The 252,500-nt window shown below is 38.8% G+C and overlaps 2 protein-coding genes across 5 annotated transcripts; both read left to right on the top strand.

Moving 5' to 3' along the window:
- Positions 1 to 18,135: 18,135 nt before the first annotated feature.
- pacrg (PARK2 co-regulated) lies at positions 18,136 to 131,406 on the top strand (the record flags this gene model as incomplete). Its single annotated transcript, XM_081348084.1, has 5 exons — positions 18,136 to 18,228; positions 45,532 to 45,666; positions 83,760 to 83,931; positions 86,483 to 86,632; positions 130,991 to 131,406. The coding sequence occupies 5 exons, from the start codon at positions 18,136 to 18,138 to the stop codon at positions 131,149 to 131,151; spliced, it is 711 nt and encodes a 236-aa protein (XP_081204210.1). The 3' UTR covers positions 131,152 to 131,406.
- Positions 131,407 to 138,076: 6,670 nt separating this feature from the next.
- Positions 138,077 to 215,637, top strand: qkia (QKI, KH domain containing, RNA binding a). 4 transcript variants are annotated; one of them, XM_081347761.1, is made up of 8 exons: positions 138,077 to 138,479; positions 164,187 to 164,329; positions 185,823 to 185,939; positions 193,950 to 194,093; positions 208,613 to 208,700; positions 210,307 to 210,582; positions 213,532 to 213,606; positions 214,599 to 215,637. In XM_081347761.1, exons 1-8 carry the CDS (start codon positions 138,335 to 138,337, stop codon positions 214,613 to 214,615), a joined length of 1,005 nt encoding a protein of 334 aa, XP_081203887.1. In that variant the 5' UTR covers positions 138,077 to 138,334; the 3' UTR covers positions 214,616 to 215,637. The 4 variants fall into 4 exon arrangements, with proteins under 4 accessions (XP_081203887.1, XP_081203885.1, XP_081203886.1 ...); XM_081347759.1 differs by having other exon boundaries at positions 210,307 to 210,705; XM_081347760.1 differs by having other exon boundaries at positions 210,283 to 210,582.
- The last annotated feature ends 36,863 nt before the right edge of the window (positions 215,638 to 252,500 follow it).

Raw genomic sequence — 252,500 nt, 5'->3', positions numbered from 1 at the left:
TAAATAAATGAGTTTGTTAAAAATGTACTTGAAAAGCATCGTTTTATGTTATTATATCATTCATGACATCACTTTGATGAATTTTGTAAACGCTGAGGGTTTGTCGCAGATTTGTCACCAAGAGACATTGTTTTGTCAGAATAGTTTCGAAACAGGCGGTCCAAAACGGAAGACACATAAACAGGATGTGTCTGGCTGAGTGAGCAGGCTAATTAACTTGAAAAACTATAAAAATGTAAATTTGCAATTTGGTACCACAGGCAGTTAATTAACTGCAGTGGGACAGTTAGGAGCAAATTTAATTTGCTAAAGGAAAGTGGAGAGGGGGAAAATATGATTTCCCTGGACCAAACAATTGGACATCTTGGAATACTTACCGCAAAAATAAATAAATGTAAAATTAATAAAATATTAATAAATAAGTACAAATAAAAGACTGAGAAAAGAGGGTGTTAGGGGGTAAAGTGGATGAGAGAGAGGGCTGTAACATCTTGTTGTCACACTGAGTGGGATCTGTGGTGTTCATGTGTGGAGTGGGACCAAACAGACCATTTTTTACACTCACACACTCACATAACCAGTCACCATGCACTTCCTCAGAGAACAGATATATTACAGTATCTGTCTAAGGGTACGTTTACACGACAACTATATGCTTAAAACTGAGAAGTTTTTCCTTTGAGTTCTCTGTGTACAGACAACACCATTGTCAAAACGATCCCCATTCACACAGATCCGCGAAAACGTCTAAAAACGTTGTATTCTGCTGCCAGGCCATTAGATGGCGGTGAAACACTATAGACAGAACACGTAATAAGCATGTGCATGACTTCATCGTCTTCAGAGATTTGCGTTTTTGTTGTTTACACGTAGACCATTTTCAAAAACTTGCACTTTGAAACCTGCTTTCAAAAGTTTGCGTTTTCAGGCACCCAAAACGCCGTTGTAGTGTAAATGAAAGGCTAAAACACATAAAAAAAAGTTTCACGTTTTTAGTTGAAAACGGTGTTGTGTAAACAGCCCCTAAATCATCTAGGGCTGCATTTCTCAAAAGCATCGTGAGCCAAGTTGATTGTAGAGACCATTGGTGCCAATGGCTTGCAATGTTTTCTGCATTCCTGCAGCCTCTGCTACAGAGGAGGTCACATGACCCCCGCTTTACACTGATGAGCATTATGACCAGTCACAGGTGAAGCAAATATCATTGATCATCTCCTAACAAGGCCACATATTAAGGTCTGGGTAGATTAGATGGTAAGCAAACAATCAGTTCTTGTAAACAATGTGTTGGATGCAGGAGAAATGGGTAGAAATAAAAATCTGAGCTACTTTGACAAGGGCCAAATTGTTATGGCAAGGTGACTGGTTCAGAGTATTTCTGAAACAGCAAGGCTTGTGGGTCACTCCCGGTCTGCAATGGTGGGAATTTACCAACGGTGGCCCAAAGCAGGACAAACCACAAACCGCCGACAGGGTGTTGGGTGCCCAAGGCTCATTGATACACAAAGGCAATGAAGGTTATCCCATCTGGTACTGCAGTGTAGCTGCAGACCAAGTAGTGGGCCTATGGTGAGCCCCATTCACCGTTAAAAGCGCCTACAATGGGCACGCGAGCGTTGGAATTGGACCTTGGGGCAGTTGAAGAATATATTGCCTGATCCGATGAATCCCATTTTCTTTTACATCACGTGGATGGCCTTGTATATGTGCCATTTACCCAGGGAAGTGATGGCAGCAGGATGCACTGGGACGACGACAAGCCCGTGGAGGGAGTGTGATGCTCTGGGAAATGTTCTGCTGGGAAACCCTGGGGCCGGCCATTCATGTGGATGTAAGTTTGACACGTGCCACCTACCTTAACATTGATGCTGACCTTCAAGGCCTTCAAGAAAATGGTGTTCCCTGCTGGAAGTGGCCTCTTTCAGCAGGATAATGCACCCTGCCACATTGCAAGCATTTTTCAGGAATGCATTGAGGAATAAGATGAAGAGTTTAAGGTGTTGACCTGGCCTCCAATTTCCCCAGATCTCAAGAGGGATGAGCCTCTGTGTGATGTGCTGGACCAAAAAGTTCGATCCACGGCGGCTCCACCTCGCAATCTACATGACTTGAAGGATCTGCTGCTAATGTCTTGGTGCCAGATACCACAGGACACCTTTGGGGGTTTTGTAGAGTCCATGCCTCAGCGGATCGGCACTGTTCTGGCAGCACGTGGAGGACCAACAGCATATCAGGCAGGTGTTCATAATGTTTTGGCACATCAGTCAACATTAATTCCTTTGCATAGTGGCACCAATGAACGATCTAAAAGACAGAAAGTACAAAGAGATAGAGAACAAACTCCCAAAACTCCTTCGAACAAACATCATAAAGGTGCGGTTATGATAATACGTTTTAATTACAACACAAGCTCAGCTGTTGTTTTTGTATTTTGCCTTGTGGGTACACATTTAGTGTGAGTGTCGGGGGGGGGGGCAAAACTAGCTTTATGGGTATTTATTGAGCTTTATTTTAGTACAACGCAGTGCTGAAGATTTGAGATGCCATTTTAGCAGATGGAAACAAGCAGCACCGGAATGCAGAAGCTTTTATTGGGCCATGAAAAAAATAATCACCCCCAAATGTCTGATTTTAGAGCAACCCAAAACCACTCATTACTTTGCATATTAATGCACTTACTGATGTGAGTAATCTCAAAGGGATGAAGTGTGTTTTGCTTATTGTGTCTGCACAAAGATAGCAAAGCCTCAAATTATACATGTTGTAGGGGAATGGCTTAAACGTTAAATAATGAGTTAATAAAAATGCAAAAAGGTTTCTGTGAGGTTACATTTAGGTCAGGCGATAGAAAAAGGCATTAGTTCAGTTTTAAAACAAAAGATGTCAATGGAAAGTATGCACCATGATACAGTAGAAAAACAAACATATGTTTATTACTTTTTTATAAAACTATTAAGCCTATGCAGCATTTCATATAACTGAAACATATTCAGCACACTTAGCTTCGAGCTAGCTGGAACTAAGAAGACAGGCTGCCAGGACAAATTTACAAGCAGCTATTTATCCTTTTCTATCCTTCTCTCCCTCTCTCGCTCACTCTGTCCTCCCATGGCAGTAGCTGCAGTTTGTTATCTTTGCAGCCCTGTAAAAGTTTTATCTCGTAGAAGGAGAGGGATGACCCTGTCAGGCGGTGGTCTGACTTACGGTCCGCTGTAAACAAAGCAGAGAAAGGAGATTAATCGCTGGGAGTGGCATTGAGTTGGAGGAACCTGGAACAGAAAAAAACAGGAGCAGCAGGTTGGATGCTGTCTTATCAGGCCCGTGGCCCTGAGCCCCGTGAGGTGTAGATCAGAGACCAATCCACAATAGCAACTGGAAACCTAAAGGGCTAGACATAAGGGTAGTTGAAAGACTGAAAAAACAAAAACAAAAAAAATGCAAGTTGGACTTCCAGCCATTTGTGTGTGCAATGTAAATTTAACTGGAAAAGACTGTAAAAATGCTACAGTAAGTTTCATTACTAAATAAAACTGGGTAACACTTTATTTTACAGGGTCCTTGTTACATAATGTTACATGTACTTACCATAGTAATAACAGTAAATTATGCATAATTACATGCAACTAACTCTCAACCAAATCCTAATCCTACCCTAACCCTAGAGTAAGTACATGTAGTACTTAAATATATATGACACCTTAAAATAAAGTGTAACCAAAAACTGTATAATAGATCGAACCATGTGATTTTACAGTAAAACTGTTAAATGTACAATTTAACAACAAATAATTATATTATCTATATCATTTAGACTTTTACTTGGGCGCAAAGATATCACGCAACACCTGAAATCCGCTATCTCTGCGCTCAAGTAGCAGTGCTTCGCCTGTGCTTCACCCCATTATAGTCCCATGTCAATATCTGCCTAGGAAATCGCCTAGTCATAATCTGCATTGCTATTTGTACTCGTTGTGAATACGCAGGCCACAAGAAGTAATTCATTTTTTTGTTTGTTATTTTGGATCACTTTTACTCACGACATGCTTTCCGGCAACAAAGGATTCCATTCATTATGCCAAGCTAAGCTAGCGGAGGCGCTGCCAGACTAAGACAATGCATGCACTGAGACAAAAATGCATTTGCCCACCTATCTAAATGTAGGGGAGATGGTGAACAACCCCTATTTCAAAAAACAGTGGCGTGTTCCTTTAAACAAAAGCAAATAAATGAAACGAGCATAACAAAAACGGTGTTGATACCCACAACGTTAATCAAAATACATCCATTAAATCGAACAATTAAAATGTTTGCTGCAGTAAAAGGCTAGCCAACAGCAGAAAGATGTTTTTAATGGTGTCTTATGATAGATCCACCAAATGAAATCAGAGGAAAACATGACAATAAAAGGGTATGTGATTGGAATAGCAATCCCATCCAGCAGTTCTAACAAGTCTCAAATGGGTGTGACCCATTATCATTTACCGACAGAAGTGAATAAGCCTGAAGTCTGACTGCAAATTATTTAACAGATGTTCTGAATAAAACAGGTGTGGTTACAGCCTCTCACCACAGCTAATGAAATCTCATTGTTCACAAGAGAGGAAAGGACTGCTTTTACAGTTTAAAAAACGAGTTGTTAATATTGAGTAACTTACATTTTATAAACAGTATTTGCATTTCTTGTATTTTTGCTTTCCCCAGGAAAATCTCAGAGCAACAAGCACAGTTTAGTTCCTGAATGAATCAGTCTTTCAACCAATCAGTTTGAGTGAATGATTCACTGAATCGTTCACAAAGACAGTCCTGCGTGTTAGTATTCCAGAATTGTAACCTTGAACAATCAATCGTTTGAGTGAATTATTGAAGGACCCGCTCATAGTCAAGACAGTCATCAAATTCGAGTACCTGTACAAACTGTTGTTTAATTATAAATGTAAAACCTTACCTTATATAACAAACAAATCAAATGCACGAAATGTATGTAACTATTTTACTACTGAAAAAAGTAAAATGGCCAGTACGGGTTATTTATCGTTAGTTTTTTTATCGTCTTTTATGATTGTCTTTTCAACAAAACAAACATTTATCATTTTAGTCAATAGAAAGTGTGCTGAACTTTCAAAATTGTATGCGTCTAGACACAAGAGGTTCTATCTCAGCAAATAAGCTATTATAATGGAGTCAGTCCCAGCCTCCCAAAAGTCTTTTGTGGAAATAATTAATATTTTAAAGGCTTCATGATGCAGAGAGAAGTAAATAAATAAAGAACAGAGGAAGTGGAGCATTCTGGGATTGGGTAGGAATTGAAAGAGAAAGAGAGAACACAGGAAACACTGCGTTGAGTTCATGCCAAGGCAAAGAAAAAGCAGCCGAATGAAAAGTGAGTGTTTATTAATTTGAGCCCTTTTATCTGTGTAATCGCTCGTGAAGGATTTTTACTGAGTGAAGCGATGAAGACGCAAACATGGTTTGTACAAAGCTTCAACAAATGGACAAATTTAACAAATCTCTTTAAGAAGAGAGCTCCAAAGGGAGCAATTAACCTTCCAATTTTAAAGAACAGCTGCAGGGTTTAGCTGTTCAATTTTGAAATACAACCACCTGAGGGGAACTGTTTAAAGTTTTAATAATCATTTTCATTATGAAGTGTGCACACTCTTCATGGCTTTGCTTCAGTGGATAAGTGCCTTGGGTGGCCCAATGCAGACAAACTTTATCAAAAGTGTTTTGAATTAATCTTCCACTTTCAGTATCTTCACAAACTTCATATTTGTTCATTTTATGTCCAATTAAATATTGACAATTAGTGGCATATGCATATATGATTGTCACCAATCAGAAGAGGAGAATAAAGGTTGCTGCCAATGCAATGAAGAAGATGACCAAAAAGGGTATTTACAAGGCAGATATGCAGATAGGTACATCCATACACCATGTAGAGAGTGGCAAACACCAGAAAGTGTGGATGGCGTGCTAAAATGTGGTGCTGCTGATGAGGGTGATTGATGGCAGGTGTGGGTGATGATTGAGTGTGTGCAGGTGGGAGCCAGGAGGGATGCTGGGAAATGTAGTGCTGTGGTGACTGGTGACTGGAGATTGTGATGATATAATGACAAATGTGACTACAATGCAATATTAAAAATGCATATTAAATGAAATCTGATGTAAACTGCAAAATGTTCTTACAAACATTGCACAAATTAAAAAGCTTTTTGCTAAAAGCTTTGACAGACAAACTCCCTGGTGAAGAGCCACACATATTATATTATTATTATTATTATTATTGGGTGCCTCAAAGTAGTGTTTTCTCACAAACATATATTTTCTTCTTCTTCCTTTTAAGAATATTTGAGACAGAGAGAGAAAATGGTGGGTTAAAACCACGGTCTACCTGCATCATGCTAACTCAAAGGCTTCTTCCTAAACCACAGTGTTGACCATGAAATCCACATTTAAAATTCTCTGCTCAAACTGTGAAAATCATCAGTGCATTTAATAATTAGGATGATTTTAAATGGTGGACTGGTAGATTGTTCTGTCATGAGTGAATCTTAAGCAGGTCTGAGGGTTGAGTAAATGTTGAGAAAACATTGTGTAGGCCTACCTTATGAATAGAAAGTAGAAATGATCTTTGACAGAGATAATGATTCCACAGGCAGTGCAGAAACACTCTCGATATGAGTTCTCCTGCTTGGACTTTGACTGAATAAGAGCTCTGTGATGCTCTCAGACAATTTATCCCCCTGAGGCAAACCTAGCTGACTCTTCATAACAGCTGATCTCGGCAAGATTTATTAAAATGCTGTTTACTGGGAAATTGCTGAATGAAAATATTAAACTGCTCTGATGTGGGTTCAGTAGAACTTAAATCAAACAGAGTGTACATCACGACGGTCCTGGCAGGTGTATTTTGTGTACACAGCGTAAAGATGAAAGAGAGAATCATTCTCGTTGTCGTTGTGAACAGTGTTGTTACTACTTCAAGAAGTTTCTCAGATTAGTTTTGGCTCCCACGGGTGAAGTTATGGTCAGCAAACCCAGAATTGTTAGACCAGCACTGCAAACTAACAACATCCCCAGATAATTTGAAACTGCCTAAGGAGCACTAAGACCATGTCCATGTCCATGTCCATAAGAAAGTTAGAAATATCATCAAGGCTTGCTGGAGTGAGTTTTCGCCTAAAACCTTTTTGGCTGCAGTTTCTGAGACTGTGGTGAAATTTTGAAACATGACAGAAAAAGAAACAACCCATATTTCTCCATCTAAACACTGAACATGTTTTGTTCAGAGAAGTCATTCTGACCTTGACTCGTGCATGCTGACATTCTCCTTATTTAAAGAGAATAAATATTATTTAGCTCATTCTGCAGCCTCTAAAACCTGCTGGAGGACAAACATTAAAGCTGTGCATCTCAAGCGAGAACAATAAGAGCCATGTTTTTAAATCCCTGTCAGCAGTTTCATTTTATAAGGAAAACACAATAAAAGCACTAGTCCGTTGGGCGTCACAAAGGTTTAGTCTTTGGGCTCTATAATAGAGGGTGCAGAGAGGAAAATGTGAAGTTATAAGCACATTGTTTTTTAATATGTAAACACTGGGAGGTTATGAGTCACAGGCAGATGTCTGAGAGTTTGTGCTGGGCTGCTAAAAAGAAAGATGAGCTTAAAAGACTCCATGAACTGGCAAAATTGGATCTGATTGGTCAAAAATCTTCTACAGGATGAGTCATCAGTATTTTTGGCTTGTTTAAAAGTGCTAAAATCTGCTAAACTGATTTTTGTTATTGTTAAAAAAAAATCTTAAAAATAGACAGGGTAAAAACCTACAGCGCAAATGTAATCTGATTCCTGAACCATTAGATATGTTTAGATATACTGTATATATTTGTAGCCTATGACTTTAAAGAATGTTGTATATTGCTGGAAACTTGTTGTATAATTTAGATGATTAAAAGCTCATTCAAATGATGCCACAGTTGGTGCTCACTAAATTTGCCTGCAAATGGATACACGGCTCACAATTATGAAATAAATAGTCATACCGTGTGTTTACCTATTATATGTTCAGTCTGCCTGTTGTCATGTTGCAGCCAAGTCTATAATGGCGTTGTTGAATGCATCACTTGAGGAGAGCAGTGTCTGCTTTCTCCAGCGAAAAGCATATTTCCATTACAATTACATTTATCACAGGCTTTTATCCAAAGTGACATACATTGCATTTCAAGGTACACATTTACATTCTTATCAGTTCTTATTTTCTCTTGGAATTGAACCCATGACCTTGGCATTGCAAGCATCAACGCTCTACTGTTTGAGCTACAGGAAAGCCTGTGCACAACCAAAATCAACATGCCATCTGAACAATTTGAGACTTTAGTGGACCCCTGCTCAGAGACAGATTGCAGCTATCCTGTCTGTTTCATTCAATTTGTATTTTTCAGGTTGTTTTTCTCTATTTCCCTGACCACTTTACTTAAAAACGGTCTAATCCATTGTAGTCTCGTATAGCCAGATCTTAGACAAAACGTACCGTCTGAGACTGAGGCAGGCACTGAATATGGTTGTGTGTGGGTGTTTTTAGCACAAGTCTAATACAGTCTGTTTATCCTCACTGGTGAGGGTAATGCCAGTTATCATTCAAGCATTCAGTAAGAAGGCAGACAAATCTGCAAGGCGCTCACTCTCTCTCTACCTCACTCTCTTCCTCTGTCTTCTTATGCAGTTTGCTGGAGAAAATCCTGTCGGGATCCATTATTTGGTTTTATGCACCCTGATCCAGCCTGTCAGTGAATTCTTGGCATTTGTTGTTTAGTCACTATTACAGATGAATATTCATACAGGGAAACCAAATAGAGCAAGAATTAATTTGTTAAACGAGTACATTTACAGCAAGCAATCACAGCCAATTTTCTGACAAATAGATTGTTTATTTTTATTTTCTTTGTTTATTTTTTCTCGCAATTGAAAATTCACTATTTTTTTATTAAATAGTAGATTTAATAATGGTTCACAATTTTTTATTAAATAAATTTAAAGCAGAATCGTTGTGCATCTCTGAGTGTTTCCTTCTTGAATGAATCACCTTTTAAATGAATCAGCAGAGTGAACGATTCAATGAAGCACACATTCAATGAAGTCACATGCTTTGTACTGAATGAATCAGCTTTTGAACAACATGATTCAATGAAGTGTTAGTGAGGCCAGCAGGGGGTGCTCACCCTGTGGTCTGTGTGGGTCCTAACGCCCCAGTGTAGTGACGGGGACACTATACTGTCAAAAGAGCACCGTCCTTCGGATGAGACGTAAAACCGAGGTCCTGACTCTCTGTGGTCATTAAAAATCCCATGGCATTTCTCGTAAAGAGTAGGGGTGTAACCCCGGTGTCCTGGCCACATTCCACACATTGGCCCTTACCAATCATGGCCTCCTAATAATCCCCTTACATTGAATTGGCTCCATCACTCTCCTCTCCACCTATAGCTGGTGTGTGGTGAGCGCACTGGCGCCGTTGTTCTGTGGCTGCCGTCGCATCATCCAAGTGGATGCTACACACTGGTGGTGGTTGAGGAGAGACCCCTGATATGATTGTAAAGCGCTTTGGGTGTACAGTAGTACATATGAAAGCGCTATATAAATGCCTCATTCTATTCTATTCTATTCTATTCTATGATTCAATGAGTCACTCTTTATACATGCTATGCCTCATTTCAAAGGCTGCGCCATCCAGAAATCGCATTTGTCGGCTGCATATGTCATTGAGGCGGCCTCATTTAAGAAAAGTAACCATTACATTTCAAAGTATTAAAGAAATAAGGAATAAATAAGGAATTAAAGCATCAGGTGGAATAACTGTCAATTTTATAATGGCCACATTTCTTAAATGTGACATCCTTTATGACATATGCGGCTGACAAATGGGTGCAGCCTTTGAAATTAGACACAGCTAGGCTGTGTTTAACTCCACTTTTAGACATACACTCGGGAACTTCCCTAAGCACTTCCTCTCTGGGGAATCCCGCACGCCATTTTGAAATGCATTCAACTTCGTCAAGGGAACGAGTGAAGTTTATTTGGACTGACCCTCTACCCCTCGATTTTGACCGAGGGAGCAAGTCTACTCAATAACTGAGTCCCAATTTAGAGGATGCATCCTTTGAAGTACGCAGACCTTAACGGCTTAGAAAGTCATGAAGGTCAGAACGAGCTGTTAAATGGGACGATTTAGCCCACAGAGGGTTATTCTTGATGCTAAAAACAAGTTAGTACATTATGAGATGTAACTTGCAGCAAAATTCACTGAAAAATCATTTAAAACATGATTTGTTTATATTTACATTATATTTTATATTTACAATATTTTTATATTATATATTTTTTAATATTTACGACTCTTGATTGGTCTGCCTCTGACGTGATACCCGCGATAGCCACGTACACTGATCTAAAGTAACATTAAATTAAAACGAATCTGTTTAATCTACTTGGGAAACAATTTCAGAGTCAGTCAGAATAAAATCAAATGTAACAATTTATTATGTCAGGTAAACGTATCATGCCAATTTCATAATCAGTTCAAAGATAATAAATACAAAACATCAAATGCTCTGGAATAAAGAGAAAAGAACCTGACATTAGAAAATACATGATGCGGAGTGTCTTGCACACGCTCCGCATCACAGGCTAATTTGAGCTTCAAATCGCCCTGAGCCTCTCGTTGCATTTCTTTATATAGACAAAAACTTCTTTCACATGGAAACATTTGCTAACAATGGGAATTTGCATTCAGAGTTTACACCTTTTGGGCAGGATGCCATTTGCCTGGAAGACACACACTCATCTGTGTGCAAGTTACCTCTAAACTCTTAAGAACTTTTTTAACTTTTGGTTTACTTCTTTGGGAATGAGACATTTGTACCAGTCGCACTGAGACATATCAAATGACACCAAACATGTACAATACTATATGATAATTGTTCATATTAAACCATATAGATTTTTGGGCGAATTCAGGTAGGGATTGGTGAAGGGAATGATGTGTAAATTGGGAGGTGATCAACTCAAGTGTGATCATGTCTCGAATGGGGATGGTAATATAGCAAGAGAGTTCAAATGTTAATTTCCTTTGTGTTCTCAGAGAGTAGCCCTCTCTTCCAGTTCTTCCAGTTTCTCCAGTCTTACAGTTAATTGCCCTTCATTTGTTTTTCTTCTCATGCGAGTCTTTGTGAGATCTCGTCTCATTGTGAAAATGTTACTACAATCGACATTGTGTGGTCTCGCAGTCCGGATGATTCTTCTAGTGTGTGCATTTGGAGGATTATATTGCTAAAATCGGTTTAAACTGTCTGTATCCCACAGTTTTAAAATCGGTTAAGATTTGAAAATCATCTAGTGTGTCCCAGTAAAAAACAGATTCACAGCCTGTCTTAGAAGTCCTTGAAATTTAGAAGTATCTGTATTTTAAGTTTTTCATCTAATGTTTATAGTTTCCCATACAGACCTGCCCCTATCTGTTTTCCATTATTCAAACAATAAATTTTTTTTCCTAAAAATCCCCCTAATTCTCAGCTATGCTTCTTATTACAGGTTGTCTTGCCGCAAAAGGGAGGAAAAAAACACAAATGACAGATTTCTTCTTTGTGAGTATATAGTAGCAAACTGTCCATCCTGCAAAGAGGGACAGAAAGACACATTCTCCCGGGAGAAAGACTGTGTCAGGGGAGGTATCTCAGAGTGAGCTGGCTGAAAGCCCAGGAACAACAGCTAAAACACACACAGCAGCATGACACACACATAAACACCCAGACATGCACAGAGTATTTTGTTCCACACACAAAGCTATGAGTATGACTTCCATTATGAACTTGACCCTGTGACCTCTTGGCAAAAGATAAGACAGATCAAGTGTGAGACCTCTATGTCGCTATGGTAAACAGTGTGGGGAAAAAATAAAAAAGAGAAAAAATATTTTCTCCTGTGGTTTCCTGGGTAACACCGTTTCCCCTCTAAGCACTTTATACTGGGAAAGCTGATACAGTGCATGAATCCTGAAACACTCTTCCTCTTTATTTCTCCTGCCTTGGATTGAAATGAAAATCCCAGTGTGATCTGACGCAAGCTCTTGGCTCTATGAGGTTTTGTCATAAAAACGACTGAAACATACTTTGTCTTTCAATGGAGATTCTCTTGAGGCTTGTGTGAGGGGCTGCACTATTTTATTTCATGACTCTGTTGCACTCACTGCAAATATTCAGCCTAGTAATGCCCTACTGTATGTGTATCTGTATTTATGTGTACCGTGTCCAAGTCATGCCTTGTTTTTTTAATGATCTCATTTCCTCTGTGTGTTTGCTGAGATATAGAGTTCGAGGAGACACTAGAGGTCATATATGTTTGATACATACATATTTTTTTATTTTATTTTTTTTGGTCTGGTGCTTTCACGTGGAGAACAAAGTTTAAATGCTTGCTTTATCCAGATGAGATAGGAGAGTGAAGGTCAAGTGTCAGAATAGTGGGATATTCTGTACAGTCTGGATGTGACCTACAAGAGTATTGCTTTATTCCCTTTATATTAAAGCTTTTTCTTTCTCTCTTCATGTGTTTGTCTCCCACACCCACACTGACATGCTGAAATATCAGCTCAGAATATAGCACAGCCCATTTTTTCCTTTCTCACTCTCTCTTCATATTCATCTGCTGTCCCTCTCCATCTCTTTGGCTTGGAGTCATTCTGCTGCCTAGTTCCCTATGTGAATTAGAAGATTGTGAACACTAATTCAGGCACAAGCAAGGACTTTAAACAGTTTGACTGAGACATGATTATGAGGTTGTGCATTACAAAGCAGCTGGTATTTATTAACAAAATCACTACAACATTTCATAGCTAGTATTCTACTTCTGATATATTTTTGTTTATCATGCAGTGCTGTAGCTAACTCCATTATGAAGTATGTACTCTTCTTGCTTATTAATTAAGCAAAACATTCAATTCTGTTTAAAAGTTTGGGGTCAGCACAAGTTTTCAATGTTTTTAAGGTCTCTTAAGCTCACAAAGGCTGCATTTATTTGATCAAAACTACAGTAAAAACAGTAATATTGTGAAATATTATTGCAATTTAGAATAACCGTTTTCTATTTTTAATATATTTTAAAATGCAATTTAAAATATTCCCTGTGATGGCAAAGCAGCCATTATTCCAGTCTTCAGACCCGCATAGTCCTTTATCATTCTAATATGTTGATTTGGTGCTCAAGAAACATTTCTTATTATCACAGCTGAAAATGGTTCTGATGCTTAATGTTTCTGTGGAAACCGAAATTAACTTTTTCAGGGTACTTTGATGGATAGAAATTCAAAAGAAGAGTATTTATTTAAATATATATTTTTTGTAACAATTTATAGTCTTTGCTTTCACTTTTGATCAATTTAATACATTCGTCGATAGAAGTATTAATTATTAAAAAAGTATTACAAATTTAGTCACTCACTCGCTTGACCGATGCTAAGGCTAGCAGGAGAGCGGTCTTTAGCGAAAGGGGCCATAATTCGACCAGCTGAGTGGCTTTGAAGGGAGGGCCCTTGAGGGCCCTGCGGACCATAGACAGGTCCCATGTAGGAACCGTGATAGGGCTGGGCGGATTTAGCCTCCTAGACCCCTTCAGAAAACGAACAACCAGGCTGTTCTTGCCTACGGACTGGCCGGCCACAGGAGTTAGGAAAGCTGCTATGGCTGCCACAAAGACTTTGAGCGTGGAAGGGGTGCAACCCTTATCCAGCAGCTCCTGAAAGAATGACAGTACCAGTGAAATGTCACAGGACGTCAGGTCTTCACTCTTAACTGTGCACCAACTGTAGAAAACAGACCATTTAAGGACGTAGAGGCATCTTGTGGATGGGGCTCTAGCCTTAGAAATAGTGTTCAGGACAGAGGTTTATCGGCTCCTGTCGAGGGGCCAGGGTAAAGGGCCCACAACTCTGGTTGGGGGTGCCAGATTGTTCCTTTCACTTGGGAAAGGAGGTCATTTTGTTAACCATTCTCACCTGTGCGCTGGGCAAATAGAGTCTGCTGCTGTGTGTGATTGCAAGGAGGTGCTAATAATATTTTACTTAAATGCTGTCTGCTCAGACTGCTGAGATGGAGAGAGAGGGAGGAGTAAAAGAGAGAGAGAGAGAGAGAGAGAGAGAGAGAGAGAGAGAGAGAGAGAGAGAGAGAGAGAGAGAGAGAGAGAGAGAGAGAGAGAGAGAGAGAGAGAGAGAGAGAGAGAGAGAGAGAGAGAGAGAGAGAGAGAGAGAGAGAGAGAGAGAGAGAGAGAGAGAGAGAGAGAGAGAGAGAGAGAATACTACACCTGTCTTCAGCCATACACAATTCTAATGGTAAAACTTACTGTACATGTAAGTGTCTGAAAGTTTTGCATCACATTTTTGTCTTAATTTAAAGTTGTTTCGAAAATATGAGTGGGTTTTCACAACAGCAAAGTTCCCACAGTGTTCTAGAGTAAACGCAGGTACTACTGAAGTGTATAAAGTCCAGTCTGTTGCTATTAAACTTTCAGGTGTCACGCAAGGGAACATAATATGTGTGGAGGTCCATTTGATCTGAAGATTAACCTGGAGAACACATGTGCCAGTCACCATGGAGATTAATGAAATAATATAGTGGACCCCACAGAATATCTCAAACTGTCAGAGAATGAAATTCACCAGGTAATATCACTCTTTAAAGTCAATACGAATCAAAATTGACAAATATTCTTCCTGGTCTTATTGTGAATGATTTGTTAGTGAATGTAATTCTTAAGACAAAAATGTTTGTCTTCATAATTTTCATAAAAATGTTCATCACAAAAACTCCGTCTTCACCTGAATCAACTTTATTTGCTGAAATCATTTATGCCATGCAGGCATTTGGATATTGTAAATCAATAGTCAGATAGCTGCGTCATCATTTTGGCAAATTCTGGTTCTGGTGATTAGGTGGCAAATTTCACCACCTAATTAATTCCAGATGGATAACATAAAGTCACATCCAACTTTATTTTTAATTGAATAACCTGTTTCTTTCATTCATTACATTATGAAAGAAAAATGAGTTTCATATAGCATTTCATGTAGAAAAAGGCAATAAAATAATGAAATTGCATAGACTAAAATAGTAGATTTCATGTGCTGTTAAAAGCAGTTTTTCCGTGGGATTCACTGGTTAAAGAAAGTAGCCCCATCTGATTAAAAATCCTGACTAAATTTGTGTTTTATTCTACGGCATTTAGATTAAGCTCAGTTAATAATTCTCAGGCAAATCGTCGGATCAGAGACTGGATTTGGAAAGAATGAGCAAATAATCACCAGAAAAGATTAAAACAGGCCAACCATGGATGACAACAACAGAAAACAAAACAAATTACAAGGCCTTAATATGTCCCTGCAGGGTATTGATTGCTGTATGGATCTGATCTTTGGAATATTATCTAAAGAGTGTGTTGTTTTTCACTGCCTTTAAGAGAAGACTGACTTAAAACGGCTTTTATAATTCAGAAGGATACTATGCCAATTTAGGGGCTGTTTACACAACACCTTAGTAAATCACCTGGCATGATTCATATCTCCTCCCTTAAATTTTGCATTTGAAAGGGAAACTCCTATAAATGCACATGCAATAAAGTCAGCGGCAAAACAGACGCTTTTTTCTGAGTGTCTTTAGTAAATCTTGACAGTAGTTTTCTAATGCCAAAAGAGAGTTTGTGCTGGCGCAAGCTGCTAGTAATCTTAGTGAGGATAAGAGACTTCTCCAAAACCTTAAAAAAATCTTACAGATTACAAACTTTCCAAAGGTGGTGTGTGTAATATATGCACACATATATTTACTTTTAACTCTGTGGCATTTGATCTTGCACTATAGTGCAGATATTCACCAGAATATGATGCGTAAGGTGGCTGCATCTGCTTTTGAGCTTCTGAATTATTTGCATACTCTCACAAAACAGCAAATGCAAGTGGCGGAAGGGAAAAGACAAGTACACAATGAAACCGAACTTGAGAGAATATTGCTACGTGCTCTGTGAATCTGAAGTAAACTCTTGTGCTGATGAATTTTACAAAGATGTGCTTTCAGATGCTTTGTTTACTATTCCGTTTTCTCTTCGTTACTGTCGCACATTTTCACTTCCTGACAGTCAAGATGCTTATGTGTCGTAGGCTGTGGCTGTTCTGCAGAGAAACTCGAACCTGCAGCCCTAATGGGCCGTTTGGGGGATGCTGATTGGCACATCCGACTAGTCCTGTCGGTTGTTTTCTCTGTGTCCAGCCCAGCTCCTGCTTCTGTTAGTCTGGGGCGTGCATTTTCCTCTGTTAATGGTCCTGCAGCACCAAACTTTCTGGTGATCGCTGTCTAATTGCTGCCTGTGTCAGTGGGATGCTGCATCAGCCCAGAGAGAAGCGGCCAAATGAGACACACATCAAACACGAGCGGAGGCCGTGATGATGAAGATGAAGGTCGGCTGTTTACTCATTACATATCATGTGTGTGCGGCGGAAGCAGTGGGACTGAGTCCTTGGCACATCAAAATGGGGCTCACTCACATACACATCATTAGTGCCATGAGAATGGCATAAATGAGGCCCACGCACTCAGCATCTAATGGTTTGTGTCTGGGGGCAATTCTTTGAGCAATGTCATATGGAAAAACAACATGATAACAGTAAAAATATGTGAAACTATCCACTATGTGTCGTTTAGATTGGACAGGCAAACCAAGATGGCAGATATAAAAACCATGACTTGATTTGGTTACAAGGGACTTTTAACGTTTTTGTGTTGTAAAAGATTTTTTATGCATTAAAATGATCACAAATGCATGGCTCTAATAGTAGCATAACATTGCAAAATTGTCCCCTCAAAAAACACACACACACACACACACACACACACACACACACACACACACACACACACACACACACACACGGCATTTCCTTCCTCGGCAGAGTCATAAAAACCAAATAGGAGTTTTCAGAGAAACTGCTTGCACACCACACTGAAGATTAATTACTGTAGCCTACTGTTGCGAAGAGTCCAGAGGCAAAGACACACCAGAGATTAAAAGTGCCAAACTCTTATAGTGGAATGATTTAGTACAGTGGAATTCTCTCTAGATTTAACAGACAATGTGCTAGTAAACCTGAGGATACAGGATCAGTGCTTAAGCTCATGATGCAGGATGGACACGGTGCCATCATCAAAGCAGGGCAACTGGGAATCTTTCCTTCAGGCACTGTGATGAGGGAGACGGAGGCCCCAAGGTGAACTGCAACAGTGGTTCTCAACCTCAGGGGAGTGAGATCAATCAATATAAAATTATTTAAAAATGTATATCTGTCAAGAGTTTTTAAATGTTTTTGAATTCTGCATTTATTTATTAAAAAAGAAGTTTCCAAACTTATAAGGCTTTATTAGGCTATAGTGTACAAAATGCGTTTAAAAAAATATATAATTTAAAAAAAGAACATAACATACAATAATTTTTACTGTAAATTAAATTTCCTACTTTAAGAGCTATAAATTACATTTCAAAACATATGGGTGACTGCATTTTATATTTAAATTAAATGACAAAACTTATTGTCAAAAAGGTTGAGAACCTCTGCAGAAATAGCCTACTCATTAGACCTTTAAAAATGTTACTTGCTACTGGTCTCACATGTTTACTTTTAATAATACAAAGGAGAGCCAAACCAAAAACCTAAAATAATTATTGGAAAAACAAAAATCTAATTAGACTGAATAAAAGATAGTTGTGCTGAGAAAATCCATGCCTTATGCACGCACATATATCACTGGAACATAATCACACTTTCCGGTATTGATTATCATTTTGCTACACTATAATTTCCCATTTCCCTTTTATTTTTAAATGACGTTTGATAAACGACAACGGAGTGCGTGTTGTTTCCATAGCAAGATGAACATCCGGGTTTTTTTTAACCATCCATAGCAACCGCAGCGCGTCTCCAAGTGAGTCCTTGGCAACCCAAACAGACGAGCACTAATGCGACACCAATGAGTTAGCTGGCGTTCTCCGTGCGGTGTTATCCTATGAATTTGTATTGGTATTTTTAAACTGAAACTGATTAATTAGCGATGTGTACGAAAATGAGAGCTTTTGAACCTTTGGCTAAAAAAGAACTGAAAACGGAGGGATTTACGGTGAAGTCCACCATGAAGAATTCAGTGGTAAGTTCATGGTTGATTTGTTATTCTTGTTTTGAACAATTTTATTTAGTGACTTGTTTTTTAAATGTATTTTTTCAGGGTGGGATGTTTGCGCATGTAACGTTAGGCCTAACCATTGTAAATGATTCGTTGTGATAATGGCCTAGCACTAATGTTCTGTATTCTTCTGCTTCTACAAATGTGACTACAAATTTGTGTTAATGGTTTTAATGGTGCCTGTTTAAATGGGTTTGCGACTGGGTTAATGTCCTACTCTCTGACTTAAAACCCGCATTTCGGATGAAGCTGCAGTCACAGGTCATTTTATGAAATGATTCAGATGTTTGTGTGATATATAATTTTAGCATCAATCATATTATTAAATGAAGAATTATCTTGTATAACGTTACTTCATTAATTCCGAGCAGTTTGTGATCAGATTTTCCACACTGATTCTCTTTAGAGTCAGGTGGGAATTGTGGGATGCTATTGCCAGCAGTATTTAATTGTTAGACAGATAATAGGCAAAAAAATATTTAAATTCATAATGAAAATCCCTCAGACTGGGTATCAAGACATTTAGCTTTAAAGGTTAATTCACCCAAAAATGATCATTAATCACTCACCTCATGTCATTGCAAATCCGTAAGACTTTAGTTCATTTTCAGAACATGATTTGATTAAATCTGAGAGCTTTCTGGCCCTCCAGACAGCTACGCAACTGAAACTTTGACGCTTCAAAAAGTACTTAAAAAGATCGTAAAAGTAATATGAATTGAACAGTTTAGTGCAAAATTTCCGAAGAGACTCGATCGCTTTATATGCTGAACAGTTTGAATTTAGGCTTTTATTCATGTAAACATTCATCAACTCACACATCACTTGTGGTAAACCAACAGAAGCTTAAGCATGTTCGCTTGACGTGCAAGAACTAACGTTAGTGAGGTTCATTCTTGTGTGTTACGCAGCGCTTTTGAACTTCCACAAGTGTTTTGTTATCGCGCAAGCACGGTTGAGCGTTTGTTTATGTTCTCTGATCAATGTTTATATGTGAATAAAAGCCTAAATTCAATCGATTCATCGTATAAAGCGATCGAGTCTCTTCAGAAATTTTGGACTATTTTTACTGTAAATTAAATTTCCTACTTTAAGAGCTATAAATTACATTTCAAAACATATGGGTGACTGCATTTTATATTTAAATTAAATGACAAAACTTATTGTCAAAAAGGTTGAGAACCTCTGCAGAAATAGCCTACTCATTAGACCTTTAAAAATGTTACTTGCTACTGGTCTCACATGTTTACTTTTAATAATACAAAGGAGAGCCAAACCAAAAACCTAAAATAATTATTGGAAAAACAAAAATCTAATTAGACTGAATAAAAGATAGTTGTGCTGAGAAAATCCATGCCTTATGCACGCACATATATCACTGGAACATAATCACACTTTCCGGTATTGATAAACCGCTCAATTCATGTGGATTAGTTTTACGATCTGAACTTTTTGAAGTTTCAGTTGCATAGCTGTCAGTGGAGGGACAGAAAGCTCTCAGATTTCATTAAAACAATCTAAGTCTTTAGTATAGGTGATGACATTCCTATGCAACATTTTTATTTTTGTATTCTATAGTCTATACTCTGAGTGGTAAAAACAAAAAGGACATTTGCTAACTTGACCAGGTTGGTCATGATTTGTAGCATTGTCCTGGATGTGCTACATTCTTCTGTATTTCTTTTTTTCTTTTCTTTTCTTTTCTTTTCTTTTCTTTTCTTTTCTTTTCTTTTCTTTTCTTTTCTTTTCTTTTCTTTTCTTTTCTTTTCTTTTCTTTTCTTTTCACTCATATAGCCTTCTATCATCCACAAACAAACAGTCACTTCAAAATGGAGTTTGCTTGCTTAACACATATTTCATCACAATGTGGATCCCATTTTTCACTAGACAGCTGAACTGACAGTTACCCATCATTCTCATGCCCCACGACATCACCCCCATCAGTGCAGGCTGGGGTATAATTGCCTAAAATGGGCTCATCTCTTGATAGCGTCTACTTGTTGGCCAGAGATGAAGATGTATTACATGCCCGTAACAAGTATAAAAGCCCATCAGTTTAAACTGGCAGCTCTTATCGCCCTGTTGAAAGATAGTATTTTCTTATTTTAGACTGAATCTGTGCATTAGTTGAGAGAAGCATTTTCAAAAATAAGGACATAAAGATGGATTATTACAGTGGCCCAGTAGTGCACAACCAGGGCTGGACTTAGTGGGCTGGGGGCCCCTGGGCTTGAGTTTATGTTTGGGCCCTATACTTACGCTACAAACATCATTATGGAGTAGCACAAATAACACACAAATTAAAATATGAGGTTCCTATGACAATTAATATGCAACATGCCTAAAGTCAAAGTTTAGTGGTAGGCTAATATTAAATAGCTTAGTCATTATAATACAATATAATGCAGGATGTGCTCTCTCGGTTGAGAGAAGATCAAAACTCTAATAATAAAGCCAAGAGAAAACAATATTTTTTAAATTCATTGTCATAGCTATCGGTCCTCTTATGTCAGATTCTTAAATTTAATCATCAGGATGCAAATACACGGTGTATGGCTATTATGACCAAATAAAAGGAAGTCTTTGGAAGGAAGGGGGGCTTTGGGTGCTCGAGCCCCTGCCCTTTTTCAAAAATTAATCAAAAGTGCCCTTCTCATACTAATATCAATGATAATATTGTGGTCAATCAAACAAAATGCATTTGATTTTAATTAACATGATAATGTGTACAAAACTAAAGTAGCCTAATAATTTCTGGATATCTGGTGTAACGACTGAGACAAGTCAGACACAAGTATTTGTTATAGGTTAACAAATTAGAGCTCACTCTGGGATCTGTGGCCCCATCCCCCCAAACAGGGCAAGATCAGATAAGTTGGTTTTATGACTCTTTGCAATGTGAACAGAGCCCCTGCTCACAAGAAATACAGACATCAGAACAGACTTTCCTGCATTCATTTATCCAGGGTTCGAATTACAAAGTGGCTTTCGGGGAGCCCTATTTTCCGATCCTCCCTGACTGACTTTAACGCTTTTGGTGCATGTTCGGGCATTTAAAACAATAGGTTTACAGTAAACAGTACAGAACGCACTTGGTTACTTACGTAACCTTGGTTACCTTAGACTAGAGATAAGGGAACGAGTACTGCGTTGCCTTGCCGTGCTATTTCTCTCACGTCAGGTGTTTTCGCTTCAGTCGATTAGATCTGTCATATGGCGAGTTTTCTCTGTATTTATACTCTTCTATTTGGTGCGCAGAGTCTGGCAGGGTGCCAAGCGCTCCTATTGGATCGCGCACTTCTGCTTTCTCGCCATTGGTTTGTGCAGTTGAATACAGAAAATCAAAATCTATATGCGACACAAAAAATGGACAGTGTTTTAGAGCTCCCCTTAAATGTCTCAAAGTAGGCTTTCAGGGGAGCCCAGGTCCTTTTCAGGGGAGCCGAGCTCCCCTTAGCTCCCCCGTAATTCGAACCCTGCATTTATCGATGAACTGATTAACATGAAATTAACATGCATTCCAACATTTTGTGAATGATTTACTGTCTTGTGTTGTGTCTTTTAATATACTATTATCTGTTGATACTATTATCTCTTTGATACTATGTATTTTATTATAGAACCAACGGTCAACGTAACCTCACGTATACCATGTTTGGTCTCTATAAATTGGTACTTTGAAGATCGAAATGACTGTGTACATGATATGCCGATAGCTGTGCAACATATTAGTATTACAAGAATCTTTCTTAGTTTCGTCATCAGAAACCAATCCAGCTGCCATTGCAAATGAGCAAAGATTCAAACCTTCGTTTCACAACCTCATAGCTCCTGATCAGTCTACCTCGGATGGTTTAGACATTATGGCTGATGATATAAATTAGAGGTCGACCGATAGTGGATTTTACCGATAACGATAGCTAGGTTGGGCCATACTTGCCGATAACCGATTAATCAACCGATAGTTTTTAAAATTGATTTTGGATAAAAACAAATTGCACCTTGATCATTCATGTTAGTTTGATGGTTAACAAATGGTAAACAAACTTGGTTAACAAATAAAAACCTTAATTTAAAAATGTATTAGTACATGTTAATTAACAAACAAACAATGAACAATCCTTATACAGCAGTTATTAACCATAGTTAATGTTACATATGGAATTTTATTGTAAGTGTTATCATTTCATATAAACCCATTGTCATGCTTAAAGATGGCCAACTTTAAATATCTACAACGCCAGAGCATTGAAATGACATAAATATTACATGTATAGTCTCACACTTTTGCTTCTATTTTATAAACACTTGATGATTATCTAATCAAAATAATAAAATATGTATTAAAGTGATGATGAGAAAATAACCGAAATCGAATGCTTTTCTGATTTGTTTAGTTTCTGTCGGCTGTATGAACATATTAGTTTGCTATCTTACGTCTCTAGCTTTAAATATGCAACTTCTCTGCATATTTAATGCATAAAAGTGACTAGCTGGATATAAACTAATGCAAATAGATGTTAACAATTGTGACATTAAACATTCGGGTCGGACTTAGTTTATTTTTGCCAGTGTTTTAACCGCTTGAGGTAGGCTACTACTAATGTTAGCGTCCTCTCAGCCTCGAAGGCAAACAAACAAACTGTCGTGCTGTTCTTTCTCTACTAATGCAGCATTTAGTCAACAAATTAATCGCTTTATAATGATATGAAAAAATACCTTTTAGCTGTCGGTGCTTTAAACGCGCATCTGATATCAGCGCTCTCCACGCAGCTTGTGCTCTCAGTGCAGCACGCAGCATCACGTGTCGAAATAAACAACACGAGGCATCAGTGATAGTTTGTATTACACCTCTAGAGGCCGCTCTTGTACTGCATGATGCCAGCAAAGCCTTCTCAGCTCTCTCTTACTGTGTAATGAATGACAGCGCGCGCTTCTCAGCCGCTCCAACCAGCCCGGTCTCACCCCAAAACGTCACATACTGACGCGGCTTGACCAAACGGCAATATACGACGAAAAGGGTACCCCTAAAACGTCCATATGAGACGAAGACATAAGCGCACCAGCAGCGCCTCTTAGCGGTACCCTAACGCATACCTAAACCTACCCATAACCCGAATAGTCACATACGGACGTTTTAGGGGTACCCTTTTCGTCGTATATTGCCGTTTGGTCAAGACGCGTCAGTATGTGACGTTTGGGGGTGAGACTGTGTTACTCCAACAACGGACGCAACCAGGAAAAACTATCGGTGTGTATTTTTGCCGATAACGATAGTTCCACCAATCAACTATCGGTGCCGATTAATCGGCAAAACCGATGAATCGGTCGACCTCTAATATAAATCCTTATGGAGAAATACTGTTGACCGGAAGTTCTGAATCCCTACTCCGCGTTCCGGAAGCAGGAAGTGTGACATAGGCCTATCAAGAGAATTCAACAGAAGTGCGCTCGCTCGCTCTCTCTCTCTCTCTCTCTCTCTCTCTCTCTCTCTCGTCAGTTAACGTTAATAATAAGCTACATGCCTCATTTTATTTTCTTTGCCATTGACATCCGACTGAACAAACTTTCCACTGATGTCTGTTTGAAGAGATGTGCTCGCAAAATGTACGTGGTATCGGTGCGTGGTATCGGCAAATTTTTACGTTGAGTACGAGTACGAGTATATGAGGACAGTATCGGCCCGATGCCAGTATTGGTATCGGGCCATCCCTATTTATTAGAGACAAATCCACAACTTTACCCGCCTCTCCTCTTCTCTTCTGGCCTCTACTGCTGGGTTGAGGGCCCCAGCAGGCCAAAGGGAGTCAGACTATCTTTTCTTCAATCCAACCAAGAAGAAAACTGTAACCTTACCATCACTCTTGCAACGATCAACTCTTGGCTTCTCGGTACGTTCAGGATGCCGTGCTGTCCAGCGTGGCCTCAGCAGGCCCCAGGGCAGCAGGCTTCGACTCACCACAGCCATGTGCTCACTCAGGAGAGAGAGGACTCTCTCAACCACAACAGCATCAAGGACAACCTCAGGAGTTCAATGTCTTCATTCAATACAGAAGAAGTCCATCGCATCTCCCACCATTTGCTCTGTGTGTCCTGCCGGCAGGCCACAATCTGCACTCCATCCATGAGAACAGCATCGAAATAACCATGCAAGTTCATTATATCTTCTCCATCCAGCAGAGAAGAAAACGATTGCAACTTGTACAGTGACATTTGACGCTCACAGACCTATCAACAAACTCAATTTTCAACCACTTCAAGAATTGCGTCCACTGCACAGACCATGCAAGTATCGATTTAATGAGGTGCTCTGAATATAATAAGCTGATGGTTCTTTTTATAGTTAAATAGATCTTTTCCATAGTTCCATTTCCTGTTTCCGGTTCCATATTACTCATCATTTTACCTATGCATGTACAGTATATGAATGTATGTATGTTTGTTTAGTTTAGTTATGTTTGTGATTTAGTTAATAAAACTTGTGCACAAAATGTATTTGGTTCTGATTCTCTGCTTGCAACAAAGTTTTACAATCTTGATCTTGTTACATACTCTAAGCGCTGTAAATGCTAAGAAATAATTATTTTTCGGTGGCCATGAAAGATACGCTTTTCTTAGAATAAATGAATAATCAAAAGCGTTCGTTGGAATTGATTAGGCTAATTGATTGTAATATTAATTTAGCTACCTCAAGTTAATCCAATTAACTGACCCAAATATTAGTAATTAATCATAATTGATAATTATGAGTTATTATTGATATTTCCCCTTGAGCTAACTTGTTACACTGGCATACAAGTTAACCGAACAAAAAAAACGAACGAAAACGGGTAAGGGAGGGGGCCCCCTACTGGGCGGGACCCATGGGTTGCAGCCCAGTCAAGCCCAATGGTAAGTCCGGCCATGTGCACAACACAAACGAAATTTAAAAAGCAAACATAAGTGCACAACACAACGAAATTAAGCCACGACACAACAAAATAAATCCACAACACAATGGAAATGAGCCACAACACACCGGAAATAAGCCAACACAACAGAATAATGCCACAACACAACAAAATAAAGCCGCAATACAACGGAAATGCTCCCGCCACCAGAGGGCTCTTGGAGCGCGGTAAAGTTAGTTTTCCATGCCACTGTTCTATAGAGTCAGCAGTCTAAAAAATAATATCAACTCCACGATTAGTTTTAACACTATGTAGCTAACCATTGTATATCGACATTTATTAGCCTAATTCAAAATCACCTATGTGCGTTATAGCTGCATATTTATACTATAGAATGCTTTGATGCGCTTCCACAGCGCATGATGCCTAAGGGAACGTCTGCCAATTCCTCCAAGTGGTTAAAACGTATAATTTGTATTATACCATGGTCTGGGTGAATACTCGATTCTGATTGGCTGCAGGGTGTCCATTAAAAAGTGATAGAGGACACCTAGTAAATAAACCTTCAGGCGTAACCAGGAAAACCAAGTTATTGTTTGTAAAAACTTTAGATTTCGATTATAAAACTAATTAAAATTTAAACTAATGTTTTAAAAATGTGTTCTTTGGCAAGTGACCATGGTATAAGCGGGTTAATGCCCTTTGAGATGTCTATTGTCAGGTATTAATGGACTTCGGCGGAGGCAATAAAAACATTACTGTAATTCCCTGAAAGTTTTTTTTTCATGTTTCAAAGCTTGTGGTAGGTTACTAGTGACCAGACTGACTTATTGCAGGTGAAATTGTGCCAATACCTTTCTGTAATTCTTCAATTTACCAAATGTTTTTTATTTTTAATTATCAAATTATATTATAATAAATTATACGTTTTAACTACTTGGTGGAATTTCCAGACATTCCCTTAGGGATCATGCACTGTGCCTGCTTCGGTAAAAGCATTCTCGAGTATAAATACGCAGCTAATTCATGTACACTCTCAGAAAAAAAGGTACGAAAGCTGTCACTGGGGCTGTACCTTTTCAAAAGGTACACTTTTGTTCCTTTTAGGTACTAATTTGTCCCTTATAGGTACTAATATGTACCATTAAGGTACCTATATGCACCATTTAGGTAAAAAATGTACCTTTTAAAAAGGTACAGCCCCAGTGACAGCTTTCGTACCTTTTTTTCTGAGAGTGTTAGGTGATTTTGAAGTAGCCTAATATTTTATGTCGATATACAATGGTTATATACTGTTAAAACCAATCCTGGTATTGATATCTTAAGACTGCCGACTCTATAGAACAGTGGCATGGAAAACTAACTTTACCGAGAGCCCTCTCATGGTCAGGAGCATTTCCGTTGAGTTGGGGCTTTATTTTGTTGTTTTGCGGCTTTATTTCGTTGTGTTGTGTCTTATTTCCATTGTGTTGTGGCTTATATCCGTTGTGTTGTGGCTTATTTCCTTTGTGTTGTACATTTTTCTTTGTGTTGTGGATTCATTCTGTTGTGTTGTGGCTTAATTTCGCTGTTTTGTGAACTTATGTTTGCTTTTTAAATTTCGTTGTGTTGTGCACTACTGGGCCACCGTAGATTATAGAAATAATCTGACAGATTATAAAAAATTACATTCGTGGAGGCCTCAGTTTTGTGTCCTATATCAGAGCTGCATTTGTTACAGCCACACACCATGAAATGAACTATTTCACAACATGGATTGTGTTCATTTATTATCTGTATTTATGTTCACAACTATTAACACATGCACAGACACACACATGTCATTTAGCCAACAGTCACTTTTCACTAATGAGCCTGTTTAGCATCTGTATGTGACTAATTAATTACCCTCCTTAACCCATGGCTAAACCCTCGCTCCTGTGCTTAAACTGACCTAAATTTCCCCCATGTGCTAATTAAGGTTGTGATCTAAAGTGTGGTCTCTCACAGGAGATGCTGTGTTGTTGAGGGCATGTCTATTAATTTATGACTGTTCTTCATTATAGCCATCAACTCACATCAGTATGACAACCAACTAGGCCTAAGTTTAGGCTAAGTCTTTCCTGGAGCCAAACAGCTGTTTTGTTTCCTTATTGTTCTGCTCAGAATATGGAGATATACAGTATTTCGGACCATACAGTTTTCCTAAAACTTCATCTCTAAGTGCACAGAGTTAGAGACTGCAACAGACTGCGTCAGGCAACAGACATAGACAGGCTGACCAGAAAACAAAACAAAACAGACAAGGTGCCTGTTGCTATCTGTCGGTGCAGTGTGAATTGGCCTTTAAATGTTACCAGTATTGGCCTTTAGATAGTGACCAGTGGCTTTTTTTAAGAAACTCAACTAAAGAAAAACCAACAACATAAAAGAATCATAAAAGTAGGTCACATGACTTGTGTTTTCTGTTCTGAGGAAATACACAATGATAGAATTTTTTTGGGCAAACTATTCCTTTTCCACTTCTAAAGACTTTTCTGATATATTTAAGATATTTTATGGTCCTTTTGCATCCTTTTTGAAGCATGAAAGCTCCCCATTAATTTTAATTGCATGGGGAAATCTCATCCAGTGCACTCTTCAAAATGTCATATTGTGTTCCATTGAACAAGATAGTGGAATGACATGAGGGTGAAAAAGATTGCACAGTTAACACAGACTGCATATTTGTATTCCAAATGCATAAATTATTTTCTATAGTTTTTTTATGTAAACATGCTAGATTGATGTCTTTGACAATTCTAAATACTAGTGCAAAATGCCCGTGCAAAATCAGATTTTGTGTGCAAAATCAGTTTTTGTGTGTGTTTTTAGTAATTGTTGGTTTGGTGTGTTTGAGTGCTCATTGTTACAAATGCACAGCAAAAGTTCAGTGACATTTTTATTTGTGCATGGTAGAAAGCACACAGTGAACACGAGAAAACGCTATGCTTGAGCAAACAGTTTGTGAATAGGCTACTACAAATGATGTAAGAGACCCGTGAAAGAGACTATGAACGCATTAAATAGGATTAGTTGGTGAATAGCATAGGCTACTATTACACAGTAGCGATAACGTTAAGTGCACCAGAATGAAATATTATATTCAGAAGTAAACAGCATAGCTGACTTACAGATTCAGTTAACATCCACAAATGAATAAGCGCGTCGATTCAGGGAGCAGTGCAAAGTGCTCGTGCAAAATCAGTTTTTGTGTGTGTTTTTAGTAATTGTTGGTTTGGTGTGTTTGAGTGCTTATTGTTACAATTACACAGCAAAAGTTCAGTGACATTTTTATTTGTGCATGGTAGAAAGCAAATACTGATACTGACATAATGACATACAATAAATGTGGAAAATTGAACTATACAATTCAGGGAGCAGGCTACACAGTGAACTCTTTCTTCGACCCTCTCTGTGAGGGTCAAAAGCCAGAGTGGCTAGAGCGGCAAAAGCCAGTGTGTGCTTCTTTTACCGATATATATTTAAAGATATCTTTTGCATTTCTAATCCAAACAACATCAAACTTGGCATTGCACTTACTCATGCCCATAGCGAGACACCTGTCAAGATTGAAATCCATCGGACTAACGGTTCGAGAGATATGCGAATAACACACACACACAGACAGAAAGACGTTCCCATAATTTATAGATAGATATAATATACAGAAGTAAACAGTGTAGGTGACTTACAGATTCAATTAACATCCACAAATGAATAAGCGCGACGATTCAGGGAGCAGGCTACACAGTGAACTCCGAAAAATGCTACGCTTGAGCAAACAGTTTGTGAATAGGTTACTACAAATGATGGCCGTGAATAAACTATAATATTCAGAAGTAAACAGTGTAGCTGACAGAGTGTTTATGTCATAATGTTTTTTTAAACCACAAACTTCTTGGGGCTTCTTTGACCGATACAACCACTGATCTATATAGAATGACATTATATAGATCAGTGGATACAACCCTCTAATGTCAGAATGTTTATTTTTAAACCACAACCTTCTAAGTGCTTCTTTTACTGGTATTTTTAACGATATCTTTTGCATTTCTAATCCAAACAACGTCAAACTTGGTACTGCACTTACTCATGCCCGTAGCGAGACACCTGTCGAGTTTGAAATCCATCGGACTAACGGTTCGAGAGATATGCGAATAACAGACAGACACACAGACAGACGTTTCTGTAATTTATAGATTTAAGAGTTAAAAGTAGTTCACCAACGTGTCTCTAGACCTTGAATTTTTTTTCATTTCACTTCCCTACGTTTCATGTTTTTTTTTAATGCAAAAACATGCATTTTGTGTAAATGGCCCCTAAATGATGACATAATTTTTTTGTGCCAAAGTTTTTCTTTGTACTAAGAATTCTTTTATAAAGATTCTTGATTTTAAATCTGTTCAAATTGGATAAATTGTCTGATTGGACTAGCTCTGATTAACGAATGTGGGACATGGCGTTAGAAGTTCCATTAGTGAAGGAGCATCTTGTGCATGACATATTCAAAAGATACAGCAATCAAGGTAAAAATAGTTCAACTTAAACGTATATCACATTTTTAAAATGAAAAAACACATTTTGTGTGAATGGCCCCCAAATGATGACACCATGATTCCCTTTATACTTTTGCAAAGATTCTAAATTATAAATCTGTTAAAATTGGATGGCTGAGTGGACCAGCTCTGTTTGTGGAATGTGGGACATGGCAGAAATAACTTGCTGTCTGTAAATTGTGCGGAGATTATTGTCATCTACACATCGACACGGTTCTGCTTTCAAAGCTGCTAATCTACATCATATTGAAACAGCAGCCCACATATCCTACTGGCTGCATTAAACATTTAGAGGTGTGTTGCTCATTATGTGTGTAAGAGGTAGAAGAGTCACTGGCTGATTCATCCAACAGTCACATCCTCTCTCTGATGGCAAGCTCATCACCGGGAGACGATTAATATCTCCCTTACCGCTCTGTGTGCTTAGAAATGCAAGGCGGGGGAATGTTCTGCTAAGTTCGTTATACAACAAAGCGTGTCACCCAGTCTGTGCTGCGTGTACTTCCATGTGCACACAGATTTTCAAAACACGTACGTCTCCTGTCAAACTCACCAGCAGTTAATCTTCAAGTGTTGTCTTTTCGATAACACAATGCCTTTCATTAGCACCAGAAAGAGAAAGAGAAGAAGAGAGGGAGAAAATATTTTTTCCATGTCATTCTGTATTCTCCTTCATTTTTATGTTTGTTCGCTGTGTAAATTAAAGGGATAGTTCACCCAAAAATGAAAATTACCCCATGATTTACTTACTCTCAAGCCATCCTAGGTGTAAAACTTTATCGACTAGTCAAGTCAAGTCACCTTCATTTATATAGCGCTTTTAACAATATGGATTGTTTTAAAGCAGCTTTACAATGATAATAGGAAATTACCGTTACAGATTGTTTAGGCTTTACCGCAGCTCTAGAATAAAGTTATTGTCCAGCTAAAGTTAGTTTTGACCGACTGATTCACTTCCATTGTGAAGATCATTAGTTATTAACTTAGGGGCCGCTAATACAACACCGTTCTAACAGGAAAAATCCTTAACGCGCTCCGGCCGCTCATCCGCACAAAACAGTGCCTGGTGTCTCGAGAACACACTCCCTGAAATAGGTTTGAAGGTGCAAACGATTATCCGTTATCTCTGTGCAAAACTCAAAAACGCAAACCCGTTAAAACGCAGACGTCGCGCACATGAGCATTAGCCTACGTGTTCAGTCCAAAGGTATGCGCGTTTGATTGCATATGTGCGTAGGCGTATTAGTCCTTCTTTACAAATCAACCCTCAATAAACTACTTGTCTGGCCTTAAAATTTATAATACAGAAATCTTTGTCGGTTCTGAGTAGCCACGCAAACCGGAATTATCACGACAACATTTTATCTGTACTGAGGTAAAGGGAAGGGAAGGAGGCCTTCACAGGGGATGGACTGGTTGTCCTTCATCAGATCTGGATAAAGCCTGGATCCGGCGGACTGTGGTAAACCTCGGATAAACAGAAAGACTAATATTAGCATAGACGCCATTCTTCTTATGATGTAACAAGTACATCAGGATTTATGGGGAGTGTTCCCGGTTCCGGCTGACCTAATCTATGCAGCCTAACATTGAGTTATAGAAGTCTATAATGTGTTATGTGTATGCTAGGCCAAAGAGATGTCTAGATTTTAACTGACAGAGTGTGTCTGCTTCCCGGACAAAGTTAGGAAGATTGTTCCAAAGTTTTGGTCCTAAATAGGAAAAGGATCTACCGCCAACAGTCGATTTTGATATTCTAGGTATCATCAACTGGCCGGAATTTTGAGATCGCAATAGACTTGAAGGACTATAATGCGTTAAGAGCTCGCTCAAGTACTGGGGAGCTAAACCATTTAGTGCTTTGTAAGTAATCAGCTATATTTTAAAATTCATACGATGTTTAATAGGGAGCCAATGCAGTGTTGACAGAACCGGGCTAATATGGTCATACTTCCTGGTTTTGGTAAGAACTCTGGCTGCTGCGTTTTGGACCAGCTGTAGTTTGTTTATTAAGCGTGCAGGGGAACCACCCATAATAGCATTACAATAATTTAGCCTTGATGTCATGAACGCATGAACTAATTGTTCTGCATTTTTCATTGAGAGCATATGACATAATTTAGATATATTTTTAAGATGAAAAAATGCGGTTTTACAGATACTAAACATGTGACTTTCAAATGAAAGATTGGTATCAAAGAGCACACCCAGGTTTCTAACTGACGACGAGGACTTGACAGAGCAGTCATCAAGTGTTAGACAGTATTCTAGGTTATTACAGTACAATTAACTAGCTTCCGGCAGATGGCCGTTATCTCTTTAATGACTGATGCCAGGGAGTGTTTACTTTGATGATTGTTTTGAATGGGAGGGTTTGGTAGAGGAGTGCTTTTTGGTATTTTGCTTTTTGGTAGGCATGAGGTTTACTGTACAGTCAAGAGTACGTTCTGTGGAAGAGGAGAGCATAAAGTGTAACCTACGTTTATTTCAAGAGCCTTGTTTGTTAGATCATGTAAAGTGGTTCTCAACTGGTGGGTTGTGACCGAAAATCCTGTCACAGATGTGTTCTGATAGGATGAGAGGGACATAACTGCAGCCGGGTGCTCTAAAAGGGTGCCTAACCTATTGTCCTGCCTCCTTTTTGAGTTCCTGCTCTACCCTTGGAGATCTCCAGGCTGAACCTGTATCCACTTGGATAGGGTCACAGACAGAAGGGAAAAACAGTGCTATGCAAATTATAAAATGCAGCTAACCATATAATCACATTATTTGGATGAAAAAATGGGATTATCAACATTTATTTTAAACGGGTAGAGAAAATGTTTCCCATATCTTTGCATGCTGTTATCAGGATAACCAAGTGTTATTAAACTTAATGCTAATAATTGTTTCAGCCCAGTATGTTGCATTTAATATTAATATTGATTAATCAATTAATTAATTTCAATAGGCATTAGATCATTAGACATGAGTCATGACATCATTAGGTGTCTTGGAATCCTGTCTGAAAATTCTTTCATATAAAAATGCTGTCTTTTAAGTCATTGACTGACTGGGCAGCAAGGCAGGTGCCTTCGCTCTTGGACACAGCCAGTGACTTCATTACTTTCTGCAGGTCATAAACAAAGCCCCTATAAAGGGCCCTCCATAACCCATCTACTTACATTCCTGGACATTTAGCATCGCTTCAACACACCACTGACCTGAGATCTGCCTCTAAAACTATTAATATCTACCTCTCTCTCTGGTCTTTTCATGTGGTGGCTGATGTATAGCCAGCCTGTGTGGTGAGCAGCATGATTTGCTGATAACAGCAAGGCCATTTGATGCCTTAAAAGCTGTGAATCTTGAAGCACACAGGCTTATTATGCTGCCAGATATTTGTGGCCATAGAAACTGAATCAATACAAGTCCTCACATCACCCTCTTCTCTCCCATTTATCGTGCCACAGACAATGAGTGGAAGAGAATTTTATATTTTCACATGGTCTTCACCTCCCTTTAGAGTGGGAAACGCATCATCCTTTCCATGCCTGGGGGCAGACAGCGTGAAGATGTTTCTGGGGGACGGAAGGGAAAGAAACACACTCAAAATCTCTATAGGGGAGGAGTAAAGGTCCATTCATTGACAAGTTTTTTGTTTGCCATTCATTCCAGAACTGAAGAGGCCAGGGCCGGATTCACGAAAATCTAATTAAGAAAGAAGTCAAGACATTTCTTAAGATTCATTCTAAGATGTTCGTAAGAATGTTACCAAGTGCAATTCTTGAAAAACTCTTAGGCTAAGTTCTCAAAAATTTTCTTAAGAACATCTTCTTAAGAAGAAACGTAGGCTTTGGTGTTATTTGATTGAAAGGCGGGTATTGCTGAAGACTCGCTGAATGAAAAACACCTCAAGGCCCATCTTTTTGGAGAAGGGCATAGCTGCCTCCCATAGATCTCTAAATGGGGGTGGGAACTCCAAAACTCTGCGTGGCTTTTTCCCATTGACAGACAAACACATGACATGCATGCATGATTTTCCCTCCCCCAAATATTTCATTGGTCTTGTCAATCACAGTGCTGATTTCTTACACAATGCTACAACAAATACTAACCCCTAACCCTACCCTACACCCCACCTTTAGCTGTCCGCTGGAGAGCTCGTGGGGGGGAGTCCTGCTTATATATCAGTGGTGGGGAGACTGACCCGGAGCTTTAAACTTGGGGGGATGAGAGGTCTCCTCGACTCTGTCAGAACACTACTGGCCTAGAGCTCTGAGGCCCCCTCATACGGAGCTATTGCCCCAAAGATGAAAGTTTGATTGGCTACACGACATTTAACAGACCAGATTCGTCTCTCTCAATGTCTCTGTAACCGACGAGCTTCAACAACCATGTAAACAATAACATGGAGATGGAACTGCAAGCTTTCTGACTTTGTTTGCTGTGGTGTGAAGCTGGGTGGGGCCGAGAGCTGTGGAAGTGGAGAGATGCTGCAAATGTTAATGAGCGCCAGCTGCGCCACAGTGTCTCTCTTCTAGTTTCTCCATCCATCCATCCATCCATCCATCCATCCATCCATCCATCCATCCATCATCCATCCATCCATCCATCCATCCATCCATCCATCCATCCATCCATCCATCCATCATCCATCCATCCATCCATCCATCCATCCATCCATCCATCCATCCATCCATCCATCCATCCATCCATCCATCCATCCATCCATCCATCCATCTATACTTATGTCTGCTTGTCATGCCTGATGGAGAAATGGATATGGGAGACAGAGTGTGAGTGTCAGTTGCAGGGCTGCATTTCAGCACTGGCTCTCTATTGATCAAACAAACTCTCAGCTCTGAAGGTCCTTGACTGAACACATAGCATCTGGAAATGTTATTGCCTGCATAATTTTTCACCTTTCTCCCCTTTCCCTGGGCACTTTTCTTGTGCATTTCACATTTCAAACAGCAACATGAAACTGTGGATTAGGACTTTAGAGGCTGCATATGCACGCTAACTTCTAAATGCTCTCTTTCTTTAAAATTAGATAACTGTGGATTCTTCTGCACTTTATAGTTTATCTGCAAAAGCGCCTTGTTATGAAAAAGCTGCTTTAAAGATGAATGGATAATGGGCAGAACTCAGAAGAATGTTTGCGTGTGTCACTCTCGGGCTCTCTTTGACCTTTTCCGTGGTGTTGAGAAAAAGTGGAACTTTGGAAGACAGTTGTCCTTTTAAATTAGGTTCTCTGTTAAAATGACGTCTAGGCATGCATATATATTTATAAAGGCATATATATTTATATATATGTAAATGTACAGGATTGAAATTCAGGATGCAGGCCTAATGGCTGATATTATAGTCAGCTTTATCACATATTTAATTTTACATTACTGTAAGTCATTCTGTGGAATATAAGGAGAAATTGGATGTAGCATTTTTTTTCTTTTTCAATAATCCGGATTATCTCAGGTATACATGACAATTACATCACTTCCGTTACAGTTTTGGAACTTTAAATTTAAATAATTATTCAGCAAAAACCTTGCTGTCCATTATTGGTCTTCTCTTGTTCTCATTCTTTTATGATATATGAAGCTTTTTTGGCCCTTGAAGGACAATACCAACACACTGCCATTGTGTGGGAAAGAGTGACTGAGACATTCCTTAAAATCTAGGCAGATGAAACAGGTTTTCAACAGGTTAGGTGTCACATTGAGTATGATGGTGAAGCCCAAGATGAGGCCGGCATGAGACAGCAGCATAGAAAGGGAATGGTGACAGTTAGAGCACGACTCAGATAAAGCTGTTAGGCCTAGATAGCATCTGTGACCCATGATTGGGGTTCGATTCTGTGTCTTTATGGACAGCAGGCTTAGGAAAGTATGATTGGATGTGTTTGTCAATATCGGTTAGCGCAAGGCAGACAAAAGACAATCAATACGTAACATATGCTAGCCGTTCTGGAGATAAGACGACTTACAACCATTTGGCAGGAAGGGAAAACATCAATATCAGCTTTTCAGAATAAAAATTAGAAAATAAATTCTCAGTTGAAAAAATAAAACTAACCAATTTGTTTTGGGTTTGACAGCTAATGGGATCCTGGGGGGAAAAATTGGAAGTAGAACGACGAGTAAAAGGCTAATAAAACAATAATGAGCAAAAGGAAATGCAGAGTTAAAATGAGATGAGCCTGTTGCTGAAGATGGATACGTGAGGATTTAGTAGACGGTGAAATCGTTTTGAGATGACAGAGAGTATCCTTGGTTCAGGGTCACAGCCAAAGGATGAACCAAGTGTCATGGACTGTTATTTAGCTCAAGGCCTTGTGACCACCCACATGCTGTTAGCACATGAGGAGACACGAGAAATCAATAGGCCTACACTCTGGAAAAGTCACATCATGCCAATATGCTGTACAATGTCCTTTCTCCGACATTCTTCTTTAATAACCCATAAGAAGTACACTGCCATTATGTTGACCTGACCTTTTGGAATGGGAGGGGTATTGGAAGTCCTGAATGAATTGGATGCAATTATTCCAAATAAGCCTGTTTCCCTCCTTTAGCTGGCGCTTGTGACAGACACGTACATCTAAATTGATTATGGTACACTTATTACAGGGACAGTCATTGTGGAGCAGCCTGAGGCTAAGTGTTATGCTCAAGGGTGCACTGACTCATGGATCACCTTGTGTGGGGTTCAGACTCTTTGCTTTCCAGCCAACTGTAACAACTGTAGGTTGTTGAGTACCCATAGGAAGTTTTTGAATTTGTATTTTGGACAGATAATTTCTTCTTATTATCAATGTTGAAAGAGTTTTGCTGCTTAATATTTTTGTGGAAACCATCCATGATTAATTTTTTTCAGGATTCTTTGATGACTAAAGTTAAAAAGAACAGCATTTACAGTAGTCAACATTTGAAGTGGATCAAAAAAGTTAACCAAAGTTGTCCTAAGACAAGAACGGGTATTGTTCAAAATTCATACTTTGATGAAAGGTTTTGATCCACTTCAAATGTTGACTACTTTATTTGAAATAGAAATCTTTTGTATCATTATAAATGTTTTACTGTCAATTTTGATTAAATTAATGCTTCGTTGCTGAATAAAAGTAAAGTGTTAATTTCGTTAAAAGTTTTTTTACTGACCCCAAACTTGTAGGCTATATATAGGTGCTGGTCATAAAATTAGAATATCAATAATCAATAATTCAACTTAACAGGTGAAACTAATATATTATATAGACTCATTACATGCAAAGTGAGATATTTCAAGCCTTTATTTGTTATAATTTTGATGATTATGGCTTACAGCTTATGAAACCCCTGAAATCAAAAATTAGAATATTACATGAAATCACACAGTAATTACACAGTAATACCATGGTCATTGAACCAGGTTTTGGTTCTTTTGGCAGTGTGGGCAGATGCAAATCCTGCTGGAAAATGAAGGAAGCATGAAGTGCTCTGAAAATGTCCTGGTAGACGGCTGTGTTGAGTGGACAACACAGTGGACCAACACCAGTCGATGACATGGCTCCCCAAACCAACACAGACTGTGGAAACTTCACACTGGACTTCAAGCATCTTGGATTGTGTGCCTCTTCATTCTTCCTCCAGACTCTGGGACCTTGGTTTCCAAATGAGATGCAAAATTTGCTCTCATCAGAAAAGAGGACTTTGGTCCACTGTGCTTTATTAAATCCAGAGTCTACGCAGCCGTCTACCAGGACATTTTCAGAGCACTTCATGCTTCCTTCATTTTCCAGCAGGATTTGCACCTGCCCACACTGCCAAAGAACCAAAACCTGGTTCAATGACCATGGTATCACTGTGTAATTACTGTGTGATTTCATGTAATATTCTAATTATCTGGGATTTTGATTTTGTGGGTTTCATAAGCTGTAAGCCATAATCATCAAAATTATAACAAATAAAGGCTTGAAATATCTCACTTTGCATGTAATGAGTCTATATAATATATTAGTTTCACCTGTTAAGTTGAATTCTTGAAATAAATCAACTTTTTGATGATATTCTAATTTTATGACCAGCAACTGTATTTGGCTTCTCTATTGCCGCATTTTGAAACTTTTCATTTCACATTTGAAAGTAACTTAAATCAGTGGAAACTACAAGGCAGCCAAAACTTCTATTGCTTTATATCTTCTTTGAATAAATGTTTTTATTTCTTACCTTTTACTTAATGTTTTTGTTTCTTTGAATCTTGAATCTACATGTGTATTATCTTTCAGACTTTGAACACAACTGCAGTGCAGACTTTCTCTTCTGAAGAACAGTCTTTGTGTGGATTTGTCCCACAAATGTCCCACTCCTTTCTTGTAATATTTGCCTACTTTGATTCGGAATTGTGATTTTTTTCTTCTTCTTCTTCTTCTTTTGCAAACTCAATTAGGCCTAGGCCTAAGTGTTTGGAGGGTTGCCTTCAAAACCTGTACTTTATATGTCTTCCTTTCTTTCCCCAGTTTTCTTTCTTCTGCAGAGACAAATTGTCCCAAAGGCAGTAGTAAGTCCTCAGTTTGAGGAGAGTGAGATCAGTTTAGTTTAGTCACATCCTTTTTATGGTTTTCTTTTATCTCCCTGCATTTATCTGGGCTGCGTTTCCCAAAAGCATTGTAAGCCTAAATAGATCGTAGAACCATTGCCACCAATGGTCCCTACGATCAACTTAGCTCATGATTGTCATGGTCATGTTCTGTTTTGTTTAGTTCCTGTCGTGTCTGCATGAGTTCTTGTTAGTTCCTATAGCTACACAATACCTATACTGTAATTCGGTTCAGCTGCTCCTGTTTAGTTCCCTCTGTTAACCTGTGTATATATACTTCCTGTTTTGTTCCCTGCCGTCAATGTTTAATATTACATAGGAATATCTGTTTCCCCTCAGTTTTCCCTTGAATTAAAGTATTTTTGTGTTGTATTTTCCTGCATCGCGTAGTCATATACTGCTACTCCTGACAACGGTTCTTTTGAGAAACGCAGCTCTCGTGATGTCACTGTTACTTTAGTGAAATATGATGCATGGAAATATATATATATATATATATATATATATATATATATATATATATATATATATATATATATATATAAAAAAAAAAAAATATATATATATATATATATATATATATATATATATATATATATATAATTTTTTTTTTTTTTTTTTTTTTTGAGGAGGCACTGCTTCAATTCTCTCCTGTGAAAAACACCCATGATGTGTTAATCACAAAGGCTGGCAGCTCTAAAACAATTGCAGATACAGTGGATTTGATGATTAGGCTTTTTCAGATGTTGGTCCTCGGCAATTAATTGTTCTGATTACTCAAGCAAAAACCACAGATCAGCGATTCAATGGAATTAGCAATAGTGCATTTAGATAGCTTAATGAAATAATGAACATACTTGTTAGCTCTTTTTTAATGATGTGAAACAATTGTCTAAATAATATTATTATCTTTTCTTGTAATTATAGATTACCAGATTGTGGTGACAAATTTATATTCAAGCCTGACTAGAAGACTAATTGCATGTCAATTTCTGATTTTCTACACCTAAATGTCAAAAAGTACATTGTCCTTTTCATTTATTATTTTATTTTTTAGTAAATTAAATCCCCCTCAGCTATTTTAGATATGCCCTGGTTCTCAGCAAGAGGTTCCAGGTGTGTGTGTGATAAATGTTCCAGATGTTTTATTTTATGTGCGCTGTATTGCAGACAAGGCAGTGGTTTTCTATATGAATGTCATAGGGACATCATCACAGTGGTTATTAGGCCTACACAAATCAACACAATAGGCTATAACATTTTGTCATCATGAAAATAGGTTCCTTAAAACAGACTCAAGGATGATACATGTTTTTGAAGCCTTTGTGTTCAAAGGTTTTGACATTTTCTGAAATAAAATGCGTCCCTACGATCAACTTAGCTCACGATTGTCATGGTCATGTTCTGTTTTGTTTAGTTACTGTCGTGTTTGCATGAGTTCTTGTTAGTTCCTATAGCTACACAATACCTATACTGTAACTCGGTTCAGCTGCTCCTGTTTAGTTCCCTCTGTTAACCTGTGTATATATACTTCCTGTTTTGTTCCGTGCCGTCGATGTTTAATAGTATATAGGAATATCTGTTTCCCCTCAGTTTTCCCTTGAATTAAAGTATTTTTGTATTGTATTTTCCTGCGTCGTGTAGTCATATACTGCTACGCCTGACAACGGAGCGTAGTCTTTCTTTACAAAGTGACATCGCCAACTACTTGTCTAGTATGCATAATACAGCATTATTTGTCGTTTTCGCGGATCTGTGTGAACGGGGATCGTTTTGATAACTTTGTCATCTGTACATCTTGTCATCCGTTTTGCATTTCCAAGCATCCAAAAAAGACTTTGTCGTGTAAATGAACGGCCAAAACTCATAAAAAGTTTTACGTTTTTAGTTGAAAAACAGCCCCTTATACTACAGACTCTCTAACCATGATACCTGTTAGATGTTTGTTATACCTTACAAGCATTAGCTCGCTCAAGTTGTTGTCTATTGTATCTTAGTCTGATCCCTTGTGTGTGTATATGCTCTGGAAATCTGTCAGGCAAGCCCATTGTTACTATCATCAAGCCATAATGCAATTCATTAATTCATATTATTTTTACCATTTTATTGATCATATTACCAGTTGAAAGACTTGAGTTTCCTGCTGATTAACTAATAATAATCCTACCTGTTTTATCTATCTCTCTGCCATCATTTTGTCTAAGCCTGTGCTGATGAAACTTGTGTATGCTTATAGACAATATTGTGGTGTCTGTCAAGCTTGAAAGCAGTGGGATGTTGTCTGGAAGTGTTTGTCAGTCAAAAGACATACTATCTTGTCATCTTTGCTGAAGATGACTAATGTTATGAGCTTATTGTGATTATGAATGCAGCTGTAGCTTGATAATCTCATGGTGTTAAGAACATTTTCTTCCAAAGGAACTAGAAGCATATCCGGAATCATGAACCATTACAAAGTAGTCTACAGATGCTGGCAGCATAGCATGGGTCTCAAAGTCTGCCTCTTGACAGCATATAATGCAGCAACAATCTGAACAGCTGCTAACCAAGAGTCAAAATCTCAGCTTTCACACATCTGGATGGATACACACTCTTAAATGTGTCCAGATGCCTTTGTAGATTGCAGAGAGTGTGCTGATGGAACATGTCCGATGTTCATGGCCATGGGTGTTATTCTTTGGAGTGCTGTTAAATTGGTTTGCACAGGGCTGAATAGATGCAGGCTGATTACTGGTCATGGCAGTAAATGCAAAGCCTGGCAAGACTGATCAATGTGCTTGACTCATTGAGCTGGCTCAGCAAAAATCAGCACTGGTGACCAGATGCATACGTGTGTGATGCAAAAAGCTACAAGACGTTCTTTATCCACATACCAGCACTGCTTTTAGAGTGTGAAACACTACAGTATGTCCTCTAATTCATTTACCTCTGGCTTCTCAGACAAGGCTTAAAGGGATAGGCTAGTTCACCCAAAAAAAGAATATTAGCCCATGATTTACTCACCCTCAAGTCATACTAGGTGTATGACATTCTTCTTTCAGACGAATACAATCGGAGTTATATTAAAAAATGTCCTGGCTCTTCTAAGCTCTATAATGGCAGTGATCCATCGAGTCAATCAAAGTGCATCCATCCATGATAAAAGTGCTCCACACGGCTCTGGGGGGTTAATAAAGGCCTTCTGAAGTGAAGTGATGTGTCCATGTAAGAAAAATATTCATATTTAAAACTTTATGGAGTGTGGAGCACTGTTATCATGGATGGATGCATTTTGATCAGCCGATCACTGCCATTATAAAGCTTGGAAGAGCCAGGACATTTTTTAATATAACTCCGATTGTATTTGTCTGAAAGAAGAATGTCATATACACTTAGGATGACTTTAGGGTGAGTAAATCGTGGGCTAATTTTCATTTGTGAACTATCCCTTTAAGCATTAAAGCATAGTCCCAGACTTAAAATATGTCAATGCCATTGTTTTGTCTCAAGTTAGTACGTTTTTTTTTTCTTTTTTTTCTCTAAGGCACGTTTATAAACGCTGCTTAAATTTCCTAATTGAACTAAGGCCTAATCCTGGCTTAATCTAATCCCTGTCTGTGAAAGGCTAGAATATTATAAAATATATAAATTATCAGATAATAGATAAATATTGCGCAATTTTTACTCCCTGATTTGAAATGTCTGGGGCAATATTATCACTTCACATTTTTGCCTTGAACACTTGCAAGTTTCTCATGCTGGTGGTAAGTGTATGGACAGAAAATACTCTCTCTGATACAAATTGGAATGACAGACAGATTTTTAAAATGCAAATTTGACCTCTTTTCCAACAGCACATTGCTCATCCAGGTTTAGATTCAAACTATTAAACAATAAAAAAACAACATCATTCTCAGCAAACTTTTGTGCCGTAACTGAGTGAATGTGATGCTTATAGGATTATAAGGTTATGGAAGAGAGTTTTACTGGGAAAGCTGAAAAATGCAGATGAGGGTTGTCAAAGGAGGATTTTTTTTTATTTTTTTTATTTTACTCTGACTCGGCTTTGTTGTATTTGTGTTTTTGTAGAGCTGTGGAAATGTTTGTGATCTTTATGCACTTTAGGATCAGGCTGAAAGCTGGTTGCCTTCTTGAACCGTTTTGAAGTCCAAATGCATTTATTTAGGTTTTGTGCTACAGTCTAAAGAAAATCAGCATTAAGTAACCATTTTCAACCTTTTAACTCTTGACTCTTTTTCATAATTGAAATCATGATGTTTGTTTCATCTCTTGTTGTCTTTTGTTCTCCGCAGCGAGCGTTGGCGTTATTACCTGCATGTTGTCATTTTTCCTCAGAATCAGGAGTGACTCAGTTGAGCTCTGTCTCCTCACAGAAGCAACACACTGACTAGAATGCAGCAGGCTACCAGCAGGGAGGAATGTTAAATCAAGCTCTAAACACGACTTTAGGCTCCAGTTCCCCTGATGGCAAAGAATTCCATTTCTCTTATTTGCATATTTCGTATTCTACCCAGAGAAGGAAATCTCAAATGTCAGATTTTGCTTACACAAACTTGATAATAGATGGGCTAAAAGTGATTAACAAATTGCTGTATTAATTGCAACAAACAACAAATGTAAATGTATTAGATTTTTATATACCTAGGCTATTCAAAAGTTTGGGGTGGGTATGAGAAGTCTCTTAAGCTCACCTTGACTGCATTTATTTGATAAAAAACAGTAATAACAATTAGGCCTATATTGTGTAATATTAATACAATGTAAAATGTAATTAATTCCTCAAAGTTGTATTTCTAGCATCATGCACCAGTCTTTAGTGTCACATGCTCCTTCAGGAATCATTCTAATATGCTGATTTGGTGCTCAAGGACAAGTTCTTATCATTATCAATATTGAAAACAGTTGTGCTGCTTAATATTTTTGTGGAAAACGTGATACATTTTTTTTAAGGATTCTTTGATAAATAGAAAGTTCAAATGAACTGCACTTATTTGAAATCAAAATCTTTTGTAACGTTATAGGCCTAAATGTCTTTACTATCACTTTTAATCAATTTAGCACGTCATTGCTGAATAAAAGTATTTTTAAAAAATCATACTGACCCCAAACTTTTGAATGGTTGTGTATGTTTAGCATGTCACAGAAGAAAGTCGAAAGCAGACGTCCTATCCGAACAAACCATTGATATTTCAGAGTTTTATCACCATCACAGAAGGCTGTTATACTCATTTAAAATCTCACACTTGCAGTGTAAACGTTATATAATATCTGTCTGTCTTGTATAAATTGGATCATTATTTAGGAAAGTTGTAAAATAAGATTAAATCCTCTTTGGTTTTATGGACATTAACACCATATCAAACAGCTGACACTAATATTTCCCCATTTGCTTCTATAATGAATTGCAGTACTCATTCCAGATTAGACATACAAGTTTGGTGCTGCGTGACTTTTCTGGGGACCTTCCGTTTAGATTGTGTGTGTGTGTATGACTGCATGTGTATTAGTGGGTGGACCGGTGAGTATGTGTGTGAAGTGTGGAGGTGAATGCTCCATGAATAAAGGGAGGTAATTTAGTTGCCTGCAGCAGTTGTGTGCAGTCTGACCTTATCAGAGCAGCCTCTGTTTTTTCTGCTAAACCTGGTGAGTCACCAGCCACACACACACACACACACACACACACACACACACACACACACACGTTATAAGAAATTGAATGATATTGTCAGGGGAATGTGTCCTATGAGAGAAGGAGGCGAGAGACAGCAGTGGAAATGTTAATGCGGGTTTCACCTGCCCAAGCGGAGAGCTGCAGCCGCTCACCAAGCATCCATCAGATGCTCTCAGAAGCAGTTTAGGAGCCCAGAGAGAGCTAGAGAGATGTGGCCTCAGCTTGGGCAGGTGATTGATCACCTTCGTGGAATTACACCTTCTCCAATGCGACGTCAGCCCGAGGATTAATGAGCTGCTCTCTCTCTCCCTGAGGTAGAGCGGTTTTCAGTGATTGAAACACAGCTTTCATAGAAAGAGATGGCTGAGGACTCACAACTCACTTCCCAGATGAGAGTGTGTGTGTGTGTGTTCTCAGGTCAACGGCAGATAGAATGGACTGTGCTGTCATCATCTTCCTTTACTTACAGGAAGTGCTCACTTGACCCTGTGTGGTGAACATTTACTTCCTGCCTGGTCATCACAGGCTGAATGCCATCTGTTAAAATTCTGCTGCCATCTAAATAAATTATTTCACAATAATTACAAAGAAACGGCAAGTACCACATTAAATTAAAAGTGAAATTTTGAAGTAGAAGGAAAAGTATTTTCTTGTAAAACGTACTCCAATAATCGTTGTTAGCCTATATTTACAACTTTCAAAAGTTGTGAGCTGTGCTTCATATATATCTAGAGTCTACACTATTGACAATTGACATTTTTTGCTTGTGAAAGTTTTTGCTTGACAAAATTTCCTTAAATGATTTGTTCACGAACTGGACTTCAAGTTCAACTCACTGATTCAATGAGCTCAACCAGCTAATGGTTAAATAGCTGGCATTTGTAATTCATGTTTACAGCAAGAATAGGCTATATCAATCACAAATTCAGGATATATTTCATTCAGACAGCTCGATTCCATCATGCAAAAGTTTGTTTGTGGCCACAGAGATATGCATGAATGTGCCAAAAGCATGATTCTCATATAAACACATTAGCATAGTTGCATTGTTAACCAAATGCTTTATACATTAATTTAAATTTGAACAGCCATTGCAATTAAGCAAAACAGCACCAGTGTGTGACTTGCTGCATGAATTTATTCAGATGAAGTCAGAGTTTAACGCCAAGGCCTGGAGCAAAGCCCCAGGCTGCCACATTCTCACTGCAGGGGCCTTCATGAGTTCAACTGTTTTCCTGAATAAACATCTCTTATTTCATTTTCTTTAGCTTGTCACATACTCAGTATCCCATATGTTGTGGTGAATGCATCAGTTTATTTATGCTGCTAATACATACTTTGTGTGATCTGGTAGATTGTATTTTATGAGGCAGACATTGTGAATAATTTATGGTTTGTTGTGTGTCGCTATAAAACAGATAAATGCTTCTTCCAACATCAGAAAGAAAGCAGATTTACATTGGGATGAAAGAGGATCAAACACATTTCATTTTCTGTGATGGTTTTAGGACTGCCATTCCCTCTGATGACACAGTATCTGACAGGCTTTCTCTCTCTGTGTGTTCTATAGGTGGTGGGCCCTCCGGCGGCAGGGGCTTTCAGAGAGAGGCCAGCTAAACCCACGGCCTTCCGTAAGTTCTACGAGCGTGGAGACTTTCCCGTCGCCCTGGAACATGATTCTAAAGGCAACCGCATTGCATGGAAGGTAGATAAAACATGACTTGTGCTTCTGTTGTCTTTCTAGTATGTATCTCTATTCAGATGTTCAGAGTCAGACACACCTTCTTAAATTCACATGCACATTAAACAACCTGTAGCTGATTTCTTCTTTTAGATGCCACTTTCTTGAATGATTCAATTACATTTGACTTGAATATCACTTTTCTCAATACATATTGTACTAAAGCAACAAACTGTCAAATATGACTAGTGCTCTTTTTACTACATGAACTGAATTTGCCTTGACTAATTTACCTTAAGACACAGTCATGAGAGGATCCTCTATATGAGAACATTGCATCATAATAAATAATTGTGCTGCTTTGCCCTTGATTTTGTAGAAGTAAAATATGAATAAGCAGTTTTGTGAAAATATAATGACAATGAAAAATTTATTTCTTTTCAATAATTCAATTAGTAATTCATAATTGTATTATTATGATTTTGTTTTCAAGTCATAACACTTTATGTATGAATTGCAGTTTTATGCACTGCTGACTATGCCCTATGCAGATAATTCAGTGAGATTCGACTGTGTTGCTGCTATGTCCTGAAATCACATATGTCTGAAGCTGAAATACAGTGCATTCTTTCCTCTGTCAACTTCTGAACTGGAGTCATTTCACAATCACGCACTTATGTATGCAAGCAAGCGCTTCTGTTTCTCCCCTCACTGTACTGTAAAGTTTTCTCAACGGTGAATGACACATGATGTAGGCCTAGTCCACAAACGTTGTCTCTGGTCGTCTCACTTCTGGTCTGTGGGATCATGTTTTCAATGCTAGCAGGCTAAAGTTAGCATTTCCCAGATCACCTATCGCACCTTTAATATACACTTAGGTCTAGGGTCAGTACGATTTTTAAAAAATCATTCATTCAGCAAGGATGCATTAAATTGATCAAAAGTGATAGTAAATGCATTGTAATTTTTCAAAAGATCGCTGTTTCAAATAAATGCTGTACTTTTGAACTTTCTATTATTCAAAGAATCCTGAAAAAAAAATGATCATGTTTTCCATAAAAATGGTAAGCATCACAACTATTTATTATAATATTTATAATTATAAGAAATGTTATTTGAGCACTAATCAGCATAATTAGAATGATTTCTGAAGGATCAAGTGTCACTGAAGACTGGATTAATGATGCTGGAAATACAGCTTTGTCATCACAGGAAGAAATTACATTTTAAAATATGCCAAAATAGAAAATTTTGAATTGTAATAATTAGTGCTGTCAAATCGAGTAATCACGATTAATAACCTAAATGTATTTGTTTACATAATATATGTGTGTGTATATATATTATTATACTTAAATGTATATTACTTGTCTGTGTGTGTGTGCATAGCTGTGTATATATACTGTAGATTTACACATACCCACACAAAACAAAAACTTTTATGTTAGATGTGATTAATCAATTGTACAGCACTAGTAATAATATTTCACAGTTTTATTTTTTACTTTTTTTCAACCATTAAAGGAACACTCCACCATTTTTTGAAATAGGGCTTATTCACCGTCTTTCCTACATTTAGATAGGTGGGCAAACGCATTTTTGACTCAGTGCATGCATTGTTTTAGTTTGGCAGCGCCGCCACTAGCTTAGCTTAGCATAATGAATGGAATCTTTTGTTGCCAGCTAGCATGTTGTGAGTAAAAGTGATTAAAAAAAAAACGATTTAGGCTACTTCTTGTGGCCTGCGTATTCACAACGAGTACAAATAGAAATGCAGATTAAGACTAGGCGATTTCCTAGGCAGATATTAACATGGGACTATATTGGGGTGAAGCACAGCGAAGCACTGCTAGAGATATCACGCAACATCAACATACTGGCGTGAATAGTAGCTAGCTGGCTATTTTTCCTACAGTAGACATAGTGAATGGCGATGAACATGGCGGATTTTGTGAGAGACGAAGAGGGTGACTTCTCAGACAGTCAAGATCCAGAACCATACCTCTATGAACCAGAGTTTCAGAAGAGGAGCTGCGTCCTTTGGAAATAGAACGACAGGAGAAGGAGGTTGCGATTGCTCAACAGCCTGAGGACGTGAGGATGAGAGCCAATAAGAACTGGTGGTGTGAGTGTGGGGGAATATGCCGACCTATGCCATCTGAAATAGAGTGTCTGTGCTGTGGCGAGTGGGACAAGGTACTGCCATCGATGACCAGGCTCAACGTGGGGGGATTTCAGGTGTTGCGTGATATCTCTGCGCCCAAGTAGCAGTGCTTCGCCTGTGCTTCACCCCAATATAGTACCAAGTCAATATCTGCCTAGGAAATCGCCTAGTCTTAATCTGCATTGCTATTTGTACTCGTTGTGAGTACGCAGACAACAAGAAGTAATTTGTTTTTTTGTTGTTGTTGTTTTTTGGATCACTTTTACTCACGACATGCTAGCTGGCAACAAAGGATTTCATTCATTATGCTAAGCTAAGCTAGCGGAGGCGCTACCAGACTAAGACAATGCATGCACTGAGACAAAAATGTGTTTGCCCACCTATCTAAATGTAGGAAAGACAGTGAATAAGCCCTATTTCAAAAAACGGTGGAGTGTTCCTTTAAATGCATGGCAAGCATTAGAGCATTCAAAAGCATAAAAAAATCAAACTGACCCCAAACTTTTGAACGATCCCCATCTTCATAGGAAAACAAACGTGAAAGAGCTCTGATCAATCAGAGGGATGTTCATTGTCCCCACTGTACTGCAGTCTTACAGCTTGTGGCTGGTTGACCTAATAGTGGACTGTTACTAGTCTGTGTGTGCCTGCAGGTTAGACATTGTGTTTATTTCATGAAGGCCGGCAGTAGTGTTATCACTGTTAACCTGCTGTGTTCGCTCTAATTCAGAGGGATCAGAACAGCCCCTTACAAGCACAACTTACAAAAAACAGACATTCACCTCTCTCTCCTTCATGAGTATTTCTCTTTTTCCAGGTTGCAAAACTCAAAGCCTCGGCATGAATTATTAAAAGCAAGTTTCAAAGTGAATTTTGCTACGTTTTGAAAAAATAATGTCTCTTTTTCTTTGTGTTGTTATGAAATTGCTGGGAGCCGACAGGAAGTGGTGTATGAAATTGTAGCTGTCACATCTAATGCATCTGTAATGCTTATTGATTTTCCTTCTCATGCTGCCGTTGATTTGATTCTGCTTTTCACACGCAGTATTTACACGCCTTCGCTCCATAAATATAAAACACGTATCCATGAGTAAAATCATGCCCCCATCGACCCCTGTGAAATAAGGGGTAACAGGTCACCTAGAGGTCATGCTGAGGCTGAGAGCATTCGTAAGTGTTTCATTAGGTTTAGGTTAGTGTAAGTGGTATCAGCACATGTGCGTATGAAAGGCTGGTTTATTACGTGAAGTGTTAGCACAGAGGAACCCTTGGGGCAATAGTTCAAGATGAGGTGACCAGATCAATCTGTCTAAAATAGAGGTAGAGAAAGCAATAATAGAGTCTTGTTTTCGTCTAGCTGGTTTAATCATGTGATGTCAGACCAACATGCTGCAGATCTGTCATTGGGTCAATGATACGACACTCCGGATCTATTCATTTATTAAAAAAATACACAAAAAAATGCAATTATTCGTCTTGAATACACCTGATTCTATATGAGCATGTGTTTAATTTCTGAATTAAAATTCAGTTTGATATTTTCATACATGTCAGGATTATACAGTTCTCTTAATATCATAGTTAAGAAAAAAAGCATAAAAAACCAACATGCAAATACATTTAAAATTAATGAATTAATGATAGCCTACATGGGAGTGTCAGACCCTCATGACAGTGTGTCATAGTCAAAAAATGTCTTAAAGTATCAGATAATTGGACTTTTGACAAAGCAAGGTATGTTTAAGATGTAATATGTCATGTGGTGTGACTTAAATATATATATATATATTTAAATAGAAGGAAGTAGAGGGATGTATATATATATATATATATATATATATATATATATATATATATAAAAGTTAAGATATGTGCTCTCAAATGTTTTCAGAGTTTGAAATTGTTACATTTCTTTATGGTTACACCAAATGACATTTAGAGTTATTAACTTTAAACTTTTCTTTAAAATTAAATAAAAGTTTTTCAAAACCAACAAGTGAAAAAGAGTGAATGAATTTGTAAGAATTGACCTTTGTGATTGCCAAAGATGATGTATGCCTTTTAACATCTGTATCTGTATCTCATGTCACCTCATCTCGTCTCATGTCCTCTGTTGAGTGTGTATCCCCCTCTCTGTGCAGCAGGGAGCAGCAGTGCATTCCTGCAGGCGTTTTAAAGTGTTTCCCCTTCTACTCTCCTATGTACCTCCCTGTCTTTATGCTTCATGGTAAACATGGTCCTTTAGAAGGCCCCTTCGAGTTGGTTATTACTGTGTGCGTTTGCATCTTTAAACATTGAGTTTGAAACTTTTGCTCATGTGTGAGCCTTCAGATGTGTGTATTCAGACAGGAGATGTATGTGTGTGTGTTGATGTATGAGGACAGACGCTGCTGTTTAAATGTCAAGGGCAGCGTTTAAATGCACAGGGATGTGAAGTAGAGAACTGATATTTTTAGAGTCCTCACAATTCTCTCGTGCTGTCTCCGCAGTTAAAGCTTTGACATGTGGTGTGTTAAGAACATGTGCGGTAGACTGATAACAGTAAGCAGGAGGTCTCTCTCTTTCTCTCTCTCTCTCACTCTTTTTCTCTCTCTGTGTGTTTGTGCATCTCTCGCATTTGGCCCTGTTGCTATCAGAACAGTCCATCAATTTTATGGTGCTCCAAAGTGTTTTTTTTAGGGATCTCCATTGAGAGAGAGAGAGAGAGAGAGAGAGAGAGAGAGAGAGAGAGAGAGAGAGAGAGAGAAGGAGGATGAGAGAAAGATCTGATGACCTGGTCACTGATAGGGATGATAATCTGGCCAGTCCTCCCCCAAAAAAGTGTTTCTATATGCTGTTCGCATCTAAATGCCAACTGCAAAGAAGAGATTATAGATTGAGTGCTTTAGTGATCAAATTAATATGTTTAAAGGTCCCGTTCTTCGTGATCCCATGTTTCAAACTTTAGTTAGTGTGTAATGTTGTTGTTAGAGTATAAATAATATCTGTAAAATTATAAAGCTCAAAGTTCAATGCCAAGCGAGATATTTTATTTAACAGAAGTCGCCTACATCGAACGGCCCGTTTGGACTACATCCCTCTACTTCCTTCTTTAATGATGTCAGTAGAACAGTTTTTTTGAATAACCTCCGCCCACGGGAATGCTCCCTCAACTCTACTACCGAAATTCGTTTATGTACTTGCGCACTTCTTATAACTTACTGTGTTTACTCAGCTCTTACGGTGATTTTCTGAAGTAAAACTGACGCTTCATCTTTTGTGTGATGTACAATAAAATTTATTAAACTCATCAGTATATGTTTGATCATCATTCGGACCTGGTCCGAAACAGCAGACTTGTAGGCTGTTAATAAATAATGGATACATACAAGCAGATAACAAATACGTTATAATAACCGTAATTAAACTACTAAACTATACCTGTTCCATCTCTATACAGCACTCTGACTCTGTAGGCATTATTGTCCGACTCGAAATGAACACCGTTACTAAAGAGTTTCTGATATTATCATCATTCCGTGAGATGAAATTGTCCTGAGAGACTGAGCGCGAGCTCATGAAGCTCCGCCCCCTGTGTCGTCCAGCAGCAGCTTATTTGCATTTAAAGGGCACACACTAAAAGAGCGCGTTTTTCTGAGCCCTCAAAAATGACAATTTAAACATGCTGTAAAAAATGATCTGTTGGGTATTTTGAGCTGAAACTTCACAGACACACTCTGGGGACATCAGAGACTTATTTTACATCTTGTGAAAAGGGGCATAATACGGGACCTTTAATGCTAAATACATGCTAAATACAATACAAATACAATGTCATATTTTGTTTTCTGTACTTAAAAAAAATAAATGCTTGAATCCATTCACTACAAAAACATTCACAAAAAAAAAAAAAAATAGCGGAGTATGAACTTCTATTCATTTGTTTCTATGGAGTCAATGACGCTTACCTCATTGCCATGGCAATGATTAGCAATGAAGTGAGATTACCTTTTGGGAATTTTTGGAAAATTACACCAGACTTCTCAAACTTCCCAAAACTTATCAAACAACAATTGAACATGTTATACCAGACTGCAATAAAAGGCAAGACAATTAACATACTGATTTAAAAACAGCTAGCAATCACTGGATTTAGGTGTTGGTTGGGGAATTGTTTCACACTAAGACGAATATTCAGTGTTAAAATTCGGTGCAATACATTTTAATTTGAATGAATGTTAATGCTGTTAATGCATCTGTTCAGACCGACATGAAATTTTACAAAGAGGTGTTCTAATCTCTGTGCCATTGAACTTGTGATAGATACTGGCCAACCAATAGGATTTGTGACTGAATTGACAGATTTTTTTGTGCCAAACGTGTGTTCTTCTAAACAGGCTTTTAAGGAATTTAATGATTCTGTTTCTGTTTCCACTTAACAAGTCTGGTTCCCTATGGTTTGTTTTTTGAATGACTTGTGGCTCAGTGTGTACAAGTCAAGAACTGATCTAGCCAGTGATTGAGTCATTATACCAACGCATTCTCATCCTTGAGCGTCATATACTGACGCTTTTGACATTTTGTTGACATCGAACGCACATGGCACCCTTTAGCGTCAATATGAGACGCACAGAGCTTTGTTCGGTTATGGGTAGGTTTAGGTCTGGTGTAGGGTTAGGGTTAGACCGCTAGGAGGCGCCTTCTGGCCCATTTCTATCTGCGTCTCATATTGACGCTAAAGGGTGCCATGTGCGTTCGATGTCGACGAAATGTCAAAAGCGTCAATATATGACGCCCTAGGATGAGAACGGGCTGATTATACTGATGCAGATCCTTAAATCATACATTTGAGTATTTGAGCCTTTGTAAGAGGTTCATTCAAATAAACTAGCTCAGAAGAATCTTTTGATTCATGATTCAAACCACAGACTCTTCTGACTAAGAACAGGTTCCCCATCCATCCATCCATCCATCTCTGTGTTCTATTCTATCATAGAAGCATTTCATTGCAAACATCAATATAAACTTGCTATCATGCTACTGGGGGAGTGGAGTGGAGTGGAGTGAGTGGCGGGGGGGGGCCGGGGACTGGGAATCAATTAATCTGATCAAGTGCTTTAGGAAATGGAGAGGGTTAGCGATCTCATCCATTCAATCCCCTGATTGAATTATGCCATGAGGAGGGGGAGGAGAAGAACTGTATGCGTAAGTGTATTAGTGTGTGTAACACTGCAGACACATCGCTGAGGTGGGTTTTTTTTATTCCCCTTCTATTTTATCTCCATCTGCACATTAGCATTTTAATGGGCGGTACCTTATGTGAGCACAGACCCTCTCCTGACAGCTATATGACCCGTCCAAGGAGAAGCATTACTCTCAGGAGTTAATCCCACGGTCCACTTTGGAATCCGAGAGCAGCCTCATTATAGACCTGGCAGGGTGTACACCTGTTTAAATACAGAGAGAAGAGAAGACCTGCTCCTTCCGGATGCCTTCAATCATTTTGCAAAAACACCCTGTCACTAGTAGTTGCCCGCATAGATTTTTGTACAGATCAGGCAGTCCAATAACAACCTCTTGCCCTTCAAAGGGAGATATTGAGTTGATATGGAAAAAGGTGAAAGCATATTTCCAGTGTCGTTTTCAAATGCTAATGCTATCTTTGGCATGGGCACTAAGTTTTGGATACTGTTTTGAGTCAATCAACTGAGCCATACATGCCATGCCATTAATCACTCTGCATGAAAATGACATAGTTGATGGCAGCACTATGACTGTCATGGGCTGTGACGTCAAAGGAAGCATGAAAGGGAATATAGTCCTCATTTACTCACCTTTATGTTATTCCAAACCTGTAAGACTTTCTTTCTTCTGCAGAATACAAAAGAAGATTTGTTTCAATGGTTTATGTTGGTGCTGTATATTTTTATAATTAATATTATAATATTTTAACTAGTTTTGAATGGCCGTCAGAGGAGAAAGATGCCTTTTGCCCACATAATGATGTAGTTACGGCATCTGCCTGCAGGGGCTAACTACCCATGCTAACCAGCCAAACCTTGACCCCCCCTTGCTTAAGACCGTAGCCTGTAACTAATCACATAACCCAACTGCAATCAGCAGAGAGGGAAAAAAATAAAAAGAGAGGAATGAAAATGAAAGACCACTCTCTTGAGAATGGAGAGTAAGTGCTTAATTAATTTTACTTATGGGCTGCTACTAGAAATGTGTTTTATCGATCAACTACTGTACATTTGCTTGTAGCCCTACCTAATGTAATGGCCTGGAATAACTCCAGAAAGGCATTGTGGCAATTTATAGAAGGACATTTGAAGATTTGGATGTCAGAAACTTCAAACTGATACAATGTTTGTATGGCAACAGTGTCCAGATCTACTGGGGTTTAAAGCAAAGGCAAAAGAATGTGAAATGCTGGGAAGTTTAAAATTGGATTTTCTAAATCACTAATGATGCTCTTTCCAGCACTCTCGTGTTTTCCAGCCCTGAATAAAGAGAGTCTGTCCATGCCATTCACTATAAGGAGAAATTTAGAAGTTGCAGTGAGCTGCAGTCTTTGATGTATCTGAACTTAAATATGGGTGCCTTTGAGAGCCCAGACTTTGGCCGAAGGAGCGAGACACACCGGGGATGGGTGGATGTCGGATCAGTCGTTCTGCCCCACATTGAGCCACAGAGCTGCAATTGATTGACATGCTCATAGCCAGCAGGCTGCAGATCTAAATGGAGCTTTTAATTAACTAAATGGAGCCAAAGCAGCTGGATGCCAAACACTCCTCAGCATAGAGAATGAGCAGGGCACACACTAATGTCAAATACTAATGCTAGCAGCACACCGGGGCTGGCTGAGGGGAAACGGACTGGGGGGAGTTAGACATTTGATGTTCTACCTCCGTCTGCCTCACTCCGCAGTCTAACTGTCACTGTCATGCTGGTCTCGTCACTATCTTAGACCCCTGTCACTCACTCCGTCCCCTTGCGCAGAGCTTTTCCCCTTTTTCTTCTTTTTTTTCTTTTCTAAAAGATATCAGCCTCTTTCTCCACCACACTCTCTCTCCCCACTTGCTCTCATTCCTGTCCACTCATCCGTTCTGTCAGAGGTTAATTGGTTTGGAAATGATTCTATTCATTCTGGACCGTAATGCTGTTATCCTGAGAAAGAAGAAATACGCCACACACGCACTTAAGCCTAATTTAAAAGAAAGGATGGGTGGGGGGTGGAGGAGAGAAAGAAATCCAATTTAATCTATTTTTTTTTTAAATATATTTTAGCCCTGGCCTGTGCTCACAAGTGTTTTATTTAACTTATGGCAGAATTTCATTACCTTGAAAGCTTTCCCCCCCCTCTTTTGAGAGGATAGACGGTCCTAATGTCTTTCTTGTAACCTCAAGGTCGGCGTGTTTGGATTGGCGTCCCTGTGATTAATGCACTGTAGGGTGCGCAGGCACATACCGGTATGCGCTTGCCGCAGATGAAAGTGCCCCTGTCACTGCCCTTGTTGTGAATCAAGAAAGACATTCATATTCAAATTCAGACACCCACAGGGCTGTTCATGTCTCCCAGGTGTAGCGACACCTCTTCCCTGGGCGCAACTCTATCTGGCTTCTTTCCCTGTCTGTCTCCCAAATGGCTGCTCTGTAACTTTCTGCGACTGATCTGACCTTCTCTCTCCCTGCAGCTGCTCAGATGATGACTGCCTGTCTCACTGACTGCCTCTCCGGCGGTTCCTGTCTTCCTACTGCTCTGCAGTCACCTTACAGCTGTTTTCTCTGTCTACAGTCTCTCTGATTGTCTTTTTCTCTCTGTAACTGCCTTGGCGGTCTCTGTCCTCACATGCACCCTCTACTCGCTGTTCCATCTCAAACTGAACTAAAAATACTGTACTGTTGGTCTGCCAGTCTGACAGTTTCTATCTTTTTTCCATCCATCCATCCGTCCGTCGATCCGCCTGTTTGTTTGTCGGCCTATCTACCTGCCGGTCTGCGTTCATTCAGCCATCCATTTCCTCTCTGTCTGCATCATCCATCTGTCTATCTGCCTGCCTGTATATCTGTACCTGCATGTCTCCATCTATCCATCCATTCATCCATTCAACTGCCTGCCTGTCTCTATTCCCCCATCTGTTGTTCTGTCCATCCATCCATCCGTCCGTCCGTCCATCCATCCATCCATCCATCCATCCATCCATCCATCCATCCATCCATCCATCCATCCATCCATCCATCCATCCATCTGCCTGTCTATCTGCTGAAGTATCCACCCATCCATCCAGTGTAAACCCTTATGGACTATATTGGATGCTACTGTATGTACCACATCATTTTGTGATTATAGATAAATTTTTGTTTTGTTTTTGTTCTGTGAATTTATTTATGAAGATAACTAAAGCTACGGTAACACCACATGCTGAATGAAAAAGTGAAATATCATTTTATCTCTCCAGGCTTAGTAGGTCCCTCTCCCGCATGACATTAATTTCTGATGGCAGTGTGAGGAGGTAGGTTGTAGCCTCACCACTATCTCTTTCTTTCTTTCTTTCTTTCTTTCTTTCTTTCTTTCTTTCTTTCTTTCTTTCTTTCTTTCTTTCTTTCTTTCTTTCTTTCTTTCTTTCTTTCTTTCTTTCTTTCTTTCTTTCTTTCTTTCTTTCTTTCTTTCTTTCTTTCTGTGACTCAAATGACATTTTAAGGTACATGAGATTAGGCACAGTCACCTATTTCTGGTGCTCTGGGGTGTTCTGAGAACCCCCAGATATTCGCAGAACAGTGACTGATCTTCAGTCAGTTTAGCTATTGTTTGTGTGATGTGATTGTATGGTTGGTTCAGACTGAGAAACCTGAAAAATGCTGAAACCTGAAAAATGGCATACGGAATACACAGAGGTGGAAGGCGTTGAGGCATGCCCGATTCTGATGTTTTGACAAGATGCCTTTATTGTGTGTGTTGAAACATTCTTCAAAATATCTTCTTTTGTGTTTTGCAGAAGACCGCAGGTGTGGCTAAGTAAATGATGACAGAATTGTAATTTTTGGGTTAACAATCCTTTTAAATAACAATTGTGAGTGTGTGTGACTTGTAACCTACAGTATTTAAAATTAGAAATAAGCATTGTAGTCCATTACTATGTGCTTGATCATGATTACAGCTCATTTGAATTTGTTCTAGATGATTAGAAGCACAGGGATCAACATGAACCTTCAACCTTTTGCTTTCCAGCTCAGATCTGTCCACTGCACCACCCTACCCATGATTACCTACATTAGCAGCTGTATAGATCTGTCTCATCCTGAGTGGATGCCACTGAATTTGTGTCTAGGTCACATTGTAAAGCTCATTAGCGAATTTGTCACACTTTCCTCCATTATGGGGTCTGACTGCCTTTGTGTCCTGATGGATGTGGCTTTGAGTCACTACATCAGAACTGATGATCCTGCCCCTGAGTCCTTATCTCCCCACCTAACACACACAAAGATGCAGGATAGAGGAGAAATAGAGATGAATATAGAGAGGGGATGGAGGAGAGAGAGGGGAGGAGTTGCTGACTGCGTTCGTCTTTCTTTTCCTTTCTTTTCTGATAATGCGAGAGTGATGGAGGAGACAGCGAGCTATGTTGTCAAAGTGTCACCTTGCTTTGTTCTCGCCGTGCATAAAAGGCAGAACGACTGGGTAGGCCAGAGAATGACGTGACATCCTGCCGGCTATATCAAACACCTCCTTTCACACCAACTGCTCTCAACAAACGGACAGCTACTGTCAGTCTGTGTCACAGAAAAAAAGGGCAAAACAAAAGGAAAGCAAGGTTGAGGGAAAAACAGAGGGAGAGACGCGAATGGTGGTTTGTAAGCCCGCAAGAGTGGGGCAGAGGAGGTAGTGCTTTATTAAAACGCTGAATTATTTATGAGGGGCCAAGGTGACAACCACATCTCTGACCCCAATATGGCTGAGAACTGACCCAGCACTGTGACTAAATCTTATTACAGCCCCAGAGCACCTCTGACTACGGCCAGCGTATGTGAGTTTGTATTGCGATGTGTGGCTGTACAGTAAGTGTTTGTTTTGTGTCTCATAATGTAGGGGTGTGTGTGTTTTGTTGTCACTAGCATGAGGCAGAGAAGTAGCCAGGTTCCTAAAAGTGCTGAGCTGTTGTATTTGTCTCCTCCCTTAAATTCCACATATCAGCATATTTTTCTCTTTGTCACAGAGGTCCTCTGAGACACAGACCCCCCCCCCCCACACACACACACACACTGTTTACTTTTGCGTGTGTGTGTAAGACCCCCTTAAACTGGCATGTGTGAGAGATACAGACCCCCCACAGACCTGTTCACAGGAGGTTTGAACAGTCTCTGTGTGGGTTTCCATTATCTCTGCACCAAGTACCAAGCTCTGTTCCAAAGCCTAGTGAAATGCCTTGTTGGCTACCTACAGTAGGCAGCATCATAACTGATATGGAAACTCATTAGTGACTGATATGAAATCCTCTACATGGGCAGGAAATCAGAAAAAAATGACTCGCAGTTGATTTAATAGATTTTGCCGTTAACTAGCATGTTGCTTTTAAATTCATTAATTTTTCATTACATTGAAATTTTGTGTTGATGCTAGCATTTCTCTGTCTTGGATTTCTTTCACTAGCTATGCTTCCATCCAAAGTTGAGAATTTAACATTTGCGCAAAATTGGAAAATCGCATAAAACATAAAGCAGCGTTTCCATCCAATGTGTTCAAATTGGCTCAGAATATCTGTAATAAAAACGGAAGTCGCTGTAATCGGGGAAGAAACTGTGACTTTTTTCCCCTATATCATAAATGACTTGCATCTCAGAGCGCACAGGCAGAACACAATAAACGCTGTCATGTTATCTTGCGTTCGGATGCCTGGTGCCTGGTTAGGGAGTGCAATCATGCGAGACACTTCTGGGAGGTCATCATACCAAGTCATTCTGATGATAGACTTTGGCTCAGGCATTTCAGAATGACCAAAACAGCAGTTGAGATGTTGTGCAATGAAAAAGGTCTGCTGGTTAGTCCAGTTATCCAATCACAACCACTGTTGAGACAAAATCACACAAGTTCTTTTTTGTGCATCGAGGGATTTATTCAGTAAATGTGTTTCCATCGTAGTTTATGCGCATGTCTTCTTATCGGATAAAAAAATGTATCCACCTTAATTGAGTGCATTTTTAGAACTTATGCATGTCTTGGCGCTTCACAAAATGCGCATAAAAATAGGTGGATGAAAACACTGAGCATAAAACATAAATTGAATAAATGATAATAAATAAAAAATGTAAAAATATACATTTACTCTCATTTCCTGCAATGCTGCAGTGAACACCTGTACCTTCCGTTCATGTTGCTTGTTAGGCAAATTACTTATTTCAGATATCTGATGTCTCTCTGCAAAGACACCGGGCTTTAGATTGTTTTGTTGAAAAATCACTTTTTGTGATTTTGTGAACATACAGCTATTGTGAACCATCTGTGAAGCGAAATGCTAGATTGATCCTTAAGAAATGACCTTTTTTTGATGACTGCACATCCTTGATGCTTTTTCTGACGACTTCAATTCATCAGCACTACAAATGTTTTCCACCGGCTCGCTGTCACGGTCGCGTTCAAGGGGGCCTTGTGGTATCCGACAACCCGCAAGGCTTTACACGTACCGTAGTTAAGCTTCATTATTAACCATTCTGCACTCCACGTTTTCAACTATTTATTTGAATCTACAAGCTCTTGCTGTGAACTCTCAGCATTTTTTAGCCAGACTTTTTTAGTTCAGCATTTTTTAGTTCCGTGTATATATGTAAAATTGTGTCTCTTTGTGAAGCAAGCACTTTGATGTTGCATCCGAGACTTTGAAGTGCTCGAACACATCCGTTGGTCATCCTCGATTTCTTCATCTTTGATCAGGTCCTTTAGAGCAGGGGTGACTAGTTAAAGAGCAGTTACTTGATGTCACACCATGATTCGGTTTACTTTTCTGATGCGCAAGGGCTTCAGAGCCCAGACAAAATCATTTTTCACTCTCTCTGGTCTCTGATGGGATGACAGGAAACCCTGGAGCTCGAATTTGTTGGAGGAAAATTAGAAGCAAAGTATTCATTCAGTCCTCAGAGCCGGCCCGCCCTCTCCCCCGCTTGGAGAAATGGCCTCCATTTTCCACAGTCTTAATGACCTTTCATAATGGCTCTTTGTCAGGGCTTTTATTTATGACAAAATTCAATGCAATCTGTCAGTCTGGGAGGTGATGGCGTTTATAAGAAATGGGCACACTAAGGGAGACTCCATTATGAGAAACATTGTAGTATTGCTTTCCATCTCGAAATAATAACAATAAAAACAACCTATGAGTAAATTTGAGCTTTAATGAAATTAAGCTGGAGCCAAATGGTGCATTTTAGAGAGAATCAAAGTAGGATGGAATTGAGTAGGGCTGTATAAAGATGTTTATTGGAAGTGTTGGGCACTCAGAGCTGCATTTGATTGGTCGGTAGAGGATTGAGTGTGTTTACCATCTTATAGTCTACTCCTCTGTCTCAATGAACGTCAGTGCCATAGTCCAGCATCTCCTGTGCCACCTCTGAGTCACAAGCAGCCCCTTTCATCTTCCTGTCTGAGCACTTTAATAACCGTAATGGCTTTCACAATAAATGACCCTTGGCCCAGACAAGAGTACGCATTGCAGGGTTTGAGTCTCACGTGAGGACGCTTGTTGTTACCCATCCTCCCCCCAAAGGCTGGGGTCTGCGGCAGCTCCAGTGCTCAAGCAACGCTAAATCACTTCCTAAGTGGACAGAAATGTTCTGGTCCTGAGCCATGGTGGTTCCGCCATTCTGCTTAGCATCTTTTTCCCATTCCCTTCCCTGACAGTTAGAGGTGAGATGAAGTGCTGTATTATTTTGAGTCTAAATGAAGATAGGTTGACCCTTCTCACGCCTGACTCTGACAGCCTGTCCACCTGACGGTCATGTCTTTCGTCGCCTCCTCATGTTTCCATGCAGATGTGATTTTATTAAAGGCACTGGGGCTGAGGACGTGGCTCAGCTCATTTACCATCAGAGGGCATGACGAGGACAAATGCAAATTGAAGTAATAAAGAAAAGGTGGAAAGCGTCCCACAAATAGACTGAACATATCAGCTTCAGTCAAATCAATTACAGCTCCTAATAAATTTTGTACTGATTTCTGACGGTGTGCGCTGCTATACGTTGAGATGTTTTTATTTGTTGCTAGCAGTTAGGGCTTATGCACTTGAACACGAGGCTGTTTTTCTCAACAGAACCTTGAAATTATGAGAACAATTATGTTTGATTAATGTGAGAGCTGGCACATCCACATGAAATTCTGTCATTATTTACTCACCTTTGTGTGTAGTGTAATATTTATGTAGTATATTTTTATTTCAGCACCATATCAGTTATTGGCTGATTTTTCATATTTTTAGATGTTTTAATCTAAGAATTTTTTTTGTTGTTGTAGTATGGAAAAGAACTGCATAAATATTCTTCCTGTGTGTTCCATAAATATCTCCATATGTGTTTGGAACAACAACAGTTTAACATTTTGGATGAGCTATTCCTTAAAAAGTCAATAAAAAATCCATTCCTTAAATTCAAAATGATTTTGTGTTTTTCCTGTATTTAATCGTTGTAATGTGATAATATAAGTAATCTGATAAGATCAGTGATTTGTGATTTTTTTTTTTCCTTCTTTTTCTTCTTGATCGCAAGGACACATACACCCCGTGTCTTTGTGTGTGTGTGTGTGTGTGTGTGTGTGTGTGTGTGTGTGTGTGTGTGTGTGTGTGTGTGTGCATGCTCAATGATTGCTGTTTATTCTCCTAATACAAGAGAGGTTAAAATAAACTAAATGCTATGCTGGGTACTGCCAGATATGCTTGAGGTCAAATTTTCGAGCTTTGTAAATGAATTCCTGCATTAGTTCTATGATATTGCAGTTCTTTTATCAGAGGTGAGAGAGATGTTGAATGAGTGATCGAGAGATAGAGGAAAATAGCACAAGTGAGCTTTTTAGTCCATTCAGGGAGGAAAAGTGCTCCATTCACAGCATTTAATGTGCTCACATTCCTTTACACTTCCTCCACAATCCCTTTCTCCTCAAGAGCCGCGCAGGTGTCTGGAGCAGACACACACAGGAGCCTTTTCTTCCTCCTCCTCATTTATATTCTGATTAAGAGCAAAATGACACATCAGTGGAGTTTTTTTCTTCAGCGCATGGTTCCTCTTCACTGCATTGCCCCTCTAGTCCGGGTCTGGCTGTGTAAAGAGCTCAGCTGCAGTTAGATGCGGTCTAGAGGAAATGCATTTGTTCAATGATCTGAGCTTTGTGTGTGTTATTGCCCCTGAAATTGATTGATTCTGGCACATTTTTGTATATGCATACACATTAAATTAAAATATATAGTTCACTACTGTTCAAAAGATTTTGAATGTTTTTTAAAGAAGTCTCTTATGCTCACCGAGGCTGCATATATTTTATCTAAATGCATGAAGGGACCATTCTAGATACAGTACCTGTCAAAAGTTTGGAAACATTAAAATGTTTGAATGTTTTTGAAAGATGTGCTCACAAAGGCTGCAATCAAAACTACAGTTAAAACAGTAATATTATGAAATATTATTACAAATGAAAAGAAGTGTTTTCTTTTTTAATGTATTTTTAAAATGTAATTTCTTCCTGTGATGTCAAAGCTTTATTTTCAGCATAATTACTCCTGTCTTCAGTGTCACATGATCCTTCAGTAATCATTCTAATTTGCTGCTCAAGAAACATTAATTATTATTATTAGGAAAGGAAATGTGTGTGGAAACTTTGATGAATCGAAAGTCCAATGAACATAATTTATTTGCATTTATTAAATTTATTTATTACATTGATTAAAGCATTTATTAAATTGACATCTTTTTGTACCATTATAAATGTCTTGCTGTCACATTTGACGAATTGAATGCATCCTTGAAGAATAAAAGTATAAAATACTCTCTTTTTTTAATCTTTCCACAAATGTTTGAATGGTATCATTGTTTCCACAAAATGTTAAGCAGCAAAAACTGTTTTCAGCATTGATAATAATAATAATGATAAATGTTTCTTGAGAACCAAATCAGCATATTAGAATGATTTCTGAAGGATCATGTGACACTGAAGACTTGAGAAATGCTGGAAATTCAGCTTTGTCATCATAGGAATACATAGGAATTACATTTTTATATTTATTAAAATAGAAAACAATGATTTTAAATTGTAATAATATTTTACAATATTTCTGTTTTTACTGTATTTTTGATTAAATAATTGTAGCATGGTGAGCATAAGAGACTTCTTTCAAAAACATGAAAAACTTCAAAAAAATGTATAGGTACTGGATGGAGGATGTAATAGGTAACTAGATAAGCTATGACAGTGAATAAGAATCGAGAATGTTTTTCTGGACCTTTTAGAAACTTTGGATTTTATTTTTGTTTAAAAACATATAGCCTAAGACAGTCTGAATCCGCATCTACAGTACTGTCTGCTTTAAGGAAGTTTGTTTCTGTGATTTATCAGCTATGCTGGCAGAGATTTCAGCATCCAACATTCTGTCCAAAGGTGAGAGGTTTCTGCTGAGTTTGGTTTTCTCTTCTCTCTCACTCAGTCTCTTTACATTCTCGGCTTCTCTCTCTTGGCTGGAGAGCTCAGCCAGATCCTGCGTCCCGTGTAGGTGTGTGGGTGTTTGGTCTCCAGAGGGGCCTGACAGCATCCCTGCCTGCTGTGTTATAACCCCGCACTGAGGCCGACCCCCTGACGACATGGATCGATACAGCACAGCAATGAAGTGGCCCATCGATTAAGCCCATGACAGGGCATTTAAAGGTTTAATCTGGCTAACGAGGATAACCTTTCCCTCAGAGGCAGCAGCCTGCATGAGAGGAATGTACTTAAGGAAATCAGGAAGCCCAGAGCTGGATTAGATGACCTTTAGCGCTTTCAGACATACAGTATTTCTGGATGAATACATCCAAAAATTTACTTTTTGCAAAACCTTCCAATTTTGGACCCTGTATCCAGGTGGTTTATTAACCCTTGGAGCGAGTTCCCCTATATGCAGACTGTTACATTATTGGTGTCTTTATTGCTGTTCTTATTGATATTGTTGTCTGTCTGGATGCTTTGGACAGTTTAAAGGCACAATATGTACGATTTTTGGATTAAAATATCCAAAAACCACTAGAACAATGTCATATATTTTGTTTACTTGTGTACTTACATTATCTCAAATGTTTCTAAGAATGTTTAAATCCAGAGAAATAAGCAATTTTAACCAGGACACGGGCCGTGTCCATGCGTCATACCCGTGTTACCCTCGATTAACGGTTTTATTCTGTAGAAACCATGAAAACACCAAAGATGCTTTAATATATTATGTGTTTTATTAGACAGGTGCGCAACTGTTTGGATAACTTTATTGACAGAAAAATAATCATTGTTATATACACTCACCTAAAGGATTATTAGGAACACCTGTTCAATTTCTCATTAATGCAATTATCTAATCAACCAATCACATGGCAGTTGCTTCATTGCATTTAGGGGTGTGGTCCTGGTCAAGACAATCTCCTGAGCTCCAAACTAAATGTCAGAATGGGAAATAAAGGTGATTTAAGCAATTTTGAGTGAGGCATGGTTGTTGGTGCCAGACGGGCCGGTCTGAGTATTTCACAATCTGCTCAGTTACTGGGATTTTCACGCACAACCATTTCTAGGGTTTACAAAGAATGGTGTGAAAAGGGATTTTCCCTTTTCCCATTTTCCTGTGGGCGAAAATGCCTTGTTGATGCTAGAGGTCAGAGGAGAATGGGCCGACTGATTCAAGCTGATAGAAGAGCAACTTTGACTGAAATAACCACTCGTTACAACCGAGGTATGCAGCAAAGCATTTGTGAAGCCACAACACGCACAACCTTGAGGCGAATGGGCTACAACAGCAGAAGACCCCACCGGGTACCACTCATCTCCACTACAAATAGGAAAAAGAGGCTACAATTTGCACGAGCTCAACAAAATTGGACAGTTGAAGACTGGAAAAATGTTGCCTGGTCTGATGAGTCTCGATTTCTGTTGAGACATTCAGATGGTAGAGTCAGAATTTGGCGTAAACAGAATGAGAACATGGATCCATCATGCCTTGTTACCACTGTGTAGGCTGGTGGTGGTGGTGTAATGGTGTGGGGGATGTTTTCTTGGCACACTTTAGGCCCCTTACTGCCAACTGGGCATCGTTTAAATGCCACGGCCTACCTGAGCATTGTTTCTGACCATGTCCATCCCTTCATGACCACCATGTACCCATCCTCTGATGGCTACTTCCAGCAGGATAATGCACCATGTCACAAAGCTGGAATCATTTCAAATTGGTTTCTTGAACATGACAATGAGTTCACTGTACTAAAATGGCCCCCACAGTCACCAGATCTCAACCCAATAGAACATCTTTGGGATGTGGTGGAACGGGAGCTTCGTGCCCTGGATGTGCATCCCACAAATCTCCATCAACTGCAAGATGCTATCCTATCAATATGTGCCAACATTTCTAAAGAATGCTTTCAGCACCTTGTTGAATCAATGCCACGTAGAATTAAGGCAGTTCTGAAGGCGAAAGGGGGTCAAACACAGTATTAGTATGGTGTTCCTAATAATCCTTTAGGTGAGTGTAGCTAAACACAGTCTTATTGTTTAAATCTCGTTTTCTTGATTTACTGCGAGTACCATGTTTTACCATACCTAATATCAATCTAGCTCACTGCAGTGTGTAACAAGTGTCTAGTAGCCACATAGTGGTGAACGCACAGAGTAGCATTATAATATAACTTTCAACACACGCACACAACACACGTCTGCGGCATAATAAAAGCTCGACTGCTCTATCATTATGAAATCACGGAGTCATCAAGCTACGCCTTTTTTTTTTGAATAAGCGACCTCTAGTGACGAAAAATTACATGGTGTGCCTTTAACACACCCTGGTGAGATAATCATTTCTGCATTTGTCATGCACACGTCTGAGTGTAAAGAGTCATGACTTCAACAATGCTTCATAAAATATTCATGTGTGCAGCTCCTTTAGATGTGAGTGTACTGTAAACTGCAAGCTGTGAGTCTGCTCATAAGCTGCGTTTGTTATTGCTGAGGACGTTTTTAATTTCATGCTTTTGGGCTGTCAGCCCTATTTCATACTGAAAAGCTTTGTAAACTAAACTTCACCCCTCTCCACACAGCGTCAAGGCTCCACAAATGGCTGTAATATTTTCTGCCACTTTTAAGTCCTTAAACGACAGTTAGTACTAATGCAAACGTGCAAACTACTGTCGCTGGATCTCTGAATGCAGTTAGAGGCATCACAAACGCACATGCATCACATTGACCGCTGAACATGGATGGCTCTCTGGCTATGTCACTGGATGTTGTGAGATTGAGAGAGAAAGACAGAGATGGGAGGAAATTATGCAATGATTATGCAAAGCTGTCATTATAGCAAGTTTTGCAAGCCAAATTAGAGTTGTTGTGGCATTTGACTATACAAAACTCCCTGCCACAATATTGTAGATGGTTTTCAAGGTGTTACAATGCAGTTGCTAAGGTGTATTGTGTGGTTTTTAGCTTTTGCTAAGCAGTTGCTAGGGTTTTTTAGGTAGTTTCATATTGGCTTAAATCCCATATGCCTTGATATGCATTGGGTTCCTCTTTCAATGTACTTTACATGTTTTCTGACATGTTACAAAAGATTTATATTTCAAATAAATGCTGTTCTTTTGAACTTTCTATTCATCCAACAAACCTGGAAGAATGTATCACAGTTTCCACATAAATACTAAGAACTGATAATCATAAGAAATTTTCCAAATCTAATCAGCATGTTAAAATGATTTCTGAAGGATCATGTGACACGACTGGAGCAATAGCTGCTGAACATTCAGCTTTCAGCTACAGGAGTAAATTACATTTTTATAAAAATGTAAATATATTAGTTATACAGTTATTTTAAATTGTAATAATATTTAATTATATTACTGTTTTACTGCATTTTTGATCTAATAAATACAGCCTTGGCGAGAATGAGACTTCCTTCAAAAACATTTAAAAATCATACCAACCTCAAACTTTTGAAGTTTGAACTTTGCAGTGTACATGTACACATTCTCACTGTGAAACAAAACAGAACCGATTACATGTGCAAGATCAGTTTAACAAGTATGTGTGTGAGACAGAAGGCAATATAATGAAAACACAGGGTTTGAATCTCAAGGGTACAAACCACTCTCTGTCCTCAAACAGCCTCTTAGAACATGAAACGCCTCATATCTGCTGGAGGGGTGAAAGAGTCAAACTCTCCTGTGAAATGAGGTGTGGGCATTTATACACACACACACACACACACACACACACACACACACACACACACACACACACACACACACACACACACACACACACACACACACACACACACACACACACACACACACCATCATCAGCAGACGTAATAACTTTAAATGTGTATGACTCCCTGTGAGCAATATAGCAGTACCATTACAAATCAGTACAAAGAGAACTCTCTGTATGTCTTAGAGAGAGAGAGAGAGAGAGAGAGAGAGAGAGAGAGAGAGAGAGAGAGAGAGAGAGAGGGAGAGAGGGTGTGCAAGAAAATGAAGATGATGAGGACGCTGTAGGAGAGGAGTTTGTGAGTACATTAAGGTTTCAGAGCCAGCCCAGCATGTATGGCCTCAGGCTACCTGCTAATACTTTCATGTGAGAGCTGTACATGAGAGAAGATGAGCTTCACCTGGAGTGAGATGCAAACTTAAGAGTCCTTCCTCTTACTTCCTATAGAAATACAGATTTTTGACTGCTGATCTGGGTCTTCCCTTCAAACAAAGTTTTTTTTTTTTTTTTTTTTTTTGTCTGTCCATGTGCTAAAGTGCTATCTGCATTGCCTCTCCAACCACTGGACTGGAGAACTGCCTGCCACAGCATGCCTCCTAGCCAAGGCCCTTAGGAGTGTGTCACTGAAAAAAGACTACAAATTCCCAAGCCACAACAGTTGCCCTGTTCCAAAATGTAGTGAGTTGACATAGTCAGCATTTTATGCTGAGTTCACACTGAACGATTTTAGGCCCGATTTTCGCTCGTTGACAGGTTTTGGGAGATCGCCGACAAATGCCCGAAATCATAGGCAAATCGGTGCTCGTTCACACGAGTGCCAATCACCGTTAAAAACATATGTTCTGCATATGAATGTGAGTTGTATGAATGAAGTTTGGACATCCGCCATATTGTCACTGTCATGTGACCTACTACAGCGTCAGTTGTCTCGCTTAACTGATTTCAGTCTCCTACTGTTTTTTGAATACTACATATTCCGACATACTACTTTGTTGGCGTACTGTTTTTCACATACTAGGCTATATAGGGAAGTATTCTGTTCCACAGAAGAAAAAAAGCCATAGCCTACATGTTTAGAATTGCATGAGGGTGAGTAAATGATGATACCATTTTTGTTTTTGGGTGAACTATCCCTTTAAGGTTACTGTACTTGTAGTTATAGCTTTAGTTATAACACAATAGAAGTCTGCAGTATGTGTGTGCAGTGCGCAGGCGCATGTTTTTATGTGCGTCCTATGCTCTGGATTGAACAGGCTCAGATTTACGAGGATACAAAAGCATTTAGATCGTAATGTCTTCCCGTCAAGTTGTTTTTACGACTCTGCTGCCGTCAGCTGTGTGGTTTTAGCTTGTTTACAGCTGATAGTGGACTAATCATGACCAAATCATCAAAGCTTGCCTGACCATGCAGCTTATCAAAACCACCATTTTATGGTTGAAGACACAGGAATTACTCCCTGTTGTGTGTTTTTGCGCACCGGCATTTTAGCACGCGTGTGATGTAGGCAATGTTGCTTAGTTATTGCTCTTTCTTGGCAGTACTGCATGTGGCATCTCAAACTGTGCGTTTATCCTTCACATTCTCTCTATTTGCATAAACTTACTAATCATTTCACACATCCATCGCTGTTGTTTTATTCGTGTTGAAGCCGTTGTCTCCCAGATGTCTCTGACATTCTCTCAGCGTTCGGAATTGTTTGCACTTTTAAGTCATAGTTTTTCCCTACCAGCACTCTGGAAACAAATCTTTGATAATAATGAATCAAGGTTGTGGCAGCCATTAGTAAACTGGCAGTGTGGAATGGTAGTCTTTTACAATCAAAGCTATCTGTGGATCACTGCAGCATACACATACAGTGATTTTATGAGGAATGATCTTCACATCTTGAGCTATTTGGATTCATCACGGCTCGTTCATGTGTGTTCAGTGTTCCCTGTCCCCCTGTCAGAGAATAAACCAACAATAAGAAGTAATAAATGAATGCATGTATAGCATGTCTGACTTGTAATATAGTTCTCTTTGTATGGGCCACAGCCTTCATTTTTTTAATTGAGCTGCTGATACATCAGAAATGTAAATGCTTGCTCGTAAGAATGATAAGGTAACTATAACAATAACTAAGTTTTAACAATCGTTCTAATTGTGTGAGAATTGGGAGGTCCACATCACAACTGTAATGATAACGACACAGAGGAACAATATCATTGGAATCACTTTCAGAGCATTTTTTTCCAACTGATAATAACAATAAAAACAGCCAAATTGACAGCCAATCAGAATCCCCTTGAACATTTAAAGTGGCAGATGACAACTGCAATATACGCTTAGAATAAATTGAACTTTATCGTCCATTGGTTTGGACGCTAATATAATTATCATTATAGTTATCGTTCTTGATGTGAACAGGCCTTAAGAGTCTAATTAATTAATTCAATTAATTCTACACTGTAAAAAAAAATTACATCCCCAAGTCAAAAATTTCAAGTGACCGATAACATCTAAATTTTTCAATTAGTCTGACGTATTATTTCTCATTGAGCCAATGTTAACAGACTATTGCAACAAGAATTTCACTTGGGCCAGTTGAAAAATTTAGATGTTATCGGTCACTTGAAATTTTTGATTTGGGAGGGTTAGAAATTTTTTACAGTCAGATCTGCATTGTGCTTTTGCTTTTGAAAGGGGGTGTGTCTTAAAATTTGAAAGTCAAAAATGTATTGGTTGTTCCCATTAGTGAAAACATTAAGAAAAACAAGTAAAGATTGAGAAAAGTAATTGTCAAATTCTTTTTTTGAATTGATTGAAAAAAATATTTATTAATTTATTGTATATGCTCATTTAAATATAATATTATAATTATTTGTATGGAATATTGTAGTATTTATTAATAATGATTTATCTGTGCACATATTTTTTTAATTCATGTGCCCCCTCGTAATCTTCAGTCAGATCAAATCATAATCATTGAAATATCTGAGTTTTCAGCTCAGCTGATCAATATAAGTTAGTCAAACGGATTGCTTTTGCTTTAAATGCATAAATATTCCGGACAGCCATAACAACCATACTGTCTCCAACTTGAATTTTAATCAGTATTAAAACAATGATGTCATTCTTTTGTAAGGGGGTGATATGTAAGGGATAATGTAGAGGAAGCGGAGGGGTCTTGAATCAGCCTGAAGGGGTTGTATTCGTTATAACAACCGCCTCGCTCTACATTATCCCGCTTATTACATGGCTACCTACCAAATAAATCAATAATTTGACACAAAATATTGATTTAAAAAGGAGTTTATTGATTTAAAAACGATTGTATTGCTTCCGCTAAAGCAAATAGTCCGTTCCGTCCCTACGGTTAGAATCCTGCGTCCATAGCAATGCTCTGTTTTTCATGGCAACGTTGTGTTATACTTAGCAGCGGTCTGTTACCAAGAAATAACAGACCGTATTCTACATTAGAATTCAACCAAGCCATGTAATAATGTATTATAATTCATTATTATTTTCTAGTCTTTCCCAATGTAAATACTGACTGGTGACATATGTTTCTTATACCAAATGATGATGAGTAGATGATATATGCTCTTTTACACATCTGATATATGACAGTACAGTATATAGACCTGATTCACATCCTATCACCTTGATTCTTTTTGTTGTTTTACGTGTGCCATAAAATGCAATAAATAACTGGGACAAAGATATAGAGAGGGGAAATTATGGAGTAATGATATCATGTGCCGCCGGGTGCCTGTAGGAACAATGAGGGCTTTATGTTGCATGGAAGAAGAGAGCACAGATCTCTAACGGATTCACAGACTGTGAAAAAAAAAGCACAATGTTGCTCTCCATGCTGTCATTTCAGCTTTTATATAGCATTATAAAAATGATACAGTAGCTTTCATAATACAATGTGTGCTATACATTTCTGCAGAATTAGATAGTCTTTGAATCAAGGTTGAGAAACCGTTGTGCTTATGGGATGTATGCGAGCAGCTGAGGTGTGACCTCAGTGCAATACCTCAGCCAGCTGTTCTTACACATTAGCACAAACATCTGTCAGAAAACTTCTCCTCTGATTATGATTTCATTAAAACATTGCAAAAGAGCCTGGAGAGATTAGGAGGAGGGATAGAGACAGACAGACAGACAGAAAGGGAGAGCCTAATAAAGCGGTATTAAGAGCAGCTGAGTGTGCAGATTGAGCCCTGGGCACAGCAGTGGTCACCGTCTGCCCAATCTGGAGTGGTGGAGAGCTGGTCTCTCTGAGGCTCTGCCTGCAGCTGCACTCTCACTCATCTGCTCATTAAAACTGCTACACATAATTGAGGCCTATTTAAAGTGGCCAGACTTAAAGGGTGGTCACACTGATTTGCAGCTGGAAAGCAATAGGAAGTCATTCATTTACAGTGAGATCATCCATCCATCCATCCATCCATCCATCCATCCATCCATCCATCCATCCATCCAAAGAAAATTGTACACACACACACACACACACACACACACACACACACACACACACACACACACACACACACACACACACACACACACACACACACACACACACACACACACACACACACACACACACACACTAATAAGGGTCACTGTGGTGGACAGTTGGGAAACACATTGAGGTCAGACACAATACACACATTACACACACATTCACCTATCTATTGGTCTGTCTGTCTGTCTATCTCTGTGATTAGATAGATAGATAGATAGATAGATAGATAGATAGATAGATAGATAGATAGATAGATAGATAGATAGATAGATAGATAGATAGATAGATAGATAGATAGATAGATAGATATTCTATTAGAGATGTCACAGTTTATCTCTTTGATGTTTACAGATAAAAGTGAGCTAATTATGGAAATAAATGGGGTTATTAATAAAACAGACATGCAGTGCTCTAATGAGCTTGTTTTGTGTATAATTGGTCAGCATCATGCTCAGTTTAATTAGTCTCTGAGCTATTGTTGACTGGAGCAGTTTGTGTTTGAAGTGTTAGCATCACCAATAGCATTTGGGAGGGGAATGGGCGTAGCACTTCCTGCTCCTTTTACTGGATGGTTTAGTCAAAATTACCAGTCAGTTTCCAAGTGTTTAAATTTTAAAGTCTCATAAAGTGGCCGACATAAAGGCCACACAGCATTTTGATTTAATAATGAATGAAGGCAATCAAATCAGCATGTGTAATGGGTTTGGCTAGAGTCTCCGGGCGTTCCTGGTCCGGTACTTATTAAAAACATCCTCACAGGGAGAGAACAGAACTGATAACTCAGTATACCTATTTGCCTCTAAGCATTAAACCAGCCACTGAGGGAATCAAGTCTAGACCTCTTAACGCTCCTCATTGCTAATGCTCAGGGAAAAGCTATTTTTTGTTAAAGAGAGTGTTGCTAATGAACTCAGACCTAATCAGGAATGAAGTGATAATTGCATTTACATTTATACATGGGGCAGTTGCTTGCTTTAGCAACCAAGATGGCAACTAAAAGAGCATATATCTGTTTCAAATCCTAGATGGCAGATGAGGAGAGAAAAATGTTGATTATTAATATTAATATTTAACTCAACACTGTGAAGAGCATTAAAATAGTTTGCCATTATTTACTGGTACTCACTTTTAGCTTAGCATCATGCTAACAACAAACTATTGAAATGAATTATGGGTCAAGTCTCCCGTGCAGAACATTATTTGTGTAGCGTTTGATTATGTAGAGTGTTCCAAATCCATCACATCCTACTTAGTTATAATGGTTATAATGCTGCATATGTAGGCAGCAAGCTTACTAGGATTTGACATTGTTATTTTGTTTGTATGATTTACATTAGCAGTTAGCTCACTATTCAAGTCACGTTAAAAGGAGATAGCTTCTGTGCTGGTGAAATCTCAATGCTTTAAATCTTTTGGTAACCAAGTTTATGTCTCTTTGGTCTCCCTGTCTGTCTCTCTCATATCAAGACTCCTTAGATATGATCAGAGTGCTGTCAGTTGTCCGGATTTGTGCGTCAGCCGACTGACAACTGTGATTACATCTGATTATAATGATGACAGATGGATGTGATGATGACATTTAGTCAGCACTTAATATTTTATACACTCTTTCATGTCTTGCCATCTTTCTTTTTATTTCTTCTGTTTTATGACTATGCCACCTCAGGCAGGGATCAGTTATCCCCCGTCTGTACTGGACACTGATTTAGAGCCCTTAAACCGAGGGATGTACCGTGTTCAGCACGGAGCAGCGTTAAACTTAGAAGTAGATACAGAAAGGTCTAGTTGCTTGTATTAATATGCGGTCACATTTACCATTGCTCAGCGGATTTTGGCGGGTCATTTTAATAGGTATTCATGTGATAGGGGATTTCGCAATAAGGACAAAATATTTCCTCAGATATCACTGTGTTGGCCTACAGAAATCTACTTGGTTTTGAAGTGACATCTTTGCGAGTTGTGCTTCATGCATTATACATCATACACTAATGACAATAGACCCTTTTTCCTGCAAAATTTCGCTAATGTAACTGCACTTTTATGTCAGCTAATACAAGCATACTCTTGATTGATTTCAGAGAAGTTTCAACAATGAAATGAGATAAAGGTAGGCTTTTAGTAAAGTGTTGTTATTGAATATCCCTACGTGCCGGGAATTACTAATAAACCGTGTAAACAAAACATTAGTCATTTAAATAGCCTTCTCTATTATGCTGTTTTTTTTATTATTTATCATTTGACAGAGTGGCAAGCGCATTTATAGAAACAAATATTGGATACGTGACTGAATCCGTCATATAGCATGCTCTGTCACATGCTTCCAGAAAAGGCTTTACTGTGAATACTGTAAACATTTATGCATACAAAGAAGAAGAGAAAATTGCCTCCAATTCAATATGTTCTCCAATTATCATGTGTAATAGGCTGTGAAATCCTCATATCTACGCAGTCGGTTGGAAAGGCAACAGAAATGGCCTGAACACTTAGCCTAGATTCTCTGCCCTCAGTGTGCTAATGACAGACAGCCCTGTCTCCACCGCTCACAGAGAGAATATCAGCCATATTTCATTCAAAGGCCTCACAAGAATCCTCATATTTTCTCATTAACTCACTCCTTTTCCATTTCTGCCAATCTTTCCCTAAGCCCAAAAGTGATTAGCAAAGCCCAAAAGTGAATTCCACTTCCACCTCTCTCTGCACCCTCCTTATTCTCTTTATCTTCCTCCTGACTATAGACAGGATTGGCACTGTTCTAAGTTACTAGAAGAGAAAAAGTTTTTGTTTCGGTTTTACCAATCATTGCTAACCGTGTTTCAGTGAACAATTCAGCTAGAGAAACTCCATTTATGAAGACAGACACAAAGAAGTGACAGGAAATGATGGAGAAAGAGGAGGAGCGGGGCTGAGAAATGTTAAGCCATATTTAAACTCACATGGCCCATATGAGTACTAGTTCAAGAGCTGGATCCTGGCATAGGTAATATTGGCCGTTGCCTAGGGCAGCGGTGTTCCACACTCAGCTCTCAAACATGCACTTCACTTCTCTATCACTCATCCACAGCAGTTTCACGCTCTCCGTTCTGCCTGTCCCTCTCGTTGAAAGTTTTGAATTTACTTGCTTTATTAAAAAGTATATTCCTCTGAGATCTGAACTAAAGACTTTTATTGCTGACACTTTTTATATAAATGACTGTAACTGTTTTTAATTGTATTACTGCATGTTTGAAACTTGAATTCTTATTTTATTCTTTCAAAGTTCATTTAATTTAGAATTTTTGTTTTGTTTTAGGTGTATGTACATAAGCAATTTTTTCTTCTAGGTAGGGGATACACATTAAAAAAGTTTTTTGCATTTTTAAATACAAAAATTGGAGTACGTTTCTACAAAAAAAAAATAAAAATACATTTCAGTATTTCTACTTTAAAATTTCCCATTTAATTCATTGTTATTTGCAGATTGTTTGTAGTTATTTTTATGTATTTTTTATGGCAATTTTTATCAGCGTACCTAATATCTGATTTAGGACACTATATGAGTCAGGACCTTTACTGGCCTGTTCAATAGGTTGGAGCACATGTACTACAATAGACCATAGCTCAGTCAATATCAGTAGCGTAGCCAGGAATCACAATGTGGGTGGGCCCAGAGAAAATCAGGTGGGCACAGCCTAAAATGCATCTGTTATCAAAATAGGCCAACACAACTAACTTACACCTGCTTGAATACACCACAGTTTAATCAGAGCACAAGCATGTAAGTCATCATAAGCAGTGTTAATAAAGAACATAACGATAAGAACAGCATTTTCCACTGCGCGCGGCCAGGCCACACCACACACACACGCGCATCTGACAGATGCGAAACAACATCATCAAATCAGCAGCAGGACAGTAGTGGATAGTGTGTAAAAACCAAAAACAATGCCTAGTCATAGTCTGGCTCAGCGGCCACATAAACCACGTTATATAAACAACATTGACTAGGCAACTACATAAACGTAGATTGGCTTACTTTTGATGACTAGCTTATAACAGGAGACGACGGGGCTGGGGGTCGCACACAGTTTTAAATTCGAACACATTATTCTCTGAGTGTACACACACCGGCGGCGTCTGTCCGCTGCGCCCAGCAACGGCTCAGGACCTTGTTCAAAATCCTGCCGCGCCACAGAGCGCTATTTACATAGTTTTATATTAAATTTACATTTATTTGTCTCAAATCGTAGTTAATGAATCTGACTCCACCCTGGGCTGCAATATACGTTTAGTTTTATATTCATGTACAGAAATCAGCTGCTTGAATGAAAATTGCTGACATTATCGGATTTTCAAGAGTGAGAGTTGTCCTAGACGCGGCGCTGCGCGTCCAGTGTGAGACCCCCTTAAGAGTTGAACACTGCAATGATTTCGTTATAGTCCAACGATTCAGTCAATTCTCCTGAACATCTGCATTATCTTCCTCCTGTGGTGGCCGTGGTCTTTTTGACACAAACTTGTTGCTCTGTTTCATTTTAGTTTATTTAACATAACGTTCCTTAGCTAAACTTCAGTGTCCCTCTGTGAAATGTGCTCGTCGTTGTGAAGGGGGGATGGGCTGTTCGCAATCATCTGAGTCTGACTCCGAAATGCGCTACGCGGGCATTTCGTCATCACCATGACAACCAAACAAGAATCAAGAAACATTAAGATTTATTTTTATAGGTCAAAATTGTTATAATCGCAACATAATTTCCTAGGCTACCTTGTGAGGCCACTGAGTGACTAGATGGGCCTGACTGACAGGTGGGTGGGCCCAGGCCCACCCAGGCCCACCCGTAGCTACGCGAGTGGTCAATATTTACGTGTTTTTTTATATTTCTTTCTTTCTTTCTCTCTCTCTCTCTCTCTCTCTCTCTCTCTGTGTTTGTGTATGTGTGTGTGTGTGTATGCTCTTCCCCCTTCCGAATGCATTTAGTGCCTAAAGAAATGAGAGGAAAAATGTGACTTAGAAACAGAATGAGAAATAAGAATGTCTATGTATCGTGAGTGTGTGTGTGTGTGTGTTGTAGAGAGCCGTGTTGGCTCAAGCTGTTTGCGCCTGCAGCTTTTTCAATAAACCCGTCAGAGACAAACTCGTCTCCGTCTGCTGGCCGCTCACTGAGTTTCCTGACAATACCTGTCAACTCTCTCCTACCTCTCACAGCCTCATGGCTGCAACTCCAGCCTGTCTGCTCTGGAGCGCTGCCGTTACAAGCCATCACCATCCTAGAGCTCTTCAGAGCTGATGTGTGCCGATGGTCTCTCTTGACATTAGCTTAAGTACATGAAGAAGTGTTTTTGTTTGGTGATGGAAAGCTGTGGGTGAATCACACAGAATTACAGTTATCCAGGCCAACGGTACGTTACGCACATTATCACAGGCTTTGGATTTCTTTACCTTAGGTGACTGGAGAAGCAGAAAAGCTTGCCTCTTCAATGTAATACGATTTTCTCGTTCCTATATGTCCTACTGGTTTATTGTTCTGCTCATTTTGCTCAGCGAATATAGCTTTAGTAGTAAGGTAGAGAAACGTTTTATATATTATCACATTACATTACATTATACAGAATGTATGTGTGTTTACATATTATTTTATTATAAAGCAATTCAGGGCTCCAGACTGCGACCAAATGGTCGCATTTTGCGACCAAAATTTGAGAGTGTGCGACTGAATTTTACACCCAGTCGCACATGTGCGACCAGTAATTTATTTTTTAATTTTTTCACGTTAAACGTGGAAGGGGCGCGAATGTGTGGCAGGCCAATGAGTGTGAGAAGAAAAGGGAATGGCCACTGTAACTGGCTAATGTGTGGAGGGGGAGGGTCCTAGAGATAATCGAGCGCGCGTAAACGTCAGTGGGAAGGAAGACTGGCTACGAGAATTCAGCTGGTTGAGGTACTGTAAGGAGATGAACTCCATGAGCTACGAATGTGGCAGTCGCTACCCCAGAACTGCGGGGAAAACGAAATTTGCAGACAGTGCAGGCACTTCGCAGTTTAAACACTCAATCTCAGCCTCAAGCATAGAGTATGCCGTGACATGTTAATAAATAAAAACAAAATGAAAGTGAAAAAAAAACTGCGCTACTCAGCACTCATTCTGCTTCACAGACCGTTTAATAGTTCGAACCAATAATAGACAGAGCTCCTCTCGCCAGTCGCGGGCCGATCGCGATTACGCGAAACAGTTAGGTCGTGGAGATCCCGTGAAGAAATCCATTGAGTTCGCGACAGAATTAATAACATTGCTGCGAGATCAAGTGAGAAACATTCAGATTTGACGCAGAATTCTCTGTTATAAACCATATAAGATCAAACAGCGCTGACGTGGAAACCAGGAGAAACATGTGCAATGAGCGAACAAGTTATAGAAGGCTTGGTCCACAGATCAGCAACATTCACCTTGGATTTAATGTAGTAACAACTGTAACTATGGTATACTGTGGTTATAACAGTAGCCTACACATATTTTTCCAGCACTTCAAAACTATATTATCATATTTAAATGTTATTTTTTAATGTGTTGACCAAAACATTTTTTGTTCTTCCTTTAAAGATTGTACCTATTTATAAAACTAAAAGTTTCAAGAAGTAGGAAAACTCACACTTATTTTAAAAAAAAAAAAGAAAAAGATTAAATTACTATTGTAAACATAGCTGCAGAGGACGCTTACTGGCTATTTTCACTCCATAATATCTATTTTGTCACTCATTTTGCTTTTGAATTAATATTAAGACATTATGAATGATAATAATTAAAGTTAACTTTATCTATACACCTCAAATTAAGCTCAGTGCTTTGTCATCCCACAGTGCTACCAAATACGTTCTGTAGAACTTAGTGCCGCTGCCCTCAAATGTTAGTCTGGAGCCCTGTGAACTTAAAATAAAACTGCACATTGTAATTTCTGTACGTTAAGGCTATTTATTATCAAAGCATTTGTCAGTAATAGTTATTTTGGGGGGAAATGTGAATAATTGCATTGCAAGGTGATTTAAGGTGTGCCCCTAAATTTTCTGCTTGCGCTCCTAAAATTTTAAGTCAGGGGCTACAGCGCTCCTAATAAAAAAAGTTAGTCTGGAGCCCTGCAATTTAAATGAAAATCATTACTCAAGGTAATAATTAACCATTATTATTATTATTACGAGGAGGCAATCATCATGCATTAAAATCATTTAATGCACAGCTAACCTTGGATTATCCATTACATATAGCATATGTAAACAGTACTGACAATGTGACTGACACAGCTCTTCCATATGCCCTGCATTTCAGCAGGTGATTTCATCACAACCATCTCAGAAAAACTGAAAAAAAAAAAAAAATAAAAAAAAATTCTGATTTCCTTTCAGAATGAGCCTCTAAATGCATACACCCCCCTCCTCTCATGCTTGAAAAAACACTCCTCTATCTTACAGCCACAGTCTGGGAAAGAGAGAATGTCAAGTTATTTTCCTCCCTCTGAAATGCAATGACATATTTCAATTGCACAGGTCACACTCTCATAGCCAGGACATTGCTCTGAGCATTTACCTCCACTCACATGGAGGGCAAATTTCAAACTGTCATAATGTGTGTCAGGCTGACTGTCCAACTTGAAATTTGTGTAGTATTTCTTGTATAGTTCATGTCTATATTGCGTTCACTACAATCTCACACGTCCTCAGGTACTCAGAAAGTGTCCTTGAGTTCCTCCTGCCTACAGTGAGTGCCTGTGATGGTATAAACTCAAGTGGCCAGTTTGGTCATTCATCTTCATGATAGACACCACGGGTTGGCCGTTCCCCCCTACAGGTGTCTTTGTGCTCGGCACGCTGGGAGAAATGTGCTGCTGGCGCTCACATCAAGCCTTATGTCTCACCTCAATGCCAGAGCGTGTCTGGACTGCCGACAGTTAGTTTCAGCTCTGCCTCCTCCGTTCCACTGCAGCCATACAAGCTCAAACTACACCTGCCTGTCTTTCTGCCCAATCTGTCAGGCATTAAGAGCTTTCAACAGCCCTGCTCATGGGCAGATACAGTTTTAATGGCTTCCAAAAGGATCATAATTGCAACCATTCAACAGAAACTCTTTCAGTGAGACCAGCACTTTACACATTTCACTGACTCCCATGTTTGACTATTTCCCTGCACCTGTAGTTTCAGTGCTCACTTATTTGCCACTGAAATCTTTACTGTCGTCATAGTGACTGCTATATGACTCTGGCCTCAGTCTGGCTGACCCATTATGATCAGACTCGCTCTCTTCAAATCCCACTTGACATTTCACTCATGTCTTTTGAACAGACAGCAAATGAAATAGCGTGTAAATAGTAAAGAATGGGTTAGAAATACATCTTAGATTGCATTAGAAACACCCAATGGTGTCTCTTCTGAGCCATTCTACCGTCTGTGGTTTATGACGCGGCATGTGTGACACTTCTCATATTTCCCTGTTTTTGCACTGGTGACAAATCATTTGTCTCCCCTTTAACATCTCAGGCAGCCCTTAATCAATATGTTACACAAATAGTTTGACAGACGTAAGCTATCAAAATCTTTCTGATGGACAAGCGCTCACACACCAGGAACGAGCACAGTTCAAATTTTTGTCTGTCTTTCAGTTCAATTGAATTCAATTTGCCACACCCCACAGGATATTGAAAAGCAAAATTAATAACAGCAAGTGGAATTTATTGAATTAGTGAACATGTGTGGATACTGTGATGTAAAATGAAAACACTCTGCTAGCACTCTGTTGTAATTCGTGAAACAGGCGTGGAAGTTATGGCATGATGCAGACACAGTATAGGACAGCCTTCAGATTGCTTTTATAAAATGGTTAGACATGCTACATAATAACAAAACATTCAATATTTGATTGAGATGTCATTTTATTAGGCAAATTTATCAAGTATGCTCTGCTGGAAGAGGGAGATTGAGTGACAGGAAGAGTATTCTATTTTTATAACTTTATGTATTAATTTTCCACAAAAAAAAATATATATACATACATATTTAATTAAATGATGATAAAATAAAAATAATTAAGGTACAACTTTTGTCATTTGGCTTGGTAATCTACTACACTACCATTAGATTTTTTTTTTAAGAAATTAATATTTCTTTAAATATTTAAAAATGTCTATTTCAAAACAATGCGGTTCTTTTGACATTAATAATAACAAGAAATGTTTCTCATCACCAAATTACTGTATTAGAATGATTTCTGAAGGATCATCAAGGTGGCTCTGAAAATTCAGCTTTGCCATCACAGGAGAATAAATTGCATTTTAAAATATATAGGCTATTATAATAGAAAACAGTTATTTTAAATTGCAATAATATTTCACAACAATACTTTTTTTTGTATAATAAATGCAGCCCTGGTGAGCATTAGAGACCAACCCCAAAATTTTAAACGCTAGTGTACAATACCAAAATGTTTAAATCATGAACAAATATAAAATGGTGATAAAATAAGGTACAACTTTGCAATTGCGGCTTAATATTTTATACATACTCGGCTGTCTGTATGTAAATAATTCTAAGTTTCAAGTGACGCTGATACATAAAATGTATTCTAGAAGGGCTGTTTGTCTTTCTCTCCAGGGGTGTGAGTTTTGTAAAGATGACTCAGCACACTGTGTTATAATCAGTATATGTGTTGGCACTGAATTCACAAATAACTAATGATAATATCCCTTCAGGACCCACATCAGGTGTATGTGCATTCATTTTCAACATGGCCTTATAAACTTCCTTGGAGATCTGCTCAAACATACATTTCTGCTTTTCTATCATGTTAGAGACTTTTTATTGACTGCTATTGTCTTCATACTGAGTTAATTATATGCTCTAATCTTAAACCTAACCCTCACAGTAACGCTTCTGCATGTTCAGATTTTCATTACACAATTTAGTAAAGCCATTGTTGTTGCCTGATTTCCACAATGTTGGTGTTGAATATCCATGTTGGGACATTTATTCCGCACAATGTAGGCAAAATCTGATCCACCCACTCATACACTCGCAGTGTTCCAGTGATTAATGCTACAGGCAGAGATTGTGTCCCACAGACATCACCCCAGTGATGCGAGACATCTGTCTGTGGTTAGCTGCATGAGTCTCCTCTTGCTTTTCATGTTTTGAATCACTATGGCTCTCTCTGTGTGTGTTTGTGTGAGTATCATCTCTCTACCAGCGCACGGCACATATTTGCTTTTGTATTTGAGTTTTGCTGTATGACTCACAAAGATGATCTTGACCAAGTCAGAAAAGGTCAAGGTTAGCCAGTAAATTGGCTCTAAGCAATCCGCCCTCTTGCTAAGCTTATGATGCTCTCTCTCTCTCTCTCTCTCTCTCTCTCTCTCTCTCTCTCTCTCTCTCTCTCTCTCTCTCTCTCTCTCTCTCTCTCTCTCTCTCTCTCTCTCTCTCTCTCTCTCTCTCTCTGTGCGTGCTTTGATGTCTGAGGAGGGGTTTGATGAGGTCTGGCCACTTTCAACCTAACAGCTCCTGATATCAGTGACACAACGACTACAAAGAACAGTTGTAAAGGAGTCATGTGACACACACATACACACACCCTTCACCAACTATCCCATCATTAAATCAATCAATAGAAGAAAAACATAATAAACAACCCCAAAATGCATTGAAAAAATATATATGTATTAGGTTCTTAATCAATGTATATTTTCCCCCAATAAAATATTTAAACAATTTTAAAATGTATTTTAAAGAATTAGATTTCTTTTTACCCTGTTTTCAATTTTTTTATTTTTTTTTTCGTTTAAAACAGAAATCTAACATATTTAATGAAGTTTATACTTAAAAAAAGGAAATATAATATGCCAAGAGTATGGAAAATAAAATTAAGTCAAGATATATTCTCTTTAATCTATACTTCTCTTAGGGCCTGTTTACACCTGGTCACCTGGCCTAAATCTGTTACGGTAATTTCCTTTTATCTCTGTAAAGCTGCTAGAAACAATCCATATTGTTAAAAGCGCTATATAAATGAAGGTGACTTGACTTTGATTTGCGATACTTTGCACGTTGGCTTGTTGAATAGATGCTCATCTGCGGTGATGCGTGTTGCAGTAGCGCCTGATATCGGGCTATAACATATAGCCTATAACACGCTCTCACGTGTATTTTTTAGCATTGTTGGGAGGAGTAAAAATTACATATGTGGTTTCAACAACCAGATGCATTTACACTTGTCCAGTTTCATCTGGAATAAGGCCCAGACCTACTGATGTGGTTTGAGTGATCGGATTCAAATCCGTCTCGAATGTGTTTCGGAGGGCATTTACACTTGGTCTTTTCACGATCGGATAGCTATAAGTGGCCAGGTGTAAACAGCCCCTATTATAATAGACAAATATATATATATATATATATATATATATATATATATATATATATATATATATATATATATATATATATATATATATATATATATATATATATATATATATATATTTTTTTTTTTTTTTTTAAGCTATTTTTACTAGAAAAAAAAGACAAAATAGTGATTTAAATTTTTGTTTCAGTGTGAACACAACATCATGACACCTACTTGACAGAGACTTGTGACAGAAAGAAGAAAAGAAAGAAAAAGACAGCAGTGTGTGTGACTTTATGTCCAATACTCAAGGACAGGAAACAGTCCTGATCTATTCACGTCTGTTTCCATGCTCATAACCCAAGGAGAACAGGTGCGAACGTGTGATCCAACAGGAAGTCACATGTTTGAGTGTTCTAAAGCCCCTGAACAGCTGTCCCCCCAGTCTTCCCTCCAGAGTGTGTGTCGGCATGCTTGGGGGCACTAAAACGGGGGCTGGTCTTTATGTGGCTTGAAGCCTGTGAGTATGTGTTGAGGCTAATATAAGGACAGACGCAAAGAGGGGTTATTTAAAAACACACAAACCCTTTGGCCTTCCATAGCTTAGAATAACACTGACCCTGCATGTGTGTTTGTGTTTTAAACAGGTGGAGATTGAAAAACTGGACTACCATCACTACCTCCCCCTGTTCTTTGATGGTCTGTGCGAGACAGTTCACCCCTATGAGTTCTTCGCTCGACAGGGCATCCATGACATGCTGGAGCACGGTGGCAGTAAGGTCCTGCCTGTTATTCCACAGCTCATCATACCCATCAAGAGTGAGTGGCATTAAGATGACACCTACTCCCTGTCTAGTACTAATTCCTGTCCTAAGTAACTCTTCTTTTTGTTGTTAGTCACAAAATCATTCAGTGGAGGTCAATCTGTCCCTGGTACATAGTATGCACTTCATCTGCATAAGAAACCAAACAGCTTGGAAGAAGAATATAAGAAGCATTCCGAAGCGAGAAAATGATAATAATTAATATATGTAATTAATATATACACACTAAATAAATCTGGTTTATGGAATGGTGGTAAGAAGCAAACCTTGAAATGCTGAAAATGTTTATCATAGCTGGAGTCTGGCCTAAGTCATGTGAAGGAAACGACAATTTAAAGGAGAAAACAGTATGATGAGAGCAATATTTGCCATTAATGCTTTATTGTTAGCCAAGGGTTGTTGTGAAGCTGTTACTATTATGGAATAAAACTTACTGTCATTTTTTTTTACTTACTGTAAAAGAAACACATAAATGTTTTTGCAACAAAGCAAAAAGACCCCTTTTAAGTTAATGTAATTCCGAATTTGAAAACATTTGTCATTTTGTATGTTTTTTTTTTTAATGGTTTATTTTTGCTTGTCTTCCTGTTCATAAAAATGGTATTACTTAATAAATTATATTATATAATGCATTTTAAGAGCACAACTGGCCCTATTGTCAGCACAACAAAAATAAGACAAAATAACACAGAACACTATCAAAATACACTTTTCTTTGCAATAGACTGTGAAAACTTCTGATAAACTAGAAGGTCATGGATAGAAAAAAAGAATGAATTAAGCTAATTTTCAAAACAAAAACTGATCGTACACATACAGCAAAGGTCACTCTGAAGAGAGTGAAAACCAGAAGGTCGATGTTCTGCACTGGCCCGATCAAAGCCCAGAATCAAAAAATAAATGAACTCTTATAGGATGATTAAATAAAACAGTTCTCCTCCTGCTTGATTGAAGTTTAAACTAGATTAGATAGATGGATAGATAGATGGATAGATAGATAAATGAGAACAGTTTCCCCCCTCTCTCACAGGAATATCTGCAGATATGTTTGTATCAGGAGTTAAACTAATGTAATTACTGAAGAGTCTAAATGTCATGATCCTGTGGTATTTAGAGTAGGAAAAGGTATATGAGGTCATTCATTTTTAGAGCCTAATATGAAGAAGGAATTAATGGTTCCTTTATTTAGAGAGATTTAGAAACAGATCTTCACTCCTCCAGACGCGTCACACATCATGCATTATTGAACACTCCTTCGGTGCAAATGTCACACCGCTGGAAAACAGTTTGCCGTGTTTGTTTGGTAATTAGAATTTCATCGTGTGCTGTTCAGATATAGGAGAGCAGGAAGTAAATGAAAATGATTGTTAAAGTACAGCACACAGCTGCCACTCAAAATAAATGTCTTTATTCTGTGAAACACATAAGTCGGGGGGGGGGTTATGTTCCACAGAATGAAGAAAGTCATACAGGCTTGGCTTGAAATGACATGAGGGTGTGTAAATAAATTCATTTTTGGGCGAAGTGTCCCCTTTAAAGGTGGTATCAGTGATTTCAGGCCCAAAAATATTTTTATCACATTCATCTAATCTTTCCTAACGATCCGCTAGCTGCCCGCCCCATAAGCATGCCGTCAAAAAACCACGTCTCTGTAGGCAGCCTAGGCTCTGAGATCTGCACACAAAAACAAATGGTTTAGCCAAACAATCAAAACCAAAACAAATAGTGTTCCAACAACAAACATTTACATTGTCATGTGCAGTGTCGTGTTTGAAATAAAATGAAACGTGATGTAATGGTTTGTCTTACTGATGACAAAACCGAAGATGTTGCTCCCTGAAGCTTTTTCAGGATTACAGTGAATGGCTTAGATCAAAACAATAACAAAAGCTGCATTCTCTACGTGCTTTCTTCCATATCTGATAATCCAATGCATAGCTTACCTGATAAATGCCAAAACAAAGGAAAGAAAAGCAAAGCAAGTTTGACTGCAGCACTATAGTATAACTACTCAAATGGTCTGTAACAGACAAAGCAATAGTGAGACATGGTGAAAACATTGTTACTCACACTTGTGTGTTGTCACATTACTGTCAGATCCAATATAGTCAAAACTGCATCAACTTTTATTTTCAGTCCCTCTGAAAGGCCTGTGTCAAATGTGTCTTGTTTAAAACGAATCCGCGGTAAAATGAAGCGAACAACCTAACAGTGTCTTACTGACACGATCTGACTGGAACTTCATCCACGCTTTCTTATTATGTTAGGAATATTAATGAGAATAATCTCTTCTATGTCAAAAGTTTCGATTTGCAAATTAAGGATTTTTTAAAGAATTGAATGGACACCTTCCATTTAGAACCCGTGAAGAAAGCATTTTTCAGGTTTTGGACATAGTCTGAGAGCAAAAAAGTGCAAATATAACACCCTAGTAAGGGTTGTAACAAATGGCAAAAGTTTCCACACATTGTCAAAATATTCATGACCTCAAATTGTGTTTGGACTTTTCTCTTTCTGTCTCTACATCTGTCTGTGTTTGTCTACAGATGCCCTCAACACGAGGTGCAGGCAGGTCATCTGCACCACGCTGAAGGTTCTGCAGCACCTGGTTGTTTCAGCAGAGATGGTGGGTGAGGCGCTGGTCCCGTACTACAGACAGATCCTCCCCATCCTGAACATCTTCAAGAACATGAACAGTAAGAAACTCAAACACATCTACAACAACTTTGGGTTGTTATAAAACGTTATATAAAATACACCATTCTAAAGTTTGGGGTCTGTACGATTTCTTTTTTTTTTTTAAGAAATTAATACTTTTATTCTGCAAGAATACATTGATTTCGATATGTATAATGTTCCAAAAGATTTTTCTATTTTAAATAAATGCTGTTTCGATATTTCTATTAATTAGATAACCCTGATAAAAAAAAGAAGTCAAATATCACAAATATTCCATAAAAATATTATGCAGTTGTGCCATTATGTGACACTGAAGACTGGAGTAATGACTGCAGAAAATGTAGCTTTGCCATCACATGAATTAAATACATTTTAATATATATTAAAATAAAAAAATGTTATTTTAAAATGTAATAATATTTCCAAATATTATTTTCTGTATTTTTGTTAAAATAAACCCCAGCTTTGATGACTTATATACATAAAAAAATAAAAATTACAGACCCCGATCTATTGTACGAAAATAATTTATTTTCACATGATGTCACAACAGAGCTTTCTGATGTACAGTAAATGTTTCTGAAATACATAACTAAGATAATTCCAACACTACATGGATGCACCATGAGTGTGGTATAGATTTCAGCTGTGCGGTTACAGGTATGTGTATTGCCAGTTTTGAATATGGCTCATTCAATCTGATGTCGAAACTGTCGAAACTTATAGTATGTTTTTTAAGACTACATTCTTTACTTTTTCTGCTGCTTTGGTTTTACACATTTAACCGTTTTTTGTATCTCTGATCTGGCCACATAGAAAAACACTGGCAATTAACATTGATTTTACATTGATCCCTGCGGCCCTTGTCTTGCTAGAGATCAGTGCTTGTCTTTTAGGATCCAAGCCTTCAGCTCTGATCTTTAAAGCTGTTCTCAGATCAGCAGGCATCGGCACTGCTCTGAGTCACTCTTATTGAACATTCTACATCATTACTGAATGCTTATGCCGACTTTTTACATGCCGATGCCAATACAAGTCTACTGGTGCCTGTATTTCCATTGATTGTGTCGTTTTATTTGTCTCTCTTTGTCATCTGATGTCTGCCATCCTTTCAAATATGGTTCTGCGGACTGACATGACCGTTCTGTATTCATTGTGTCCTGGTGTCGGACAGTTCACGGTTCTTTTCACCGCCTTTGTCAGGCAGACTATAGGCCTGCCAGACATCTTCAGACGTGAGGACAAGCATTGTGGATCAATCACCTCATCACAGGCTTAACCAGCCGAAATGCTGCCACCTCACTCCTCTGATCAATATCCAATTTGAATCTTTTGTCTTCTTAATTCCGTTACATTATCTGCTAATGTTTTGTTTGAGCAAAAGAAGGAGCACTGGAGGAACAGAGAAAGCTCCTCTCATTAGCTTCAGGCTCCATGCTAATCTCCTCAGTGAATTACCGATAGGTAAAGACTCTTAAGTGTTTAATGCCTGGTTTACAGGCTCAGGTCAGGACCGGTTAGATCCAAATATCAGCTTCAGAAATCATTGTGCATCTTGTCAACTTGAGAAATGAGCAGCTGCTATTTTAGTCTTCATAGTTAAAGCGTAGTTAAAGGGGTGGTTCACCAAAAATTCTGTCATTATTTACTTACCCTCAAGTTGTTCCAAACCTGTTGGAATTTCTTTCTTCAAAAAGAAGATATTTTGAAGAACATGGGTAACCAAACAGTTCATGGACCCTATTGCCTTCCATAGCATGGAAAAAAATACTATGGAAGTCCATCAACTGTTTGGTTTCCGACATTCTTCAAAATAACGTATTTTGTGTTCAGCCAGAGAGATAAATTCATAGATGTTTGGAACAACTTGAGGGTGAGTAAATGATGACTGAATTTTCATTTTTGGGTGACTAAACTATCCCTTTAAATAGCCTGATTGTGTGAGAGAGATATCTATTTGGAGAGCTGTAGTTAACTGATGTTGGGCTAAAAAGGATCTGACTTTTTCTTTTCCTGACTTTTTCTTATTCCTCTGGGGGCAGTCTGATGCTGATTGTGAATACCCTGAACCGGATCACTCTTAGAGTATGTCATGGGCCATGTGTGTGTGTGTGTGTGTGTGTTTATGCGTTGTGGCAGTGTGGCCAGAGGGAATTTGTGTCTACATAGTGGTCTTTTGTTCCCCAGGATGCAGCTGTTGGCGCTTGTGGTGTTGTGTGTCCGTGTGATTCGTCCTGCTTTCTGTGCTTTACAAATCTTTTTTTTTTCACAAGGTCACATTTGTCCACATTTGTTGCTGTTAAATAAATAGCCTAATATTCTGTTTAAAAGTTTGGGGGCAGTATGTTTTCTTCCTTTTCCAAATGCATTATTATTTGTATTCAGCAAGGATGCATTAAATTGATCAAAACTGACAGTAATGGCTTTTATATTACTCTTCTATTTTTAAAAGAAATTCTGTTCTTTTGAACTGTCTATTGATCAATGTATCATGAAAGAACATAATAAATGTTTCTTTAAGGAGCTATGTGCAAGAATTTTCATCTATTAGGCTAATTGCTTTTTGTATTGCCAATGTGTGACCAGCTTGTAATGAAACTTAAAAAACTAGACATTCCCCGACTTCCTGGGTTTGTCTATAAAAGCCTGTAGACTGATTTTTATGTGAAGGACTCGGGATGTTTGTTGCCGGGAAAATAACAAAACAGTGTATTTTTAATGATGTCATCTGCTGACATGATGCCGGTGAATTGCAGAGCTGGTGCAAACACTTTTCTCATTCATAGATGCTTTTTTCCAAAGTGTCTTACTGTAAATTTAAAGTATACATTTGATCAGTTTGTGTTCCCTGTGAATCAAACCAAATGATCTTGGCATTCTGAGCTAGGCTATATAAACTTTAACATTTTTGAGTAGACTATTCCTTTAAATATAAAATTAGTGGTAAATGTGTTCTAGACAGAACTCTTTAACCCTGGAGTAGTCATAAATGAACTGCTTCAGTGTGCAGTTTCCCCAATGTTATTTCAGTCTGTTTAAATCATTAAGAGTAAGGAGGTTTAACCTCTCATAATTCAATCAATATGTAGCACTGCTTTTCCCCACTTTCTATGGCTTTTGTGGTCTCTTGAGCTTCAGATAAACTTTTTCCTGATTGTAGCCATGCTGCATTTTCGCTTGTGTGTGCACTTGTGTGAGTGTGTTTGTGTGCTCCTGTACTTGAAACTACTGAATATGCTGGAACTGTAAATGCATGCGAATCACAGATGCAGTTTACACGCTTCTCTTGTTTTCCGGCTGGGATGAGTCCTGTTGTTAATCAAACACGGTGACGTCTCATACGAGGAACAGATCTGCTCCATCATGCAGTAGATTACACACACATGTGGCAGTAACTTCATTTCCTGCCTGCTTGCCTCTGTCCAGTACACACTCCTTGAGGAGAACACACTCCCTGCTTAGCAGGACGCTTTCTGACAAATGTGTGTGAACAAATGTCCTGCTAATGATGCTTAACGACCCCGAGCTGTTCTGCCGTTAGCCCCTGCTTCACTCCTGTGCTCTGCGTGCGTGTGTGAGTCTTTTTATTGGCCTGCATTATCTTTGTGCTGTTAGTGTGCTTTCCACATTAATCTGCGCCCGACCTGCTGTGATACACTCTGTTTGGTTCTTTGAATCTTACTGATGGGAACGCAGACAACTCTAAGCGCTGACACACCCACACAGAAACAAATATACCCTAGGCAGATGAAGGAATTTGTAAAGCATTTTATTTGAAACAAAAAAAAGTGTCCGTGGAATGCTAGTTCTGCAGGGTCAGGTGGTATTGTCGTGGAGATCTGGCTATGTTGTTCCTTGTGTGTCCATGGCAGAGGTGCTATTGCTTATCACGTTGCCAGTTGTGCTTTGTACCTCCACTAGCATCTCCTCCTATTGTGCGATTGGCTCTGGAGGGCAACAATGAATGACACACAGCAACGTGGCTTTATAAGGCTACGTTCACACTGTTTAAATGTCCCATTAACACAGCAACTTACAGTAGCGTCTTGAATACTGTCTGTATCAACGTGCAATGGGGCCCATATTCTAACCATAGCAACAATGACCAAAGTAATATCAAAGATGGCAACGTCCATAAAACTGAAAAGCGTTTATATCTGGGTGGAGGGAGCATTTGAATCATGCCGTTCGCACGTAAAACACAAAACTGATGGGAGCACCTCTTGTGGAGAACAGGGACTGTATCAAAAACCTTCAGATGACACACAACTCATATCTCCGTAAGTTATCAAAACCACACATGGAAACCCCTCAGAATGTGGTTGTAAATTTCTGGGTGTGAGTTCGGTTATAGAATGTGTTATCACTCTTGTAAATATCCGTACTGTGTGTGAACTGTGAACGCAACCATATTAAGGACTGACCATATATCACATATTCATTCAGTAAGTGATAAGCAGGTCCAGACAGAATTTTCTTGCAAGCTAATAGTGTATTCAAATTAGCCAAAATATTTAATAAACAAACACAAAAGGGACAATGGAAGTGTAGAATGGGATGTGTATGGATAATGTACAGGAGTGTCGCTTAAACTGCCATGGCTTAGGAATGAAATGTACATGGTTAAACTAGGGGTTTAGGAAAAAGAAGCGTGAAGTCCGCACACTGAAAATAGCTGCTCCAAACTAATTTTATTGATAGCGCAACGTTTCGACCATCAGTGCCCGGTTGCATAAAGCACCTTAAGTGTAATTTTCCCTTAAGTTCGCCCTTATGTTTCCCTTAAACCTAAGGGTGTTGCAGAAAAAAACCCTTAAGTGTTACTTAAGGGTTTCTTTAAGTGAAACGTCATAAACACTTAGAATTTCCCTTAAATGCTGTTTTTTCACTTAAATAATCCCTTAAAAAGCGTTAAGTGTTGCATAAAACCCCTTAACGGTCATTTCCCTAAGTATAACTTAAGGTTTGGAAATCGTAACCTTAAGAGTAACGCGGACAAAAATAAGACGACATGGCTGAATTTATGGAACCAGCTGAAGATCATTATGTGCCAAGAAGAATTTTTAGGGATAGGGAGAACCCTTTGGACCATTTTAGCGATGAAAAATTGTTGCAAGAATACCGATTTGATCGACGCGCAATATTTGCGCAATACATTGCTAACAAACTAGAGAGCGACCTTGACCATGTCACACATCGCAACCACTCTTTACCTGCGGTGTTACTAATGCTTAGCACTGCGGGTTTTTTTTTTTTTTTTTGCAACTGGGAGTTTTCAGTAGTGGGATATGTTTTACATGTGCATAAATCGGCTACCATTCAATAAATGTAGGCTACAATTAGTGTGTATCGGATTTTCAGGTGATATTCTCAATTCATTCAGTTAACGACGCTCTGAGGTAAAGTGTTCAGACTGCAGACTTATAGCAACGATTATATTTAATTGTACAGTACAGTCATAACATAACGTACAGACATTATCTTAATTCCATAATGTCCTTAAACATAACAATATTGCTGGCCATAAACTGAGAAAGTGCGCGTCCGGTGTGTGATACAGTTGTCCTAGACACGACGCGCGTTTTAGTGTTTTGCGTATCTATGGCAACAACAGACTTTTATAACGTGAATCCAGGATCGCTGTCGTGAAACACTTAAATGTTTCCCTTACCTAAGAGAACCGTTTAAGAGATTATATGCAACACCCTTAAGTTATTCTCTTAGGTAAGGGGAAATCGCCCCTTAAGTATCACACTTAAGGGAAAAACTTAAGGTGCTTTATGCAACCGGGCACTGGTCTTCATCAGGCACAATACTCATGTGGAATAAACACCAACACTTTTATAGAAAAAGGTGAACATGTTAATTAGACACATACTCAAAAAATGTGACAAACAATTAAAAAATAAAGGGTTTTTAATGCCACAGACTCAAAAATCCACTTGTGATAAAAGCTATATATTTGAAAGCATTAAAAGACATTTATACTTTTAAAAATATTCAAAATATTTGTGAAATTATATCTGGAAAATATTTACATTCTATTACACTGACACTAAAACTATGACTGTAAATTAAAAAATACAAATATTTGATTAATCTCACAATTTCTGACCAGTCTTAAGATTCTTAAGAACATGTATTGTGAATAAAAAATTTATTAAATTAGTGAAGGATTTTTTATTTTTTATTTAGGGCCTTTTTCCTGCTGTAGCTTCCCCCCTAACCACTCGCTTGTGTGTACAGTATGCATAAACTTATACACTAGAGAACATATGCTCATATTAATACAGTATCTTTGTGCTAGTCCATGTTTTTGAGAGATTTCTTAATAAATTCTGGTTTACCACTGCTGATACGAGACCCTCTTCTCCTGTAAAACTATATTCATAAGAACATGCTGACACAATGCAACGCAATATAAGTTTCATACCCTGCTCCCTATAGGCTTGTCATTTTCCTGTCGATGTCACACGCCTTCCTCTCATGGGGGATTTGAGCCAATCTGGCCTCCTGCAGGACTCTTAAAGCAGTGATGAATTCATCACCTCAGCCACTGCTGCCCCCAGAGAGAAGAGAACAGCTCTGTGAAGCCCACCATTGTACAAACAGCTCTCTCTGTGCCCCCCTGTCCTGCCTCAACATCCTTAATATGTACTTAATGACACTGCTTTCACACAGACAGACAATTTTTTATTGTATTATACACTCCCCGGCCAAAAAAGTTTGGATGTTTGCATTTAAATAGGCAAATGCCTTTATTGCCATTTTTGCAGTGATTATTATGTTTCTAGCATGTTATATGTTTGGCAACAGTTCTTCTAAGCCTAATTGAGGGAGTGTGTAGCTTTTTATTTCTTAAAGCTACAGTCCGTTGTTTTTCCTCTTTGTCGCCATCTCTGTTCGAAATCTGCAATTGCAGTGATTCGTATCAACTTTACGTGAGTTGTGCCTCGGCACAGCACTGCGCGGATGAATTCAACGTTTTAAGGAGAATGTGCGGCTGTCAGTCACCGCGCCAGTGTGGATACTGTCATTTGGAATCACAGATTTTACTTTTTGGAAGTATGACCATAAGAATTTTCACTGGAAAAGTAACATCCACTTTTGTTCTGACCAACTAAATCACGCTGATTAAATCAAACGATCGCTTATCATATCAAACCGTGCAAATTATACTTTGTTTTCAAATTGTTAATGTTAACAACATCAGTATCGCGTGACTACATTTAATGCCCTTCTGATATTTGACCTTCCTTTGCATTTTACAACGGGTGAATCTCCAGTTGTCTCTGGTGATTGTCGTTTGAACCTTTCTGGATCCGCCATCAAATTGATAAGTTTAATTATATCAACTGCTGTGAGAAAAGGCTATAAATCTCCACCTCCAACATCCTCACACGCAATATAGCCTACTATTCTTTATGTGTACAGATGTGACGTAATTATTACAAGTAGGGATGGGCATGATTAATCGACGATCGATAATCGATCGTTAAGAATTTCGTCGATCACGTTTATTTGTTATCGATTAATCTAATGCAGGTTGCGTTGCGTAGTGTGAGTCTTGAAGCAATGGAATTGATTTTAGCGCGGAGGTACCTGTGCATCCCGGCAACGTCAGTCCCCTCAGAGCGGGTGTTTTCAGCGGCTGACTGGCTGTCACCAGGTTGCGGTCGCATCTGATCCCAGATCATGTCAACATGCTTATCTTTCTCAACAGAAATCAGTGGACTGGTGCAGAAGTTCTATGGGAACTTCATGCGTTTTCTCAGATCGGATAGCTATCTGATTTATCAAAACGATTCCATTTACACCCGGTCATATAAATGTGTTTTTGCAAAACGGATATAAATCCGATCTTGAATTCCCGCGCTACATATTTAAATTGTTGCACGTCCGAAAGCAACTGATATGAGCTGCATTTTATTGATCATCAGCGAAAATTTCTAAATCAAAGACTGCAACAATATTGCGGCAACAGCCCTGGTAAGATCATTTCGGTTCTTTACTTTTAATGAAGATGATTGTGTTTTGATGAATGACTTTCACTTTGATTTGCGATAGTTTGCACGTTGGCTTGAATAGATGCTCATCTGTGGTGATGCGTGTTCCAGTAACGCCGTCATATCTGGCTATAACATGACATATAGCCTAGGCCTATAAAACGCTCTCACATGTTTATTTCTTAGCATTTTTGGGATAAGTCAAATTTACATAATAGTTTCAACAACCAGATGCATTTACTCTTGTCCAGTTTCGTCTGGAATGCGTCTCAGATCTCCTCCTGAAGTGGTTTGAGCGATCGGGTTTAAATCCGCCTCGAATGCGTTTCGGAGGGCATTTACATTTGGTCTTTTCACGATCGGATAGTTATCCGATCACAGAAAACGGATGAAGTGGCCATGGGTCTCTGTTTAAGAACGCCGGCTCGCTGTTCCGCTGTTTTAGAGCACCGCAGGGCATCTTCAAGTATAACGTTACCGAACGTGCAGTTTCAATGCCACAAGTTGATCTTCTTGTAATAAAGATCTCATCGAGGACAAACAAACTGTATTTTTGTATTTTCATTGCATTTTTAATTTATAAAAAGTTGAAGAAATAATGAATTTCAATATAAAAATATTAATGATTAATCGATAGTCGATCGTTATAATTCTCCCGACGATCGACTAAGAAAATTTAATCGAATGCCCATCCCTAATTACAAGCTTACCGTTTTGAAACGAGCTAAGGCAAGCAGATCGTTTTGAACACTGGCTGGTTATGTACTTGCTCAAAAAATTATTTTGGATCATTTTTAACCCAAAAAAGTTACTGAATGCAGCTTTAAGCAACTTTTAAGAAAATAGATAATTTGCCTATTTAAATCCAAACAGCAAGTTTTTTGGATGGGCAGTATATATATATGTATAGAAGCATACGGTGTGGATTTGCCTGCAGGCTTCCGCAATGTTTATCATCAGCAGGTTGGAGGCTCCAAATCAGTCAAATTTGAGACGGGCCCCTTGGGTTTCCTGCCGAGCAGCGGCTCCAATTTAAAGGTCAACTGATAACGGCCCAGGCTCATGAATACCCTAAGACATTCTCCCACCTGTCTCTCTCTCCATACGTCTGGCTATCACTCACATACACACGGATAACCTCATGCACCTGTATTTCTCTCTCTCCTCCAGACTATCCTTTTTGTGTCTGCATGGCCTCTCTGAAATTAACTATTTTCTTTTTTATTATTTCTCTCTCTTTTGTAAGACATTGTCCATGAAAGTTTTTGTAAAGAGTGTTTTTCAAAGGACAGCAAAGGCACAGTAGAGGTCACACAGTGATCATAGTTTTTGGCATGTAACTAATAGCCTAAATGTTTTTCAATTAGGGATATACTGTACATGTTATATATAAATGTATCGTATCATATTGGATACATATTGACTGGAATTGTATATTTTATTGTTCATGCATATTTTCTCTGTGTTTTACATTTAGATTACCTTTTCTGTCATCTAAAGTTCGCTTCCAGTTATAACACTAATATTTTAATAAAACTGTCAAATGTGATCTTTACCATATTTCACACAATTTTTCACACAATTTAATGTTGTAATGATTTTAATATCGGCACATCATTAAATTAATTGTGCTAATGCCTAGTGCTAACTGCTCTCTCTTAAGGCCCTTTCACACTGGACGCGATTTTGACGCACGAATAATTCGCGCCATGGGTTTATTTTTTGATCAGCTGTTGTTTAATGAGTGCTTAATGAGTGCACCGAACGCGAATGTGCTGTGGCGAGAAAACGACTTTTATTTTTTTTGCTTCGATGTCGATTTTTTTTACTTTTGCGGCGACAGAATAGGCTTCAGCCAATCATATACTACAAGGACAACGATTTGAAAGACAATGTGTGGCATAGCATTGCCAACCAACTCGGTTATCTTGACTGTGAGTATGTTGTGTTTTAGTCGTTGTATAGTCATGTGCTGTGTAGGCTAGCAGGCCAAACTACATTTGGGATAGAAAGCTAACACTATTATTATTTAGGGCTAACACAGCCCTAAATGTAGTGAGACTATTTAGGGCTGCTTTTAGTATACTATACATTCTTTGTGTGATATCTACAGTTTCTAGTTGAATGATTTTTAACTTACTTCGTGTGTTACATGTAATGTGTAGTTACATTACAAAACGCACTGTGTTTAGTTGAAGACGCAAAAAAAAAACTGCGCACATAAGCATACTCCCCTTCAGACTTTCTGTTCTGTAAGATTGGGTGCACCCAAAACCTTCTTTTCTTTCTTTTAAATAAAATGAAAAGCTCGTCTTCACTGGATGCTATGACTATGATGATGATGAAGTGTTCATGTTTTCTCAGCTGTCGGCGCGATTCGCGCGAAAGTTTTGGAATGTTGAAGCTCTCTGAACGTCACAGACGTCGCAAATTTGCGTCGCGGCTGATGTGAATGGTTTTGATGCGAACTATTCGCACACGAACTATTCGCTTTTTCGTTTCGCCTTTTCGTTACGCATCCGGTGTGAAAGGGCCTTAAGTCAGCGTTGCTAGCATAATACATAGTCCTAAGTTAAATCCATTCTAGTTGATATTATTCTACAATTATTCTTGAGTGCGACTTCAGGGCTCTCAGTTGTCCAATGTTCTGACAGGCATTATGTCTGGATCTGGACAATTAGTTACAGGACTGAGTGTGTGCATTAAACATTCTATGTAATAGACTTTTAAACACAGACTTAAATTCTGCGATCTTTGAAATGACAGATGGCCTAATTCACTTTCTCTCGCTCTCTCTATTGATCGCTCCAGTCTTTATGACTTGTGATCTGTCTGTGTATTAATCAGTAGAAACAGTGATCTGCCATCAACTGATGTGCTTTAACCCTAATGTTTGTAGCAGCTCTTTTTTGAGGCTCCTCTTTAGCTGGGCTTCCTTATTCAGTAGACCAACACTGCTCCTTATGCCTTTATCTGATCTTCTCACAGGTAAATCAAAAAGCCTCTCTTTTTTTTCCATTTTACTCACACCTCTTCTTTTGTGCTCCATCTAAGCTGCGCATATGCATGACCACGTACTTCTGATGTAGCTCCCATTTAGACTCAAATATATGTGGGGAAATAGCTAGTGCTTTCATGAATTAGAGTGAAATAAATGGGCAGTATTTTAACTGGAGTCTATTCGCATGTCCATTGATTTTTAGTACGGATCTAAGGCTGTGAGAAATGTTGTGTGGAAACAGGGCTGATACATTTGCAATATAAAGACCACATACTAGTACAAAGACTTAAAGTTCATAATGGCACATATGGAGGCCTACAGAGGCCATGCACTACTATTATTTAAAGTCTTGTCTATCTTTATAATCTTGGGATTTTCTTCTTTTTTTTCTTTTTGAGAGAAAGAGAGAGGGAGAAAGAACCTTAGGAAAATAACAATTTATGGCCTCTGGATAACATTATTTATTAAAAACAACTTTTTATTGTGATGTAATTTAATCATATGTATTTTATAAATGTATAATCATTAGTGTGAAACGGTACATGTATTCGTCCCGAACGGTACGGTGCGGACGTCACGGTTCGGTGCATGCAGTCACACAACGAATACAGTCGATCCACACTCCAATCCAGAAGGGGGCGCACACGGTAATGCAACACTGTTTGCTACCAGTAAAAAGCACAGAAGAAAAGAGATGAAAAAAAGAATCATCTCCTGACTGACGTTACTACTTTCTACTCAAGGACCTTGACAGAAATGTAGTGGAGTAAAAAGTACAATATTTGTCTTTCAAATGTAGTGAAGTTAAAGTAAAAAGTTCGCTGAGCACGCACAGACACCTGACCAGACCTGCCTTCATATGAATACGATATAAAATAACTGTGAAATTTAATTTATTTATACTCCTGGCTTTAGGGTCACATGATCCTTTAGAAATCATTCTAATATGATTAATATGCTGATGAAATATTTCATTTTATAAACCCCATATGAAGCATCAAATGTCATTGTCACATGATTTACTTGCGTGAGTATTTCCTTCCTGTCTGGTGCAGTAGTTAATGTGTAGTGTTTAGGGGTGTAGAGCAAATCCCTATAGTGTCTTTACTAAAGACTTATGTTAAGTCTCATGATGCAGCATATGCATGAGCACACTAGAGAATTAAGCACACAAACACACACAACCAGACAGAAACACATGTACTTCATGATAGACGACTGCTGTTCTTGCTGTTTAGCTAGTGAACTCATCGGTCACCACTGACAACTCCATCTGCGCCTATGCTATCATATGTACACAATCACACAAACCACACACACACATGCTGTGTCTCCTATGACAAAGCTCTTAAATCTGTGCGGCTACCATCCAGACTTCATTTCCACTCTACAGCACCTGTGTGTATCCTTAATTCAGTGTTAGCCCTCCAGTCGAATGCTTCCTTATTCACTACCACCTGAGACCCAGACACACACACCCCTGACACCAGGCAGCTGAAGATGGTTCTATTTCAATGCAAATAGCATCTCATCCACAGGGTTGAGGTCTGTAGATTAGATTTGTGAGTTTTCCGTCTAGCTGTACTCTGCAGCAGGGACTCTTTTAATCGGCTGGATTGACTTCTTAATGCCGTGGTTTCTGTTTCTGAGTTGAGCAGAGTTTGGTTTAATAGACTACCGATCTCTCGCCACTCCTCTGAATGCAAGACCCTCGCTGAGAGCTGAGCTTGACTCTGTAATAGTGACTGGAGAAGATAGGCCCTGTTCACACCTATTAAAATCCCATAGCAAATGGACAGCTGAGACAGATCACTGTTTAAATCTGGTGTATTTAGTACTGTGCAAAAGTCTTGGGCATATTTGATGCTTCAAAAAAGCATTTAAGATGCTTATGCATATCTTTTGCATTTATGTGCCAGTAGGAACTGTACGTTTCCAAATATTCCTAGCAAAAATTTTAATAATACACTGAGACTACATACAGTGTACATCACTATGTTATAGTATATTGATGATCTGTATATCACATTTCACAATACATATCTCTATGTTTTTTTTTCTATACTTTGTCTGGCATATCGGATTTTTTTTTTTTTTCAGTGAGCTCATTGCAGTGCATTCTAGGATTCCCCCATGAAGGATTTCCCCCCAATTTATTTATTTACTTGTCAGTACTGAATACATAGTTGATATTTCTCTCACTTGGTCTAGAATAAAGAATAATATAGATTTTTTTTTTAGTGTGTTTGTTGTAGTGCATGCAGGGCAATCCCTACGTGAAGGATATTTGCAGCGCTGCAATAATTTGGTCAAAATTCGGTATCTGAGGCTGCAAAATTAAGCTGTCGCTGATTTAGAACAGCCTTGATATCAGGAATGCCTGAAAATGCTGCCTTTGTAGGCAGTACAGGTTTTGGAACAGAGGAGATTATACCAGAGCAGTTTAATGTTATAAAGCACTGCTTCACTCCAGTGTTTTTGTTCTCATCTTGTATCCTCAATCACACAGATTACAGCCAATTAATCTCTCACCTTTGTGCCACTCCCACAGGATTCTGACCTAAATACATCAAGATGAGTTTTTAATCTGAGTGTGTATGGTAAGGATAGTGTTCAGAAGACTGAGTCTCAGAGTGTGCTTTGATGACCAGGCCTCTGGTGGAGCCGTGAAAGATCTCGTTTAAAATCAGCATGGTTCCTTCATCTGTCACACAGCAGTGTGGTTTGAATCAAGAGTTCTGACTCGCTTGGCATAAAAGCAGAAAAATTAGGCAAATTTGGCTTGTGGTTGAGTATTAATCTTCCTTCATACAGTATGGGAAGTAGAGAGATCTGCCATGTCTATATCTCTGTTACTAAACTTAAAGGGATAGTTCACCCAAAAATGAAAATTAGCCCATGATTTACTAACCCTCAAGTCATCCTAGGTGTATATGACATTCTTCATTCAGACGAATACAGTCGGAGTTATATTAATAAACATCCTGACGCTTCCGAGCTTTATAATGGCAGTGGATTGCAACCATCAGTTTGAAGCTCAAAAAAGTGCATCCATCCATCGTAAAAAAAAACTCCACACGGCTCCAGAGGGTTAATAAAGGCCTTCTGAAGCGAAGCAACGAGTTTGTGTGTGAAAAATATTCATATTTAACACGTTTCAAAGTAAAATTCTAGCTTCTGGCCAAACGGCCATACGCAGTTTACTTGCGCCTAATGCACAATTTATGACGTCGGAAGTAGCGTAGTGCGTCATGGCGTAGTGTAAATATTAGCAGTACGTGACAAGTTGCGTAACTTTTATGTACTTTTTTTATATAACACCGATTGTATTCGTCTGAAAGAAGAATGTCATATACACCGATGACTTGAGGGTGAGTGAAACTAATTTTCATTTTTGGGTGAACTATCCCTTTAAGCCTTGTTTACACATTGCAGTTTTTTGTTTTGTGTGGAGTTTTTATTTTGCTTTTATTTTTTTTTCATTTTATTTTGTTTGTACTTTGGCAATAGAAATGCACTAATTTTGTCACAAAACACTACATTAGAAACTGAATAGAGAATAGAGAAAATAAGAATGAAGGATTTTAAGGAAAAATGCAGAAGAAAAAATGTTTCTGGTAATGTTCTGTTTAAGACTGGAGCCATATTTGAACAAAAACAGTACAAACATGACTCAAACGAGTACCATTGCCCACCCATCCTGTGTTTCACTTTCATTTCCTGTTTTCCCTGAGAAAGAGAGAGAGGGTGAAAGAGAGACTGGGCAAAGAATAATAACATGATAGAAACAAGCATTTCCTCGGAATGTGTGTCTGGCTTGGTGAGAGCTGACCGGAGCTCAATGCCCCGAGGCCCACAGCTGGCCCCTGACCCACAAATGAAGAATTAGCAGAACGGCCTGGCAATTACAAACCAAAATCCATGGGCTGTGAATGCCAGAGAACATTCCTGCACTGGGAACGCCTCCCCAAAGCTCTTCAATTTGATCCAGACATAAAACATTCTCACATGCATGCAAGAGTAACCCTTGAGAGTAAAGAAAAAAAGAGAAAGCAGGTTGAAGGGCAAATAAAATACTCTCGCCCCCTTTCCTCATTCTAAACCAGCCAGTTTTGACGGAGAACCTCAAGATGGAGGACCTCCCTGCTGAAAAGACCAATATGGAAAGGTCAGGGGTGGTTATTTCATGATCACATAAATAAACTGGAGATGAGGACAGTATAGTTGAGGTTTCTCTTTGAGAAGCAATCCAGCTTGCATTTTTCTGCTATAACACCATAGAGAAAGAGAAAAGGAGAGAGAGAGAGAGAGAAAGATCAGTCGCTGTGATAATTGCATGGTTGAGGTGGACGGAGGTTAATGAATCTCTCCTTCATCACGCTGACCTTTCCAGTATCAACCCTCTGTTCTTTCATATTTTAATGACAACCTTTAAATAATTTATCTAACTTATTTCCCTTCATTAGCTGTCGCCTGTGACATTTTCCCACTCCGCCTCACATCTTTCAGGGAATATCGCCATTGATTTTTTTTTTTTTTCACTTGATATTTCTTCAATCATGATTCTATTAAAAATTAAGTTATCACACACACTATTTTTCTCTCTCTCTACAGTGCATGGTTGAGGTTTGAACATGCGGGAGATGTTTGTAATCAGAAACTAATGTGAGCTCATTAAATGTACCTGGATTGACAAATTATGAAAGAGAGAGGGAGAGCGTTTATCGTTAATGTACAGGCTCTTGTGCTGAAATAAGGTGTAGCGAACCATCTGGTGTGCAGTTATGATGCACTGTGAGACATTTATGACTTTACTGTAAATATTATCAGCAGGGAACTGATAATAATGCTGTTTATAGTAACAGTACCTTGGCAACTATTGTTCTGAATTCTTCTTGTCAACGTTTTTAATGTGTCAGCTAAAATGATCTAACAGCTGAACACTGTCACTGTTTTTTGTTTTTTCATGTTTACTAGGTAACATTAGGGATAGATTGAACATTACAAATGTGTTCAGGAATTTATTGCTATCTTTGAGTTTCCTGTATAATTATAATAACTGCATATTGTTTTTAGCAACATTTGATTTTGAAAATCAATATATTTTAAATAATTTTAAAATATACAATATTGTTCAAAAGAAGGATTATGTGACACTGAAGACTGGAGTAATGGATGCTTTGAAAATTCAGCTTCGCCATCACAGGAATAAATTTTTTTTTTAAATATATTAAAATAGAAAAACTGTTATTTTAAATTGTAATAATATTTCACAATATTACAGTTTTTGCTGTATTTTACTGATCAAATAAATTAGCATAAGAGACTTCTATAAACATTAAATTAAAATTATAAATATTAAAAATATAAATTTAACATTATGAATTTAAATTCATACAAATTTACTTTTGTGTGTGTGTGTGTATGTGTGTGTGTGTGTGTGTGTGTGTGTGTGTGTGTGTGTGTGTGTGTGTGTGTGTGTGTGTGTGTGTGTGTGTGTGTGTGTGTGTGTGTGTGTGTGTGTGTGTGTGTGTGTGTGTGTTGGGACCATTGAAACCATTGGCAGGGCAAGTAGAAATCTAAACTATCGGCCTGACCAGAAATCCTTACTGTTGAGTCCTGTTGGTAAAGTAAGGTTTGTTGTGCAAAACTAAAATGCTGTCTTGGCTGGTTGCCAGAGTGTTCATATGTGGTCGCTAATGTGTTTGAAGTGTTGAGTTTGCTATGAGGTTGCTAGGTGGTTGCTTACTGGTCCAGTTGGATTGGTCCAAAAAATGCTCACCCCCCAGTCACTCTGCTATTCTGATCTCAAGATATGACCTATGCCTCATTTTTAAAGCAAGTCTATGGGACTTTTATTGCCAAACGAAAATCAGACATCTAATGAACGTTTAAAAGTTAAAAAAGAACTTTAGAGATAAAGAAAATAGAGATTTTTTGTCTGGTAATACAAGAGAGAAAAAGATTAGACTTTTTTTAGGGGTGATATTGAGAAAATGAAATGCAGAACTACTCCTGATTCCAGATGTGGACATGAATGGATATTTGGTTAAACTCCTCTGGCTCACAATCTCAGTTTGACGGGAAACCCTTGTGGGGAGAGGAACAAAGGAGGGAGGGGGAACTCCTGCTGTCTCAGACACTCTAATGTCTCTTAGTAACCAGCCAAACTGCCGCACCCCCTCAGTGCTTTCTGGTGCGTGCTTCACCGACAACTTCCATCTGAGCTTTCCACTATTTTCATGATAAATGGATCAATTAGAAAGACGGTCCGTTCTGGCCGTCTTTCCTTTCGCTGGACATCTGTTGTAGTTTTGTTTTTTTCTGCACTTTCTGCACTCAAACTTCGGGATACTCCAGAAAATCTGCTTCTGGCAGGGAACGCAAGCACATATGTTTGTTTGCGTGCATGCCCAACTTTGCCCGCGCTCGCTGAGGGTGCCATCCGTGTCCGCGTGCCATCATGTATTGTGGTTGTCAGATGAGGGTTCAGATTCTTTTGACAGGTGTTAAGCACAGGAAGAACAAGGAAATTACAGAGAACGGGAGAGGGAGAGATTAATTAATCAACGCCATATGTGGCTGCTTGATAGTTGAGACAGCATCTGTACATTCACAAACAAAGTAACGTAATTAAACACACTGCCATTTATGAGGTACTGTACTGCTGTGTTTACAGGCTGATTTGATTTCGGTGAGTAATAGGGCTGAACCTCAGCTCTGATTAGAGTAAACAGATCTCATCTGATACGACACCAGCAGTTAATGGAGCTGAAATGAGAAAAATGCAATTCGATCAGTAGGGAAAGAATCCAAGTCCCACAATTTCATCCCAAGATGGTCATGGCTAACTTCCTGTTTTGCAAACTGTATTTTTGTGTGAAAGGTGCCCTGTATGTGTTTGCCTTGAGGAATGCTTGAGGTCTCTCTCTCTCTTTCTCTCTCTCTCTCTCTCTCTCTCTCTCTCTCTCTCTCTCTCTCTCTCTCTCTCTCTCTCTCTCTCTCTCTCTCTCTCTCTCTCTCTCTCTCTCTCTCTCAAAATTCAAATTCAAATGAGCTTTATTGGCATGACTTGTACAGTATTGCCAACGCATTGGCCATTACATAAATGGACATTACATACACAAATAATCAATAAATTCAATAAATCAATCAGTAAACAAATGTATGAATACATTTATATAAAAAAAAACACTTTGTACATTTGTACCAACATTCAGACAAGATAAGGATGATTCTGACTTTAGTTTTGTCCACTGGCTGACTCTCGTAGTTTGTGGCAGACTGTCACATATTTTGCTGCTGTTGTGATTGAGCTGGAGTTCTCTCCCAAAATATGATTTAATTTTTCTGAATTTGGTAATGCCATAAAATTTGGTTCTAGTTGTTGGAATCTAGTGAAATAGTCTGATCTAATGCTGTGATAGTGATCACAGTGTATCAGGAAGTGTTCTTCTGTCTCCACCTCTCCCTGAGAGCACAGTGAACCCAGTCTCTGCTCTCTCGGCTGCCATCTCTGCCTGTGCCGGCCTCTCTCTACAGCCAGACTGTGGTCACTCTGTGGTCTTTCTCATTTTATGCTCTTTCACACAGCTCAGGTATTCTGCTGGTGTGTAGTCTCTTTTCAGGTGTAAATAGAGTTCCATCTTCTTTTGTGATTTAGTTGCATCTTTCCAATAGGTAATGTAATTTTGTTTTTGTAATTTAATAATTTGGTTGGGCCAGAGAGTGCTGTGCTGGTCTGGCTGTAGTTTCAGCATCAGCTGTGAGAGTGCGCTCCGGTGCCGGTTCTGCTCCTGACACTGCAGGGCCTCAGCCTGGTATGAGCTCGGGTCACTGCGCTTCAGGTGCTGGTAGAATTTCACAGTTCTTTTTTGGATAGTGATCAGCAGGGGGTATTGTCCTAATTCAGCTCTGCACGAGTTGTTTGGTGTCGCTCTGTTTACTTTTAGGATGCTTTTACAAATTTGGGTATGCAGAGTTTCGATTTCCTCTTTTTCCCATTTTGAGAAATCTTGGGTTTTCAGAGGTCCCCATATCTCGCTGCCATACAGAGCAATGGGTTCAATTATTGCTTTTAGGATTTTTAGCCAGGTTTGAATTGGAATTTCATGTCGAATAGTGTTTTTAATCATGTAGAAGACTCTCATTGCTTTCGCTTTCAGTTCATTCACAGCCTGATTAAAGTTCCCTGTTGAACTCAGCTTTAGCCCCAGATATGTGTATTCGTGGGTGTGTTGGAGGACTTGGTTTCCTGCTCTGAAGACGTATTTATTTTCCCTACACCTGGATCTATTTTGAAAAATCATTATTTTTGTTTTAGCTAAGTTAATTTTGAGAGCCCACGTTAGACTGAATGTCTCTACGACGTCGATGAGCTGTTGCAGTCACTCTTTTGTTTCTGACAGAATGACTAGATCATCTGCAAAGAGGAGACATCTGATCTCTGAGTCCGTCAGGGTTGGGCCGGGGGCAGTGGAGCTATTTAAGTCTTTGGCTAATTCATTTATATAGATGTTAAATAGAGTGGGGCTCAATGGGCAACCTTGTCTGACTCCTTGATTTTGGTGGAAAAATTCTGTTCGACTATTCCCTATTTTTACAGCACATTTGTTGTTTTTATACATCAGTGTTTCCCCTAGGTTTACAGGTTTGGGGGGGGGGGGGGGGGGGGGTTGGTTGGTTTGTTTGGGGAAAATTGACACAGACACTATCTATCTATCTATCTATCTATCTATCTATCTATCTATCTATCTATCTATCTATCTATCTATCTATCTATCTATCTATATATCTATCTATCTCTATCTATCTATCTATCTATCTATCTATCTATCTATCTGTCACATAAATTGTCTGGGAGGGTAATGGTTTGTAAAAGTTAAAAAATGTTAACATAAGATATCTCTTTAAAAAAATAAATAAACATATTTAAATCTTTTTAAAATTGACTTTTGCAAATAACCTTTGTTAAATTTATAGAAGTATTTGTTAATATTAATGGACCAGAGCTTAAATAGTTTTATTTTTTAACTACCAACTAAAAAAAGATTTATAAATACTAACAAATATATTGGTCATTCATTGTTCGTTAATGTTAGTTAATACATATATATGACAAACAAATTTCAAAAGGGCTTTTTTATGAGAAGTTTTTATTTCTATGATGCATTTATTGGAGAGAATAATCCTGTCAGACGCACCACTGCTGTGAACGCGCGTTCACGTAAACACAATTTAAACAATGTATTATTCAATGCATTACTTCTATATAATTATATATTAAATTGTTCAAGCAAGTGGTAAAATATTTAACCATGTACTTATATTAAAATCTTTTGTATTTAAATTTTAATACAATAAATCTTGCATGTCACAAAGAACTTGTTTTTCCACCTCCACGAATGAGACGAGTGTTGTTCATTATGTCGCCTTGTTGAGGTAAATTGTAGTTTTCCTTGCTTTAACTCAGTCTTAAAGTGAAAAAAGTAGTAATTAATTAAATAAATTTATGGTGAGATTACTACATTTTATTTAATTAATCGCACTTATCGTGAAATTACTACATTTTCAGGTCAATCGGTGTTCATTTTGATCACGAAACATGCGCTGTCACTTTAATTCAGCGTTTGCAGCACAGCAGAAATAGACTCGGTGCGGAAACGATCTCTGCACTGCTGTATACACACCGCAACTGGAACGGATCGATCATCGACGGACTGCATCCGCGTGCAGTGTACGGGAAAAAAATACTCACCGCAAACGAAATATATGTGAACCGGGCGTTAGACTTGGAGCAGGAGAGCTACTCCGGCTGCTACTCGCAGTAGAGCGAGTGTTGCCATCTTCAGTTCAGCGACATATTTCCCGCCGCGCGCTCTCTATGGGGCGCCGTTTGTAAAGCGACTCACGCTGAAAATAACAGCAACATTTTGTCACATTTAGCTTCAAACAATGTTTAAAAAACTGGTACGAATTTTTGACGTCACTTTTTACCACATTTACAACAATATTTGTCAACTTAGAGATATTTTAAATAGTTAAATCTAAATATTAAATGTTACACCTAAATGTTAAATGTTAAATCTAAATGCTAAATATAAGTCTAAATGTTAAATCTAAATCTAAATGTTAAATCTAAATGCTAAATATAAATATAAATCTAAATGTTAAATATAAATATTAAATCTAAATCTAAATGTTAAATCTAAATGTTAAATGTTAAATCTAAATCTAAATGTTAAATCTAAATGTTAAATCTAAATGTTAAATCTAAATCTAAATTTTAAATCTAAATGTTAAATCTAAATCTAAATGTTGAATTTAAATCTAAATGTTAAATCTAAATCTAAATGTTGAATCTAAATGTTTCGGGTGAAACTAAATATTTAACTAATATGCAAATTCAAAATGCCGGTAACAGGAAGTGCCAAAATAAAAGCTCGAGGTGGTCAGTGTGTGTTTATAGCATGGTTTATAGTGTCAAATAACGAATAAAAAACCATCTCATCCGAGGAAATGGACTCTTGGACATGGATTATGGTGATAATAACTACCTAAAATAATAAACACGTTTGGAGAAACTTTATTTGAAGAGTAGGCTAGTGTCACTTTTATGAAAAGTGCGGGACTTATGACCTGTAGCCATAATAGCCAGCCACTAGGGGGCTCACTTTGACTGAATGTCATGTTATTACTCTCATCACGAAACTCTACAGTTTCTCCAAACGTGTGTATTATTTTAGGTAGTTATTATCATTATATTATAGTTATTATTATGAGATGGTTTTTATTCGTTATTTGACACTATAAACCATGCTATAAACACACACTGACCACCTCAAGCTTTTATTTTGGCACTTCCGCTTACCGGCATTTTGAATTTGCATATTAGTTAAATATTTAGTTTCACCCGAAACATTTAGATTCAACATTTAGATTTAGATTTAGATTTAACATTTAGATTTATATTTAACATTTAGATTTAGATTTAATATTTATATTTAACATTTAGATTTATATTTAACATTTAACATTTAGATTTAGATTTAATATTTAGATTTAACATTTAGATTTAGATTTAGATTTAACATTTAGATTTAGATTTAGCATTTAGATTTAATATTTAACATTTAGGTGTAACATTTAATATTTAGATTTAACTATTTAAAATATCTCTAAGTTGATAAATATTATTGTAAATGTGGTAAAAAGTGACGTCAAAAATTCATACCAGTTTTTTAAACATTGTTTGAAGCTAAATGTGACAAAATGTTGCTGTTATTTTCAGCGTGAGTCGCTTTACAAACGGCGCCCCATAGCTCTCTGTCCGCTAGTGCTCAACTGTATGTGACGCAAGTGTTTGTTTGTGTGTGAGTGTGCGCACGTGCGCACTCATTGGGATAATTGTAAACGCGCAAACACAGACAGAAAAGACATGCCATCGTGGAAATAAGATAAATAACATATTACTTAAGGGCCATGTAGTTTTTTTTTTATATAAAATAACAAATTGTAATCTGGCGCTATAAAGAAAATCAAATCAAATTTACTTGACCTCCAAGGGGGGGCGGGGGGAGCCGTTAGGAGGGCGGGGCGCCCCCCTTATATAATGGTAGGGGAAACACTGTACATGGTGTTTATCAGATCAAATGTTTTCCCTCCAATCCCATTTTCCAGTAGTTTTAGGAAGAGTCCTTCGTGCCAGGTCGAATTGAAAGCCTTCTCAAAGTCAATAAAGCAAGCGAAGACTTTGGATTTATTCTGGTAAACATGTTTATCAATGATGGTGTGGAGGGTGTAGATGTGGTCAGATGTTCTGTGTTTGGGCAGAAAACCAATCTGACTTTTGTCCAGAATTTTGTGGGTTTTGAGAAAGTTCTGCAATCTTATATTAATAATCGAACAGAATATTTTCCCCAGGTTGCTATTGACACATATACCTCTGTAATTGTTTGGCTCATATTTGTGTCACATGCTTGTCCTGTCCTGTGCTGCACATGGGTGTTTTTGTTATTTTGGGCCATGTGCTCATGTCATTGTCTGGTCCCTCCCCCTTGTTATCTGATTATTGTTTGAGTTCTTTCACCTGTTCCCCCTTGATTAGTTTCCCTTTATTAGTTCCCTCTTGTTTGCAGTCTGTGTCGATCGTTGTCTATGTTTTCCCCCTGTGTTATGTTCCTGATTTTTTGCCTTGTTTTCCCCCACGGGGAGTTTTTGTTTGTAGTTTGATTTTTGTTAATTATTTAATAAATTTCCTTACCTGCACTTGTATCCTCGCTTCACTTTTGACTTTCCGTGACAGAACGATCGACCAACATGAGGATTCAGCAGAAGGACTCCCGCCAACCACCGATTGCCCCTGTTTCCTGCCCTCACTATGAGCGAATCATGAGATTCAGTAATTTGGCTTCTCTCCGACAACAGGGGACCAAAATGAAGGATTTCGCCCTGAAATTCAGTGCGGCAGCGGAAGGGCTCGGCCTTGGGGATGCAGCACTTAAGGACCTATTTAATTATGCCCTTGATGAGCCCAGAAGTTACTGGACAATGATAGGTCTGGAATGTCTGACTTTTGAGAGATTCTTAAATTACATAGAGCGTCAAGGGAATCCACCAGCTGGGGAAGTTGCAGATCCCCCAGAGGTAGCCGTAGAATCTGCGACGGAGACGGTAACTCCCACACCACGCTCTCGGAAGCGGAGGAGGAGGAAGCACATGAGTTCCATCCAGCCAGAGACTGTTCACGTCACGTCTGCTGATCCAGAGACTGTTCACGTCACGTCTGCCGATCCAGAGTCTGTTCACGTCATGTCTGCCCAGCCAGAGACTGTTCACGTCACGTCTGCCCAGCCAGAGACTGATCACGTCACGTCTGCCGAGCCTGTGTCTTCGGACAAGATGGCCGTCGCCGAGCCTGTTCACGTCACGCCTGCCGAGCCTGTGTCTTCAGACAAGATGACAGCCGCTGAGAGTGTTCACGTCACGTCTGCCGAGCCTGTGTCTTCAGACAAGATGGCCGCCACCGAGAGTGTTCACGTCACGTCTGCCAAGCCTGTATCTTCAGACAAGATGGCCGCCACCGAGAGTGTTCATGCCACGTCTGCCGAGCCTGTGTTCCCTGACAAGATGGCCGCCGTCGAGCCTGTGTCTGTTCCTGAACCTGAGCCGGTGGTGTCTGTGCCTGAGTCTGTTCCTGAGCCTGTGCCTGTGGCTGTCCCTGAGCCTGTGTCTATTCTTGAGCCGGTGGTGTCTGTTCCTGAGCCGGAGCCGGTGTCTGTTCCTGAGCCGGAGCCGGTGTCTGTTCCTGAGCCGGAGCCGGTGTCTGTTCCTGAGCCGGAGCCGGTGTCTGTTCCTGAGCCGGAGCCGGTGTCTGTTCCTGAGCCGGAGCCGGTGTCTGTTCCTGAGCCGGAGCCGGTGTCTGTTCCTGAGCCGGAGCCGGTGTCTGTTCCTGAGCCGGAGCCGGTGTCTGTTCCTGAGCCGGAGCCGGTGTCTGTTCCTGAGCCGGAGCCGGTGCCAGTGTCTGTGTCTGTTCCAGTTCCTGAGCCGGAGCCAGTGTCTGTTCCTGAGCCGGAGCCAGTGTCTGTTCCTGAGCCGGAGCCAGTGTCTGTTCCTGAGCCGGAGCCAGTGTCTGTTCCTGAGCCGGAGCCAGTGTCTGTTCCTGAGCCGGAGCCAGTGTCTGTTCCTGAGCCGGAGCCAGTGTCTGTTCCTGAGCCGGAGCCAGTGTCTGTTCCTGAGCCGGAGCCAGTGTCTGTTCCTGAGCCGGAGCCAGTGTCTGTTCCTGAGCCGGAGCCAGTGTCTGTTCCTGAGCCGGAGCCAGTGTCTGTTCCTGAGCCGGAGCCAGTGTCTGTTCCTGAGCCGGAGCCAGTGTCTGTTCCTGAGCCGGAGCCAGTGTCTGTTCCTGAGCCGGAGCCAGTGTCTGTTCCTGAGCCTGTGCTTGTGTCTGTTCCTGAGCCGGAGCCTGTGCTTGTGTCTGTTCCTGAGCCGGAGCCTGTGCTTGTGTCTGTTCCTGAGCCGGAGCCTGTGCTTGTGTCTGTTCCTGAGCCGGAGCCTGTGCTTGTGTCTGTTCCTGAGTCTGTGCTTGTGTCTGTTTCTGTGTCTGTGCTTGTGTCTGTTTCTGTGTCTGTTCCTGAGCCGGTGGTGTCTGTTCCTGAGCCTGAGCCGGAGGCATCTGTTCCTGAGCCCTCAGTAACCGCGACACTGGCCATTATGGCCACAGCCATGTGGTGTGTGTGGGCTACGCACACACTTGGACCGGTGGTGTCTGTTCCTGGACTGGTGGTGTCTGTTCCTGGGCTGGTGGTGTCTGTTCCTGGGCCGGTGGTGCCAGTGCCTGAGTCGGTGGTGCCAGTGCCAGTGCCTGAGTCGGTGGTGCCAGTTCCAGTGTCTGAGTCGGTGGTGCCAGTTCCAGTGTCTGAGTCGGTGGTGCCAGTTCCAGTGTCTGAGTCGGTGGTGCCAGTTCCAGTGCCTGAGTCGGTGGTGCCAGTTCCAGTGCCTGAGACGGTGGTGCCAGTTCCAGTGCCTGAGCCATTGGTGTCTGTTCCAGTTCCTGCGCCCTGGCCGGCCGAGGGGTCGTCGCCGCCCTGGCCGCCCGAGGGGTCGTCGCCGCCCTGGCCGCCCGAGGGGTCGTCGCCGCCCTGGCCGCCCGAGGGGTCGTCGCCGCCCTGGCCGCCCGAGGGGTCGTCGCCGCCCTGGCCGCCCGAGGGGTCGTCGCCGCCCTGGCCGCCCGAGGGGTCGTCGCCGCCCTGGCCGCCCGAGGGGTCGTCGCCGCCCTGGCCGCCCGAGGGGTTGTCTCCTCTGTCCAAGCCACCTGTTGAACTGTCATCTCCGCCCTGGTCGGCCGTTGGACTGTCTCTGCCCTGGCCTGTCACTCCCGCCCCGCCCTGGCCTGTCACTCCCGCCCCGCCCTGTCACTCCCGCCCCGTCACTCCCGCCCCGCCCTGGCCTGTCCCTCCCGCCCCGCCCTGGTCTGTCCCTCCCGCCCCGCCCTGGTCTGTCCCTCCAGCCCCGCCCTGGTCTGTCCCTCTCGCCCCGCCCTGGTCTGTCCCTCCCGCCCCGCCCTGGTCTGTCCCTCCCGCCCCGCCCTGGTCTGTCCCTCCCGCCCCGCCCTGGTCTGTCCCTCCCGTCCCGCCCTGGTCTGTCCCTCCCGTCCCCCGCCCTGGTCTGATGGAGCGTCTGGTAGCCGCTCCGTAGGGAGGGGGTAATGTCACATGCTTGTCCTGTCCTGTGCTGCACATGGGTGTTTTTGTTATTTTGGGCCATGTGCTCATGTCATTGTCTGGTCCCTCCCCCTTGTTATCTGATTATTGTTTGAGTTCTTTCACCTGTTCCCCCTTGATTAGTTTCCCTTTATTAGTTCCCTCTTGTTTGCAGTCTGTGTCGATCGTTGTCTATGTTTTCCCCCTGTGTTATGTTCCTGATTTTTTGCCTTGTTTTCCCCCACGGGGAGTTTTTGTTTGTAGTTTGATTTTTGTTAATTATTTAATAAATTTCCTTACCTGCACTTGTATCCTCGCTTCACTTTTGACTTTCCGTGACAATTTGTCTCCTTGTTTAAAGATCGGTGTAATCAGGCCTTGGTTCCAGGAGTCGGGGAAATATCCTACACTCAAAACAATGTTGAATAATTTGATTATTGCGGTTTTGAATTTGTCATCGGTGTATTTGATCATTTCGTTTAATATTCCATCAATGCCATATGCCTTGTTGGGTTTTAAAGCATGTAGTCTCTCTGTAAGCTCATCTACAGTGATTGGGAAATCTAGGGGGTTCTGGTTATTTCTCTCTCTCTCTCTCTGTGTGTGTGTGTGTGTGTGTGTGTGTGTGTGTGTGTGTGTGTGTGTGTGTGTGTGTGTGTGTGTACCTTTATATATATTTTGGGGACAAATTTGTACCCAGAAGTGACTAAAACCTGCCAAAATCTCCAAAATCTAAATCTGGTATAAAAAGAAAGTAATTCAAGTTTTTTTTTTATGTAAAAATGCAGAAAGTTTTCTGTGATGGGTAGGGTTAGTGTAAAGAGTTAGAATATACAGTTTGTACAGTATAAAACCCATTACATCTATGGAGAGTCCCCACAAAGATGCGTGTGTGTGTGTGTGTGTGTGTGTGTGTGTGTGTGTGTGTGTGTGTGTGTGTGTGTGTGTGTGTGTGTGTGTGTGTGTGTGTGTGTGTGTGTGTGTGTGTGTTTTCTGACTAAAGGGAATATTGGCTTACAGTTTTTCTTTGGGATCTGTGGATAACAGTAAATGATGTGTCTGAAATGTATTTTGTTTTCCTGGGAAAGCTCAGCACACATACACATACACACACACAGACACAGACACACGCACACACATACCGAGGCCACTCTAACCGATTGGATTTAAATCAAGTTGTATGACGGCTTTTCAAATGAAGCAGTAAAACAGATGGAAAGCTTCAATGAAACATGAAATGCATGCAGCAGAGGGTTTGAGGGGTCTATCTCCCACCCTCTCTGCCATTCTCTCATTTTCTGCCTCCCTCACAACTTCCATTTTCCTCTCTCATCCCATCGCCGGTTTTCACTATTACACACATTCTCATGCTGTAATGAAATATCCTATTTCTGCAGCTGTTGCATTTTCTGGACAGCTTGAGCTTCCCCAGAATAGACAAACCGATAGTTTTGTCAAGAGTTAGTGTGATAAACAGATAGTGTAGATACCTTGTCTGTACCATCTCTACTACCATATCCTTCACTGGCTTAGAAATTAGAAATTAGAAAGATAATTTAATTTAGAATGCCTTTTAAATTCAGATTAAAGTTGTCATTTGAATTGAGGTAACAAATAGGATGCAGGTTATGTAGTTCGTAATGATAATCGTTCAGTATGATTTACCCATAAACATGTTTTTATACATAAATCTTTGCTGGCAAAACATTCCATGATCATTTGATAATATTACAAATTTGTGTATCTATACACAAATATATAAATGGACTTAAATGTATGGTTAAAGAATGTATTATTTTAAATCAGCATATTAAAATGATTTCTAAAGGTAATGATGGAGTGATGATGCTGAAAATTCAGCTTTGGCATCACAGGAATGAGTTACATTTTTAAAATATTTCAAAACAGAAAATTGTAATGATATTTCACAAACTTAACATTTTACTCTTTTATTTTTACTGTTTTGCCTTTGTGAGCATAAAAGTATTCATTAAAAACATGAAAAACTCTTTCTGACCCCAAACGTTTGAATGTTAGTGTAAATATCCGCAATAACAGAAAAAAAATCAAATAAATAAAAAAACTAATAAAATTCCTCTGATTTGTTACTGTTGAATGTCTGTAAGTGGCAATTCTGTCAATTCTTTTATTCATTCCAATTCAGCATCCTGTGTAGTGTAGCCAATTCAAATTCCAGCTCATGAATCGAAAGAGAATTTTGCCCATCCCTGCTGTCATACCATAAATCTTTCAAAGGAACAAACCCGATAAAATGATAAACCTGAAGTTGTCCCAGAGGCTTGTGCGAGAGTTGTCGGGTGTTATTTTCAGCTGATGTTCTGCCCGTGTCAGTTAATAATGCATTTTTGTTACACTATAAAGTTAAGCTGGTTAATCCCCTTTTCCCTGAGAAGAAGAAAGAATGTGTGTAAGTTTTGTTTTGTAATGAATCTGGGGCTGTCATCAGTATTCACAATGTGGTATTGTACTGTAAGCTTGTCAGAGCTGTTTTTCAGTGGAGAGTATCCTAAAGGAGCAAAGCTGCTTTTGACCTGATAAGCTCATTTGAATTCCACATTAATTACTCAAGTACCCTCTAACTCTGTAACGAGACCTCACAGCAAGAGTGAGAGAAAGAGAGAACCAAACGGGAAAGGTGGGGGGAAAACAGAGACGGAGACAAAAGGGAGAGAGGGATGGTAAATTAGCCTACCCGGCTCCAAGCTTTTTCTCTGCCTTGTCAAGGCTAAACTGAGGGCAGCAGGGAGTGGGGTCCAATGTGTCAGAATCTCCGTGGCAACCAATCCCTCAGCCTCCCGTCTGCGCACACACACACACACACACACACACACACACGTGTGAAGCCGCACACTACTGTGAACAGGCTGGTGTATGGTTTGCATCTTTGGCTAGATTGGACCTGTTACAGGCTCAAACTATTTGACACATTTCTCCTTTTCTTTTTCGCTCTGCAGACACTGCTGTTCTTTTCTCTTCCTTCCTATTTCAGCTCAGCACTCGCGTCACTTGAGCCCAAAAACTACATCTTCCACAATCCTCTTATGGGTTCTCAGTGGTTTCCTCTGTGCTTGTTCATTTTGCTTTATTGAAATGAGCTAAAACTACATTATATTATAACTTAATGTAATCACTTTCAATCCACTTGTAATTATAAGTTGTAAATTGTAAGTTTACTTTAAGGACCCCTACCATGCTTTTTCTGACATTACGTTTCATGTAGTTATGTAGCCTAGCTGTTTGTGAATGTAAAAGGTCTGCAAAGTTTCTAAGATCAAAGTGTATGATAAATGGAGTTATTGTCGTCGCCCAAAAAAATGGATTGCAACTGCCTGAAACGAGTTGTCAGTAATTCCAGTCTTACTTCTTGCAGATACCCACATAGGATTAGGTTGCGATAAAACGTCTACTTTGACCTGACCTTGAACACTGTAGTTGTAGCTGAGGCCTGGAAGAGTTTGGTTCGTTTTGTTGACATGTCAAGAAGACCCTGTTTTCTGCGCTGCGAAAGCTAATCCACTTTACATGCTCTTCTAAAGGATGAGGACTCGGGTTTGATTTGATACGGTAAACACAATTACAGTAACACAATTTTTACAGTTTGTATCACTGTGTATACAAGTTCTGATTAAGCCAGAGGCTGAAATTCATACAAGGGAATGGATGTTTCATTTCTGACATCCGCTTTAAGTGGAAGACCAATCACAACAGACTGGGCCATCTGACCAATCAGAGCAGGTCAGGCTCTCAGAAAGGAGGGGTTTAAAGAGAGACTGAACCCATTTCAGACACTTTGAGACAAGAGGTGAAGTATATATTATGAGAAAATTAAAGGTTTTTATTTATTTTTTTACCTTGAATGCATTTAAATCTATTATAGAAGACCTCAGAAACCAAATTAGGAACCTTTAAAATAGCATAATTGGGTCACTTTAATAAAGTCTGTTTTTGGAGAGTTAATGTTAGTCAGACCATGTCAGTCTTTTCTGACTTTATAGTACATGTAACAGAAAGTTATATTTAGCATGCTAACGTGCTGTTGCTAGTATAGAGGGTATGCATTGATGTCATTTTCCCACCGGAACACACATGATTGGCAAAACATCCTGCAATGTGACTGGATTTAATAGGGGAAACTGTGAAAACTAGAGCAAAACAAACGATTATCTTCTTAAATTAAGGGCAGTTGGAATCGACAGTGTTCCTTAAAACTTACCAAAGAACCAGTGGTCCATGGACATTGACATGAGGCCAGGAATCGGGTTTCCTGACATTTACATGTCTGATTTTGATGCCTGGGAAATACATCAAGCAAAGCCTGTGAACGCTTTATCTGCAACATTGTAAAACCAAATCAGCATATTAGAAAGATTTCTAAAGGATAGTGATTCTGAAGATTGGAGTAATGGCTGCTGAAAATTGAGCTTTACCATCACAGAACTAAATTACAGTCAAATAGACAAAAGAAAACATTTATTTTCAAACGTAATATAATATTTTACAATATTACTGTTTTTACTGTATTTTTGACCAAATAAATGCAGTCTTGGTGCAAGAGCCTCCTTTCAAAAACATTTAAAAACCTTTGGAATCTTTTGAACTGAGTTGTATATTCAGTATGTGGTAAAAAACAAACCAAAAAACAACAACAACAAAAAAAACCACTGAGGTTTTGGTGGTATGGCACACTCAGACCCCCAAGCTCTGTCCACACAGCTCAAACCATGACCCCCTGCACTACACACACGTACACATTTTACAAAGGTACACTTCCTCTCTTGAGTCCCTGAGCTGTCTGTGTACAGCTTTGGTTGGTTTTCAGCTCTTTCCTTGGTATTTCTGTACAGTGTGTATATGTGATGTGTGCTTTTTGTGTATGTTGAGTCTTTCGCTTAACTAGAACTAATCATTTTGACATCCACACGGTCTTGAAAGCACAAAAACATGCCTTTCGAAAATTCTCCCAGCATGCATCTCTCCCATTCCTCTAAACATTACTCATTAAATCTGGCATACGGATGATGTGCAAGCTATCCACATTCTCTTTTTTCAATCTCTCAAAGGCGAATCCAAAAGTGATGAATCGTCTCCATTCCGCCGAACTTTGTTTGGAACGAACAGGCAAGCCGAGCAGGAAGTGATCCGTTAAACAGCCATGGGCCGCTACACACAGAAATCATTAAAACGCAGGGAAAGGAGCAGAAAGAACTAAGCAGACAGTTATGGAGGGCCCGATTATAGAGCAGGAGGGCCCTGGCCTCAATTAGAGCCTGAATATATATGTAGTCTGGACTCTAATGAAAATGGAGCCTTGTGCCAGCCGTAATTTCCCCTATTGAGCAGATACAGGCAGCTGAAATCACAGGATTAATCTGTTCTCTCTCTCTTGGAGAAAAAGAGGCAAGCATTTCCCTCTCTACCTCCTTCCCTCCCTCCCTCCCTCTCTCTCTACCTCTCTCATCCTTCGCTTTCATAAAACTGTTACCTGCAGCCATTGCTGAGACATACACTAGGGAGTAGATGGTTAGCTGAATACTAATGACTCTGATGCGTGAGTAGCGAGTGTGTGTTTATCTTTGCTCTTTAATCAACATTCCCCATCAATTGTGTGTGTGTGTGTGTGTGAACATGTAGATTGGCACAGATTTCAAAAGCTTCTCAAACTGGTTTCACGGGTGATGAAACTGAATTTCAGTTGGGTTCAATAATTCATGCGAGTCAAATGCTGTTTCACACTGACTCACTGATGGTGGTAAAAAAAAAAAAGCCTTGGTTTACACCCGGTGACCCGGACTCAAAAAAAGTCTTGGTTTAAACCTGTTTATGTCACTTTATGCTGTTTTACGGGATAGCTTGACGCGGTCACATGCTAACATGTACAAACATGTTTGACCTGCTGTTATCTTGCTTGAAGGTGCTTTTTAGTGATGTTAGCCATTTCGCTATCTTCCTCTCTCAAAACCAAACGCAAACATGGGATGCTGGCACGATACCAATACCATGAAGTCCCATGAAACATGGGTCACGATAAAACAGCTCAAATGGAGCTGAAATGGAATGGCTGTTTCAACGGTTCAAACACGACAGAGCATTATCCTTTTAGCTATACTCACAAGACATTTCATTTCTGAATAGCCACGATACATACAACAACCGACTTTACATGTATTTGCTTCCGATAAAACTAGACATGCTTTTAGATCCAATCATTAGACATTTCACTTTAAAAGGGTCAAGAAACTTGCAAGAAGCAACGTAATATCATTTTGCAGAAAAATGGCTAAAGCCTGGGATGTAGATCTGTGAGATATAAGTGGATATTTTTTGTGTTCTGTAGCTTAAAAACATCGCTTTTAAGTGTGTTCGGTAGAGCATGTTGTGTCATTGTGTTTGATTGTGTGTTGTTTACTCACAAGAACAGTGCTTTTCTTCTGCCCTCTTTCTGATCCTCTCGTTTCTGTCAAAACATTTTTTCCTTCTCTGTCTCTTACATTCTCTCCTTTTTTTCCACTTCACTGTCTGGTGGTGTTGATGGACAGGATCAGTTTATGAACGTTGAGGTTTCATCTTCTTATTATCTTTATTTACTTTATTCATTTTTCGTTTCCAAAGACATCAGTGCTTCCATTCTCTATTACATTCACTAACAATGATGATAACATTTTAAACATTTTCGTAATAAAATGTCAAATTCCTTTTTCTTGCTAAGGCTAATTCGCTAACACTAATGTATCTTAAGCACACATTTAACTAACATTTTCACAGTTTTGCATAATGTTATACTTTCAGCTTGAGGTTCAGTTGACAGGTGCTATTTTCTGTGATTTTTCGATTTCTTCACAATTCTGCTGAAATATTCCGCACTGCTGGTCATCAGCATAATGTTTTGCATGCTGGAACCAGCATTGGAAGCGGGAGAGCTGTTGGACCAGCTACACCAGTTTTGCTTGAGAACAGAACGACTATGCTGGAATGCAACATGGAAACCAACATGGAATTCTGGTTTGCGCTCTGTATTTTTCAGCAGGAATATCACATTTAACACACTAACTTGTCACTTGTGGAGATAATGACACAATTGTGGTGCAGTTGTAATTTGTTTCATGCTAAAAAGTTTCCAGGACCATTTTAATGTAACTTTCATATACTTAAAAAAATTATAAATGGGCTAAATCTGTTAGCTTTCTTAAAAACCAACCCCTGTGACATAAATGTGCCCATGTTAAAGAAACTCCCACATGCTACTCACCCACACATTAACCTGCACACACACCTACTTGCTCTCGCACACTTACATGACAAAGGAGGAATGTGATGTAAGAGAATAAGCATAAACGGAGTGGATAAGAGTGGTGAGTAAGTGTAGAGAGCGAGAGAGATAGAGAGGAAGTGTGTGGTAGCCTCTGGTGGCCCATCTGTCTCTCTCACTCTCATTCTGACTGATGTAATAAACTTGACTGCTCCTTATTCAGGCTTCTGTTTAATGTTGCAGCTCTGATTACACTCATAAGGCACATACAGGGAGAAAAAAACATTAGAGTTTAGAAAGCATGAAATGACAGGTAACATTAGTCATGTGACCCCTGAGAGAGTTACAGAGCTCAGGCGTTCACTCAGGGAAGCTCTGCAGTTCACTGCACGCTAGATCATTTTACTAAACCTGTTCATAAACGCATGCATTCATGTTTAAATGTGTGTGTTTTGTTCCTGTGTGAAGTGTGATTTTCTTAACTTTTTTTTTATTAAACTTAACCACCTTCAAGTGTTGATAGAAAAAAAAATGGGTCTTTGTTTAAAAACATTCTTTATTTTGATGTATTGCATGTCCAGATATTCATAAAACAAAATATTCTGGGGGCCATGAAATTTTTGTGAAAATGGTCAAAAACGCTGGCGGTGGCTGGCAACTTTAAAAAAATAATAAAAAAAAACGCTGGCGGTCAAAGTGTTCATATTTTGGTGGAAACCATAATACACTTTTTTCAGGATTCTTTGATGAATAGAACACTTATCTGAATATTTGGAATGATGTCGATGTCTACCATGTTATGGCTCTCTTTTTGGTGCTATTGGATGCATCTCTTTCTGTCTTATAGTCAAAATCAAATTTTATTAGTTTGATTTGCTTGTCTATTCAAATCACAACATTTCCTAAAAATGGAATGTATAAATTGTCTCTCTCGCCATCTTTCCATATGATGAATGAGGTATATCAGTGTCTTGTGCCCTCCCACCTCTGCGAATGCCCCAGTTTAGCAGCCAAGCAAAACCAGCTCTGCCTGGCGCCCCATCAGTCATCACACATGCAGTGTAACAACTGCAGGCACAAATAGAATCATGTCAGATAGCACGGGCCCAGGAAATATGAAAACAAATAGCCCTGTGTTCGGCTAATAGCTGTCATTTAAGCATCCACCCTGAGGGAGAAGAGAGAGGAAGAAGTGAGTCTGTGTCATGTATACAGACGGTAATGAGGTGAGCAGGGAGAGGCTATTCCTTTACCACTACACCACTGATGAGGAGGGTAGTCATGTGGGACGAAGTGAAAAAGCACATCCCGGTGCAGGTCTTTCTCTCCCTTCCTGTCTTTCTAGCTCTCTTTGTCTTACCGTACTCTCGTTGTCTTGCTAGTGGTCTCTCTCCGTCTCTATATTTATTTTTAACTCTTGGTTTGCAATATTTCAGCAAATTAACTCATTTAATGTGCATGTATTTGTTATGTAATGAAGTTTTAGAAGTGAAAAGTATTGATTCAGCACAATGTCCTTTCTGGGCTCAAGAAAACAGAGATTTTTGTCACACTGTCAAATAAGCACTAAAAGTCAGTATTTTAGTTAAAAATGTTTGTCAGCGATGTCAGTGATGTCAAACTTTGCCTTGAACTGCATTGCTTTTGTGTCTCGTAACAAGTTTAAATATATGGCAGCACAAATAAGATTGGAAAAAATGGAATAGAATACTATAGAATACGTATATGAGAACATTCTTTTTTTAAATGTGTGAACATTCTTCTAAACGCCTACTTTCGTGTTCCCCAGAAGAAAGTCATATGGATTTGCATGATGACATGAAGTTTCCTAAACTAAATTTATGATAACTGTACAGACTTAGTACTACTCTAGCTTATAGAAAACCACAGTGTGAGTAACCTCAATTTCCTCTTCCTTTTAAATAAAGGGCATCTGCTAGCAATAAACCAACATATGCGCTTAACACTCTGACATGGTTCACTAACTCTCCAACATGCTTGCACAGAATGAAAGATATTTGTTTTAGCAGTTTTTGCTTTGGGAATTTAGCCTGATGGTTTCCTGAATCTGGTCCGCATGAATGAGAACGAAAACATCTTATCTCTGATCTATCATCATGATGTGGCAGCTGTCAGTGTAACTGGTTTGTTTTGACTTCGAGTCATACAGTATGTTGTTTTGCTCTCAGAAGCTACCTCATTCCCATGATTTCCTATGTGGTCCTTGAAAGCTGCTGCTCCCCAAGCCTCTTTTTTACAGAACACTAATTATCATTTATACACAAACCACACACACACACTGGGCTTTATGTAAATAGCGTTCTTAAACTCTGTTAAGGAGGTGTGTTGTCCATAAACACACTGAGCTCCTGCCTGAAGACCCATAAAATGCTCATTTACTGGAGAGCTGCACCTCTTCTCGTAATATTGAGAGAGAGAATACGAACCCTCTGAATTTTTTTTCACATAGCTTTGGATTTTAGTAAGAGGGAGTTAAAGAAAGACAAAGAAAGTAAGAGCTTATCAGAGTGCCGGTGTCATGGTTGGGTTATGCATTTAATCACTTTGACAGGACATGGTTTCCTTTCCCGCCCTCCCTTTCCCCCCACAGCCAATCATATTAAAGAAATGAATAACCTCCACCAATGAAAACCCCTGGAGTGGAATGGATTGGAATGCTAATAGGCCCTATGGGGGAGGTAAAGGAGTGGAGAGACGGATCAGACGCTCCGTCTAAAGGCTCTTCATCCCACTAATGGAGGGAGCAGAGAGCATTTTAACTCTTGGACATACAAGGAGAGGTTCATAAGTACTACAGACCATTAATTCATTAGCGTGATATGCAGCTAACTGATCACTGTAAGGAAATACCAATCACAGCAAACAGGGAGAGTGAAATATGGGCATTTTAGTGTTTATTACATCTCAGCAAAAGGATACAATTTAATAGGAAAGTACTTAATGGGCTTAAAGTCCCTGTGAACCGGAAGTTGCAAACGACTTTTCTCCAGTGTTGTGACGTATTTCCAAGTGAAACAGAATATTGAACAGAAGGCAGGGTTTTACTTTAGCGCTCCTCCTCTTCATCTCTGCTCATAGCAGACTAACGGTTTGAGGGTTGTGGATAAGCGTTTTCAACCCAAGCCATCAAACTGACGTCATCAGAAAAGGATAACTTGCACGGATTAATTGTTCACCACAAGACTAGTAATATGCGCTAACAAAGTAAATGGGGCAATTTTGATTTCATGTCAACTTTAAAGGACCAATCTTGTACACTTTTAACTTTTTTTTAAGCTCACTTGTAATGCTAGTCTTAAAGGGGTGGTTGATTATGATTTCACTTTTCTAACTTTAGTTAGTAATGTTGCTGTTTGAGCATAAACAACATCTGCAAAGTTACAATGCTCAAAGTTCAAAGCAAAGGGAGATATTTGCTTTTAAAGAAACTGCTTTTTAAGGACTACAACAAACGGCTGGTAGGGAACTACACGACATTCCTCCCGAGTTAGTGACATCATAAATTTACATAAACCCCGCCCCCTGAACACGATTTATAGATTATCAAGACAGAATATGCTAATCAATGACTAGATGATAACTACTCATAAAGCTACGTAATTTCATCAACTAACCATTCAGAAATGTCCTGTTGCATTCTACATGTTGCAAACACAGTGTGTTTTTGCTCACCCTCAAAAAGTGACAACTTTAACATGCTATATACAAATATATGACATCTTGTGAAATATATATTATCCTAATATCAATATATATTACATCTTGTGAAAAGGGGTGGTACATTATACCACCCCTTTAATGTTGTAGTCTCTTTTTATATGACCTTTTCTCAGGATGGTTTTGCTGCTCTACCTTCTTTTATGATTGGCTAACCACTCTGAATGTGGCATTCTGGCATAGGTGATGCCTCAATTATTAGGATAGACCAAGGTGCTAAACTGAACAAATTCTGATATATGATTGTCGGCAGCAGTGTTTGAAATTTTTTTAAGGTAAATGTTTGATTCCTTTTCTGGATGTTGCTTGGAAAAAAATCGCAATAAACATCACTATACTATGACACCACCATATTACTTATACAGTATCTTACATCTGACTGACTGAAACAGGTCACCATAACCTGAGTAGAATTATGAGAATAGAAATCAAATGTTAAATAGCATTTTAAAAACAGAAACACTACAAGGGAGGGGCGCTGCATGTCTGCTCAGGCTCTGGCGTTCTCTCAGCACCTTCAAAATAAATGTCCTCTGCGAGTCTGCGACATTAAAATAGAAGTCACAATAATAAGCACGTCACTACAGAGTTCCTATGGTGGTGCGAATGCAACCAGGAAAATGGCCCTTGGGGAACCCTGGTGGCTAGTTCCTATTACTAAGTTCCTAGAACTAACTACCCAGTGCAAAAGGGGCTATATAGTAGCATCCTTTTTGGGTGGTCTGATACCCCTTTTCCGCCAACACGGTTCTGGTTCGGGTTTCTGGCCCTTGTCCTTTCTCGAACCTGTTTGTGCATTTCCACTGCCGAAAAGGGGGTTCCGGGCTAGAAAAATCTGATCAAGTCTGGCCCAGAAAATGTATAACCTGATAAGGTTGTAACCTAATAAACTATGCAACACATGGGATGTGCAACGTTTTGTTTATTTTTTTCTGTCTGGTTATAGTCGCATAAATGACACATAACAGCGTTACATCACCATTCGCTCCTCAAGTCTGTGAAAATCACGTGGCCGGTTTGTGACGCTCTCCAATTCGCCTGGCCAAAGACAGGCTTTGGCTCCAGAATGCAAACCATTCTGCTGGAAAAGGGGTGTGAGATCATTTGGATTGTTCATATGCATGTTATATCGGCCCGAGACCACCTGGAGTGCTTAAACAAACTAGGTGTGAAAATGCCCAAAGATCTTGTCTGTAGTTGAAGTATCATCTGCTAAAGCTGTTGCCTGGGCAAATGACTAAATAACACTGAAACAACCTTCCTCCTTCCCCAACACTCCAGTACGATGGGTCAAGTCTGGGTGTAAAAACTCTTCATCTCATTCCCAGCTGTCTTGGGCCCCCAGCTCATCTTTCACAAACAGCAACTCATGAGAATCTCTCAGCACTCATGTTACATGTGGAGCATTTCCCCGTTTCTGTGTGTATGTGCCTGTGTGTATTTCAGCTTAACGCCTCTTTTTCTAGGGAGCTTAACAGCACTGATTACTCAGACACAATCTTTATACACCCCCTATTTCTTTGCTGTGTCAGGCCATTGCTTCATTCTTTCTTTTGCCCACATGTTTGCTCTACATTTCGTTTGTAGCTCAATATCAAAATAATTGGGTTAAAGTTTCATTCCCTCTGTAAATTCCACACCTTAAGAGTAATGATTCAAACATTAATATCTCCTTTTTTCTCCTCAGGGCTTTCCAAAAATTATTAGTAAGACTTTACTGTAAGGTCTCATTCGTTAACATTAGTAAATCCAAGAACATGAATTATAAGCAATATAAGTTCAGCTTATTATTAACCTTTGTTAAAGTTAGTTAATAAAAATTAAATTGTTCATTATTAGTTTACAGTGCATTGTCATGTTAGCATATACAACTTTTAATTTTAAAAAAGTATTTGTAAATGTAGAAATGTATACTAACTAAGATTAACAGATGCTGTAGAGATATTGTTCTTTGTTAGGTCATCTTGGTAACTAATGTTAACAAATGAAACCTTATTGTATAGTGTTACTAAATTCTTCACACAAAGAATTCTAAACTATGAACCAAACCAACTAGTGGATGAAACCTGAGATGAATCACAACTTTTGTTTTGCATGAACAATTGTCCACCCCATTATGAGGTGTAAATGAGCTATTCACACATGCACACCTGTTTCACGGTGCAAAGGTACATTTCATCAAGCTGTTGGACATGAATATTAATGCTACCACCATTAGCAGAGCTCATGCAAGGTCAGGACCTGTGAGAGGAACCGCTGAGAATGTTTAAAGAAAAAAATAAGAACATTTTTATGTATTATTTAGAGTAACAGCTAATTTGACATTTTTTTTCTCACCTGGTGTGTGTGCGTGAGTACAGGATGATGTATGGTTTGTGATGTGTACGTCAGAGCTAGCTATAGTGTACATGTGTATGTAAAGAACAAGTGTTTATTAGAATTTATTACATGGCTTGGCTGAATTCCAATATAGAATGCGGTCTGTTATTTCTTTATAACAGACCGCTGCGAAGTATAACAGACCGTTGCCTTGAAAAACAGCGCGTTGCTATGGACGCGGAACGGACTATTTTCTTTAGCGGAAGCAATACAATCGTTTTTAAATCAATAACCCCTTTTTAAATCAATAATTCGCGGCAAATTATTTATTTATTTTGTAGGTAGCCATGTAATAAGCGGGATAATGTATAGTGAGCCGGTTGTTATAGTGAATAACAACCCCTTCAGGCTGATTCAAGATCCCTCCGCTTCGCGTCGGGATCCCGTTCAGCCTGTCGGGGTTGTTATTCACTATAACAACCGGCTCACTATACATTATCCCTTACATGTATGTATGTGTGAGCTACATAATCTGTTAATAAGGTGCTAATGATAGAGATGGCAGAGACAGAGATGATGCAGTGCTGAGTTAGTGATGATGTGTGCTTGAGTGTGTACGAGTCTCACACACCCATGAAATGGTTGCTCATTTAATTTAATTCATCAGACCTTTGGTTTGTACTGAAGAAAAAAACTATAGCTTGTTTTCTTGCTATGTATTTCAGACTAGGTTTTATGCAAATATCATCATCTAAATTAGCATTTGTGTTTTTCAGATAATATGAGATAATATGATCTTGAATTAAATGTTTTAAAATTAATAATACAAAATGTAACATACTGGCAATTTTTTTTGCTTTGTTTTAAGCTTGAACCTAACAAAAATGTATGGGGTTAAATTACTTAAAATATACATTTTTTTTAAAATTAAGTATTAGGTTTAGATTTTTTACTAGAAAACATGACAATATCGTTTTTTGAATTTTACTGGAATTTTTACATTTTTTTTAGAAGTAGTTTGTTCTTTTCTCTTATGTTTATGTAATGAGCAGTCATCTGAATCGTGTGTTTATTTTGACAGATTTACTTTGTCATTTGGCAAATGTCTTGCCTCACAGTGCTGCACTGTTTGTACTCTCATTACACCCTGTCGGCCGTTAGCGGGAGTGTAATCCAATATCAACAGTCTGTGCGTGAATCAGTCCAGTTAAACCCAAATACAAGAACCATCAGTTCTCCAGCTGCTGCCCTAGAGCAGACCTCCAGCCCTGAACATGTCCAGAGAGAGACTGAGAAAGAGAGAAGCATTAGTTGCTCTGGTATGACAACCCTCTTGACGCCAACCTGACTGTCTAGATACGAAAAGGGAAGAGTGAGAGAGAAAGAATGGTGCGAGGGGTGAGAATAGAGGTGTGGATAAAGAGTCGGGGGGGTGGAAAAGACAGCTGTTGAAACTCATCTCACATTTACAATGAACAGATAGAGAGAGAGTACAGATATACTCACACAGATGGAAGTGGGTTTCCTTATGATTGACATTTTACAGAGAAATCGAAGAAAATAACATCCCTCCGTATACACACAGATTCAAAATTTGGATGTAGTTGCTTTGCCGGATTGTGACTAACATTTGGTCCATATTGCAACTTAATCTGGCCAAGAGCTGCCCACTTACACAGGGACCGACTGTCTGACCATTTAATGTGAACAAGCCAAGAAAAATACAAGCCAAACATTTTCTTTTCTTTTTTTGAATGAGAGTTAATCTGAAATGTATAGAAGCTTGTTTCCACCTCAAAGGGGAAAATTCTTTCTGACACCTTAGGCTTTATTTATCATTATTGCGATTATATATATCACACAGTGTGACTTCAGTTGTTATTTTAATCTTTATCACACAGTTTTCTTTTTCAATACATGACCATTTAAAAGTTTGGAGCCAGTAATAAATTAAGAAAGGACACATTAAATTGTTTAAAAGTGACAGTAAAGACATTTAGAATGTTACAAGCGATTTCTATTTCAAATTAATGCTTTTTATTTATTTATTTATTTACATTCTGTTCATCAAAGAATCCTAAAAAACAGTTATTATAGTAATAATATTTCGCCATATTGTCAAATAAATGCCAAATAAGTTTTTAAATGTCAAATAAGAGACTTCAAAAACAAGACCTTACTGGCCCCAAACTTTTTAATGGAATATTTTTAATCTTTAAACAGGAAAAAGCTTCTAGGAAAATTTGATATAACACAGAGAACAAAATGGAATATGGAGAAGATAAATTGTGGATACATTTTTTGGATGCCATGAACCTTGTATAAAATTCAAAACCAGCAACTAATTATTGCTCACTGTATGGAAACTAAACACAGCTTTTGTTCCTGGCAGACTGATACAAATCTGTGCACTCTGATTCCCAGAATTCGCATGAATCAGATTGCAATTATTTTCAGAAAGCTTTTGCCATTTTGTGTTCAATCTATATCAGATGGTTATTGAGCAGTCCATATATGTGGATGTGCCATCTGAGGCTGAGAATAATCCTAATAACTGATACAGAAATAGGTGTATTTATGTATGTGTGTGTTGTTTGTTTTCCTCTATCCGGGGGGTTATTGGTATGATTTCGGTTTCTGAAAGATGCAGAATCCTCCTTCCTGCTTGAACTTCACACCACCCCTGAACCCTATAGATCAGAGCCTGGACTCCACATGATTCCAAACAGAAGCATATCTGTGCGGTTTATGCGCAGATGGCAAATGAAACTCTCCTACCTCTTCAAAGCATTCTCCATATACCTCTTTGCTTTAAAAACTCTGCTCATTCTAACCCCCTACTTTCTCTCTCTCTCTCTCTCTCTCTCTCTCTCTCTCTCTCTCTCTCTCTCTCTCTCTCTCCTCCTGCTCTGGTGAAAAGATGCTGAACGAGGAAGAGAAAGCAAAGAAAGCCTGAAGGAAGGATTACTGGAGAGAGCTGATTTTATTTTCCTGTGTTTCTGATGTGCGAATGATGCAGGGCCTGCAGTGTGATTGACGGGTTTCTCTGGTGTGGCCCATGAGCATGATAGTGCAGGATACTTGCAGCCTGTTGGTTACAACTGTACAGATCCACAGCAGACGGTCGGTCACACCATTGAAATGAGTGTCTGGGGTCCAGATAGCATAGGGTGGTCTGTTGCATCTATTTTTGGATCCAATCCAGATTGACTATACATAGAGAGAATATCTAGTCAACATGAGGACCACATGCAGCCTTACAGCCTTTATTTTGTGACTCCCAACATGCCTAATTATGAATATACTCCCATTCAATGGTTACAAAAGATGTCTGTTTCAAATAAATGCTATTCTTTTGAACTTTCTATTCATCACAAACGCTGTCACTAGGATGATACCCTTTAAAAGGTTGTAATATGTACTGTACCATTTAGGTCCATTCAATATCCACTCTTCATTCAGTATCCACTCTTTAGGTACAGAGGTGTACCTTTTGAAAGGGTATCACCCCAGTGACAGCTTTTGCACCTGAGAGAGTAATGATAAATGTTTTTTGAGCACCAAATCATCATGTTAGAATGATTTCCGAAGGATCATATGAGACTGAAGACCTGAGTAATGATGCTGGAAATTCACATCTCAGGAATAAACTACATTTTAAAATAGAAAACATATTTAGTTATAATATTTTACATTATTACTGTCTTACAGTGTTGTTGTGTTTTTATCAGATTTTAGATAAGAAGCTAATTATAAATACAAACCAGATTTTACAGCTTTCACATATGTGATTCCCATCTTATCCCATTCAAGTTGACAGAAGCTGTGCTAACCTAGTAAGCATCCAACTACAAAAACAATGTTCTAAGAACGTTTTGCTAGTTTTCATGTTAAGTTCTGAAAAATTATTTCTGAAAACAAACATCCAGTTTTTAAAATGGTTTAAAATGTTTTTTTTTTTTCTCTTGGTTATACGAATGTTAAGGAAACATTATGGGTTACTTTTGAATGTTCTCTGAACTCTCTGAACTTCCGAGCTGCTTAAACAGGTCTGTCTGTGTACAGGTGAGCGTATTTACACACCACAAGACTTTCTTCTTTTGTACTAATATTTTATTGACGGCTGTGTGTTTTGAGACCTGTGTGAGAGGAGTTGGTGTACGGAGTAGATGGAAATGATCCACTAGTCAGTAAATAAGAACAGCAGATGAAGACATACAGTTACACAGACTCTAGACAGACAACAATCACTCACACACGCTAGAAGAGAGAAGCTCCCTACTTAACTGCTCTCTTTTCATGTGCCTGTCATCCTTTCCTTTAATGAGCAGGCAGGAGAGACGGAAAGGTGTATGTGTGTGTGTGTGTGTGTTCAGGCTTCTTGTGCAGGTGTAATTGGGCCTGTGACCTCAGAAGAAAGTTTGTTTGGTAGGTAGCGGGAGGGCTTGTGTGTTTATGAGGAGTCTGTGTGTATGTGTGATGGTGGAGGACTCGGAGTGTGAATGTATTGATTTGTTTGTGTCTGTGTGTGTGTGTGTGTGTGTGTGCTGTAGGTTACCCAGTGATTGATGGGTTTCTCTAATGTGACATCAGAGAGCTGCAGAGATATGTACAAGAACATCCGCCAAACACACATATTCCTCCTCCTGATAAATCATTACAGATTTGTTCAGTGTATCTGAGGTACACACACTCCTGCTGAACAGTCATCAGAGCTGCTTCATTCAGAATATCAGTGTGTGTGTGTGTGTGTGTGTGTGTGTGTGTCTTATACACTTTATTAGGGCTTTTAGACTTTAGACATCACAAATGCTAATTTAATGCTAATATGTGTGTGTTGTGTGCAGGAAACTCAGGTGACGGTATTGACTACAGCCAGCAGAAAAGGGAGAACATTGGAGACCTGATCCAGGAGACGCTTGAGGTGTTTGAACGCTACGGGGGCGAGGATGCCTTCATCAACATCAAATACATGGTGCCCACCTACGAGTCCTGCCTCCTCAACTAAATAGAGCGGAGAACTCACTCGCAAACACACACACACACACACACACACACACACACACACACACACACACACACACACACACACACACACACACACACACACATACGTTTAAACATTAAAGTCATAATGCAGATGTTATGAGTATGTGCACCACAGCTGTCTGTATCGGAGAAGACACCCACACACACACACAGCTTCCTAAACAGACACAAGGAGCAAGGAGCACAGCGGTCAATAAATATCTTGGTGGCAACTAACCTGCATTTAATTTTCATTCTGTAAAGAATTATCCAAAGAGAAATGTAGAAAATGCACGCACATCCAATACAATTATCTGCCTAAAACTGACATATTTACAAAAATGTGCAAATTTTTTCAAAAATAACATTACAGTACATTATAAATAAGTATTATAATTTATATTGTTACAATATATAACTATGATAAATAATAAAATCAAAAATTAAAATGTTATATTATTATATTAAAAATCAACTATAATATTGATATGATCATATAATTTTCATCATATATGAATCTTTTAATTGTGTTCAAAAGCTTCATCTTGCCACAGAATCTCTTCTAATCATATGGTTCGTTTTCACAGAAAGTCACTGATCTAATGTAGTTTCCTGATATAATGAACATTTCCCTGTTTTTTCTTCCAATTTTCTCAGCGGTTCCTCTAGGGAAAAAAAATAAAAAATAAAATAGTGAGATTCCCCCTCTGGCTGTTCACTCACCTTCCAACACTCACCACCTGAAATCTACTTGTTTTTGTTGTTTTCTTATCTCTTCTACCAATTTATTACCACCTGTTGTAATTGGGAATACATTTGCCCCATAATAACTAATATTTCCTCTTTGGCTGGAGTTAACTTTCATCTTTCAGCAAATCAGGTGATCATCACTTAATTCATATTCATAAACCATGGTTAATGCATTGAGCCGCTGACAGAAAGTAAACATACTAGGAGAAAAGTAATATTGGCTTAAAATATGCATTTTTATATTCATAGCCAACAACACTTTAGGTCTAATTAATAAGCATGACATTACTGGGTTAATAAGACTGACATTACTGGGAAGTTTAGTTATCATGCTTTCAAATGGTATCTCATATGAGTGTATCCGTGGTAACTGGGATTTGAAAGACTTTGAGCTTTTAATACGCCTTCCCACTTATGACTTCCACTAACAGATCATTTCAACACTCCAGCTTCCGGCTTTCTTTATCTAGTTCTCCTTTTTTATCTCTGTCTCCTCTGGTCAGCTCTTTGTTGGGTGTTTATATTTTATATTTGAATGTTTTTAAATCTTTGTTCTTGTTCCCATCATTTTATTTGACTATCTTCTAAGTACGTGCGCGGAGATGTTAAAGTGATTTTAGACTATGCCAAAATGATCCAAAAATCTATGAGTTTTAGCTATGAATTTGATGATTCCCAAGCACAACACTCTCACATTGTAACATAGCCTTGGAATGAAGCAATGAGACTGGATCTAGATGCAGATAAAATGTTTAATGGCTCCTAACATGGAACATAATCCATGACTTGAGCATGAAACACATGAAATGACACATATAGACTTCGATTGCCACAGCTACTTTCAACGAAACATTAATCCACAAAAGACAAGACAATCATAGCAAAAGAACTGAAAAAAAGACCAAAAACAAAACTTCAAAAGAACATGAAAATTTCAAAATAAAAAAAACATAAAGCACAGAAACCTGACACACTTGCACACATATATCTACATTCAGACGAAGAGCACACTTGAACCTGAAGGGACATAGAGAGTGCACAGAATAACACATGACAGATAGCAAGTATTCAGATAGCAACATTATGTGCTTTTGAAAGCCATGAACCAGAGCTGAATGGAACTGAATGAAACGCTCATTTATCAGAGTAAATACACACACACACACACACAGAGTTGGGGGCTTCCCTCATGCTTAGCAATCTCTATATTTTCTGTGAAATCAGACGCCTCGAGTGTGTGTTGGGTTTATTTTTTTCACTGAATAGTGATTTTGTAACATACAATATTAAATGCTTACAAAAGTATACAAAAGTCTTTATGCTCTTAACATCAGATTAAGCAACTATCTTTGGAATTATGGACAACAGGCCCCCATAATCACTACATTTATATTACTTTCTGGCTCTAATGTATCATGCCGCCATATACAGTAAGCGTATACCGGAAGGATGTGCATTGTTTTCCCAAAGTGTTTCCTTTAGCAGCAACAAGGACAAAAACGGTGCTGGTATGTATTTTTTAAATGCGAGTCCCATGAGCTGATGTTAACAGAGAGCTGAGATTTCTGGAACATTTGAACTCAGTTCAATCTAGATTTGATCACACCGCCTGTAAATTACAGCTCTGAACAGACACAAGGGGGAATTGAGGTGGGATTTGCCCTCAAATTAGTTTTACTGCAACAATCGAGGTCAATAAAGAGACCTGGAGTCCCAGCTTGAGTCCTAGAAACTGTGATGGTGAGAGGAATAGCTTATCATTTACTCACTTTTATTCCCACAAACTTGTATGACTTACTTTCTTCTGCGGAACACAAAAGAAGATATTTTGAAGTGTTTTTGCCCATATAGTGAAAGCCAAAACAACTTTCATTGAATGGACAAAATACACTGAGACGCTTAGTGTAGTTTGCAACAGGCTTTGCTGTAGCTCAAACAGTTGAGCGTTTGCGCTTGCAACGCCAAGGTCATGGGTTCGATTCCCAGGGAAAGCTAGAACTGATGAGAATGTAAAAAATGTGTACCTTGGAATGCGATGCAAGTCGCTTTGGATAAAAGCGTCTGTAAAATGCATAAATGTAGTTTCACAGAATAAAGGAAGTCATACAGGGTTTGTAATGGCATGAGGGTGAATCAATTTTGACAGAATTTTTGGGTGAACTATTCCTTTATGTCTGTTCTCATTTGCCTGATTTGGCTCCTTTCTAATTATATTCTAATTCAGTTGATTGTATAAAAATCCAGGCATATGCGGTATAAAACAGGGATGGAGACGTTGGTGTGAGTGCAGAGGAAAGGAAAAACATTAGACTGTAAGAATGCCAGATTGTTAGGAGCAACAGTGCAGAGGGGAGGGAGGGAAACGAAGGGAGCAGCAGGAATAAATAGCCCTCTGGGACCTATTCTTCTTGTTCAGCGCATCTGCCAGGGGCAGCACGAAACCCAACGCCAGCCAGTGAGCATGTGCAAAGCCCTGAGCTCAATGGAGATTTATTTCAGAGTGACTTCATGCTTCAGGTGTCACCCGCACCTCTCAACCCCAGACCACAACTCCACAGAATGGACAGGAGCTCTGATGTTTATTCCAAAATTTCACTTAGAAATGTTATTGATTTGGCCTTAGAGCTGTAGTAAAAAAAGGTTAAAAAAAAGTGTGTGTGTGTGTATATACTGTATATATATCTTCTGTTTCATGCTGGCTAAGGGTATAAAAATGTACATTCCTGGATTTATTTTGCTCGTTATTCCAAATAAAAAGTTGTATTTTATTCAAATGTAATAACTTGAAACCTTGAAACAAAAACTACCACCTGGGTCCATTCTAGTACATACAGCCCACTTTTCACAATCCAATCAATTCGCAGTGGACTAAATCAAGTCCCACTCTATTTTTGTCTCAGTTGAAATCCTGTTTCACTCAGACATACATCAGATTATTGCAGTAAAATGGGTTGCGTATGCTGTTTCAACTTGACGTCAGCGCATTTTAGCAATTCTAAAATTCTGTAACATCTTGCCTTTCTCCAAGCAGCAGAATTGAGCTGTTCCGTTGAGCAGTCTTTTCTAATATTGGACTCTTTGAAAACGGCATCTCTTTAAAGTAGTGCTGGTGTGTAGCGTGGTGTGTTTTGAAGAAGGCTCACAGGAGGCCGATGGTTTTTCGGCAGGAATCTGGAGAGATCTTCTTCTCTCTCATGCTGCAGATCGGTGGGGTTTTGCTGTCTGATTCTCGCTCCTCCTCTTCCTCAGCCAGAGGCTCTTATCAGACTCAAACACATCTGCTGTTACTCTGCACACACACAAATGCCTGTACAACCACTGTCCTTATCCTCTGGACCACCGTGAGAACCAATCACACAAAGATAAACATAGCCTACACAGTCACCTGGAATTTTTTTTAAAACTACAGCAGTTCTACAAAGTCCTTTGAATTTAATTCCATTTTATTACTTAAATCAATCACTACCTCGAACTCAAAATACAATTCTGCATCAACGAATCAAAACGTAAAATAGTTACCAATTCCCATGAGGGTGTGTTGAGTATAAAAAAGAAATATTATTTATGAATTATTAATATATGACATTTGTAAAACAAAAAAAAACAAAAAATTACCTTGAAAAATATAGGTTGATTTAAAAAAAAAAAAATTATTTTTACTTGATGGTTACGTCACATGACATTTTTATTACTTACTTTAATCTCATTAAATTGACCTTTTCTTGAAAATGGTACATGGTTCTTTTCAAAACTTGATAAAACCAACATGAATACAAAAAGTACATTTCTAAGAACTTGTGTTTACATGCGTTTTATGTCATTGACTTGGAGAAATTGTGTGGTGTGAAGACCGTGGTCCCTGTGTGAGTGATGAAGGACGGTGTGTTTGCCGTAATCTTCACTGCAGACCCCTGGGGAGCCATAGAGCCATGAATGACGTGGCGGTCCACGGTGAGATTATACCGAACTGGGTGGAGAGAACAGGATCCATCAGTGCTGTCACTGCCCAACATCTGACCACGCACGCACTAAGCAAGAGAAAGCCATTTCTTGTTTTCTTTTAGTTTAGGTTTATACGTTCTTTTTTTCTCTCACTCCCAAAAATACTCAATGACACTCACGCACACGCTCCCTTGCCACTCTTCACTTCACCTCAGCAGTGTGTGATTTCTCTCTCTTTAGATATCACAATTGACCCAGATTTTACTCTCTGGTGTTCCTGCACCTACACATAATCTCTCTTGTTTTATGCTTTTGTATTTTTTATTTTAATATTTAAAGCATTCGAGCTTTCTTCAAACAAAATAACACAAGAGAGTGTGTGCTTTAAGGGAGCTCACGTTATATTCCAGACAGTCATGCCACCTACTGCTTTTCTAATCATCTGCCGGTCGGAGCTGACCACGGGATCATGACTGATGCCCCCTCTGAAGCTCACGTCTCTCTGCTCCCTGCCGCTTCACAACCATCTGATTTCATATTCAGTTTTTATCTAGAGTGTCATTAATTGGATTAATTGTAGAATGAAACCCGTGTTATTAACAGAAGAGGAAAATACAGGGTTTAGGTGGGGATTAATATCTTGCACTACAAAACACACATATACACACACACACACACACACACACACACACACGTGTGGCCTGTCTTAGACGTGGTGCCTAGTAAAATGAAAATGTATGTGCCAGTGTTGATAAGGATTCTTATCTGAGATAAATGCTAAATCTTTTGTGCTGCCTTGAGAAATTGGTGATTTTTGTCAGTCTGTTACATAGGTGACTGAGCTGAAAAATGAGATTAAATGAAGAAAGGATGAGTCAAGTGAATAGGAGGATGCATTGTGAATCATATGGATATATTTGTTTGTGGCAACAAATGAGGAGGTCTGTAAAAAGTGGATCATTCCCATTCATCTCAAAATGCATTCAGCTATTTTTTGCTCATGTGCATCCAGTTCTGGACAGTATTTGGAGCCAATCTCTTTGGAACCACAGGAAAGCGTCATCATGATAATGTCCTTTTCTGGTAGTAGGCCTAGAAATCTGATATTATTAGCTGCTGTGTTGTCAATAGTTAAAGGAATGTGACCTAGCTGTTATCTTCCATGTGGATAACGGAGGAGCTGGAGAAGGTCAGCTAAGCATAAAGTCACAACCTGATATAGCGTCTGTTCACGTGTCTCACTTACTGTTGAATGTGAAACTGATCTGATATCCATTTTTTTCTTTCAATAATGAGATGCTTGATAAATGGTCAAGATTGGTCAAAAGAACCAAGCTATGGTCTAAAAACAACTTCTGAAGGTTAATGTCCATACCACATGACCTTCCTACTGGATTGATCTACTTAGTGAATAAAAAATAGGCTACCATAAAACTGTAATAAAAATGAATGAATCGAAGACGTGATAATTTGTGCCATTATTCACTAATTATTTCCTTGTGTCTTTCACAGAAGAAAATAAAACGTATAGGGTTGGAATAACATTAGGGTGAGTAAACAATGACACTTTTTTCATTTTTGGGAGAACCATTGGTCAAAAATGATAAGTTTTCTTCTTCTTTTTTTTAAATAGGCTAACTTGACATGTTTATGTGTTCTTTAGTGTATTTCATCGTATTTTCAGAAGGACTATTGAATATTGAATAACACCAAAAATACTGATATTTTAAAAAGGTTACCTACATTTTAAGGTCAGAAACGCGTTCGTTTATGAGTTGCGCTCCGACACATTTTGGAACGCAACATTATAATACGTTCGAGTTCTTGCATGAAGTGCCTTCCCGCCTTAAACACAGAGAATCACATTACATGGCACAAAACTGACTGCAAATCAAAAACACACATAACACGATGTAGTTGTAAGAGCAAAACACCACGTAATAATACCACACCCAATCAAAACGCAAATGCCAAAAACTTGTTGTTTCACAGACATGTTGCCACAACGTATCATCCCCGCTGGCCGTGACTTCTGACTATTGGCTCTGATCTCTGTCCATCATCTCCGGCACTGATTCATGTGGTTAAGGCACTAGTCCCGCCTCTTCAAAACTATGCGCTGATTGGCCATCCCGCGCGTCCGCGTCGTGCACGCAGCCAATGGGCGCGAGGCGGGTCGGGCGCTCTCGGAGGTTCCTCAGCGAACGCGCACTGGTGGCAGTCCGGAGCAGTAGCGCTTGCTCAGTCCAACGTAGAGAACCCGACGAGTCCACATCGCGCGACTCTATCGAAGGGAGAGAAAGAAAGAAAGCGAGAGAGAGACTGCGCCTCAAAATCAGACATTATATTTGGAGAGGGTTGCCGCAGCCTGGAGGGGGAACGAGGGATTTGATCAGCACCGTTATTTTTTTCTTTTGTGTTTTCTTTTTTTTCTTTTCTGGGGGAAGGATTGTGAGCGTTTGTGTGCAAAGATGATGGTCGGGGAGATGGAGGTGAAGGAGAGACCGAGGCCGAGTCCCGACTATCTCATGCAGTTATTAAACGAGAAGAAGCTCATGACGAGTTTACCGAACCTGTGCGGCATCTTCACACACCTGGAGAGACTCTTGGACGAAGGTACGTGTGTGTAAACTTGAACCACGAGTGTGTATGTGGTGTTTCACAACTTCACAAACTATTTGTTTTCAGCGAAGGGGACTCAACCCGACGGTTGGGGTTTCTTTTTTTTTAGTAGACTTACTTTTCATGTCTAATTTTAAACGTTTAAACAGCTTTGGACAGTTTTTAACAGTTAGAATTTGAAAAGTATCCCCCCCACCCCCTTCATTTCGTGTGTGGGGCGCTAGCGCTGTTAGCAATCTGCTAAATCAACAACTTCTACATGTCGTCATATTCGCTAATTTTCACTTTTTTATTAACTTTAAGATCTTTCAAGAGTTTATTCTTCTAAGTGTTTGTCTCGTGTTGTAAATGACATATCGCCAGGCGTTTGAACGGTTCCTAACTTATTTTAGGGTGTGAGTGAGGTTAGCCTAAGTTGGTAACGTTAGCTGCACACAATAAACTTATCGTTTATTCTTTCGAATTAATGTTTGAGTGTTTATTTACCCAGGCATACTCAAGTATTCATATCTGAACTGAACACAAAGGATTTAATCAGAACAATTAGCTGTTTGTTTGCAGATTAAGATTTCCCCCCCGAGGCATTCAGATGAGTTTTGCATGAATGCGCCCTATGGAGAGAGCGAGAGAGGCACTGTGTGCAGCATGTCTAAATGCCTAGACACATCTGTGTCAATAGCACAACATAAACGACTGTTTATTCTAGACATTGCCATAGCTTGTAAAGCTTTTTTATTTTTACCATGCAATCTGGGAGGGTGAACGAGTTTCAGTGGCAGTGATATGCAGCAGGTTTCTCTCATTGCAGCTTGTGTAACTGCATCATCACTCATTCACTTCACACGTTTATTTACACGCGCTGTTTGTGTCTGAATAGCATGTAGTTTATAGTCAGGCTTTAATCTCCTTCTGTTCCGATGCGGAGAGGTTTGAACTCCAACACACACACGTTATCCGTCTGCATTAGTTTCATGAAGTGCACAAATGCTTGCTCTATTGACGTGCAAACACGCGGCTCTGTTTGTCTTGTAACAAAGAGGAACGAGCAGCCGCAAAATCTGCCGCAATATCAGCGATGTTTGCGCTAGTATTCTCTCGGCGTGTTGCAAAATCACCCTGTGCGTCACTGGATAAACTAGTTTGTTTTTTTGACTGATCACAACTCCACATACCGACACAACCCCAGAAACCACACTTCAGATTGGTTGTTTGATTTTGACTTTGTTCAGTCACACCGCTAAAAGTTTTTCTGCTTGAGCTAATGCCAAGTTCATGACTGGACTTGTCCTCACAGAATACATTTTTTAAATGTTAAATACGAATTGACTTTTTTTTTTTTTTTACTGTACGAGTAAACATGCTTTAAAGATATAATTCCACAAAAATAAACCCCATTGCCCATTGACTTCCATTATATATGGACCAAAAAACCTACATTTTTCAAAATGTGTTTGGTTTCATAAAAGAAAATCTATAGGTTTGGGATGACACATGTGAGAAAACGGCATTTTCATTAACATCGTAATGTTTTAGTATGTGGACAGTGGTGAGCTATCAAACTACAAAAGTTTTTACATCTTCAGCAGGACTTTTTCTTCTCTCTGTCTCTATACGTAAATGGCACAGATGTGTTTTCTTAAGAAGTCTTCTGCTTTGTCCCTTAGTGTCTCCTTGAGAGATTTCTCATGGAGCTGTGCGCTCTGACACCAAACAGCGAGGTGTTAGTTTCTCCTGCAGTGATTCAGCCTCATGTTTGTGTATCTGCTCTCATTCTGCTCTGTTTACCTGAACTTTGCTCCTCTCTTGCTGTAATCTGTTCTCCTCAATCCACTCAAAAATGCTGAAACCGCAGAGGACAACTTCATCCTTCGTTTCCCCCCCCCCTGTGACACACATGGATTGGACTAGGTGTAAAATCTCTGCTGTATTTGCATACTGATTTGGCTATGCAAATGAGCAGCTCAGGGTGATGTGGGCCAGTCATGTATTTGTAACGGTAAATACTCAGACTTAATGCATGGGGAGGAAAATTTGTACCGCTACACACAGCGTCTGCTATCTCTCCTGACCTCTGCTTTACATCAGACCGATATGGGGTTTTAAATGTCTGATACTGGTGATATAATGCCATTTTAAACATTTATTAAATAAACATTTATTAAAATCGGGATTGATGAAATTGAATGTGCAGTATTGATTGGCAAAGCTGGCGGTATATTATGGAGCTGACCCTAGACGGAATGATTTCTTCTGTTTACTGGACACAGCTATTGATGTGAATGATCGCAAAATGGAAAAATTGGCTGATGTGTTGGTCTGTCACGAGTTTTAGGGGGACCGTGTGCTCCATCTTGACTGATGCATGATCAGGTTTCACTCCAGATCTGTGCTATCACAGGATGAGGTACGCTGCAAAAAACTGACCTGAGAAGGTTAGACAGATGGTATTATCTCAGGTATTTCATTAAGCACCGCTGTTGTTATTGTGGAGTGTTTAATGTGTAAATAAAGCACAGACTTGAAACATTTTCATTGCAGCTTCACACTTTTCTGCTGTGTGAAAGAGGACGGGGTTTGGAGGTGAAATGTGGGAACGCTCTCGGAGTTGTCTCCTTGTAAGAGTTCTCGTGACAGCTGCGCACAAACGCTCATAACTCAAATGGATTGTGTGTTTGCAGCTGTTGTCATGGCAAAGGAAAACCAACACCCTTACATCTCCCTCGTCACCCTCTCTGTTCCCTGCACAAGACAACTGCTCTCCCTCCCTCTCCCTGCACTGCGCAAGTGTGTGTCAGGCTGACGAGAGAGAGACAGGTTTGCAGAATGCTTGTGATCTTCAGAGGTGACCCTGCGGGTGTTTTTAGAGCTGTCTTTGATAAGTCAGTGGCAGCTGAGTCCAGTGCCAGAGCTCAATGCTTGGGTGTTCAGAAATGGACACAGACGTGGAAGGAACGAGTCAAGGTTAAATAGCTGGATTTCTCAAGCTCACACAGGTTGTTAGGAAATGATTCTATCTGGAAGTTGTTTGTGTTTTCTGTGGCTCTTAGAAATGCGGTCACCACCAAAAATGCTTATGCTTACCAAGCCTGTATTGATTTGATTCAAAATAACTGTTTTGTATTTGAATATATTTTAAAATCTATATTTTTTTTTCCAATGAAGGCAAAACTATTTTCAGCATCATTACTCCAGTTTTCAGGCACATGGTCCTTCAGAAATCATTCTAATAGGTTGGTTTGGTGCTCAATAAACATTTATTATTATCAATGTTGAAAAGGGTTGTGCTGCTTGATATTTTTGTTGAAACCATGATACATTTAAGGATTTTTTTTTTTGATGAATATGAAGTTCAAAAGAACAGCATTTAAAATGGAAATGACCAATTAAATGCATCCTTCCTCGATAAATGTTAATGACCCCAAACTTTTCAATGGTAGTGTGTGGCTATATTAATTAGTTCTCTGGAATAAATATAATCCTGTAAGAAACTTGATTCTGATTGGTCAGTGCATAAGCTGTATCCTGTAATTAAGTAACAAATTTCCTTCTTCATCAGCGATCAGGAATTAATTTCTTCTTTAGATTCAGTATTCTGAAAGTACACTAATTTAGATGCTGCATTTGAGGTCATTCCAGGTGTTAACAGGAAGTGATTCTTATAGGTTTGGACCCGTGGGACCCCTTTACAGCATCTAGTTTAATTAGCTAGCTGGATCCATTAGCTCAGGTGCTCGGCTCGAGCCAGGGTTCAGTAGAGTGAGTGTGCAGATAATTTTATTCTCTCTATCTTTGTTTCTCTCTATTTTTCTGTGTCCTGCTGGGCGGTGATAAATTGGATAGCAGGAAGAGGTTGACAGGGTTAGCGTTGGGAACAGAGGAGTCTCGCTCATTTTCTCTCTCCTTCCCCCCCCCCCCCCCCCAGTGGCGGTGTGTGTGGACTGGCCCCTGACTCGGCCCTTGTGTGGCCCCTGATAAAGTCATGTCTGTGTGCGTCAGGCTGTGCCCTGTTATCAGGGGGTCTCTCTTACGAGTGCAGGGGTTTCTTATCAGACTCGGCCCTGCCAGTACCGCTGTCCGCCTGACGCCACATAGACACTGGCACACACCCTTCAACAACTTTTCCATACAGTGAAGAATTTATTTAGATGGTACAGCCGCAACATTTTCGCTCTCGTTGAGCCAGATTAAAACTTCTCTTCTTGCCACTGTAGCTGGGATCCTGATAGGCTAAAACTGATGCAATGTTTCAGACACGGTGACTAAATTCCCAGCTACACTCATGCTCATGTGCTCCCTGTAGGAGAACAGCAGGGCTTTCATGGGCCAGCTTGCACAGGAAGAGGCTGATTCATTGTTTTTGGAAGGGAAGGAGTCCTTTTCATAAGAACCAGAAACAGTTTCTCAACTAAAAGTCATGATTTTATAGCACGAGGCAATGTGTGTGTCTAGTTTAACTGTGAGTAGTTCTAATGTGGTCTGGAGAATCTATCCAGGAGCGGTTGGTGTTTATCCTCTCACTCCGGAATGGGGGAAGGGCTCCACCCTTTTTACATTCCACAACTGCCTGAAATATCTCCACACCCCTTCACACTCCTCTTTCATGCATTTTCTCTGCTGTTTTTCTGTTTTAAAACCAGCAGCTTGGCGACACCGTGTTGCGTTTTCCTTGAGTTCTCACTCTCCCTAATTGAGCAACAGAGGAATTGTTTTGGCTAAAGCAGACAGCAGTATTCCTTTGTGCTCATCTACACATTTATTAAGCAATTGAATCCATCTAATGTTTGTTCTGTTTCCTTAAATGCTATAATTAGGGATAATTATGATTCCACTCTTATTTTGTTTGGGCTGGAAAATGGTCCTTGAATTGATCCACATGGACCGTGGCCTCGGCCGGAGGTGGTTCTGTTTGACTGTCTCACCCTGCGATTTCAACTCTTCACCTCTGATTCGCTCTCAGCAGCAGATAGGCAACACTGCAGGGTTTTTTTCACTGCAGAAATAGGTGTCTCCAAACCTATGTGTTTCTGTCTGTTTTGAGTGTTGCCTAATAGAGAGGGCCAATCAGAGCGTACCATGCACCAGGCCTCGTGGGAGAGCACAGATGTCATTGTGATATAAGTGGGTTATTTGTCTGTGTCTTTTCTACAGTAAATGATGTCAGACTGATTCTGTTGAGAACATCATCTGTAGTTGCATTTTTGACACAGTTCTCACTTGCTAATAGAATATTTCTCTCTCACTTTCACAAGAAGGGTTCTTGCACCTTTGATCAATTTAGTATTCATTTATTTCAACAACAATTTTTTATAAACACTGACCCCAAACTTTTAAACAGTGTATACTGCAGTCATAATGTTTTACACAGTGCATTGCAAGTGTGATTGTGTCTCATCTCACAGTATATTCGGGTTCATTGCGGACGGACAAACTGCTTGCCGTTGGAATCTTGTTGTGCAAGGTTAGGACCGCATAATTCCTCTGAACACGCAGTAGCATTCCAGAACACCTGATACTGACAAGCCAACCGCCTATATTTTTATTTTCTCATAAGGCTCAACCCCTTCTTGTTTTACACTTCATACATGTGTATTTAATGTTAAACAAGTTGATAATGATAACAACAGTGAAGAATGTAACAGTGTCTTTTTTGGCTCTTTTTTTACTTAAGATTCGGTGTAATTTTGTACAGAGGCTCTCTAGATTTGTATTAACCCTTGTGTGGTGTTCACAACCCAATTACTCCTGTAGTGTTCCCGGTCAAAAATGACCGGACTATAAAAAATAACTTACAAATCACTTGTTATGCAATATTATCACCCAATATCGGATTCAATCTTTTTGTCCACTTGTTCTCTTTCAGTTAGGACTGGTTTTATATTTCTATTTGCATCTGATTAATTGTAGGCCTTATTTATTTGATAGTAGGCATCTCATTTTTTGAGTTAAAAAAACATTATTTTTGAATAATTTTGGAAATATTAAATGAAATCTGAAGAAAATTGGCACTGTTAAACACACCAGTCTACTTTAATATTTCACCAGGAATTTTGTTTTTAAAAACTTTTATTTTGTACAAAATGGCACATTGTCACACTTGTGGTGTTCCCGGTCAAAAATGACCGGACTACAAAAAATAGCTTATAAATCACTCATTATGCAATATTATCACCCAATATTGGATTCAATCTTTTTGTCCACTTGTTCTCTTTCAGTTAGGACTGGTTTTATATTTCTATTTGCATCTGATTAATTGTAGGCCTCATTTATTTGATAGTAGGCATCTCATTTTTTGAGTAAAAAAAACATTATTTTTGAATAATTTTGGAAATATTAAATGAAATCTAAAGAAAATTGGCACTGTTGATCACACTAGACTACTTTAATATTTCACCAGGAATTTTGTTTTGAAAAACTTTTATTTTGTACAAAATGGCACATTGTCACACTTGTGGTGTTCCCGGTCAAAAATGACCGGACTACAAAAAATAGCTTATAAATCACTCATTATGCAATATTATCACCCAATATTGGATTCAATCTTTTTGTCCACTTGTTCTCTTCCAATTATGACTGGTTTTATATTTCTATTTGTATCTGATTAATTGTAGGCCTCATTTATTTGATAGTAGGCATCTCATTTTTTGAGTAAAAAGAAACATTATTTTTTAAATAATTTTGGAAAAATAAAATAAAATCTGAAGAAAATTGGCATTGATGATCACACTAGTCTACTTTAATTTTTCACCAGGAATTGTGTTTTAAAAAACTTTTATTTTGTACAAAATAGCACAGAGTTACACTTGTGTTGTTCCACTGGGCCATTGAGGGCCACTGTTTCAATTGGCCATTGAAAGTGAATGGGAGAGACATGTGTTAGAAGTCCACGAGGAATATCTTTACATCTGAGTGATGGATTATGGTGAGTTTGGGCTCTTTTAAATCTTAACAATCTCATGTAAATAATGATGTGCCATTTTCCACAATTTATGCATGCTTCATTGAGTTATGAGTTAAAACGTGACATAAGTGCTAGGCTACAACTATATTCAAGGCTCTGTGAGCGCATGTGGGGGTTTGTGTGTTACAACTCAATTAGGAATATCTTTAGATCTGAGTGATGGATTATGCTGAGTTTGGGCTCTTTTTAATAGTGATAGTCTGCTGAAAATAATGATGTACAGTTTTCTACGAACTGTGCATGCTTCGTGAAGTTATGAGCGAAAACCAAACGCGAGTGCTTCATGAGTATATACTTGGCTAGGTGCGTCTGTGGTATTTTCTGTGTTAGAACGCCATGAGGAATATCTTTAGATCTGATTGATGGAATATATTGAGTTTGGGCTCTTTTTAATCGTGAGCTCCTGCTGTAAATAACGATGTGCTATTTTTCATGATCAATATAATTTTCATGAAAATACGAGTAAAAAGGCCAAGTCTAAGCTACCTTGATTGGCTACGTGAGTCTGTGCGTCTGTGATATTTTTTTGTGTTAGAACTCCATGAGGAATATCTTTAGTTCTGAGTGATGGATTATGTTGAGTTTGAACTCATTTTAATTGTAAGCATCTGCTGTAAATAATGATGTGTCATTTTCCACAATCGGAGCATGTTTCATGAAGTTACGATCGGAAATGTGTCTAAAATTAAGCATCCATACATGGTTTACCCATGGGTCTCTTGAAGGGCTTCTTTTAGAAAAACCTCGCTCAAGTTTAGTAAAAAAGCCTGAAACAATTATGCTTGTTGTATTCTACTCATTGAGACCTTTCAAATGACATATGACACAGGACTATCAGAGCTGTATGATGTATTTGACATATTGCTGAATGTAATACAAAAAAGTAGTTTATAAATTATGATTTTTTTTTATTTTTATTTATCAGCAAATAACTCAGCACTACTTAGGAGTTTATCAAATTGGCTACATTCATTGTAAATGTCAGACTCTAAGCTTTCAAATGACACCTATTTTAAGTTGATCAAGGTAATAGTTTTGAAAAATATTATGATTATTTATTTCGCAGCTAGGTGGCGCCTGCGGGGGGTACACTCAGTTTTAGAGGGATAACTCAGCAGATGTTAGGAGTTGATCAAAGTGATTAGATCCATTAAAAAGCTGAGATTCTAAGCTTTAAAATGATACATATTTTGTGTTGTTCCATTCATTGGTTGCATTGGTCTCTCCCATTCACTTTCAATGGCCCATTGAAACAATGGCCCTCAATGGCCCAGTGGAACACCACAAGTGTAACTCTGTGCCATATTGTACAAAATAAAAGTTTTTCAAAACACAATTCCTGGTGAAAAATTAAAGTAGACTAGTGTGATCAACAGTGGCAATTTTCTTCAATTTTTTTTTTTTTTTCCCTAAATTATTCAAAAATAATGTTTTTTTTACTCAAAAATTGAGATGCCTTCTCTCAAATAAATGAGGCCTACAATTAATCAGATGCAAATAGAAATATAAAACCAGTCCTAATTGAAAGAGAACAAGTGGACAAAAAGATTGAATCCAATATTGGGTGATAATATTGCATAATGATTGATTTATAAGCTATTTATTGTAGTCCGGTCATTTTTGACCGGGAACACCACAAGTGTAACAATGTGCCATTTTGTACAAAATAAAAGTTTTTCAAAACAAAATTCCTGGTTAAATATTAAAGTAGACTAGTGTGATCAACAGTGGCAATTTTCTTCAGAATTTATTTAAAATTTCCAAAATTATTCAAAAATAATGTTTTTTTTACTCAAAAAATTAGATGCCTACTCTCAAATAAATGAGGCCTACGATTAATCAGATGCAAATAGAAATATAAAACCAGTCCTAATTGAAAGAGAACAAGTTGACAAAAAGATTGAATCCAATATCGGGTGATAATATAGCATAACAACTGATTTATAAGCTATTTTTTGTAGTCCGGTCATTTTTGACCGGGACCACCACAAGAGTGACAAGGTGACAAAACTCCCCCTAAAAAATTAATAAAATTGTCACAAAACATTTCAGAAGTAGTTATACCATTTGTGAATAAAGTCACTAAGTTTCAGTACAAAGCGATAACATTAACTAGTATTTTCAGGAAAAAGAAAATCTTCTCCGGGTCAAAATGACCCGAACACCACATGAGGGTTAAACAAGCCTAGTAAACAGAGAGAGAGAGATTGAGTGATGAGCGATCAACTGAGCGTGTGCGATTACCTGCGCCTGTCCTTCAGGTCAAGAATATATTCGTGAAATAAATACGTTTGCTAATTGCCATGTCCAAAGAGGAAAGCGATCTTTGTCATAGCATTCTTTTAACGTTTAAAGGTATTTCCTATGAATACCGTCAGCGCTGGTCAGTGCATTGATCAATGGAATGGTCTCAATGCAGTGAAACATGGCCTCCAGTGTTTCCCGGCAATGCATTGCTGGTCGGTAGAGCCTTGTAATGTGGAGCTCAAAGTAAGAATAATTTCAACACCATGTTTTTATTAAAGAATGAATCTGCGTTTTTGAACATATTAGTTGAATGAACGGTTTAATGACTCACTCAAAGACGGTTCTTTGCCGCCACCTAGTGGCATAACAATGTAACCTGCACTGACTGAGAGCCTGTCTAGAACACGCAGGGACAAGCAGTGCTGATGCTGGATACTATTGTCCTTTACGATTACTATTAGCCTTTAGTCCAGTCCGATTCGAGGATCGGAAATAACTGTTATACATAACAATAGCCCAACAAGCTTATTTTTCTGTAATGTGGGCCCTTATTTTAACATTTTGTTCTGTTTCCTTTAGTCCCTGTTTCTCCGCTCTGTTTAGCTTGAGTTTCATTGGTTACTGATTATGTCCTCGTTTGTTGCAATAGTTATGTATTAGTATCTCATGTCTTCTATTTTCTGGCCCGTATATTTAGCTCTTTGTTTAAATAGTTCACCCGAATTTTTTTTAATTTACTCAACCTTGTGGTGTTCTAAACCCGCAAGACTTTCGTTCATCTTCAGAACACAAATGAAGATTTTTTTAATGAAATATGAGCCAGTTTTGTACTCTCCATTGACAGCTATGCAACTACCACTTTGATGCTTCAAAAAGTTTATAAAAACATCATAAACCTAATCCAGATAAATTGAGCGGTTTTGTCCAAATTTTCTGAAGAGACAAGATCGCTTTATATGATGAACAGATTAAATTTAAGTTTCTATTGACATATAATCTTTCATCAGCAAACATACAGAAGCTCAACCTTACCTGCTTGACAAGCGAGAACAAACGTCATTGGTTCTTGCGAAAGCTCAAACGTGCTGCATAACACGAGAATGAACCCATTTGGCTCTCGCACGTCAAACAAACATGAATGTTTATATTTGAATAAAATAAAAAAGGCAATCGTATCGCGATGTTGAGACACTTAAAATCACTGCAAGGGAAATTCCTAATTTTTCACCTTTTGTTTGTTCTGAAAATCCTGTTGACATTGTGAACCAAGACCAACATTCTAGAACAAACCATTGACTATTTATAAAGCACTTAACAAACGCAAACAGCTGTTTTACTCTGGGCAGATGACTCTACTTGTGTGTGTGTTTGTGTAAGCTTTTGTAGTTTTGTCTGTGTGTGTGTGTTCTAAAGGCTAAACTGAAAGCATTCACTGAAGCTTAGTCACCTGTTGTAATTTTAACATTCCACTACAGCCAACTGTGTGTGTGAGGTTTGTTTCACTGTGGATGTTATATCTGCCTCCATCAATCCCGCTGTCAAACGCAACAGAGAAGCCACTGTCGTCCCCTCGTGCTGCACAAAGCTTTGTCTTTTTCTGCTAGCTCCTCGTTACACTGCTGCATTTGTGCTTAATTAGCTCTTAAACGTGTACAAAAAAAGACCATGTCATGACTGCACTTTGTGAGAAGGTTTAGCATGCTAGTGGGGTCAACAGATTGATTGTGTGCACAGAGAGAGCGATGGCAGGGTCGAACAGAACCGGGTGGCAGAAAATAGCGAGAAAGAGACATGGAAAGACAAATGGTATGTTGTGAATGAGGTCAGCCTGCATGGAGCGGGGTGGGCTCACAGACACGTCTGCAGTCGAACAATGAAGCATTATGCGTTCAACATAACCCTCTCATACACACATGACATCACTGCTTTGGCATACGGGATGTGACCTCGGTTACAGTTTCCTGTTTGAGCCTTTTTTGCACCCGGTGTGACCAGCACAATGCTGATTGTGTGAGGCATTGCATTCTTTCACTCTTTAAACGTTCAGAAAGCCTCACAACAGTAGCCACACAAAGCGTTGATCGAGATCATAAATGAATTTGGCTTTATGATTGAAGTGGTTTAGATAAGCCTGTTGCAGTAAAAGGAAGCCATAAACGCTTTCTACACGTGTATACGGACACAATTGCATTCTTAGCCATCCTGATGTAGTTAACAGACCACAGACCTTCAGTTGACTGAACAAATAAATGGATGTTGTTCAGGTAGCTATACTAGCTAACAATAAACAGTGCTACAGTTTAGCCAACTAACTGTGCAAGATTCTCAGACTTGGGCCTGGGGGTGGTGAAATTTGACACACACACACACACACACACACACACACACACACACACACACACACACACACACACACACACACACACACACACACACACAAAAAAATAAGTTCCAGAATTATATCATGAAGAGTTCTATAAAATACATTTGATTTGAGAATTTAAATGAACATTTCGCTCTTTTTATACAATTTAAATGGGTCTGTCTACGTAAAAATATGTGGCTGCCTTGATATTTAGGAAGGAAATCCCTCACAATATGGTCAGTGTTTGTATGTCCTTGGTATTAAAAAGTTTGAAAACTTTTGATTGTTTCCTAAAGGTGAACCTTGCAAAATGGTTTTGCTTCAGGATCCAGGTTTCACATTGAATGTAAAGTGTCTGAAAACAGTAAGAAAATTACACAAAAATTACTATAAAATTAAATTGATTAATATAATATTAACAGTGCCGTGTAGTACACTATCATTACAAAAAATGTTTTAAAGAAATGCTTGGATGCATCATTTTGATCAAAAGTGACTAATGTAAAGAAAGTGACATTTATAATGTAAAGAGAGATTGCTGCTTCAAATAAATGCTGTTCTTTTTAACTTTCTATCCATCAGAAATTTGTAGTAAAGAAATGTCACGGTTTCCACAAAAATATTAAGCAGAGTTTTCAACATTGATATTGATCATAATAATAAATGTTTCATGAGCACCAAAGCAATATTTTCAGAATATTAGAATATTTCTGAAGGATCATGTGCCACTGAAGACTGAAGTAATGGCTGCTGAAAATTCAGCTTTTCATCATCATCTTTTCTTTTCTTTTTCTGTATTTTTGATCAAATAAATGTAGCCTTGTTGAGCATAAGAAGCTTCTTTCAAAAACAAAAAAAGTAACGACCCAAACGTTTGAACAGTAGTTTACATGGGGCCATTGACCCAACACTTTGAATAACATAACATTTTACAAATGGATGCAAAACAGCAGAGTGTGATTTGTTAATATTTGTTGTATTTGATTTGCCCTTTAAAAAAAAAAAACCTTAATGTGTAATTTTGTTTATGGTTTGAGGATGATGGACATGTCCATGTTGGCATCCACATAATTTGCCTAGCTTCTACAAAGTAACCGATGAATTTGCAGTCTGGTTGGATGTGTGATCATTTCTGATTAAAGGGTTAGTTCATCCAAAAATGAAAATTCTGTCAGTAATTACTCACCCTCATGTCATTCCAACCCCGTAAGACTTTCGTTCATCTTTGGAACACAAATTAAGATATTTTTGATTTAAATCTGAGAGCTGTCTCACTCCTCCATAGGCTTCTATGAAATCGAAACTTGCCAGCCTAGAAAGTTAGTAAAGACAATGTTTAAAATAGTCCAAGTGACTACAGTGGCTCAACCATAAGTTTATCAAGCGACGAGAATACTTTGTGCGAAAAAAAAAATAAAAAAAAATAATGACTTTATTTAACTATCATTTTATTCTGTGTGGGCCTCTGAGTGAGTTCATGTAGTGTAACTGCAGCCAGCATCACGCACGACCAGCGTCGGCCAATAGTGAGCCTACGTGCTGATGTACAACACAGAAGCGCTGCGCTGTTACACTACGAAGAAGGCCCACACAGAAGAAAATTAATAGTTGAAGAAAGTCATTATTTTTGTTTGTTTTTTGCTCACACACAGTATTCTCGTCGCTTGATAAACTTATGGTTGAGCCACTTGTCACCAATTCGGGTCAACAAGTTAACTCCAGTTTAAAAGTTACCTGCATGTATTTTACTTTAAGCATCATGTGGTTAGTTTTATTTTCATTTAGCAATGTTTTCACTTCTGTCCACAACTCTATCAAAAACAACCATGCAACCCATTTTTGGGTCTAGAGTTGCGTAGAATATTTTGAGCCTTAGTCGCAGTTGTTCCTATGCGTCACAGACAGATCTCTACCAGGTGTCTTTTCTGTTTCTCCCTACTTTTCTCTCTTTCTTTGCCAGAGGCCTGCATCTCCTCTCTTTAACTAAAGACTGTTGCTCTCATATAAAGTCTATAAGAGAGTCTGTCTGTTTGCATTAGTCAAGAATCCCATGTGGACGCTGCTTTACTATGCTAAACTTTCTTTTCATTCTCTCTGCATCCTTCAGTTCCTGTCCTTAAAACCATCAGCTGAAAGCTTGTGGTGGACAAAACTCATTGTGACAGCTGTTGGGTCACAACATTGTGACTCTATTTTAATGTTTTTTTTCTTGTGCGCTTCATTTTTCTTCACATATATGAATGTGTGTGAAGAGCAGAATCACATCTTACTGTTGTCCATCTAACGCTGGAGTTTTAATCAGTTCACATTTCCCCTCACTCCCTCTCCCACACATGCACAGAATTTCTGCAAATATTTGTTTTACCCTAGTTGCCGTAGGCAACCTAATATTAATGACTGAACCTCCAGGTAGCTCCTCTTTCTGATTGGTCCTTGGATTTTGAAGCAGAGTTTCACTTCAGAATGCCAATGAACTGGTTTTACACATCTCATCTGCTGATCTGCACTGCATGACTGGAAAGTTTCTTGATAAATATACCATATCGCTATTATTACAGGTTTCGTCTTGTGATATGGGTGGCCCAGGATACCTAAATATTAAAATCACCCACAAGAGTGACAGAGTGAGAAATAAGTTCTGTAATATAGTCCTCTATCACTTAACATGTGATTTTAACATAAGTAACATGTCTTCAAGACTGGCAGACAGTCTCCTTCCTGTCGTACATGGTTGTGCTCAGGCTTGTCTGGGAGCTTCTGTTGTTGTGGTGCTGTTAACCAGAGTGCTTTGCTGTCATTACTACTCCCGTGAAGGATGGCACTTCGTGTTGTCTGCCATCCTGTGTCCCCAGGCATCTCTTATGAGATCGGTTACATAGTAAAACTAGCACCTTGAGATCTCACTCACTCTCTCTTCTCCCTCGTTCACTGGTGTAAATGGTCCTTGTCATTGGCTGCCCTCATTTCCTGCTAATTAAAAGCAGAGGAATGCAGCTCTGCCACTCCATCTCGTGCTAATAGAGGACAGGAAAAAAGAAGAGATGATGAAAAGGAAGAGTAGTTCAATGCAGACGCACAAGCCGGCGGTTTTCGCCAGTGTTAGCTTTTGTCCACTCACATCAGAGACGAAACCACAGAATCAGATCAGTTCTGCCCTCCTTTACACCACTGGTGATTAGTGCTAATATTGGTGTTTTGGACACCACAGCAAGTTATTTTAAAGATGCTTTGAATAAGTTTGGTTTTAAATGGAGAAGGGAACAAAGATGTTCAGTTTGTTCTTGTTTGTTTTTGGTTTGTCATACTAAGCAGGTTTGTTACCATGTTTCAGGAGGACAGGGCGGGTGTCCTGTCCAGGAGGAAGGAGGTGTTTAGTTATCTGCTCTTAGCACATTTACTGACTGGTTCCTTCCTTCCTGCTTTAGCATTCAGTTCTTCCTGTCATTGTTCAGCAAGTTTACTGCATTCTCTCTCTCTCTCTCTCTCTCTCTCTCTCTCTCTCTCTCTCTCTCTCTCTCTCTCTCTCTCTCTCTCTCTCTCTCTCTCTCTCTCTCTCTCTCTCTCTCTCTCTCTCTCTCTCTCTCTCTCTCTCTCTCTCTCTCTCTCTCTCTCTCTCTCTCTCTCTCTCTCTCTCTCTCTCTCTCTCTCTCTCTCTCTCTCTCTCTCTCTCTCTCTCTCTCTCTCTCTCTGTGGCCAGTGAAAGCATTCTTGCAAAATTAATAGATAATTAATGCCCATTGCCCAACTTGATCATCTGCAAAAAAAACAAAAGAAAAAAAAACAACGTTTCACATGTAACCTGTGGCTGACCTGAGATGGTATGTATCTCATACAGATGAGCAGTCACACACTCTCAGGAAGTCTTGCACACTGTTGAAGGTCTGTTAAAACATTGATGGCTTTTCCTTTCTGCACAAGTTCAGAATCCTCCATTTACTTCCTGTTATTCCTCCGATCCACATCCTACTGAAGTGTCGTTGTTTGGTTATGCATGTGTTGGTGTGTGTGTGCGCACAGATGGAGTACAGTCAACAAGTCATATGGCAAATGGAGTGAATTATCTGTAAATTTGTAAATAGTATAATCAGTTTTTCTTATCTCACTACTGCAACCTGTTTAATTCCAGAAACATCTGCTCTGCCTATGTGCGTGTGAGCGAGAGAGAGAGATTAAAGTGTCTTGGTATGTCTGTTGGCTGAGGTTTACTTGCAGTTCTTGGATAGTAAAGTTGTTGTAACTTAGTAGGTTGGTTGTTGTTGTTGCTGATTTTGTTGAAATTGTGTTCTCCTGCAAACTGTTTTTACACGTCCTGCATGTTTATTCTCAACTACATTCAAACAAAACAATACTATTTTGTGTTGGTCGACCAATAGATACTTGACATCTATATTTGCTGCTATTTGGAATTTGAGTTATTTTGACACTGCTGAAAAGCCCTGGAGAGCACAGATTTATAAAACTAACTTTAGCTGGAAAATAACAGAACCGCTACAAAGAACCGCTATAAAGCCTAAACAATCTCTGTTACCTTAAATTATACGCTTATCTCTGTAAAGGTGCTTTGAAACAATCTACATTGTTAAAAGCTCTAGCTATAAATGAAGATGACTTGACTTGACTGATTGTTTTGAGTCAAACTTTTTTTTTATAGATTCAAACAAACCCTTAAGAGTTATTTGTTCATAAATCAGACTGTGTTCACGGTGAATATTTGTTGGTCATGCATCCACTAAACATAATGCAATAGATAGGCGTGGTGTTTATTTATATTTTTGGTGTTATTTCATGATATTCATTCAGTCTATTTAATCGCATTCGATTTAGACTAGAAACTCAATTCTCAAAATAATTTTTTTGCTGTGGTGATTTTAATAGCAGCACTGTGGCTGAGTAGCGATACAGGAAACACTTGTGCATTCATGTGTATTTGGCTGGATCGGCTGCGCTGTGTCAGTTCTTTTGTTCCCCAGTGTCCCAAACTCACCTGCCTCTGAACAGACCAGCTGTAACCAGCCTCTTCTTGTGACCAGAGGCTTCTTGACGCTGTTGGATTCCCTGTATATAGCATGTGGGTTGGGTATAAGAGTAATCTACAGGCTGTGGTTAGACCCTGCGCCCTGCTGGGCAGCCATTAAACCACCGCAGTAACTGTTGTGCTCTCGTCCTGAATGATAACCCAAACCCACCCCCTCCCTAACAGCTCTACTCTATAACCCTGCACCATATCATCAAGTGTGACAAGCCTCCCTGCTAAATTTAGCTCCTCATAATGGCTCTGCGGAAACCCGGACTGCAGCAGGACAATCTGGGAATGCGCAGGGAGAAGATAGAGAGATCGGAGTGTGGGTTGGTCAGGGATCAGGTTCATTCTAGTACAAATGTCCAGCATTCTAATCTTTTAATCCTCAGCCTTTCTGATATAATATAACTGAGAAACACCTGTTTTTGTTGGCAGGGATCTCTACTCTTTGTGACCTGTTGGTTGTTGGACATGTTGGTGATCTCTGAAATTATCTTCTGCCTAGGGAATGACTTTTTTCCTTCCTTCCTCTCCATCTGATGACGTGTTGCAGTTTCTAATACAGTTGATGTGTTTCCTCATGGCTGGTGAGGACGGCAGACACACTTGGATCCATCTCTGTTTCCATGCAATATCTGGCCTAAACTGAAGGGCTCAATTTCCACATCAAATTGCGACTGTGGGACTTTTTTTTTAGTTTTGTAGTGTCTGCTTTTTAAATCTTAGTGTTTAAGGGTCTTTTACTTAATGAATTGTGTGTGTTTAAACTTTACTAACCGGCCTCTTATGCATTGTATGGTGTTCAGTAAACGTGTGCTTATTTGAGAGCCCCCACCACCGCCTTTACTTACCCTTTTACACTGAACTGATGCTGGTGCTCATCCAGGGGATCTCTCAGAATCGGCCTTCATTTCCACTGAATTGAGCTGAACAATTACAATGTGACACGTTACAGATATTACCCTGCACAGTTCCAAATCGGGCACTGGCTGCAAGGGTCACATTAGGATTGGGAATTTAGAACTGGATCTTATTCAGTATAAAATAAAATTAAAAAAAAACTCTGCACCTAACTGATTATGATGTTCGGTTCACTTAAACATCTAATATAAAAACTTAAAGGTAGAAGTTACCCAAAAATGTAAATACTGTTATCATTTACTCAACAACCTCATGTCATTCGAAGTCTGTATTACTATCTTTCTTCTGGTTAATGTAAAACAATATTTTTTGAAATCTTAGGGGGTTTTTTTGTGCCTACAATTGAAGTCAAAGGCAACCAAAACTTTACCAACATTTTTCAAAATATCTACTTTTGTGTTCCACAGATGAAAAAAAGTCATGCAGGTTTGGTACGACGTGAGGGCAGAATATGACAATTTCCTTTTTTTTTATTTTTATTTTTTTATTAATTGTCTCTTTAAGATTTATTGCAATCATTGTCAAACTTATGAGTTAATGATTTGAATCAGTGAAAAATATTAAATAAATCTTAGTGGAAATGGAACCAGAATTGTTCAATTCATTTCAATAAATTTTGTAGGATTCATTGGGAGTGTTGTAGTTTGGTCTCTGCTCATTGATTACATTTGACTTGGTGCTTGGTGGCACCAACCATGCAAGCTCTGAATGAGATAGATTTATATATTTTTATTCTCTGTTTGACTTTTTCACCTCTCCCTTTCTCTTTCTCAGAAGCTAAATTCCTGTTTTCTTTTTTTGTCTCCTGACAGGGAGCTGAGGCACTGCCCAAAATAATGAATGTTTATTTATGAAACTCAGCTCTAATATTTACGAGGACAGTCTCTGCGAAAATGTGATTCTCTGAGTAGTTTTTACTTTAGGCCTATAGTCATGTAAAGCAGGGTTTCTCAAACTCTGTCCTGGAGGGCCACTGTCCTGCACAGTTTAGCTCCAACCCTGATCAAACACACCTAGCTGCGAGTTTCTAGTGATCCTGAAGACATTGATTAGCTTGCTCAGGTGTGTTTGATCAGGGTTGGAGCTAAACTGTGCAGGACAGTGGCCCTCCATGACCGAGTTTGAGAAACCCTGATTTAAAGGAAAGAAGCTGCAATAAAACAAACCAAAAAAAAAAAAAAAACGTTAATTACCCCGAGACCAGACAATGCTGGTAATATTTGATTAGCCTAGTAGTTTACTTTTTATATACTACTTCTCTAGATTATAATGCATGTTTCTCGATTCTATCATGTTTTTTCTCTCTCCAGTTATTTCCTTGTAGGAATGGACACAAACATACAGAACCTTGTTGTTTATATACTATATTCTTATTATATAATTATTCTTATATATTTTATATTTTTATTCTTTGTATTAGGGCTGGGCGATATGGAGCAAAAAATATATCTCGATATATTTTGCTATATCTCGATATATGATATATATCTCTATATCTTTACAGGAAAAAGAACCCCCCAAAAACTACTGCAAAAACAAATATGCCAAATACCACAGTCTTTTTTTACAGTTCACATAGGAACAAGTGCTTCTGCAACATTTTTAAATAATATATATATTTTTTTTTCTTTTTATATATAATTAAAACTAACATCATCAAGTATGATATTTTTTTACTTTGAGCAATTCTGGAGCTATAATTGACTCTAGGAGCATATAAAACAAAACAGCTCCTTGGAAAAAATGTAATGTAATATTGTAGTAGTTATAAATAAAGGTTTATTTTAGTTCAGATTAACATTTGAGGCAATTGTATTCATAATGTCAAAATAAAACCGACGTAATGTTACATGAAGGCATTATAGCCTACTATTCCTGCCAAACCTCCATGGTTACAGTAAGTGTTACTACAGTAAATCCATGGTGAATGTTGCTGATCTGTGGACACTATAGTTCATTCATGGCACAATGTTTCTCCTGGTTTCCACATCAGCGCTGTTTGATCTGTTAATAACGGAGAAATGTGAATGTTTCTCACTAGATCTAGCAGCGATGTTATTACTTCTGTGGCGAATTCAAATGCTTTCTTTACTGGATCTCTTATTAGCGCTGAGTAGTAACAGTGTCGCATGATCACGATTGGCTTGCGCTGCACTGGTCCAAACTGATAAACGGTCCTTCAACCACATAATAACAAGCAGTTTCGTTCCGCTTGCATTACGTTTGCCATTTGATGTTGGGCAATGTTGTGGTCGCGCCGGCGTCTCTTACATTGAGCGCGCTTGCCATGAGCAACGCGCCTACATTTGAAATAACGACATTTTTATAAATATAAACAATATATCGAGATATACGATATGGCAAAATCCATATCGTATTTAAAAAATATCGAGATATATTTTAAATATCGAGATATCGCCCACCCCTACTTTGTATAGCATATTTCCTTAATGACGTTTTTGCCCTATCAAGTGTTTAATTCTTTATTTATTACATGGGAAACTTGGATTTGCTTCAAGGAAATTGAGAATCTCTTGCATGTTGTACGTGTGCAAACAAGCTCCCATCACCTGATTTTTGACAAGCTGTTGCATCTCGTTTAAACTCCACAGTGTATTTCTCTGGAAGAGCCACATTAATGCTGCGGGAAAATATTCTCCTCTCCAAAATATGAAATGTAGTGCTGAGTTCACAGAATTCATGCATGAAGCAAACATTTCTGAAAGAAGTTATAGCTGCTGGCCGTCAGCAGTGAAATATACTGAATTGCAAAGGATTTTACACTTAAAAAAAGGTGTGGATATTTGATAAGACTGAAGGCCCTATCTCGAGCATACTGTTTTCTCCCCCTCCCCCCCCCCCCAAAAAAAAGAATCCTCTTGTTTCACTGTCTGAAAGTTTTAAGTGCAGAACTATATTGTCTGTTGAGATAGTCGTTTGCAGGTTGAATAAAGCTGCAAATGCATTAAGCAGGAATCTTGTGGCTGCAGAGGCTAGCTGTGCTTTATGATAGCTAAAGTGCATTGCTTCAAAGTGGAAAAACATGTACATCAGCAGACTTTCATCTCAAGCACCTCTCTTTTATTTTAATCTTAAAGAGCTTTGAGCGCTCACCATCCTTTTGTATAGCATCTCCTAAAGTTCCAGTGAACTCACCGTTTCTTTAAACTCTTGCTGTTCGCTCTGCTTCATTCTCCCTTTCTTCATAATGCATGGAATATTAGAGTCCATATTATGCCCTTTTACAAAGTCTTGAATTTGTTTTTGTGGTCTACTAGAATAGGTTTTAAAGTTTGAATGTTCAGAAAACACTTTTTCACATATTTTACTTTATTGCGGCACCTTTAAATGAGGAATATTGTGACGTTTACATTCCTAGAAGAAAACTCATTTCGGGGAGTTCAGAAAGTGCTTACTGATAACTCCCTTTTGGAGTGGACTTTGTGATTTGACATTTTTCATGCTCAAACAGCAACATTACACTATAAAGAAAGTTGAAAATGTAAACTGTTTTTATATAATATATATATATTATTATATATATATAATAATAATAATATATATTATTATTATTATTTTATTTTATTTTTTTAAATATCTTGTTCATCTGGAGAAAGTAGTTTGAAATTACATGAGGGTGAGTAAATGGTGACAGAATGTTCAATGTTCTTTTGATGGATGGATTGGCAGTGAAAAGGCTGGAGAGAGGAGAGAAAAAGAAAATAGCCTGTTCTGATATTCCTCCATTTTATGGTCTCGGAATGTTTAACATTGTTTACCTTCTCACCAGTTTTGACAAGGATTGTTATGTTTTTTTAAAGCCTGTCTCTCCTCCTTGCTTTTTAATATTGTGCAGTCTTAGATCAGCGAATGTTCTCTTTTGTTCTTTTTGTTCAGCGAATGTTCTCTTTTGTTCTTGTTCTTGTTATTGCAAGATGATCTATTCACAAATTGTCACCATTCTTTTTTTTTTTCTTTTTTTTTGAGCCAAGGCAAAAACTGCATTGTTGTTCGTCAACGTTTTGTTTCTATAGCACATTTACAAAACAATATAATTCTTAATATTAATATTACTAAAATTATATAGGCCTAATATTACACAGCATAAAAATCAGTCATCAATGAAGATCAAAAGCAGCTTATAAACACAGTTAGTTTAACAAGAAATAGGGATTCTCATTTTTTCACGATCATGTAATCACTATCATTCTCACAAGAGAAATATTAAGCCAATAAATTAAGATAATTGATATACCGTTATCAGCATTGAGGTAAATTCAGCTCTTGTCTCAGAGAATTAATAGTTAGATGCCAAAACCTCAGTCAGTTTTTGCTTTCACTTTCGGTGAATAATTGTCTGGTTTGAGACTCCTTCAACGGCAAAACTCTCATGCAAAGTTTGTAAATTGCATGTGTGATATCCGCAGGCTCGCCTTTTGGTTGAAATATTTCTATGCAATGTGACATTTTTCTTCATCACCACACAGCCGCACACACACAGGTGCGTTTTAGATTGTGTATCATTAAATTGGATCTGTGCAATAGGTCTTAAAGTGACAGCAGCCTATAAATACCTGCTGTTGGTTGTCAATGTTAATCAAACAACAAATCATCAGCTTTAACAGATTCATTTATAATAAATTTATATAGCGAACACTATAGTGTTATTTTTAAGGCTGTAACGATATTCAAACCAAACTGAAACTCAAATTATGTAAATTTTATCACGAAATTCAAACAATTAATGCCTTTTAATGTGCTTGTGTGCAGTTTACATGTTTGCATACAATATTTGAGTGTTGATTATTATATCTAAAAATGAATAGCAACTTAATTTAGGCTGATTGTTTGGGCTCTGTTTGGCTCCCTATGTAGTTTTACAGCATTAGCAGAGATATTTATTTTAATCCTTTAACTTTATATTATAACTGAATTAATATAAAGACAGACACAATTTGTTCAGTAAACCACTGTTTAATAAAAAAAAGCAGTGTTATGTTTAGTTTGTACCAAACGGTGACGTCAAAAACGTACCAAACCCTCTTTTTTTTTTTTTTTTTTTTTTTTTGCTGTTACACCCCTAGTTATTTTACATGTAATTGTTACATTTCGGTACCTGAAATAAATACTACAATTAGACCTTACTTTATTTGTAACTTTAAGTTTGTTGCATTGTATTTATCTATGCTTGTAATCTGTATATTTGTTCTTAATTTTTTTACTGACTGTTCACTTGCCTTTAATAATGTTTGAACTTTATTAGTTAGGCAAGAAGTTTTTTCTGTGGTATCGCAGTACTTAATGTGCCCTTTAAGTAATAAATGGAAAGCAATGTTGCCCCGAAAAACCTTTTTCTTGCCAATCCGGTCTGTGACTCAAAAACAAAGTTTTGTGATCCGTTGGACCACTAAAATAAACAAATAAATGAGTAAAGTAATAATCAAATAAGTAAACTATTGCACCCCCAGACCAGCAGCCTGAACACTGAGCGATTGTGGGGCTCAGTGTCCTGCTTAATAGACCCGGATCTGATCTCACCACTTCTCCACATTCCTGCCTCACCCCTTAGTGGAGTTTAAACTGCGACCTTTGTGCTGGCAAACAAGGTACTTAACCATTAGGCTACCAGCGTCCTGGACATTGAAATTAGGACCCACCTCAGAGTTTGTGCCTGTTAATGGCATGTGCTCTATCGCTCGCTTGCTCTCTTGCTGCTACTTTATGGTAATGTGGCATTTCACTGTGCCTCTCTCGTTCAGCCAAAGGACAGAAACACTTTAGTTTCTATTTTTCATTGGCTTTTTTTTAAGTGCACACTAAAAGAGTGCTTTTAGATGAGGTTTGAGTGTGTGTGTGTGTGTGTATATGTATGTCTGTGAGACGAAGACTGGCAAAAATAAAATGTTGCAAATGAAGTAATGTGCACTGTAGATTATCATTTACACTGTTTATTTCTGATGTATATTGAAAGGACCCATGATCAGGGATGTACAGTGTGAGCCTGGGAGAAGATTTAAATGAACTTGTTTTCGTTCATGACACATTTCTAGTTCAGTCGAGGATATTTAAATTTTTTAATTCCTGCTTTTACTCTAACCTACTCTCTTGCAGTCCAAGAATATTAAACATGCAGACATGCAGCACTTTTACTTCAGAGAACCAGAGATAAATCCTTCCTTCTCTAGTGTGAGAAAGGTGGAGGGAGAGACACAGGGTGAGACCGAGGGATGGAAAAAGAGAAGGGTGGAGGAATACGAGGTTGCTCTCAGGTCGAGAGAGAAAGATAGATTGAATTTGTAAATGTGACTAATATACTTGCAGCGATTGTGTCACCTCCTCTGGGACTCATTGCATGTGTGAGACAAGATCCGTTGTGTTAAAGGTTTCACCCTTACATGGTCCAAGAGCTGCTGCTGTTCTGATCTGGGTGTTGCGTCACCCTTCAACCCCCTTCCAGGATTCTGGGGCCCCATGAAATGCGCAAATACACGCAGTTTCAGTGTTATAGGCCTCCTCAAGTCAGTTCTGCAGTCACCTTCAAGACACCTACACATACTCGTTTGCACTTTATCAGAGAATGCTGTAAATCCATTGAATTCAATAAGGACTGCCATAGAGGTAAAAATGCAAGGGTTTGCATCAGTAGATATGTGTGACCAAAACTTTTAACACACTCTTAGGTAGACCATCAACCAATGTGAATTTCAGTTAGTTTCCAGTTGTTTTTTTATTAAATCCAGTTTGCTGGATTTTTGCTTGTTTATGGATCTTACACTTTCCTAGCTGTTGAACAATCTTGTCAGAGTGTGTGTAAGCGCTATTGATGCTGTGATCCCACTTTTTTTCATGATATTGCTTTGAGACAGCTGACTACATGTGTCAGTGCTCAAGTATGTGTAGTAACAAGCATAACTAATTGCAGCACATACAGAAGACTATATATTTGAGAATTTTGCCATTTTAATAATTTCAATTGTAATGCGATTTAATTGTCTATTCTAGTTGTGACCAAATGCTAATTTTCTTTTCTTTTAAGAGAAATTAACTTTTATTCAGTAAGGATGCATTACATAGATCAAAAGTGACAGACTTTTACATGTTTACAACAAAATTATACTTCAAAATACTGATCTTTCAAACCTGTCCTGAATCCTAAAAATGTATCACTGTTTCCACAAACAAATATTCAGCAGCGCAACTGTTTTCAGCGTTATTGTTAATGAGAAATGTTTCTTGAGCACCAAATCAACATATTAGAATCATCTTTGAAGGATCATGGGACGCTGGTGACTGAAGAATTAAATTACAAATAGAAAACGGTTATTTTAAATCATAATATTTTACAATATTACTGTATTTTAGATTTTTTTTTTTAAATGTAGCCTTGCTGAGCATATTCAAAAGACTTAAAAAATAAATAAATAAATAAATAAATAAATAAATAAATAAATCTTACTGACCCCAAACTTTTGAACTGTAGTTTGCAGAGTGGTGAATGACATTTGAGAGCAGCAGACTTGAATTCCTGCATGCTCATCAATCAAGGCTATCGTATAACTTCAAAACGCTAGGAATATAGCACACAGTTCATTTTACGTTTTTGAACAACCATGACTAAACCTAGTATTGTATTTACATGCCTGATACTCAATCCATTTCAAAAGGTCACAATCATTCCATCACTTTTCCAAGTATCAGATTTAAAAAAAAAAAAAAATGTATAGCTTTTTAATTCTCTATCCGGCAGGTGTGTTTGCTTCACCATCTGGAATTCAAACCCTAACTATCAGCTCATTGAGCTCACTAGTTTTTAAAACACAGCCTCTGTGTGTGTGATGAAGGGAATGATCATGAGGGGAGGGTGTGTGTGTGTGTGTGTGCGTGACAGGAATGGACATCCTGAGCTTAATCATGTTTTGGCAGCAGCAGTTTAACCTCATCTGAGGCTGGCAGCTTTGAAAGAGTCTCTGTTTAAAAGATCTCAACATGTGCATGTAAATTCCTGTTACTGTGAAATTATTTTAATTTTTTTAATTTTTCCATGCAATTTGGCAACTGAATTTAGGGGGATATGCGCTAGAATCTCATGTTAATGAAGGGAGTGTTGCATTTCATGCCTTTTTGTCTTTTTTTCCCCCCTCTCTCATTCAGCCGTTTCTGATCTGTTTGTCTTTTTTTGTCTACCTGCAGAGATAACCAGAGTGAGGAAAGACATGTATAACGACACAGTGAACGGTCTGGTGGACAAGCACCCACTGGAGTTACCAGAGCCAGTGGGACCCATCGTACATCTGCAGGAGAAACTCTTTGTACCGGTCAAAGAGTATCCGGATGTGAGTCTCACTTACTTTGTAATTTTTTCTGTCAAATGATGTCACTAGAGTTGTCAAAAGTACTGACTTCGGTACCAAGTTGGTACTGAAATTTAAAAAATGTGATGATACCAGCATTTCCCTCTAGCATTTTGAGCGCTGTTGAACAGATTCTTAAAAACACCTCTGATTGGCCGTTGTGTTGACGACGTGCTCTGATCAACTCTTCAAAAACATGTTGTCTTTGCCGCTTTTCATCGAGCGCTTACACAGATACACACAGGAGCGTTTGAAAATGACGTCTATCAGCGGATCCGTTTATCAGCGGTTTATCATCTATTAGCGATCCGCTGATAGACGCCTGCTTTTTAACGCTCTTGTGTTTTTCTATGTAAGCGCTTGGTGAAGAGCGTCAGAGACAATGTTTTTGAAGAGTTGTTGCCAATCACAGACATATATGTTGAGTGCGTGAACACAATGGCCAATTAGAGACATATATATGTTGAGCATGTCATCACAATGAACAATCAGAGGTGTTTAAGATTCTGTTCAACAGCACATTTAAAATGCTAGAGGGAAATGCTGATATCGTCACATTTTTAAATTTCAGTACTGAAGTCGGTACTTTGACAACTCTAGATGTTACCCATCCTTTTAGAATCAAGCACAGTGATTGACTGTTGCTATAGTGACGGGTGATTGACAGTTACAGTGTCTGAAGAAATCTATAAGTGAGAAGATTTACTCCTGGTGAAAACATGACGTTTGGGAGTAAATAAGGACTCCCTGTCATAAGCTAGTTCAGCAATGGTAGTTTTTCCAGTATTAGTCCCCGGTAGGGAGCTGGGAATGGTGCCGGAATGCCACAGGCCATGCTCTAGTAGTAGAGTAGGTTCTTTTTAGCTTGTGTTGTGCGTTTGAGAAGTTTAAGAGAAGTGTTTCCACCAGCGTACATAATGTAGCTTGACGTTTAGATGGTCTTGTTTGACATTTCTCTCATATTCTCAGACACAAACACACACATTGATGGCCATGTCACACAGGGAGCAATTTTGCTGCCTAATTCTTCTGCTAGGTGGACAAGGGAGAGGGGAAGACAGAAAAGGGGGCCCAGCAGAGCATGAAATGCGTTTTCCCTCTGACGGCCCGATAAAGGCCACCCCATCCGTCCCAGCGGACCCCCCACACACACGCACGCACACACGTAACCCCAGGTTTCTCAGAGTTTGAAGCAGAGTTAATTATGATGGAGACTACTGCTCTGCTTATCTTTATTTTGTGCAGAATGTTACTTTTTTAAATTGGCTTTTACTTTTAAGCACTTTGTGTAATGATTGTTGCTTTACTTGAGAAATATATTCACCTCTGGATGACCTGGAAAGTTCTGTGTATAAAGGATTATCGTTAGTGGTCGACTGATATTGTTTTTTTGGTGGCCGATGCCAATATCTTAGAGAGCTGGGTGGCCGACATAAAGCCGATATAATATATATACTTTAATTATAGCCTACATTCTCAGTGCCATAAAAATAAAAGTCCCGCATCCAACACATCGGCTAAATAGAAAAACTTATCGGCCGATGTTTAAAACAATGCCAAATATCGGCTGATATGGGGCTGGTTTTGGTGGTTGAAAGAAGTCTCTTGCCACTCACCAAGGCTGCATTTATTTGATTAAAAATACAGTAAAATGGTAATATTGTGAAATATTACAATTTAAAATAACTTTTTTCTGTTTATCCCTATATCGTGTTAAATCTGAATTTTCAACAGCAATTACTCCAGTCTACAGATACTTCAGAAATTCTAATATCAATGTTGAAAACATAACTACTTAATTTTATGAAAATCATTTATAATTTTTCTTTTTTTTCATGATTTATTGAATTAAAAGTTCAAAAGAACAGCTTTTATTTGAAATAGAAATCTTTTGTAACATTATAAATGCCTTACTGTCACTATTAATCAATTTAATGCATCCTTATACATATATGTATGTGTTTAAAGCCAGGGACACACTAAGCCGACGGTTGGCTGTTGGGCCATTTTTGAGTGTCGGCCGACAATTATTATTATTATTTATTTTTTGCTTTGTTCTGCACCGTTGGCACCGCACCGTCAGTTTTTTTTTTTTTTTTTGGCCAATTCAACATGTAGAATTGGCACCGGGCCGTCTATGACAGAGAGAACTCTGATTGGCTGTTCAATTTAGCAAACGAGTCAGTGCACGAGAATACGACCAAAGTGATGAAAGCAAGCAAAGAAGTCATGACGGCACAGACAGAAGGCTGTTCTAATTTTACATCATCTTACCTGAGCATTCCACTGCGCAAATATTTTCACAATAACATGAGCGGAATGGGATAAAGAACGGGATCTGCATGATTGATATATTTAAAACGGTAAGCAAGTGCTGCTTTGTTTATGGTTTGTATACCTGCAGTCTTGGTTTTGCTTTCTCTTTTTGAATGATGAAAATAGACAAATATATCTGCTTATATAGACAGTTATCTCCTTTACACGCAGGCGCAGAACGCGCGTGCTAGCTGATAGTTGGCTGTAGTCCTGTTGGTGTGTTGAAGCAGATTTTTCTTCCCCGACGCAGGTGACACAAGGCGACAACACGGTTGGCTTTCATCAGCAGTCTTTGGCGTCGGTTTGATGTGTTCCTACCTTAGGAGTGTGTTCTTGTGACCTTCCGTCTCAGAATAGCAGGAACAGCTACTGGGAAACACGGCTGACCAGTATAGAATGAACTCCACAGCTCCATCATGCCATGGAAAATAGAGAGTAACTGTTTGTGTGTTTCGAGCAATGCAAGTGGGAGGGGACACACACACACACACACCAGTGTACATTAGAATCCCCAGCTGACCCCCTCAAAACTGTTTCTCTCTCACTGTGTTCCCTGCAAGTCTCGCCTAATTATTCTTCCCCCTGGTGGTTAGCATGAGTCATTGTTTCAAAACACACACAAATAGACGTTTTCACCCGAATGTTCTAACCACGCAGGAAAAGGAAGAATAATTATAGCCGTTACTAGTTTATTGAGTGTGGCAATGCTAGCATGCACTTCAGTCACAGTCTCTCAGATTTGCTCTTTCAGACAGGAGAGTTGTCTCGGTCATCCAATCTGCAGCTTGATTGAGAATAAAGTGTCTATGATTGGTTGATATTTAAATAATGCTTTCTCAGTTTCCTCTGTTGGATGAAATTATTTTATTGGTGTTTTATATTGTAAACTTGCTGTATTTTAAACACTGCGGTTTGACACCTGATCTAGTTACAGTTCAGGAAGAAAGGGAGCTTGCTTTACATTTTGAGCTCAATTCATGATTCTAGCACTTATATTGTAAAATGTTATTTTAAAGTGAAGTCTGGACTAGAGAGGTAAAAGCATGCTAGGAAGAGCCACACACGTGGGCTCATTTGCCTATGTCAGACCCCTCATTCCAGACTAAACGTCTGTTCGCGCTTTACTGCTTTGAGAATAAACAGAAAACAGACTCTGCTTTGAGTAAACTGACCCAGTCCTGGTCTTGTGTGTGTGTGTGTGTGTGTGTGTGTGTGTGTGTGTGTGTGTGTGTGTGTGTGTGTGTGTGTGTGTGTGTGTGTGTGTGTGTGTGTGTGTGTGTGTGTGTGTGTGTGTGTGTGTGTGTGTGTGTGTGTGTGTGTGTGTGTCCAGGTTTGGCTATACTTGTGACGGCCAAATGTCCTCACTTGTATAGTGAAGTATTGTGACAATTGACTAGTCAAAACATTTTATTGGTCCTCACAAAAAGGCTTCTTAATTAGTCAAAACATGTGTTTATTTAAACCTAGTGTTTTGCACATGTGATGGGTAGGTTTAGGGGTAGGGGTTGAGTTAGGTGATCGAAAATATCATTGGCCTGATATAAAATCAATTTAAGTCTAAGCAATGTCCTCCTCACTAATATAGTGAAGTGAAGGCCAAGTATGGTAACCCAAACTTGGAATTTGTCCTCTGCATTTAACCCATCCAAGTTAGGGCAGTGAGTAACACCACACACAGAAACACACACACAGAAACGCACAGAAACACACACACACACACAGACACACAGACACACACACACACACACACACCAAACCGTGGACACACACACACCCTGAGCAGTGGGCAGCCTTGCTCAAGGGCACCTCAGTTGTTTCCTGTCGGTATTGAGACCTTTGGGTTACAAGTCAGACTCTCTAACATTAGGCCACAGTTGCCCCATATAGTGAAACAAACTTGTGTGTGATTTATAAATATGAAATTTTCACATTTCCATAATTCTGAAGGACATAAGGAAAAAAATAAATAAAGGAGCCATAGAAAGGAAAATGGAGTAAATGGAAAATACAAGAATTTTTTTTTTATAACTGATTCTCAGAAATAGAATTACAACACAGTGAAGAATATATATATATATATATATATTTATTTATTTATTTATTCAGTACCAGTCAAAAGTTGGGAAACATTACTATTTTTAATGTTTTTGAAAGAAGTCTCTTATGCTCATCAAGCCTGCAGTAAAAAAAAAACAAAAAAAAACCAGTAATATTATGAAATATTATTACAATTTAAAATAATGGTTCTCTTTTTTAATATATTTTAAAATGTAATTTATTTTTGTGATGCAAAGCTGAATTTTCATCAGCAAGTACTCCAGTCTTTGGTGTCTTATGATCCTTCAGAAATCATTCTAATATGATAATTTGATACTCAGTTATTATCAATGATGGAAACAGTTGTGCTGTTTAATATATTTTTTTGGAATACTTTTTTCAGGATTCATTGAGTAAAACGTTAACAGCATTTATTCATAAAAACAGCATTTATTCAAAATAAAAACATTTCTAACAATATAAATCGTTACCATCACCTTTTATCAATTTAACGCATCCTTGTTGAATTAAAGTACTAATTTCTTTAAAAAAAAAGTTATTGTTCCCAAACTTTTGAACGGTAGTGTATATTGTTACAAAAGATTTCTATTCTAAATAAATACAGTTCTTTTTCATGATTTCTGAAGGATCATAAGACACCAAAGACTGGAGTACTTGCTGATGAAAATTCAGCTTTGCATCACAAAAATAAATTACATTTTAAAGTATATTAAAGAGAACCATTATTTTAAATTGTAATAATATTTCATAATATTATACTGTTGTTGTTTTTTTTTTTTTTTTTTTTATTAGTATTCTCAACACTATTCTAATTCACACTTATTAGTAATTAGGTCTTGGTTCTTTTGTCTTTAGCACAAAATGTCCATTTCATAAAAATAGCTTGTCCTGTGAACGTGACTGTTGGTTTACAAGTGTGTATCTGTGAGCTTGTGCTCAGTTGTGCGGCCAATCTTAAGAATCTAACCTTAGATCAAACATCGGGGTCAAGCCATGACCTTCAAAGTATCTCTAAACGTACTAGTAGTAGCCTTGTTTATAAACCTCTGTCTATATACAGTAAGTCTCTCTCCTGAGCTTTTCAGATGGAATAGACTGACTGGTATGTCTGGGAGAAAAAAAGGTGGCTGACAGACCAGGTCTATATGGAAGTGACAGTTTTCCTCCCCCTCTCTCGCTCTATCTTTGTCTTTCCTCTAGTGCTGCCAGTGAGTTTCAGCAAGACGTTTAGCTCCCTCTCTCCTTGGACAAAATCCTATTACTTCACCTGTCGTCTACAAACTGCTTTCTGCTGTAACATTGCGGTCTGTGTGTGTGTCTGTGTTTTGCAGGCCAAACACACTGTTATGAATATGTATGTCTGTGGTGTAGAGTATGTGGCCACAGGGCTCTGTGAATAATTCTGATTCATTTAGCTGGTTACATTGAAATTTCATTCGCATGCCATACAAACACCTGTATGAGTGCACACAGACACATCTGCATCACATAAATTGTGCTGGGATCTGGCAGTTCCTTTCCAGCTAAATTCTCTCATGGGTGCATAATGGCATTATTCAGGCCATATGTGTGTGGTTGAACCATCTGATCTCTTCTCTGAGATTCAGGAAGTGGTCACCTCTGAGTTCTGGCTCGCTTAACGGCAGAGACGCGGCTGTTCTGCTGCAATCAGCTCACCGAAGCAACAAGCTATTAATAGAGTCATCCTTGAACTGAGAACGGATGGGTCTCCTGTCTAATGCTGGGATTGTTATTGAAGGTTTTTCACAGTGATTTTCTTCCCTGTCTGATGGGCTCATTGGGGGATGGAAAGCTGTGTTTTTTATGCGAGGCAATATGAAGGTTTGGTAGGTTGGAGATCATACTAAAGCCCCCAGTTTTAATTTGCAGGTTATTACTGGGGCTTTTGAAGCCAAAGGACTCCAATCGAGCCTCGCAAATGACATCGAGCTGTTTCTGAAAAGCTCACTGATTCATCAGAGGAGGCCCGCCCGCACACAGATCCCTCATTTACCACTTATGCTTTTCTGTAGATGCGCGCCTTTTCATTTCCCTGACGTTGGTTCTTAATTGCCATTTGTACATGCAGATGTTTCATATTTTCTGCGTGCTCTCAGAAGTGCAGTTTTTAATGTCAGTTGTTCTGCAGAATTCGGGAGAGGGAAAACGTTCTACAATTGTCGGAAAAGCGACTTGGTCATGTCACAGTTTAGGTCTCAAAAACTGCGTTTTAAACCTAACGTAATAAAGTTAAAACAAGCTATACAAATAATTATTAGAATTCAACCTACTAGGGTTGTGCCGATAGACGATAGTATCGTGTATCGACGATAGTCAGAAATATCGCAGCTGGCAGATACCTTTGACGATATCAATACGATAATTGGCTTGTTTTCCCATTAATGTATAAAATCATTATTATTATTATTATTATTATTATTAAGCTAGTATTGTTATTAAATTAATTAGGAACTACAATTAATTTGCCTTGCCTTAGTTGCCTAAATTCATAACGACATCACCACATAACCACGCTTGCGACATCACCGGCACGCGCGTATGAGAGCTCCTCAAAGAAAATGTTTTTAAAACAGACATCAAAACTACATCCCACAACAAAATTTGATTGCAAGGTGATCCATTCACAAATTGTCAAGAGTGCTTTTTTAACAGACGCATCATTCTTATACAGAGCCAAGATGAAGACGCGGCATCGTTGTTCGTCAGTATTTTGTTTCCGTAGCACATTAACAAAAGATTTAATGACACTAATAACACTAAAAACAATAGTTACAAAATATTAATGATAATAATAATATCAATAAAATTATATATAGGCCTAGGCCTAATAAAAGTCTTTAGTTCATGAACGTACAACTCTGCCATTTGTGAAAATCAAAAGCAACTTCAAACACTTGTTTAACAAGAAATATTCTTCTAATTTTTTTACTGTCAATAATGTAAGTCCACAAGAGAAATATTAAGCCAGTAAATTAAGATAGTTGCTATACCGTTATATCCACCGTCGTCTCTGAGAGAACGCGCTGTTAATGCAGCGAAAGCTCAGTCCGTTTCTGCTTTCACTTTCAGGGAATGAGCACGTTTACATGCACGTTATTAACTTGATTATGCTGAATAAACTGACAATGCATGTGGTCATGTAAACGCATTAACCCGTTTTCCTTTATCAGAGTCAAGTCATGAGTTTAAGTATAACCGATCGACTTTTAGATTTTTGCCTCTGATTTCTCCCGGCATTTAAAACACATTAACCCGCGTTATTTGGGCTTATTGAAGTGCGGTGCGCATATGTGAAGTGCATCCAGACAGAGAGAGCACTGGTAGGAGGATATATATTGCAGACTCCTGACTCTTTCTTGACCCAAGAAATTATTAAAACAGGCTGACGATAGGACGATATGAAAATGGAGCATATCGCCCAACACTACAACCTACCAAATTGTTTGACTAGTTGCCGTGTCTAGTGCCAAGATGGCAGATTTGGCCTCCATGGGTGTGTTCAGACATGCCCGTGATGCCCAAAAACACTGGCTATAGTAGTGTTGTCAAAAGACCCGGTACTTCGATACCAAATCGGTACTAAAAAAATTTAACTGTTACGGTACCAGCTTTTCTTAAGTACCAGGTTAATCCGGTTCTTGATGCGCTGTCCGAAAGGTGCGTCCTCTTCATAAAAACACTGAGACATGGCGACCGGCGGCGCTGCTAATGTGGTGGCTCTGAATCCACTTGTTGACAAGAAAGGAGGAAAGAGCCACATACGGAAATACTTTGGATTAGGCTAATGTCATGTTGCCATAAGGGGCCGTTCACATAGCGTGTTTTTTTGCGTGTGCAAGAAAGCGAACTGCCCTCTCCATGATGACAAGGAAGTATCAGCAAAGAATTAATTGATTTCTAGCCCTTGCATTAGCTTTACTACTAGATATATTTATGGAGATGAGAAATAAAAAGCCGCCCTGTACAGCTAAGATCAGCTGTTCGGCCGAGCTTTCGATGTTACGGAAATGGCGAAGCTGATCGGTTGGTTTTTGTCACATTTCCTGTTGAGATGTCTTCATCTCACCGCGGCATAGCCTACATTTGAAATAACGAATTTTGCACACGCAAAAAACGCGATCTGAACAGCCTCTAAAGTGGTATGTGCGTTGTATCGGGGTAGTTTTACGAGTACGAGTACATGAGCATAGTATCAGACCGACACCCGAGTACTGGTATCAGTATCGGTGCATCCCTATTTATGTCATTGATATCAGTCCATCAGAAAAGCAGTTCTAGGCTTATTCTTGGCTGGATAACTCTTTGCAGGTTTAAAAAAAAAACTTTTAAAATGAAATATGAACGCAGTTTTGGATTAAATAAAACACGTTTTATCTCCTGTATAGTTTGATAACATCAACACATTGAGTGAACAATATATTTTTACCACATTAATTAATGTTTGTGAATGTTTAATACAAACACCTGTTTGTTCACTTCATTCATTGTGCATTAAATAATGTTAACAGATAAAACAACAGATTTTAAAAATGTATTGGTAAATTTTTAAATTAACCCCAAGGAGAATATATGCCACAGTATATAACTATTGTTTGTTAGGTCATTTTATCTAATGTTATCTAACAAAGGGAATCCTATTGTAAAGCGTTTTTAATACTACAGTTTCCATCTTTGTAACCGTGATATACACTTTAATATATGTAAATTTAATCTAATTTAATCTTTGGTACCGAAATTGGTAGCGAGAACCGTGGATTTTCACTGGAATTGGTACCGAATACTGAAATTTTGGTACCGTGACAACACTAGTCTATAGGCAACTTGCAGGGTTTTAAACCACTGTGTAAGGCTGATGAATTTCAGAGACTGTAATTGGGGGGCCTCTGCAGACAGTCTTGGCAGGTGGACTAGAAGCCAACAGCATCTACAGGGATGCATATGAAATTGTGTGTGTGTGTGTGTGTGTGTGTGTGTGTGTGTGTGTGTGTGTGTGTGTGTGTGTGTGTGTGTGTGTGTGTGTGTGTGTGTCCAGTGCAGTGGGCTGACTCGGAGTGAGAGAGAGGGAGAGATTACACCGTCTCTGCCTCCTTTGCCCTGTTCAGCATGCTCGTGTTAATTCAGACACAAATTACATTTGGCTCAGAGAGAAAGAGTGCAGGACTGACAGGCAAAGTAAAAAGTGACAGGTTTCATCCTCTGGTTCTTCTCAAATTAAGATCTATATCGATAAGGCACTTCCTATTAACAATAACAATAGTATTCACCTGTTGTTCCTTATCTGGATATTTAGATGAAAATTGTTTGTATTTAGTATTTAATAAACAATTTAATTAAAAATGTACTTTTCCAAAGTTACACTTCTGCTCTGTTTTGTAATAGTTGTCTGTACTTGCTCTTTATATTCAATATTGTGGTACCACCAATATTGTTGACTCTCGAATGATAAATCGCTTTTGCTTTTCCTCATTTGTGAGTCGCTTTGGATAAAAGTCTCTGCTAAATGATTTAACTGTTAATGGAACTGTAGCTTTTAGTAACTCTAGTCATCAGTTAAACCACCTGTTTACCGCACCACCCCTGTGCTCATGTGGCTTTTGTTTGCTTATATTTTGTTATTGTGTGTCAGAACTAAATGCTTGGAGCTTACAAAGATTGATTTTGCTCCTGGTGTTTAGAAAGGATTAAACAAGAGAAAGAGAGGTAACTAGATGAAAAAAGATGATTTATATTAGGGATAACAGGCTCTCTCTCTCTCTCTCTCTCTCTCTCTCTCTCTCTCTCTCTCTCTCTCTCTCTCTCTCTCTCTCTCTCTCTCTCTCTCTCTCTCTCTCTCTCTCTCTCTCTCTCTCTCTCTCTCTCTCTCTCTCTCTCTCATATATCCATCCATCTCTCATTCTCTTTAGAGAGAGTAATTACTTTGCTCTCAAAGGACTTGTGTCATAATCTTTCAGATTGGATTTTCTGCCCTCCAAATTATTACATACACACATGCGTATAGAGAAGGAGAGTGAGGGATGTAGAAGAGTGGAGAATAGAAGTCTAATTTGGACCAGCTATTCAAGGTTCAAACTTATGTGTTGTTGGATGAGATCATTTGGAATTTGAGAGTGCATTTCTTTCGGTGTGTATAAATGTGTAAAGCCTCCCATACACTACAAGATATTCGGGGTGATTTTGGACCGATTTCTCCCCTTCCGACAATCCTAGGTAAAGTCCCGATTATCTTGATGGTTCTACAGATTATCTTATCAGATTTTCCTGTAGTGTGATGCTTGCCACCCCGATCTCGAATCGTATTCATTCAACATGTTAAATATTTATGAACAGAAATTGTGTTGTGTGGGGGAAACCCTGTGGACAAACGTGCGCAAACTCTGGGGATTATCACATGAAACCAAACAACACCTAATCAGAAAGCGAGCTGACGGAAGACTCACCAACAGCTCGCTCTGTAACGTGTAAAGTCCACGTTAACACAGTCTCCACAACTTCATCTAAACAGTTTTCTTTTTTTCAATTTTCTGTAAAAACCAGTCCATAGACTATATGTGCCATTTCTTCCTGCCGGTCATGCGCCATATTTGTTTACTACGAGTCGGTTTTCATTTATACTACTGCGTTGACGTGCAGTTGCACATGCAGAGGGAGCGTGTGAAACCCGAGGGAGGGGTTCTAGCAGACCAATCACAGTGCTTGCGTAATGTATGACATTCAGACTATTATTTTTTTTAGCTTTAGGGCATGTCAAACTATTTTTAGAACACTCATTATTATTAGAACACACATCATCATTAGTCTTCTAGCAACAAGGTGCATGTTTCTGCGTGAATTTGTTCGAACAACTTTTCTGGTAGTGTGTGATCCTCAGTTGTTTAGTGTATGGTGTTCAGTTTTTCTCTGTAGTCATTTATAAATTCAGCTCAAGTACCATGCCTTAAAATCTGTTGAGATTTGAAAAGTCAAGTAGTGTATTCCAGCCTTATTAGTTTGAACAATTCATGGAAAAATGTCATTTGTTTGTGAATTAGACTACAATGGTTGCGTTATTGTTGTGGGCAGTCAGCGAGGACAGCTAGTTTGTAAGATGTTGTGTATTTATCGTCTTTGTATTATCATCACATTAAATTCAGACTTGCAAGCTCACAACTCCAGCTAGATTTAATAGTCATAAATGTCAGTTCTGGCATTATATATATATTAGGGCTGTCAACTTTAGTCGTTTAGTCGACTAATCGGTCAATGCCGTCTTGGTCGACTGACATTCTCATTGGTCGACCAGTTGCATTTTTTTTTTTTTTTTTTTCACCAATAAAGAAATTTTCATTGATTTACTCCTTGATATTTATTCCTTTATAAGCAGTTATATATTACTGTATTCTAAATATAATTAGCCTATGTTTTATTCCCAACTTTAAATGCTTTAATTTAGGCTATTTTGTAACAGCGCCACAGTTTAGCGCACCATGTAGAACACTCGGGAACCGCACCTGTGGCTGGCTGCACTGCTGCTTCGCGCTCAGTAAGGAATATAGGTAGTAATCTCTATGTGTCTGTCTGTCCGTTTGCATTTTGATTATTTCGAGAACCATTCATCCAATCGACTTCACAAGGGAGTGCAGTGTCGCATTTGGTGAAATATAGACAGACACGCGAGACGCGACACGTTCAGAATTAATAGTAAACTACAGAACAGCGCGAGCGGGAAGCGGTGCACCTCACGCGAGCAGGGCTTATTCTCCGAGAACGGACACTGAAATAAAACGCACACAGTCTGTTGACTTAAGCAATACTTTTAAGTCTAATATTTTTCTGACTAACAAATTACTGACACAGTAAAAGGGTAGATTTAAATAAAGAAAAACGAAATTTAAATAAAGAAAAAAAACGAAATTTAAATAAAGAAAAACGAAATTTAAATAAAGAAAAACGAAATTAAGTTAGCCTAAATTAAAAACGGGATCCCAGGTGTAAAAAAAAAAATAAATAAATAAAAAAAATAAAAACGTTTTTTCGTTGTTGTTTTATAAATGCTCTATGACAATTGTTTAATAAATGTTCAGTCAAAATGCAAAGCATCGCGTCTTTTTTTTTTTTTTTAGTCGACTAATCATTGCGCAGGACAGGACTTTGGTCGACTAAGCATTTCTTTGGTTGACTACAGCCCTAATATATATATATATATATATATATATATATATATATATATATATATATATATATATATATATATATATATATATATATATATATATAAATATATAAACCTGAAAAAGAGCTGGATCTTGATTCCTAACCCGACTCAGATCCACAGCTGCCAATGGAGATTAAACTGTTTCTCAGCTCTGCCACACCACACGCTTGCTTAACACAGGTTAATTAGTAATTAGCAAGGGTGTCCGATAGGTTATCTCTGCTTCTCTCTCTCCCCCTCACTCTCTTGCACTCAGTTTCTCTTTTAGATATATGGCATATAGATTAATTGAATGATATACTGAAACTTTTGAGATATAATTTTTATGATGAAATAATACAGCAAACCAAGCAGAGACAGCAGCAGACTGATCATGGGTTGTAATGTTTTCCTTCTCCCCTCTGGAGGATTGAACTAAATGTGATGCAGAGAGTAAGACATAATGCAAATATGGGGCAGAGAGAGAGAGTGAGGAGGTGTACAGGAATGACTAAGGTAAGAAATGAAGTGCTGAATAGAGGATGTGTAAAGCTGCAGAGGAGGGAGGGAGGTGCGGCAGAGGTGACGCTGTGTCGACACCTGTTTACAGAACGAGCTGAAAAACGGAGGACAGAGCAGAATACAGAAGTGATGTGGTGAGAGAGAAGACTGTTTTCTAATGTTTTTCTTCACAACGGTGACAGATGTGCTTACACTGTGGCGAGCAGATTGTTATTTCGGTGTGTGTGAAGAGTGTGTCTTGTATCACTCCACTGGGAGGCCACAGTTGGATGCATTACCTCAGAATTTATTTTCCAATTTGCTGGATTAGCTGTTTTCAGCGCTCTTGCTCCACTCTACACGTGAGCTCTCTCCTCTGTTTCTCTTGTGCTGTCCACAACTGGTCAGAAACTCTACTAGTACGTTTAATGCAGTACTGCACTTTTCTCACTTTTTTATTTCTGTCTGCCCTCAGCTGATAAATTGATGCAAGCAAATACGGCTGATTTTCTGAGTTCTACTGAAGTAACTTACTCAGCTGCATGGTTTGGTCCTTGTTGTCAATTTTTTTTAATTCATATTTTTTGTAATGCACCAAGTTAGCAGGTCCCTGTGTGATTTACAGCATTAGCTGAGGGTCTAATGTAATGTGATATACATTTTAGTGAAACCAAAGTGTGAAAAAAAAAAAAAAAATTGAAACATGCATGGATTAATCATTTACAATAAGATTTATAATATGCATTTTGAAAAAAGGATGCATTTCCTTTTCATGCTGATTTTAATGTCTCTGTAGACCCTCAGTTTGTGTGTGGGTCAAATCAGCTTGGGGTATTAAACGTCTGTTCAAAATGTTATAGTTGAATCATTGGTCTTTTTCCTTTGAACTTTTAAGATGAAATGAAGTGAAATGAGTGGTCCGCATGGAGCTTAACATCTAAGGCTATGCAGCTTATTTGCTACGTTGTTTGACCTTATGGCCTTGTGTGTTGATTTGTAATGTCAACATCTACTGGTTGATTTGAATAAATGCTGACAGGTGCAGTCTGAATTGGCATGAATGCTGACTGCTGTATTTTGATTGGCTGTGGAGAAGCTGAGAGTGTCTGAATGCACCCTATCAAAAGACACGGCCTAATTTAGAAACAGACTCCAGACGAGGCACAGCCTACGGTTAAACTAGACAAACTGATCGCAGGTGTACATTTTATTCTGAATGCCCCTCTGTGATCTTCAGCACTTTTAAACTTTGACCTTCACATATCTTAATTTTACAGTTTTTTCTCTGTCTCTCCCTCACACCACTCTTTCTGATATTCCCATTTTCCTCTCTTCCTCCACGTCGTTATTATTTTTCTCAGCAAATTTCTGAAGGACCTGTGTGTTCTTGGTTATGCCGTTACCAGTACGTGTTAAATGTTCAGCAATGAAGAGTCGTGACCTTAGGAGCAGGGTGGAGTGATTGTGATGGAGGACAGCGAGGTAAGAGAAGAGAGAAGGGAGCGGGTGGGTAGGAGGTATAATGTTGCGTTATCGTTGCTGCTCGTTTGTCTCTGTCAGGTCTCTTGGCTGCGTCCCTGAACTGCTCAACTCTCCGCTTGCTCTCACATTTAGGCTGTTCTGTTATACATCCCTACAGCTTAACACTGACAACCTTGCGCGCACACTCCCGTGCACGATTCACGAAAGGCATTAATTCTCTCTTTACCCTCTATTAGGACCCCTGTTCATCAAATCATTCAAAGTCATTCAGAATCATTCCAATTAGTTATGTCTGATATGATGGTGGGTATTAAAGTTTTAACAATGTTGTTGTAATAATAATAGCCTAATAATGGATAATTAGTGATTATTATTATTAATACAAATATTGGCTAATCAGTGTTTTTTAGCGTAATAAAAACGTTATTATCATCATCATCTTATGTTAAAAGACACTGATTAGCCAATATTATTTAACAATAATAATTAGTCTAATTTGATGGTGATTATTAATTACAAGTAATTACTCTATTAATAATAATTTATGATTAATATTTAAAGGGGTGTCATAAAAATATTTGACAGATTTTTTTTATAGGTTCACTTATAATGTTAAAGTTTTTTGCACAAAAAACCCCCAAACATAGGCCATGTTTTTAAGGGTGCTTTAAGGCTTGTCAGTAAACGGCCACTCATTGCTAACATCATTGCATTTGGAAATTGTCAATGCCCTCTCGCTATTGCATGTGAGTCTTTTGAAAACATTATCCATGTAAAACCATAATTTACAGACAAAACATTATGAAATTTAGTTTAGAAAACAAATAATCGTTTAAAAAACAATCTGCAGTCAAATTCTCTGAACAAACATATAACCCCCCCTGACATGGTCCTGGACGCCATTAAAAATAAACCATCCACTTGTTTTTTTGACGCTGGTATCCCTGTACAGAGACGCAAACAAGCTGGTTAAACAGGACACGGCAAAACGAACGTTCCTTTACTATTCTATTTACTCTTCCATTTGTTCTCTTGTCGGCAGACTCAAGCGCTTGGAGTAAAGTGAATGGGCATCTGTATACTGTAGACGACCTCAGTGATTATTATGGTTTCTATTTGCTGTTGATGTGACGCTCTCAACGAATGCAAGTGTCAGCCATTAAGCGACTGTGCCAGTGGGTGGGGCTTATTGTGCGATGATGTAAAATATTCGTCGATGTCTCGCTCAGGAGGCAGTCATACAAAATGTTTTAGCATGTGACATCACAAGTCCCCCAATATCCAAATGAGCTGTTTGTGGAGCTTGATTAAATAAATGCTTTGTTTATAATGAGGACAATTCACCTTTTTTTTTTTTTTTTTTTTTTTTTTTTGAGGTGGCACAGCTATTCCTGTAAAAAAATTTTTTTTTTTTTTTACGTTTGAATTGAGCGATCATATGTGGACTGGTTGCTGTGAGTTATTTCATTTAACTTGTATAAATAACTACAGCGGTCAAATTGTTGTTTTCGTTCTGTCTTGTGTCTTGATTTTATTTGATTTTCCTTGTTGGTGAGATCACTAAATGAGCAGATGTGTGACACACACACACACACACACACACACACACACACACACAGAGCCCTGTTTTTTTATGTCAGATGTTTGTGTGGTGGTAGGGTGGAATTTTCCAGGCTTTTTTGTGGTTGATCTCTTCCCCTCTCAGACTCTCTCACAAACACGATATGCAACCATAAAGTCAAAACATTTTCTCATCCTGTCGTCTTAAAACGATAGTACTTCTCTCTTTCTCCTCTATCATTCTCCTCGTGCCTCCCTTCCTCCCTCTACAGGAAGTAAAATGGTGGCATCTCCTCCAGGCTGTAATTACTGTCTGGTTCCAGTATTCAAAGTGAGCAATTTCCCCCACCGCATCAGGCCGCTGCTCTCTGCCATGTCCAATCAACATCAACACACATACTCGCAGAGGAGAATCCTCTCTCATCTGCATGGAGAGAGAGATTGTGCAGGTGCGCTCCTGTGGAAGAGAGGGATTGATGAACTTCTGACGATATCTGATCATCCTGACATTGCTCTGTGCGCTGTGGTGTTGCATATGTATTTTTGCTGCTGTTTTATCACCGTCTGGTTTGTTTACAGTTGCGTGATGGTGACAGACAGCCAGCGCACGTGTTCACCTAAGGCATTGTCACTTCTGGCTGTCTCATGAAGGTGATGTAATGTGATGTGGTGTGCGGCACTCTCAGCGTCTCATGAGAGAGCTTTTGGAATGTATGTGAAGAGCTCCAGCGTATCTGATCCACCTACACAGTCGGAGCTGTCGGATTATGCCGTGTCATCTGTGTTGGAACAATAAGCCGTTAGAGAGAAACAGCATTGTTTTCCTATTTATTTAGGCAGGTCATGCCGCCTGTTCTTTGAGTTTGACTAATCGTGAGTCAGTCTTTTGAGTTCTCTTTCTGTTGATTTATAATGCACACTGCAAAATTGTTGGAGTGACGGCTGTGATTAATTGTGGGTATTGAATCCTGTACGGCATATAGGAATCACTCCTGGTGGTTGACATTTTGGCATCTGTGGCTTGTAAAAAGAAACCTATCAAAAGTTTAAACTATGTTAGCTGTTAGATTACCAAGCTTAAGAGTTGTTAATGTTTTCTCTACATAAGCCATTTAAACATTTTCACATGACCATAGCAATTCCTTCTCAGAGCTCCACAAAACAAGCATGTAAAGCCTCTCATAATGCAGATATACACTACCATTTAAAAGTTTGGGATTATAACTTTTTGTTTCTTAGTTCTTTCATACAGCCAGGAGGAAGAATTAAATTTAGCAGAAGTGACAGTGAAGACATTTATGATATTCAAAATATATATGTTTTTATGTTCGGGTTTCTGAAGGTTTCCACACATATATGAGAAATACACAACCGTTTTCAACATTGATAATAAGTATTTTGAGCACCAAACCAACATATTGGAATGATTTCTGAAGAATCATGTGACACTAAAGACCGTTAATGGCTCCAGAAAAGTTCAGCTTTGCCATCACAGGAATAAATTATATTTTTAAAAGATACTAAATTAGAAAGCATTTATTTTAAATTGTAGTAATTTTTCACAATATTACTATTTTTACTGTATTTAAGGTTAAATAAATGCAGCCTTGGTGAACACAAGTTTTCTTTCACACACAGTAAAAGAATCTTACAGACCCCAAACTTTTGAACAGTAGTGTAGATCTATTACATATAGATGTGATAGTATGGTATGTTTAAATCACCTGTTATTGCTTAATTCATAATATTGTTCTGGCTCATGCTCACATGACAGCTCCAATTTTAATAAGTATGTCAAGTCCTATTATAAAATTGCATTTTTTTTTTTTTTACTATTGGTACGTTTAGGTGAAATAAAGAAAATTGTAATTAATACAAGTTATTTCAGTTCTGAATGCACACTGCAAATGTTTATTTTATTTTATTTATTTGGTTGTCACTACCTGAACTTTTTAGGAGGGATAAGAATATGGTTTTAACTCTCATAAACTAAAATAAGCAAACTGTCTGCGTGCAGTACTGGATTAAGCACTCAGAAGAGGAGCGACAACCGAATTAAGCTGCAGTGTGTATGTGGCCTGTATTCGTACAGGACAGGATTAAGCTCGCACAGGACGACTGACTCTGTTTTTACCCTGAGTCAGAGAAGTGAACTGATAGAGATTTGAAAAAGAGTGGATTTTATTTTATTATTTTAAGTTGGAGCTGTGCTGTCAGAGAGGCGCTGTAAAGCTGGTAGGATTACTGAGGTAAATAAAGCGTGCTCTCATACAAAGCCCTGAAGCACAGCGTCAGGGACAAGGGCCACGATAAGACCCATCCCCTACTTTAATTCTCTCCCGTTGTTTCATTTCTTATTTACATTACATACAGCCAGCTTTTCCCTTTTCCATGCCTCGGAGCACGATAACTGAAAGAAAGAATTATGAAGGACATAAAAAAATGAAGAGCAGGAAGGTGGAAAAGCAAGAAAGAGGCTTTGCAGCGCTGCTTAGCATTCTGTTTGGCAAACATGAGCTTGAAGATGTTTTCAAGCTCTCGTTTTTCTATATGGCTTCCTGATTCACTGAGGCCGTAGCTCATAAGTGGCTGCCAGAGGAGGAAGAGTGATTAGCCGCTTGGTCAGTTGAGGTCTTCACGTCAGTTTTTTTTTTGTTATTGTAGTTTATTTATTTGAATGTCCCCACAAATTAGTGACTTGTCGTTTGCTGGTCAAAAAGCTACATTGGAGCTAATTGAATTATTAGTGTGGGAGAGAGAAGCCTTTTTTTGTTTATTTCTTGAAATACATAATTACACACTGTGCTCACAGTGCCTGATGGAGGATTCTGAGGATTTTATTGTGAAGCTAATTGAATTATCTTTCCAGTACATAGAACTTTCTTTGATTATTATGCCACTGCTGTTCTGATGATTCTGCTGTGTTTGTGTGTGTTTGTGGTCAGGGCTGCTGCTGCACCGTCATGTCGTTCCTAACCTGTGCGACAAAATTAGGCAGAATGACAGTCTAAAGCCCTATTCGGACGGGACTAGTTTCACAGGGGGACGTTAGAGAAATATCTGTTTCACAGACGTACTTTGAGATTTTAATCCTGTCCGAATCTGCCATGTCTGTCTTTTTCTCACACGACCTCTGTAAAAATTCCAGAGCAAATTACCTACTGTTTTTCGTCAAACTCGGCGGTCCTCAGAGAAATCTAATCCCGTCCGAATGCGAATGTCTGTGATTACCGGACATTTTTTTTCCAAAACGCTTTTTCTTATGTGTTTTGGTCAACGTGAACTGCCATACAATCTCTCGCTATCGCGCCAGTATTCAAGTTTCTGCTTTTTGCGCACCGATAATGGATGTAAATGTGTTTGGTAGCCTACACTGCGAAGAAAAAATAAAATAAAAAATGAAATCAACAAGAAGAACCAAATCACGTAAACAGTTAAGACTGGCTACTGCAATATCAGTTTCAGGTAAGATTACTTTCATTTCTGCACTTAATTACATAACGTGTAAATTATATAAGTTAAAACTTTTTATTCCAGTGGGTTTATTATAAGAACCCAGTTCTATAAAATCATGATGATAAATCTATGTTTAGTTTTTTTTTTTATACTACAATTTTTATAAAAGGTTTACAAAACACTAAATACGTTAGGACGTTTTACTTTATATTTCAAAGTGCTTAATTTTAAAAGTACTTAATTTCAAATGACCATACGCAATCCACGCATTCTGAACACGTGATCTTCTGCAATGCCCACATGTAAAACAGACACTCCTACCTCGGTAATAAACACGGAGATGTTAGTCCCGTCCGAATCCGTACATGAAATCACAGACGTAGGTTGATAAGAATTGTAACTCAAACGTCGTTTGGAAAACTAGTCCCGTCCGAATAGGGCTTTAGCCACAATTTACTTTCATTATATAGAATAGTTGCAGTTTAAAGTAAATAATGACTCCTTTTAGGTTCCAATTAAAGTTATACAGGTTTGAAACTACCGAAAGGTGATTTAAATGCTGACAAATCTATTTATAGATGAACCACTCCTTTAAAGTGTAAGTTGCAGGTTAAATTTTTCACGAAGTAATGCAATGTGTTTATTAAACATAAAGATAAGAACCGCCCACCATTGTTTTTTATACCAAAATGCTGATATAATATGAAAAGTTGGCACTTTTAACAGTGGTTTTAACCGCTCCCGCTCCCTTCCACTAGATGGGGCGTGACGTCATATGAGGAACTCACTAGTAGAGTTACCGGACGCTAGCAGCTATAGATGCCTTACATAACTGCAGAAAAGTTGGTTGTATGTTTTATTTGATAAAAAAATTATGGATAAAATAACTCCATTGTAAACATACTCGTGTGTGCTGACTTCAAGGGGACCGTGATCCTGCCTGAAATGAGAATAAGCTATTCGCAAAACAAACGGGTTCAGGCACGTCAGATCAGCCGGTCGCAGGTTGAGCTGCTCCACTAAACTAAACGCGGTCACCTCACGGCAGCACATACTCTCCACTGCTGATAGCCCACACAAACACAGTGATGGGGACATCGATCTCTCTTTTTCTTTTCTGACAATAAACATCGCTAATTAAATCGTGAGAAATTGATAACGCGTGGACTGAGGAAGGGTATTACATGACGTTTGAGGCGTCGATGAGACTAGCTATTGATGCCTGTGCAGTGTGTGCATCTCTAACGTTGCAGGCTTGCAGCTCTGATTTGGACTGACTTACTGTAAGTAAATAATGTCTTCAGTCGTTGTCCCTCCTTGCTATTCTACATGACGGCAATATTTTGAAAAGACTCGCTTGTTCCGTTATATTATCCGGGTTAAGTTTGCACCAGGCTCTAACGTAGCTAACGTTATGGCCAACCCTCCACTAATTCTCCTCACACCAAGCATTAATAACTCTTTGAGTGCCATGGCTCCCCTCTCTCACGCCTGACCAGTTAAACATTGTAGGGCTGTGGTCCATAAAGAATTTGATGGTTTCCCGCATCCTCAGTCATTCTCCAAATAGCCATAATACAGTGGGAATCTAGCAGAGTATGGGTTGCGAGTTCCTCTTATGACGTCATCACCCAGTAACTGAAAAAACACGCTACCTTTGAAGAAACCCCAATAAATGTTATTTTAACGTATTTTAAGACAGAAATAATTAAATATATACATATAGAGCACTTTAATTTACACATTAATTGACTGTGGTGGTTAACCTGCAACTTACACTTTAAAGTGTGAACCTCTTCTTAGTGACTTTAGCAGCAATACGTGTGTATGTGCAACATCGTTTTCTAAAAAAAATGGTCTAAGTTTCTGAATGCATTGTAATCTCTCTCTCTCTTACTCTTGTTTTTCCAGTATAATTTTGTTGGGAGAATACTTGGCCCTCGTGGACTCACAGCAAAGCAACTGGAGGCAGAGACTGGCTGCAAGATCATGGTGAGAGGGAGGAGCTCCATGAGAGACAGAAAGAAGGTGAGATACACATAGAAACATTTGATTTTGAGGTGAGATACAGATGTACATTTACTGATATTATCAAAAAACATCTGTAAAAAGTTAACTAACACCTAATTTATACTGGGCCCATTTAAATAGTACTGTGCCCTAATTTAAACAAATCGACTGATGCTTCAAGGTGGTTCCCACAGCAGCAACCAGCACTGTTCAAATTCGCCTGTGTTGCATGTTGTTCTGATCTGCACTGTCCATTGGGCCATTTTCCATGCTGCATGGTTCAGTTTGGTTGTGCCATTCTGAGATAACCACATAATCAAAAAGGTGGGGTACCAGCATGACAAAATTGACACACCAGTAGGACATGTTGAACAAGCATGGACAAATGTGACCACTTAGTCACAATTTGGAACTTCCTCAACCACCTCTTCCTCCTTCACAGACAGAGTTCTGCTGACGTTTGCCATTTGGAACCAGTTTGTCCTTAATGAGCCAATTCGCTCATTTGTTGTGTCCAAAGTCTTTTTTTCTCTCTCCAGCACACACTCATGGTTAGCTCGCAGCACTCCGGCTGAGGCCCAGTTCTATTTCAGGCCTGGCTGTGGTGTGGGTGTCAGAGAGAACAAAAGCACATAGTAGACACACTAGAAAGTAGGACCTAGATCTTCCCCTACAGTCTCAGAAGAGACCCACTGTGTGATCAGCAGAGGAAGAGCTAAATCCTGAATGATGGAAAATTATGGCTTCAGGTGTGAGTTATGTTGCACAGAGACATAACAGTACTGCCCTGTCAGCTCTAGAGACTTTCTCAAGGGGTTGGGCAAAATTTGTACGTGTATCTGCTCAGCACTACATGCTGAAAAATCAGAAGAAATGGCTGATTCTGTAGTAAGCAACTGAGCTGATTTAATTCTGAAGTCTTGAACAACCCACAGAGACCTTTTTGCCAGGAATCAGCAACATTTGTCTGGTCTAGTCTTTCTCTTTGTATCCCTGTCAGCGTCCCAGTGGAGCTGTTTTATCAGGAAATCCCCATCACTGTACATTAGCATTACCACACACACACACCTGGGCCCCAGCTGTGCTCCCCTCTGGAGAAGCCATGTGTGAACTAAAGGACTTGATGCAGAAAAGGTTTAATCTAGAAAGAAGTTATATTTCCTCTATTATAGTATTTCTCCTCTTTTATAGTATTTCTGTAGTGGTCATGTCTTTATTTGCCCTGCTGAATGCTGTTGTCTGGATGACTAATCAACACAGAGCTTGAGCTCTCCTGATTCCAGAGTTTCTCAGAATAGTCTCCTGACTGACTCTGTCATATCCTTTTCCACCAAAGTATTGCTGATTCTTGGCTGGGGTACCTGTGAATCTCCTCCAATCATCCCTTCCTTACAGTCAACTGCAAGCTTTCATTTAGATCTGCCTCTATACAATCAACAATCAGTGGATAGAACCAAGTCCTGCCCTACATTTATTTTATTTTTTGATCATTTGTTTCACGAAGATGTAGATCACAATACAGAAGAAAAGATCTTTCGCTGCTTCCATTTCATCACAACTTTAACATCCAGAATAATTTAATTCAACAACCTTTGCGGTTTTAGTGGCCAGATAGTTAGAACAGACAGTGATTTTTGTCAAATAAACCTTGATGGTGAAGAGAAAAATGCTGTTCTACCATCGCCATTTTTCAGCTAGTGAACGAGAGACACGCACACCGGAACTGACAATTGCGAGTATAGTTGGACCTATCTAAAGAGAGAGACTTGAGAGGGAGACGAGTTTGGGCTGAGGGGGTTGTTTATTTAGCGTCCATTAGAAAAGCTGTTTTTGTGCTCTCAATAATTTAAGTGCTGCTGCCTCTGGGGACAGAGAAGAGCAATGGAGATGTAGAGAAATGGATGGAAAGAGAAAGGAGTGACTTTTTCAGAGAAGAGGTGCAGTGGGAGTCTTTCTCATAACACAAGGTTTGGTTCCAAATCATTTGTGGGGATGCGACAGTGCAATGAGTTGTTAGTTAGTGATGTGTTTAATGTTTGCTCTGAAAAGTAAAGGCATGGATCACCTGAAGTCTCAGGAGAAAACGCTTCGTTAACCTTAAATCAGACTGACATTTTATTTAGCAGCTCCCCAAAGGTGGTTTAACCCCATTTACCCTCTCAAGAACTGCGTACACACCGGTTCACACAGCCTCAAGAGACACTACGTCCTTGCGCTTGTTGTGTGTGCGTACTGAAGCTGAGCTCAAGCAGATGTAATGGGTGAGGACAGGACAGACAAACTCTGGATAATAACCTGTCCCTCTGTGTAGCCTTGTCCTCTGATCAAACGCTGTTCAAATTGAGGACTCTCAGAAACCACAGCATAGATCAAATGTAACAGACAGCCACCCTCACCGGAGCATCACAGAACCTCTCCAGAGAAACAAAATAGTCTCTCTAAAGCTTTTTTTTTCCCTCCCCTCCCCTGTCCTTCCTCTCTTTTTAGTTTTTACTCTTTGAACTTTGTTAAATTGAGTCTCCTTTCTTTTTCTTTTTGTACACCTGAATCATAGCACAAATTTATAATAGGAAATAAGTTCCTTAAAGTCGTAATATTGTGACATTTGCTAAAGTAGCCTTTTTTTTTTCTTTTATATTATGACTTACAGATCTGTTAAACGGTTTGTCAAAAAAGATGTTGTTCTAACCTGTGGGTGTTGATTTTTATTGAGGCAGATCTGTGGGGTTAATGCGAACTAAATGATCGGAGAACTTTTGGTTAAAAATGATGAGGTCATTTAAAAATGAAGCATCCATGAATGAATTGTTTACATTAAGATGCATTTTGAAAATAGTGTGGTGGAATTTTCATTTCGTGCCAACTTTTTTTAGAAGTTTTAGAAGTTTTGTGACATTTAAAGCATTTACATTAATGTGATAAAGTTAAACGAAAACAAAACTTTATTAATAATTAACATTTGATGCACTAAACCTTTTATTTGCCCCACAAAAAAATTTGGCTTTTGGCATTTTCTTTTAGTGTGTGCATTTGTCTGAAGAACCATTTCTTAGGAATATCTTGTGTTAGTTTAGTTGTTTCGCTAACGCATGTGCCAAGAAAATTAATGTGAACAATGTTAAAATCTTCCTCATGTTCATTCAAAAGATATTTCTTGAACCACTCTCCTGCCCATGTTGGTAGTTTGAGCTTTTTTTCCAGTCAATTTTCCACTCCTGTTGAACAGGTGCCTGTAAACTACTCCTCCCGGGACAGCTGTTCAAGACTGTAGCTTGAGTTCTGCTCTGGTTGATATGAACAGTATTTATAGGGTCCTGGGATTATTTCCAGCCAGGCCAACCGACTGCCAGTGGAATCGAACCAGTGCCTTTGCAGGGTGAAATTTATTTTGCTCTTTTGTTTTTGATGCACACACAGTCAGAGTGACAGTTCGGGCCAAATGCACATGCTAAAGGTTCACAAACCCACTCGCATCTCCTGATGAGTTGCTTCTGGATTCATTCTTGTACTTTTATAGGTCTGTCATCACATGTGTCTCCTATCACATGTGTCGGCCCTCCACTGGTTTCGTATGTCGGTAAACAGAATCTCTTCAGAGGCTTTCGGGTTGTTCTACTTGTCCTGCGCTACCCGCCCCTCACCCACCTTTAGAGGACATGATATTGACCTTGCTCCCTGATGGGCGGGGGTGGGTAGTTTACAGTCCATGGCATGCCTTTGCTCTGCTCCGAGCTGAAGGTCTATCTCCATACATGGATCCCAAAGCATTTTGTGTTCACTTTGAGAATAGTGCAGTAACTTTTGCTTTTAAAGGGTAACTAAACCCTAAAACAACTTTTTTTAGTTAATGATTTGTAAGACTGTGGCTTTATTAGTGCTGTTCATTGATGTAGATTTTAATTCTACAATATAGGGTGTAAAAACGTCTGTGTGCTGCCCTCTTCAGGTTGAACGGTGGCTACTGCAGTTGATTTTTCCTATTGGCAGTTGTGGTACCCTGTGACGTAAGCAGGTACCAGCTCAACACGTCCTTGGTACGAGCTCACCACGCACTTGGCATAGGCTCAACCCCTGGTATAAAAGCATTTTGTTCCGTCAGAACCACTGTAGAGAGTTAGTTGGAGGAATTGCGAGTATTGAAAACGGTCAGGATAGCGTATATTAGCATCTAGTTAGCATAGCATTTATATAGTTATTTAGATTATTTCGTGTAGCCTAGGTAGTTAATTCACAGTTAGTGTAGTATTGCATCAGTTAGGATAGCTTCAAGTTAGTGTTGATTTTTAGCATTAGCTTTATCTGTATTTAGTACAGTGGTTATGATGGGACGTAGGTGTAGTGTTGCTGATTGCAACAGAACAGGTCGCGCTGTAAAGGGGCACAGTGCCAAACGCTGCTCCTCCTGCATGGACTCTATCACTGCAGCGACGTCTTGATGTGAGTGAGCATATATTTTTAGTCACAATTTATGTTCTTTCCTATTAGGCTAAAGTTAATCCTCTGGGGGCGACAAACGTGCCGACACGTTTTGCTGGATTTTTTCACATAGCAGCAAAATAGACTTAAAATACTGTCATTTATGGTCATACAGACTTAAGAAATATGAAAAAATAAACTGTTAAATGTCTATTTTTTTTATGTGTCCACTTACAATCGAAACAAAACATTCTGCTTTTGTAAAATAAAGAAAATAAATGGGGTATGCTTTCTGCCTCTCCGTCTCCGTGAACTTTTTTTCTGGAGCACGTCTAAACTTAAACAAAACTCAGCGACTACTATTCACCCAAGCATGAGCAATATATCTTTATAAACATTTAAGTTTCTGCTATTCAATTATCTAATTCAAAACGAAAACAAATATTCTCTGTTTATGTAATCTGTATGAAAAGATTTCAGTCGTTCTCTTGGCAACTCATCTGCTTATGTGAACATGCCTACAGAGAGCGTGCGCTATTGAAATGGGTCTCAGGTGCACGCCCCGCCCTCTGTTCGTCCCTTCTATCTCCACTGGGCTCTGCCCACTTTTCCAGCATTTTTCAAATATTGTCATTGGGTGGAGTCAGGCTATGACCAGGGGTTGAGTTACCCTTTTTATTTATTTATTTATTTGGCCATGATAATTGTGTAGTAAAAATTGTACATTGTGACAGCACTAATGCACACATTCACAGTGTATTGTACATTGATCATTACCATAGCAACAGTATCCATGGCAGTGCCTGGGAAAGCGGTGTCATAGGCACTCGACTGGGTCTCAGTCGGTGTATTAGTAAGCGTGTCAGGTGGACCCTTCTCCTCCCCGCTGAGATCCACCACTCGTGGTCGTTTGTGAAGCAGGCATGCTAATTGAGGTGTCTGACTGAGCAATGATCTGAAAGCATCATTGGAAACATTGGGGGAGGGACAGATGCCGACAATGTACTTGTAATCAATGTGAACGAGCCGTTTAGGGCCGGTCAAGTGGTCTTTAAACGACTTCCCTTGGAATTCTGTCTTTGAATTACTGATCGTTTCATGCATAAGAGGTGTGCAATGGGAAGTGTATATACTTTTAAAATAAATAAATTTTTAGCTCCATCTAACTTTTTAACTTCTTTATAGTGGATATTTTTATTTTATTTATTTAGGTATGTTTTTGCTATGTTACAGTAATGTTTCTGTAGATTTGCTTGATGTGAAGATTGAATTGTATACCATAGCTTGGTGTCCCATACTACCCAATTTCTTTAAAAAAAATCCTCAAAAGAGGGCTTCTCATTTTGACCAGGTTCAAAAACAGTACAACTGATTTGAAATGAACAGTCAGGCTCTTGAGAGATGTTGAAAGCTTGGTTGTTGGGTAATTGTTGGCTTTGAAATAGGCCCACCCTCAAGAGCCTAAAGGTTTTTTTTTTTTTTTTTTTTTTTTTTTTTTTTTTAAGAACAGTTTAGCACCTCCAACTGTTCAGACAGCTCTACTGTAGCATAATGGCTTTCTTTTGAGGCAGCTGTTAACCCAGGCCAATCAAATGGTCATGCACACCAACTGCAGACCATTGTAAATGATCACCGGGAGAATTGTGCTCAAAGAGCCTCATTGCTCAAATATTTTTGGTCTCCACTTAGATCAGTGCGTAAGTCTGCAATGGACTTACACTGATCAAAAAAACTGTAGCTTTTTATGTATAACCTGTAAATTTTAGAGACTGAATTTGGCTGAAATGCAGAGATTTTAATTAATATTCTATAGGGATGCTCCTATCAGAGTTTTTGCAGCCGATAACGATTATGGATTGATTGGCCGATCCTGATCATTCAAGCTTTGTTTAAATAATAATTAAGCTCTCTGTTGAATGTCAGTGTTTTTTTTTTTTTTTTTTTTCAGGTAAGTAATATCACAGATGAAATCAACAGTAATGCTGTATATTGTTTTAATTGCGACTCAAATAAGCTCAACAAATATAAATTTTACAATGAACATTAGGGCTGGACGATTTTGGAAAATAATCAAATTGCGATATTTTTTACCAATATTGCGATTGCGATTTAATATGCGATTATTTTTTAAGCTCTTTATCTTTTCTATTATTCAACAAAAACAAGCAATAAATCAATGTAAAATAGGGAAGGGAATCTTTAGGCACCTCATGAGCCGATACATTTTTTTTTTCTTTAATTGATCTTATTAATAAAACTTAAAATATTTAATTACATAATTATAAGTAGGCCTACTTATAATAATTACACATTAATAAACTAAATTAATACAATTACATGTTAATAATTTTAACAAATATAGCTTCAAAACAAATAACAAAGAGGGAAAAAAATATTACAAGCAATAAACAGAGTGCTTTCAGTATTTAAGAGTAGGCTGTCTGAACGTGTTCATCTTTTTTGAAATTATAAGATGTGGTTTGTCCTGTTTGTTTAATAACTGACTGTGTCACATTACCGGTAAATTCGCGTCATAAAAGCATTTTGAGATGCAAACGTACATTTAACCACGTAGACTCGCTCACAGCCGCATGCTCAAATGCTCTTCGCCAAACGCACGTGAGTATTTGAAATTGAAAGCAGCTTCTGTCGGTGATTTTCATATTTTTAATATATAAGCCAACTGCATTCCAAGACACATGATGCCTTCGTAGAACATTTGTAAGTAAAATACCGGCGGGCGAGACCGCGTACTACTGAAGTAACATCACGCAGACCGCGCGTATCTCATATCTTGCGCAATGAAGCCCACGAATGTCCTTGTAACTCGCTTCAACTTTTCCGAACTTTATTAAAGATTATTTCTCGTAAGGTTCGAGTGGTGTCGTGTGTGTGAGAGAGAGAGACAGAGGAATTAGAAGCAAGCAGAATACGGTTGTATATAAAGCACGCGCGTCGTACACGTCTGTGTTTAAAACTAAGCTCAGACATATACAATACAGAATCGTTGGAGAGAATATAACACAATATCACATAAATTAAACATAAACTGTTATTTCCTGTAGCCAGGTCTATATGTGTCGCGTGCCAAGTTGATGCTTCGCGTTTCACATGACCAGACTATAATCGCAGCTTTGCGGTTTAAAAAATCGCATTTTATCATATCGCGATATTATTATTGTTCAGCCCTAATGAACATTTTAATAGGCGTTTTTTAATCGCTGCTCACAAAACTTAGTGTGTTCTGAACAACATATGACCATACTAAAAATTAGTAGAAAGACTACTAGATACCAGAATTTTACATTTTTACAGTCATTTTTCTGGTGAAATTGCATGTGGCAGCTAACTGACTAATTGTGAATGTGGTGGTGGTAAATATTCTACTCAGATTCCCAGCTCGTGTTAATGTGCTCTGGGGTAATAGCTAACTCGCTGTGAGGCTGCATTAGAGTGCGTGCTGTCATCTATGGCAAGAAAGTGTCACACTCTCACACACTGACTCAGTTTGATGTCCTGTAAAAAAAAAAAAAAAAAATTCCTGTCATCACTGCTCCTAACATCTCTCTCTCTCTCTCTCTCTCTCTCTCTCATATTGTCTGTGTTTCTCAGGAGGAGCAGAACAGAGGGAAGCCGAACTGGGAGCACCTAAATGAAGAGCTGCATGTGCTGATCACAGTGGAGGACACACAGACTCGTGCCGAGATCAAGATGAGAAGAGCGGTCGAAGAGGTCAAGAAGCTACTGGTGCCTGCAGTAAGTTGCAAACACATTTATACTTCCCAGTCGTACTTGTGCTTCCTGTTCTGGGTGTGATGCCTTTGTGCATATGGGGTGGATTTTAATCCCACCCTTGACCCTGGCTTCAGTCTTCTGCTAGATTTGATATTTTTATCTCAGGCTCCCAACAGAGAACAAATGGCTCTCTGCAACCTGCTTCCCACATATTTCCGCCCCATTCCACCTTTCTATTCTCCGCTCCTCCAACGGTTGCCGCAGGGGGTGGGAGCGCTTAAGTCAGGGTCTCTGGCTCCAGGCTGTTTTGCCTGCAGTGAACAGAATGGCTGGACAGCTGCAAGAGCCTGTTCCCTATCAGGCAACATGGTGGAAAGGCTTTGACCCGCTGAAACACGGCCAGAAGCCATGTGCTGTTCCACCTAGCCATGTGCTTCTCACTTCATTTCAGAGCGGGACACACAGTCCTAGACGTTCTCTGACTGCTCTCAGGCACCCGCTGTCTCCTGTTTCTTTTTGCAGGTTTTTCTTCCACCTATCTCTTGGCCAGAAACCCCACATTTTGCCCCTTGTTTGGGGATTTTTTTCCTCCTTTATGCTCATATCTCTTTTGTTCCGTTTGAGCGGGGAGGCCTTAAACCTTTCACGCACATGCACATGAGTACACACACATACACCAGCTAGTCGGGAAGAAAACAAACATACACGACTCGCTGAGTGTGTGTGAGTCATTCTGGACTGTGTGTGGGTGGGATATGAGTAAATGGCTACATGCTCTCCAAATTTTCGCACCGACCCTATGAACCCCTGAGATCAAAGTCATCTTCACTGTGTATACCCCTCTTTTGCCATAAACACACACACAAACCGTGCTCAGGGTTTCTGGAGGACTGTATTTGCTCTACTCCGGTATTTCAATTCAATGTTACACAACTTGGTATTTTATACAAAACTAATATCTTTACTTTTAGAACAGATTTTTATAGCATAGATCTAACATATTGTACATATTTGTATTTGTTCATCTTTAATTTTTTTAAAGCGGTAGTCTAACCAAAACTGAGAAATGTCACTACTCACCCTCATGTTTTTTTTTTTGGACCATATGAGTCAGTGTGGTTCAGTAGTGTTTTGAGCCCCACTGACTTCAATTGTGTGAACAAAAACATTTGAACCATTATTCTAAATATCTTTTGTATGAATGTGTGTGCTAAATTAATGAATTCTAAAAGCCTCAAAAATACTCAAAATGAGTATTAAAATTTGATGTTACCATGGCAACACCATTTACGATATCAAGAATACTTTTTGCAATTTTATATCAGCTGTGTCTTGAAGTTGAAATCAAGTTTGAAGCAGTTTGCGTAAATGTAAGATGATGATTTCAAAGTCTTTGTAAGTGACACACTTCCTGCTGCATTATGACCGTGACTTGCAGTAGCCACAACCATATGATCATTTAATGAAGGTAAGCAAATGATGGCATAATTTAAATTTTTGAGTAATCTGTCAGTCCATACAGAGAAAATTCTTCTTAAACATGCTTTTTCTGCTGGTTCTCTGTGTGGCAGATTGACTATTGCCCTTTATCATGCCAAGCTAAACTGGATTAAATGACAAACCGTCCATCTCAGCCCATGCAGTCTTAATGAAGGATATCTCTGGCTCATTTAGGGGCATGAAATTGCCTTATTAAATACATCATAAAACATACTGGGTCACAGTCTGTTTCCCCTCGACTCTCTTCGTTTTGTCATTTTGGAAATGATTTGATTGGTTAGAGCAGAGAGAATGGGGGCAGTTGCATTTCAGAGCTCTCATAGAGAGGCTCTCTGCTTTATAAACATCTGCTATATTGATTTTTACCTACCTTGAGAGGCAGCTAGCACATTACCACATGAATTTGTAATCCTGGCTTGAGCCCCGAAGAGTTGCCACAGCCGAACGGTTCCCGCTCGCAGAGACCCAAATTGAAATTTTCAGCCTTGCTTAAAGAATCAGTTCCTCACAGCATTTGAATGATCGTCAGACTCTGAGAGAGTGAATGAACGGCGGGTATGCGCGCGCACAGCCTCAGAGGCCAGGGTTAGAAGGGGGTGATTGAGAGATTCGGCTCAAAGGCCCTGTGAACTTTTCAACTCCCAGCGAGAGACAGAAGAAAGGAGAGACACAGAGAGAGATTTGAGTCGAAGGTGGGCTGATAATGAAGGTAGTAGCGAGTGAGAGGATTAAGGCAGGAACGTAATGGAAGGAAAAAGATAAGGATTGTGCCACACTTTTATATGCGGATCGCGTCCCACATATATCATATATGTGAGTTGATGGATCTTATTCATAGGGGTGCACAATATATTGGTATCCGCATCAGTTAATGTCCATTATTATTATTATTATTATTATTATTATTATTATTTTTTATATTGGTATTAATTGTTTTTATTTTTGTGTTTTTATTTTAGAATATTTTTTAATATATTTTTTATTTAAAATGAATATCTGTCATTTAGTGGTTATCATTTAGTGGTTATAATAAATGTACACATTTATTTCTATCATTTATTTATTAAAATATATATGACTGTTGCATAAAAAGCCGCTTGTAATGCAATGGAGTTTCTTTTTGTTATTGAATTATGCTTGCAAATCTAGGTGCATCAGCATCATATAGGTTGAAAAGGGTTACCAGATGCTGGTCAAACAGTTTTTCTCTCAATTTCTCACACCCACTGTCCTCTGACAGGGACACCCTGTCTTTGTTCATGAAAGTGCTGACACGCACGTTGACTTGTAAAACTGTGACCTATGAAGCACTCAGGGCAACATAGGTCTACAAATCCAAATCTTTTTGAGTTTGACTTGGAGCATAAAATTAAGATTTATCGCTTCACAAATTCAGTTTCATCCGGTTTTGTACATTTTACAGCTTTGGAAATGATCAGTAACTTTAGAAGACAAGCGGTTCACGTGAGAGCACAAGGAGTAGGAGGGCTGATGATTCTTTCTAAGATGACAGGTCAAATTTATGATGTTGTGAGAATTGAGGAACAAATCACTCTCTGCAAGCTAAGTGGTGCTAGTACCCTACTGCTAAACAGAAATAGAGGACGGTGGAGACAAATGCATTTGTGGAGTATGGACACCGATTAGACACTGATAGCTGTAGCTTGTAAGGTAACCCCCTCAGTTAAGTTGCATTTTTAAAATCATGTTTTTTGTGTGTGTGTTGTTCCTTCACGTTGTTCTCTGTCCAACTATTTTTGAACACAAGTTCATATCCTATGTGAACGTCCCTAACAAACACGTCTGTTATGTAAGGGTTAATGCCCGACGAGGTGTCCATTGTCAGGTATTAATGGACGACAGCGCGCGTCGGACAGTTCACGCCTCACCATCGTCCATTAATACCTGACAATGGACACCTCGACGGGTGGTCACTTATCCCATGGTCACTTGCCAAATAACACATTTTTAAAACATTAGTTTATATTTTAATTAGTTTTACAATCGAAATCTAAAGTTTTTACAAACAATAACTTGGTTTCCCTGGTTACGCCTGATGGTTTATTTACTAGGTGTCCTCTATCACTTTTTAATGGACACCTTGCAGCCAATCAGAATCGAGTATTCACCCAGACCTTGGTATAAAATTATTCAAAGTTTCCTTGAGATCAATTAAAATCAATTGTAAAAATACAGTTTGCACATCCTTGTTATTCTCATGCATTAAATATGACTTAAAACAGTATTATGAAATGCTAAATTATTTACTGTTAGAATGTTTTTGCTAAATCCACAAGGAACTGAGAATGGCATTGATTAAAAATGAATCAGTGATCTTATCTCTCAAATTACATTTGCTAATTTCCATTTAAATGTGTTGGTTGTATGAGTAGATCTTATCATGTGTGTATTTTAATGTACTTGTATTCAACAAGATTAGGAAACATCACCCTTTCCTGTATGCCAATTTGTCCTTTGTCATCGTTTGTCTCTAAATTTGCAGACTTGGGTGCTTACTTTCCCAGTTTGCAAAGCTGCACGGATTATAGCAACTGTACAAAGCAGCTCTAATTTCGAGCAGATTCGATGACGAGCAGATGCCACAAACAGAGATGCGTTGTAGTCCAGGGACATGTCTACATATCAGATCCCTGTTAATTTAATTTACTGGTTTATACTTCAGCCCATTTGGAGATGATCGGAGAGAATAAAACAGTGTGATTCCTTCCTGCGAAGTAATTAGCCTCTCAAATGTGTTAAAATCCTGACAAATTGTTTTTCTCGTTAGGGGTGCTAAACCCAGGAGAGCAGCCGCCCATGATGGGTGTTGTGGATTTAGCTTTTTAGAAGATGCAATGTGTCAAAGTTACCATGAGAGATTCTGTCCTACAAGGTGACATTGCTCATTTCCCCTCAAGGTGTGTGTTTGAGAGCGAATCTGTCTAACAGACAGCAGAAAGTCACTTATCATTGACAATAGCTGTGTTGGTATTTAAGGTCAGTGTTAATCCTGCTCAAAAACCCAGTGAAAGACCTTCTGGGAAAATGCTAGCCTGAGATATTCACCCTAAATAGCCCCTCGCAGCGAACTGTGCGCTATATACACCGAACCGTTCTTTAGCATGTCTGCTCCCAGTTGGTATTGGTGCACTAGGGAATGATGGGAAATAGAAGCTCACACCTATGACATCTCATTAAGAATCTAGGCCACTATGTGTCCATTCCCTTTGCCTCAGCTAATTAAAGTGGCATGTCAAAATATTTTTCTGGGTTATTTTAGCGTCAGTGTGCTGGGTCGACAGGAGCGAGCAAAAGTTTAAAGTTTAACCCTTTCACACACAAGTTTAAAATACTCTAGCGGACCTTTTTTTTTTAAAGATCGGATCACCTTATTTCCATGGCAACGTGTAATCTTTGTCATGGGACCCCGCAGCCACAATAGCGCTGTATCAGTTTTATTTGTTTTTTCCTTTTTTTATTTAAAATATTTTGAAACTTGTAAGCCATGTCATCAACTTCCTGATATTCTAATTCTCAAATACGTCTAAGTGAACGTGTTTACTAATAGTTTATTTTATGGCTGCCCCTGGCTATAAGGATCATGTAGCATCTCTTTGTGTTCGGTGTTTGTCAGGGAGGAACTTCCTGCTAGATTGTGACATCTGTAGTAACAGATTTGCCTCCAGAGCTCAGTGGCTTTGAAACTTTACGTGGGTGTGTATAGTAGATGTAGCCCAACAGTCTGGCCCTTTCCTTTATTCCTTCCTTTCTTATAGCTTTCCTTTTTTTCCTTTTTCCTTTTTCAACTCTACTTGCGCTTGTAGGCAGAAATCGACTAGAGAACCAACTTGCTGCTCCCCGTGTCCTCCATGATGCTTCCAATATCTTAAAAAGCCACAAAGGAAGGGGGAGGGAGGTGAGAGAGAAGAAGAGGAATGGGGAGCTTTGCTCACACAACGCTCCCAGCATCGTTCTGTGAATGGTCTCGTCCTTGCCTGTAACAAAGTGACTGGGTTAGCAGTGTTTGCACTGTAGCCTGGAGCCCTGTTCCCTTCTCTTGTCTCTTCCTTTCTCACACACACACCCACTCTCTCTCACACTCTCTCTCTTGGCACATCTTTCATCCCGTGTACTCCAATAACCATAGCATTCAGTGCCTCTGCCAAGCACAATGAGTCCTGATCTAGAGAGGTTTCAAGCCTCCCTGAGTTGTCATGGGTGCTTTGCATTTGTAATCTTTTCCCAATTCAGGAACGCAGTTAATTTCACACCATACACCTGGTTATAGACCTCTCACTCACTCTTAGGTTCAGAGGAAAGGCGAGGGAGAGACAGATGGTGTATAATATACGACAGGCGCCGTGGTCTGTGGGGCGTAACGTCCTCGTCAGCCAAATTCTTGCCGTCAGCTCGCGGGCTGCGTATCTTGTGGTGCGCTGCCTGACACGACAACTGTTCTGGGCAGCCAGCTCTTTGTGATCAATAAACACCTTTTCCTGAGCATGCATAATCACTCTCACCTCCAATCAGACCCATGTGACAACCCAGTACAAAATGCAATCTGGCTGCTTGCCATGGTTTTGGCATGTGTGGTGAGATTGCATGTTCATTTACTGATCAGTTTTGTTTAAAATTAAAAAAAAATTTGAGCATCTGATAATGGCAGTGGTGTGCTGATTTCATTGAATGTAAAGGATAGTTCACCCTAAAAAAAAAAAGAGATAATTTCCTTATTTACATGTTGTTCCAAACCTGTATGACTTTGTCAGTGGGGTCCAATCTTTTGGAGAGAACTATCGCTTTAAGCATGCAGCTGCATTTTTTACTTTAGAATGGCTGGAATGTAACCATACTGTACTGGATTCAATACGGCTTGGGTTTCCTTGGCCGAGATCATTGAAGATCTTGGAGGACAAAAGACAGGAAAAAATCATAGTGAATGCAGCCACCTGTGACGACAGCCTCCCGAAATGTGTGCAAGTTGCCCTGCAGGTCAGTGCAACCCGTCCGAGAGTGCTCTTGTGTCCCTGTTTTCAGAGCATGTGTCGCATCCGATCAGACTCAAGCCCCAGCTGCAGGGTCTAGAGTGTAGGATCATGGGTAATGGGAACATCCTCAGCCGTGAGCTTGTAAAAGCCCTGTGCGCCGCCTCTGTGACGTGGCTTGTAGATAGCTGGAGAGACATCAGCGCTCGTTGCTCCTCCTTGCATAAGTGTTGATACAAGCAGAACAAAGGGTCAAGGGACTTGATACTGTAGACATGCTCAAAGCACAGTGTTGTATTTTGCAAATGCAGAGAAGTTTAGAAGGGTAGAATAAACTTCTTAATTAGGGATTCACAAAATAGTTATTTCATTGTTTGTTATTAGAAATTATTTAATCTTATCGTATTAGTCAATTGTGTTGGTCAGTATTGGTTATATATCGACCGATATTGGATATGTAGTTGTGTATGCTAATTTAGCTGTTTTTTCACATTCAGATTGCATTTGGGTCATCTAACAATCACTTAAAGTTAAAACAATAATCATTTGATTTAAAACTGTAAAATGTCATTTACCAAATCTCAAAATTAATGTTTATTTTTCTTATTTATTTGTTTATTATTTTTCTTATGTTTTTTTTTTATTTTTTATTTTTCTGAATGCACTTGTAGAGTTATTTATTTTGCTGTTTTACTGGCCATGAAATGAAAATGTCACACTATATCTACAGTATATCACACTATATGATATCAGTATCGTAATCTGCTTTGGCCAGATTTTCATATTATTTTTAGTGTACACTTTGCAAACTACAGTGTCCTCTTATAACTGACCATGTGTCAGTCCTTAGTTATTTTGAGAATATGGCCAAATGGGACATTCCCGAGAGCCTTTTTTTCTTGGAGTGCTGGCAAACTTTTAATTTTACAATATCTGATGGTGTCGATATGGTAGCTGGTCCTGGCAGTGTGGACCGTTTCACAACTAGAGGCCCAAGAGGTTGAGATTGTTATCTTTCTGTGCTAGTCCTGCTTTATAGTATGCACTCCCTCTTTATCTTCTTCCCTAAAGTAGCTGTCCTCTTCTACGTGTCGTGGTCTTGGTTGGAGCCATGGTTTGCACCCTGGGCTTACTGACCACCAGAACCGCAACAGGAAAATGCTTCTCTTGGGGTCTGTATGCTAATCCGTCCTTTGCTGGCAGCATTTTCAAACGCTCCATTGGACTGGCAGTTCGTCAGACTCACTGAACAGAATGGAAAACAGCAGACCCAGAATAGACTGGGATTTACTGTGTGCCTATTTTCACCTGAGCACCTGCCATTTTAAAGGCACAAATTCAAGCAGCGATGTGCGAAGTGAACCACTTCACACACAGTGCAATGGGATTTGTCTTTTAATTTTCAGCTTTAAAGTGATTTTCCTGGCTTAACAAGTGTCACTACAAATGAGACCGTAGTTGCATAGAAAGAATACTGCCGTTTATTTACTGTCAAAAAAAAAATCCCATTTCACATCACATTATTTTAGATGCTCTCGTCTGCTGCTCAGCTGTTTTATGGTTGAAAAATAGTCTAATGTTAATCGCCTTTCTGAAGTGGAAATGATAAACTGATGCTGCAGGGAGCGTTTTATTTAACTGTTTTTTGACTGTTCTATTAGAGCATCTTTTTATGATACCGATACATAATTTACAAAGACAGGCATCATTTTGTGCTTTTGGGTTAATGCCACTTATCTCGGCTAGTGAACATGCGGTCTCGTTAAGTTGTTGTTCTCTCTGGGATTTCAATTGCCCACTCTTCACAGACTGCTATGACCCTGTAAAGTGCTCCAACAGTGACCCTGAGGGCCTCCCAGTTATCGGCTAACTATGCATTTCAGAGTACACTGTGCTGCATAGCAGTGTGCAAACGCATAATTTAGCTGGGATAAGTGGTGCTACAGTTTTCAGTGTTCTCCCAGGTTTAGTTAAGAAGGAAATTTAGATTAAAATAAAAAGTTCAGTCTATTTGCATCAAAGCAAATACTGAACCAAACAACTCGGTTTCAGCTAGCATGACCTAGTCCTTTAGCCTGTCTGAATATTCCATCCGAAAATTAGCTGTACCTCCCCCGAAAAAATTAAAATCAACAATAGGCCCAAGAGACAAAATACAGAGCAAAGGAAGAAATGCTGATAATTGAGAATTTTTGTACAACCCCTTGTCAATGGTTATGCAAAGGTTTTTCTACAGCAGTTTTAATATTATTTATACAAAATACAATAAAATTAATATCAACCCTTTTTCGGTTGTCAGCAATAATGTGAAATAAAATGATCAGCTTATTGGTGTCAGAAGTAAAATTTTATTTTATTATTGGTGCATCCCTAAGTAGCCTAATGCTGCCATCTCAACCCTTTTTCCCCTTACCTTTTTTTTTCAGTCATAGTCTTCATTTCCATACAGTGTGACAGACCTCTGACAGTGAAGGATGATATTTCAGCAATAACGGACTGTAGGTTTGACGACATCTGCATTTTGAGTTGGTTGCTGAGATAATTTAAGACGGCCCTGGACAAATAATCTGGATGGGTATTGGTTGCAACCATAACTTGTTCCAGAAAGAGGCCCAAAGTCAGCTTGTGACTTTGAAAAGTTGGAGTCCATCCCCAAGCTCTCCTTCCTGTAACAAGCTATCTGGATAAATAACATAAACCTCTTAGTTTGCAGCCCACCTCTTGAGGTTAGTCCTGCCCCTGACTCTTCTGAAAACAGTTGGCTGTAATCTCTTCTGGTTCCCATAAAAGACCCCTTGTGGATATCAGTCCAACTGCATTTCCTTTGAACAAGCTACTAATCCTTTTACTTTGGGGAGAATAGCTGCAGACTGAAACGCCAGTGTTTGCACTCTAGCCTAGTTACGGGGATGTTTTTGTGCCCCCTTTGGCTGTCTGCACTCCCACCCTTGTTACATGGTGTCTGGGCTAATTATCTGCTCATTCAGAGTCAGAAGAGGCCAGGGACCAGTAGGATCAGTCCTGGCATCTAGAGAATCCTCTCAAACCAATGTCACGGAGAGAGCCAGGAATGATTCCTTTCATCTTCTCGCACTGTTTTCGGGGGGCGAATAGGATTGTGTTGGGGCATACTTTAGCAGTAGACAATACCAAAATTTGGTTTCATGTTGAGCATTTTGTCCCTCCTATCTTTGGTCACAGGACAAGTAGCCGATTTTATTTTTAGTTATTATTATTTTTTTATCCTGACCTACTCCAGAAGCTTTTGGTTGCAATTTGGCCCAATATGTCTCCATTACTCTTCGTTTGTAATCCCCCATTGCCACAGTGTCTCCTGAAGTCAGCAGAACACGTCATCAAGATTGTGTGTGGATTCAGTTACTTTCAAATGCAATATGTTTTCCAATTTTGCTCAAGCAAAACATATTTTCACGCAGCATGCATTGATATATTAGGCTCTGTGCCTTCTGCTTGCTAATATATTGGCCCTGACCCACAGAGCAGTTTGGCTATCACAGTAGAGACCTTGACTGCGCTGGCCAACACTTTTTAATATTGTGTATTCGCTTTGCAGCTGCTATCCTTGACTGTGAAGTAACCTCTTCTGGGCCGTCGGGGAAGCACTGTTTTCAAATTAGCCTCAATATGGTCCATCAGTCCACACTGCATGTTCAAGGGGCTGTCATAAGAGTGCTGCTTTTATTGGGATTTGCAGATTTATTTATTCAGGCCTTTTTTCCCCTACTGATTCATTCCTCCCATTTGCCCCCTATGAATACAAGGTTAAGGGGGTTGTAAAGCGGGCAAGGTTGGGTCACAGTCCAGAGCTGACAGCCCAGGCGGCACAGAGCACGCGGATCAGCTTTGACTCTCAAATCTCAGAATCTGATGCAAATCCGGCAGTATTTAAACCTCCAGATCAGCCTTCCCAAATCCTTTCAAGATATTCTCGGCTCGATTGGGTGGCATTAAAGGATCATAGGAGCAGAACAAAACATCGTCTGGCAGCGAGAGAGAGAGAGAGAAATAGGAAGAGGGGAGGGAAAATTAGAAAGCGAGAGAGAGAAGAGGGCGAGCCAGCTGAAGGTTTTACAATGTGTTGCACCAATGGAAATCATGGATCACTTTAATGTTCCCTCTGTTTTTGCACCCCTCCCTCCTCATCTTCTGTTGTGCTTTATTTTGTTTGTTCGCTCACTCTGATCTCTTTCCTCACAGCCCTCTCTGGCAAAATCCAGCGTAATCCCGGATGGGTGCCTTTGTCCAGTGCATGTAAACATCTGTGAAGCATTTTAAATACAGCTATCACACTCCAACCTGGCCTACATTTTCATATGGTGGTCATTTCACAGACCTTTATATTCGAAGCAATGTATATGACACACATTGTGCGTCTTGCTTTAGGGGAAGACTGCTCAGAGATCAAACTTGCAACCTTTTGCATTTTTAGCCTAGATATTTAACTGACTCTATGTAATACAATTAGGTTCACTGTGAGAATGCTTGTTTGTTTAATCCCCGCATTTTAATCACCATCCATTGCATTTATGTGTGGATCCAAATTCCTGATCTTGAGTTGTGATATTTTTTGAATAAGCCATTAAAGCCTCAGTTTTTATTTTTGTTTATATATATATCTAAATACATAATATATAATATATACATTTATTATATATATACATTTAGGATATAGATTTTTAGCTTTTCAGTGAAAGTTTCCAATGAAGTCCATTCAATTACCATTACAAACGAGGAACACATCTGTGCTTTACTCTTCCAAACTTTAAACCCTCTGTTCCATTAACAAACTAAATAAAGGAAAACATTAGTAGTTTTACTCTGAAAATGTCTTGAGCTCAGGTTTAGTTCCACTCAAGCTAACTGTCTGAGCGTATGCAGGGCATTACCTCCATGCAGTTGACAGCAGAAGGGTGGTGTAACTGCTTGTCATGCACAGTAATCTCTCTTCACTGACTGGATGACTGCTGAAGTTCATACTGAAGCTCATGCTGAAGCTTTCACAACACAGTCAGGATTTTTGAAATTATTTCTGAGGTGGATAAAACTGTCTGTATCATGTAGATTGTTGAATATTTGATGGTGAGGGTGGAGTTGAAAGATATTTTTGTATTAAAGGGGACTTTGGTAGTGCTGGAAGTGACAAAGGTAATGCTAATAATCCTAGATTTTTCTCTATTTTTTTCTTAAATGTTTCTCTGGTCCACTTTTCTTATCTGGTGGTCTGTGTTTTAGTAAAAGATGATCTTGAATTGTATTGCAACTTGAAAGGAAACACTTGTAAAAGCCTGACTTGGCTTTCATTCCAATATAATTTAAGCATGCAAGATTTTCTGATGGACGTAAGCACTTGCTGTGGACACCACAGATCTACTGAATCTCACTGAAAAAGCAAATGGCCTCAGAAATGACTGTAAACGATTTATTATGTAGAGGAAATGCTGTAGTTCTGTGCGTGTAGCAAAATTGATGTGCTCACAACCTCTGCTTTCACAGTCTACCGTTCCCTGTCCTCCCCCACATCCAATGAGAGCCGCTTCACTCCGCTGCCCTTACAAATAGACCCCATTGATTGAATCTGATTCCTGTGGATAGAGCAGGATTATTGAGCGCCCTTCCCTGATGTCTCGCACCCAGGGTGTGTGTGGAAACGTTCTCTCTGTGTCAGCTTTTGTTGCTTAAATCAGAGGGATGTCTCCCCAGAGCCTCCCCCCATCTGATGACACACAGCTCTCTGGAACGCACACTTCCTTTATTTTACTTCCTCCCCTCTCTCGCCTGCAATATTTTTTTTTTTTTTTTTTTTTTACAAACATCCTGTGAATTCCTGTATCTCGAGAGGAAGAATCAGAGAAAGAGGATGGTATAAAAAAGAATGAAGGAAAAAATCTGACCTGACCTCAAACAGAAATGTCCACTCTACAGTGACTCTGAGGAGCTGCGTCATCGGCCCTTGAAGGAAGTCTCTGCTCCACTAACCCCTGTCATCGCAGACCTGTGGGGAGTTACTCTTACTGACCAGAGGCACTGCAGTCTCATTAAATACACTGCAGAATGAGCCAGAAACAAAGTCTTAGTTTGTGGGACGAGAGAAAATCGACTCAATCTTCTTTTACGGTCAGCACTGAGATGTTGTTATTTGGATTTAGAGCTGAGCCAACAACACAAAGTCCTGCTTCAGCAGAAATGAGAGCGTGATTGTTTATGGTGTTTTGTGGCTTTTTTGTCTCGTTTATCCTCTTCCTCACCCCTCTTAGAGGGATAAATAGGTCCGGCTGCCCCAGACCCTGATTTCCCTCTTTCCATTGCTTTAATCTTTTATAATACAATATTTTTTTTTTTTTAACCTTGAGTTTTTTTATTTATTATTATTATAGTAGTTTATATAGCGATGGTTTCTCATTAAAGTCAGCTTCAAACTGAAAAATTGTGATTGTCCATTCACATTGAATGGAAAAAGAGTAGCCTAGATATTCTGCCTATTAACTTCTTTTGTTTTTAGTGGAAAGTAGAATGACATGAGGGCAAGTAAATGACAAACTTTTGGCACTTATCGTATCTATCGGTGGGCTCTGTAGTGGTGGTTCACCCTCATTGGCTGAGGACCAGTGTGTATGCTTGAACAGGAAACCCTGGAGCAGATCTTTGCCCTTGTTGAATGGCAGACTCTTTGTCAGTTCAGACAGTATTAGAGCAGCTGTGCCGAAACTGAGATCTGCTGGCCAGTATAAGAGCGAACAGACATCTGTAAGGCGGAGGAAGGATGTGTGACAGGAATGCTGCTCGGTCATTGGAAACTTTCAATGTGTGCATTTCTGTTCATTTTCACTGTGTATGATAGGCTAGTGGTAGAGGATTTGATCTGGTCTCACAAAATTTACAGGACTAATCCTAGGTGAAATGTGTGAAGGACGGCGCCGAACACGGCGGTTTTATCAGTGTTTTGTCTGGCTCAGAAGTAGTCAAGTGGACAAATTAAGATTTTTCCTTTCTTTTCTGCGCTATGTTCGATTTAACCTGGGTCTGTTTTCTTTGTTCTGTCTTCACATGAGTGATATGGCTATCCATGAGCTCCTCGGTTGTGAAGGGTTCAAACAAAAGCTAAACTTTCTATAAGAGAATGTGTCTCTGTTGAATTACTGAAGTGCATAGGAATGGGTGAGTCATTCATGCGGGGGCATTCTGTAGCTTCAATGCAGTTTTTATTTTTCTCTCTGATTGAGGAAATTACTCAGGGTCTCTCTCAGCTTTGAGTCATGTGGATGTGTAGATTTTGACTAATCTATAGTAGTTATTTCTGCAGTCAAAGTCCCTTAAGGGCAACTCTCACAATACCACTCCAATATGGTGTCTGTCAAAGTAGTTTGGCCTTTGATGTGTGCTCTCCTAAGTTAACTCTGAAACACCATGAAAAGTTAAAGGTATCCCAGTCCTCCAGTGTGTCTGTAGCTTGATATGTAAATCTGAATTCAGCTGGTTGCTCCTCCGTCTTTCTCTCTCTCTCTCTTCTCCTCCTCTTCTCTGCAGTTGGAAATACGAGTCCCTTTGCATTTTGGGGGGATTTTAGTAGCTCTGTGTTGAGAGATCTCATGTTTGGTTTACTCTTTACTCTTTCTTAGTAATCAAAAGTGTGCATCCTTCCCTGTCTAGAAGCACTAGACTTTTTAGTTCCTGCTGAGAGTAGATCTGTTAACTGTGTTTTACTCCAACACTAGTTAGTTAGTTAATTAGTAATGTTCATTTAAATTCTAGGAATCCATGTGTGTGTATGTATGTATGTATATATATATATATATATATATATATATATATATATATATATATATATATATATATATATATATATATATATATATATATATATATATATATATATATATATAAGTTATCATTGTTATTAGCTTTTTATGAATAATTTTCACTTGGGTTATATATTCACTCAGTCACTTTAAATACCAACCTGATTTTGCTTTAATGCTAGTTGGTGATTGATTTCACCAATTTGATTGAGTAATGAGGGTCTGTTTCTTTTCTTAGGCGGAAGGAGAAGATAATCTAAAGAAGATGCAGCTGATGGAGCTGGCCATTCTGAACGGAACATACAGAGACACCAACATAAAAACGCGTAAGGAGAGACATTTACACCAACAGCTTAGACACTTAAGGAGCTTTGTATAAACACACACTCCTGAATAAAATGACTTAAACATCAGCACACCCACAAGACAACTATTAAGAAATGATATGAGTTCAGCTGTGATTGTGTTCACAGTGACAAAAGACACTTTTTTAAATACTTACACGCACAAAATCACACCTGAATGTGTTAGCCATAATCCATCTCTTATATCCATCCTTAATCCATGTGTAAATGAAGAAACACACACACATGCAGTGACGTATAGAAGACTTTTTTTTGTGCTGTCTTATTCTGACCATAAATGAGCAATTAAAAAAGCACAGCACTTTAGAGTTCATCAGACAAGATGCTCGTGTTAATTCAAGAAAGAATCCTTACCACTGCAGACTCCACATGAAAACATCTAATCATCTGCCCACAGTCTAGTATTTCTGTCTCTCTTTATCCCTCCCTCTGTCTCTCCCTCTCTCTCTTTTTCTCTTCCTCCCTCTCTTTCTCTTTCTCCCACTTCCTTTCAAAGCTGTTCCAAATGCAATCACAGCCTGTGTAATCGTGGTGTGGCGTACAGAATCATTTTGCTGCATGATTGTGATTTTTAGGTTGTCTTCAAGTCATAAATGTGTATTATTGCTCAAAGGTATTTGCATACAACTCTGCCCATGTCATACATATCCATTACTGCAATGCATATCCACATTGACACAGAGAGATTTGGGCTTGTATATACTGCTCTCAAAAGTAACATTTGCATGATTGTTATATATGGTGTATGTTTTTATGATTGTGTGCATGCATATTTGGATATATATGACAGGGACATTTCTTTGGAAGAAGCACACCTGTTTGACTCTGTTTGGCTTCAGTGCAGAATGCTTAGAAGCATTTTAATTTTCAGCCCTTGTGGTTATTTCCTCTCAACATCTGCGCTAAATGTCCCAGTGGCATGTGGAGGTTTTGATTCATGTGGGAAAGCTTATGGCAAGTTTGTTGAATCAATTCTAGAAAGTCCACTGTAGAGTTACAACCCTAAGAAATAGCATCATGTTTTAGCTCATGAAGTGGTGCCTCCTCTGCATGCCACACAGGACAGTAAGTTCAGATGTGCTGCTTTAAATCAGTTACTCTGTGTATTAGTGCCTGTGTTTTGATGATCGGTTTGCCCTGTTATGATCAATCATCAGTTTCTCCTTGTGTTTTAGTTTTGATTTCATTTTCTGTAATGATTTTGGTTGTGGGGTTTGTTTTAGTTTGCTTTAGAATGTGACTTTTTTGTTGTTGTTCATTGACCATCGCATGGACTAATTTTCCTTTATTTTTCCCCCCACCCTCTTTTTTCCTCTTTTCATGTACTTCTGTTTTCCTTTCCCTGCCTGTGCTTTTCTCACATCTGTTTTTGTGCCTTCTGTCCATTTCTATTTTTCCCCCTTCTGCTCTGAAAATTTTACACACGTTCACACACCAAACCTACTTCTACGGCTCTATCTCTCCCATTACTTTTCTCTCTGTGTCATCCTGTCTCTTTCTCTCTTTTCACTCTTTCTGTCTTTCACTCTTTCGTTTACGGCAGCCACCCTTGCGTTCTCTCTTGCAGCAGCGGCAGCGGCTGCTCAAGGCCAGCGTTTGATTGCATCCCCTTCGGGTCAGGTCCTCCCCCAGTCTGCCCTCAGACCCCCCACTCCGGCAGGGACCCCCATTATGAACATCATTCGGCCCACTCAGATGGCCACCGTGCTACCCAACGGCACCCCTACATTGGTGCCCCCGACGCCTGACGGGGGCATTATCTACACCACGCCCTACGATTACCCTTATGCCTTGGCACCCACGTCTCTGCTGGAATATCCCATCGAGCACAGCGGAGTCCTAGGTAAGCGGGCGTGGGGGCTTGGCACTTCACCCTTTGGTGCCCCGCAAGAGGGCTTTGCTGGGGTGTTTTACGGGGGCATGTTCGATGGGGCGTCTCCCGGCCCCGTTCAGGACTCACTCAAAGGTAAATATGTAATGACTAGCTCATGCTAGCGGGCTGGGTAATTCAGGTGATTAAAGATATAGCTTCCTAGGCACAAAAATAAACATTTTATGTTACTGAGACGGGCTGGGAAAGGGACCACTTAAATGTGTCTAAAACAAGGTGTGTTCGTCTTTCCAAATTGTTTTTTTTTTTTTTTTTTTTTTTTGCTGCTGCGGTGTAAGAAGTCTTTTCTCAGGACACACACACACACACTCGCTATCGCAGACAGTGGCGACATGCTTGCTTGCACACATCTTTTTTTCGTCTCTCTCTTTCTTGCCGGAGGCTTTGTCAGGCAGGCTACTGGTGGATCCCCTTGGATTTCTCCTGGCTTTTGAAATCATTTCTCTCTTCCCTGCTGTAGCAGGCCTTGGTACTGGTGCCGAGCGGCAGAGAGAGAGAAAGAGCCTAGAGTCCCGTTGGGGATGTTCATTAAATTCTTCCACTATTCTCACTGTATCCAATTGTCTTATTTTTACCCTTGTGAACTTGAGTGCTTGACCCTATTCAGAGAGAATTACCCATACTCCCCTGCCTAGCGAGGGGCTTCTGCAAGTACTCGCAAAGATAGATAGATAACTACGTCATCACAACCTCTTTTTCAGAATCGACACTATGCATCAAAGCAATGTAAACATTAACAAATCAATTGTTTAAGTGGACATGACAATCAATAGCATGATGAAGTCACGTGTGCCAGCAGCTGAATGTTACGCTTGAAAAGCTTCAGTTTGTTTTCATCTTTGATCCGATGGAGGGCTTTCTGAGTTCAGTTTACTGGATGTTGTACAGTTGGCACATTTGGGTCTTCTGCTGTTCTGACAGTGCCGGGGTTTCCCCTTTTAAACTTAAACATTTACAAGCTTAGCAGCCTTTTATTTACTTATAGTATCGATCCAGCATCAAACCACACCAGACCATGGACCACCATCTCTCTCTCTCTCTCTCTCTCTCTCTCTCTCTCTCTCTCTCTCTCTCTCTCTCTCTCTCTCTCTCTCTCTCTCTCTCTCTCTCTGTCTCTCTCTCTCTCTCTCTGTCTCTCTCTCTCTCTCTCTCTCTCTCTCTCTCTCTCTCCTCGCTCACTCGCTGGGCTTCTGTGCAATCAGAAGTGATTTGCTGGACATCTGCTGTTGCAGCATAGCATGTGGGCGTATACACACACAGTTCGAAGGAAACGTTAGCGCTTCCAGAATTAAAAGCATTTGTCCTTAGCAACTATTCTGTGATGTCATGATGTGATTCGGTAGTCATCACACCTCATGGAGATTCACAGAGTCATACAGGATTACTAATGCTTAAATCAATAATGAAGATTTCCCCAAAAAAAGATATGAGGGAAACATAAGTCTACAGTTTCCTATTGTAGTTTTAAATATTTGGCTAGTCAGTGAATAGATTCTTTCAGACAGTCATTCCTCTCCTGGTCTCACTCAATAATCATAAGACTGAAAAAGCTTCCTTCACCAATCTGTCTCAAGGTCTGTGCATGCCAAGAGTGAAACAAATCAAAACTGTGGTAATTTAATGTTACATCAACGCATCTGATTTTACAAAATTCCCTTGCTTTAATGCAAAATACAACCCATCAACCCTTTCAATTTATAACTAAATAACCTGTAAATTGTCACACCGCGTTAAGTGAATTTTGTTTTATCAGTTGGGTTGCATTCTAAAAGCTGATAATACGGGTTATAATGCAAGCTTTATTCAGTTTTGTGCATTGATATAGGAATATAGCACAGTATGATAATAACTGAGGTATTAGAAATAAGTAAATTTTGTCTGTTTCCACTGTTTATATTATGTTGTTTTGAGTCTGAGACCAACAATATTTACAACAGCCAGCTCCACATCTATCTGTTATTCCATTCCAAGCACAATTAAAAAAAAAAATTGTGTAAATATATTATATATATATATAATTGATTGACTATAGAGAGCAAGTAACATGTGACGTAAAGGAAAACAACTTCATTCATGTGTGAAAATGCATTTTCACTTTCACAATTTATAGAGAATTTTGACCTTCACCATGGAAGCAATTACTACTCCACTATCAACAGTTGTTTCAAATCGATTTGTTCTGTGCATTACCTTTGAGATTGAACAAGGAGATAATGTAAATTAATTAATTTTATAATCAACGTGCTTAGAATTTTCCGTCTATTTTGGTTTTCACTGGTCATCTTGTTTTTTTACATATGTAGTCTTGTGAGCAGAGCAGAGTTAGTATTTTAGCCGGTTTGCTGAAATGTAGAAAACCAGGTGCTGTCACACAGTAATCACAGGGTGTCAAAACTTGATTACAATTTGCTATCAAATGACGCTGCTTCCACTGTAGTAATTAGTTTTTTACTAAAACACACCTTGTTTTTTTTCCCCATTGCCCGCCCGTCTCAAATCTTACGAGTTAAACCAATTACTATGTAATTTTAAGTTGTAAGTTTTACATTGATTAAATTCTGTTTTTTTTTTTGGTATGCATTAGTACACTTGTATTTTTTTATGAATTGTCTACCCAATGTTTCATATTGTGAATATGTATTATATGTAGAAACAATTTAAATTTAAATATAGATGCGAATTCATGTAAAGCCTGTTTCACAGCTAGCCTGCTCAAATTGAGCCTCTTTTTGAACGGATCTCTTAAATAAAAGGTCCAAATGCTCTGTATTTCTCTGGTTTGTACAGTTCTGCTGCAGCGTTTGAGGCTGGTTGCATGGTCTAGCTGTGCTCAACAGGCTTTACATGTCTTTTTCTTCTGGGCTGAAACATTTCTAACCTTATGGACCTGTTGTAATCTAGGTGCAATGGCTACTAAAGTGCGGAGACATGATTCACGGGTCCATCCTTACCAAAGGATAGTGACCGCAGACAGAGGTTAGTTAGAAAAAGATACTTCTACCTTTTTTATTCTTTGTATTGCATTATCTCTGAACGGGGGATTGTATACATTTATATTATACACTGCGTATCTTTACTGTGGAAATGTGTTTACATATGAAATGCCTCTGGAAACACTCAGGTTTATGGAAACATGACTGTAACTGAATTAAATGCCATTTGTTTAAGTTTTATATATCAGTGCGTTCCTTAACTACATCTAGATCCAAAAAATAGATTTTATTATTTGTTTTGTGTTGCTTTGTTTTTCTGATTTGTTTAAATCGTTTTAAAATACAAAGAAGGGACTGGAATAATTTTCCGTTGCCAGCAAAGCCATTGTCTAAGTGCTTAAGTTATTACCTCACAATTTTTTTTATGTCTCAGGTTAATCTCATCGGATTTTGTTTGTTCATCTCTTTAAGTGTAAAATGTACTTCACACCCAGTTATCTTTTAGTTTTACTAAAGGTACTATTTCTTGAGTATTTTTTATAGCAGATGTATATTTGAATCCTGTGTATACGTTTACTGAAAATAAAGAGAAAAATCCAGTGATATTTTGCGACCTTTATCTGTTTATTTGCGTAACGTAGCACTAGCTTTCTGATTCCCCCTCACAACTAATTACACTGTTCGTAACACGCATTTCGACTCGACACTAAAATGTTACTAGTTTTTTTTTTTTTTTTTATGTGTTTCTCGTTTGTCTACGTTATACCTCTCTGCTTTTGTTTGTGGGAACATGGGGCATTTTAGCGCTTTGATTACATGTAATAACGTTCTGATTGAACTCTGATCATGACGTTAGTGTGTCATGATCATAACGAGGTTTAGCCTGTGTTTGTCTCTTGGCCATGGATTTGGGGGTTAAACAAAGATTGCATTCATTTTGCTGTTAAAATGATGTCATTCCGGTCTCTTCTTGCTAACTAATATCTTTTCTACCTTTTTTTTTTCTTTTTGTTGTTTTTGTTCCTAACCACCTAGCCGCCACCGGCAACTAACAAATGACCTCTGAACTCTGAACTCTTCACCCAATGATGAGCCGCCCAAGCCTGCCTGCTGATCAGATTAACTGGTAATTGCCTTTTGCTAGCCTGGTGGACGCAGAGAGAGAGGCACCTGTCCGAGCAGTGATCCTAACACAAACCAACATAAAACACAACAACCCTCCATACCAACACGTTGTGTAGCGATAACAACTATGATACTTTATTATTTTATGTTGTTTTTTTATTATTTCTTTCTTTTTCTTTTTAAACCTCAAATGACTGGGTGGATGTTAACAGTGATGTTGCGTTACCCAAAAATCTGCACTGAAGTTTAAAAGCAATAAAGAAGCGTCTTCTGCTAATTCAGCCCTTAAATGCATTTATACTCACAAAGCTCCAGTTAAAAAATAAATAAAATGATGATGACCCCAGTTTTATCAGTTATAACGCTAAACGGGGCGTCAGGATCCAGATTATGTCTATACGCTACCCCACCCATTTAAACTGTCACTATGAATCAACAAAAGAAAAAGAAGGAAAGAAATCTGCACTCACACCAACTTGTGTATTTCCTGTCCTTCTCTGATGTAATCCTGTGTTTTTCATTTGATTAGTTTTACTGTGCTGACACATTCTGGGTGTGCCTGTCCAGCTGACTTAGAGCATGGCTACAATGACAGATTGCAAAAAGCTTGTTTTGATTTCTTTGTTCTGTTACTTCTCCCTATTTTATTTCTTATGTTTCCATGTATCTTATTAGCGTTTGGCAATACTAGCAGATTTATACGTACTGCTCATTGCAGTATCTGTGCCAGCTCAGTAGGGGGCAGTAGGCAGAGTCAGGCAGGGCAATAGCAGGAGAGATTGGGGTGAAGTGTTTTTGGAGTCTTTAAATCTAGGATATTCAGGGTTGGACAGCTGGGATATGAACCGGAATCAGTTTACCGAACTATGCCATCCCAAAAACTCTCAACCCCTCCCTACATACAGTGCCTGAACTTTCTACAAATCTTTCTTTGAATGAGCTGTGAGATAAAAGATAAAAAAAAAAAACACACACAAAAAAAAAAAACACAAAGTATTACGTGTGCGCATTTAGCCAAAGGGTTTCCATTTAATGAATTTCTCATACATACACACACACACACACACACACACACACACATATATATATATATATATATATATATATATGTATATGTATGTATGTATGTATATATATATATATGTATGTGTATATATATATTATACACACACAAGTATGTATCTAACCACCAAGGGTTCTGTCATGCTAGTCTTGGGTTTGAAAAGGTTTGGTGCCATGCCTGTATCTATATGTTATAATAATGAATCAAAAATGGATGAAATGGTGATGAATTGTACCACAAGACGCTAATTTCCTTGAGGATGTACAAAAAAACACTAAGGAAGATGAATGAGGTAGATAGAACGGGGGAGGGCATTACCTCACTGCTGTGTACACACTTTTCTTTTTTGTTTCTGCTGATTTATTCTATAGAAAAAAAACTCCCACCTCCCACCAAAAATCAGTCAGCTGAGCTGAAACAAAATGCAAGTGTTCTTGTTAATGCCCTTATTAACTTAAATTCACGAATGAGAAGCAACTGAGTTATTTCGATTAGTTTCAAACGCCCGTTTCAGATAGCCCATCCGCAATGTGTCCTGCACAACCCCAGCTACTGAGCCCACTCTCTCATTTCTATACACCCCCTTAAAAAAACATAGGATGTGAAAGCCATGTCTGCCTGTTCGAATTGCTTTATACATACATGATATATATATAAAATGTATACAAATGTAGATATGTCATTGCATATTAAAATACAGAAAGATCAAAATTAGATACTTTTACAGGGTGCTGGAGAAATATATATTTTTGGCAATTTTAGCTTTTTATACTTAACTTGCAGTTACAAAATATGAAACGTAATACAAAAAAAAAGATATATATAAAAACGTTTGTAGAATAGTACAGCGAAATGTGGTAAAGAAATGTTGTGTGACTTTGGATACTATTGGCCAGGGGGGAAAAAAAGCAGACCAAAATAGTCAAACCTTGGAATGTTGGAGGAATTGCATGACGTGAGAGGAGAAGAGTACAGTTAGAGAGATAAGTGCCTTACCGACGGTCGTTTCTTTTTCCGAGTGTTACATTCTGTTCAATAATATCTAGCACCAACTAGGAGAGCGCAGAGCGAGGGAGGGTTTGTGAAGAGGAAGCACCCCAAGAGTTAAACCACAAGGCTGTTGCAGTGTTGTGCCACTGAATCTATTCTATGCAAAGGAATAGCAGTCATTTGACCAGCTAACTATGTGCCATGATTCGTCTTCCCAAAATTAAGTTGAAGTCTGGTTGTTTTCCCTTTAATCCCCATTTGAACAAAGTGTTTTATTTTTCTCTTGATTTTATTGCATTATTCTTCTTATATTATGAGGACAAAATCAGCAATGCTGTCTATGTATTTGGTTACTGTGATTTTTGTCGAGAACAACTGCCAATCATGATGTGGAAGTCTGCCAGGTGTTTTAGAAGGGAGATTTCTAAAAGAAATCATTTAATTGGACTTCACCTGAAACCTCCTCTTGTTTCAAAACTTGCAAACTGAAAACTTTCAATCATTGCAATCGTGTTTGCCAAAACATACTTATTTTTATGCCAAGGAAGTAATTTTTTTGCTTTATGTTTTCAAAGCCCGGGAGAGAGAAGGGCAGAGGGAAAGAAGTATTTAGCTCACTTTGGGAATGGCCTTTTTGGTGTTCCACAACCCAAATATGTAGCTTTACCGTGCACTGATTTGAGAAAAAGAAATAACGCCGGGGGAGAGAAAATATAGCAATTTATTAAAAGTGTTTGTGAGAAGAAGGTCACAAGGATATCCGTCTGCTGCCGCATTCGTGCCAAACCCGTGAACAGTCACGCAAGAGCCACAGTATCAAATCACAATCTAAAGATCAAATCTCCCCGTGCAGTTTTCAATCGTTGAAACAACCGGAGGTGTTGGTCAGATTGAATAAGATCACGCTCAACTTTGTGTCCTGTAACCCTGGCAGGCTCTGGTTTAGTCTTGTTCTTCACTTTTGTTACACAAAAAAGGTCAATGTCTTTTTTTTTCCTCTCTCTCTCTCTTCTCAGTGTTAGATACATGTTTTTTAAACATTAAAATAATGAAATGCAATATTAGAGAGGAGCAGAGATGGCTACAGAGAAATGGACAGTATTAAACGAATCCCCTCTGCCATGTTACTACGTGCTGTTAATGTTTTGGACTTGGGTTAGTCCATCAGGTGTATGGAGAAATCTCTTGTGTTCTCTTCCGCCTGCCTACTACATGTGTAATAATGTAAATTACAGCCATTGTTACAGGTTTCTAATGTATTTTTCTAACTTCATTTTCTATGTACAAGTCATTTTTTCTGATCTCCTTTTGTGATGAAACCCACTACACGTTTTTGGTTTGTTTTTTCATGTCCTCTCTTCTCCTCTGCCCTCCCTCTCGGCCCACTCTACTCAGATATGTCTCTCTCATTGGGAGCGTTGCCTTTTCCTACAGTTATTTTTGTTTTCTTGCTGATTCTTTAGCTTGTTTAACTCATTAGCAACTTATTAGTTCCTCTTGTCATAGGTATTTTTACATGCTTGCGTTTAGTTTTTATGGTGTATGCTGTTATTTTTTTCTTATTAACCTCCTTGGCATTTATTTTAATAAAACATTCTTAGTAAGAATTTTACTAACTTGCTGATATTATTTTGTGTTGTGTTCTTTTTTTAACCAGTTTAATGAATCTACTACCTTGGTCTGGTTCACGGACTAACACGATTAAATCTGGTGTGTGAACACCCTCACAGTTTCTCACATATATTCACACTCACACACCACTCACTCACTCACTCAAACAAATGCATTTTTCAGAGGTCCATACACATTTACAGTTCACACACACTCACACTCACTTTCACGCAGTCTAACAGGTAAATGTGCACGAGGCAGTCCGTCCTTCACTCCGCTCCTGCACTCTCATCTTTGTCGCTGTAGAAATCTTCCCAAGCTTGTCTGCCTCACTGTTCACGCAGTTTATTGGTGCTACTGGTGTTTCCTTTTTGTTTTGTTTGGGGAAAAACGCTGCTTTCAATAGAACTGGATGTAATTGGGATTTAGATCCATGTAAAGTTAAAGCAGATGACTTTGTTACAAAACCCGACAATAACTGGAAGTATTTGGTTTTGTAGGCTCTGAGCTAAATGTCCAGTGGAATCAGTGCATTTACTGCCGCTTGTCGAATGTATTGTTTTAGAGTGACTTATAAATGCTCCCATGTCAGTGCAAATTAATGTCCGTCAGTGCACCTTATCTCGACATCCTGATCCTTCATTCAGCCATCAGACTTCATATGTAACGGGTCATATGGAGTTTTTGAAAGGTCGTTTGACCTCAGAGGAGGCGTGAGCTTGTGTCTGGAGGGGCTGCTGGCTGTTTGCTTTCACACCTAAGCGGACAAAAGTACTAACCCTTGTAGGAACTGCTTGGTTCTTGTCCTCACTGAAGGATATTTAGCAAAATTTTCTTTTTATTTATACAGTATTTTCTATTGGGAAATGTTTTGTAAACAACCAAGCACAATATGTACTAATGTGATTTTGTTTTTTTTGTCCTCATCCTAAATTTTTTACTTATTTGAAATGCATTGCAACTGCACAAATAAATAGTGTGTTTTTAGACCATTTTTATCCCACTGAGTGAAGCTTCAGAATGGAAAACATGCTTTATATGTTGACTGACTGAATTTGTATTAATCTTCATTTTGAAGAGCAATCAACTAAGCCTTACTATTATATTAATAAAGGGAAGGTTTCTCAAGCAAAAAAACAACAAACAATGCCCTCAGGGAATTTTTCCTCACAGGTCACAATCACCAGCTTCTAATTGGTTAATTACACAATTATTTTAATAATTCATCTGATTTTGATGCACCTGTACTTTAAGACAAACTGAATGATGATATTTGAAGTATTTGTAGTTTATAGGAGCATATGCAAGAGTTTCTGTGTAGAGATTTCTGTGCTGTAGCACGTTTCTCAATGGCCTGTTAGCAGTAAAACCTTATGAATAAAAAAATCTTCAGTGCAAGAGTGTTTGCTTTTGTTTTTAAAGAGACTTTTTTGCTGAAATTTTCCAGCAAACTTTCCAGTTTGTTTGATATTCCGGTTTTCCAAAATGGTTTGTCAGATATTTATTTCTGATATGCTATTCACTAATACTTTTGTCCATTTTGCTAACGTGTGTGTATAATAAATATATATTGAATTGATAATTATAATGTATTTTTCAGAAATATGAACACTGAGTATATATCAAAGTGTATCAAATTTTCATAACTTCATATAGTTTTTACATTGTGTATAAAAACAGAATGAGATGAAACGGAAGACAACCTGTTTTTCATGTAATGTGTGAAATAAAGGGCTGTGTTTCCCGTATGGTACAGTTTGATTGCTCGTAAGATGAGACTGTTTTATTTAGACCATTCTTCACTGAGGACATCAGAGCAAGCTCACTGCAGTTTTGAGTTTGTAGCCTTGTGCTCGGGTAAGTTACATTCAATTAAAGAAACGGCAGCCAGTTTAAATGTCACAGGTTTATTTGCTGTACCGTGTAATGAAGCAGATTCTGTGAAGTCGGACCTTAGGGCAGAAACGGATGGATGTTATTTGTGCTTACTGTGAACTTGATGCAGACTCTAAAATGCAATCTAAATATGATCTACAGTCCTGGTCAGGATTATTGGCACCCTTGCCTTGGTAAATATGAACAAAGAAGCATGTGCAAATCTGAATTGTTAATCTTTTTGACCTTTTATTTTTTTTAAATCCAATCTTTCATTGAAGTCAAACAATTGAAAATGGGGTGAAATCACATGAAATGTTTTCTCTAATACACTTTTGCCACAATAAATGGCAAACGTTTATTCAATACTTTTTGCCAAGAGAGCATCTCTGAGCTTTTAATGCCTGATGAGTTTGGAGAACACCTGACAAGAGATCAGAAACCGTTCCTCCATACAGAATCTCTCCAGATCCACGAGATCTCCCTCTCCTCTTTAGTCTTCTATCAGGCCTGGGGACAGGGGTGGCCATGGCAGAACCTTAATTTTGTGCTCAGTGACCCATTTTGTGTTGATTTTGATCATTGTCCTGATGGAAGATCCAGCCACGGCCCATTATAAGATTTCTAGCAGAGGCTGTCCGGTTTAGATTTTTTGATAGAATCCATGATACCGTGTATCTGAACAAAAAATAGGCCCACAACATTAAAGATCCAGCTGCATATTTAACCATGGGCACGGGGTACTTTTTATCTCTGTGTGCACCAAACTCATCAGGTGGGTTTGCTGCCAAAAAGCTATTTTCTTTTCTTTCTTTTTTCATCTGACCACAGAATCCAGTCCTGTTTGAAGTTCCAGTCGTGTCTGACAACTGAATATACTGGAGTTTGTTTTTGGATGAGAGCACAGGATTTTTGTTTTAAACCCTCTCAAACAACATGTGGTGATGAATGTGCTCTTGGGGTTTAGGCTTTCTGACCCCAAGACTCAACTATTTTCTGCAATTCTCCAGCTGGGATCCTTGGAGATTCTTTGGCCACTCAAACTTTCCTCCTCACCGTGCATTAGGACGATATAGACACATGTCCTCTTCCAGGCAGATTCGCAATATCTTTAGTTGATTGGAACTTTTTAATTATTGCCCTGACGGTGGACATGTGAATTTTCAATACTTCAGCCATTTTCTTACAGCCACTCTCTATTTTGTGATGCTCAACAATATTTTTCTGCACATCAGAACTATATTTGTTGGTTTTACTCATTGTGATGGTTGATTAAAGGAATTTGGCTTTTGTGTTTCCTCATATTTATACTCCTGTGAAACAAGACGTCATGGCTAGACAATTTCATGTTCCTAGTCACCCTGGTGTGCTAAATTTTTTTTTTTTTTTTTTTAATACGAATGGGAATACTTCAGAGATACTTTAATCATAATAATGTCTAGGGGTGGCTATAATTGTGGTCTTTTTATATTCTATATACTCCTAAGATGTTAGACATTCAAGTTTTTGTTCACATGACACTTTTGCACCTTTTGGGTTTATTCACCTCATGTAATATATCTCCCTAGAGAATTTAACCTTGCTTCACACTGATCTGACCTACTGTAACGGCACATGAATGATTCAAAGGGGGTCTTTAGATTATTAAGTTTGGAATGGATTTTAAACTATCTTTCTTACTCACTAGAGTACGTCTCTCAATCCATTGGCTTATATAGGCTCTGTTCTGGCACCCCATTGTCTCTTGCTCTGTGTGAGGGTTTTTTTTTTTTTTTTCGGAGACGGAAGTCCGTTTTGGCCAGCAGAAGTCGAGAGATCAAAAGAGTGTTTGTAACTGGAGCAGCTGGCAGCTTTATCAAAGTAAGAAACCGAGAGGAAGAGAGGGAGGTGTCGCAAGTAACAAATGTCCCCAGTTCCTGCAGAATAAATCAGGAGCATTCATCAGGACACAGCTGTGTGTGGTGTGTGTATTTCTGTGTGTGAAGGAGAGAGATACTCTGTTCTATGTGTTTTTGGCATCTCGTGGAGGTTGATGAATAGTGTCTTGTGCTTCAGGTCTCAATGACCAGCTGGTGTGTAAAAACTTTCTACCATTCCAAATCCTGTTTATCGAGAGAAAGAACGTGTTTGCTTTTGCTGCTGCTGCATTTTCATTAATGCAATGATCACCTCATAATCTGTCAGAATCAGAATGGTCAAAATATTCTAAATAGAATGATTAGGGGGGTTATTGGAGAATTAATGATAATTATTGTCAGTGATCTGACGCGGTGTAGATATCAACTAAAACTATTAAAACTGTTTTTGTTCATTTAAAGATGACAAACTAAAATGGAAACTAGATGTTTTGCCTTGGCAGCGAACTGAAATAAAATAAGTTTAAGTAATTCAAATTGCTCAGACTAAAACTGAAATATAAATTAAAGCTAAAAAGAAATAAAAACCTTTAAAACTTACAAAAACACATTCAAGTGAAACAATGGGAACATTTATATGAATAAATCCGTATATAAATCAGTATATAAATAATACTAAAATAACACTGTTACATTTGTTTCTCTGTAGGCCATGGGCAGGATTCACACAAAACTTTACCAAAAACTGTTTGTTTACCAACATTCTTTATATGTATCTTCTTTTGTGTTCTACTGAAGAGAGAAACTCGCAGGTTTGGGTGAGTAAATGGCGGCATTTTCATTTTTCTTTCATTTTTGATTAATAAATTTGCTCCATGTTCTGGTTTCACTTCATTTTGCTTTAATAAAATAACAGGGAATTTAAACAGAATTGACTCATTCATCAGAGGCCTTTATACCTATAAGCCTACATACACACAGAATTGATCATTTCGTGCATATTAATCAAAATGTTGACAAAAAAACAACAATATAGCATTTTCACATAGGCTACTCGCTGACTATAGCGACTTGTTCGCTAACATTGACTTTTTGAAGCAGTCTGTGAAGAGTATGACTGAATGATTGACAGAAGCTGTTGTGGGAGGATTCAAAAGCCAAATTGTTCACACAGGGAAGTGAATTACAAACTGTCATTTTTCTGTGTCCGAATGCTGTTCGTTTTCAGAGGTTGAGAAGCCTGTAATATGATTCGCTACAATTCACACTGCGTCGACTTCCTCTCTGTAAAGCAGACGGACTGCGCATTAACATCTGCGCCTCTCTCTTCCTCCATCTCGCTCGCTCTCCATCATTTCCCTTCATGATAAATGAGCATTTTGTCCCTGACTGTGTGCTTCCTCTATTCCTCTAATTAATCTGTTTGGTGGGTGTAAACATTAAACTCCATACTCCTCTATCTTAGATTAATCTCTCTTGTCAAAGATGCTTCTGTACAGAGAGTTCTGGAGAGAAAGTGTTCCCAGAGGGCAGACAAGGTCTTAGATGTTCAAAAGGACCATTCATACAAGACACGCTCTTGTATTTAAAAAAAAAAAAAAAAAGCTGCTAGATGAAGTAATGGCATCTTAAAAATGTGGCACTCATGCGTAAGATCCCGGGCAGCTATTTTCTATGTAAGTAGCTACTTGAATTGGAAAGACCAAAATCTCCAAAAGAGCTGAGTTTAGATAACATTTAAAATCTTCAAATTAAACTAATTGCAACTTATAACTCATAAAAGTTAATTCTTTATATCAAATCATGCTACTGGTCAGGCTGGTCCATATAAAGATAAACTAGGGCTTTTTGTATTAAGAATAAATTTACTCCAAATTGATGCTGTCATGCACTTTAGTAATACTACTTGCATTTGTGATACAGAAATATCCCATTTCAAAGAAATGACGAGAGAGAACCTGTCCAGGCCTGGGACATTTTACGTTGCTGTTTTGTATTATGCCTATATGCCGAAGTTGGCCACTGCCTCTCCTTTCGTTATGTTGTTTATGTCTATTGCAATTAAAGTTACGTTTAACATTTTACAATTACATTTGATCACCTAAATTTACATTATTTTATAACATTCTAATGAAAATAGCCTCGAGTGCTGAATTACTACTCATACAAGTCACTTTATTTGATGAAATAAAATTGTGGAGAGCCGTTACTTGGTCAAAACGATCTTACTCCGTTACGCTGGTTAAAACGGCAAATTTCTCTGGATTTAAACATTGTTGGAAATATTTGGAAATATACAACAAAATATATAATATTGTGCTATATATTTTTGGATATTGTAATGCAAAAAACTTACTTAATGTGCCTTTAATTAATGTTTAACACATTGTCACATGAACAACAAGTGAGTAAACAGAAGTAGTATAGGCAGCATAACAGTAATGGTTCCCGGTTAGTTTAGAATCGGACACAAACGAAAAACGACAAAGTTTCTTAATAGGAAAGTCTGTTCACTCGCCAGCCATATTTGCTATACCTGGCAGCTTTTTCGGGGATCCAAGATCAAGGCTGCATCCGAAATCGCATACTTACCTCTCTATATATTAGGTGAAAAACAGTATGTGTCAAAAGATGTATGTTGAATTCACAGTACTCATAAAAGAGTATAGGCAAAAAGCACCCGGATGACCTACTTCCGGCAAGATTCTGAAGTGTGCGTACGATGGACACTTTAACATCCCATGAGTCCACGGGAGAGGATTTGTGAAACGCAGTGAAGCGACGCAACTGACACTGGTAGGTCACATGATAATGACAGCATGGCGGATGTAGTACATCCAAATTACATTCATACTTCACACATTCATACTATATTCAAAATGAGTACCTACTCAAGAGAGTATGCGATTTTGGACGCAGCCCAAGTCCATCTATTATAATGGAGGAATCCTGAAATCTCAAAAACTGCCACACTCTCAATTATATATCTAAAGTTAGCTAAAACGAGCTAATGAACGGGTTTGATGCTATTTCGTGATTCTATTCCACTGACTCATTAAAATGAACCGGTTCAGTATAGTCATTTTCTTGAGAGTCGGCCATCATGGCTCGCGCTGTGTTAGTTGAGATATGCAGAAAACACAGGTACACGCTGATGTTATTACAGATGATGACGAAACCATATACAGTGCTATGCATAAGTTTAGACACCCATACTAAAGTTGACTAAAAAGAGGAATAAAAAATCATCTTTTGGAAACTGAACTTAATGCCTTAATTTAAAAAATTAGGAAAAATCCCACCTACCTGCATCCTGATAAAGTTCCCTTGGCCTCTGGAATTAAAATAGCCCCACATCATCACATAGCCTTCACCATACCTAGAGATTGGCATGGTTTTATTTCAGTTAGCCTAATAGCTAGTTTGATTTGCATTGAGAGATGATCTTATGGAAAGTACTCCATGCCAATCTCTAGGTATGGTGAAGGCTATGTGATGATGTGGGGCTATTTTAATTCCAGAGGCCAAGGGAACTTTATCAGAATGCATAGTATCCTGGATCCATGAAGTAACTGGCCTCTAAAAATAAAAATCTGCCTGCCTCTATGGGAATTTAACATAGGGGTGTCCAAACTTATGCACCCTGTATTTTAAGGAAGAACATTTATTTATTTACGATACATTATTCATTCACAAAGAAAATTGGTGTCCTTAAAGGTTGGAGTTTTCCTAATTTTTTTAATTAAGGCATTAAGTTCAATTTCCAAAAGATGATTTTTTATTCCTCTTTTTAGTCAACTTTAGCATGGGTGTCTAAACTTATGCATAGCACTGTATGTGACCCTAAACCACAAAACCAGTCACATGGGTCAATTTTTTTAAATTTAGATTTATACATCATCTGAAAGCAGAGATACAACTATTTGAAAATCTGGAATCTGAGGGTGCAAAAAAATCGAAACATTGAGAAAATCGCCTTTAAAAGTTGTCCATTTATGTTCACGATTGTGCTGCATTCACTCACAAAAATAAATGTTTTATATATTTACGGTAGGAAATTTACAAAATATCTTGATGAAAAATGATCTTTACTTAATATCCTAATGATTTTTGGCATAAAAGAAAAATCGATCATTTTGACCCATACAATGTATTGTTGGCTATTGCCACAAATATACCCGTGTGACTTGTGTGGTTTTGAGGTCCAGGGTCACATATGCACACGCACATACATGTTTCCGACTGGATTGAAATCGCATGTTGCCTCACTCCATGAAAGAACCTTTATCATCAATGGAACCTTTCCTTTGCACAAAATGCTTTTCATAGGCCTGGTGGAAAGGTTCTTCAGATTATCAATATATTCTTTTCACAAAATTTTTCTTTTTAGAGATACAGTAAAAAAACACAAATTGTTCCTCTATTACAAAAAAACAACAAAACAACAACAACAACAAAAAAAAAAAAAAACTTTTGAAGCCTTTTTTAAGAGTGTGGTTAGTTTTGAAAAAGCCTTGACAACCACAAGCTCATGGTTTTAAACTAAGATGACATTGACCTATGAACTGGAGAGTTACACAGATCCGCTATCGCCACTGTGTCCTTGAGCAAAGACACTCATCTGACCGCCCAATTACTCCAGAGGGCCCATCGCTGCATTTAGTGTGATGTCGAGTCAGATAAAACACTATTAATGGCATTTATGAGGCAGACTGTGAGACTGTTGTTTAACCTGTTGATATGCTGTGTGTTTGTCCTTCATACCTTGTCTTTTTCCTTCATTCTTTTTCCAGTAGGCTACTCCACTCCCCTCCCTCTCTTTCTGTTTTCTGGTGTAGAGAAGCCTCTCCTTTTCATCAAGGTCCAGGCCAGCTCTTCGAAAATTTAATTCGATGTGACAGGCACATCTATTTCTCAGCCAGAATCACTGTAGCGCTTCGGTCCAGATTACATGCTACTCTCCACAGGTGAGCCGTGACCTACACAAAGCAAACAGCACGAAAGGCATCCAGCTAATCATCAAATGTATGCCTCACATCCTCCTCGTGATTGAAAGCACCGAGATAGTGAGGAAAGATGATTGGGAAATAATTACACAGATAAAGGATTCTTCCCCACTTGATTTGATTTCAGGAGGACTTTGTGACATCACAATTTAAATTGATTGTAGAGGACATTATGAAATCATAATGACCAGTACTAATTACTGTAGAAAGAATCAGAGCATTAGTTGCTTTTAGGAGTAGTTTTTAGAAAATTTCTCTTTACCAGTTTCATTTTATTTATTTATTTTATATTTTAGGGCTTCCAAAGATAATGCGCTAACTGGTATCATTTAAAAATGTTTAACGGTTTAATTGTTATTGCAATTAGGTTATTGGTATCAAGGTATGTCATGATGATTCAAAACTACAACCCAACTAATTTTGTGGCCATTTTCCATTTAATTGATTTTGGAGCAATGAAACATGTATTTTATTTGAGTTAAGTGTAGTTAAAGGCCGTTTAACACCAAGGATGCAAATTATAATAATGCTAATAACTATAACTTAAACATTTTAATAATCATTCTAATTCTATGAGAATAAGGAAGTCCACACCACAGCTATAACTATAACAACATATAAAAACAATATTGTTTTGATCACTTTCAGATTTTTTTTTCAGGCTAATGAACAATTAAAAACATTGATATCCAATAAGAATCCACAGGACTTACAAGACCTCAAGCATTTAAAGTGACAGGCGACATAAATGCACTGCTTATAAGGTATAACTTAAAGGGATACCGGTACTCCACTTTAAACTGAAAATTCTGTCATCATATACTCACCCTCATGTTGTTTCAAACCTGTATGAATTTCTTTCTGCTGAACAGAAAGGAAGATATTTAGAAGAATATCAGTAACCAGACAGTTTCCGGGTCCCATTGACTTCTAGTTGGGGGCCTTAAGCACATTTTCGCGCAAATTCATCTAAAAGCGCCAAATTTGGCACAGATGTAGCTCAGGTCATACCGAAATGATTTAGCTAGGGCGCCGGAGCCAGCGACCCTCGGGGCCAAGATGGCGGCCAAATCCAATATGGCCGCCGCCCGAAAAGGGTTCCGGCTTTAACTTTTGAACCACATGAGATACAAATACAAACTTGATATGTTTTTCAGCTTAATTGATCATGAGAAACACATAGGAATGTTTATATTTATGACCCAGTATATCTGGACCCCTCGATCCTCCAATTCCAATATGGCCGCTGTCCAAAAAAGCAGTTTGGGCTGTAGTATGGGGCCTTACACACCATTGTCGCGCAAATGCATCTACAAGCACCAAATTTGGCACAGATGTAGCTGAGGGGATACTGAAATGATTTAGCCAGGGCGCCCGAGCCAATGGTCCCTGAGACCAAGATGGCGGCCAAATCCAATATGGCCGCCGCCTGAAAGGGTTTTGGCTATAGCTTTTGAGCCAGATGAGATACAAATACATACTTGATGTCTGTTTTACCTTTTTTGACCATGGGAAACCCATAGGAATACTTACATTTATGATTGGGTATATCAGGACCCCCAAATTCCCTAAATTCAATATGGCCGATGTCCGAAAAATGGTTTTGGCTACAAATTTTGAACCAAATGCGCTACAAATGAGGATGTGGTGTCTATTTTATGTTTATTGACCACAGGAAGTCCATTGGCATATTTATATTTATGTTTGTGTAAGTCTGGAACCTGTATTCTTTTCAAGGCTGTGGTTGAAAATCTTTTTTTTTTTTACCACAACTTTGAAGGTTATTCTCAATGTTGATTCATTTCCTTATAAAAGTGAAATGGTTTTCAGTGTACCACAGGTGAATACATTTCAAAGTGTAATCATATAAGAAAGAATAAAACACAATTATTATTGCAAGGCAATATTTATATTATGTTAAATTATTAAAATAATAATATAGTAAATTTTTCCAAAACTCTTAAAGGTTTGCTAAGCATAACAAAAAAACAGCAATAACATAAACAACAGTGAATTCTCATGGTCTCTCACATGAATTATCATTATCACTCACAATCACTGGATCTCTCATTGTCTTCACCATCATTGTTTGTACAAGAACCCTCACATGCACATATAGAAGTGCAACGAACTCCGGCTTTACAGCACTTACAGTGCCCTCTACATGCTGTCTTGCAGCCACAGTGAAGGAGAATGGTGCAGGCTTTACTGGCGTCTCCGAGATTAGTCCAGTAAGGTTCCCAAGTCTTTCTCGTAGAGTCCCGAAACCATCCCCATGCATTAAACTCTGGGATATCTTGCTGGACAGCGGTTGCCTGATTCCAGTAGAAGCTGGCCTGCAGCAGTGCTCTTTTGATGTGCTGAATCAATGCAGCTTGGGTGGGTGGCAGGTTCTCGAGAGACTGATGTCTAGCTTCATCTACACGGCTTGAAACACAGGTCTTGCTGTACATGATGAGCTCATGTGACAGATTCATAGCTCATGGTCCAAATGGTCCGGCCAACTACTTAAAAAAACATTCCATGACTACGTTAACACCAATATTGCTGGGTTTGTGAGGTCACACATGAGCTATGAATCTGTCACGTGACTGGATATTGTGTTTGACACATATCCAGAGGAGAACCTCAAAACACAAACTCACCAACGCAGAGGAACCGGATCAAGAACTAAAGGAGATAGGAGAACTCCAATTCCAAAATGTAACTGGATATATCTATTATATACAGTATATACTGGATATATTGTTATATATTTAACTATTTGGATATATCAGTGAAGAGATAACCAAGCATGGCATGTCAGGTAAACTCCTCCTTTCCACCAAGAAAGATGCTGTACTCTCCAACAGACCAGGGTATGACATGTCTGCCCTTCAGCCTTGTAATCATCCAGAAGCACTAGAATAATCCTGCATCTTGCACATGCTGGGGCCAATGGCCATAAAAAGGCATTTGTCCAGACTGTCGACAGCGATGTTGTCATCCTTGCCATCCGCTTCTTCAACACACTCGGCCTCGCAGAGCTCTGGATCGGCTTTGCAGGTGGAAAAAACTATAGGGACATTCCTGCTCATGAAATCAGCAAGAATAGAATAGAATAGAATGAGGCATTTATATAGCGCTTTCATATGTACTACTGTACACCCAAAGCGCTTTACAATCATATCAGGGGTCTCTCCTCAACCACCACCAGTGTGCAGCATCCACTTGGATGATGCGACGGCAGCCACAGAACAACGGCGCCAGTGCGCTCACCACACACCAGCTATAGGTGGAGAGAGGAGAGAGAGTGATAGAGCCAATTCAATGTAAGGGGATTATTAGGAGGCCATGATTGGTAGGGGCCAATGTGTGGAATGTGGCCAGGACACCAGGGTTACACCCCTACTCTTTATGAGAAATGCCATGGGATTTTTAATGACCACAGAGAGTCAGGACCTCGGTTTTACTTCTCATCCGAAGGACGGCAAGGATCTTGGTCCCCAGAAGTCACTAGCCTTACCACTCTTCCACGCTTTAACAGGCTGTGACACAACCTCACCCTTTCTGTGCCATGGGAAAAAGAGTGCATGGGCAGCTTGGGAGGCAACACCAGATCTCACAGAATCTCTGGTTACCCTCACCTTGGAGCCTGAACAGATCAACAATGACGTCCATGTCCAAAGACTGGAGCGTATGGTCATCATCATGTACAGCAAGAGCTGTGGTTCCAGCCGTGTAGATGAAGCTAGACATCACCTTTTCTCGAATGGTACCAAGTCTTTCGAGAACCTGCCACCCACCCAAGCTGCATTGATTCAGCACATCAAAAGAGCACTGCTGCAGGCCAGCTTCTACTGGAATCAGGCAACCGCTGTCCAGCAAGATATCCCAGAGTTCAATGCATGGGGATGGTTTCGGGACTCTACGAGCAAGACTTGGGAACCTTACTGGACTAATCTCGGAGACGCCAGTAAAGCCTGCACCATTCTCCTCCACTGTGGCTGCAAGACAGCATGTAGAGGGCACTGTAAGTGCTGTAAAGCCGGAGTTCGTTGCACTTCTATATGTGCATGTGAGGGTGCTTGTACAAACAATGATGGTGAAGACAATGAGAGATCCAGTGATTGTGAGTGATAATGATAATTCATGTGAGAGACCATGAGAATTCACTGTTGTTTTTTATTTTATTGCTGTTTTTTTGTTATGCTAAGCAAACCTTTAAGAGTTTTGGAAAAATTGACTATATTATTATTTTAACAATTTGATATAATATAAATATTGCCTTGCAATAATACTTGTGTCTTATTCTTTCTTATATGATTACACTTTGAAATGTATTCACCTGTGGTAAACTGAAAACCATTTCACTTTTATAAGGAAATGAATCAACATTGAGAATAACCTTCAAAGTTGTGGTAAAAAAAAAGGATTTTCAACCACAGTCTTGAAAAGAATACAGGTTCCAGACTTACACAAGCATAAATATAAATATGCCAATGGACTTCCTGTGGTCAATAAACATAAAATAGACACCACATCCTCATTTGTAGCGCATTTGGTTCAAAATTTGTAGCCAAAACCGTTTTTCGGACAGCAGCCATATTGAATTTAGGGTTATTGGGGGGTCCTGATATACCCAATCATAAATGTAAGTATTCCTATGGGTTTCCCATGGTCAAAGAAGGTAAAATAGACATCAAGTTTGTATTTGTATCTCATCTGGCTCAAAAGCTATAGCCGAAACCCTTTTAGGCGGCGGCCATATTGGATTTGGCCGCCATCTTGATCTCAGGGACCATTGGCTCGGGCGCCCTGGCTAAATCATTTCAGTATCCCCTCAGCTACATCTGTGCCAAATTTGGTGCTTGTAGATGCATTTGCGCGAACAATGGTGTGTAAGGCCCCATACTACAGCCCAAACTGCTTTTTTGGACAGCGGCCATATTGGAATTGGAGGATCAAGGGGTCCAGATATACTGGGTCATAAATATAAACATTCCTATGTGTTTCTCATGATCAATTAAGCTGAAAAACATATCAAGTTTGTATTTGTAACTCATGTGGTTCAAAAGTTAAAGCCGGAACCCTTTTCGGGCGGCGGCCATATTGGATTTGGCCGCCATCTTGGCCCCGAGGGTCGCTGGCTCCGGCGCCCTAGCTAAATCATTTCGGTATGACCTGAGCTACATCTGTGCCAAATTTGGCGCTTTTAGATGAATTTGCGCGAAATTACCCATTTATGTGCTTAAGGCCCCCAACTATTCCATAGTATATTTTTTTCCTACTATGGAAGTCAATGGGACCCAGAAACTGTCTGGTTACTGATATTCTCCTAAATATCTTCCTTTCCAGCAGAAGAAATAAATTCATAGATGTTTGAAACAACATGAGGGTGAGTATATGATGACAGAATTTTCATTTTAAAGTGGAGTATCCCTTTAACTAAAGGTATACAATTTCTAGGCGTGTTCCCCGAACCATACCTTAGGAAGTTGCTTAAGATATACCTTCTTACGTGCAACGTTACCGGGTGCTGTCCGTGGCGATGGTGCTGAATTGGTTGATATCGATGGCTCGAGAATCAATTATTCTTTCGTGCAGGGGCTGTTAATGTGAGAAAGCAGTGTTCTTTATAAAAGAAGCACTTCAGAAATAGTTGAAATTGCATTTATTAGACTCATGGGATATTATAAAAAATAATCCAAACTATAATAGCCTATAATAGCCTAGCCTACATATTTTAAAATCGTATCATATTGCTGCCATAATAACCATTTCAATTTTTTACGTGCTTTCTTCTCTTTCCGATTTTTGTTCACTGAGGTGGAGCTGCGATGAAATATTGTTCTTGTAAATACTTTCCAGCATTTCAGTAATAAAAGTTTACATCTTGCGTACGGTGCTCGGCAGTGATCAAAAAGGATTTAAACAGTGAATTTTGAATCTCTCCGTGTAAACTCAGAGATGTGGATTCAGATGGCAATTAAATTACCACACGACCTGTTTGTCAAAAAACAGGAGGTACTAATTTGGCCAGGGATTTTTATACTGTTACTAAATTGTATTAAACTGTTATTTTTACAGTTACTGGTGTATTAAAACTTCAGAATTATAATCGTATAGACCTGCAACAGTGATAAGGTAAAGCTAAGAGTGGTCCAGACCAACCTTCGAAACGTATGACTTACAAAAGGTAAGAACTTTTCGGGAAACACTTATTATCGATAAGGTACAGCTTAAGGTGTAACTTAAGAACGACGTAGCGTTAAGAAGGTTTCGGAGACGCAGCCCCGAACATTATGTTCTATTGTTGTGAACGCCAATATAGCTGTTGTTTTAGTTATCGTCCTTGGTCTGAACAAGCATTAATAATATGGAGCTCACATCATGTCAGAATAATCATAAAATTCCGTCATGATGTGTAGGTATAACACTGTTCTAATGTCATAATTTAGTTGGTTCAAGAAATGTTGTTCTATGACTTCATTTGACTGCATTATTACATAACTACAGTACAGCATCTGTGAATACTACTGCCTTAGTTTTCCACTTGACCTTTTGAAACGTGCAGAGAAATACCCGTCTACCTTCAACAAACTGAGTCAGAATGTACAGGAGAGACTCTCTATCCGAGAGTCTGACCCAGTCCGGCCCGGGGCACAATGTGTGTGTGCGTAGAGAGAGAGAGAGAGAGACAGAGAGAGTAAGAGTCCTATCATGCCGGTGTACTGAAGGTAAGGGTTATTCCAGTCAAGCACTGAAGTCACTGAGGGGCTTGTACATGTCGGTTCTTGTCGGACTCGGCAGATTTTCTCTTTCTCTCTTCCCCTCTCCCTTTCTTCCCCTATTCTTCCTGCCGACCCGCTTTTCTTTACTTTCTGTCTTTGTCTCTTTCCATCTTTCCTCTCCCTTTGAGTCCTGCTTCAGTAGACCTGCAGGTTTTAATGGCTCTGTGTAACAGTATAAAAGCAGCGGGTGCATTGAGTCATTTTAGCCTGAGGACTCAGACTGACTCTGTTTGTTTTTCTATTTCAGCTGTCACTCCGCAGGCCTCCACATTCAAAGCACCAAATAAATGCTAAAATACAGAAATAAAATGGTCATGGTCATTTTATTGTGCGCGGAATAATCTTCGCCTGCATCCTCAATATCAATATAGCTTCTATAGCTAATATCAATCAGCTTAATGAGGAGCTGAGACAGCAGCACCGCATGGCAGTAATAATGGAGTAGATTCTGGATTTGATGGTCAGAAGACAAGCTGAGACTGCACTGTTCTATGGTCAGCTACATCATTAAACACACGCATGCACTCAGCACTTAACGCAACTAATTTGACAAAATTGAAAGAATAATAATGATGTTTTTCTAGACACATCTTATCACATCATATCCTTCCAGGTACAGAATCTGGCACGGTCAGTGGAGTCAGTAGGTTATTAGAGCTGCGTCCAAAATGATGTACTAAACTTTGTGCACTCATCCACCTTATTTTTCAACATGATTCATTAGCTGCTATAGTTAAGTGCAGTAAATGATATTTGTGCTACGAACCAATGTGTTTGTGATTAAAATTGAAAATAATAAGATATTTACAATATGAATAACAAATACCCGTTTCTGATAACAAGACGCATAACGGATTATTTTTATAACTAGTGGCTGACATGAAGCCTAAGTTAAAAATGGCAGGGCCAGTTCTTGCATAAAAAAATAAGTTTACTTTTGACAGAGTACTTTTATGCTGCATTTGAAATCGAATACCTCTTTAATATAGTATGCGAAAAACAATACGCCAGCAGAGTTGTAGGCTATGTCTGAATCTACAGTTTTCGAAAAACAGTAGGTGAAAAGTACTCGGATGACCAACTACTTCTGGCGAGATTCTGAAGTGCGCATACAATGAACACACTACCATGAGGCAAAGGGAGGTGCAACATGGTGAGTGTACATCCGAATGTCATCCATACTACTCATAATCGTACGCTATATAGTACAAGTAAGAATTCAAATGTAGTCTACCTACTCAGACAGTAGTGTCGTCTATGGACCACTAAAACGTGTTGGTTTGAAGGGATGGCATTTCAAATGCACCTGATGTGTTGCCACTAGCTTTAGCATGTTAGCAACTTTTTTGTTTGTTTCATGAATAATGATTAGAAACAGAATAATACCATTTTAACCAGTTATCAGCATTTAAAAATAATAGTTTCAATGTGGGTTAATGTGTTTGTATTGTTGTGGAGCGCAGAATTTGGGTTGTTCAAGGGCTATAAAACACATTTTTTTAAATTAAAAAAAAAATCTCCCGCCTTTTCCAAATTTAAAACACAAACATGCGCCTCATTCTTTAACGAGTCATCACAACTCTTCATGTTCATCATAAGACTACTCTTATGTTATGAAGACACTCGACAAAAAGACATTTTGGCATAATTGTGTGTGTTATTGTTCGTTCAAGCTCGAAAGAGAACTGTATTCTGTCATGCGGTTTTGTGCGCACGCACGATATTAGCGCGAGTCTCTCTGTGTGTCAGTCAGACATTCACAGGCAGCGCGTTCATTTTGGCATACATGTGTGTTGTTCGTTCTACCGCGAAAGAGAACTTGATCCTGGCGCGTCTATCTGTGTGTGTGTGTGTGTGGAGGACATTCACAGGCAGCTCGTTCTTTTATGTATTATCGCGCATGAATGGTTTAAAAACATTTGCATTAATAAGTGCGTTAACAGCGCTAATTTGTTTATTTAATATAAAATCGCAACATTTTGCATCATATAATCGCGTAGGCTTGACATCGCGATTGCGATTGCGATACGATTAATCGTGCAGCACTAGTTTACAGCATTAGGTGAGATTTTTTTTAAATAAAATGTAAAATAAACATGTATCCAAATGAGTCAATATTGAATCAAAATTGGAATCAAATCACAAGAATGGAATTGAAATCTTGAAATTTTTGTCAAGCAATAATAAAAACTGTATCCTACCAGTCATTGTACATTGTACCCCCCCACCCCCACCCCCACCCCCAAAAAAAATATCACTCCAAGCTAAACTCAAAAGTTGGCAGCCCTACTTCTGTTCATACACTGCAGGTTTACCGAAAATGTGTTTGTGAATTTTGAAAATTGAAGGGTTTTTCGGTTATAAAATGCGGTTGTTACTCTCGTTAATAACTGAATAGTTTGTGGACGGAATCGTGTGGAAGAAAACGCAATAAGTTATAGAGGCGTGTTTTTTAAAAGTGGAACTTCGTTTAACTTTTTACGGGCTATGTTTTTAGAACGCCGTGTCATGTGCTGCAAAAGATGGCCCAACACGACCACTGGAACCTCTAATCAGAAATTACAGTTTAAAAAAAAAAAATGCTTTGCCTGATCTCACGCAAATGTTTAGAGACTTCAGAAAGACAGCCTCTCTCTCTCTGTCTCTACATCAACAAGCATTCATTTCCCCATCTCAAAAGCGATCCACCAGAGCATGCCAAGAGATGGAGAGAGAGAGAGAGAGATGAACTGCTGTCCTCATTCATTCTACTCTGTTGCTGCAATGGCCCGTGTCATGTTTGACTGGATCAGTTTGGGCCAAAGCAGACTGCAATGATTTGAATTGAGCTGTGTGTGTCAGCCAGAAAGACCAGGGAAAGCTTCCCTGCATAATAGAGGACAGATTGTGCATTTGAGGAGAAGAAATAACCATATCTCATGTAGAGATATCATAAGAGACATTAAATTGTTAAAAGAAATCTGAAACATTGGGTGGTACGATTTGCATTTGGTTGTATCACCCTATTGTTTTCCTAATCCTAGAGAGACCTTTTAATGTAGACGAGTCTTTTCTCTGCCACTTGTAAACCGCAATGTTATTTCAAGTCAGTCTTTGGTTGTGTTTGGGCTATTCGTGACCTATAAATCACTTGAGTTAGTGCATATCTGTGTGTCAGTGAAATGAAAATCTTCTCTCTGTCTGTCCTGAACTAGAGGACACTTTTGATGAACATTGGGAGTCTTACCACAAACCCATTAGAAATTCTCCTGCTGGTTTAAATCCAATAATTTGTGCTCATCTTCTACAGATCAGAAGTGGGTTTTCCTGCAGCCGCCTGCTGTTTCAGAGGCAGATTCATTATCTGTTGTTTGGACAGGGATTATGCTGATCAGGGCAGCTTAAGGCCCCAGATATAAAGACTCTTAATAAAATTTGTCAGTCGAGCTGAAATGCCATGTTATTTCATGCCACACAAGCACATGTTTCCATAAAAACTCACTGCACACCATTGAAACTGCTAGAAAATGATCGCTTCAGTCCTCCATCTTCATACAGAGCCTGAATGCTTTGTGCTGCGACATGTTGCGTTAGTGCAACATACACTGCATGCTGTAATGCTGAGACCTGTATAGCAAAGCATCTGACAGGAGTGATAAAAAATTGCTCAAAAACTGAGCTATGTGTGAAATAGAGAGAAGAATTTTTCAGTATGGAAACCGATTCTGCTAATGTTCCCCAGAGGGGCGTTGTGTTTTAGTCACTCAGAGTCAGAGAATGAACTGCTCAAACTTTTGCTGATTATTAATGTCTTTAAATGCAAATGTGCTGATGACTGGACTTCAGTCATCTATCACTCTGACCAAATCCTGATGGGTCAGCCACATTTTAGATAGCACTGAATCATCTCTGAGTATACAATTAATTATCTGGGCTGCGTTTCTCAAAAGCATTGTGAGCTAAGTTGATTGTAGAGACCATCGGTGGCAATGGTTCGGTCTACTTAGGCTTTCAGTGCTTTTGAGAAATGCAGCGCTGGACAGCAAATGAGAGAAAGTAAGAGTTTTGTAATGAAATTAATTCTTTTATTCAGCAAGGATGCATTACACTAATCAAAAGTGACGGTAAATACATTTAAGTGTTACAAAAGATTTCTATTTCAAATAAATGCTGTTCTTTTGAACTTTACATCCATCAAAGTATCCTGGAAAATTATACTTGAGCAACAACACTGAAGACTGGAGTGAAATGGAGAAATTTTGCACCATTCCTCTTTCATTGCTGTCAATATTCTGGCGACGTCTGACCTGAATTGCTTTCTCAATGTCATGCCGAAGCATCTGAAACGGTTTGAAGGCGTTCTGTTATTGAATTACTTCTGTGCTTTGTTCGTTGTCTTGTTGCTTCACCCGACTTCAGTTGAGTTTCACTTGGCATTCATTGAGCATTCTCTGCTGTGCTCTTGCAGTCATGTTTGCAGGACGCCCACTCTTAGGGACAGAAGCAACAGTGCTGAACTGTATTTACTTACAATTTGTCTTAAAATGGACCAATGAACATCAAGACTTTCAGAGATACTTTCATAACACTGTCCTGTCCTTTTTGTTTAAGGCACAGTTCACATTAGGCAATGCTTCTTGTGAATAGCGAAATTGTATCATTGATTGTGTTATTTATTTAAGCTGACTTTATTTATCTATTTTGTGATATAGTTAAAGAACAGATTCAATATTATATAACAGCACATTTAGGCAGAAATCTTGGTAAATCCAAGGGTTCACATACACAAGTTCAAAAGTTTGGGATCAGGAAGATGTTTTGGTAAAACTTTACAATCAGGTCTCTTTTGTTAGAATTAGTTAAATCATTATATGATGTGAGCAATGTGTTTTAGCCCCAATGTTGGGAGAAGAAGGTTATCACTTTTCAAACCGATGGGACCTGATTGTTTATACCCGATGCCAAATAGGCCATTCCAGGATGACACACTAGTTTTTAATAATAGGAGAAGAAATAATGCAGATAACTAACGTTAACAAATGAAACCTTATTGTAAAGTGTTCACGTTTTTTATAATACTTTATTACATGGCTTGGCTGAATTCCAATGTAGAAAGCGGTCTGTTATGTAAGGGATAATGTATAGTGAGCCGGTTGTTATAGTGAATAACAACCCCGACAGGCTGAACGGGATCCCGACGCGAAGCGGAGGGATCTTGAATCAGCCTGAAGGGGTTGTTATTCACTATAACAACCGGCTCACTATACATTATCCCGCTTATTACATGGCTACCTACAAAATAAATAAATAATTTGCCGCGAATTATTGATTTAAAAAGGGGTTATTGATTTAAAAACGATTGTATTGCTTCCGCTAAAGAAAATAGTCCGTTCCGCGTCCATAGCAACGCGCTGTTTTTCATGGCAACGGTCTGTTATACTTCGCAGCGGTCTGTTATAAAGAAATAACAGACCGCATTCTACATTGGAATTCAGCCAAGCCATGTAATAAGTAAGGGTTAATGCCCGACGAGGTGTCCATTATCAGGTATTAATGGACGACTGCGCGTCGGACGGTTGCCTCCCATCACCCAGACCATGGTATAATTCTTGATAACAGACCGCTGCGAAGTATAAAAGACCGTTGCCATGAAAAACGGCGTGTTGCTATGGACGCGGAACGGACTATTTTCTTTGGCGGAAGCAATACAATCGTTTTTAAATCAATAAACTCCTTTTTAAATCAATAATTCGTGTCAAATTATTTATTTATTTTGTAGGTAGCCATGTAATAAGCGGGATAATGTATAGAGAGGCGGTCGTTATAGCGAATAACAACCCCTTCAGGCTGATTCAAGACCCCTCCCCTCCGCTTCGCGTCGGGGTCCTGTTCAGCCTGTCGGGGTTGTTATTTGCTATAACGACCGCCTCTCTATACATTATCCCTTACATAACAAGTGTTAACGTGTCTATTCATCAAGGAAACAAGGACAAAATGTATCATGGTTTTCACAAAAATGTCAAGCAGCTCAACTGTTGATAATACATTCATCATTGATGATAATGTTACAGTTCTGTGTTCCTGAGTTCTGTTTTTGTTTCAGTTTCGGTGTTCCGTTTCCCCCTGTCTTCTGTGTTTTTTGGTCTAGTCCTTTGTTTCCATGGTTTTTGTAATCAGTTCATCTGCGTCACCTGTTCTGCCCTCGTTAGTCATGTCAGCTGTGTCTTGTTTCCTTGATTAGTTCTCCCCATGTATTTAAGCCCTGAGTTTTGCCTTGTTCAGTGTCGGTTCTACTTTGTTACTACCTTGGTTACGTTTTTGTCACGTTGATGTATAGTGTGTGTACTGCCCGTTGTTCCTGTGTTTAGAGATCTTTTGAATTAAACTCCTTGAATTGAAGAGCTCTGTCGTCTTCACCTTCCTCCTGCACAACACTAGCGTAACAGATAATAAGAAATGTTTCTTGAGCACAAAATCAGCATATCTGAAGGATTTCGAAAGGATCACTGAAGACTGGAGTGGAATGGCTGCTGAGGATCCACCTTTGCCATATAGATTACATTCAATTACAATAAACTGCAGAAATTTTGAAATGTATTTTTACTGTATTTTTGGTCAAATAAATGCAGCCTTGTTGAGTATAAAAATAAACTGCCATGAAATCAAAATTGAAGTTTTGTTGCTTTTAGTATGAATATGTTAGCCTTACTGGTATCTATAAGCTATAGTGTGCTCCAAAACAAAGACAAAATTCACATTTAGAGGATATAAGCATTCATAACTTACAGTCTCTCTCTTCTGCCAATATGGATCAAGGATTCTTTTGACATCAGTCTGCACTTCAGCTTCTTATTAGATTTTATGTCCAATCAAATGCTCTGTAGAATCTGAAGCCCCGCCCCTACATTATAAATAGACGCTGAAGCTGCAGCTGAAATCGGTCACTTGTTCACACAATTACTATTTTCTACATGGTGAATGGCACATAGCGCACCATATAGGGAATCACAGTGCACACACAGTCTGCTCCGGTCCAGAGACACGATAGCATAGAGTAGATCATACCAGAAAACATATCGGACCCAGTTGAATTCTGCACAGAATGTTATATTTTAAAACGATATGGAAGAGATTAGGATGAGAAACGGTTAGGGATTAGGAGGACACTGCGGTTTTACAAAGCTCAACGGCTCTGGCCGGGCTGTGATATAAACTAAACGCTATTGGCTATTTAAAGAAAAGGGGGTAGCTGCTCGATATTTCCAGCCCTGTCTTCCTGTTTCAGCTGAAATTGTCAAAACATTGAATAATGCTGCGCCTTTCAAGGCACTTTAGTGGGCCTTTAAAAAAATCGTCCTGAACCCAAACGTTTAAACAGTAGTGTACTTTTTCATACGACTGTACTAGATTTCATAAAGAATTGGCAAATGACTGTCCTCCATGATCGAAATTCTATTTTTTTTTTCTTCTATTCATTATCAGCACATGATCCATACTACCATTCAAACTGCTGACCGGTGTTGACACTGAGCTTGTTAACGTGATACTGGAATTCAACACTGGTTTCCTGCCAGTACAGCACCAAAGGGGAATCTCATTTTTCACGGTATATCCCTTTTTTTTTTTTACTTTACTGAGTTGAAGCATCCACATCCAAGATGCACTCAGTGACTGTAGTCTCAAACACACACATATGCTTATGCACTTAGAAACAACCATCATCAACCGTACATTATGTAGCGTGTTTCCATCTGTGAGTGCTGGTGTGTTTTTCCACTTTGGCTTTTTTCGTTTTAGTGTCTTGAGAAAATCTGTTTGCCTGTGAGGGGAGCTTTCACCCAGAACAACAGAACTCCAGCTAATTGCTGCCAGTGCCCTCAGGCTCCAGGAAAGAGAGAGAATGTAGAAAAAGAAAACCGTATCAGTGAGAAATATCAATGGAACAGGTGAAGAGAGCGAGAGGGAGAGAAGTGAGAAGAAAAGAAGCAGATTGTTTCTGCAAAAATATTAATGAAAAGTGGGAATAGAAAAGCAGAGTGGGTGGAACATGATCAATACAGTGTCATGACATCAGTCTGGAGGAAAGAGTCAGTGACGCTCACTCTGAGGAGGAGGAGGAAATGAGTTTTGGTCTCAGCTGAAAGAAAAAACAACCAGCGCTCCAGTGTTGTGTGTACTAAAATATACCCGCTCTTCTCTGATTCATCTTAATAATTAAGCAGAGTTATGGACTGGCAAAGTAAAGATTGAAATATGCTTAATTAAATATTGATAGACAAACAGTCTCTGATGCAGTCATTGTTTTACTTGTGGATGAGGAAATAATAGAAGTTGTGATTGTTATTTAAAGGAATAGTTCGCCAGAAAATGAATATTCTGTTTTGTTAATATTCCCTCTCCCGCTATTCCAAACAGTGGAACACAAAAATTTTCATAATTTTATTTGTAGATCTGCTGCATAGATATAGGTTATATGACCAAAATCTAATTTCATGCTATGATCAATTTTATTTCACGATAACGATATATATTTTATTTGATTTTTGTTATTAAAAATAAGAAAAAATAAGCAAATTAAAAACAATTAAGACAAATACAATATAACAAAAATTATATATTTTTTTTGTATTTAGGTACAATAGATGTAGCCTATTTAACGTAAATAGTACACAAATTGTATAAGAAATTTATATCTAATTCATACAGTGAAGATATGCAGTATTTTGATCAAGGCTCCAAAAGTTATTGTCAAGATATTCAGTAAGTTATTTTCTCTTTTGTTTGATTAGCATTAATGACACAAAGAGCAGCAGTTATATTAGACAGGGATATTCAATTTTTTTTTTTGCGGAACATAAAATAATATTTTAAAGGATGTTGGAAACCTAATTGGAGCCCATTGAGTACCATTGTGTTCACTGACCGAAAAAAACTATATTTTTGTTTCACTGAAGAAATAAAGTCCAACAATTTTGGGAACAACAGGAGGAGCGTGAGTAACTGATGGCAGAATTTTTATTTTTGGGTGAACTAAAATTGAACTGAAATCCATTCCACAAATGTCTCCCCAAAATTAGCACAAGAAAATGCAAAGAAAATGTAGCAGATTCTATCATGCTTTATATTCCAAGTCTTTTGAAGCCATACATTTAGTGACTAAAATTTACTGCAAGTCGTAATTCACTGAAACCTTGTCCCTCTAGCCTACATCCGTGTTCAAAATGGTGCTTTGCAGATGGTTGCTACACACAGAAAATCAATGCCATTTTGGCATCAATGATGCTGACATGTCATTTTAAAAGTCACGATGTAACGGAAGTGTGACAGATGCTTTCTTCTGCATTGTGATGGACATCCATCAATGAATGGTTCAATGAATCGGTTGTTGATTGGATGGAGGCAGATCTGAGTGTGAACTTGCAGTTGGTTGTAAGAAAGGGTTGAGTTATAACAATTTGATTAAAAATGAATAGGTAAAAACAAATTTCAAAAATGAAACACACATGGATCAATAAGATCAAAAACATGCATTTATAAAATAGACAGGGTGAATTTTCAGAAGATAATCAGTGAATAAACATTTCCTCTAATTTAGGAACTTTTCTAGCCACAATTTTTCCAATGCGTGTCTGTTACACTATTAAAAGCAGTAGTGCCCGATGGAGTTTTTATCCTTAGGTTCCCATTTTGAATTGATCACCAAAGATATTGTGATTCATACATTTATTTAGGAAAGTCTGCCCTTTCTCATTCCCACACACATCTGAGGCTCAAAAATCCACAAGGTATGACCGTGAGTGTGTTTGTGTGCATGTCAGACTCAGCCGGAGGACATGACAGGTTCCTGACAGCAATGGGACACAGCTACCATTTTGAATACATATTAATTTCAAGCTTTGTTGGTATGAAAGACGAAAACACACAAACAAAATCAAACATGGTGAAGGTCTGGCACTGGCTCCTTGGCGGGAAGGGAGCTGGTGTGTGTGTGTGTGTGTGTGTGTGTGTGTGTGTGTGTGTGTGTGTGTGTGTGTGTGTGTGTGTGTGTGTGTGTCAGACTGCAGCTTACAGAGTTTGACACGAGGACCACTGCTGACGCCACTCTCTGTCAGCCAAGTAGGTGCTGAGGCGTGCAGGGGTGTTTCTGTGTGTGTGTGTGCACTTCTATTTATGTATTTCTTCTCCCACTTCCTGCCTGTCAGAAATGTGTGTCTCCTATTACCTGTCTGTCAGACATTACTGTGGAGTGTGGAAATGCCCACCTGACTCACCGTCTGAGACGGTCATCTCGAGGTGTGTGTGTGTGTGTGTGTGTGTGTGTGTGTGTGTGTGTGTGTGTGTGTGTGTGTGTGTGTGCGCGTGCACCGGGCACAAAAAATGATCCAACTCCTCAGGACCTCCTCTGCTAGGTCTAGTGACAGCGTGCGAGTGCAGTTAAGAATGAATCATGGCCTTGTCCTGTTTAAAAATGATTTATGTCAGCGAAGGATAGCAACTCTCAGAGCAGTTGATTTCACATTCAAGAGGGAAAACTTTGTCCTCAATCAATAGTCAATTAATAATCTGCTCATCACATTTTCCAACTTGCCGACATCCATCATCAAAACCTCAGACGACAAGTAAAGTTGATGACATGATGAAATGTCTTTGGTAAACACCTCTTGATTGTGCAGAGGAGCAAAGGGAGAGAGAGGACAGGAGATGAATGGAGAGCTCCACTCTTTGCCAGAGACGTTTGACCTTGCCGACTGTTTAACTCATTTCTGCTTTGTGTTTGCTTACAGGATGAGGCTTAATGCTTCTTACATTGTTGTTGACTTTCCTCTGAAGCATTTATAGTGCTTTCATTGATGTGAGGAATGAGGTTAAGCTTCTAGTTATCATTATTATTATTTCTTTAAAGTATTGTAATGTATACTTTTTAAATAATAACATTTTCTATTTCTGTACAATTTGGACATGCGTAGAAACGTATGGATTATGGATTTATTCACGACATCTAAAATGTAAAATAGTGTTTATGTAAACAGCTAGTAAGAGTGTGTGAGTAAACCTCACTCCCCTGGCTTCAAGAGGCACACCAGTGCCTGACGCTAGAGGCTGCAGGAAAAAAAAACTGCCGTTTCGAATCCCGCTCGGAGCAGTGCAAGCAGAACCAGAGGGGTTACATTTACACATAACATTTTTTTTTGTTATATATTATATTTGTATATACACTTTATTAATATATATATATATATATATATATATATATATATATAAATATAAAATATATTCTATACTTTACTAATATATATATATATATATATATATATATATATATATATATATATAAATATATATATACAAAATTCATTCAATTATTTAATTGAAACGGGTAGGTGTAGATGTAGGTGTAGGTGTGTAAAGCAACTGAATCCTTCCAAATGCGTGAAATACGTTAAGATAAATCTCACAAAACAGAACCATTTTATGTCAAATTAGGAAAACAAACAAGATTAAGCATTTGAAATAGCAATAAAATCAATTATTTCATAAAAATAAAAATTATAAAATTTGTTTCAATGTTTGGGTCAAATATATGTATATATTTTTTTAAGGTGACCTTGGGTTGATATTTTGCTTCAGTGAAGTGTATAAAATCCATTAAAATCATCTACCAGAGGTAGAATTCTTACTCATGAAATGCCTGGGTTAAAATTTCACATTAGTACAACTTATTTATCATTTTGTAATCAACTTAAATTGCAGTTCTGTGCTAGTGAGGGTAAAACAAGGAGCAGATTTAATTTGGTTGAATTGGTGAACAGTGGTGAACTAACCTTTACTGCGGCAACTTCATGTAAACGTTATCATGCACTAACTACTTAATGCTACCTACAATTCCTGCTTATAAACATGACTGTTCAACAAACAAAGATAAACACAGGGATAATTATAGTAACTCAAGTATAGCTCTTAAGTAGTGTTTCACACAACTGCACATGGCCCACTTGGCATGTTTCAAACTGTCAATTTCAGATCAATGATTAAACAAAAAACAAAAAAACAATCACATTGCAGGCCAATAATTCAACCATTTTGTCTCAATTTACAGGTACATCTGTATAACATCTATCTGTATAACTACATCTGTAAAACTTTGTAAAGAGATTTGAATGGTCATGTTTAGGTGTGTGTGAATTCTTCATCCCTATTCTTCACAATTAGCTCGTTTTAATGTCACTGAATGGAAACTGAAGTGAAGGAAACAAACAGTATCTGGAATTAGAGTGGATATGATGTGCTCGGACAAGTAGAGGACCACAGAGAAATGGTCTATTCAACAGCTATACAATACAGCTTTCATTCAGTGCACACACTTTGACAGACATTCTTCACAGTCCAAGAGTCTCAGAGCTTTCTTGTGAGGTTACTGCATGAAAAGCCTCCCTAGCCTCTCTAAAACACACTCTTTTTGTGAGAAATAAAGAAATTTTGGACCAGCGTGCAGACCCTCAGGCAAGTTGATATGACTAGAGCAAATAGCAACACTTTTGTCTTGTTTGAAAAGATTCTGTCAGTAAGATGAAGAAAAAGTAGCTCCCAGCTCTTTAGCATTGGCACACTCTAATGGAGAAACCATTTTGTTTGTGTTGCATCAACAAGGATTTTATTAACGGATTATTTTATCATTACTGTTGCTGACTGTAATCAGACAGCAATCGCAACACAAGACACATTACGTATCTTTTAAAATAAAATGATAACATAAAATAATAAGAAAGTGTTTAATAGCCGAAAATGAATCTGATTTAAATCATCTGTAAATAGGCCACATATTCTTGTTCATCCTCATTTCTGCCTTCTGAAAAAAATATGATGACAGTAAAAACACCTTCAGCTCTGCAGAATGAAATCTGCTGGTGTCTTCAATCCTTTCTCTTAAAAACGTCCACACTGACACAAAACATGAAAAGAAATGTTGTCTTATTCACAGCTGTCAAATCCACATCGGATTGTGATCTCGTTTCTATTGTCTGTCTGGCTGATGTGTGTCTTGTCCCCGTTCTCACCCAATGCCACTTTTGTTGCGAGTTCATTTCACATCAGAGGCATTTTAACTGTCTTTTGCTGGAATTTCTGAGGTCCACCTCCTTGAAAATCTCTTACCATCACCATCGCTGCGACAAGAAATGCACTTTAAACAGCACATGAACCATCTTTAGTCAACCCTTTCCTAATCTGCGAATTGAGAGGGAGAGGTTGTAGTGAAAAAACGCTATAGTGATCTGAACAAATGCAGTAAATGGCAGCAATCACAGCAGCGTCATCAGAACAGACTTTTTTATTTTCCTCTCGCAATGAAAGCGGCACTCTGTAATTACCAGGACAGCAGATGCACAGATAGGAACCTATGCTGTAATTTTACCCAATTTAGACAGCAGCCTGCCAGAGACCTGCAATTTCTTTCTCCTTTAGCTTTATGTTAATGCATCAGAGCAGCACACACTTAAAGAGCAAACTGTTCAGCTTTACACACACACGCACACACCTACGCCCTTCACGCTTGATCAATGAAATTTTACTTTTTCTTTTCTCCAGCTCAACAGCTGGATTCTCTTAGGGAGAGCATAACTTCTACAAGAACGCAAGAACTCGGCTCATTCAAAGGTCAGTGGCGTTTATGGCAACATGTGAGCTGACAAGGACAATCAGAAGTGAACTGCATTGATGGTGGCTTATGAAGAATTACACCGTGTCTACACCAGACGCGAGCAGCGTGATGCGACATGACAAAAGCAAATAGAACCCATTATAATCAGTGATGCTGTCTACACTGGATGAGGTGCAGCACAACGCAACATGACAAATGTTGGACAGTAAACTGATGCCCAGTTCTATTTCTGATGTACTCCAAGGACTCTCACTACTTTTGACGCAAAGAAAGAATGGATTTACAATGGTCACCCTAACCCTAAGCGATCAGTCAGGAATATGTGCATATGTGAGCGCACTGAAAGCTACTCTAAGGGCTGGATTATTGACTGGGTTGGTGGGGCCAATGCCCAGGGACGTCAAAAGCCTTAGACAGCTAATGGAAGCTGAATATCAGGACCCCCAGTAGCTTTTTATAATGTCAGCCTACCAAAAACGTGTTTTGTTTTCTTGTTTTAGCCAACTTGCTTTTGGTGTTTAAAGTAGGTGTCTGTTGCGAGAAGCAGAGTGGGCCCAGGGTCTTTGTCGCTCCATGATCTGGCTCTAGCCTCATTGTATACATGTCTGCGGTCAGAAACTGTATGAAAAGAGTCACTATGTAGTCTGGCATCACATCTGGCAGGCTTGACCCCATGTGACCCCCAGACGCAATGGGTCTCATTCATGAAACACGAGCAGAACGAATTTTTGTGTAAATCGTGTGTAAAGTGGTTCTGGCGTAAATTTTGGGATTCATTAAAATTTTCGTATTTTCCAAATGTTAGTTGGTACGAAAGAAATCTACACCTGCTCCCAGCCACGCGTAAATAGTGTGTTTAACATCCGAACGTTTTGCTCATTTAATAAGGCTGCAATTTAATTCACCTTAATCGGGTACATATTTACACAGCATTTTGAAAAAATATTATATATAGTAATTACATACGTTTTTTCTTTTTACTTTTATTATGAGAGCCAGTAATAGCATCTGCAAATGGAACACAAGTCCGCAAGTCACAAGTGTTGCAGTCAAGCTTCATGTCGAACCATTTTCTTTTCACTTCTGGGACTGTTCGATTAACAGATGAAACTCCATTAAAGGCACAATATGTAACTTTCTTGCTTTAAAAATAACAAAAATCACTATATCTATGTTATATATTTTTTTTAGTTGTGTACTTACATTATCCCGACTGTTTCCAACAACTTTCAAACCAGGAGAAATTTGTAATTTAATTAGAGAAACGTCCTGTTTCTTTATTTCCGTTTTGTCGCCGTCAATGGCATCATATCCGCGTTGTCCCTGGTTTCCGCTCGTACTGCCATAGCAATCTAGCCTGGGTTTCCCCATACTGCCTTGCTCGCAGCGCGATTTTATTCACGCTGCTAGGCAGTCTGGACACCATGGACCAAATTTTCCCCTGAAAAAGGGAACCAATCACAGAACGGGGAGGGAGCAGCAAAACGATGATGACACCGAAGCAGTTTGTTTATATCTATGGATCCAACATGGCATCAGACTCGACGTTACCTTCTACCCTCATGTTTATCTTGCACAAACGGTAATATTCGCTAAACGCCATCGTGTACAAATAAATCTTTGACCCATCGTCTTTTTCCTCGTCGAATTTCTGTCACTCTACATACGTCATCTGGTATAATTGAATCGATTGGCTATGAGCTACATACAGGCGCATTTGATAGACATTCATAGCGCCCAATAAACGGCTCTGGGCATTCGTAAACCACGCCTCAAATACGAGAAAATGAACACGTGGTTCCCAGACCAAGTCTCAAATGAGACTTGGTCTGACGTTAGCCAGGCTAATAGCAACCAGAGCCCTCTGATAGTAACCAAAGCGACTGACGCGGACAACTTTGCAGTTCACAATGTCTATTTGCACGCTGTTGTTGTTTCATTCAAACATTATGGACCATGGCAAGCAGACTTTGGATAAAAAAGGAGAACTAAAACGAGAATCAATATCAGCACGGTGTTTTCGAGATGCCTAGAGCTCCCATAGACAGTATATAAACGAGAGCTCCACGTCTGAGACTTCGACCGCTCCTACATGTACTTTATTAAACAGGTGAGCACATTTACATAAAACTAATCAATGTTATATAGTTCAACAATGATAAAATGTCAGAATATGATCTGTATGTTATTCTAAAGTTGATCTAGCTTACTGCTAGTCTCATACAGACAAACTAACACATACATTTAAACTCATTCAAATGCAGTTTAGTGTGATAGTGTAATGTTAGACCAGGTGAAACAGCGCTGCGTTACCTCACAAGTTTAATTTGTCTAATAAACTGACCTGTGAGTAGTAATTCTGCGTGTAGTTCGGTAGAATGAAATGTCCATATTCCTTTTACATCCGCGGGACTCGCGTCGCGTGTGGAGCTGATAGCTGTCTCTTAGCAATCCTGACCTGCTTCATATCACAGTCATGATAAAAACATCGATGTATTCAGTCATCCATAAACATTATTAGATCGGTCGGCTTGACGTTGACGACAAGATCCATAATTCTTAGCAAATGTTGCGTCATCAATCTATGCATTTGTTATTGTAAATAGGTTAGTGACCCCTAGTGGCGAAAAATGCCATACTGTCCGTTTAACTGCATCTGTAATATGCTGCCAAGCTTCCTTTTTTTAGGACCTGATACGCCACTATGTACGCTTGAAAATAAAATGTGGCGTTTTGAATGAACTTCTGATAATAAAACTTCAATTTCTGCATCTGAGAAATTTCTCTTTTTCATTCGCTTTTGAGGAGACATGTTGAAATCCTTCGTTTGGTGTCATAATATGATGCCCATATATAGTTGTCAGTCGGATTTAATGGGCGGGATTTATGGTAATTGAGAATGAGCGTGCACGCGCGTCCCATTTACGACTGATTATTAACACACACACACACACACACACACACACACACACACACATTTCACTATCACATCTGATGTTTACGAAGTATTTGTGAATCAGGAGAAGGGTTTTCAGGAAGGTCTCTTTACGCGCAAATCACTCACACATTTACTCGTATATTTACGAATGTTTCATGAATGAGACCCATTCTTGGGAAACTGAAACAATGGGTTGAATAAAGAGAAATTTGGCGCAGCGTTGGCTGTCAAATGTTCATCTGAATATTTATATGTATGAAAATTGGATGTTAGTTTTTCCACACAAAAAAAGTGATAAATAGGACAAGGTATTACATTGTTTGCAAGTGAAGTCAAACTCCATTTCTTATGGCCTTCAAATTACAGTTTAAAAGTTTAGGGTCAGTAAGATTTTTTAAAAATGTTTTTACAAAGAAGTATTTATGCTCTCAAAGGCTGCATTTGTTTGATCAAAAATAGTAAAAATAATTGTAAAATAGTAATAAAAAAAAACAGTAATAAAAACTGTAATATTCAGATTTCAAATTTGAACCACTACTGTAGAGCACTGCATAATCTGTTATAGGTGGCCGTGAGAATGGTGTTCTCCCTCATCTGTGCACGCCACACACCTCTTCTGCGTTCTCACCTACCTGAACACAGAGAGGGCAACAGCGGGTGTGATGACACGTAGCTAAGAAAACGTGCCATATTTCACAGTTTTAATGCAACTCTAACACGGTGGCCTGCTCATTAGGAGAACATAATTAATCGCCATTCACTTTCTGTAAATTGGACAGGCAGCTCGCATTGATCCCTGGAGCCTCTAAGTCTCGACTTGGGGAAATTTAATACCCCCAATGGAGAGTGAGAGAAGGAGAAAGAGAATGTTCATGATTTGTTAGACAAGGATGCGGAGAGAACCTGATCTAACCCCATTTAAAGACGTTCTCATTAATCAGAGCATAAATCCGGCGCGCTCAGGCTGTAGACAGTGTTAGCGGTGTCACATTTTAAAGGACAACATTCCCCTCTGAGCAGAATTATAGTTATTTCAGGTTCAAGCATGAATCGAAGGCTTAGAGATTACAGCTCATTAAAGCAACCAAACTGGGCCTGTGATGCATGGTGTATTGAAGGGGTTTTGCTTGATTTTCTGGTGGTGGATAAATCAGAGCATGGTTTGAGAGACTCATTTGATACCACATTAAGAAGGGAAATTGTTGTGCGGCGCATCGCATGTAGCGTTAATCCATACATCTGCTGAGAGATGCCTGGATCTGTTTCATAAAGACAGCTACATTTATCCAGTGGAGAAGTTGAGTCTCGAACACACACACAGGCACGCCGAGAGGACTTTTTTTTTTCTAGAAATTTGGCAAATCTTGAAAATACTTCCCTACTTCGTCTCAGGGTTTCTGATGTATTCAGTGGGATTATAGATGCAGGACGTATGTGTTTGTGAGTGTGTGTGTGTCTGCATGAAGCTCTGCCTGCCTGCACGGTTGGCTGTATTGAAGATAAGCTGCTTTTCTTGATAGCATTCTATCCTGCTTTAATTACCGAACTCCTGAGGCTGCGGACGGCTGGTCTGCAGTCTGTAAAAACAGGAGTGGCTCTGCACTCTAATCTCAGGACTAAAGAGACACTGAACTGCACTGGCCAACTGTACTGAACTGCCCGACACATTGCTATGAACCTGGCTTGATTCCGCAAACAACTAACTCTTTGCTAAGCCCCACCTTACAAATGTTACGTGTCTTTGCACCATCATTTTCTCAAACAAGCTTTTGTTATTGTCTTATGCAAGTCTAAGGAGTATCTGTGTGTTTGGATAGTTTTTAAAGTTTTTCATTTTATGGAAATTATTTTAAAAAATGTTGGTAAAAAGTTGTTGCCAGGTCACTTAATGACAAATGGTACACTGAAAGAATACAAGCGCTACTTTTTTTCCCATTGTCATCATTCCCAAAAATGTATAACATTTGTTCCAATGTAAATTAATGTTTCTAATATAGCACCATTTAATAAACATACTGATTTACGTCATTGAGCTAAAGATTTATAGTGAGTACTATAGTGAAT

The sequence above is a fragment of the Scardinius erythrophthalmus genome, assembly GCF_964197995.2.
Source record: "Scardinius erythrophthalmus genome assembly, chromosome: 19".
Classification (NCBI taxonomy): Eukaryota; Metazoa; Chordata; class Actinopteri; order Cypriniformes; family Leuciscidae; genus Scardinius; species Scardinius erythrophthalmus.
The sequence above is the reverse complement of the archived record's forward strand: the minus strand, read 5'-3'. Positions and strand labels throughout refer to the sequence as shown.

Coding starts and splice junctions, on each gene's coding strand:
- qkia (XM_081347758.1), top strand. CDS start 138,335: ATGATGGTCGGGGAGATGGAGGTGAAGGAGAGACCGAGGCCGAGTCCC. Junction 185,940..193,949: donor CCATGAGAGACAGAAAGAAG/GTGAGATACACA, acceptor TGTGTTTCTCAG/GAGGAGCAGAACAGAGGGAA. Junction 194,094..208,612: donor AGAAGCTACTGGTGCCTGCA/GTAAGTTGCAAA, acceptor TTCTTTTCTTAG/GCGGAAGGAGAAGATAATCT.